At 46.2% G+C, this 246,006-nt stretch overlaps 3 protein-coding genes across 6 annotated transcripts; 2 read left to right on the top strand and 1 right to left on the bottom strand.

Moving 5' to 3' along the window:
• The first annotated feature begins 1,775 nt into the window (after positions 1-1,775).
• LOC129331274 (uncharacterized) lies at positions 1,776-25,364 on the top strand. The gene is made up of 6 exons (XM_054981726.1): positions 1,776-1,887; positions 15,823-15,967; positions 18,914-18,965; positions 20,611-20,689; positions 22,081-22,490; positions 24,950-25,364. Exons 2-6 carry the CDS (start codon positions 15,861-15,863, stop codon positions 25,352-25,354), a joined length of 1,053 nt encoding a protein of 350 aa, XP_054837701.1. The 5' UTR covers positions 1,776-1,887; positions 15,823-15,860; the 3' UTR covers positions 25,355-25,364.
• Positions 25,365-66,107: 40,743 nt separating this feature from the next.
• SLC2A4RG (SLC2A4 regulator) lies at positions 66,108-98,271 on the top strand. Of its 4 annotated transcripts, none has more exons than XM_054979496.1 (9): positions 66,108-66,517; positions 72,512-72,690; positions 84,704-84,813; positions 86,808-87,046; positions 89,645-89,745; positions 90,641-90,932; positions 91,121-91,249; positions 91,904-92,028; positions 92,438-98,271. In XM_054979496.1, exons 1-9 carry the CDS (start codon positions 66,212-66,214, stop codon positions 92,547-92,549), a joined length of 1,593 nt encoding a protein of 530 aa, XP_054835471.1. In that variant the 5' UTR covers positions 66,108-66,211; the 3' UTR covers positions 92,550-98,271. The 4 variants fall into 4 exon arrangements, with proteins under 4 accessions (XP_054835471.1, XP_054835472.1, XP_054835474.1 ...); XM_054979499.1 differs by lacking the exon at positions 66,108-66,517 and adding an exon at positions 67,517-67,534; XM_054979498.1 differs by lacking the exon at positions 66,108-66,517 and adding an exon at positions 68,084-68,161.
• A 9,933-nt stretch (positions 98,272-108,204) lies between these two features.
• On the bottom strand, positions 108,205-204,994 carry ZBTB46 (zinc finger and BTB domain containing 46). The gene is made up of 5 exons (XM_054981718.1): positions 204,848-204,994; positions 184,376-185,336; positions 144,359-144,643; positions 115,203-115,378; positions 108,205-110,750 (listed from the first exon to the last, which is right to left on the bottom strand). Exons 2-5 carry the CDS (start codon positions 185,301-185,303, stop codon positions 110,358-110,360), a joined length of 1,782 nt encoding a protein of 593 aa, XP_054837693.1. The 5' UTR covers positions 185,304-185,336; positions 204,848-204,994; the 3' UTR covers positions 108,205-110,357.
• Positions 204,995-246,006: the final 41,012 nt, after the last annotated feature.

Genomic DNA, 246,006 nt, shown 5'->3' with positions numbered 1-246,006 from the left:
GTAGGAAGTTCTTCCTAATGTTTGGCCAAAAAATCTTTTGATTTAATTTCAACCCGCTTTACTTGTTAAATGTGCCGCTTGCTGAATTCCATGCTTCTGCCAAGGATTAGAATACACCCTTCCCGCTATGTCCTATTGTTCTACATCTAACACAAACAAAACCTCTTAGCGGTTCTCCTGTCTTGGGAGGGGGGAGAGAAGCTAGAGGTTGTCCTAACTATTTCATCACAGTCTGTAGAAGTTTTTGGTTTCTGGTCCAGAGATCAGCATGTGTGCCCTCAGACCTTTGAGCAGGGTGCCTTTCCTGTTTCAAAGCTACCATCTTAGGAACATTTTCTTACGAGCCAGTGCCGTAGTTAGAGTGTTGGATCTGGGAGACTCGGGTTCGAATCCCTGCTCTGCCAGGGAAGATCGCTGGGTGCCCTTAGGCCTCTCCTACCTCACAGAGTTGCTATAAGGATAAAATTGAGGATACAAGAACAATGCAAGCCACTTAGGGGAGAAAGGATATAAATGAAGTAAATAGGAGTAAACTACGAGTGATTCCGCACACGTTGGATAATGCACTTCCAATCCTTTTTATAGATCCTTTGGAACGGATTTTTTCATGTGTGGAACAAATAATCCACCTCAAACGATTGATAAAGTGCATCGAAAGTGCATTATCCAACGTGTGCGGAATCAGCCTACACTGGGTTTAGTGAGACGTAATTTCCAAGTAAACTCGGGCTGTTCAAATATGATGGAGGCAGCGGGTCCCTTTTTGGGCACAAGGGCGAACACTGTACAGTCTGCATTGCCTCTGAAATTTTGGGTGTGGGTTTGAAGGACTTGATAGCATACCGAAGGCAATACTTTTCTCCCACCCCCCACCCCCCAATTTTAAGAAAGTTGCTAGTTCTCATTGCGCACACCCCAAGACAAACAGAAGGCAAGAGAAGGATGGTTGGGTGACGTTGCCGGTAATCAGTCACCATAACCCCCACCCCTGTCCTACGGGTGCTTTTCTGATCACCCATTTCTCCGAAACAGAAAGAAAAGGCACGTTCTGGACCTCCCATTTTGTACCCAAGCAGGTGCATTCTAAGTTCTGCTCTGAGGCGGCACCTAGTAGAAATGTGGTGGTGCTTTGGGACCAAAAGATTTCAAAGCAGAGATTTGCCTTTCTCATCCATTGATTGTGTGGAATGAGTGTCCTAGGCTTAGACGTGCCGGATCTGTTTCCTGTATTTCAGCCGTAAATAAGCAATAGACACGGCTCTGCTTAATTCCAGACCAAAGATCTGCCGAGACCAGCATCTTGTTTCCAACCACAGCTGGCCAGATGCTGGCCCGGAAGCAGGGCATGAAGGCTGGTTGGATGAAGATGCCAGTAGCCAGGTACCATATCCTCCACCCCTGACCTATGGTGATTTTCTCATCATCCCAGGTGTTTGTCCCCAGCAGATTCAAAGGTACACTGCTGCTGTATTAGGAGGTTCCATCAATCAATCCTGACTTGATACGCCTGCTCTCCACCAGGTACTGGTAATGCAGGACAATGAAGTCCTCCTCCAAAGTTCCACCCTTTTTTGCCCATCTATCTGCCAGGCCCTCTTGCTTTTCAGCTTTTGGTTTGCAAAGCAACGTGCAGTTGGGAGATGTGGGCAGGAAATGGGTTGTGTGTCACTGTACTGCACGCTGCCTCAGCAGATCCCCTCCCTGCTTAAGAAAAGCAGCTGAACAAAAGAGCCAAAGGTACCTGGAAGCTCCAAAGAGGCAGACGAGGCTTGCCCTTTTCCTCTGAAGACAAGAGAAATGCCAAGCCGAATGACCAATGGAGTCTGTCCAGTAAGAGATCACACAGATGTAATTCTCTCCAGTTTTCCCAGCTGCTGAAACACTGAAGTAAGTGCTGTAGGTTTACTTACGAAGTCTGCTTTAATCTTCCCAAGTGACCCAAACTAAGAGTGTCGCCTTGTTTTGAAAATCTGGCTGCGGCAATCTGCAATCCAGCGTGTGCTCGGCAGTAAATCCTATCGAGTTGGGTGGATTAATTTCGAAGTAAATCTGCACAGGGCTTTTACCTACTGTATTTGCAAAAGGGTGAACGGCCACTCTATTACTTGAGGGATAAATTGATGGGTTGAGGGGTGGGCTTTTATTAATGACAGCTTGCTTGGGGCAGAGGAAAGGGGAGCAGAGAACTGAGGCACCTGAATTTGTGGGCGAATGGAAGGCAGACCAAGCTACCAATGAGAGAACTTAGGATAGTGGATTCCAGAATTTTTTTTTGCAAACTTAGCATGAACTAGCATGCTGCTCAAATAATGAACTAAAACTAAGTCTCTTCCTTTTACAGTAAAAATAATATGCAATGAAACACAACCTTTGTGGACCAAATTGCCCCTTGGGGCTTGGGCTTGACGTGCCATTCCGGGGGGGGGGGGGTGTCCCGCCTTTCTCTTAAGCCATTTTTCTGTGCAGAAACTGCATTGGGGGGGGGATTATTTTTCCATTTTTGCTGCTTTGTGTGGAGTACTTTGTGCATGTGGAGCAGCAAAAATGGCAAAAATCACTTCCCTCCCTCCTCCAGAGCTGTTTCGGCATGGGAAAGGGGCTTTGGAAGGGGACAGGAGCCCTTCCTGCCCCCTACAGTGGCGTTCCAATCCCGTTTATCCAGAGGAGTTAGCCGTGTTAGTCTGTAGTAGCAAAACAGAGCCCAGTAGCACCTTTAAGACTAACCAACTTTATTGAAGCATAAGCTTTTGAGAGCCACAGCTGGTTAGTCTTAAAGGTGCAGCTGAATCCCATTTATGTTCTCTCTTATTTTGTAAAAACCATTCCCAGCAGCTGCTATGGGCTGCGGGGAACCTGAGTTGGCTCAGGGAAACCTGACCCAGTGCTTTTAAAAAATGTACCTATAGTTTGGCCCTATGAGTTGCCTGTAATTGGGTCTATTTTTCTGTGTCTAACCAGCCGGTACCTGCAGCCCAAATGTGCGTGTTTATTTAGCAGGAAGTCTGGGCTGTTTCAAGGTCTGATGCCAAGCAAACACGTATAGGATTGTGATTAAGATCTTCAGAGTTTGGAGAGCAGCGAGAAGATGCCTTTGGCTCTTTTTCATCTCTTGGTTAAGTGAAGGTCCCACTTCCTCTTTAGCAAGCTTAAACCCGTCTTGTTTGGCAGCTGCTTGTAAGACTTGCAAATGCCATCGCCTTTATAGGGGGTGTGTGTCTGGTATCTGGATCTACCATTAAGGAGTTAATTAACCAGTTGCAGTCATAAGCGGGCAACCCACAATTGGCACTTAACTATCCTGTATTTTTTCTCTAGCATTGTTGTAGCTATATTAAGCAATGCAGCACCATTGCCCTTCATTACAAGGTTTGGGTACATCCTTCCTTCTTAGAGATAGATCAAGAGATAGCGATAAAGATAGATCAAGATGGTGTTAGTCTGTCTGTAGCAGCGGAAAAGAGCAAGAGTCCAGCAGCACCTACAAGACCGACAAAATTAGTGGTAGGGGATGAGTTTTTGTGAGTCACGGCTCACTTCTTCAGATCTTCGGATCTGAAGAAGTGAGCTGTGGCTCACAAAAGCTCATACCCTACCAAAAATTGTGTTAGTCTTATAGGTGCTACTGGAGCCTTTCTCTTTTCACTTCTTCCTTAGATCACCACTTTGTCCCCTTTTGACGTGGTCACCCACTGGGTTGGGGGTCGGTCCCCCTTTGGACAGGGCCCTGTTTTCATCTGCAGTGAAATGTAATGCACCCTCGTTTTGGATGCCTAGAAGCTCAGATACTGCAGGTTAGGAAAGGTACCATCAAATCTAAAAGGAGACCAGCAAGTCAAGATGGCTTCATTTAAGAAGCGGAAGTCTCTTCCAGGCGAGGTAATGGAGAAGGAACTCAGGATCTGGAAGAAACAAAAACAAGACAGATTAAAAGAGAATTTGAAGAGCACGTTGCTAGAAAAAAACATTAAAGCGATTAAGGATGTATTTAAATATGCCCAAAGCAGAAAAATAAAAAGGGAGACAGTAGGATGCCAAAGGGGTGAGTGAAAAGACTGATAAAAGAAGATAGGAAGATTGCAGAGGAACTAAATGGATTGGTTTTCGTTACAGAAGGTGTGGGGCAGTTATCTATGCTGGCGCTGCTGTTCTCAGGCAGGGTGTCGGAAGAACTGAGTCAAACAGAGATGACAAGAGATGACGTTCTAGGCTTAGAGCTAATAAACAACTTGAACACCAATCACTAACTTCAAATGGCACGTTTCTTAAGAAATTCACACGTGAAATTCTTGGTCCTTGAACAACAAAAATCTACAGCTTGTTGCTAAAATCAGCTTCCCTTCCAGAAGACTGGAGGGTAGCAAGTAAAATGCCAATTTAAAAAAAAAAGATCCAGAAATTACAGTATATTTTAACCCTGCCATTCTTCCGAGGAGCCCAGGACAGCCTTAGGGGTGTGCACCGAGAGCAAATTTGGTATAATTTCAGATCTGGGATTCAGGGAGAGGGATTTTTTAAAATAAACAGATAAATAAAACATGGGTCTCCCAAACCTTAGGCCAACATTCGAATGACTCCACCACATAGGCCGGCTGTCCAATGTTTGATTTAAATGTCGAAAGCTGCACTTGTCCGCAGGCTTTCTTGGATCATAGATCCAGAGGACTAGCCATGTTAGTCTGTAGCAGCAAAATCGAAAAGAGTCCAGTAGCACCTTTAAGACTAACCAACTTTACTGTAGCATAAGCTTTCGAGAATCACAGTTCTCTTCATCAGATGCATGAAGAGATGCATCTGACGAAAAGATGCCTCTGACGAAGAGAGCTGTGGTTCTCGAAAGCTTATGCTACAGTAAAGTTGGTTAGTCTTAAAGGTGCTACTGGAGGCTTTCTTGGATGTACGTTCTATTAAACTCAATGAGCCATCTAAGCAAATGTGGAGAGAGGCTTCAAAGCGCAAACTCTTTTAAATCTATTGCACAACTTAAGTTCTTACTTGGAAACTGTCTTTTGTCATTTAAATGCGATTCTCCCGGAGGCTGAATACTGGTGGTTCCTCAGCAACCAGCAGGGGCTTGGCTCCTGCGGTAGCAGCAGCAGTTCATTTGTTGACTGGTCCCTCGCGCTTCCAAAGCTTAGCACGTAAATCTTTTTGCTGCTCGGTGTTTGCAAAGGCTGCTAAGGCATGTTAAATTGCAGGTAGGAATGCAGAGTCTTCTAACTGCCCAAGGGTGAATCTGCCTTTTGTTTCTGATTCGCAAAAAAAAAAAAAAAAGGGAGGGGGGTTCAGGGAGAAAGCAGTTGCTTTGCATGCAAGAAGTCCCAGGTTCAATCCCCAACATGGTCACCTAAAAGGAATTGGGGGCCTGGAAAGCCCTACCTCTGCCCGAGCCCCCTAATGAGTTGCTTTCCAATCAGAATGGGCAGCACTGGGTCAGATAGACAAATGAGCATGCTCAATATAAGGCAGCTTCTTCTGCAGGTGCCACCCTGCACATGGGCGAAATCAACAACAGCCCATACACAGGCTTTCTCTGTGGTGGCCTCAACTTTATGGAATGGCCTACCTGAGGGCGAAAGGGCCCTTTAAACTTAACCCGCACTTCGGATTTCAGGTTTTCCCAAAGCTTTTCCCCCGGGTGCCCGAAGCTTCTCGAAGCATTATGAATGCTTTGGGAAGCTTTGATTCGGTATTTCCGAATCGGGGCTAGTATGCTGGCCCTGATTCAGAAATACCAAAGCTTTCTGAACCGTCCCAATTCGGGTATTTTACCCAAATTGGATACCCGAAGCACACACCCCTACTTACGTAAAATCTGTCATTTTAAATAGGTGCTCCTATGAGCTGCCTGTGCTTCATATGGTATAATGTCAGTACTAAAACTGATTATGTTCTGTTTCAGCATTTCTCCAACTCTGTTTTGGATTTTTGCTCATGCTCTGTCTTTGTAAACTTGTGTTTATTTACCCTACGGCATTGTTTATGGAAATGTCCTTAATACCGACTGTACTAATCTCACACTGTGTAATCTGCCTTGAGTCTCAGTGAGAAAGGTGGACTATAAATGACAAATAAATAAATAAAACTTTCTCATATCATATTAAAGTTGCTAACTTCCAGTTGGGGCCTGGAGATCTCCAGGAATTACCACTGCTCTCCAGACCACAGAGAACAGTTCTCCGGGAGGAGCTGGTATCTTCGGAAAGTGGACTCTACAACATTGTACCACACCAAGGCCCCCTCCGCTCTCCAAACCCTGCCCTCCCTAGGTTCCACCCCCAAATCTCCAGGAATTTCCAAACCTGAAACTGGCAACCCTACCCGGTATCAACTGTTGTATGTTTCTACATGCTAGTGCTTCTCTGTCACATGGACATTAGGGGGCTAAGGCTTGGTTAGGGGTTGCCGACTCCAGGTTGGGAATTTCCTGAAGATCTGGGAGTGAGGTTTGGAGAGAAGCCCAGAAAGAGGATTGGAAGAGCTTATTACATCGTGACTTTCTTGTTAGTGGATGTCCTGCTATCTGCAGGCTGGCCAGATCTGGGCTCCTCTGGAATAGGGCGTCTGGCTGGGCTGGCTAGTGCAGACTGGACTGTGGAGCTGCTGGCAGGGAGCTTGCAACTGAAGCACGGAGCTTACGCCTAGTGGCCCAGTTAATCCAGCAAGGAAGCCCTCTCTAGCCTCAGCCTAAATGAGCTGGCTGTGGTTCAGGCTCAGCTGCACTTGTTGGCAAGTGTGGAAGCTCTTGGGGCTGCGCCGTGCTTGGCCAGGATCCTGGATGAAGTGCCGCTTCCAGCACTCTGCTCCAGATCTACAGGGAGGCTGTGCACAGCCGATCTTGCACTTCGCCTCCTTTGGGCCACCTCAGCTTAGGTCTCCCTCCACGGCTGTCCCTGCAGAGTGGGAGAGAGTTCTGGTGAGCAACGGGCCTGGATTTGCATTCCACCTGGCAGAGTCTTAATAATGGCTGTCTCCGAGGCTGGTGGCATGGTATCTCTTGCAGGCCCTGGCGGGGTGGCCTCTGGCGTTGCTGGAGTATGGTCTGCAGGTGATGCTGCCAGTCCCTCGCTGGTAACCCCACCCACTCCCACCCCCCGCCCCCACTTACCTGGCCAGCAGAGGGGAAAGGCAGTGGAACGCGCCTCCTGGGGTGCGCTCCTGGGCCGTGCGGTGTGATCCCGCGTGCCACAGTGGCCCAATTTGAATTTGGGGGGCTTCTAAGGCCTGGTTTCCTCATGCTGTTGCAACAACAAAATAAATCTTGTAATCTGTATTTTGCAAGGTCAACCACTCCATCAATATCTTACAAAGTTTTAATCTTTTAATAATGGCAGTATGAAGGGAAAGCATTATTTGTAGTGTAGTGTTGTTATATGTTGCTGTTTTTTTTCTTTCCTTCCCCTGCCCCCCTTCTTTCCCTCTGTATTGTTAGTTAATGTAGGTAATAAAAAATAAAAAATTAAAAAAAAACAAAAACAAAATAAATCTAACCCTCTCCTTACTCCTGGCCTCCAGTGTCTTATTGGGTGGGGCACTAGAGGAGATAGCCTTTTGCAGGCATAACAAAGACTAAGACAATTTTCCAGGGTATAAGCTTTTGTGAGTCAAACCCCAGGAAACTGTGTTGGTCTTTAAGGTGCCCCTGGACTCGAATTTTATTCTACTGCTACAGACTAACACTGCGATCCACTTAAAATGACCTTTGAAAAGGGGATTGCTCTCCAAGCTGTTCTCTGGAGTTCACAATAAACCTCCCTGGTTTGCAAAAGGGAAGGCTGCCTCCTGTGACAGGGACTTATCATTCATCTGCATTCATGCGTGTGCTTTGCAGATACGATGCACCCAGTCAGAGATTTAACTTGTAAAGACTCTGGAAATGGACTCTGGAGAATGGTGACTCTAGCACTTTACACTCACAGTGTTTCAACTGCATTCAGGGCTGTTTAAATTTGGAATTGCGCAGTGATGTGTGGTTGTAACGCATGCGTGTAGTGTGCACCATTACCTGTGGAGCCTGCAGGAAGTGTCTTTGGCAAGGGGAGAAGAACGGAGTATGCTTGTTTAGAGTCTTGGGTTTTAGAGGAGACTGCATGACTCAGTTGTCACATGGCAGTCACACAATGTGTGGTTTCGAAAGAACATTTGTGCAGTTCAAAAATTAAAGACATGTCCAAGTTGTATCATCCTACAACTTGGACATGTCTTTAATTTTTGAACTGCACATATGTTCTTTCGAAACCACACATTGTGTGCCTGATCGCAGATTGAAAAGGGGGGGGGGATCCTGACTGTATCCTCAAAAGGCAACTGCAGGGACTGTGATTTATTACAACAGCTGCCAGAAAACAATGCTCTTTTGATTGGTACAGAGGCATTCTTGACAAAGCAGGGGAACAGAATAGAGGGGTCAGGTAACAACCTAAAAATATATATTAGAAAGTATTTATTATAGATATGCACAAGTATAGATTAAAAACCAGTTTAAAATATAAGGGGCAAATCCACACGCCCTTGGCGCATCCTGGCATTGCGCTAAATGTTCACTAAACACCTGGAAGAATAGCATCTTTCTAGTGCAATTTCAGAAAACGCGCTAGAAAGACGCTATACTTCCGAGTGTTTAACAAACATTTAGCACAACGCTGGGACTCTCCAAGGGCGTGTGGATTTGCGCAAGGCCTGAATGGCAGGCTACATGTATATGCTAAAACTTGCTAAAGCATCTGGCTGATTCCGCCCTCGTTGGATAGTGCACTTTCAAAGCACTTTATCAATCGTTTGAGGTGGGTTTTTTGTTCCGCACACAAAAAAAGTCCGTTCCAAATGATCTATAAAGAGGATTGGAAGTGCATTATCCAACGTGTGCGGAATCACTCATCTCAAGGTACAGTGCCTTTCTATCTTTACTGCAGATTGATGTAACACACCCTTATACATTGGAAACCAAGCCTCAGGTCGGCTTGCGATTGTGTTTTGAGAATCTGGAGGGGATAATTAAGAGTTTGTTATGGAATAATGATCAAATTTGGTACATTTTTTCTATAGAGTACAACAATAAATGAAGAGCATTGTGTGAATGCAGTCCTGGGTCTACTGCAATATTTGTATCTTATCACACAATACTAGAAGTAAATTTGATTTCGTATTTTACCTAAAATAATTCTAGTCCTATAACATAATTCAGAAAGTGTGTTTCCGACGACTCACTGGCGCAGGCGCAGTCAGGGTGAACCTCTGCAGCCTCAGAAGGGCCCACAGGTCGGCTCCACCCTCGCCAGCCCCAATTGGGCCTGGGCCAGCAAGAGGCATGCCCGGCTGGCCTGAGCTCTGTCTCCCAAGCCTTGCCAAAGCCTCCATATGGCACGGAGGGGGGAGACACGGCTGGCCTGTGATCCCCCTCCAAGCCTTGCCCTGAAACTTCAGTTTGCTGCATGGGGAGGAGGGGTACGGGTGTAGGCCAGGTCTACCATCCATAATGTCCCATGGCAGGTAGACCTGGCCTCTGGAGTGCAGTGGCTGTCTATTCACCATCTTTAAAAGGCAAGTAGACCTTGCTTCCAGAATCAGAGAGGCCAGGTCTACTAGTGTCTTTGCAAGGTAAGTAGACCTGGCCTCCTAACTCATGGAAGCCAGGTCTATCCTACTATATAATTGAGTAAATGTATATCAGACAACTCACTTTATACCCTGAAGCACTACCAGAGGGTGCTGCCATGGAGGGAAGCCTAGGCAAGGCACCCTGTCCCTCCAGAAAATATGGCATGGTGGGAAGCCCAGTCCAGGAGCAGGATGGAAGCAGGTGGCAATGCCCGCTCCCGCCTTCACCCAGCTGCTATTAGGAGTGGAGCAGGTGGCAATGCCCACCTTTGTCTTCACCCAGCTGGTGTTAAGAGCAGGACAGGTGGCAATGCCCATGTCCACCCTAACAAAGCTGGTACTAGGAGCAGAGCAAGTGGCAATGCCCACCCCCCATCTTAACCCAGTTGGTACTAGGAGTGGAGCAAGTGGCAACGCCCACCCCCACTTTAACCCAGCTGGTATCAGCAGCGGAGCAGATGGCAATGCCTGCCCCCCTTTGAACCAGTTGGGATCAGGAACAGAGCAGTTGGCAATGCCCGCCCCCGGCCTTAACACAGCTGGTATTAGGAGCTATTTAAAAGTTGGCAAATTATGAATGAACTCCTTAATTGTGTAAATGCGTATTGAATGTTTGTGATCGATACATTTATTTTGTATAGTCTCTTTGGATATTTTGTCCCGTATCTTGATTTGATTAGGGCGAACCAAAATAACCCCAGACAGTGTGTGAAAGCGTTCCAGTTCTCCAGAAATCTTCATCAGGTGGAATGTGTGTGTGTGAAGGGGAGAGATGTTGCAAGGCATAAGACTTCTTTTTGCATCTGGTGTATAGAAGGCCAAGCAGATTTGAGCGGATAAAATGGGGCTGGGCAGAGCTGGTTTCAGGTTGCTCATTTGGCCTTCTATGCCCACCTCCCTGTGAGTGAGAATTTTCATTTAGTCCTGGTTAGCTGAATAAAATGTGGGACAAATAAGATGAAATCAGGTAGGATCTTCACCTAGCGTCCCTCTCTGCAAACTATGTAGATGTCTTCCTATAACTTTATATTTATATGAGCTATGAGAGCAGAATGGATCTTCTATGTTCAAAGGCAGTCTATCCCTGAATATCAGATGTTAAAAGTAGGGGAAGGCGGTGGCCCTCTCGCTTGGGTTCTGAGCTTCCCAGGGGCATCTGGCTGCCCACTGTTGAGGACAGCATGCTGGGTCAATGGACCTTTGGCCCGACCCAGCAGGGTTGTTGTGGGTTTTCCGGGCTGTATAGCCGTGGTCTTGGCATTGTAGTTCCTGACGTTTCGCCAGCATCTGTGGCTGGCATCTTCAGAGGTGTAGCACCAAAAGACAGAGATCTCTCAGTGTCACAGTGTGGAAAAGATGTTGGCGGGTCATTTATATCTACTCAGGAGGGGTGGGGTTGAGCTGAGCCATCCTGTAAGAGTTTCCCAGGGTGTGGAATGCTAATGGAGGGAGGCTTCACTGTATCCTGAGGAGGTTTTTTGGTGTCCTGGAATAAGATACTGTGCCCTGTTTGAGTTAGGCTATGTTCAGCCACTGCTTATTTTTCGGGTTGTCCAAGTCTGCAGTGTCTTTCATGTTCTTTTATTCTTGTCTGGATGCTATGCTTTGTGGTCCCGATGTAAACTTTTCCACAGCTGCAGGGTATACGGTATACTCCTGCAGAGGTGAGGGGGTCTCTACTGTCTTTTGCTGATCGTAGCATCTGTTGTATTTTTCGGGTGGGTCTGAATACTGCTTGAAGGTTATGCTTTTTCATAAGCTTTCCCATCTGATCAGTAATTCCTTTGATATATGGCAAAAACACTTTTCCTGTAGGAGACTGTTTTTCCTTGGTTGTATCCCTGTTTACCAAGGTTCCAGTAAAAGACACTATTGCACTTATTAATCAGATTTTCCCAGAGGATGTAACAGCCTTATTCCATCATTGTCTGACAACCAGTTACTTCCAATGGGATAACAAATTCTATGAACAGATGGATGGGGTGGCCATGGGAAGCCCTCTCAGCCCAGTTATAGCAAACTTCTACATGGAACATTTTGAAAAAACAGCTCTAGAATCAGCACCCCACAAACCTAGTGTATGGTTCCGGTTTGTGGATGATACATTTATCATTTGGAGCCATGGGGAGGAAGAATTGATGGGGTTTTTGAATCATCACAACAACATCCACCTGAACATACAATTCACAATGGAGAAAGAAATCGAGGGAAAACTCCCATTTCTGGATACCTTGGTCATCCGCAAAGCAAACTTTCAGTTAGGTCACAAGGTCTACAGGAAACCAACTCACACTGATCGGTACTTACACAAAAGCTCCAATCACCACCCCCGACAGAAAAGAGGCATCATGAAAACATTAGTGGATCGTGCAAGACGGATATGTGAGCCGCACTTTCTCAATGAGGAAATTAATCATCTAAACCACGCACTTCAGGCAAATGGCTACTCCAGAAATGAAATCCGAAGAGCAATCAAACCCAGGATGAATCAAACAACCAAGGAAAAATAGGCTCCTACAGGAAAAGTGTTTTTGCCATATATCAAAGGAATTACTGATCAGATGGGAAAGCTTATGAAAAAGCATAACCTTCAAGCAGTATTCAGACCCACCCGAAAAATACAACAGATGCTACGATCAGCAAAAGACAGTAGAGACCCCCTCACCTCTGCAGGAGTATACCGTATACCCTGCAGCTGTGGACAAGTTTACATCGGGACCACAAAGCGTAGCATCCAGACAAGAATAAAAGAACATGAAAGACACTGCAGACTTGGACAACCCGAAAAATAAGCAGTGGCTGAACATAGCCTAACTCAAACAGGGCACAGTATCTTATTCCAGGACACCAAAATACTGGACAACACTTCTAACTACTTTGTCAGACTGCACAGGGAAGCCATTGAAATTCACAAGCATAAGCAAAACTTCAACAGGAAAGAAGAAACCTTAAGAATGAACAGAGCATGGTTCCCAGTTCTGAAAAACACCAGGCTAACAAAACACTCTATTCCCGACAATAGCCCTGCAGAGAAGATTAGCACATCAAGCACCAATCCATATGCAAAAGAACCTCCTCAGGATACAGTGAAGCCTCCCGCCATTAGCATTCCACACCCTGGGAAACTCTTACAGGATGACTCAGCTCAACCCCACCCCACCTGAGTAGATATAAATGACCCGCCAACATCTTTTCCACACTGTGACACTGAGAGATCTCTGTCTTTTGATGCTACACCTCTGAAGATGCCAGCCACAGCTGCTGGCGAAACGTCAGGAACTACAATGCCAAGACCACGGCAATACAACCCGAAAAACCCACAACAACCATCGTTCTCCGGCCGTGAAAGCCTTCGACAATATATCCAGCAGGGTTTCTTTGTATGTTCAACTTTCCCAATAGCTGTTGCTAGCAATCGACAGCATTGTGGTGGTGATAGATGCTGGCAAGAACACAACAGCAACCGAATGCTGTGTGGCTTCTCCTTTCAGCAATCTCACGGCTCGGAGCAGTTCACTCTAGCTTGCATCAATTTGTGAGCAATCACACAGACCACAGCAAGATGGTGGTTGGCAGCCCGAGGAGGGGGGAGCGAGAGCTTGCTCGGTTTAGCAGCCCCTGCAGCACAGGAAGCGCCTCACACCAGCACAGGTCCCTGCAGCTGGTGACATTTTCTTCATTCGTCAGTATGTGAAAAAGCAGTATGCAGCCTCTGAGGTGGGAGTGGTGCTGATCCACCAGCGCTAGAATGAAAGTTGAAAACAGGGATTTTGAAATTATCTCGTTTTGAGGGCTACTTTTGGAAGGGGGAAGCCGTCGCTGTTGTTCCATCATGTTGATTTGCTAGTCCATTATTATGACGGTGGAGGGGATTTTTATTAATACAACCTCATGTGGCTATAATGTTCTACAGAATTCAAGAGGTCCCTGCCTAGGGGACCAGTAGAAGCACTTTTAGTATCTGCAACCAAAATGCAAGATGGAAAACCACATCTAAGGGACTCTATAGAGACATAATGACAATAGTAATTTGAAAATATAAATATACTATATTTTTATATTATTTTCTGTGATTTAAAGTGACTAAGTGCTTATAATAACAACAAATACAATAATGTACAATGCACAGAAATTACAGTACACAATCTTATAACAATGCAAATGTGAGGATATACTTTCTTCTGAGAAAGTTCTTTTATTAGTAGCCTGCCCCGGCATCTTCGCGCCTGCTAATAAAAGAACTTTCTCAGAAGACGGGATATTGACAGGGATTTTGGCCGGTTGCCTTTTAAATGTTACAGTATGTCCTCGCATTTGCTAGTGAATATTGTTATAAGGTAGTGTACTGTACTTTCTATGCATTGTAAATTATTGTATTTATTGTTATTATAAGCATAGTATAAAAATATAGTATATTGATATTTTCAAATTCCTATTGTTATGATGTTTCTATAGAGTCCCTTAGATGTGGTTTTCCATCTTGCATTTTGGTAGCCTCCAGGTGGTGGCTGGAGATCTTCCAGAACTGATCTCCAAGAGATCAATTCACCTGGAGAAAATGGCTGCTCTGGAAGGTGAACTCTATGGAATTATACAAAGTCCCTCCCTTAACCAAACCACACCCTCCCCAGGCTCCACCCTGCCAAATCTCCAGGAATTTCCCAAACGAGAGCTACCAACCCTAGTTACCAACCTCCAGGTGTGGCCTGGAGGTCTCCTGGAATTTCAACGGCTCTCCAGATGACTGTGGTCAATTCCCCTGGAGAAAATGGCTGCTTTGAGGGCATTATACTCACAATATGTACAATATTTTTATTTCTTTGCTCAAAATGCTGCTTGATCTAAGGTGAACTCACTCAAGAACTAAATTCTTCTGTAGAAGACTTGCTTTGGGTACCCCCATCTTCAGAGATGAGAGGGGTCTGTGGTAGCTACCCAAGGCAGGGCCTTTTTGGTCATGGCACCTGGACTACGGAGCTCCCTGCTCTCAACTGCTAGCCTGGCACCTGACATTTTAAACTTTTGGTACCAGCCTAACGTTGATTGTTCACCCAGCTTCTTGGTCAAGTTTGTGGTTTTCTTTGTTTGCAGGTTTTATTGACTATTGTGTGATGTTATATTTTCCTCTTGTTATGTTTTCTTGGAATTGTTGCTCTCTAGATCACATGTGGAATTTGTTGAGAAGTTATGATGGGAGCTTTTTATCTAAAGGGCAGGTTAGACATACTATTTTAAACAAATAAAGTCAAATAAATAATAAAATCTGGAAAGCGCTCTTCTTGATGAACTGCAAGGTAGAAAAGTAAGTTAGTATAAGTTTCCCAGTCCAATGCCTCGCTGTAGCCCTGTTTAGAGATGGGCACGAACCAGAAAAAAACCAAACCATGCGGTTCATGGTTCGTCACATTTCACGAACCACAAACTTTCAAAAACCTGCCCCGGTTCACAAACTGGTTCATTTTGGTTTGTGAAAACGTCACTTCTGGGCCAGCAAATCACCACTTCTAGGTCAGCAGAAGGTCTGCAGAAAGCCCAACCCCCATTGCCTAAGAAAATGATTGATTGGCACCAGGCTGCCTGCAGTGACAAACCGAAAACTGGACCAAATGAACTGCCCTAAAGTTCATGGCGGTTCGTCAGAAATGGGCTCTGATGAACCACTGGTTTGCGAACTACGTGCCAGCCTGGTTCGTGACAAACTTTGGTTCATATTTTGGTTCATGCCCATCTCTTGCCCCGTTCACATTTCAGTGAATGTATGTACATCCTGCATGTATGTGTACATCTGTTTGTACGAAAGAGCCAACGAATGTTCACTTTGGCAGTCACAGAATCTTAAGACGAAGGTGCTGAGAGAGATCTTTTGTGCCTAAGCCTTTGAAGAGCCACTGCTAGTGAGGTGGACCCAGAAGAAGACAGCCCTACAGACCAACAAGTTTTTCAGGGTATGAGCTTTCGAGAGTCAGAGCTCCCTTCTTCAGAAAATCTTGTTAGTCTCTAAAGTGCCACTGGACTCAAATCATGCATGGCCGTTTTTACACTGCTTACCGATCGTGCGAAACTCCCAGAACGACACAACTTCCTGGCGCAATTTCCCACAGTAACTGGAGTTATTGCAGGAAATTGTGCCAGGAAGGCGTGTCGTTCCAGGAGTTTTGCACGAGTTTTGCCCCTAAAACCAGAAGAAAGCAGTTTCAGATGTTCAAACATTGTTCTTTCCTTCCACAGCATCCAATGCAAAGCATATTTGCTGGAAAGACTCTTTTATGAACGCTAAGGTGGAGATGGAGGATCTCGTGTTCTTTTCTTTTGTTGCTGTGTCCATGCTTGGCATTTTGGCTTTTCTCTTGGTCCTCTGTACCCTCTGTAGAAGGTAAGTGCCACAGGCTCAGCCCCTCCCCTTAAGCTCTAGCCCAGATTCAAGTCTCCTGAGGGAGGGTGCAGTGCAACAGTCCAGAGCATATTCAGACAAGCAGTTCAATAGACCCTAAATGATCCCTGTTAATCAGGGACAGCCCTGTTTTCTCTCCTTGGGGAATCACAGTTCAATTTCGGTGCCATCCTTCGAAGAATGCCTTGTTAAAATGATCAGAGATTGCCAGAGGCCATGTTGGTCCCAAGCAAAATCCAAAAATGAAAGCCATGTTATTACGACAATGTCCACCCCACCCATCAGAGTGTGATCTTTTTGGTCCTCAAGAACTCTTTATCAGGCTGGATGTTAAAGGGTGGTGGTGGTATTTGAAGCACTGATTATAATAATGATGATAATATAATAACATTTGATTTATATACCCCCCTTCAGGACAACTTAACACCCACTCAGAGTGGTTTACAAAGTATGTTATTATTATCCCCACAACAATCACCCTGTGAGGTGGGTGGGGCTGAGAGAGCTCTGAGAGAGCTGTGACTGACTCAAGGTCACCCAGCTGGCTTCAAGCGGAGGAGAGGGGAATCCAACCTGGCTCTCCAGATTAGAGTCCTGCCGCTCTTAACCACTACACCAAAATGACTCTCATAAGACCTCATATCTGCATCCTGTGTAGAATATTGGGTATGTTTGAACAGAGAGCTGGTGAAAATGAGCCAGCCAAGCGCATCCTTATTTACTGAATCTGAAGAAGTGTATCCTGCCTTTCTTCAATAACTACAATTCAGTTAACAAGTAGGAAAGCCCAATACAATCAAAACGATCAACACAAGGGGAAAAAAGTGAAAGATCCAGATCGTGGATTTAAGCAAGCAAAGAGTTGCCCCATCTGAAAAGCTATTTTCCAAAAAGATGAAACATTGCCCAACTGTTGAAGGATCTTCCAGGGGTGTTAGAATCTGGTCTGGTGGACTCCCTCCCTACCCCCTTTTAACTCTGAGAGTGGAAATACACATTATGAAGTACCTGGGGATGCTCAAGTGCAAGATTAGTCCTCAGTTCACATGCAGGTTGCCTTTTGCTCGGCACACATGCATGCTGCTTTTACGGGAGCTCCCTTTGTGTGATTGCATCTGCAAGTGAGTACGAACACCACCATCAAGTCAGCAGGGCACAGCTGAGAGTGAGAACTCTCAGGGATGGACTCTGTAGAGCAAGTACTGTAGGCTCCTCTGATTTTCCAATTTGCATTTATTTAAGGTGTGAGAAAATGTCAAGATCTGCATTTCAATGAATGAATGTGGAAGGTGGGGGAAACTGGGAATCTGGCAGTTGTAAACAGAGACTTTCCTTGTCAAAGATTAACTCCAGGGGTAGCAAAGAAAGGCATAGGCGGAGCTATTCCTTTATAGAAATGTAATGCAATAGTTTGCATCAATTTCAAACCAGGTTGTTATCAGAAGGGAAAAATGGAAAACGCTGGCACCTCACAATAAATTTTTTAAAAACAGCCAGGGCGTTTGGGATACTTTTAGCAGTTGAGGGGGAACTGATATTGAACGCATGAATGTACTCACACGGAGCAAATGGAAGTGTGACTGTGTGAGCGAGTACAAGGGAAGTTGGAGGGGGGAACGTGTGAAATGGGGTGCACTTGAGCGTCCCTTGGTAATTCATAATGCGTATTTCCACCCCGAATATTTAGCTGCAAAGGAAGTTGAAATTCCTGTACTTTTCATACTTGTACAGAAGGAGGATTGTGGTTATCTTCACAACTGGTGACACTTGAGGTTTTCATACTCATATCAGTGTGCGAGTTCCTTTCAGATGGGAAAAAGTCAAGTATCCACATGGGCGGCTAACCCATACTTCTTATCCTCCAACCTCCGTGTTTTGTTCTTCCAGAAAAGGTCCAAATCCTGCCTCATGCTTTCCTTGTACCTGGCCCCTCCGTGCCTAGTCCGTTTCCTTAGCCCAGCCTAGACTTTCCTCCCAGACCCTGGAGAACTACACCGCTTATGTCCCAGTACCCAAGATTCATAAATATGGCAGTAGACCTTGGATTTAATTCTGGTTGTGTGCTTGTCAGGAACAAGAGATATCCTCCAAGTCCTCTAGCAAGCTCCAAAAACTCCGAAAAGCATCAAGAGCTTTTCTTTCACTTGGCACTGGAGAAGATCGGAGGCAGAGAGCTTTCCGCCAAAGCTTGATACAAAATGAGAGATGACCCTTTGGCAGCAGGCTTTGAGGGCTGGTCAGGAGCAGAGAGACCCTGGCTGCCTATGGCAGTCAAGCCCCTCAAACTTCTCCTGAATAATTTGCATGTGCAAGAAGGCTCCGGAGAGCGGTGAATAGACCAGGGGTGGCCAAACTTGCTTAATGTAAGAGCCACATAAAATAAACATCAGATGTTTGAGAGCCGCAAGACATGATGCACTGAAGTGACTTCAGATGAAGAGGCGGGTTTGGGGGAGTGTCCTGAATGTGACATCACAAGAAGGGGTGGGGTTTTGCTGCAGTATGCTGGAAGTGACATCATTGGAAGGGGTGGAGCTTGGGAAGAGCCATCACCCGACCTTTGACTTGGAAGTAACAACACAAAAGTGATGTCACATCCTTGCTAGGCTTCATCCCCAAAATCTCCAGGTATTTTCTGAATCAGACCTAGCAACCCCAACATTTTTTTGAAAATATGAAAGACGTGGCAAGAAAGAAGGAAAGGGAGGGAAATAAACTAGACTAAAATAAACTGTATGGCCATGGCGATACTCAGAGACCTCAGGGAGCTGCACGGTATGTCTAGAAGAGCCACATGTGGCTCCTGAGCTGCAGTTTGGCCACCCCTGTGATAGACACTGCTGGTTATTAAGTCCGGCAAAAAATTGCAGACTCCTCCCCAGGGAGCCACTGATCCTCTTGAACTGTCTTGCAATTTGTTCTTTTTAGGAAAAGCAGCAAGCGGTCCCTTCCACAAGACAACGGGAGGCTGGTCGATGCAGTAAGTGGGTCTTTCGCTTTTAACAACATTTTTCCTGACAGTAAGGGAAGAGGCCAGAGCTCTATCAAGTCCCCTGCAACACTAGGAAGGGGTTTTAGGAAGCTGGGCTGGGTAAGTGTCCGCCAGAGATCAGGCTAGGCAGTCCAGGGCTAGTTGGACCAATGGCATCACTCGGGATAAGGCAGCTTCACATGTCCAACTCTCATGATGTGGCGAAGAAGCCGTGATAACTGGGGCTTGCCAGCCAAGACTGTGGGATGGGAAGTCATTGAGTTTATTTCTAGGTGCTACTATGTACTGTTGCTTTAAGTACGGTCCTGCTGAGTAGTTCTGTGTTGTTTAATATGTCAGTCTTAGAATGGCTGATGCGCCGTTTCAGCATTGCTTCAATTCTGTGTATTGGATTTCTGACGGGTTTTAAATCTTTACAAATGTGCATTTATAGACCCTATGGCATCGTTTATTGAAATGTCCTTGAGACTGACTCAGCAAAGAGTCTCTCTACATGAGACGCCTTAGCGCATGTTTGTCAAGGGTAGGTAGAGGCAATTTTAGCCAGGAAGTGTAGTTTAAACAACAGAGCTGGCAGAGATCGCTTCTCAGAGGGTTTGTTAATTTCATCTTCACCTCCCTGAGGGCTGTCAATTTCACCTCTTCAGTCTAAAACTGTGTGGGATCACAACCAGAGGGCAATGAGGAATAGAAATGGGCTGGAGCTGCCTTCTAGAGCCAGTTTTGGATCTGTAGAGGTTAGAATGGGCTGAAATTTCCCTTCTGGCATTTCACGGCCCCTTCACACAGCTCCATTGAATAGCAAAGCCTTTGCCCTGCCACTGGCTCTGTCTTCTTAAACCACCCTTCCCGGCTACCACTGCATCTCCACACACGTGTTCTTCACGTGTCACATGTCTTGTGTAGAGGGACTCTAACTCACTCTGTGTAATCCATCCACCTTGAGTCTCAGTGAGAAAGGCAGACTAGAAATGACATAAATAAAATAAAAAAATAAGGCCAAGAATACTTCAGTAGTATGGATTGAAGGAGAGACAAAAAGTCAGCCTGTCGCCTTTGTTGAAAGGGCTACTCTGCCTTAAAATGCTAACATATGAGTACCAGCTTTTTATCAGCCAGACTCCAGTGTGGGAAATCCTTAGGGACTGGGGGTGGGTGGGGTGGAACTTGCAGAGGGTAGAGTTTGGGGAGGGGAAGGAGTCAGTAAGGATTTGATTTCATAGATTCCACCCTCCGAAGCTGCCATTTCTTCCAGGGGAACAGAAGTCTGGAGTCTGCAAAGGAGTTTGTTCCAGAGTTAACCAAGTTAGTCTGTTGCTGCAAAATTGAGTCCAGTAGCACCTTTAAGACTAACCAACTTTATTGTAGCATAAATTATTTTATTTATAAATGTATTATGCTACAATAAAGTTGGTTAGTATTAAAGGTGCTACTGGACTTTTTACTATTTTGCAAAGGAGTTGTAATTCCAAGAGGACTCCAGGCACCACTTGGAGATTGGTGAGCCTAGCTCCTTCCCTCTCCCTGCTAGGGGTTAGATTGGAGGTTCCTATTTAGCCTGTGGTGGGTTGTGTTTCCTCCTGGGCTGGTGACATGGAGAATTTTGCAATTCTTCCTTTTTTTTATTTTACAGCTTACTGTAAGACAGACAGAGCTCAGTGAATCAGCCACCAAATCACAGAAACTGAACCGGTCCAACTCTCGGGGTAAAAGTAAGTGGATATAAAATTGCCAAAGGTGCTGGGATTCCAGGTCTATTTGTTTTGTTCAGGGTTCTGGGTAAAGGGAGGATTTGTGGCACACAGGTCTGTTGTGTATCTGTTGGGGGAAAACCACAAGCTTCCCTCCTCTTCAGTTTTGGGACAAAAAGAAGGGGGAATTGGCAAAGTCCTTGTCAAGAATCTTTATTGTTGCCCAGAAATGTGAGAGTTTCAGCCCCAGAAGCTCCATATAAAGTAGAGTGATGCCATTTCAGTACCCAGAGTTTTGGTGGGGCAGGCAGGGAATGGATAGAGGCAGGGCCAAGCCAGATGTGCAGATTTTTAAAGAGTTGGGTTGGGAAACTCAGGTTTTCGCAACCATACAACAGTTTAAAAGTCAATGGCTGTTAAAAAATAAAAGAGAGCACAAATGGCCTCAGAATGCCTCCATGGGAGAAGAAGGGGCCCCTCCTTGCTCCCTCAAGCCATTTCCCCGTGTCACAATCCCACGGAAGGAGTCCCTCTATTTCTTACTGACCTGGACAGCCCCAGAGAGCCTGATCTCAGAAGCTAAGCAGGGTCGGCCCTGGTTATTAATTGGATGGGAGACCTCCAACAAAGACCAAGGCCGGCAATGGCAAACCACCTCTATTAGCCTCTTGCCATGAAAACCCCACCAGGGGTCGCCATAAGTCAGCTATGACTTGAGGGCACTCCCCCGACATGTTACCTTTATAAAGGGGGGGGGAACCCTTCCCTGCTGCTTGTCTGCATGTTACACCAATGACAATTTCAATCAGCAGCATGTGACTGTGGCCAAGAGGGCGGTTCATTAACGTACAGATGTCCTCCAGCTGAGCCACAATCAGATCAGGTGATCTGGCCCAGCCAATGTGACTCCTGGATACAGGAACGACGGGAGTCAGGCGGGAAGAAGTCACGGGGAAGTGGCTCCCACCTTTATGTGCCAAACATCCATTCCTTCATTTGCAAAATTTATAACCTGCCTTTCTGCCCAAACAGGGCCACCAAGCCAGCTAGTCATTAAAACCATTTTTTTAAAATAAAAAAACCTGTATTTAAAAAACAAACAAACCAGCAGTTAAAACATGGCAGGAAAGAGTGGTCCTTAAGAGAATGCCAAGCAAAAGAAAAAATGGAAGGGGTCAAACAAATATCCCTAGGGACGGAGTTTCACAGTTCTGGTGCCACAACCGGGAAGGCCATCTCTCGGGTTACCACTTGCCTAAATATATGACTCATTCCCAAGTGTTGATTAGATAATCAAGGCAGCCTTTTCAAGGGCATTATCTCGGGCTAGCACAGATGTAAGTCCCGCCAACAAGCCACTTGGGACTTCAGAGAAAAGATGCAGCCTTGCCTCTTGCTCTCCCTCCCTCCAGATCAAAGATCCGCCACGGTTAATCTCCCGTTTCCACTGAGAGAAGAAGACGGAACCGCATCTGTCTCCAGTTTCACCATCCTTACTCAAAGACAGCTGCCCCGGATTCCTGCGGATCTTCCAGACGCAGAGGAGACTTACTCCAACCTGACCTTCCCCAACCCAACCAAGGAGATGCTGTATGAATCGGTGACTGTGAAGGGTGGCGAAAGGGATCGATCCGACCTTATTGAAGTGGAGGAGGGTCTCCCTCAGGGCCAACAGGTCCAGGCAAGTGGGGCTGAGTATGCCTCTGTGCTGAAAGTGAAGAAAAAGGAGGAGCCACCCGAGATGGAGGTTGGGGACTCTCAAGTGATGGCCGTGCAACAACCATGCCCTGCAAAGACAACTTTGAATCCTCACACAGTAAAGGTACGAGACTATCTGTTTCTCTGCAACTGCAACATTTTTAAAAATTATTTCATTAATTTTCCAAAAAACCCTCCCCCCACCAAACAGAAAGGAATACAACCACCGACTAAATTATAAACATGGAGAAAAAGATTATTAAAAAGCGCATAACAAAACCAAAGATAGACAATACTGAATCAGATTATTGACAGAGAGCTTAATAATCAACACGTTTTCCAGATTATTTTACAAGATATAATGAAGAGAGAAATTCATTGATGGTACAGGAGATTTTTTGGAGAGTATTTATTTGTATACTTTATACCTAATTCCTTTGCCATAATTTGAGGACGGACTTAGATAGATGTTGATGTTGAATACCTTTCCAGTTTGTATATGAAATAAAATCGTGCCATGTTTCATAGAAATCTGACATTTTAGTTGATACGTCAGTTTTTCTGCCATAGCTATTTGCCATAGCTCAGAATACTTGGCATGCGGAAGGTCTCAGGTTCGATCCCCAGCATTTCCAGTTAAAAGGATCAGAGTAGGTGATGTGGAAGACCTCCACCTGAGACTTTAGAGAGCCACTGCCAGTTTTGACAATAATGATCTCGATGTACCAAGGGTCTAATCCTTAAACATAAAAGGTGAGCCGTATTCCTGACAAGTCACCTTTTATGTGGTGCAGGCGCAGTCTCTGCACCTGCCGGAAGTACAGCCCACCTCCCAGCCCTCCGCAGCCGAGATTGGCCGGTGGAGGGAAGGGCCCGCCCACCTGCCAAGCCTCCAGCCCCAGATCAAGGCAGGCAGTTGGCAGGATGGGCAGGCATGCCTCCCAGTTCTTCTCCGCCACAACTGGCCAGCTCTAAGGATGGAAATATGAACAAAATGCTGTGAAAAACTAACTAAACCACAAAAATGAAGTAAAGAGATAAAATTGAATAGAATTAAATTTAAAGGGATAGTAACAATCTCAACAATACATAATTCACTCCTACAATATAGCCATAAACATATAGACTGCCAAAACAAACTCAGAGGCTATAAAATGAGTCACCTATACAACAATAATGTCACATGGTTGTTGTGGGTTTTCCGGGCTGTATTGCCGTGGTCTTGGCATTGTAGTTCCTGACATTTCGCCAAGACCACGGCAAGACCACGGCAATACAGCCCGGAAAACCCACAACAACCATCGTTCTCCGGCCGTGAAAGCCTTCGACAATACAATAATGTCACATATTAGTATCGGAGTAAAGTGCAAAATGCTAACATACCATAAATAGTACAAAGGTGACCAATGCAATATAAAGTGGCTGTGTCTCGAGTTACAAGAAATTCTCAAAACATTTTTAAAGTGCAATAAAGCTATCAATACAAAATTTATAGGGAAATGTCTATCAAATCCAGCAGAAATATAAATCGAAGAATAAATGCAGCGGGGGTACTAGTATTTCCATCCTGTTTCTGTGATTCTTCTTCTGGGCAGTTACTACAAGCAGAAATCACAATTCAAAAGTACAAAACATTCCCGATCCATATGAAGCAAACGTCTTGGCAGCTATGCAGTATAACTCAAGCAATCAAATTATGAGAAAAAACAAGGAATGCCCAGTGAGATTTGCTCACTGGGGATTCCCTGTGAGCAAATCCACAAAAAGGCCAAGAGCTTTGTTGCTAGGATGTTTGTAGGTAAAGCAAATTGGAAGGGACCCAAAAGCTTTATTGGTGCTACTGATCCTTCCATGGAGAAGGTCCATGGCTCAGAGTGAAAATACATCTTGCAAATTTCCTGGGGATGCTCAAGTGCAGGATTTTATGTGCGGTTTTCAATTCATGTGCAGGCTGTTCTTGCTCGGTGCACATGCATGCTGCTTTCATGGGAGCTCCCTATGTGTGATTGCATCTGCAAGCGAGTCCAGAGAGCAGAGCGCCAATTCAGCTCTCTTTTTGCTGTGAGGACAAGTACTGTAGGCTCCTCTGACTTGCCGATTTGCATTTCTTTAAGGTGCGAGGAAGTGTCAAGATCTGCATTTCAATGAATGGAGGTGGGGGAAACTGGGATACTTTTAGCAGTTGAGAAGGAACTGACATCGAACGTGTGAATGTACTCGCACAGAGCAAACTGAAGTGTGGCTGTGCAAGCAAGTGCATGGGAAGTTGGAGGGGGCACGTGAAATGAGGTTCATTTGAGCATCCATGATTACTTTGTAACGTGTATTTCCACCCTCTGTGGCTTGCAGAAGATCTCAGATTCAGTCCTCAGCATCTTCAGTTAAAAGGTTTGAGTAGGAGGTGATGTGAAAGACCTCAGACTAAGAACCTGGGGTGCTGCTGCCAGTCCGAGCAGGCAATACTGACTTTGATGGACCAAGGGTCTGATTCTGTATAAGGCAGGTTCTTTGGCAGCAGTGGTGAAGAAAACCAGAAAGGCAGGTTCATGTGTTCAAGATTTCCACTGCCTGATTCTCTTATAGGTGGAAGAAATGTACTCAGTTTTATGCAAGACCCGGAAGAAGAAGAAGACAAACTCTGAAGGGGATGGGGAAGAGAGTCCGCACCACACCGTGATGAGCCACCAAGATGGCCAGTTGACAGCTGCCCATCAGGAACCAAGCTGCAAGGCGAGGCCGCCGTCGTCCTCCCCCCGCTCTCTCATTACTGAGCCCTGCTATGATACAGTCAGCTGTGAGTCCCAGGCACTCCCTAATGGAAGGGAAGTGGCAGAACCAGCGTATGAGACTGTCGATGCTCACTGGAAACCGTCAAAGAGGAAAGGAAAGGCGAAACCAAACAGGCAGGCGGAGAATCTGTATGAAAGCATTGAAAATTTGACACTTGAGCTTCGGAATCCAAATTTGTCCTCCAGGTCTGAAACATGACTCTTGATGGGGGGGGTATTAGCTGATTTGATAAGATAAATGAAGGATTGGCATTGATTGACCGGGGGGGGGGCGGTATTGTCTGCCAGAAACTGCCAACCACTGCATGTTGACTATCAGTTGCTGGAATGAAGCAACCGCTACGCACTAGATATTAGCTACGACTGGGAATTCCTCCAATTGATGTCGAGAATGGACTACTTGCTCAAAATTTGCGGAGAATAATAATAACAGCAACAACGTTCTATTTATATACCGCCCTTCAGGACAACTTAACGCCCCTTAGAGCTGTTTACAAAGTGTGTTGTTATTATCCTCTGAATGTGAAGTGGAGCAAATTCATTTTCTGTGGTAGCCCGAACCACGCTTTATCCTTAGCACCCTGCTCCCGCTAATCCTGTTCCAGTGCTAAAAATGCAGTACCCTACCCCATCAAAAAAAAGAGTAGAAGCTGTGCAAATCTGCCTCTCACCGCCCTACAGCTGCCATCGCTTCAGCCCATTTTGTAGAACTGCAAAGTAGCGGCAACTTCTCTGCACGGAATCACGTTTCTTTTGGCAACAAACATTAACCTGCCGATTGGTGCAGTGTTTGGGTTACGAAGAAACAGTGAAATGGAGACCAGAAATGTCGAAGTGGGAGAGGGAAGAGGCTGTTAGCCTTAGGAGCCGCCAGAGCAAAGCAAAAGGCAAGCCATGGGTGATGTTGTGAACATGATGTTTTGGAAGGATGGGGCCTTAAGAGACAGAGAAATCTCCTTCACTTCTCATCTTTTGCAGGGATGAAAAATGCACTTGTGTGGCCACAGATTAGGTTTGTTATGTATAGTCCTGGTCATCTTGGAAAGGGTGTCATCAGCCCTGGCGCTAGGGTTTCTGGCGCCTGCGGCTACCCTTGCACACGCGCAGTGCACGCGCGCCCCGGACTGCATGATGACATCATCACATGATGACGTCATCACACAGTAACGCCAGGGCCATTGGCCGGCGGGTGGCTGGGGCGGCGCAAGGAGGCCGGCTGCGCTCCGCACGAAGCCCCAGCCGCCTGCCATCCCTGGCCCGCGGCTGCTGTACCCGCCCAGGGGCGTGTGGCGGTGGCGGCACGGGGCAGGCACGCCAGCTCCGTGGCGCGTGCCTCCACCCCCGGCAGCCCCTCCGGCGCCCCCTCCAGCCCCACGGCGCCCGCAGCCCCTGCCTCACCGCCTCAGTGGTGGCGCTGGCCCTGGGTGTCACGGCCAGGGCTTTTTTCTGGGAAAAGAGGTGGTGGAACTCAGTGGTGGAACTCAGGACCGCACAATGACGTCACTTTGGGTCAGCTCAGCTGGAACAAGGGCGGAGTTTTTTAAAGTTTAAATCACCCTTGGAGAAAATGGTCACATGGCTGGTGGCCCCGCCCCCTGATCTCCAGACAGAGGGGAGTTTAGATTGTCCTCTGCACTAGTGGCTAGTGGTGCGGAGGGCAATCTAAACTCCCCTCTGTCTGGAGATCAGGAGGCGGGGTCACTGGCCATGTGACCATTTTCAAGAGGTGCTGGAACTCCGTTCCACCACGTTCCAGCTGAAAAAAAGCCCTGGTCATGGCACTGGGAAAAATGCAGAATAGGGAAAGCAAAATCATCAAGTCTGGTGGTGTATTTATTGTATACCGTACAGTGGAACAGTCTGTCCCCTCATTATGTGTTTGTAATTCAATCTCAGCAGGTGGAGTCTCTGCTTAGTTAGATATTCCAGTAGCACCTTAAAGACATCAGCTTTTGAGAGTCAACTTCCCTTTGTCAGATGACTCTGGAAAGCGTATATCCTGGAGGTCTCGTTGGTCTTTCAGGTGCCGCAGGACTTGCTGCTGTTCTACTGCAGATCAACGTGGCTACCCACCTGAAACCTGCTTAGTTAGTTCTGTTTGTTAGTTAGAATTGCAGATTACATGAGCAACCTTGTCCTGAAACCAGCTGCTCCTGTCCCTGGCGAATAAACGGATGTTGTTTTAAACAAACCTGCTTGTGCCTTGTCAACCTACAAGCAGGAACCGGAGTGAATACTCTGTTCTGATTGGGAGGCAAAAGGGAACATCGCAAAGGGGTTGGAACATCTTTCCCGCAAGGGAAGTTTTCTGTTTTCTCTGGCCATTGAGTCCAGCTCCCCCCATCTCACTGTCGCCAACTTTCCTCTGCTCGCTGCAGTTGCAACATGCCTCCCCAACCAATCACTGGTTACTAGCGTTACCAACCTCCAGGTGAGGCCTGGAGATTATAATGGACATTATTAAAATTATGATTATTAATTGTAATTAATTTTGCCATCTTCTGGGCATGGTGCAAACGTCACTGGGTGTGTGCGGGGGGGGGAGGTAGTTGTGAATTTCCTGCATTGTTCAGGGGGTTGGACTAGATGACCCTGGCAGTCCTTTCCAACCCTACGATTCTATGATTCTTGTTACAATTAATCTCCAGACAACAGAGATCAGTTCCCCTGGAGGAAATGGCTGCTTTGGAGGGTGGACTCTATGTCATTAGACCCTCTCCACTCCCCCAGACTTCACCCTGCAAACCTCCAGGTTTTTCCTAACACATTGGCAACATTTCTAGTTCCAGTGGGACTCCCTCTGGGCAGCGTCAGTAGCTGTACCCTGTTTGAGTGTGCTGTGTGTGTGTGAAGTGCCATCAAGGTGCAGCCAACTTTCAGTGGCCCTGTAGGTTTTCAAGGCAAGAGAAATTCAGAGGTGGTTTACTACTGCCTGTCTCTGCATAGCAACCTGGCTCCTCCTTGGTAGTCCTCACTGAAGTATTAAACCAGGCGGGCCCTGCTTAGCTTCCAAGATCTGGGCCATCCAGGTCAGGGCTGAGCCTGCTGCGGCAAACCCAAAATGCTGCCTGAACCTTGGTGCTTGTTCCCCCACCCCCAACAAGTGTGTTTTCAGGTCCAAATGTAGCAACTTGCCTTTTTAAAATCTCATGTTCGTTTTTTGAAAATAAAATAAGATTTTTGTTGGAATCTGTGCAAGTGTCCTACGCTCAGTCATGAAAGAGTTAAATTGTTGTTCTGTTTGTTTAGTCAGATAGCTAGTTAGCGTAGGACCACTTAGGCTTCAGAGAAGTTCCTGCCAGAGAAAGTCTTTAGTCTTTATGAGGGAATCCAGGAATATCTATTGGATGAGCGAGTTTATTGGGGGCAATTCGCTAGCAACATAGACTAAGGTTTCATTGCTCTTTGTTGAGTAGTCAGCAGTCTGAGTCTACTACTTCACTAGACCATGCAGTCTAAGCTTCTCTCTCTCTAGTACCTAGCTGAGACTATCAAGACGTAGTCAGAAACTGTTGTTTTTCCTACCAAATGTACCCTTTTTACCCTATTATGTCGTAAAGTATTTTTATAGAGCTAGAATCACAGAAGTCTGTCTACCTATTTCCACTGCGCTATTACCAAACTCTGCAATCGGATTGCCAGCCTCCAGGTAGTGGCTGGAGATCTCCCGGAATTACAACTGGTCTCCAGGCCACAGAGATCAGTTCACCTGGAGAAAATGGCTACTTCAGGGGTTGGACTCTATGGAATTATTCCATGCCAAGGTCCTTTCCCTCCCCAAACCCCACTCTCTCCAGGTTTCTCCAGGTTTCACCCCCCAGAGCTCCAGGAATTTCCCCGCTTGGAGTGACAACCCTATTCGGCTGCTCTGCAAATTTATTATTATTATTATATCCAGGGCTTTTTTTCTGGGAAAAGAGGTGGGGGAACTCAGTGGGTTGCCCTCGGAGAAAATGGTCACATGGCTGGTGGCCCCGCCCCCTGATCTCCAGGCAGAGGGGAGTTTAGATTGCCCTCCGTGCCGGAGGGCAATCTCAACTCCCCTCTGTCTGGAGATCAGGGGGCGGGGCCACCAGCCATGTGACCATTTTCAAGAGGTTCTGGAACTCCGTTCCCCCGCGTTCCCCCTGAAAAAAAGGCCTGATTATATCTAATTGCTGTGCAACTGCCAACGATTTTTCTACAAATCTGGGGGTCTCCCAAGTCTCTAAAAGGTATCTGTGCTTGTAGCATAAATTTGGCTCTGCACAAAAATTATTGATTATTCATTGCATTTTGATCACGGCCTTCCTCCCAAGGAACCCGAGGTGGGGTTATGATTTTCCCTTCCCCGTTTTCTTGTCAAACTCTACATTGTCAGTACGGTCGCTGGCTACCAGTTGGGAATTCCAGGAGATCTGGGGGGAACGGAGTATGGGGAGAATGAGGTTTGGGGAAGGGAGAGACCTCAATGGGGTATAATGCCATAGAGTCCCCCTTTCAAAGCAGCCATTTTCTCCAGAGGTGAGAAGAACCGTGTGAGCAGTACCAATATGCTGTATAATACAAGTGTTTGTAAAAGTTTTTTTCAACACCATATACACATTTATTTACTACAAAAGGTGCATGTAAGTTCATAACCACTGCCATAAACCATAACTAACTGCTACATACAGAATTCATATCAACAGCAGGGTAAACCTTGACTGATAAGCGTGCGTGTCCTCAAGCAAAAAACCAGTCCTGCAATTGTTCTTTGTAAGTGTATTCCAAATCTCAATGCTGAGAACACCCGCTGATGTTGTGCAGTCCGATGCAAAATCCCTCGGGGGAGGAATGGAAAGGAGATGTCGGTGGTGAGAAAAGATATTATCCTCAGGTGGGTGTGTGATACACTGCTTGGAGACCCCCAAAGGGGGCTCCTGCACCCAACAAGCTCCTGGATGTCTTAGGCTTGTTTCATGTACATTTCTTCATGGGGCGATATGTGTCCCACCTCAAAACGATCTCTCTAAAATGTAAAACACTCAAATCAATATCTATTCCCTCCTTCCACACTGCCTCTGACCCTCGACTTCCCATGCACTTACCCAACTCCCCTCCACAGAAAATGAGCTCTCACGTGCTGATTCTCAACGCACCTTCAGGGATCAGTTTGCAAATGTAACGCCCGCCCCCTATATGTATCTTCAAACGACTGGTTGCCAATTAAAGCGGTATCCACCCTGTAAGAGAGAGACCGTGCATGATCTTGAATCAACCTAAATAACAACTCAAGTTCCAATCTGAATTGAGGCCCTTGGGCTGTAAGGTTTGAAGACGAAAGATCCATTCCGCTTCTCTTCTAAGGAGATCCCGTTGAAAGTTCCAATGTTCTTCATTCCGTGCTACATATAAGATCGTATAAGTTAAAGAGGTAGAACCGCTATGCTGGGTTGAGTAATGTTCAACTAGTGGTGCCTCCTGGACCTTGTTGCGTATTCCAGAAATATGTTCACTGATCCGAACGTGTGCCGGGCGGATAGTACTACCCACATACAATTTGTTGCATGGGCATCTGATGACATACACCACCTTGGCTGTCTGACATGTGGAGAAGTGGTTGATTCCATGATTCAAAAACCTCCCATCATTCTGAATCTCATGCTGTGGCCAGACCAGTGGGCACACTTTGCAGTGACCACATGCAAAGTGCCCCCGTGGAAGGTTGGTGCTATGTGCTCTTGATCCAAATCTAGTGTGTACCAGACGGTCTCCGATGCTTTTTGTCTTCTTAAATCCGATGACAGGGGGTTGTTGACACCCAGGTATGTCCGATATTATATGCCAGTGCTGCAAGATGATCTTCTTGATTTCTATGGCTAAAGGAGTATATTCTAGAGAGCATGTGATGGCAGTTGACGTTGTCTTTACTTTGGGTTCCAACAACTTCTTCCTGACGACCAGATCTGCCCTCCTCTTGGCCTGTTGCACAATCTTAAAGGGATAGCCCCTCTCCCGAAAGGCTTGACACATCTCTCTACTCTCCACTTGATAGTCACTGGCTCGGGTTGAGTTTCTCTTCAAACACAATAATTGCCCGTAGGGGATGTTTCTAACCAAGTGTCTAGGATGGTAGGATGTGTAACTCAGATATGAGTTTCTATCCGTGTGTTTCTTGTACGGTCTGACTCCAATCCTATTGGACTGATCCCGAAAAGTCACAACATCTAGAAAACTAATGCAGGATGCGTTAGTCACCGCAGTGAACGAAATGTTAGGATCAAGTTGATTCATCCATACTCCAAATGCTGCTGCTTCTTCCCTTTCCCTATACAAAATGTAAACATCATCAATGAATCTGAAGTATTTAATTATTTTGTCGAAGAAAGGATTCTGGTCAGGGGCCAAGATATATTCAGATTCCAACTGTCCCATATACAGATTGGCAATGCTGGGGGCGGCCGCACATCCCATGGCCACCCCCTTAATCTGGAAATAATACTGATCCTTGAACTGAAAATAATTCTTTTCCAGGACAAGGTCAGCCAGTTGCAACAGAAATTCAGTGCTGGGTATGCACGATTGCCTCCTATGTAAATTTCTTTCTATCACTCCTCTCGCACCCTCATGGGGGATGGATGTATATAGGGATGTCACATCCATAGTGATAAATATCCAGTCCTTCCCCATCTCGATTCCTTCAATTTCATTAATGAACATGCATGTATCCTTTAAATAAGCGGGAAGTCCCAATACAAATGGTTGTAAATAGAAGTCTAGGAATTGGGCTAATGGATCCAGAACCGAATCACATCCTGAGACGATCGGCCGTCCTGGGGGGGGGAGCTCCGGAGGAGTTGATCTCTGTCACCTGGAGATCAGCTGTAATTCCAGGAGATCTCCAACCACCACCTGGAGGTTGGCAATACCAGTTGGTGAGGCTGAGAGAAAGGGACTGCCTCCAGGTCACCACACAAAATTTTTGATAGCAGAGCTGGAATTCGAATACAGGTCTCCAAACTCTAGTTTGAAAAGTTTATCACTATTCTACAATGAAAGGATTTCCTCATTCCCTGAGGCCTCTCTGAAAAAGCCACATCCCATTCCTCAGCCCCAACTAACTGGATAAAAGGGAGGGCTGATTGAGCGGCCATCATAAGTGGGCTATCAAGCAGCAGTGGGGCATAATGGTTAGACCTACAGGATTTGAGATGCCCAGGTTCAAATCTCCACTCTGCCACGGAAGCTCATGTGTGGCCTTGAGCCAGTCACGCTCTCTCACCCTAACCTACCTCAAAGGGTTGTTGTGAGGATAAAATGGGGCAGCGGAGTCCTATAAATCACTTTGAGCTCTGTGGAGGAAGGGTGGGATAAAAATATATATTAAATAGAAGGGATGCCTGGCCCCTCTCCCGGGAGCTGCTTTTTTTGAGGGTGAGGGTGACACGTGCTTCCATTTTTAGTCCCGGAGGAGAAAAATGCTGCCCTGAGTATTTAAAGCCAATTCTGAGTCCCAGGCAGGCACATTTGGTCGCACTTCAGGCTGGCGGCCACCAGAGGGGGCTGAAAGGCCTGGAAGCAGTCTCAGTACATTACCTTGGCCTAGTTGTTGTAAGAGAATTTGTAACTTAGCATTTATGCCACCCTGTTGTAGTTTGCACAACATGTTATTTTGTTGCAGGCCTCGGGTCAATATCACAGTGCCCGTCTTGCAGAAGGTGAGAAACAGTGCTTTGCGAAGGTCACCCAGTGAGTCCATGTGAGGCCAGTTCCTTATTCTGCTCCGTCTCTCTCCTCTGGCAGCCAGATTTCCTTCAGGGCTATGTCTGGGGGGATTCTCTTGCATCTTTATTTATCTCTCTCCTTTTAGTCCCTCATCTAATTTAGCTCGAAGTCGGTTGGAACATTTGCTGAAACTGTTCTTTCGGCAGAACCGATTCTCTTTCGTGGCTGCAAAAAGGAATGATCCAGGACGAGAGAATAAACACATCTTGCCATTGCCATCTTGCAGGCGGGGCCTAGAGATCTCCCAGAAGTATAGCTGATCTCCAGACTATAGAGATTATTGCTCTGGAGAAAATAGCTGCTTTGGAAGGTGGGCTCTGTGGCATTTAGGGACACACGAACTCAAGATTGGGAAATTCCTGAAGATTTGGGGGTGGAGTCTGGAGAGGGTGGGTTTGAGGAGGGGACAGAGCACAGATAGGTATAATGCCATAGAGCCTATTATATATTGTGATTAACAGCCCTTTATTATGATAAACATCTTTATTGAAAACTGGAAGCAGACAGACAGAAGACAGGCTCAACGGTAACTACTTTATACTTACAGAAACCACACCCACTTTTAACAACAACCAGTAAAGGTAAGCAGCTAGAATCCTTCATTTGAATGAACTATATACAAAGTAACTATTTGCAGCACTGTGACTGGCCTATAAGGCAACAGTTATGATTGGCTGTTACCAGCACAAAAGACCAATAGTCATATAGGCCTCAGGAGCCTTTGCTCCTACTCAAGCAATACATAACAGAGTCCACCCTCCAAAGCAGCCATTTTCTCCAGGGGAACTGATCTCTGTTGGCTGGAGATCAGTTGTAGTTCAGGGAGATCTCCAGCCACCACCAGGAGATTGGCAACCTTAGCACTGGGGTCCCTCCCCAGACGCCACTCTCAAACCTCTAAGAATTTCCCATCCTAGAGCTGGCAACCCGAGGCTTATTATTCCCCTTGGTGGGTGACCAGATGTTAAGGAGACAGAGCTCTCGTATCACTAGAAAAGGGAATTTTCAGAAGTATGGCTGTGGTAACATAGTGGTTAAGTGGTCAAACTGTGAATCAGCACTCTATTGGTTTGAATCCCACTACTGCCACAAACCTTGAGTAAGCCGCTCCTCTCAGCCCCAGCTCCCCAGCTGTATTGTGGGGATAATAACAACACTAACTTGTTCACTGCTCTGGGTGAGGCACTAATCTGTCCAGAAGAGTGGCATATAAATACAGTTATTGTTGTTGTTGTTGTTGTTATCATTATTACTGCCATGAGTTCAGCAGGTGGCCTTGGGTAAGCCACTCCTCTCAGCCCCAGCTCCCCAGCTGTATTGCGGGGATAATAATTACACTAACTTGTTCACCGCTCTGGGTGAGGCACTAATTTGTCTAAAAGAGTGGTAGCCAGTTTGGTGTAGTGGTTAAGAGCGTGGGAATCTTGCTGTGATTCTGCAGGGCTTCTCTTCCATTCTCATGTATTGCGCACACCGCAAATGGCAAAGCAGAACCAAGAAGCTTCGTTGCTGGTGCCGATGCAAAAAACTAAAAAATACCGGTTTTTATATCTCGTGATACTGAACTTGGTGGAAGTCTGAGTTAATTAATCGCCCAATGCTTGATTGAATCTAAGATGTTGATCCCAAATTCCTTCCATCCTTATTCCAAACAGTCTTTTGTGTTTGGAAATACCTTTTTTTTGCAAAAATCCCTTTTCTATTTTAATCCATCTTTGTTTTATCTAGTATATTTAAATTCCTCCTTTCCTCTACAAAAGTCAGCGTAGTATTAATCTCTTTCTCCATTTTATCCTCACAACAACCTTGAGAAGTAGGTTAGGCAGAAAGAGAGTGAATGGCCCAAGGTCACCCGGCCAGCTTCATGGCAGAGTTTGCCTTTGAATTTAGATCTCTCAGATTATTCTAATCATTATACCACACCGGCTCTGTGTCCAAAACACTGGGTCGTCGGGCGTCTTGCATTAACAAGGTTATTGTTAGTCTAGAAATGTAATAAATAAATAAATAAAGAACCTGCATTCCCCTAAAGATACTCCGTATAAGAATATCAGAGGTATCGTTTATGTAATCTCTGAGTCTTTGATTAGAATAGCCCTTCTCAGGGCTTTTTTTCTGGGAAAAGAGGTGGTGGAACTCAGTGGTGGAACTCAGGACCGCACAATGACGTCACTTTGGGTCAGCTGGAACAAGGCGGGAGTTTTTTAAAGTTTAAATGGCCCTCGGTGAAAATGGTCACATGGCCGATGGCCCCGCCCCCTGATCTCCAGACAGAGGGGAGTTTAGATTGCCCTCTGCGCCGAGTGGCGCGGAGGGCAATCTAAACTCCCCTCTGTCTGGAGATCAGGGGGCGGGGCCATCGGCCATGTGACCATTTTCAAGAGGTGCCGGAACTCCGTTCCACCACGTTCCTGCTGAAAAAAAGCCCTGGCCCTTCTATAAAACTGAAAATGAAAAATACAGCAACCTGACTCCTCTCTGTCTCCAGTCACTCAACTCAAAAGGGAACTAAGAATTTCATTCCCTTGGTTGCCAACTTTTTTTGTCCGGAAGGGCTCCTTTGCATTTAGCAACAGCACAACAGACTGGAGTGTGTTGGGTGAACTTTTTCACATTGTAAGCCAGAGAAGAGAAAGAGATGACAACTTCTTTGCAATTCTGATCTCATGAACACTTATCCTGAATGAAAAGAACTGAATGCATTAAAGTGAATGCAAGTTTTACCTTTTTAAAGTAAGGGAATGTATGAAACCATTTTGCAGAAATAGAATCGTTGCTGTTACATTGTTGAAGACTTTCACGGCCGGAGAACGATGGTTGTTGTGGATTTTCCGGGCTGTATACCCATGGTCTTGGACCACAGCTATACAGCCCGGAAAATCCACAACAACCAGCATTACTGTTACAGTTGCCACCAATTGATTAGCCTTATACCAGGTTGTTGAGGCAGACGCCTTTCTTTTATTTAAAGTTACAGGGTAGCTGCCCCCGTAAGGTTGCCAACCTCCAGGTGGCTTCTGGAGAGCATCTTATGGAATTATAACTCATCTCCAGGTGACAGAGATCTGTTCCCCTGGAGAAAATGGCAGCTTTGGAGGGTGGACTCTATGGTATTATACCATTCTGAGGCCCCTCCTCTCCCCAAACCCCACCCTCTTCAAGCTCCACCCCCAAAATCTCCAGGAATTTCCCAACCCAGACCCGGCAACCTGACGCCAGACCTTGCTGCAAAGACAAGTGGTAGTAGATGTGAGTCCTCTTTCCTGTCTTGGCCACCAGAAGTTCTGGTGATCCATAAGGGACCGGGGTTTAGAAAGTGAAACCCATGATAGCAACAGTCTGGAAAGATGCAAAAAAAACTCCTATTACCATGTGGCATAGAAAAATATGGGACCACTATTTCATGGAAAAGGTTAGCAACTATATAACCCATGAAGTCAGATAGTCAGTATTTGAGCTTTGTAGAAACGTGGTACCCAGTCTTGGACTACATGGCGGCCCATTAAATTATACCCATTAGACCCCCTTTATATTATGACTGTTATTCAATTGTACAGAAGTTTAGAGCTATCATGTTCCTTAGTTTGTTAAAATTCACTTTGCACTTACTGTCTTTGTATATAGTTATTAATAGATGTTCTATTGTTTTTATTGCTTGTTTTTTCTTTTAATTTTTTTAAAAAACTAAATAAACAGTTTTTAAAACTATGAAGATGGGTCTGCCACTCTTGAGAAAAAAAGAGAAAGTGAGAGATAGAGAGCAGGAGGCTATGCCGAGGGAGTGTCACGGCAGGAGGAAGAGGCCCTGAGGAAGGAGAAGGCAATAAATACAGCCGCTTGTGGCATAGTAACAGTGAGGTATAGTAGTCAGAGCATTAGGCTAAGAGCAAGTTCACCAAAGTCTTTCTCAGCCTGGTAGCTTGTAGGGTTGTAATAGGAGGCAAGAGACCGAAAATGATGGCCGAAAAGAGACTAGAAAATGTTGTAAAGAAAAATCTTCGCATTAAGAGTAATTCAGAAGTGGATTCGGCTGCCTAGGGATATGGTGGGTTCCAGTCATTGGCAGTCTTCAAGGAGTGGCTGCACAAATCCTTGTCGGGGATGCTTTAGGCTGTTCCTGTATTGGGTAGGGAGTTGGACTAGATGGTCTGTAAGGCCCCTTTCAGCTCTGTGATTTTACGATTCCTTGTGTCAATGCATGCAGAGAATTTACTAAGGCGATCGCTACTAGCCGGGTAATCGGAACAAATTGGTGTTGTTCTGAGATACAACAACTGTGTCTCTGTGTGTGTGGGAGGTCTGCTGGGATGGAGCTGGAGTCTTGTGACTCTGTGAATAACATGTTCCAGCATCATCATGTGCAGAGGAAGGTTAGCACAGTGGCCTCCAGTCTGTTGCTGGAGCCAGAACATGGGGAAGAATCCAGCTATAGGTTGGCGGACCTTGTATATGGTGACCACTGGGGGGATCCTCCTGGACAGGGGGTTGCGCCACCAATCAGTATCTGACAGACATGGAAATGCAGGTTTGCACACACAATTCTGCCTTTGATTGAGTCAGATCTTTTGTCTCTGGCACCTGCCATTGTCAGTGCGAGAAGCAGGTCTCCAGCTAGACATGTGCAGGGAATGAGAGTCAGCGTGGTACATTGGCAGGAGTCAGAATCTCTCTACACAAGACGGCACTGTGCGTGTTCCTCAAGGGTAAGGAGATGCAATGTTAGCCGGGAAGCATAGTTTAACAAGACAGAGCCAGCATAGATTGCTCCTGAGAGGGTTTGTTAATTTCATCTTCACCTCCCAGAAGGCTCTGTCAGTTTCACCTCTCCAGTCTAAAACTGTGTGGGATGGCAACCAGAGGGCAGCGAGGAATGGAATGGGGCTGGAGCTGACTTCTTGATCCAGGCTTGGACCTGGAGAAGATATAATGGGCTGAAGTTTCCCTTCTGGCATTTCACAGCCCCTTCACACAGCTCCAGTGTATAGCAAAGCCTTTGCCCTGCTGCCAACTCTGTCTTTTTAAACTACCCTTCCCAGCTAAAGTTGCATCTCCCGACACGTGTTCCTCACATGTCAGATGTCTTGTGTAGAGAGACTCTCAGACTGACAATAGCCACGGTTCAAATCCCCATTCGACCACAAAATTCACTGGGTGACCTTGGGCCAATTACTGGCTTTTATGCTGACCTACCTCACAAGGTGGTTGTTTGGGGGAAACAACGAAGGAGAAGGATGCATGCCTTGGATTCAAAGAAAAATAAGAATGTAAAAAGGGTTTTCTTCACCACTGCTGCCAAAGAACCAGTACGTGCTGCAGTATAAATGGAATCTGGCGTTTCTGCAAAAACACAGAACTCTCTGGATACCGCTTCTCTATTCTTCCATGCAAAAATACATCCCTTCCCTTGAGAATACACAGTCATCATACAAACAGTGTAGCTGAGATGGTTGTTGGGGGTTTTCCGGGCTGTATTGCCGTGGTCTTGGCATTGTAGTTCCTGACGTTTCGCCAGCAGCTGAGAGATCTCTGTCTTTTGGTGCTACACCTCTGAAGATGCCAGCCACAGCTGCTGGCGAAACGTCAGGAACTACAATGCCAAGACCACGGCAATACAGCCCGGAAAACCCCCAACAACCATCGTTCTCCGGCCGTGAAAGCCTTCGACAATACATCAGTGTAGCTGAGGCTTCCCAAAAATAAGTTTAAAAAAATAATAATAAGATTACCCGTTACTGTTACTGCCCCTATTCCCGTCACTTTAACAGCAGCCCCAATATAAAAAAAATAGCAACAAAGCCCATTGTGGAAAAAATACAATGGGCTGTAGAAAGGGGAGAGCAGGCAGATAGGCATTCCCTTCTCCTCTGTCACTGATCCTGCCAGATGAAGGCTGGGTGAAGGTGGTGGGCGGGCATTGCTGCATGCTCCGCGCTTGATCCCGGCCTGAGCTTCCCACCGTGGCCCACTCTCTGGAGGTCTGGCTGCCGCATCTGGGCTTCCCTCCACAGCAGCGCCCTCTGGTGGCGCACCAGGGTAGGAAGTGAGTTGTCTCGAATACGCTTAGCTTTTTATATAGTAGGATAAATAAAATGGGTTACCCACAGTTATTTGCCCCTGTTTGGATTCTACTAGAAGGTAGTTTTTCTTCACCCACACAGCACTGTGGTGTTTCTGTGCACTTCCAGCACCCTCCCCTGCAGCTTTTCAATTTTGTTATGATGTGATGCAAAGGCTGGGTCGGGGGGGGGGGGGGTCAGCCATGTGGACAGGAAAGTCCAGATTCATATCCAGTTACCAACCTCCAAGTGGGTCCTGGAAGTCTCCCAGAATTAAAACTGATCTCCAGACTTCATAGATGATTTCTCCTGGAGGAAACGGCTGCTTTGGAGGATGAACTATAGCATTATACTCTGCGGATTTGATTGGTAGGTTGGTTAGGCTTCTATCCCGCCCTCCCTGCAAGTGGGCTCAGGGTGGGTTACAGCAATAAAAACATATAATTTACAGTAAAATCACAGCATTTCCCATAAAAACCACCCCCAGACAATGACCCTACAACCCTCCGCTGCCATTAATAGACAGGGGATGGGGTGAAGGAGGGGAGAACGGGCCATTCAGTTTGTATTGCACCTCACCCAGGGGGCCAGATGATGCCCTCCACACAAGAGGCCCCCACCTTCCCCAGGCTTTATCTCCCAAATCTCCACGAGTTTCCCAACCTGTAGTTGGCAACCCTTGATTGGTACCATTTCCCATGCCCTAGGACCTAACCCCTACTTTGCCACGATGGGGGTTCCTTGTGGCAAAATGGGTAATATATCAATATAGGGTTATGTTGATATTATTGATTTAATTCCTTTTATTTGAACCCTCCAGTAGCAGGGGCCTGAAGCCTGGAAAATTCTAACCATCTTTATTGTAGCATAAGCTTTTGAGAGCCACAGCTCTCTTCGTCAGATACATCTGACGAAGAGAGCTATGGCTCTCGAAAGCTGCTACAATAAAGTTGGTTAGTCTTAAAGGTGCTACTGGACTCTTTACTATTTTGCTACTTCAGACTAACACGGCTAACTCGTCTGGAAGTAATAATGTGTTTCTTGGGAGATGCCCCCTCTTTTCCTTCCATGTCTTCAGGTTGGATCCGGCACAGAGATTGGTGCAAACTCCCAGGCCGTGAGGGGGTGGGGAATCTAAAGCCTGTCTGCTTGGCTCTCTGTCGTTTTTGCTTGACACTCTTGCGAAATGCCAGATATCTGCTACAGTTGCATAATATTTAAATTGATTTTAAAAAGCCAGGTCAGCATTTTGTGTTAAAGATTAAACAAGATTTGAAACAAAGAGGAAGGTGGGGGGGTGATGGGGGAGAAAGCAACCTGGAAGTTGACACCCTGGGGCTGGCTGAAGAACAGCCCGGACTTGTTAGCTTGACAATAGTTTAAGGGAAAGAGGAAGAGCAAGAATTGGAAGAATGAAAGAAAAGAAGCCTTGCTTTTTCAGTCTCGAATGCATTATGGCTTTGTTAACTGTTTGCATGGCAGATCCGCTGTGTCTGTGTGTTTGTGTAGAGAGGAGGGCCTTTGCGACTCCTTGTCCTGCTCATCCTCCCTTTAAGGTGTCACTGTATTTTGTTTGTTTTGGCACAACAGGAATCAGCCTCCTGCAGCTAGGGTGGCCAGCTGGGGTTGCCAACTCCGGCCTGGGAAATTACTGGGGATTTGGAGGTGGAGCCTAGGAAGGGTAGAGTTTAGGGACGGGAGGGACCACAGCATGATATAATGCATAGAGTCCACCCTCCAAAGCAGCCTTCTCTCCAGAGGAACTGATCTCTATAGTCTGGACATCAGGTATAATCCTGGGAGAGCGCCATGTCCCACTTGGAGGTTGGCAACCATGAAATTCCTGGAGAGGTATGGCTAGGGTTGCCAGCCTCCAGGTAGTCACAACACAAACAGAGGTGTCCCTACGGGATCTAAACAATAATGTGAACTGTATACAGTCCCAGGAACAAGGCCAATTAATTACCCAATGTAACTTATCTTAAAATTATTCACTAAGCTGGATTCCAATACTTAAAAAAATTCAAGCCTCCAGGTAGTGGCTGGAGATCTCCCGAAATTACAACTGGTCTCCAGGCTGCAGAGATCAGTTCACCTGGAGAAAATGGCTCCTTTGGGGGGGGGTGGACTCTATGGAATTATGCCATGCCAAGGTCCTTTCCCTCCCCAAACCCCACTTTCTCCAGGTTTCACCCCCCAGATCTCCAGGAATTTCCCGACTTGGAGCTGGCAACCCTAGGTATGGCGCCTGAGGACGGACCTTAGCAAGTTTAATTCCATAAAGTCTACCCTCCAAAGCTGCTATTTTGTTCCAGAGACTATTTCTAATTCCAGGAGATATGAAGGCCCCTGCAATTAAAGGACTGTAGGAAAACCATACATAAAACATATACATAAAAACTCTAAAAGTGATGTAAAATACCTTAAATTCTATTCCTGAACGAATAGAATTTTCTTCCGCAAAAGACTTATATTCATTTCAAAAACAGGAAAATTAGAAATGATATACATCTCCAGATAGAGACATGATGCCTCTTTATTTATAAAACATAGAAAAAAGACCAGACGCGTTTTGAGAATTGTCTTCTTCAGTGGTCACGGGTTACATGACAATATACAAAGATAAAGTATCACAAAAAACACAAAGAATGCATAATAAAAAAAAGGACTATGGCTGGTCTGCATTAAGGATTAAAAATTCTTTCTGGAAGCTATATGTTCTAAAATAAATTGCCTCAACAACAGCAAAACAACAGCAAAACTTCTGTATACGCTATCCAGTTGGGACATGGAAAGAAATACAGTTGCATGGTTTTGGAGCCAGGACTGGATATACCGTTACGATTCTATAAAGATATTGTTTCCCTGCAATTCTTTATTTTTGGGTTTTGATTGTTGTTGTTGTTGTTGTTGTTGTATCTCTTATTTGCTTGATCTATGTCAGGGCCCCATCTGGAGGTTGGCAACCATTCCTGCAGCCTTCGCCCCATTACTATAAAGCTGACAGAAGAACAACTTCATAAATACCTTAAGCTCTATGGAAAGGAGGTGAGGTTGCACAGTGTGTGTGTGTATGTGTGAGAGAAAGAATTTTGTACAATTGTTAGACTGAAAGACACCTTGCAAAGACAGACTGGGAGAGCCCCGGCTTTGCTTCTTGGCCTTCCTGACCCCGTAGTTAGGTTGTCAAGTGGAGGCGGGGTGCGGGGAATGTCCTGTCCCTTTAAGAGAAGTTTAATGCTTTGAAGCTTTACATGGCTTAGAGGTAAATAGCATCACCTGGTAATTGCTGCGGATCAAACCTCTATTAAACAGACAGCTAGAAGGACCAGTTTAAAAAGAGTTTGGAGAGAAATGAATGGGGAACGCTTCACTTGCGACCTTTCCGCATGTCAGGCTGCTTTTAACAGTGCAAGGACTTGGCCAAGGGGGGTAAGGGTCTTAACCCTGATAACTGTAAGGAGTTGCCAGCTTTTCAGCTCGTCCCTCTAGCAGTCCCTTTAATATTAGATCTATAAGCAATTATCAGGTGAAAGTTATTTACCTCCCAGCCGTGGAAAGCTTCAACTGCCCATTTCCACGCATTAAGCCTCTATTAAAGGGGCAGGACCGTTTTCTCCCAGCCTATTGGCAACCCTAACCACTACACCATACTGCATGCCAAGCTGATAGAGGCATTTAAATAAATGGCTAAAATAAAACTTGCAAAAAACAGAACAGTGCACAGCAACTAAATTCGGCACTCTATGCTGCTAAGGCAGATGGTGAGCCAGTGAAGCTGTTCATATTTGTGTGTGTACTGGAAACTGCTGCATATTTAAAAGACCCCAGTGCCCGGCTGGAAAAATAAAATAAAACTATCATTCCAGATCAACGTCTTTCCATATTTCCATCTCTGACATTTTCTGCTGTCTAAAACACATGTAGCACCCCTCCCTCATCTTTCCTGACTTTCACACCGAGACAGTCTAAAATGGGTATATTTATTTGCTATTTTTAGGATATGTGCATGCCATGTCTTCAGAGTCATGCTTGAGGCAGCATACAGTCAAAATAACGTAACAATATCCAGGGCTTTTTTTCTGGGAAAAGAGGGGGTGGAACTCAGTGGTGGAAGACCGCACAATGACGTCACTTTGGGTCAGCTGGAGCAAGGGGGGAGTTTTTTAAAGTTTAAATGGCCCTCGGCGAAAATGGTCACATGGCCGGTGGCACTGACCCCTGATCTCCAGACAGAGGGGAGTTTAGATTGCCCTCTGCGCCGGGCAGCAGCGTGGAGGGCAATCTAAACTCCCCTCTGTCTGGAGATCAGGGGGCGGGGCCACCAGCCAGGTGACCATTTTTAAGAGGTGCTGGAACTCTGTTCCCCTGCATTCCCGCTGAAAAAAAGCCCTGACAATATCGAACCATCATCCTCATCATAAACAAACCAGTGTACTTATTGGCTGCCCTTCTGGACAGATTAGTGCCCCGCTCAGAATGGTGAATAAAGTCAGTGTTATTATTATCCCCACAAGACAGCTGGGGAGTTGAGGCTGAGAGGAGTGGCTTGCCCAAGGCCACCTACTGAACTCATGGTAGGAGTGGAATTCGAACCAGTAGAGTGCTGATTTATAGCCGAACATCATAACCACTGTGCTACAGCAGCTCTCCATCAGACAAGCCATCGGACATGAAGACAGCATTAAGCACAATCTATAGAAGGGAAACAGACTATTACAAAGTTGGTAAGATAAACCCCGTAAATAAAAGTCTAGGTAAAATGATGTATTCTGGACTGGCACCTAAAATATAGTAAAGTAGGCACCAGGCAAGCCTCAAAGGGGAGGGCATTCCAATGGCAAGGTGCCACCACAGAAAATGCCCTTTCTCTACTTGCCACCTGCCTCACCTCTGAAGGTACAGAGAACACAGGGCTCATTTCGAGGGGGAACACACAGGAACACAGTTCCGGCAGTTCCCCAAAGAGGTCACATGTCAGGTGGCCCCGTCCACCTGACTCTCAGCCATTTTGGGCCCGTTTCGTCCTGGATTTGGGCCAAAACGACCCATATCGGGCCTCTGATGGGTGGTGGATCATGCTCCTGTTCAGCAGCGGCCCAATCCCGACCATTTTGGGCCCCTTTTCGGCCATTTTCAGCCCCCCTTTTCCATTTTGGGCCCAATTTCAGCCCTGAACGGCCAGGATTGGGTCCAAAGCAGCCAGGATAGGTGATGTCAGGGGGTGTGGCATATGCAAATCGGTTATGCTAATGACACGTTTCTGATGATGGCAAGGGGTGTGGCATATGCTAATGAGTTATGCTAATGAGTTCCTCTTGCGCTTTTTCTATGAAATGACCCCTGAGAGAACAGGGCTTGAGAGGCAGATATTCACTGGCTGGCTGGATAGCATGGGAGGAGATGGTCTTTGGGTACCCTGGCCGCAAGCCATTAAGGGTCTTAAAGGTAGAAATCGGCACTTTAAATAGTGCCTGGAAATAGATGGGGAACCAGTGTAGATTTTTCAGCACAGGGACTAGGCCTCAGAAATGGCATTTAACCCCAGAATCAGGTTTTCCTGGCCTTTCCCTTGTGTATGACACTAGAAATTTAGTAGGTGAGACTTAATTCCAGGAAGAAAGAAATTGCCAAATTAATTACATTGGCTCGGTCCAGACAGATTGCGAAATCATAGTTTATTTTATCTATCGTCTGTGAAATCAGGACTCCTCTCACAGACCATCCATCATTCAAGCCCTGTTTTGTCTGAACAAATACCAGCGGCATTTCCTTTCCTCCGTAGCCTGGGAGGGTGTTGCCAGAGAAGAATTCAGGATATCTGCATTCAGACATCATAAAACCATAGTTACAACTAACTCTGGTTCACAAGTAAACTTCAGATCATGGCCTGCTGCTCCGCCGGGAACCTTCATTAGTGGAGTGGAGTACATTCAAACAATCATTCTAAGCAGGGGTCATTTCGTAGAAAAAGAGCTGGAGGAACTCATTAGCATAACTCATTAGCATATGCCATGCCTCTTGCCATCACCGGAAGTGTGTCATTGGCATAACTGATTTGCATATGCCACACCCCCTGACATCACCTATCTTGGCTGTTTTGGACCCAATCCTGGCCATTCCGGGCTGAAATTGGGCCCCAAATGGCAAAAAGGGGCTGAAAATGGCTGAAAAGGGGCCCAAAATGGTCAGGATTGGGCCGCTGCTGAGCGGGAGAGCGATCCCCCACTCATCAGAGGCCCGATCTGGGCCGTTTTGTTCCCAATCCAGGGTGAAATGGGCCCAAAATGTCTGAGAATCAGGTGGGCGGGGCCACCTGTCATGTGACCTCTTAGGGGAACTGCCCGAACTGCGTTCCCGTACGTTCCCCCTCAAAATGAGCCCTGATACTAAGTATGGCTTTGTGTAATGTCTGAATGGAGCCCTGGTATCTCTCTGATGTTAAAGGCACGGAAGCAGCACCAGGAAGCCAAATACGCAGCCCTAGCTCTGGAGTACTGGAAATTAAATAATAAAATAATAATGAAACAAAGTTGGGAAATTCTGGGTTGAGAATTTCTTGGAAATTTGGGGGTGATGCCTGGAGTGGATGGGCTTTGGGAAGGGGAGAGAGTTCAGCGGGGAATAATCCCATATGGGCCACCCTCCAAAGCAGCTGTTTTCTAGCTATTCTCTGTAGTCTGGAAAGGATGTACTGTAATTCTGAGAGATCTCTAGGCACTACCTGGAGGTCGGCAACCCTAGCAAGTGCTCTCACAAAGAAGATTTGCTGCCCTTGTCTTAGATGGCTGCAAAAGGGGCATTATACATGTTCATGATGACGGAGAGACCCGTCAATAGCTAAGCAGAAGTGCTAGATGACATATGGACCTTAATCTGGGCCAATTCCAGATGGCCCTCTGCAATCCAAAACGTTGCGCGTTGTCGCGCGGAAAATGCGAAATATCGCGTTTTCTCACGCGAGTTTTGCGTGTCCTCGTGCAAAACTTGCGCGAGAAAACGCGATATTTCGCGTTTTCCACGTGATGACGCGCGACAACGCGCAACGTTTTGGATTGCAGAGGGCCGTCTGGAATCGGCCCTGGTTCGCCAGGGCTGGTTTTCTGGGATCAGAAGGCAAAGTTGTGGGTCTGAAAGTATCTGAAAAAAGACCTACAATAAGATTTTAAAATAAATAAATAAAAACCACTGGAAGGAACCAACAATTAATTTCATCATACAAATTCTTTTTTTTTTAATGTAGGCTTTTGATTTCACTAGAAGCAAATCATATCATCGCAGGTAGTTTGTGTTATCCAAAAATGTATAATCATCATGGGCTTTCTAGTTCCAGTAGAACTGGAATTATAGGCAGTGTGGGAAGTTAGCAAGATGAAAAAAAAGCTGCATATTTACACAAGGGGAGGGATTTGGGGCCCTTTTAGGGATCTTGATCAGTAGAAACAAAGAACGGGCACTATTTTTTTTTAAAGCTGATTCAAATCTTTCTACTATCATTTTGCATTCTTTACTCTATGCCCCGGTTGTCACTGAGCTGATAAAAGTTGTGGCTGGACTGTACCAACTTAGACTGCTGGTCGACATCATGTGAGCTCTGCATTGCTCCCCCGTTCCCTGATCTGTATAATATCTAGGGTTGCCAGCCTCCAGGTAGTGACTGGAGATCTCCCAGAATTGCAACTGGTCTCCAGGCCACAGAGATCAATTCACCTGGAGAAAATGGCTACTTTGGGGGGTGGACTCTTATGGAATTGTGCCATGCTGAGGTCCTTTCCCTCCCAAACCCCCACTTTTTCCAGGTTTCAGCCCCCAGATCTCCAGGAATTTCCCAACTTGGAGCTGTCAACCCTAATAATATCTAATAGCTCGCCACTCACCCCGTAGGTTTTGATTGTTGAGGGGCTGTGCAATATGAATGTTGCGAGTTTTATAAGATGCAAATGTTTTATCTATTTTGCTACCTTGTTTTTATATTCTGATGTGATCCGCTTTGAGCCTGCTTGCAGGGGGAGCGGAATATAATTAAATTAAAATATAGACCACACACCTGTAAGGAAGAAGTCTACGCTGGAAACCTTCTCCCTGAAATCCTAGTTTTTGGTGTGTATGGAGAAACGGTTAATCGCATCAGCTTCCACCTGCAGCGTAAATGATGACGGCTTGACCACAACACTGTGAAAGAATCCACTAGATTTGCCTGCTAGATCAGGCTGAGGGTCCATCCATCTGGTATCTTCATTCCCACCGCTACCAGAGAAATGCTTCCAGGAAGGTAATCAGCAGGGCACAGAGGCCAGCTCCAGTTCTCCCCACCGCCCCACCCCGCAACTGTTTTTCTGTAACAATTTTTGAATCTGGACGTTCCAATGAGTGTTCATGGCTAAGAACCCTGGATAGACCTTCCACGAATGCCTTTAATCCACCTTCAAAGCCTCTTAAGATGTACGAACACAACCAAAGCCCAGATACAAAGCAGCTCAAGATAATTTTTTATTTACAGTGTTTAGCACCAGTTTGGTTCTATAGGAGCAGGCAGGAATTTTGATTGGGTCCTTATATCAAAATATCGGAAGCCAATTAACAGCTCAATACAACTACACTTTGTTCTGGTAGGATAGGTCAATGAGAGATGGTATCTCTTGGGAAATTTTACCCAGTGGGTAACCCCAGGCAATCTTTTGAATAAATGCCTGTTTTCACTGTTTCAGAGTTTATCAATGCAATGGTCTGTTAGTAGAGTTTGTTCATCTTTTGCATAAATATGCAAATTGCTTGAAATCAAAAGTGGGATAATGATTGATGTTTTCTGTTTTTTAGCTTATATCTTTATGTGAATCTTTATGATGTTCTGGGATTGCATGTAACGATGGATCTGTGTTGGTTCTCAAAAGATGTGGGAACCGTACCAGTTATGAGATGTGTTATGATCCCATCTCGAAGATATGTTATATATGGGTTAGAGTGGAAGGATATGCTCTGTATTCTCTTAATTTAACTTTTTAGATGCCATTTTTCCAGATGAAGACACCAAATTTTGCAGTAAACAGAGGTGTGCTCAGAATAATTTGATTATGGAAAAGTAGAAGGCAGTAGGAAAAGAGGAAGACCTAAAATGAGAAGGCTTGACTCAATAAAAGAAGCCACATCCTCCAGTTTGCAGGATCCGAGCAAGTCTGTTAATGATAGGATGTTTTGGAGGTCTTTCATTTATAACATCTTCAGAGGTTGGAGGCGACTTGGTGGTTTCTTGTAAGAGAACTTTCGAAACATCTTGAGAAATTTGGCAACCAGCCTGTTAATAAATGTTTTGCAAAATCTGCTTTGTTGTCATTCTGCTGTGTGGAGGACCTTCTTTAATGCACTTCTGCACTGTGGAATAGAGACAGCTTAATCAACAGTTATGGTTGCCAGGTCCACGTTGGGAAATCCCTGGAGATTTTGGGGGTGGAGCCTAAAGAAGGTGGGGTATAATTCCATAGAGTTCACCCTTCAAAGCAGCCATTTTCTCCAGGGGGACTGATCTCTGTTGCCTGGAGATCAGTTGTAATTCCGGGAGATCTCCAGCTGTCACCTGGAGGCTGGCAAGCCTATCAACAGTAGCCCCACACAGAGTGCATTACATTAATCAAGCTGGACAAATTAAGACAGCATGGATGAGAGGGGCTACGTCCCTCCCCAACCAGAAAAGGCGGCAGCTGGAACACCAACTGAAATGGCTGCAAAGTACCTCCAAACACAACTGGGCCGAATCCACACTCACCTATTTTCCATTTTTTTAACGGAAAAAATCCGTGTGTTTCCAACCCGCAAATTTCACCTGTCTGTTCACATTCATGCTGAAACTGCGTATTCCTTGCGCAGTCTACTGTTCACATATCCATTGGCAAAGCCGTCTTAGTGGGCGGGGATCAATCTTCCCGCCCAATTTTTTCAAAATTTTTTTAAACAGATTTCCGTTATTTCAAAATCACCATATACTGAAACATCAGCAAAGTGATATATCACGTGCCACTTTTCATAGCAATTGGTTCACATTTCTGGCGAGGTACTTAAAAATCCTATAAAAAGGATTTTTTATAGGCGCAGCGGCTCCTCAATGCATCTATCTAACTTTCAAGATTGTGTCCGAAAACCAAATTGGGATCTATGCAAAAAGATATCCCATTTAAAATTTCAGTAATTATGAAAATATTTAGGAAGTGGCAGTGGCCGCGGAAAAAAGGGAATCTTTAGTGCCTATGTGTTCCGTTATATTCTGAATTGCGCAAGAATATTTAGCGGAATTTCGATATTACATTAATCAGATTTTTTAAAAAAAGGAAAAAAAGGTGCGGCAGTCCGCATCGCGCCACTGAGGATTGAATTCTCCAGACCGCTTTCCCCAGCAACGAGATTTTATTCCGGCAACATCAAAATAATGTTTTCAATAGAACAAAGTAAGCTATGAAAGCCCAGCGTTCATGGAGTACGGAGCATTTGCGGGGACAATAAGCCAATCGATGCGTTAGGAACGGGTTTCCTATTCAGGGCAGAGAAACGGAAGTGAGGGTGGTTTCAAGAAAAGGCGCTTGAAAACCGCTTCTAGGGATTCACGTCCACCGTGCAACTCCTGCAAGAGACCAGTAACTGGCGATGAAAACCAAACCGAAAGAGAAGAGAGAGACCTGTGGAATGGGAAACAGGTAGTGTGAACAGCACTGAGATTTGCGCAAAAAAAGTTGTAAAACTGCGGGAAAATTTATGTAGTGTGGATTCGGCCCTGTAGTCTGTCAATCAAGGAGCACCCTCACCCACCCCTTAAGGGATCTTTCCAGAGCCCGTAATTTTCAACTTGTGGATCCAAGCTTCTGCCATCACAGTTTTAGTTGGATTGAACCTGAGGTTGGCTCTTCCTCAACTAGACCATAACTGCTGCAGACGTTGGGTTTAAGGGATCCATAGCGGCACCAGTGCCGTATTGTGAAATAGAAGAAACTCAGCATTTTGGGAAATGTATGGATGGCTTCAGAAGTGGGCAAAGAGAGTAAAAGCCAGGCTCTGGGAAGTGGAAGAGGAGGAGAGACATGGGTCAGATGGAAGGAGAAGAAAGATGATGGCCAGAGGATCATCGGAGAGGGTTAATCACATCTGAGGTTTATGTATCCCTCAAAGGTCAATGGATCACTTTGGCTCAGGTCTTCTCTAGTTCTGCACTTGGGCTTGTAGCTCTCTGCCCCACAGACAAACTGCTTCATTTCCTTTATCTGGAAATTAGACTGTAAATTGAGTCTGGCTCCTGACTAAGTCTCTGCATGGGCTGTTCAGAATTGCTCAAACAAGAAAAGCCGTCCGCTTTGGTCTCGGCTAAGGAACTGGCCTACAATACTTAGATAAAAATTATTAATTATTAACCCACTTGTTCATGAAGGAGCTGCCACGGCCCAGTCTTGCTTCAACGTGCAGGTTTTAAAACTCACAACGTGTCTTATGAACTTCCATCACAATTGTTCTCTGATGCAAGTCAGAATTAGGCCCCGCAAAAGGTGTGCATGCTGATGGACCTCCCGCATTATTAGGCTTGCCCCCTGGAGAAAAAAAGTCTTCGCTCTTTCACAGAAGGCTTCAAAGTGTGAAAACGGGCAGTTGAATCTTTTCGTGGCATGGAGATAAATAACATCAGCTGGGAAAGAACATCCCCTTAAGCCCTCTGTTAAAAGGAGAAGGTCTTTTTCCTCCAGATTGTTTATTTATTTATTTTATTTATTATTACATTTCTAGACTGCCCTCCCTGTTGGACGGGCTCAGGGTGGTGTAACAACATACAATTTATAACATACAGTTTAAAACAATAAAAACATTATAAACAAACATTTAAAACATTATTCCATGTGCAATAAAATTTCTCAAATGGCGGGTATAAATCTTAAAATTCTGCATTTTAGGCACAGGGCTTGGCTCTGTTGACAACCTTACCTGAGAGCCAGTTTGGTGTAGTGGTTAAGAGCGTGGGGCTCTAATCTGCAGGGTATGATTCCCCTTTCCTCCACTTGAAGCCAGCTGGGTGACCTTGGGCTAGACACAGCTCTCTGGAGCTCTCTCAGTCCCACGCACCTCGTAGGGTGTTTTGTTGTGGGGATAATAATAGCATACTTTGTAAACTGCTCTGAGTGGGCATTAAGTTGTCCTTTTTTTTTTATAAGAATTTTTATTGGATGGGTCATTATATCAATTCACACATACAACACATTATTTTATCTCCCCCATATAGTAATATCCCCCCTTTCCCCCCCTTTTCCATTGACTTCCGACAGTTTTCCATTCCCTTCATCTAATTAACTTTACAGTGGGCATTAAGTTGTCCTGAAGGGCGGTATATAAATCGAATGTTGTTGTGATGATGATGATGATGATGATGATGATGATGGTGATGATGATGATGGTGATGATGATGGGGGGGGCAGCCATTCCAGATTCAAAAGCCTCACATTTTCTGCTTTCCCAATAACTTTTGGCAACTCTGTTTGCGCAAGTTCAAATATGTCTCCTGCGGGCTAGAAACACGTTTTTTAATTTCTCTTGGTAGGACTGTGTGTGTTATGTGCTGTAAAGTCACCTCCAACCTATGGCGACCCTATGAATGAAAGACCTCCAATCATTAACAGACTTACCCAGATCCTGCAAACTGGAGGACGTGGCTTTTTTATTGAGTGAAGCCATCTCGTTTTAGGTCTTCCTCTTTTCCTACTGCCTTCTGCTTTTCCTAGCATTATTCACTTTTCCAGAGAATCTTGTCTTCTCGTGATGTGACCAAAGTACGATAGCCTTAGTCTTGTCATTTTAGCCTCTAGGGAGAATTCAGGCTTGGTTTGATCTAGTATCCATTTATTTGTCTTTTTGGCTGTCCATGGTATTCGCAAAACTCTCCCCCAGCACCACATTTCAAATGAATCAATTTTCTGTCAATGGCCAAAGTTGTTAACTTTTCATGAATCAATGGAATGGCTTGAAAAGTAAGAAGAATTCACTTTGTGGTGTAAAACACAGCTTCTTGCGAATATTAGTTTCCATTTCCATTTCCATGTTGCACCGGAAATGATGTCATTTTCCAATGATGCAAAAGAGTGCGCACCCATTTTGGCCAGGTGCCTCCTGAGACCCAGTTTGGTGTAGTGGTTAAGAGTGCGGGACTCTAATCTGGAGAGCCGGGTTTGATTCCCCACTCCTCCGATTGAAGCCAGCTGGGTGACTTTGGGTCAGTCACAGCTCTCTCAGAGCTCTCTCAGCCCCACCCACCTTGCAGGGTGATTGTCATGAGAATAACAGCAACACGTTTGGTAAACCACTCTGAGTGGGCATTAAGTTGTCCTAGAGGGCGGTATATAAATTGAATGTTATTATTATTCAAATGTTATTATGAGTGGAGTGCACATAGGGCTTTTTTTCAGCCGGAACACGGTGGAACGGAGTCCCAGCACCTCTTGCCCCGGACTAAAAATTCTGAGGGGCTATTTGGTGCTATGCAGAGATCCGGCGTGAGTGCCTGCTTGGGGTGGGGAGTCTGGATCATTGTGAGGAATAGACCTCCCCAATAGATACGAGGGACTCGCCTCAGCTGCCCTGGGGAGGATATAGAGGCGGGGCTGGAGAAATTTTGCACCACTCAGAATTTTGCACCCGGGGCAAGAGTTCATGACTATTGTGGTAAGTGTGAGCCTACTGGGTAGTTCCTATGTCATTTAATACCACCCCCACTACCCCGACAAGGTAGGGGGTTCTCTCTCACAGTTGATGTAAGTCCATATGACTCCTCACTCTTGGTCGCTTGGATTTACAATCGTGCTTTGATTCCTGGAAATTCTGATGCTTTGTTAAACTGACAATTCGATCCTGGCATTTACATTCAGATTTCAGGGGAATAAGTCTTTGTTATTGTACATATCATTTTACGCACACTTTCTAGAGTTAATATTTTGCTCACTTTATGATAAACAAATGGCATTTTTACATCTCTGTGGTTTTTCATGGGCTTGTGGCTTCGATCTGAGCTAGTGCCTTGGCTTAACTTTGGCCAAATGCAACTTTTGAAACTTTGGGGTTGGGGTTCAGCCCAGCTGATTTCCCAGGTATAGACTGGTAACACCTGAATCTTTGGTTCCTGGCCCCAGCTCTTGGACTTAGCAGTCACCTGGCAGCAGCCTACTGACTTGGGGGCAGGTTGGCCCTGGCAGGCTTCCCTTGAACCTCTGCGTTCTCCAGTTTCCTTGACAGTAACATTACAACAGGCAGGCACAAAATGCAGTGCTTATTAGCACCTTGGGAGCATTTAAGCTGTAGTGCTCTGTCAAAGAATTCCAGCAATACCCTGAGGTACATCATAAAATCCATGGCTGACATCTGTGCATTTAATTGAGACAGGTGTTAGGACATATATAAAACACTAGCTTGATACCCATGCTTTGCTACAGTATTTAACTACTTTAAATCCAGTTATAATACTTATGGGTATGTAACATTGTTTGTTTGTGTTGGGGTTTTTTTAACCATCTTTCTTCAACTGACTGCAGTTTCCTTAACCTGATTTTTACCTCAGAACACAGAGTTCTACAGTTGACCAATCAGGGAAAGAGGGTGCAAGCAAGCAGGAGCCTGCCAGCCACACAAGAAAGCCATACCCCACAGGGAGATTGGCAACCCTAGTGAACTTTGAGGAGAAGACTGGGAGGTGCATCAGGACACATTCAATGACTCCCAATAGCAACTGCATGCTGTTTAGACAGTGGGGGGTGAGGACCAATCAGGCCACATATGCAAATGACTTCTGTGTTCCAACTGTCTGGGGGGGGTGAGGTGTGGAATGTTGTGAGCCCCAATCAGCCTGCATATGCAAATGACCTTGAAAGGCTGGCCCAATCAGGGAAGACCGGCTGAGCTGGCAGTAGGTGGGAGCGCAAGCAGGCAGCAGCCTGCCAGCCACACAGGGAAGCTGTATCCCTTTGGGAAAACACAGTTGACCCCTTTTTACCCCCTTATGGAGTGAATTTCTCAAAATCCCTTCTTAGTGGGTGTTTACATCATGAAAGGAATGTTCTCCCCAAATTTCATGTTTCTAGGTCCAGGGGTTTGGGCTGGGCGTTGATGAGTCAGTCAGGACACTTTTCTTTATAGAGAGAGATAAAGAGGAAACAGCTTTCATGGCACTCGCCTAAATAAAGTTCCCTCTAAGGGTCCCAAAACGCCTTCTGTGTCACAGGGCACACAGCTGAAACGAACACTAAAAGTGAAATCCTAAGCAAAGTTACTCCAGTTTCAGCCCACTGACTTCAATGCGCTTAAGTTGGAGTAACTCTGGGCCGAATCCACACTACCATCGTTCTCGCGGCAGTTTTTCACTTCCGCAGCGCCATTCCTTCATCTGTTCACATGCATCGTCTCCGAAGCCGTCATTAATTCGGCATGGCGTCGCCACAGCCCATTGCACTTTCGCTGCAGGTTATCTTTTGATGAATAACTGCCCTCTGTTGAATTCTGAGCCTCTCTTGACCTGCCTCCCAATTAAGGAGTAATTCTCCGCCTTTGTCCCCACCCCTTTTTTTAAAAAATAAAAGAGTACTGTGGCTGTTGTGGGTTTTCCAGGCTGTATTGCCGTGGTCTCGCCAAGACCACGGCAATACAGCCCGGAAAACCCACAACAGCCATCGTTCTCCGGCCGTGAAAGCCTTCGACAATACAAAAGAGTACTGTGTCGATATGGTGACATCTCATCATATTAATCTCATTTTAAAAAAGCGGGCAGACCTCAAATATCAGAGGAACAATTTCATATGTTAATTCAATTTATATTTTTTGGGGGGGGCATCCACATGATACTGAAATCATGGCTCATGTTACGCCCGACACGGACTGTGCCGAAGAGTTAGGCACAGATGTCAATTTTCCAAAGACAAAATGAAGCTCTGCTGTGGGATGCTGCTGTAGGTGATCGTGACCGCTCACCCATTCCCGGATGATTTCAACCAGCATGCAGGCTGTGATGTTCCAAGCACTCATCGTAAGTGTCTCGGGTGATTTTTTAATATATATTATATTAATGGTGTCGTTGTACCACTGAACCAGGATGCTTACTCGTCGATATAGCGTCGATTTGTCCTTTTTTAAAAAAAAAAACCTGCGGGGCCGTTCGGGTTTTTCCCGCCCCTTTACCCGTCTTTTTGAAAGGGGATGTGATCAACGGATTGCGCAGGAGAAGCGCTGTTCAAAGGGTGATGTGGACAAACAAGCGAAGAACGCGCAATAACAGATGGAGCAATCATTGCACGAGAAAAGCAGGAGCTAAGGTAGTGTGGAATCGGCCCTGCTTAGGATTTCACTGCTAAAGCTTGATTAAATGGTTACATTTTACTAAGTGTACATATCATGAATCCTGCATTATAGGTACCCTTTTTAACCACAAAGAAAACGTTTAAGCCAGTGTGGTGACCTTGATTTCAATGGGCTTAGACAGGAGTAACTCTGCTTAGGATTTCACTGTAAGTTTCTTTATTAATTAAATTTTTATACCACTACTATTCAGTCCAGATCTCGAAGTTGTGTGGAAAGGTGCCCCACTCTGTCAAAGAAATGGCGTGACATAAGATGGACGCTTAGGACAGTTTGCTGAATTTCATAGATGGGATCTGCCTTTGCTTCAAAGGCAAACAAATTCTTTGAACAGAGCTAGAGAAGTAGTGGGGCGAATCCGATACACTGCACGTGAGAGAAATGTGGCCTTGGTGGTAGAGAGTGCCCTCAAGTCGTAGCTGACTTAGGGGGACCCCTGGTGAGGTTTTCAAGGCAAGAGACTAACGGAGGTGGTTTGCCATTGCCTGCCTCTGCAACCCTGGTCTTCTTCGGTGTTCTCCCATCCAATTGCTAACCAAGGCCAACCCTGCTTAGCTTCCAAGATCTGACGAGATCAGGCTCCCCTGGGCTATCCAGGTCAGGGCGTGTAAGGTCCATAATCCAAATCACTCCCTCACCACTTGCTTTGTATTGTATCTGGTGTAGTGGTTAGTGTGAGATTAGGATCTCAGAGACTAGGTTCAAGGCCCATTCTGCCATGAAATCTCGCTGGGTGATTTTGGACCAGTCATTTCCCGTCACACTAGCCTACCCCAAAGGGTTATTGTGAGGATAAAATGGGGACGGAAGAGCCATGTATACCACCTTTTGCTCCTTGGCAAAAAGGCAAGATTAATATATACTAGGCAGACCTGATGAGCCACCAATCAGTGTGGTGTGACTGCAAATGGAATGTTCCTTCCATCTCCTGGGAGAACTGCCAATCGTGTTTGGCTCACTCCCTCTTTTTCTCTCTCCCTCTCTTTTGCCCAGGCCTCGTCCCTTGCCAGCTAAACAAACTGACATTGCATTTGACACAACTCTTTCACCATCTCTTATCGAAGATCTAGAGCAAGGGAAAAGAGGCGACATTTATTTATTTCAAACATTTATTCCCTGCCTTATTTTTTTAGACTCAAGAAGACATCTAACCGTGCAACCGGTAGGTTGCACGGATACAAACCGGTAAGGGTGTATCAAGAACGAGGTACAGATTTTAAACATCCAGCCAAAGCTGGATGTTTTGTTTACCCTCCCCCAAATGACTTGTGAAACAGAACTGTCCCACGTGCCTTCCCGACTGTAGCCAATGAAGGCGAAAGTAAAGGATTTGGGTTCATGATTTCTGGTACAGCTCCACATTGATCAGGTGACTTTCTGGAAGCCCCCAAGCGGGACAAATATGGGTTTCATACTGACAGCTAGCAGGATGACAGCATTTCCACCATTCCTGGCACCAAGGTGGTTTACACATTAGATAAATATCAGGAAGGAAAAAGGAAAGTTAGTCTATGGGAAGCAGAGTTATGTGAGAGCAGCCACAAAGAGACAGATTCGTGCACGGTTCACTCATTGGACCGGATCTGTCCTCCAAAGAATGTTGGACTTGCACAAGCAGGCACAATTTAATTTAATCTAATTTAATTTAATTTAATTTATTAGATTTATATTCTGCCCTCTCTACATCAGCAGGCTCAGGGCGGATCACAATTTACATACAAATTTAAAATTACATCATATAATTCATAGTTTAAAACTACAAATTATAAAACATCCAAAGGTTAAAATACACACACATATATATGTATACACATATACACAGTGGCACGATAAATAACTATATATATACATACCTTTTAGTCAGCACCAGAGCATTAGGGAATATTCAACAGATAGAGGATGTTACCAGTGGGGAGGGCCCAACCCGTACTTAACAAGACGGGGGGAGCTCTGCCTAGCATCAGCCATAGGCCTGGCGGAACAGCTCTGTCTTACAGGCCCGGTGGAAAGATGATAAGTCCTGCAGGGCCCTGGTCTCATTGGCAGAGCGTTCCACCAGGCTGGGGCCAGGACTGAAAAGGCCCTGGCCCTGGTCGATGCCAGGCGGGCCTCCCTGGGGCCAGGGACCTTCAACAGATGTTTACCGTTAGAGCGAAGAGTCCTCCGGGGTTCATATGGGGAGAGGCGGTCCCGCAGATACGCTGGTCCCAGTCTGCAAAGGTGGTGGCTATCACTTTTGGAAACTGGGAGACCCACGGAGGCACAAATCCGGGGCAAGATGTAGGGCTGTCATCTTGCTTCGCCACGATGTTGAGTTTGTCCCAGTACAACATTGGTTCTTCTTTCCATGTGTTCCAAGTTGTTTGTCCTTGTTTTCAAGATGCTTCAAAGGGAGCAGAAGGCCCACAAAGCCTTCTCCTCAATGAGTACAATGGAAGAGGAGGCATGTCAGGAAATTCGGACTTGTATATCTGCGCTACTGTATGAGAGCTGAACGAATTCAGACTTGAGAAACAAGTTAATTCATCTGCAAGAACACTTCCTTCTAACTCTGCCTAGCCCAGAAGAGAGCCTCCTACCTTGATAGGGCTGATCTTGCCAACTGGATCCATGCTAGGGATCCCAGTCCCCGGTGGGGGCGGGGGATCCCCCGCTCCCGCTCCCCACACCCCGCCCCCAATTACCTGAGCAGCGGGGCGGGGGAGTCACCTTCCTTGCGCGCTCCCCCATGGCACGCTGTGCTCCTGTGCTCCGCAGCACCCAAAACGGGCCTGCTCTGCAGTGGATTGGGCCTGTTTTTGAGGCCTAGCCTCAAAAACAGGCCCGATCCGTGGTAGAACGGCCCATTTCCAGTGCTGTGGAGCGCAGGAGTGCTCCGCAGCGCCCAAAAACGGCCTGCCCAGGGGCCGCTTGATGATGTCACTCCTGAAGTGATGTCATCGCACCTGTGGGGGCGCTTGCATGTGCTCTGTGCATGCGCACCCCCTCTACCCAAAGGTAAGTGCCAGGCCCCTGTCCGTCCGTCCCCCCGGGAGGTTGAGGGGGCCTGGCAACCCTAATCCATGCTATGGTAACTTCAAGACTAGACTACTGTAATGTGCTCTACATGGGTCTCCCCTAGAAGTTAACTTGGAGATTCCAGTCTGTGCCAAACACTGCAGCTTGGTTATTATCAGGAGCTAGGTGAAGCATGCATCTTAATCCCATTCTGCAGTCACTCCCTTGGCTACCATCAGTTACTGGCCTACAGGGTGCCTCAGATTTCTGTCTTCTCCCCCATGCTTTTCAACATCTATGTAAAGCCACTGGAAGAGGTCATCTAGAGATTTAGGCTGAGCTGCCACCAATATGCAGATGACATTCAGCTCTACCACTACCAGTAGTTCCCAGGGAGGCTGTAGAAACTAAACAGGTGCCTGGAGGCAGTTTAGGGATAGACGAGGGATAACAAGCTGAAACAATCTGGACAAGACAGGGACGCTACTGGTGCTAGTGGGAGGTCTGACCCAGGAAATGGATTATCTCCTGTCCTAGATGGGGTCGTACTCATCCTAAAGGAGCAGGTTTGTAGCTTGGAGGTGCTCTGCTGTACCCAGGCCTCTTGTTGGATAAACACACTAGCTTCAATTGGTAAGTCATATGCGGCCCCTCCTGGGTAGGAAAGACCTTGCCACTGTAGTACATGCCTGAGTAACATCTAGATTAGACTACTTCAATGCGCTGTATGTGGGCCTGCCCTTGAACACTGTCCAGATTGATTGATTGGACTTATAATCTGCTCTACCCGTGAACAGGCTTTGATTGGTACAGAAGGCTGCAGGTAGAATTCTGACTGGAGTGGGTTATAGAGACCATATCACTCCCATCTTGTACCGTCTACATAGGCTCCCAATTTGCTTCTGGGCCCAAGATGCTGGTGCTGATCTTTAAAATCCTATATGGCTTGGGACCAGCATACCTTAAGGACCACATTCTCCCATATGACCCATTCATTCTGGTCATTTTCAGAGGCCGTGCATACAGACACTGGTAAGAGCCAGTTTGGTGTAGTGGTTAAGAGCGGCAGGACTCTAATCCGGAGAGCCAGGTTTGATTCCCCACTTCTCCGCTTGGAGACAGCTGAGTGACCTTGGGTCAGTCACAGCTCTCTCAGAGCTCTCTCAACCCCAACCACCTCACAGGGTGATTGCCGTGAGGATAATAACAACACGCTTTGTAAACAGCTCTGAGTGGGCATTAAGTTGTCCCGAAAGGCGCATATAAATCAAACGTTAATGTGTTTTCCTCTGCTGTCTCAGTCCCTTTGTCTTTGCATGGCCTTCCTTTGCCATCCTACGTTCATTCCCAAGTCTTATTGTGCTCTTAGCAATATTACCCTGAGTATTTACTCTATGTTCCCTTTGGACCGATTTGTCCCACACTGGAGGTTCTGCTGTCGGCTTTCAACCTGAGATCGGTTAAAAAGCTGCTCTGCCATCTTTTTGATATTAAGTGCCAGCAGCGTGATTCACTTTTAGTTCAAGTGAAGCCCGTCTCTTTTGTACAGCTTTGGCATGTCGCAATAAATTCCCTATTGCCTAAGAAGTGAAAACCCTTCCTCCTAGCACCATTTCCTGGCACAGGTTCAATCCTCAGGAACTTATTTTATTTACTTCAGACTTTTATTCCACCCTCCCCGCATGCGGGCTTAGGGCGGATCACAACAATTCCAGTTAAAAGGATCAGAGAGCAGGTGATAGGAAATGCGATGGGAAAGACTTCCACGTGAGACCCCTGGAGTTCCACTGCCAGCCAGAACAGGTTATACTGACCTTGAAGGACTGATAGTCTAACTTCATATTTTATTTATTTATTTACGACATTTATATTGTCTGTTGTGTGTGTCTCTTTAAAATATTTTAAGTTGTTTTATCGGTTTTAAAGGTATTGTATTTTATATTATTGTATTAATTGGAATCTGCCCAGAGCCTGCTGATGCGGGGAGGGTGGAATACAAATCGAATAAAATAAATAAATAAATATAGTCTGTCTTTCTCATTGAGACTCAAGGTGGATTACACGGTGTGAGATTAGTACAGTCAGTATCAAGGACAATTTCATAAACAATGCCATAGGGTAAATAAACACAAGTTTACAAAGACAGAACATTAGCAAAAATCCAATATAGAGTTAAAGAAATGCTGAAACAAAACGTAAGCAATTCTAGGGCTGACATACGAGCACATATTTAAAGCAACAGATAGTACGTAAGGAAAGATAGTGGCATAGTCAATGGGTGAAGTCTACGGTCCCTAACTCATTAGTGGAGCATCTGAGCCCTCCTCCGTACAATACAAAAGCCTTTTGAATAATTCGGTTTTGCATCGTTTGCGGAAAGCCAGAGAGTGGGGGCTCTCCTGACCTCCTCAGGCAGGCTGTTCCACAGGGTAGGGGCCACCACAGAGAAAGCCAGTGTACGGGCTGCTGTTGATTTTGCCCAGGGGCAGGGTGGCACCTGTAGGAGACCCTCTTCCGATGAGCGAAGCTGCCATGGAGGAAACGTTGAAGCAGCTAAGTATGTTTTGACTGGAGAGGAGACAACTAAGAGGTGATATGATAGCTATCTTTGAGTGTTTGAAGGGCTGACACATAGAGGATGGAGCAGAGTTATTTTCTGTTGCCCCAGAGGGTTGGACCAGTACCAACGGGTTAAAATTAAGACAAGAGTTTTCAGCTAAACATTAGCAAGAATTTCTGGATTGTTAGGGTTGCATCTGACGAAGAGAGCTGTGTGGTTCTCGAAAGCTTATGCTACAAATAAGTTGGTTAGGTGCTACTGGACTCTTTGCTATTTTGCAACTACAGACTAACAGGGCTAACTCCTCTGGATCTATGGACTGTTGGGGTGAAGTGGAACAGGCTTCCTCAGGAAGAGGTGGGCTCACCTTCTCTGCCGGTTTCTAAGAAGAAGCTAGATGGACATTATCAGCAATGCTGAGTCTATGAGCCAAGCTACAAGTGACGCCTTACACAGGTTGGACACTTGTCAGCTTCCCTCAAGTTTTGATGGGAAATGTAGGCGTCCTGGTTTTACAGCTTGGATCTCCATTACAGCTGCAAGACCAGGATGCCTACATTTCCCATCACAACTTGAGGGAAGCTGACAAGTGTCCAACCTGTGTCAGGCGTCACTTGTAGCTTGGCTCTCTGACTCAATATCAATTTAGGCAGATTGGGCGAGGGAGGGCAGGAAGGGATGAGCCGGTGCTAAGCTCTCGTAGCCCTTTCTATCTTTCCTGCAGATTGATGTAACACCCTTACACATTGAAAACCAAGCCTCAGAGTACAACGATAAATGAAGAGCTTTGTGTGAATGCAGTCCTGGGTCTACTGCAATAATTGTATTTTATCACACAATACTAGAGCTCTAGATAAAACACCGGGAGCATTTCATGTTTGGTTTCTATATGTGTGGGTGTGATTGATTATAAATTGTTTACAATTGACCACTGAGGAAGGCCTTAGGGCCGAAACGCATCTGTTTTTTTTTTTTTTACTGTACCTTGGTCTATTTGTGTTGGTCATTGCTCTGTACCATCATCTGTACCTGGAGATGTTTTAGCGAGTTTTAGCATATACATATAGCCTGCCATTCAGGCCTTATGTTTTAAATTTTACATCTACATTTGTGCACATTTATAATAAATATTTTCTAATATATTTTTAGGTTGTTACTTTACTCCTCTATTTTGTTCCCTTTCTTATATGCCCAGGTAATAATCCTGATGACCCGCTTTGAGGTCAAGAAGGAATTTTCCTCCAGACCAGATTGGATCCTGGAGGGTTTTTGTCTTCCTCTGGGCTTAGAGCAGCAGTCACTGGGAAAGTGGGGGGAGGGGAGGTAGCTGTGAATTTCCTACATTGTGCAGAGGGTGGACTACATGACCCTTGTGGGTCCCTTCCAGGCCTATGTTTCTAAGACTGCCTTATACGTCACAGCTTGTCTTTGCGTAGGTGTTGGGGTTTAAAAAAGAATCAGCTGGAGACTGCCCAAAACGCAAAGATGTAACATCGAAACAATACAAAACGTCCCATTTCCAAGAGGACAATGAATAAATTAACCGCATTGTTGGGGCAGCCACAATGGGTCTGTCTATTGAAGCCCTTAAATGCCAAACAAGGCCTGATGTTTGGATCCAATCTGGTGTTGAAGCCCAGAGTTAGCACCAACCACAATAAACGAATCCTGTCCTTCCTTTGCGGCGGTGCCAGTCCATGCCCTGCGGTTATGCTTTCTCCCCCTTGAATTCCAGTGGAACCAAACTCAACTCAGCACAAATTTGCAGAATTTGGGTTGCCATGACATCGAGATCTGCTCTGATTTTACGCACACAGCCCTGAATGGCATACTGGCAGCTTCTGAATATTTGAAATGAAGGGCAGCCTCTTCACAGGACCCTAAGGAGAACCTATCAAGAAGCAATACTTCCCGTGTTGGGACACTAGAGACCTTTATTATTAAACAAATGTTTGTAGAGATCCACCAGCTCCTTCTCAGAGACTTTGCAACGCATGAGAGATGAATCAGAAAATACTGGAAAGGTTTCTCTCCTAACCAAGCAGCGAAACGTTTTTGAGACGTGCCCTTCCGCAGAAAAAACTGCACCACCACCTGTCAAAAACGGTGTAGGTCATTCACTGGCAACCTTTTCTTCACAAGCATGCCATGCAGAAAATCGAATGCATGGGGCTCTCATGTCACACCACAGAATACAGCAATACGCTGCAACCCACCCACCCACCCCCCGCCGCCAGCAATGGGACTCTGCCAGCTTTTGATTCAACACAGGAGAATAAATCCCCGCTGAGATCAGAGGGATTTATTCCAGGTTTGGGTTAAAATTGCAGTGGTTGGAAACGGGGTTAACCAGTAAGGTCACACCCAAAGAGCAAGCAGAATTCTGAGGCAGTCAAACCTACAAGGCCTTCTCCTTCTGTCCAGAAGAGAGGGGCAGGGGCACAACGACATGCCCCGGGACCCAGCCCTGGCATTGGCTGGTGGCCGGAAAGATCCCTTCCTGCAACCCTGGAAGCTGCTATCAGTCAGAGCAGGACATTCAGCCCAGATGTCCCAGGGATGTTAGTAAAAAGCAGCTTAGTCGTGTCAGAGGGGTGACACGCCCCCAAACTTGGGCCATAAGCAGGGCTTTTTTTCAGGGGGAACGAGGTGGAACAGAGTTCCGGAACCTCTTGAAAATGGTCACATGGCCGGTGGCCCCGCCCCCTGATCTCCAGACAGAGGGGAGTTGAGATTGCCCTCCGCGCCGAGGGCAATCTAAACTCCCCTCTGTCTGGAGATCAGGGGGCGGGGCCACTGGCCATGTGACCATTTTCTCCAAGGGCAACCCACTGAGTTCCACCACCTCTTTTCCCAGAAAAAAAGCCCTGGCCATAAGATAGCCTTGTCTTTGGGCCAGACAGGAACAGGTAATTTGGGAGGCAACTTTCCCTTTAACTGTTAGCACAGCTCAGAGGTTTACTTTAGTAAAAGCACCAGTACTGCTTTACTGGATATTGGAGGTCTTGCTTGGAGAACTTCAAGTTTACCCGCTGCGGTATTTCTTCAAATGCAAGACTGGGCTTTTCCTAGATATGCCATTAAGGAAAAAAGGAAGGAAGGAAAAGATGTTTATGTTTAACATAGAATAAGTGAGACTTTGAAAATGATGTATATTTCTTGTGGAGAACATTGGAACTCTATTTGTAGTTTAGTTTTAGGGTTTTTTTCTTATGTATTGTGTTTTTTTAGAATGTTGTGTTATCTTTTATGTTTATTGTTTATAGATTTTATGTTACTGTTTATAACTTAAATAAAGAAAAATTCTTCTCCCCCCAAAAAGATGTTTTACATTTGCATACAAGTTACAGTTATGTCCAATAAATGTGTTTTTTTGAGTGTATAATTTTTCAAGGGAATTGTGAGACTATGCTACTTCGGAATTGGAAGTATTCGGAATTGGAACTGGAAGACAGGAATTGTAGGAAAAGCTGAAGGGTGGTATTAGCATACCCTGTAGAGGGAGGCCTAAGTAGTGGGGGGGGGGGGACTAGTCGTGGTGCACTTTATGCCCAGCAACCAGCCCTGGCAGTATGAAGAAAGGAAAACCCCAAATGAGATGGCTTGTCTCAATAAAGGAAGCCAGAGTCTTCAGTCTACAAGACCTGAGAAAAGCTGTTAATGACAGAACGTTGTGGAGGTCTTTAACCCATAGAGCTACCATAAGGAAGTGGTCTTAGAGGGATGTATCAGTACAGGAATAGAGACGACAGACTTTACAACGATGTGCTATTGCGTGCTACTGTTGCTTTGGGTATGATCTTATCAGGTAGTTTCATGTCGTTTAATGCATCAGTCTTACAACTGCTTATGCTCTAGAAAAGAGCAAAGGTCCAGGAGAACCTATAAGACTAACAAAATTTATGGTAGGGTATGCTTATTTTTGTTAGTAATTGTGTCAGTCTTCTAGGTGCTACTGGACTCTTGCTCTTTTCTACTGCTACAGACGAACATGGCTACTCAGCTTGCTTATGCTCTGTTCAGCATTTTTTCAACTGCGTATTAGATTCCAGCTAGTTTTAAATCTTTGCAAATTTGCATTCATTGACCCTATTACATTGTTTACGAACGTGGACTTGAAATTGACTGTACAAACTCAGGGTGTAATCTGCTTTGAGTCTCAGTGAGAAAGGCGGACTATAAATAACGTAAATAAGCTGGAAGTGTCTTTATAGCACATTTCATACACATTCAGGGTCATCTTCCTTTTCAGTAAATAGGGTATTTTTCACTGACGGGGGCAATTCTAGTTGGAGCTGCATCAGTTCAGGGGGGAACTCACCGTGAATCAATGCTCCACCCGGCAAAAACATACCCTGTACTTAGAAAAGCAGCATGTCAGGGTCATGCATAATTTTTTTACGCCAAAGGAGCATTCTTTCCCCTAAGCCCCGACCCAGCAATGGTCCAGTTCAGACGCAAGATAACCCCCTTGGGCTTAGGGTTGCCAACCTCCAGGTAAGGCCTGGAGATCTCTCGGAATCCCAACTGATGAAAGGGATCCGTTCCTCTGGAGAAATGTGGCTGCTTTGGTGGGGGGGGGGGAACTCCCTGACATTATACCCCGTTGAGCTCCCTGAGTCGGGCTACAGGCGAGTCAGCGCTTGCTACATCGACAACACGGCTTCTAAAAAGCCATTCTGGACGCCAAGGGCGGCGCTGAAGTCTCTCTTGCCGTTTAAGCGCTCCCTTTGCCTCGCCTCCCTGGGCCCTTCGGGGTAGGAAAGAAGCAGCAGCCTGTCGCCCGTTCCTCCTCCGAGCTCCGCTTGGCCGCCCAAGCGGGGCTCGCTCCGCACCGAAGATGGCCGCTGCGAGCGAGCGGCAGAAGGCCGGCTCCCCCCTCCCCGAGGCCAGCCTCCCTCCTGGCTCCGGCGCGACTTTAAAAAAACCAGCCCAGCCCAGCCCAGCCCGCTCGCTGGCAGGAGGAGGCGTGGCGGGCTTCGAACGCCGCCGACTTTTTTCTTGTTACAGGCGAGGCCGGCGGGCCAATCAGCGCGCGAGCCGGCTCCGGGCAGCGTTCCATTTCGGAATGTTGATACAGTGCGCCGGCCAATGGCGAGGGACAAGAGGGGCGTGGCCGAGGCGTGTGTCTCCCCCCACCCCGCCGGCTCCTCCTCCCAGCCCGGCTCTCCTGCACGAGCCCCGGGAGGGGGCGGAGGAGCCAGCGCGGGCAGGCGGCGGGGCAGGGGGGCGTGGCCGGGGCGCCGCTGGCTGGAGGGAAAGGCTCGCAGGCAGCGCGGGGGCTCCGCCGGCCCGCTCTCTGCCCCCCCGCCCGTCCGGGGAAGGGTCCCCACCGGCCCCGATGGAGCCCAAGCCGCGGCTCTTCAAGCGCGCCGCCTCCCCGGCCGGCCGGATCTGCTCCCCGCCGCCCGGCTTGACGTCAGCGGGCCCCTGCTGCTGCCCGGACGGCAGCCCCCCGGCCGCCGGCTTGCACTGCGGGCTCATCGCCCCCTACAAGCCGCCGCCGCCCGCCGCCGGCAACGCCGTCTACACCGTGCTGGTGGGGGACGCCTCGCTCCGGAGGAGAGGCAGGCGCCGCAGCTGCGAGGACGGCAGCGGCGGCGGGAAGAGCCCCCCCGGCAAAGGCCGGCTGCAGGTTTTGCAGAAGGTAGAGAGTCCCGGCGGCGGGGCGGGGCGGGGGAGAAGGCCGGCGGCTCGCTCGCTCGGGGCGCCCCCGCGAGTGCCGCTGTCCGCGCGGGAGAGCGGCCGGCCGGGTGGGTGTGTCCCTCCCCGGCCTACTTGGCGGCGAAGAGCTGCAGCGAGTCTCCCGTTTCGGGGCGGGGGGAGGAGCGTCAGGAAGAGACCGGGGGGCCCTCTGGACTTTGCCCGGGGGGTGGGGGGAGTGGCGGCTGAGCCGCGGGGTCTCGGGGGCCGGAGAACTTTTTGCAGCGCTCAGCAACAGCGGGCGGGCTGCTGTCGGGGGGTGGGGTGGGGGGCTCCTCGATGCGGCCCCGACATTTGGGGCTGCCCCTTGGGGGGGCGCGTCGAGCGTGCCCCGAGGGCCGCCTGCGGGAGCGCTTCTGCCCCGAGGGAGCGGCAGTCGCGCTTCCTTCGGCGCCGCTTGCCCGGGAACTGTGGCAGCGCGGGCCGGCCCTGGGGAGGCTTTACTCCAGAGGAAGCCGGCGCGGGAGGCGCGGTTGCCGCCTGCCGGTCTCTGCCCCAGGGCGATCGCGGAGGCCTCGCCGGCGCCGCCCGGCGTCGGGGCTCCGCGGCCGGGGGCTTCTCCTTCCCCCCCTTGGAAAAGATGGCGCCGCTCGGCGCCTGCCTTCGCTGCGCTGAAAGTTTTGCTCGAGGGGTGGGAATGGAGCGGGCCGGGGCTGGGCGCCGCCGCCTCTTGCCCGAGCCCGTCCCCGCCCCGTCCGCTCTCCGCCCCTGCCTGCTGCCAGCGACGCGCCATCAATCACTCCCCGGCGCAGCGCGGGAGAGGAGGCGGGCGGGCGGGGTGGGGCGGGCGGGGAGCCCCGAGGGGATCGCCCGGGGAGCCCACGTGCTCCGGGCGGGGAAGGGGAGGAGGCGCGGGGCGGGGCGCGCAGGCTGCAAGCAGAAGCAGAAGGCGGCTCCTCGCTTCTCAGCGGCGAAGCCTGGTTGCGGCTGGCCGTCGGGGGGCGCAGGATCGGGGCCAGCGGTAGGGCAACACCGTTTCTTGCGGAGGATCGTGGCCAGCGGTAGGGCAACAGTGTTTCTTGCGGAGGATCGGGGCCAGCGGTAGGGCAACAGTGTTTCTTGCGGAGGATCGGGGCCAGCGGTAGGGCAACAGCGTTTCTTGCGGAGGATCGGGGCCAGCGGTAGGGCAACAGCGTTTCTTGCGGAGGATCGGGGCCAGCGGTAGGGCAACAGCGTTTCTTGCGGAGGATCGTGGCCAGCGGTAGGGCAACAGTGTTTCTTGCAGCGTTTCCGAGCCGGGCAGAAGTCACTTTTCGAGGGCAAAGCCCGAGGAAAGGCGCTTCCTTGCTTCCCCCGATGTCCGAGTTGGGCTTCTGCTTTCTGGGCTTTGCCCGGACCCCTCACCGGTATTGCATCTTGCGCAGGAGGATCTGGATTGACTCTGGTCTTGCTTGTGTGTTGGAGGAGGGAGCAGCCGGAATTGAATCCTGGGACACCTTAGAGAGCACCAAGATTTTCCAGGGTTTTGAGAGTCTAGGCTCTCTTACCTGGAGGAAAGAGGCCGTTGGAGCCAGGTGGGCTCTCCCTGCTTCCAGCAGGCGGAAAGTGGTGAATGCGGCCCCCAAGTATTGACAGCTCTTCCCTCAAGGTACATTGCAGGCTGCTTTGTGGCATCCTCAGCTGCTGGCTACAGCTTAGCGCCATCCTTAAAGGAGAAGCTTGGCAGGACGTTCCACAGCTATGCTGGTTGGGGATCTTTATCATTTAAATAACTGGCTGGTGTCCGTTCCTTCCCTGGGCGCTTGAGAAGTTTGCTGCAGTTTTATTTCCAGAATTTTTGTGTGGTTCAGGATGACTCTCCTAAGTAGCTGTCAAGGGTATCCTTTGCCTGGGGGTGGGGGGCAGTGGACAAGGCCCTGGAATCGGGCCTGAAATTTTGCAATAAAGGAACCCAGTTACTTGTTCACAAAATCCCAAGATGACAGTACCAGATGCTTCTATTCACAACATTTTAGTACCTGGATGGAAACAGATTTCAGTAGTATGACATTCTGTCTTGAGGAGGCGGGTAACTTTTGTGCTGTAATGGGCACTTTATTTTTTAAGAGGCTAACCCACCCAGGAGCCCTTGAATTTTAAGGGTTCAGAACATCTCACAGTCTTGCATCAACATCAGAAGGTGAAAGGACAGAAATTGAGTGTTTTGCAGTGACAGAGACTTTTCTGTGGGGAATAGGTCCAGAGGAGTTAGCTGTGTTAGTCTGTAGTTGCAAATTAGAGAGTCCAGTAACACCTTTAAGACTAACCAGCTTTATTGTAGCATAAGCTTTCGAGAACCACAGCTCTCTTTGTCAGATGCAAATACATGTGATGAAGAGAGCTGTGGTTCTCGAAAGCTTATGCTACAATAAAGTTGCATCTGACAAAGAGAGCTGTGGTTCTCGAAAGCTTATGCTACAATAAAGTTGCATCTGACAAAGAGAGCTGTGGTTCTCGAAAGCTTATGCTACAATAAAGTTGCGTCTGACAAAGAGAGCTGTGGTTCTTGAAAGCTTATGCTACAATAAAGTTGCATCTGACAAAGAGAGCTGTGGTTCTTGAAAGCTTATGCCACAATAAAGTTGGTTAGTCTTAAGGGTGCTACTGAACTCTTTACTATCTGGAATAGGGGTTTTGTCGGGTGGGGAGAGAACTGCAAGTGTGGGATCTGGCAAAACGCTTGCGTTCAGGTCAAAACTGTTGTGGGATACAAGCGGGATAAAGGTAATCTCTTAAAGTAATCTCTATTTGTGTGTCTTGTTGGGAAATGGTATAAAAGAGTATATCCGGAGGTGGATGTCCCCATAAAGGCAAACTTTGTGTCTCGAGACCCAGACAGCCATTGAATGTGTGTGTTGTTTTCCCTAGATTTGGACCTCACGTGCAGGAGAATGAGGTGGTAGAATTGTAGGTGGTGAATCCTTTTCTTAAAAATATCCATGCAGCTAGAAAGGTAGCAGAGCAGGGAGGAAGGCCCTGTCCCCTCTCTTGCCTTGCTGTGCTGGTTTTCTATTAGCAGGGTGGTTGTTTTTAAACAGTAGGGGGAAATTCCAAAATGTTGTCCTCCACCTGAAGACCATTAAACAGGCCTAGCTAAATGACTGGTTCAGTTCTTCCGGGAAAGCTGTCTCCACTCCGCCAGCAGCAGTGAATTCCTGCCTACGTGTGCCCACTTAACAGGCAGGGAGTGCTGAGGCCGGCAGTGGAGTTTGTGCTGGGGTTGTTTGCAAGAAATCTGTATAGTAAGAGTGAAGTAACAGGCCAGGAATGGGAAAGGTGTCAGGACTGGGGGCCGAGAGGAGAGGCAGCCAGCCTGTGGGAGTCCATTAAGCCTAAAATATAGACAAGATATGGAGATCTTCCCGGTTTCCTGGGAGAGGGAAGCTACTGTCCTTCTAAACACCCTGTGAGAAGTAGGCATTCAACAGGTGAAGCTTCCCCATCACTGCTTTTCAGTTATTTACGGGATTGCCTGCTCTGGAGAGGTTTTTCTGGGGGGTGGGGGATGTTTTTAAAGAAGAGATTTTTGCCATTATTAGAAGGAAAAGCCTCACTTACTGGGTTTCTGCTCTAGGCAGCTGTTCATTATAGAAGCCGTCAAGAGCCAGTTTGGTGTAGTGGTTAAGAGCGGCAGGACTCTAATCTGGAGAGCCAGGTTTGATTCCCCACTCCTCCGCTTGAAGCCAGCTGGGTGACCTTGGGTCAGTCAAAGCTCTTCCAGAGCGCTCTCAGCACCACCCACCTCACAGGGTGATTGTTGTTGTGGGGATAATAATGACATACTTCGTAAACCGCTCTGAGTGGGTGTTAAGTCATCCTGAAGGGCGGTATATACATGGGTTATTGTTGTTGTTGTTGTTATTCAGAGGAGTTAGCTGTGTTAGTCTGTAGTAGCAAAAATAGGAAAGAGTCCAGTAGCACCTTTAAGACTAACCGACTTTACTGTAGCATAAGCTTCCGAGAACCACAGCTCTCTTCGTCAGATGCATCTGACGAAGAGAACTGTGATTCTCGAAAGCTTATGCTACAGTAAAGTTGGTTAGACTTAAAGGTGCTACTGGACTCTTTGATATTTTAATTTTATTATTATTAAGAGGATGTAGATCAAGATGGGTAGCGGTTAGTTGTTGTGGGTTTTCCGGGCTGTATTGCCGTGGTCTTGGCATTGTAGTTCCTGACGTTTCGCCAGCAGCTGTGGCTGGCACCTTCAGAGGTGTAGCACCAAAAGACAGAGATCTCTCAGTGTCACATATGCAAAAGGACCTCCTCAGGATACAGTGAAGCCTCCCTCCATTAGCATTCCACACCCTGGGAAACTCTTACAGGATGGCTCAGCTCAACCCCACCCCTCCTGAGTAGATATAATGACCTGCCAACATCTTTTCCACACTGTGACACTGAGAGATCTCTGTCTTTTGGTGCTACACCTCTGAAGATGCCAGCCACAGCTGCTGGCGAAACGTCAGGAACTACAATGCCAAGACCACGGCAATACAGCCCGGAAAACCCACAACAACCATCGTTCTCCGGCCGTGAAAGCCTTCGACAATACATGGGTAGCTGTGTTTGTCTGTAGCAGTGGAAAAGAACAAGAGTCCAGTAGCACCTGTAAGACTAACAAAATTAGTGGTCGGGGATGAGCTTTTGTGAGCCACAGCTCACTTCTTCAGATACGGTGTCTGACAAAGTGAGCTGTGGCTCATGAAAGCTCACACCCTATCAGAAGGATGTGGCAACCTGACTCCCAAGACCGGTAGCAAGGCAGGGAGGCAGATGCTTTCGTGCTGGGAACCGAAGGCCCCAACTTTGCCTCCCCGGGGGCCAAAGCAGTGCGTGCCTTTTTGCGGATTCTCTTGTGTGACGTGGCTGATGCGTTTGAACCCGGGCTCCTTCTCCACCTCTCTCCATTCTGAGTCTGTTCCTATCTCACTCAGTCACATACTGTTCGCTTGAGTAAACGGGGCAGGCCGTTTTGAGCCAAGAGGAAAGCAGGCCGCCCAGATTGTGTCCGGCTTTGCCTCAGATCAGCTGTTTCCCCTTCTTTTCCCTCTGTGTGTATCTTTGTGATTTTAATAGAACTGTGGTCTGGAAGTTTTAAAAAAAAGAACGGCCAAGGGAAGTGTGATGCTGTGCTCAGCTGCCTCTGGTCTCTTTCCTCCTTCCCCCTCTCTCCAGGGCTTGCAAGGGATCTTAGTTTTGACATCTCCAGGAGATGGCAGTGCAGCCAGAGCAAATCCAGTGACGCGAGTCCTGGGCTAGTACACAAGTAGAGGCCCCAGGTTTTGTAGATTGTTGTGCAGCAGAACTGGGGGCTGGAAGTTTGTGGAATTCCGAAGTTGTCTCCGGTTGTGTTTTCTGAAGTTGCTAGCTTCAGTGCCCCCCCCCGCCCGTTCTTCCTGGTGTGAGCGTTGGAAAATCGGCCTCCGTGTCAGCACACGCTTATCGGCTCGGAGAGGGTTTTCCTGGCTGGGGTGACCGGCAGCTTCAATTGAAATAAGAGCCAGCTTGCGAGTTGCTTTTGTCTGCACCTGCTCTGTTTATCTAAGTTACAGCCAAGGGCTCTGTAGTTCGGTGAGCAGAGCCAAAACGGGTCCCACCTATTTTTGTGCACGGCGAAAGTCTTAATATCAGCTTGGCTGCAACACCGTGTGGGTATCCGGAGCGAGGCTGCCCTTTGTTCAGTGCTGGATGCGAAGGGCGAACGTCTTGTTGTGCAAGTGGGTTGTTTTGGAGCATAGAACCCAGAAGACTGCACGCTGATTCGAGCAGCGGGTGGGTTTTGGATTAAAAATATATTGAAGCAACCCTCCCCCCTATCCTGTGACACTGACCTGCGGAACTGACTGCCGCAGGAGATGTAGCAGACATTGGGCTTAAAAGAAAGCGATGGCACTCTAAAAGACAACCCTTAGAGTTACTGCTGATTTTTCTGTCATCAGGCTCTTCTGCTTTATTCCAGAGCCCCACTCACTGCAATGGAAGAGTGCTTTCGGGAGAAGCAGAACCAGGGAACGGCCGACCCCGGCACCTTTCTGAGCCCTTGGTGCTGAAGCAGCCGGAGGAAGAGACGTCAGCACTGCAACTCCTGGACCAGACACCTCTGCGCCATTCACCCTACATCCCGGTGCCGAGACAAAGGTATTGGTCATGTTGCAGGTTTGGCGGGGGGCGGGGGGGCTGACAATGGTATGCCGAGTCTCATAATTAGCACTGCAAAAAAAAAAGCTTTCGTGGGAAACATTTGGACTCTGTCTTGAATGCAAGATTTCCCCCCAAACTAGTCGGACGGTTGCTGTGGGCAAATAAGAGGTTGCTTGCCAGAGGCATTCCCTCCTTCTCCTACACCATGCATACACCAGCACCTATTTTCCAGAATGCGTGAAGGTTGCTTGATAAGCAGAGTATTTGTGTACAAAGGTCTGTCTTCCGATCTTCGAGTCTGAAGAGCGTGAGCCTCGGGTACTGCTTCCGCCACGTAACAGTCGGCCGCCTGTTTAGCACCGGCTGTGTGCAAGGGGCCGCACAGAGTGCACCACAGCCCCATCTGGGGGTCAGACCCCAGAATCTCCATCCAGATGTTCTCCCGTCGTCAACAACGGAAGTAGATGGACGGTTAGGCTGATACATCTTGTCTGGGGTCAGGTGGGCTGCGTGGCCGAGCTTCTGTCTTCGCTGTTGCCAAGGCCCTCCTCTTGATTCTCAGAGCTCTGTCCCATCCGCTTTGGAATTTGCTCTTTTCTTGATATCTCCCCAAATGCTGTCGACGTGCCAACTGGCTTTTGGCCAGAACTGATATATCCTTCTTTCCCTCCCGTCCTGTTGTAACGATGGATGTTGCCGTCTTAAAATGATAACGATACTTTGCGTGTTAATTACTGCTTTTAGACTGTTCAGACCAGGGCACACTCTTAATAGTGGGAGGGGGGAACCAGCTGTTTACCTAACTGGGAAGGTTCCTGGTGAGCTCCTACCCTGGAGGGCTGTCGGTGGGCAGGAGCAAGTGGATTCGGTGCCCAGGGCTCTGCCACTGTTACGGGCACTGCTTGGCTCAGACCCTTTGGCAATGATAATGATAGGTGTCGGCTTGTCAGTTGGCTCCTCCCTCACCACCACTGGTTGGCAGCAGTGGGCGAACCAATACCCGTCACTGGCGGGCTCTACAGTGCTGTGGGGGCTGCTCAGCTTGGCTGGCTCCTGAGCTATTTTACCCCCCCCCCCACTTCTCCAACAACCCTGTAAGGTAGGTCAATGGTGGTATCTCCGCATTGCTGCTGGAGGGAAGACGAAGCCCCCTAAAGCAGGGACTTTGCTTAAGGCCTGCTTAGTGAATTCATAGCTATGGGGAGATTGGACCTGGGGGCTCCCTGTTCACCTTCTGTGCTTTGCTACACCTGCTTTCCGTGCAGCAAAGGAACACATCCTGCTTTGGACGTTGTGAAAAGCTGCTTTGAAAGCTTGTAGGCCCTGTGAGAATCCGTGGTGAGGAGAGGCTGTGCAGGATTTTTGATGGTTAGCTTCTGTGCTGGTCCTCCCCCACCTTGTAGCGGAACTGGGGTAATATATGCAGAATGAGAGGTCTTACAGAGGGACTCAGTTTGTGTGATTAAAAACCCTCGTTTCAGATTCTCGAGGTTCCAAGGCATGCCTTTTTTAGGCATATGGTGTGCCAGCCTCCGTGGGTCTGCATGGCATTGCTCCTGCCGGATCGTTTCACGGCAAGGGGAGCCGTGGGCTCTGCAACAGGCGCATGCTGGCTGTGTGCAGCGGGTGCTTCTCATGAGCTGAGGAATGTGGCATGCTAGCAGGCCACGTCATTCTCTGGCAGGGAAGCTCCAGGGCTAAAAATAAGCCTTAAATCGGGACACAATTATGTGCATTTAATCTTCTTAGATTACAGCGTGGAGGCGCTTGGGTTGCCTTTGCCTTGCTGTTTGCCTGAGCCGAAAGCAACAGGAAGTGACTTCCTCTGCCCCAGGGAAACGGGGCTGCCGGTGGACGAGGCCGGTAGCGGGCAGAGCGCCATCTGGTGGAAAAGCGACCCCAATCAACCCTTTAGGGGCCAGAAGGACTTAGACTCCCAAACACGGCAGGAATTTGAGTTGTTGAATGTTGGGCATGACTCTGTGTGGGCATAAGATGACTTTGCACGACGCCGGGGCATCTGGATGGCGAAGGTGCAGTGTGCTTTGCATTGGAAAATGTAATAACAACAACAACAACATTCGATTTATATACCGCCCTTCAGGACAACTTAATGCCCACTCAGAGCGGTTTACAAAATATGTTACTGTTATCCCCGCAACAAAACACCCTGTGAGGTGGGTGGGGCTGATAGAGCTCCAGAGAGCCCCGACTAGCCCAAGGCCACCCAGCTGGCTTCAAGCGGAGGAGGGGGGAATCAAACCCGGTTCTCCAGATTAGAGTCCCGCGCTCTTAACTGCTACACCCAACTGGCTCTCCAGTTTGGTTTTAGACTGGAAGTGCTGGAAGGATTGCATTGAGAGCAGGGCCAGGTTTGCAGAGAAAATTCCTGAACGGCTCGTTGTCCCATTAGTGGCCTGTAAAAAAAATGAGCTATATAGATGTCAGCACCTGTTTGTTATTGGAGCATACAACTCCCTCCAAAACATGGCCCCGGCAGCAAACCAGGCATTCTGGTGCTCTTGGTTTGGACCCGGCTAGGAACAATGCCAGGAGGTGTAGGTGTGCCTATTGCTGCTTCTCATGCCATGGGGAAGCTAACAGCGGAAGAGCTGCGACACCCCTGGGCATTGTCGCTAGAGGGATCCAAGCTGATGGGATGGTGGCAGACACTCGGTTGGCTCCTGGGGCCACGTTAACGGTCCAGTTTTCCTGAATGTGCCCCCCCCCCCTTTTCTGGCATGCTTGCCCCTCATGTTCCCTTGGCAGAGCAAAAGGGACTTTGACGTTGCTGGCGAGTTCAGACTATGGATGGTGGGCAGAGGTTTTGGAGGAATTCGTATGCTCCAATAACAAGTGGGTGCCAACTCAGGTGCTTCAACCTGAGTTGTGCGTGGCTGCATTCTACCCAGTCACGCACTGGAATCGCCCTTTGAAACATTAACAGAAAATTATCCTCTTACTAATATTAGAGATGGTCCTTTAGAGAGAGGATAAATCTTCCATATTTTCTATCCATGCCTTGAAAAATGGAGATGAGATAAACGCCTTCTGGCGTCTACACTGTGTAGTGCATTAATGCATCCTTTCTCACTTGCTTGGAGTGGGATCGCTACCAGTTGTTCTGGCAATAATACCAGTCTAAAAGTGCCTTACGGTTCTTAAAATGCCGTGAAATAAAGTTGGCGATTTTGCCAAGGCTGCTTTGTGAGCTCGGTGGCCACATCTTACCATAGCCTAACCCTGTTCTCAGTGCAAGCTAGTCTGACAGGTCGTCCCCAGACATCAGATTACTTTAGCACGCTTTTGTTAGCCGCTTGTACCCAGTGACGTGGGGGCGAATTACCTTTCATAAAGCTTCCCTGCCTGGTTGCTTGGAAACCATTCTTAATTCATCTCAAGCGATTGTACTGCGTGGCTGTTTCCAAGTTCGCTACACCACACAGTTTCCTGTGTTAACGTTCAAGCAGAGATGCTTGTAGGAAAAGCAAGTCTGTTGTAATGTTCTATAAGTAACCGAATCCCAGAATCAGACGTACAAAGCTTGGAGAAATGGTTGGCATAGCCGGAGTGGGGTCTGTTCCGTTATTGCCTGGTGCAAGCTCAGCGTTGAAGGCTGGCTGCAGAACTTGGCATGCCGAGAAGTTATGTACTCAAAACGAAATGAAAAAGCAAGCCGCTCTCCCTCAGGGCTGCAAAGGCAGGCTTGAGAGAGTGAGCAAAATTCAGGAAGGGCTGTGCAGGCTTTTCCAGAAACAGGAAGTCGGGGCTTTTGGGATTCGCGCTTTGCCGCCTCCTCCCGAACGGGATATGCCAAGTTCTGTGATTTCAGATTTCAGAGTTTTCTTGGTTCCGGTCCTTTGTTTACTCGAGTCCCGCTCTTGATGTAAGAAGGCTGTGTGGAATGGCGGAGGCAGTGTAGTTGATTGAACTTTTGGCCCTCCGCAGGCCATAGGTCTTGTTGCAAACTGGCTTCTATTTTTGCCACCCCCTCCCCCAAATTTGGATGAAAAGTGCATTTTATTCAGGGGTGTGTGCCGGTGTGGGGCGGAGGGCTGTTCCATCCTCGCGGGCACCGGATACTTTGAAACCCAATCATCGGCGAGTGTTGCCCCCGCAGTGCGGCGTAGTCTGGCGAGACCTGTTAAGGCATCGCTCTTGTAGTAAACAGCCTGGCTTGGCTGGGTGCCTGTGTGGGTTGGCTTCTGCTGTTCGCATGCCCCGCCCCGAGACCTGTCTCTTTCCAGATCTGGACAGCTGTTTTGCTTTGGAGAGAGCGGGTGCTCTGGGGGTGTGAACGCATGTGTGTGCTTGACTCTTTTTGTGCGCAGAATTGCACTTCCAGAGTGGTGAGGGACAGAACCCACCCCTTTAGATTCTTCCTGAAACCCTACCTTTTCCATGAAGGTTTTTAGCACAACCCCCTTAGACTTCAGCTTTTACTGGGACTTAAGTATGTAGAGCCGAGTTAGTTATCTTCCCCTTCCCTCTCTTATCTGGGGCTGAATTTTGAGATGGCATGCTCCTTGGGTAAGGGAGCTGTCTAGTGCTAAGCTTTCACTACGGTGTAAAAGGGAGTTCTCCCAGGCCTACCCTCCTGAACTCCTTGGAGGAAATATGGTGCAGGGGCTGAACTTTTGTGGCTTCTTTGGAGCTGAGGGGTGGGTTGTGCCCTCTTTCCTGGCTGGTGGTGGGGATGACCCGGCCTACGATTTCCCTCCACCCTTTCCTTTCTGGGGACTTTGGCACCAGGTTCTGTTTTGGAAGGCCTGCTACAGTCAGGGCAGCTCTTCCTAAGCTGGGCTGTGTTTCTGAAGTGCAAACAAGTGCTATATTGGGGCTTCTGTGGGTCGGGCTTTCGCTTCTCCCTGTTGGGGAAACGTAGCACCCTCTCAGTCGTATGTTTGCAAACGGGTCCTACTTTTCATGGACTTGCTCTTTTCCTGTTCTTCAGGCCAGTTCCTTTCCCTGTATTGCAGTGTTAAGATGCTGGCCAGATGCTGCGGGGTGGGGGGCTAACTTGAGATGAGATTGCTGGACCCGGCTGCAATGTCACCCCCCCCCCCCCAGTGTTGGCAGATCTCACAGTGTCTGCTCCTTGTATGCACACACTTCGCTCTCTTGAGTTGGCAGCTTGTACTCTTGGCAGGGCTGGATCTGGCCTTCAGGCTTTTAGCTCCTTATCCCAACTCCCTGCTGGGGGGAAAGCCATGTGTGGGGGGTACTTTGATGCTCACCTTTAGCTCTCAAGGGCTGTCAAGCTGAAGCATGCATTGTGCGTTCTTGCCTCCCTGTGGTACATTACCCTCAACCTGGATGAAATGTGCAAGTGCTTATTGTGTGGGTCAAGACTGTGTGGTCTGTTGTGGCTCTGCCTGTATTCGCAGCGCTTGAAGGAGCGCAGAGAGAGATGTAGGATTTTGCTTGATGTTATTTTTTTAAAAAACATTGCAAATCCCGCTATTTCCACGCTCCCCATCTCAGTTTTAGGTGGTTCTTGTCTGTCAAGACCAACATCATTTAGTTTGACTTTATTTCAATATTTAAAGAGCTTTGTGTAGATCAAAGCGGAGGGGAACCTAGATCCTTGGCTAGTACAGGCAACACGTGCTGTGCCTTTAAATAGCATTCTGTGCTCTTGTGCATGCTTGCTGAGTAAATAGGCACAGGACTGAACTGCTCAAGGCCAGACAGGTTTGGACTGAGATGTAGCCTCTGGGGGGCTGGTTCTTGCAGACCTTCAGAATGGTGCTGTTGCAAGAAAGGGTGGCAAATGGGCCCGTTGGGTTTCTGCCCCTCTGGCCTCTTTAGGGGCTGCTGCAGGTTGCTCTAAAAAGGAACCGGGGGAAACTCCAGCCTTTGAAATTCAGCACATTTTCTCACGGTGGCCACGACTCTGCAAGTTGCAAAAGGGTGTTCTACCGCAGGCGCTTGCAAAGCCAAAGGCCTCTGGGGGTTGGTTGCTACTTAAGAGGAAGTCCCCCCCCTTCCAGCCTCTTCCTCCCCCTCCCCACCCGGCCTGGATCTTTGGCAGCTGTCCTCAGGGCTGGGAGGGGAAAGCGGCAAAGTGTTTGTTTGTCCTGTTTGGGATCGTGAGCCACCACGGGAAGCTGGGTGGGTAGGGTGTCATGCCAGCTTTTTGTGCAAGGCCGTGGGTGCCACTGGCAACTGCGCACCATTGGCTGTCTGGTTGCTCGGCGGAGAAAGCGATAGGCTGGGGGTTTGGGAGGGGGAGGCGCCTTAGTGAGACTGTTTGCAGGCTGGTAGCCTACAGTCAGCCGTGGGGAGGGACCTCCTGATCTCCTCAGTAACTCTTGCTTGGACTGAAAGCTCAGAGCCTGTGCAACTTGTGGTTTAGAATGCTTGATCAGGCACACGTTTTTTGCTTAAAGTTTTCTGCACCAGATCAATCGTGTATCGTGCACTCGGCGAAGCTGGATTCTGCACCTGGTAGCAGCATAATCGCTCTTTGCACACTTGATTCTGTTTTTCATATTCACAAGAACATAGTTGAGGGCAGTGCAGGGAGCTGTACGGGATGTACATTTCCAAGCACAGCCATTGAGGACTAGAAACTTGTTGCCTTTAAAAAAAATGAAAACCACCCGTGTTTCACTTAACCTTTTTTCCTGCCCTCCAGCAGAATAGTGGCTAATTCACAGCCCTGTGTCTGACTTGGTTTCATTCTCCCCCTTCCTGGAACATAATAAAAATTTGGTGGAGAAGTCCATGGTCATGCTTTAGCGTAGCAGAGACACCCAGTGCCTCAGTGTGTAACAGGGATGTTGCTCTCACAAAGTGTGCAGTAAGCAGAACAAGGGTGGCCGAACATTTCAGCCAGAGGGTCGTATCCGGGTCTGTGTTTGCTTTGGAGGACTGACTCTGGCAGTGGGAAGCTGGGAAAGCCAGCATCCAGCTTGAGCCCCTCAGAAGCCAGTGGGGACCCAATAGTAATAATTTCGATTTATATACTGCCCCTCAGGACAACTTAACGCCCACTCAAGAGTGGTTTACAAAGTGTGTTATTATTATCCCCAAGATAATCACCCTGTGAGGTGGGTGGGGCTGAGAGAGCCCTGAAAGAGCTGTGATTGATCCAAGGTCACCCAGCCGGCTTCAAGCAGAGGAATGGGGAATCAAACCCGGCTCTCCTGATTAGAGTCCTACCACTCTTAAACCACTATACCAAACTGGCTCCCAGATGTGTGCTCTTTCCCTTAATGGCCCTAACAGTTTTTGGGGAGCATTGGCCTGTTAACAGATGCTGCACATTAATGAGTTGATAGCCTAACAGATAATTAAGCAGTTTGATGGCCGGATAAAAAAATCTGTGAGCTGGATGCAGCCCCTCCCCTGTGATTTGCCTACTTCTGAAATGAGGGTCCGCTCTGCCTGGCTAACTTGCCAGGGGGGCATTCTTTAAGGGGCCCTACTGATATTACCAAGAAATCTTAGTGTTTCCTGGTTTTAGGATCTTGGCTGGAAAAACTTGAGAGCCTGTTTTTCCGTGCCGAGTTTGCGCAACTGGCGGTTAACAGGTCTTTTGGGATTGTGGTGCTTCATGCAGTGGGTCTGGGGGGAAGGGGTTGAGGCGATAGGATGCAAGCTTGCATGTCCTCCCCCAATCCTTTTAGTAGGTAAATAAACAGTTAGTTTGGGGAAGAGTTTACGCTGAACTGCAACAAGAGTGTGCAAGCGAGAACGGATAGACGCATGCTGGTGAACATATCGTGGCCTCTCTTGTCTTGTAAAAATCCTGGGAATTGAGGTTGTGAGAGGGTGCTTGACATTTTCTTTAAAAGAGATTCTTGGTGGTCTCAGGTCCCTTCACAGAATAACACTTCCTGGGCTTCTGGGGAAGGGGGTGACATTATAAATGCACCCAGGCTCACCTCTTGGAGTGTGAGTTGTGATTCTGCGAGGATGTCAGTGATCTGTAAAGAGGGCTCACGGAGGAAATGCTTCCCAATTTTGCTTGTTTCCTAGCAGTTTGCCCCCATGTGGACCAGGAAATTAAGAAGGTGATTTTGCTCAGGATGTCAGAGACTGCGTTATGTGCTAGTGATCTGGGAACACAGCAAGTAGGCAGACCCGTGAGTGGACAATGCATTCTGCCTTTGGTGGCTCAGAGCAGAACCACAAGTGACAAAAGGCACAGATTGGACACTTGTCAGCTCCCCTCAAGTTTTGATGGGAAATGTAGGTGTCCTGGTCTCGCAGCTTGGCTCTCCGACTGCTGTCCAATGGACTTTTCAACTGTCACTTGTCCATCATTCCGCCAAGCTGCCTACATTTCCCATCAAAACTTGAGGGAAGCTGACAAGTGTCCAACCTGTGCCTTTTGTCACTTGTGGTTCTGCTCTCAGATTCACCAAGAACACCTCGAATTCTGTTCTCTCCCCCCAACCCTGCACAGCCACACAGCCGCTTTCCTAGTGTCCTGGACAAGCCCTGGCCTGTGTCTACGAGATGACATTTGTATGTGTATATAAGCTTGTCCAAGCAGACATCGGCTCACCAGCCCTGGCTTTGCAGATTGCACAACACTGTGATCAGTGCGCTAATGTTCCAGGTGAGACTAAGTCCCGGTGGGAGTAGTGCCCTTTTCCTGCAGGCAGCAGTTGATGGAGCTGCTCCCGTTCTGTGGGAATGGCTGAAAGGGGAGCAGCACATTTCCGTACAGATAAGTGTATTGCATCTTCTTGGAGGATCCTGGCCGGCAGAGGCCCAGCCACTCAAGACTGGGAATACAGAAAGTGAAGGGGTCTATTTCTTACTCACCCAGGGTAATGCTGATTGCCACGTCGGGGTCAGGTAGCAGTTCATCTAGGGATCCTGATGGTGTTTTGCCATCTTTTGGGTGTGGGGCAGGGGGGTCACTGGGGGTGTGGGGGGAAAGGTATTTGTGAATTTCCCGCATTGTGCAGGGGGTTGGACTAGATGATCCTAGAGGTCCCTTCCAACTCTCTAATTCTATGATCCTCTTCAGGGATGTCTTTTGGCTGAGCTAAACTTGATGATTTCCTCCCACACCCCGGTCTGCTCATCTCTGCAGAGCCCCATTCTTCCCTCCGTTATTTGTTTGTTCAGAGGATAACAACATTGAATTACTGTGACTGGTGATAACATTTATAGTTTTAAGTGCTGTAAAGCCTGTATTTATTGATGTTTTGTTGATGTTAGCCCCCTGAGCCTGTTTGCGGGGAGGACAGGATATAAATCTAATAAAATAAATAAATAGATAACATGGTGAACTGGCTGTATATATCGATAAAGGCCCCAGAGAACTGCGTGTATTTCTTTCCGTTTTATTCTGTTGGAGCCGTGGCTCAGTGGGGGTGCCTCTCCGTTGTGTGTGGAACGTCGTGGGTTCAGTGGCTGATATCTCCTGTCGAAACAATCGGATACTCTGGCACGCAAAAGACCTTGACCAGAGACCGTGGTCAGCTGCCACTAGTTCACGCTTCTAACAGCACAGCCGTTATAACCGTTACAGCCAAATGGCATGGACTTTCTGAAGAAAGGAGTTGTGACTCTCGAAAGCTTACACCCTGAAAATCTCGGTCTTGAAGGTGCCACTGGACTCAAATCCTGCTGTTCTACTGCAGACCAACACAGCTACTCACCTAAAACTGACTTTATTCCAGAACTTTCATCTCCTACACAGGGCAGGGTGAGGCTGTGTCACACAGTCATGTCCAGTGAAGAATATTCTTCTCCCTAGCTGTGCCCTGGGTAAATTTTTACAGGTCTTGGGAATTCAGGCTGTCTGTCAACTCGGCTGCCTGTTTGAAGGTGGATCAAGATGGGTAGCCATGTTAGCCTTCTGTAGCCGTAGAAAAGCGCGAGTCCTGTAGCACCTATAAGACTAACAAAATCTAATGGAAACTGCAGAAATGGACAAATTAACTTCATTAATGAAAGGACAAATGGAAGAAGGCTTTTCTGTTTCCTGAAACCCCTTTTACAAGTGGATAAAGAACAAATATAGAGACTAAAATGCAATAATAAGGCAACACTGTAAGAAACATTAGAATTCACAGTCAAAGTTGTGTTAGGATAAAGACTTGGAGAACTAGAATGTGGATATAAGCAAGCCTAATGAAAGTTTGTATAATTTTCTCGTTTCCCTTTCTACTCTTTTATCTACTTCTTCATCCCTTCCTACTTTCTATCTTTGTAGAAAAAACATCATATAAAAAGACTAACAAAATCTGTGGTAGTGACTAACAAAAGTTGTTAGTCACTACCACAGATTTTGTTAGTCTTTTTATAGGTGCTACCGGACTCTTTCTCTTTTCTACTGTTTGAAGGTGGGCTGTGTAGGAACAGAGTTATCTGGAGCTGGTGGCAGTTCTCGGGCCCGGGGCTTTGCTTCCCGGAAGTCAAGGACAGCGAGGTGGTGGTTGGTGAAATACAAAAGTTTCATCTGGTTTTCCAGCCCAGTTTGGTTTCTGTGAAATTGGGGGCCTGGCAGAAAGTGGACTGAATGTTACCTCCACCCACTTCAAACAAGAATAGAATTAGAGCTTTTTCAAAGCTTCAAGGTTTAGCTGCTGAACTGGTTCCTTCTTCAACCTGGGCCTTGTCTGTACTTGGAGGGCACTGTTCTTTGAAGCAAGTTGCTCGGCGTGTCCGGACATGTTGAGTGAGTTTGCTCTCAGCCCTCCAGGGATGCCACGACACGGCCTGGCATCCTCGCTGTACGAAGTAGGCCAGATGGGCACACCTGTGTGCATTCTTGGTGGCAAGTCTCCCACTGTGAACTAGGGAGGGGAGGTGAAAACACTTCACTGTGTGCAGCCCTTCGGTCTGAGTGCATGTGCTGGTTCTGCTGAATTTCTTCAACTCAAGAGATGCTTTTTTTTCTGCGTTGCTTTTATCTCTTCCAACTTGCTGATTCCTTCCTGTCTTTCTCAAAGTTACTTATTTAGTGGCGTTTGGGGAAGAGTGCCTGGCTTCGGTTGGCTGCGTGGGCACCGTGCCAGCCAGTCGGCCTTTGGTTAAACCAGTGCATTAGCAGCGAGAAGGGCTGATCTGTTTGTGGCTGTTCCAAGCTGTCTGTACCACGTGCCAAGGAAGTCCCGGAAGAGAACACAGATATCTTGTATTCTCTGAACTTTTTTTGTGTGTGCATCGGTCCTGTTTATGCATAGGTGCCTCCTCGGGATAATATACACACATTTGCATGTTCTGTTTTAAGTTCAGTATGGGGCTCTTGCGTTGATTTTCGGGGATGAAACAGCTGGTTTAAAGGAGGCCAATGGAATTAAGAAGGAGCCCTGTGGCGCAGAGTGGTGAGCTGCAGTACTGCAGCCCAAGCTCTGCTCATGACTTGGAGTTTGATCCTGGCGGAAGCCGGGTTCAAATAGCCGGCTGAAGGTTGACTCAGCCTTCCATCCTTCCGAGGGCGGTAAAATGAGTACCCAGTTTCCTGGGGGTAAAGTGTAGATGACTGGGGAAGGCAGTGGCAAACCACCCCGTAACAAAAAGTCTGCCAAGAAAACGTCCTTATGTGATGTCCCTCCATGGGTCAGCAATGACTTGGTGCTTGCACAGGGGACTACCTTTATCTTTAGTGGAATTAAGAGGGCCCATGAGGAGGGGTGGAAGTGATGGGCCTGCGGAAAGTCTTATCTTCTCGGTCCTTTTGCCTGCACGTTTTCCAGTGAATCTCAATAACCTTGAGGACTAGAAACATTTTTAAAAATGCAATTAAATGTGGGAACAGTCTCTGCCAATGCTACCAATCTGACAACCGTCTGTTGGGTCCATACACCTTCTGCTTCATAATTTTGGACCCTTGGCAGGGAGGGATTACATCATGATTTCTTTGGCTGAGGATTTTGGGGATGGATCTTGAGGTTTTTGCAGACTTCAGCACCATTCTTGGTGGCGACTGTTCTGCTGGAGGCTTCTGCGGTGAACTCTTCTTGGGCAACCAAGGTGGGCTGTGGGTGCGAATTTAATTAAGACAGTGCTCTTCACGCAAGTTCTCTCCGCCCCTCAGGAAGCTCCCAGAGAAGGCAGGAATTGACGAGGTGATGGCGGCTGCGGTCCTCACCAGTTTGTCCACCAGCCCTGTTGTGCTGAACAACCCACCTAGCGGCTTCGGTGCAGGTAAGGGCCTGAGGCAAGGAGGCCGCTCTGAGGCAGGGGCAGGAGAGGCCTGAGGCTGGGGGAGGCCACTCTGCGGCAGGGAGGCTGTTCTGAGATGGGGGTGGGAGAGACCTGAGGTGGGGAGGCTATTGTGAGGTAGGGGTGGGAGAGGCCAGAGGAAGGAGAGGCCTGAGGCTGGGGGAAGGCCGCTCTGAGGCAGGAGAGGCCTGAGGGTGGGAGGCCATTCTGAGGTGGAGGTAGGAGAGGCCTGAGCCTGGGGGAGGCCGCTCTGAGGCAGGAGAGGCCTGAGGGTGGGAGGCCATTCTGAGGTAGGGGTGGGAGAGGCCAGAGGAAAGAGAGGCTTGAGGCTGGGGGAAGGCCGCTCTGAGGCAGGAGAGGCCTGAGGGTGGGAGGCCATTCTGAGGTGGGGGAGGCCGCTCTGAGGCAGGAGAGGCCTGAGGGTGGGAGGCCATTCTGAGGTGGGGGTAGGAGATGCCTGAGGCTGGGGGAGGCTGCTCTGAGGCAGGAGAGGCCTGAGGGTGGGAGGCCATTCTGAGGTGGGGGTAGGAGAGGCCAGAGGGTGGGGGAGGCCGCTCTGAGGCAGGAGAGGCCTGAGGGTGGGAGGCCATTTTGAGGTGGGGGTAGGAGATGCCTGAGGCTGGGGGAGGCCGCTCTGAGGCAGGAGAGGCCTGAGTTGAGGAGGCTGCTCTGAGGCAGAATGGGCCTGAGGCGGCGAGGCTGCTCTGAGGTGGGAGAGGTCTGTTGCCTAATCCAGAAGCTCTCGTTCGCAGATGGCTTAGCAGGTGTCCCCTGGGATGGTCTCTTGCCAGTACAGCATTTTGGTTTTCACAGACTGGCTGGACCTTTCTTGATTCCACCAAATAATCTTGCAATTTTTAAAAAAGAAATAACGGGCTGGTCACTCGAGCTTCTCCCATCCTTCCCTCCCCAGCTTCTTATCCTTGAATGTGGGGCAGGCAGGCAGCTGCCATTATTACTAAACCTCTGGACTCAGAGAAGGCCTCAGACTCTGTGAGGCTAATCCTCCGGGGCAATTGGGTGGCTGCCGTCTGAAAGAGGATGCTGAACTAGATGTGGCCCTGGTCCAATCCGACAGGGTGGTAGTTATGTTCTTATTAGTGCTGTTAAGGCACTTGACGGCCCTCAGATCTCCCAGTGTCTTGTGTGAACGTGGAAGGCTGGGCCACTTGGTTGCGGCCAGTTACTGGAGCAGAGCAATGGCTGCAGCTATAGAGACAGAGCTGCCTTAACAGACTGAGCTCACAGCCGTCCAGAATCCTAAACCCTAAAAGCAGAGCAGTATTGGCGACAACCTACCTCTTATCCTGGCGTAGGTGCACTGCGGGTGCTCCTGAGCCAGGATAAAAGGTCAGTTGTCCGCGCAGCATGGCTCTGAGGGGCCGCGGAGCCAGCTGGGAGTCGCAGCGCGAGGGAGCCCTGGCCTTCCTGCTGCCTCTGCAGCCGTTGGAGGCCCGTGCCACTGGCAGCAAACCTCTTAGGCTAGAATCAGGGGGAGAGGGAGGCGGCCATGCTCGGCCTGTCCACCCATCCTCCCCGGCTGGGATCGGGGCGTGGGGGAGGGGTCAATGCCCGGCCCGGCCTGCTGGCCCTTTCTAGAGCCCGTTGTCTTCCCCCCCCCCCCCCACAATGTGCTTTGTTGCTAGTGCCTTTCTATTTTGCAAGACCTTTTAAGTCTCAGAGCCAAGCATGAATCCTGATAGGGCAGCATTTGGCCTTCTACATGCACAGCCTGGGTAGGTTTCCCGTTGGTGGCTGTTTCTTCAGTGGGAGCCATTGAGCGCTCTCAGCCATTAAAGTTTCAGGGCTGTTCTCAGCCACAAAAATTCCAGACAACAACGACAACCCAGGTAGCCCCTGGGGAGCTGAGGGATGACCAATCTGCCTGTTTGGTTGCTGGTCTTTGGCACAAGTTGCTTCGGTTGGGTGCGTTTCCATCGTATTGAGCGGGTTTGTGTGGCTTTCTGTATGGGCAGAAACGAGCTGTGACACATGGAAGGAAGCTCCTGCCATGTCTTCGAGTTGTAGCAGCAGCAGCAACAACAGTGGGGACTGGAGCTGGGACCCCCCGAGCGACCTCTCCACCCCCTCAACGCCGTCACCGCCGTTGTCCACCGACATCGCCACCGGTTTCCTTTCATCTCTGCAGTCAGACATCGAGGAGACCGAAGCGACTCACTTCCTGTTTGGGGACCCCATCCCTCGGAAGAGAAAGGTGAGGCGGCTGGGTGACGGTTCAGCTCTCTGTGGGGCATCTGCATTGTGGCACATCGTACAGCTGCATGTTGGTGTCTGGAACGGGAACTCGGATGTAGTCAAACTGGCTTAGTTCTCACTGAGGTAGTTAACCGGTGTTTGGACTGGACCGCTGCAGACTGCTGGCAGGAGCTCAGGAGTGCTGTTTGTATGAGGACATCTTCTGCACACAGGAAAAACTAGCATGCCAGGGTGGGAAATCTAGGCTGACGCCCTTCTCCCAGAATTCTTGTTCTCTGTATGAGTTTCCTCCTGCAGCCCCACCACGAGTTAACTGCTTCAGGGAGCACTAGGCATAAATCAGGAACTCCGCAACAACAACAAAAATGAGTTTATTGGGGCAGTGAACAACATTTTAAAAGTGACAAAACCGTAGTTTAAAATATCAAATTCCTAAAAGCATTAAAAATTCAGGAGGTCAAAACCACAGCGGGGGGAGCATAAAACCAAAAATTCAGTGACATCCTTTAAAAGAAGATATTTTTAGGTGGGTAGCTGTGTTAGTCTGCAGTTGAAGAGCAAGATTTAGGTCCAATAGCACCTTAAAAACCATTTCCAAGGTATGAGTTTTGAAATCATCGAGTTGGAAGATCTCTGGTGAGAGCTCACCAACCTTTTCCTCCCCACGAACTGGTTCTACTGGGAGCATCTCCTAATGTTTGACTGACATCTTCCCTTCTATACCTTAAGCTTGTTCTTAGATCTGGGCTTGCAACATCTGTGCCTTTCTGGTATATATGGGACTGCTCTTCCTTCATGGCTACTTGACAGAGTTGACACAGGAAATTATCCTTCCCGTGGGGAAAGTTTTCCTTTTAAAACAAAATAGTTCTCAGACGAAGAGAGCTGTGGTTCTCGAAAGCTGACGATGCATCTGATGAAGAGAGCTGTGGCTCTCGAAAGCTTATGCTACAATAAAAGTTGGTTAGTCTTAAAGGTGCTACTGGAGTCTTTACTATTTTAAAACAAACACGTAGAAACTAGATGCAGAGGAGTTAGCCGTGTTAGTCTGTGGTAGCAAAATCAAAAAGAGTCCAGTAGCACCTTTAAGACTAACCAATTTTATTGTAGCATAAGCTTTCGAGAATCAAGTTCTCTTCGTCAGATGCATGGTACAGAAACTGGTCAAATATAGAAGAGGAGGGAGGAGGGGGGGAGGAGAGAGAAGAGGCAATTAGGGGGGGAGGGTGCAACCAAAACATTCCTTTGCTAGTATATGTAAACATCTCCTTTTGGTGTGTGGATCAGTTGGCTTCAAAGGAGTTTGCCCTGTTAGTTTGTAGCAGCCAAACAGCTAGACCATCCAATTCCAATGCAGTATGAGCCTTCGATAACCACAGCTCTCCCTGCCAGATGCATCTGACAAAGAGATCTGTGGTCCCCGAAAGCCCACGCCATAAGATTTTCAAGAAAGCGCTTTCAGAAAGATAGTCTCACACAACCAAAATCTGAGAGATTCAGGGTTTTTTAGGGTGTGGCTACCTTGTATATGTCCAGTTATGTGAACCTCGCATAACCGTATTAAAACCATCTAATTTGTCTCAACACGATGTGATAAAGACACCTCTGTACATTGATGGCAATTTTCCCATGAATAATTGTTTCAAAATGGTGTTCTGTTTGTTCCACTCTTTCTGAGATTTAGTCTGGGCGTGAAGCTTATCAACGGTCTTTCTCAAGGATGGAACAGGGGGCCACGCTGACACCGCAATAAACAAATATATGTTTGCTGAAATTCTCAGGCCTGCTATTCTGCATTGTATACCATTAACAGAGTCTGTGACAGAGCGTCATAAAGTGACTGGTTCTGGGATTTTTGTTAAGGGGTTTCTGCCACATTTCTTGGTTGAGCACCAAACTCCAAATTGTCTCACAACCAAAACACACGAGAAGAAATACCCCGGTTCAGCACGTGTTCTCTTACCTCAAGGTTTGCCGGGATCTGTAGGCGTCCTGGAAGCTTAAAGTTTAGCATTTACAGAGCAGCAGGGAGGGAAATACAGGTGCCTGTATTTCCCTTCCCCTTCCTGCTGCTCTGTAAATGCTAAACTTGTTCTCTTACCTCAAGGTTTGTTGGGAAGTGTAGGTGTCCTGGAAGCTTAAAGTTTAGCATTTACAGAGCAGCAGGAAGGGAAATACAGGCGCCTGTATTTCCCTTCCCCTTCCTGCTGCTCTGTAAATGCTAAACTTGTTCTCTTACCTCAAGGTTTGTTGGGAAGTGTAGGTGTCTTGGCAGCTTAAAGTTTAGCATTTACAGAGCAGCAGGAAGGGGAAGGGAAATACAGGCGCCTGTATTTCCCTTCCTGCTGCTCTGTAAATGCTAAACTTTAAGCTTCCAGGACGCCTACAGATCCCGGCAAACCTTGAGGTAAGAGAACACGTGCTGAACCTGGGTATTTCTTCTCGTGTGTTTTGGCTCTCAGTCAACCCGCTATACCTAAGAAACAGTTGTGTGAATTCATCTGGGTCTTTAAGAGCCTTGGTTTGCGGCTGCTCCTGGCCCCGGGTCCCCATGGCAGGGTCAATAAGGTCTGGGCTGTCTGCTCTTCTCTTGCAGAACTCCACCAAGGTGATGTTCAAGTGCCTATGGAAGAACTGTGGGAAGGTGCTGAGCAGTTCCTCTGGCATGCAGAAACATATCAGGACCACCCACCTGGGGTAAGGGCGGCCAGGATGTCTCCAGGCAGGCAGCAGTGGGTCGGGCTGGGCCAGATGAAGAGGAAAGGAGATGGCGCTCTGAGGCTGCTGTATTTTGTATTTGGAAACGGGTGAGACGTGGGGTGGGAGAGAGTAGTGGTGGTGGGATGGCAGAGAAGCCGCTAAAGCCAGGAACAAGGAAGGTAATCTGGGTCCGAGGGGAAGAGCAAAGGTTGATGCCTGGAGAAAGGGGTTGTGCTGTCTTGGGCTGTCCTCAACAAAGGAGCAGCCAGAGCTCAGTGGCAGAGCTGGCAGTTCGATTCCCAGTATCTCCATTCGACAGATCACATGAACGCATGGTGCTGCCCCTACTGAATTTGACCTGTTGATCCATCAAAATGGACCTTTGATCTGTCAAAGTCAGTCTCGTCTGTGGAGTGGTGGGGGCGTTCCAGGCATTGGGCAGTGGCCTTGCACATCCACCCGCTACCCGTTCCTTTCTAACTGGAGATGGTGGGGATTGAAGCGAGGGCCTTCTGCATGCCAAGCAGATGCTCTGCCAGTGAGCCGAGGCCTCTGCCCATATCGGAAGAAGCCCAGCCAGGAAAGACTCTGGGGTGATGCCCGTCGGAGGAGCCTGTGCAGGACGGTCTGACTGAATAAGGGAGAAACTGATGAGCATCTTAGTTTTTAAATCTTTGCAAACTTGCATCGATATTACATGTTTATTGAAATGTCTGTGGAATTGACTGTGCCGACGCACGCTGTGTAATCTGCCTTGAGTCTTAGTGAGAAAAGCAGACTTTAAATCATGTAAATAAATAAAATAAATTATATCAACTCCCACCCCCCTTCTGCTGGCTGATGTAAAATATTTAACCCTAACCCTCCCTGACACCTTTTCTGCTCTTTCCAGACGGAAGGCAGACCTGGACCAGAGCGACGGGGAGGAAGATTTCTACTACACCGAGCTGGACATCAACGTGGACTCCCTCACGGACGGCCTGTCCAGCCTGACTCCCGTCTCTCCCACCTCCTCAGTGCCTCCAGCCTTCCCCATCCTCGAGGAGGCACAGGCGGTCCCGCCAGTTCCAGTGAAGCCGGAGGCTCCCATGGTGTCTCCCCTGAACCTGTCGGCAGCTACGACTATCCTGAGCCAATCAGCACCCACCAGCTTGTGCCATATCCAAACTGACCATGCCTATCAGGTGAGTTCCCTCTCAGCGCTGCAATGCAGCTGGTGGGTTAGTGGGTGAGGGAATAGATAGCTGAGTTATGGTCATTCCAGGCTCATCGTGCAGATCCAGGCCAAAAATCTCTGGGTCTAACCCCCCCCTCCCCCTGTTGCCTTCCATTGCTTTGAGCTAAAAAATGGTCTCCTTCTTTGCAACTTCAGGCTATGGGTCCTTCCGGCCTCCAGGCCGACCTGAAATCTCCACCCCCGGGAATGGAAATCAGCATAGCCTGGCAGCAGCCCTCCCTTTTTCCACCTCCATTGCCCCCGGTTCTTTTTAAAAGCCCCTCAGTAAGTATCTGCTGCCCCCTCCCCCCAGTTATCATTCGGCATGAGGCAGCTGACTTTAAAAGTGCATTTAGCATGTTTTGGGTCTTTTCATTTTAAAATTATACCTTGGAATTGGTTCAGATTGGTGTTAGCAGATGATTCCAGAGTGGCCTGTGCCGCTGCTGCCAGATTGCCAGCCAGGCAGCCTCGGCACATGTTGGTCAAGTGTCAGGAGACACAATGTTAGCTGGGAAGCATAGTTTAAAAAGACAGAACTGCCAGAGATTGCTCCTCATTGGGTTTGTCAATTTCATCTTTGCCTCTTAGAAGGCTCTATCAATTTCACCTCTCCAGTCTAAAACTGTATGGGATGGTAACCAGAGGGCAGCAAGGAATGGAAATGGGCTGTAGCTGCCTTCTAGAGCCGGTTTTGGATCTGTAGAGGTTAGAATGGGCTGAAATTTCCCTTCTGGCATTTCACAGCCCCTTCACACAGCTCCAGTGTATAGCAAAGCCTTTGCCCTGCTGCCAGCTGTCTTTTCAAACTACCCTTCCTGACTAAATTGCATCTCCCAATATGTATTCTTCATGTGTCAGATGCCTCGTGTAGAGAGACTCTTAGGCAGTGCAATGGAAACTGTTTTCATGAATGGTTGTTTTCCCTTCTTCCGCCAGGGCTGCTTAACTCCCATCCGGCCAGCTGATGTAGGAGAGAGGCGCCCACAGGTGTCTCCCATGCCAATTGCCAAAGGACATCCCTTAGTGCCCCCTTCCATGCCAAAGCCTACAACTGGCACTAGGTGAGTTGTCTCTGTGTTTATTACCCCCACCCCCACCCCTGCAGTCCCACAACCTGACTTCACCAAGTTTGCAGATAGAAAAAAAAGGGCACATTTTCATAAATCTAATGCGCCTTCTATGAGCAAAAATTGCCCGTTGGTTGGTAGAAGTTCAGCCTCTCTCTTCAACGGTGTGGTGTAGTGGTTAGAGGGTTATAGTAGAATCTGTGTTTAGATCTGCAACTCTGCTGGTAAACTCTTGGGATGAGTTTGGGTCTCTCTCTTTCAGCCTCGCCTACTTCACAGGGTGGTTGTGAGGCTAATGGAGCTACTGGTGTGGTGCAGGGTGGGATAAAAGATGGGAAAGAGCGATGGCAAAGCCACTGCTCTCCGGTCCGCCTGAGCGGCTTCTTCTTCCTCCCTTCCGTAGGAAGCCACGCGGTGAGGCCAAGAAGTGCCGCAAGGTGTACGGGATGGAGAACCGCAGCATGTGGTGCACTGCCTGCCGCTGGAAGAAGGCTTGCCAGCGCTTCGTCGACTGAGTGGCCCCTTCCACGGGACGCTGGCTGCCACGCTTGGTCCCGGTGGAGTGTTTTGCACTTGGTGCCTTCGAGCCTGACCTCCCTGTCCGTCCACTCACCCGCCTCCCTGGCAACGCCCCCACCCGATGTGGGGGCTCGCGTCTGTGCCTTGGCTCAGGAAAAAAAGAGCATCTGATATGGACTGGACTGTGGTGATGCAGCTGTTCGGATGCGCGGAAGGAGGACGAGAGCACCGCTGGCCCTCCCCTATCCCTGCGGCCTATTTAGAGAGCCGCTCGGGGTTTCCGAAGCCCAAAATTGGAAGCTTCTAAGCTTGTGTTTTTTTTTTGTTTTTGTTTTGAATTGCCTGCCTCCCCCACCCCTCCCGGCTTTCCTCGGGTTTCCGGCATCTTAGTCCGCCTGCACATGTGAATATGGAGTTTCCCTTTGGAATAAGCTATTTCTGTGCTGTTCTCCCCCTCTCCCCTTTACCTCTGCTCCTCTTCGGTGCCTCTCAGCCTTCCCTTAGACCGGGGAGGTCCGGCGATGCCCTCGTGTTGGGAAGTTCCCACATGAAGGATGATCCAAAGAGCCGAGAGAAGCCGAGCAAGCAGCTGCTTGTTGGGCCTTGGGAGGAGAGGAAAGCAGACGGTTCCGCAACGGGGAGCATGAAATCTCCCTCTCTTGTTTTCTTGGGCGTTTCTTTTTGCTTTGGCAAACAATGACTGACGAAGCTGGTGTTCGAAGGAAAAGAAACGCTCTCTCCCTCCGTCGCCTCCTTCCCTAAAACCTCTTCAGGTATTCGCAGCAGTAAGAGTTTCGTGAACAGAAAGATCTTTCTTTTAAAGGTGCCACATTTGATCCGAGACACGTGGTGGGGAGAAGCTATCCTGTGCTCCTGGAATCCCGGCTTTCTGTCTCTCGTCATTTGTACACACACTCCCCCGGCTTCTTCCCTGTGGGGCCTGCCGAAGATGGCCCTGCTATAGGAAACGTTGAGACTTTTGCCTTTGGATAAAAGTGGCTCCATCTGGTATGATGGGATTCTCTCGGTCTGTTGCAAGGAATAAGCTATGCATGGGAAAGAACGGGGTCCTTTCCCTAGCGATCCGGAGTGGATTTGCTTTCCAAATTCCCCCGACTACACAAAGGGGCGCTTTCCCCTTCCAGCGGTGACTTCCACATTCTCTTAAGTTTAACGCCGGTAGGAAAACAAGACGAGCACCAGATCTGTCTTGGGACTGCTTCAGGATGGCAAAGTCGGACATTTTCGGTGGCAAAACTCAACTTTTTGCCATTTCGTGACAAATTTGAATTTCAAAATCAGGATTCTTTTTTTTTTTAAAGTCTGACTTTCATATTTGGGAAGCTTGCCAAATGCTGAACGTGAATGCTGTCCTTTAACTTGCTCTTGCTCTTATGTCTGAAAATGCTGAGTCTCCTCTTTCATTGCTTTTTGGGGTGGGGATTGAAGGTTCATGGTGGAGAGTTTGGTATCCAGCAGTGTTGACCTGTTGTGCACTTAAACTGTACCGTGTGCATGTGGGGGAGGGGCAGGATCTCCAGTACCCGCAATGTGTCCAAAAGGTGCTGTGGCTTTAAATGGAGTCTATCCAGTATCATTCTTGGATATGGGGCTGGAGGGAGCACAAGCCTGTGGGGGAAGCACTTCTGCATCGAGACCCTTGCAAGAAATGGGAAATACGTGGGAGGCATCCCAGGAGACACTTTCTTGTGCCCTAAACATTTTAATTGGGGGAAAGGACCCCTCTAGGATTCCTCCCCCCGCCCCCAATATGTTAAAAACCTGTTGATGTTCTTCAGACATTGTCCTATTCCATCACTAGGCAGGCTGTTTTGAAATTATTTCGGTAACAAGCCAAAACTCAGCTGGTCTCTGTAAACAAATCCCCCTAAGGTTTTAATTGTAAAGTTTGCCTCGACCTTTCACATGTCTAAAACTCAGCCAGCTGAAGAACGGGAAGCTAATAATGGCAATCTTAAGATACGGCCGTCAGTGGGGGGAAAACGGCTGGTTTTTTTGCACAATCCACCAGGAGCAAAAGCTTCCCTGAATGAATGGAAGGTGCGCAGGAGCTCATGCGTGGCTGGTCAGCGCTTCCTGGGGGAAATTTTCCCATGGGATGTTGTGGGCGGGCTGTGCCCGTTGGCCTTATTCTTTTAAAAAAAGGAGGCTGATCAGTTTCGGGAGCACGTGCCAGAAAGTGCCTGATTGGATCTCTGCTCTTTGCACTACGACCGGCCGGGAGGAGGACCAATTTTGGGTCCTTCAGAGAAATGGAACCGAAGCAAAGTTGGTGTTTTTAGTTGGGGCTTCCTAAGTGTCCCCCTCTCCCATTTTTTTGTTTTGCTCCCAGTAAGTAGGTTGGTTCATACAGAGAGCTACATTTCCCACAATGCGTGACATTTCCCCCTCTGTTATCTCTCTCTCTCCCTGTAAGCAAACTTGCACTGGCTGTGGAGAGAGGCAGTATCTACCCCCACTCCCCCAGTTCAAACTTTTGGCCACAGCAAGAGCTGGACAAAGTCCTCGCGAGCATTCATGTTGGAAGATAATCAGCCCTTCCCTACTCAGCACCCCCCTCCCTGTTCAGAGTAGCCTTTTGGAGGCTAAAGTTGCAATCCTATGTACACATTTGCTTAAGAGTAAGTCCCATTGAACTGGGGGGCTTAATTCTGAGTAAATATTGGGATCATCCTACATAGCAAACAACGTGTGTGTGTTTTTTGGGAAGATTGATTTGTTTAAAAAAAACTTGGAATTTGGCACAAAAGCACGGGTGGGCGGGTTTATATTAAAAGTTTTTTAAAACAAGCAGGCCTAATGATGGGAGAGGAAGGCTGTGATCCCATTGGAAATGGGCTGAGTGGGCTGAAACACATGCTCGTAAGAGTCAGGTGGTTCAGCTGAGCGATACCACGTGAAGCTCTTCGTTGTGGGGTGAGCGGGATTTATCTTCCACGCTGCCCAAAGCACGGCAGGGAAAGGCTAGCATAGAACGCGCCCATTTTCTGAAGTAGGGAAACATTTAAGAATGACCCCCCCCCCCCATACGCACACTTCAATGTGAACTGGTACAGTCCAGCAGTACATTTTTATGTGAGACTGCTGACCATGCGTGGCAGGGCTATCCCATTTTAATGGACTGCCACCTTGTGGCTGGAGGTAGAACAGCAAAGGGAGTGCAGGGCACTCCCCCCTCCTCTCAGCTCAGCCCGGTTGTAGCCTTGGAGTGTGTGAATGGAAAAAAGTCTGAAATGAAGAATTGGAACAATGGCTTCTACAGTAAAATAGCAGGGTCCGAGTCTAGTGGCAACTCAGAGAACAACAAGATTTTCAAGAGTGTAAGCTTTTGAGAGTCAGAGGTCCCTTCTTCAGTGGGAGCTCTTGACTCTCAAAAGCTTAGACTCTGAAAATCTTGTCGGTCTCTTGAGTTGCCGTTAGACTCAGACCCTGCTGTTCTTCTGCAGCCCGACACAGCTATCCCTCTAAGCCACCTTCTACAGTGAACAGCTTTAAAGGATGGGCATCATACTGACTTTTGGCCTTTCTCGAACTCTGGTCTTCCCCCATACTTGAGGTTGGGACAGATGATTAAGGGTGACTGAAATGCCTATGGTGAGAAATGGAATTAAAGCCAAAACCCCTTCTTGGGTTGTCAGCTGACCAAGATAAATCCTTGGACCTGCTCCTGTGCCTGGAAAATCAGCTCGCTCGGCAGCAGGTGAAGCTTTTCCTGCATTGTGGGGAGAAGCTTCGGTTCTTGCCGTTGGCTCTGCAGACTCCAGAGTATGTGGCTGTTAAAAGTGCTGGAGCAGGTACTGGCTAAAAAGTTGGCAATCCTGTGTTTCCCCCCCACAGAATAAAAAGTATATTTAAGTTGGGTACTTAAAGGGTGTACGTTTACTTTTTTAAAAAAATAGAAGTGCAGCCAAAAAGAGAGCGAGAAAATCCTCTGGAGAAATCGGGGAGTGTCCGTTAATCTGCAGAGCCAAATTTTACCATCTGATAAAAAGCAGATCTAATTCATGGTATTTTGTTGCCCTGAGCAAGGGGGGGTGTGCCGATCCCTTTCTGGGCCCTCCTCTGCTGGCAGCAGTACAGGCCTTGGAAGGGATGCCGTTCCCTTTCCGCTAATGGTGGGGAGCAAGCCGCCCCGCCCCAAAAAGTGAATCGGTGCTTACGAGCTGGGCTGCTCCAGCAGTTACTTGTTGAGTAGGTGTGTCCCTTTGAGGAGACTTAGTTCCCTCTTGGGGGCAGGAGGCTCAATAAGCGACTTTCCTTCCAGATTTCGGCAGTGCCACAAGAAAGCTGTTAAATATTGAGAGATCCAAAAGATTTTCGTTGGAAAAGACGGATGCGCACAGGACGATATCTCAGACTTTGGGAACCCGGCTTGGGTCGACTAAAATGCTTGCCGTTTGATTTCATGGCAAGTCTGAGATGTTTACTGACTGGTATTTTTGTCCCGCAACAAATGTCACGAGCTCAGTTTAAAAAAAACAAACCCAAAGCGACAGTTTCCGAGTTTAGGTGAGCGGGCGTGTCCCTCTCTGGGTCAGCTTTTTAATTCGTGTTCCAGTTGGCATGCACAAAAGGATCGGCAAGCTGGTCATGGAAGCCTAGCGAGGGCCCACCTGTTAGGGGTGAGAGAGTCTTAGCTGGCTTGTTGTCGAGTCAACCTGGGTGATGAGTATTAATTCACTTTACGTGGATCCTTGGTGGTCCATTGTAATAAATGCGCTTTATTTCAGCAGGAATGTCTGATAGTTGGAGAACATTGACATTCACAGACCTCGCGCTGAGCATCCTGCTAAATTTTTGGAAGGCTTGACAACGCTTTTTGTCCCTTCGGTGTTGAACTCTGAGAACTGCATTTTGGTGCTGATCAATACTGAGTTTTAAGGCACTAACGTCATTCGACAGGGAACTGTTGCGATTCACCAAACTTCAGACATTCCACTGGGAGGCTGAATTTACTCGTGGGGCAGAGTTCAATAGTAGAGTGAGATGGTATATGGGATGGCAGGTGGAGTCCATCTTTAAGAATGCTCCCTTGCTTGTAAAAAAAAAGAGACTCTCCCTGCATGTAGAAAAGGAGCTCTGCTAAATCTGTTTTTCCTTATGACCTAGACTTTATGTGCAGGGAGTCTTCACATACGCTTGCAGGGGAAAAAAGTATCTCCTGCAGTCCCTCTGCTGTTCTGGGGTTGCCCACTCATTCTGCAGCTTGTGTGGATCAGCTTGTAAAAGATCTGTCGAGGGATCAGTCGGGGCTTGGCAAAGTTCAGAGTCTGACTGTCGACTTAGTCTGCTGAGAAGGGATTGCGGCTAGAAGCAGACCCTTACTCTTGCTGACCAACCATCCTTTTGTCTAGAAGGTGCAGGGGTCAGGAGAAGGCCTTTCCCAAGGAACCGGCACTGAAAGTTCCCTCTCTGCCTGGTGCAGCTGCTGCCATTCAGCTGGGTGAGGCTTAAACGAGGGAAGGTCTCACCACTTCTTTCCCATACGGCTTCCTCTGCAGTCAAGAGCTGTGGGCAAATCAGAAAAAGGACGCTTCCTAGCATGGAAGCTTTCTTCCAAAGAGGCCTTTGCAGGGCCGGGCCTCCAAGTGTGCCTTCTGTGCCCCTGTGCTTTTAATTACAAGTTTGTTTTTTGTGCATTGCCACGGGTATCAATCGGGTGATTTAGGATCACTTGGAAGAAATAGCACATCTCCCTCATTCGGCTGCCTCTTGACCAGCTTTTTAGTGGTGCAAGAGCCGGTTGGCTGCTGTGTCACAGGAAGATCAAGCCATGCCCATTCCATGCTGTGAATCAGGCTGGGTGGAAACAGAGTTTCCACCTGCCGTCCGCATGGTGCACATAATTTAGAGCAGAAATGGCTGCCTTCTGAGGTTTTGAAGTGAGGAAGTTCAATCTGTTTCCCGGACGGTGGGAAGCTGGAATCTATTTACTGCACAAATTCTGATTCTCTGCTCCCTTAGGATAAGCCTCCAGATTGAAGCCAGTGCCCCTTTTTATGCCAGTGGGCAGTGCAAATTATTGAGTGTCTGCATTTAGGGTTTGAATTGCAGCGTGGAATGTATTTCTCCCCTGCAGCTTAATAACACAAATAATCAGTTTTCCCTGGTGTGGAAAACCATGGGCAAAATGTTTACCCTCCTCGACTACAATTCTGTAGGTGTGCCAAAGTCTAGATTTGGGTCTGGGGAACTTGAGCAGGCCGCACCTGTTCCGTATGAGAATGTCCCCCTGTAATGATTTTAGTGGGAAATTCTGCAAGATCCTTTAAAAACATTTTGTAAAAATGGCAACCGAAAGCATTCCTAAGCACTGCCACGGGGGTGGGGGGTGGGGGTATTTTTTCCCCATGAATTAACGTAAGGGGAAGCGACCAGACTAGAACTGGGGCGGGTGATAGGTGATAGGAAGCGAGAATACCGAATCGGTATGTCATGGCCCAGGCTCTTCTAAGCACTTGATAGCCCCTTTAAGGAAAAACTTTTCTTCTGTGATGTTACAACTTTGGGGGGTGATGCTTCCTGTACTGGCTGTGTGCTTGCCCATGGGGAGGGGGGGCGCGTGTGCTGTGCTCAGGTGTCCTTTTGTATCAGAGTAAGTGTGCCAATCAAATTGAGAGGCTTTATCATATATTCAGAAAAAAAAAATTTTTTCCAAGAAAACCTTGTCTCTTTGTCTTTGTGGGTTCAGCGGCTTCAGTTGGTTTTTTCTTACGGTGTGGAAGTGGTTATCTGATACAAGGTATCTCCTCCAACTTGGTTTCAAACACACTTCCATTGCCAAGGATTTGCTTTGATTCAATAGGTTTTATTTTAAGGGGCAAGGATAGTGTTTAGGATGCCTCAGATCATGGTTGGAGAAGACACCTTGTTTTAGAACTGATACAGACCCAGCCCTTATCCTGTTCAGGGTTGTTGAAAGGTCGTCTTTACTGTTTCTATAACAGGGTACAATTAAAAAACCCTCTAAAGCAGGGGTGGCCAAACTTGCTTAATGTAAGAGCCACATAGAATAAATGTCAGATGTTTGAGAGTCGACGATGCATTGAAGTGACTTCAGATGAAAAGGTGGGTTTGGGGGAGTGTCTTGAAAGTGACATCACAGAAGGGTGGGGTTTTGGTGCAGTATGCTGGAAGTGACATCATTGGAAGGGGTGGAGCTTAGGGAGAGCCGTCACCTGACCTTTGACTTTGAAGTGACATCACAAAAGTGACGTCACATCTTTGCTCGGCTTCACCCCCAAAGTCCCCAGATATTTTTCTGAGTCAGACCTGGCAACCCCAACATTTTTATTGAAAATATGAAAGTCATGGAAAGAAGGAAGGAAAAGGGAGGAAAGACATGGAAAGAAAGGAGGGAAGGGAAGGAAATAGACTAAAATAAAATGTATGGCCATGGCGATACTCGGGAGACCTCCGGGAGCCACACAATATGTCTAGAAGAGCCACATTTGGCTCCTGAGCCGGAGTTTGGCCACCCCTGCTCTAAAGTGTCAAGGTCTTAAAGCTGGAAAAAATGGGCCAGCGCCTTATCTTAAATGTGCAGGCAGGGAGGACAGGAGCGAGGACAGGGTATGTGTTTGCTGGCCTTGCATGGGCCGGGCCTCCAATGTCCTGTGCCTCCTTCCTATGCCTGAGAGAAGCACAGCCAGCAATGTGAAAATCTGCCTACTTGGCATGATTTGTGTACAGAAGCGTGGGCTCCCCCTGCTGCCCAGAGGTTAGATTCGCAACTGGAAGCGGAAAGCCTGTCTTTGGCTAGCCAGCCAAAAGAAACCCACAGGCAGGGGCCCAGAGCTATCAGCCCTCTTCCTTCTTCGCCCCCCGCAACTCCCAATTGGCGCCATTCCGTTCCTGAATGCAGAAGTCCCACTCAGCTACAGTAGGCGGCAAGAGCCCTTTCTATAAAGTTGTCCGTCCCTCCCCCCCCCCTGCCGTTTTAAACCTCTCTGAGCCAGTGACTGTCCTCAAATCCTATAGCAGTGAGCCCTATAAACCAGTAACCCGCTGTGGAAAGTAGTATACGCTTGTCTGTTTCGAAGCTACGGCTACTCTTTTATTGGACTAGATGGCAGGATTCGCAAGAGCTTCGGGTAAGTGGCTCAAGTGCAAAGAGCGTTCTCTGCCTCTTCACTACCTTCTGGCTCTTAAGATACTGGGTTTCTGTACTGGATTGCTGGGCCATAATGCAGGAAGGCAAGAATTTTAATTCAGAGGCCTTGGTGATATTTCCTTGTGGTGGGTTATAGAAAGACGGGTGCCTGTGAGGGCTATTATGGTATCAGGTGAGCAGAAAAAGCATACGGCTGAATAAATAACTTGGGGACAGTCCAGGTATTCAGCATATCTATCTTTAAAAAATAACATAATTGTACTTAAAAAGTAATAATGGTACTTGGCAGTGCTGTTCCAGCAGGAAAACCCATAAAGCACCCTCTGCGACTTTGAACTGGTTACTGTTTGCTCTCTCTCACACCCGCCAAGTCTCCAGGTTAGAAGATAAGAGTTAACTTGTTGTCGGATCCCAGAAGCTAAGCAGGGTCGGCCTTGGTTAGTAATTGGATTGGAGACCTCCAACGAAGACCGGGGTTGCAGAGGCAGGCAATGGCAAACCACCTCTGTTAGTCTCTTGCCATGAAAACCCCTCCAGGGGTCGCTGTAAGTCAGCTATGACTTGATGGCACTTGCCACCATCACTGTTTTGTATACCAGTAGGGAACGGTGTGTGTGTGTGTGAGACCCTCCTTTATGCCCCTCTGATTCCTGCCCAGCCATATGCAATCCATGAAAATTTAGGGATCAAAACCAGTGCTGACAGAGAAAAGAAAGATGATTATAGCAGCAATAACCCCATTTATTGAAACAGACTGGGTTCTCTCTTTTTTTTTTTGCTAGACTCATGACAAAGGAAAATATAACCAAATAGGCAAGACCTCCGCCATGCCCAGACAGAGAAGAGATTGTGACAGAGCATCGAGAAAAAGTTATCGTTACCAGAACCACAATGACAGAAAAAAAATCAGTACAACCTACAACTTTCCCGACTGACTTCTGTGTAATAAAATCCCCTTGCAGCCCACCCACGCCCCAAATATTAAACATCGTCAATACAAACACAGGTTTATAATAATATATATAAAGTCAGTATAAGATAGAATATTCCCAGCAAATTTTTTTAACAATGTTGAAACATAGTCCTTTTTGTCTGCCTTAAGTTTCTTTAATAGACAGGTTTAAAAGCATGTTGAAAAATAAATATATATATATATATATTTGTGAAAGCACATACTCGCACATGCACGCACACACACACAGAGCACCCTTACTATGAAGGAATCCTAAAAAAGGCAGAAATCCAAAAACCACACACGAGAGAATCTAAAAAATTAAAAAATCCATTAAATATGGCTTCAAAGTTGCACATGTCACAGAATGAGCCTAAAATAAGATTATCTTTAATCATATTGCAAAAAGTTATTCCAGTTTTTTTGTTTTTTTTCCTTGATTTTTTTTTTAATAAAGAGGGAAGTTGTGCAACGGTGGAAGCATGAAAACGGTGGTTAGCTGCAGTTTGCCTGAGTTACAAATCCAAATGGAGCACATAGTCCTACAATCCAGTGCAAAGCTCCTCTGCACGTGCCGTGTTAAAATGGGAGTTGTGCGGCACTCTCACTTTATTAGCACTTGTGCTACAGCCTCGTGTAGAAGTCCACCGAAGTGAGTGACCTGCCTGGGCGTGGCCTCCCAATATGTCACAGGAACACGTTAGTGACCCAAAAGATGGGGAACTGAGAGAGGGGGAGAGAGCATCAGCTTCTAAATGATAAAGTCTCACCCATCTGGATGCATGGAAGTCATACTGGCCGAAGTGTTGGGGGAGGGGGGCAGTTGCAGGCCAACGGAAGGGTGGAGACTCTGGTTGAGGGGCAGAGCATGCGCTTGGCTTACACAAGGTCCCGGGTTCAGTCCCCAGCACTGCCCCAGAAAGTCGCTCTTGGGAGCAAGTGCTGGAAAAAGACCTTTTCTCTGCCCAGGGTCCTGGAGAGCTGCTGCCAGACAAAGAGGTCATCGTTGAGCTAGGCGGACTCTCCAGGATCTGACAATGCTGGGCTTCAGCCAACTGTGGGTTGTTGTTGTTGTTTTTTGTCCTGGAAAAGGAGTGCCGAGACAAGCCCATCCAGCCAGATGCAGGGTGGCAGGGGCGCAGCTACAACCACCACTACATACTCCGTGCAAGCCAACTGCAAGCGAATGGCACTCGAGGGGATCATCTCCTGCTCTGTGCACTGAGGAAGTCACTATATTTTATCCCACTTTTTCTGCAAGGAGCTTGAGGAAGCTTACATGGTCACCCCCCCCCCCGTTTATTCACAACAATCCTGTGAGGTAGGTTCAGCCGGCCTAAGATCATGCAGGTGAGCTTTGTGTCACAGTGGAAATTTAAGCCCAGATCTTCTCCTTCTTAAGTCCATCATTCTAACCATTACACCACTCTTGTCTCTCAAAGGGCATTCTGACAGATCATAGGATTATAGGGTTTGTAAGGGATCTCCAGGGTCATCTAGTCCAACCCCTTGCACACTGCAGGACATTCACAACTACCCCCCCCACACACCCAGTGACCCCTGCTCCATGCCCAGAAGATAGAAAAAAAACTCAGGATCCCTAGCAAAATTGGCCTGGGGAAAATTGCTTCTTGATCCCAGAGTGGCGATCGGCATTACCCTGGGTGTGTAAGAAGGGGCCATGAGAACTAAGCCCTGATGAGACCCTTCCTGCCCTCCCTCTCATGATCTGCCTAGACAACAAACACATTAAAGCAGATTCTTTTTTGTCACAGACTTTTAAAAAAATCAGTGCTCAAATGGAAGAATGTTAAAAGTAAACTATAGTGACGATAAATCCCTGATTTTTTTAAAAAAATTAAAACCATCTAGCTGTTCCTTCTTGGCAACACTAAACACAAGCCTTCAAAGCCGGAAGATAATGCAGTTCTGCAGTAAAGCATGGGTTTTTGTGAAGACCACCCCCCAGTTCAGTTCCTGGAACCTCCACCCAAGAGTTTGGGTCTCCCTGGAAAGTTCCCAGCCAGAATAGACAGCACTGGGCTTAATGGATTCAGTATAAGGCAGCAATTGCAAAACAAAAAAAAAACTGACAGCAAGATGAAATAAGCACCTTCCGCCACCCCAACACAAGTTGCCAAGCATGGTTAAAAATGAAGATTTTTTTTTTTTTAAGTTCAGGTTGTAAATTGCCCCCGATTCTAGCTTCCTACCTAGACAATGCTTAAAAACGACACCAGCTTAGAATGAATAGTCATTTGAAAGATGACATTAAAGAAGCACCAGCCTGCAAAAGAACCCTGCAGAGCTTTGGTGGGAAAGTGCAACAGGGATACTCATCACACCTTTCTTAGAGCTAAACTACACGAGGATGTAATGCTGGCCATGAAGCGCAGTTTGAATTTCACTCCTTAGAGGGGTTGCTAATAATTGACAGAGTCTTCTGGGAGGCAAAGATGAAATTAACAAACCTTCTGAAGAGAGATCTAGCTGGCTCTGTAGAGAGAGGTGAAATTAACAAACCCTCTGAGGAGTAGAGAGAGGTGAAATTAACAAACCCTCTGAGGAGTAGAGAGAGGTGAAATTAACAAACCCTCTGAAGAGCAATCTTTGTTGGCTCTGTAGAGAGAGGTGAAATTCAAATTATGCTTCCTGGTTAACATTGCCTCTCCCTTCACTTGAGCGTCCTCGTGTAACTCGTCTCGTGTAGTTTAGCTCTCAAACAACCAGGCACCCAAGTAAAAAAAAACCTGTCCAAAGCAGGGAGGAAAGCAGAGGAAGAATCGGTGTGTAGACTCCTTACTCACTCAACAGGCAGCTTGTGAGTTACATCTGACCACTAAGCTAACATTCCCCTCCCCCTCAATCTTTCGCTGTGGCTGACGATACAGTGCCTATTTGAGAAGGGAGCCGTGGCTTGGTGGTAGAGCATCTGCTTGGCACGCGGAAGGTCCCAGGTTCGATCCCTGGCATATCCAGTTAAAAGGACTGGGCAGCAGGTGATAGTGAAAGACATCTGCCCGAGACCCTGGAGAACTGCTGCCTGTCAACGGAGACAAGGCTGACCTTGATAGGCCAAGGCTCTGGCTTGGTAGAAGGCAGTGCCTTCTGGTTCCTTTGTGGAACAAATTACTCTTCTATTTCAGCTTGTACCTACTGAGCTGAGCATAGCCCAGCAGTTCTTCAGTGCAGCCTGCCAAGAACGCCTGTCTGGCAAAAACCAGAGGAAGGAGAGGTAAACCAAATAAGCAGGCAGGGTGTTGTATACGGCCAGAAGAAACACAAGTAGCACCGGTCTGCTCTAGGGCGGGATCCATTTTGGTAGAGCAAGGAACCTTTGCCCTAATCAAAAGGAGGTTCTTGCATTAAGGGAGAGTTTTAGCAGAATGAACCTGCAGCATTCAACACCAAAGCACAACAGCTGCGTATGTCAATTTTCGGCCTGCTTCCTGAGTTGGTAAAGGGTTAGGTTAAGGGCCTAACTGTAGGCTTGAATGCGAGACAAAACTCTTTTGAGTAAAGCCGCTGAAAGCCTGAAAGGGAACAACCCACCAAGAACTGCTCCAGTGCGAGGCTGAGAGCCAAGCTACACGTGAGGAATTACACTTGCCAGGGAAGTGCACAGACTCACGTGTATTCCTCCCTGTTCACTTGCCATTCACTTGGTCTTGGAGTGCAAGTGAATGGCAAGCGAACAGGGAGGAATACACGTGAGTCTGTGCACTTGCCAGGCAAGTGTCATTCCTCACGTGTAGCTTGGCTCTCAGTGAACGGAACAAGACTCCTGTGGCAATAGAGCTCGTCATTTCAATAGCTATTCTCTGGATGACTTCTTGCATAAGGAAAGTTCTCTGCAGTGCTACCAAGAGAGCTGCCTCTTTGCAATTTTCTGAAAACTTCTACGATTATAGGATGCAAAACTTGACACAGCAACTCGCTTAATCAGCACACCTCCAAGCATTTGAAAAACACATTATGTGTTTGATAGATATTCACTTAATGTAGCCAAGTGTGATGCCTTGCTGCAATTTTTTTTTTTTTAATGCAACGTTAGCTTTTCAGGGTTTCATTTGGGTTGCTTCCCTCACTATCTTAAGCAGGAAGAGCAGAGAAATGGCACTAGAAAAACATGCTTCCGGACCAGCTGGCTTCTTGTCCGTATTTTTTTAAAAAAAGTATTTTCAAAACAAAGCTAAGCACCTAGAAAAAATGGTCATACAAAGTCGTGTTTACCAAGAAGATTAATCAGGAAGGAAGGGGGGTGGATGCCTCAGTAAAATCAGCACATTGCCATTTATGTTGCTGAGATACAAGAGGCTTCGCATTCTGCTGGGGGGGCGGGGGCAGAATTGCTCCTGTGCTAACGTCCAATTTTACAACTCGGTCTTCCAATTCAAGCGCAACAAGGCTTGGCGACAAGTTAAAAAATCCAAGCGGAGCTTTCTGCAGATTTGCAAAAATGATCCTCTTCCTCCGTCCCTGGCCGGCCCTCAGTTCTCCTTTGAGGCTACTGAAAGATTTGATAGGCCATGGACTTTTAAATGCGTTCTTTATCCTGTTCTAGCGGCAGACTGCAACATCACATTGGAATCAAACCTCTTTTGCAGTTAGCTAAGCACTAAAAAAAAAGGGGGGGGGGAGTATGGAGTGACTTCCGAAAAACAGCACGAGTCCAGATCAACTGACGCTGCTGGAAGTGAGCTCCGAGTGCCAGGAAATGCAAGACACCACGGGATGCAGACAGTTGACCAGAGGTGGGGGTGGAAGAAGGCATGTTAGCAATAGCTGGCTGCCACCCCTAAGGGTCCTCAGTAGCTAGCACCTTCCTTGGAGTTAGAAAAGTTCTTTTAGGAGAGAAGGATGCTGGCCCCTTCTATACATTAAAACGCACCTCCTTTGAGAATTCTGTCTTCCTCAGGCTGTGTCCAGATGACGGCTTTTCAGAGAATCCAAAGCAGTATTGTACGGCCATCAGAGGTCACAATACAGGTTCGTATTTCTCTCTCCCCCTCACCTCACCCAGCCTATTTTTTTTGTTAACATATTCATTCCAGAAGCCACGTTTCTCTAATGCTTCAAGGACCAAACTAGCACCAAGTACTGTGAACAATAAAGCCACAAATAAGACATGGGTATATTTTGGTGCAGCTGTTGCAGGCGCCTATTGGACAGTGACCGTGACAAGCACCACTCCTCTCCCCATATCCCTGGAGCAGTGAAGCCAATTAAAATGTTTTTGGCATGTTAAATGAGTGCTTATTCCTGCAGCTGCACATGCCACCCACTAAATATTTTTTAAAAGACAGTGCAAGGTTGCGTGGCAGCATTGCCGCGTTTCAGTATTTCTTTTTAAGAATAAATTGACTGGGACAGAAGTTTTTTCCTAGTTAAATCCCTCCATTGCCTTTTACCGAGTAAGTCTCTGTAATCACAAATTAGGATAGAATTTAATACACTTTCTCTCCCTTCCCAATGATGCTTATGCCTTTCATGTTAGTATTGTTACCGAGGCATCAAAACTGGATTGAGGCAAGGGCCATGGCAGGGTTTAGCAGGAAGACACTGCAGAAAAGGATAATCTGTACACAACTTTGGAGATGTTGCTTTAAAAAAAGAAGAAGAAGAAGCACCTTTCAATATGTGTATAAAAACCTGTTCTATAGCAAAGAACACTGAGGTTTCGGATTTTTCTTCCTATAGGAATGAGAAGCAGAGAGAAAACATACAGGCTAGTGGACCGTTCTAAGATTGCTATAGAAAAAGCAACAGTAACCGGCTGTAAGCCAACTGTTCCTATAATCATGATCTCAAACACTTCTCAGTAGATGCTGCAAGACACAAAGGGTCTGCAGCTGGATTTGGTAGCCACCCTGCGGGAGAGGCGGGCAGTAGCTTCTCTTTATGGGCGTTGCCAAACCACGTGGGAATATCTGTGGCAGCCAGCATGGCACAAAGCCCAGAAGCAGCAAGCAAAGGAGATGGTATTAAAGTTGGTGGGGTTTTTGCAACATTCTCCCATAGGGTTGAGCCGAGACGTCTGAGTGCCTGAGGAGGACGAAGCCTGCACCGTACTAACCGTTATGTATGAATGTTACGGCTTTTGCACACTTGAGCACAAAAGAGGCTTTCACATGATAATGGCACAGTGCATTATGCCTGAAGGGGCAGGTATGTCACCCAAGATCTGCCATCCAGGGCAGCCACTTCGTGCCACGGCCACCTCTGATTCTTCTCAAGGACTGTGTCATGGGCAATTCCCCCCACCATTCTCCTGGTCTGCTGGACTAACGGAGACCAGCGTAATTGCTATTGAGGGATTTGGCTATGTCAAATTATTACCTCCCTGCATATATCATAGTTTCTCACAACACCAGGAGGCCTGATTCGACAATTGCATATATCCCTGAACAAGAGAAAAAAGATCAAGAGGTTAGCCGTGTTGGTCTGTAGTTGCAAAATAGTAAAGAGTCCAGTAGCACCTTTAAGACTAACCAACTGTATTGAAGCATAAGCTTTCAAGAACCACAGCTCTTTTTCTTAGATGCATGACGAAGAGAGTTGTGGTTCTCGAAAGCTTATGCTACAATAAAGTCGGTTAGTCTTAAAGGTGCTACTGAACTTTTTACTAAGAGAAAAAGGAGGATAGGCAAGCAGGGAGAGAGGTCAGTGCATTGCATGATTTCGCCACAAGGGGGCACTTTTGCACTTAGCTATGTTTGCATCTTTAACCAGCAAAAAAGAAGCTGAGAATATATGGTCACCGAGCCCCCCCGCCCCTCCTTTGATCAATGAACTTCTGGGCAGAGAAATTCCTTGTTCTTCTGGAGGCTGCAGCCCTGATAAAGCCATTTGATTTAAACTGCCTTGCTGAAAAAGTTGCATTACAAAAGGGAAGTTCTCAAACACCCCCACAGCTTTATTTACTATCCTTACCAAGGTCCTTGCAACTGAGAGTCAAATGAAAGCATTTTAATAAGGGGAAGGGGGGGGGGACTGGCCCTTGAACTGACCGAAAAAGTTCCCAGCAAGCCGTTGATTTGCAGGGCCCCGGGCAGCCGGCCGAATCGAATGACTCCTGGGTTGCTGGCAGCCCTGCAGGGGTTGGTTTCTTGGCTCACTTGGGTCCCAACAACTACAAGATACGCCCGACCACTGTTTGTTCATGGGTGCACGACTGGATTCACAGTCAGACACATACTGGGCAAGCTCAGCTTAACAAAGTGCTCGTTCATGCAGCCCTACGAAGGACGCGTGGATCCAGAGGAAAAGGGCAAAGGACCCACCACCGCCGCCCTTTTCATCGGCAAAAGTGAGGTGGGAAGAAAAACTGGAAGCTCCTTGTTCCCCCATCACAGTGCTTCCTCTCAGCATTTTTTGAGGCAACTGTCCCCCAATATACGTCTGTCTGTGAGTCTGGCTGAGCACCCGTGACCCAGCATGAATTGGGCATGTTGTGTAGTTACGTCCTATAGCAAAAAAGGAGAGTCACGGTAAAGAGGAAACCCACCCCAACCTACTAATTAGTCACAAAATCACATCATAATCACTCCTGTTTGTATCGTTTCAACCAATATTCAAGATATTCAGTTTAAATAAACTCTTCACATATACATCATATAGAGAGGGCCAGTTTGGTGCAGTGGTTAAGAGTGCAGGACTCTAATCTGGAGAGCCGGGTTTTATTCCCCACTCCTCCGCTTGAAGCCAGCTGGGTGACCTGGGGTCAGTCACAGCTCTCTCAGAGCTCTCTCAGCCCCACCCACCTCACAGGGTGTTTTGTTGTGGGGATAATAATAACATACTTTGTAAACCGCTCTGAGTAGACATTAAGTTGTCCTGAAGGGTGGTACATAAATCGAATGTTGTTGTTGTTGTTATTATTATTATTATATGGTTCATAATCAACGGGTGCAAACCTCACAATGGTAAACAATCAAAGGGTGCAAACCTCATTCATTAGATTATATGAATGTTATTTATTCTAAGGCATATTTTGTATGGATTGTAATTAATACCTGGGTATTTTGTATGTGGATTTGACCTTGGTTTATATATTCATTGACACTCTGCACTTTACACTGAGACACTTTATTGCATTATATGGAGGTTTGCACCTGTTGATTGTTCACCATTGTGTTTGTTTAAACTGAGTATCTTGCACCTTGGCTGAAACAATACAAACGGGAATGATTACGAACGATACGATTTTGTGACTAATTCGTAGGTTGTGGTGGGCTTCCTCTTTTGTTGTATGTCCTATGACAACAGGGGTCACTGGGGAGCTTCTGCCACTCACCACTAGTCACTGCAGCCCTGTCTGAGCAGCAGGGCTGCTTTAGTGTCCCGATCTGCTCCCGCGATTCATCATTCTTTGAGAAGCAAGAGGTCCCAGCTTTTCAAGCCGAGAAACGTTTGAGGGAGGAAGCTCTGTGCTGTCTATCTGCAATCTGGCTCCCGTAGAAAAACAAAGGCAAATTTTTTTCAGGACCACAGGAAGGGCAAAGGGCAGGGAAAAGTGGTACCAATGGGGGAAATGTTTACCGTCACAGTTGCTGGCTGGAAGAGATAAAGAATTTGTTTGCTTTAAAAAAAAAAAAAAAACCTCCACGCACAAGACATTTTTGCTCCCTGGGACCAGCAGCCAGGTGGCTTGAGATCTTCCAACAGAACCTTCTTGGCCCTGCCCCATCCAAAATGAGCAAAGAGAAACAAATATCCCTAAGAAATCCAAGTGAAATCCTTGTCATTCCCCCCCGAGTTCTCGTGTTCCGGCGGGGAGTCAACGATGCCGTCTTTATCATCATCCAAGATCAAGTCATCTTGAGATATTTCAATATCGTCTTTCCACTTGAGGTCGTCATCGTCCCCCATATCTTCCTCTCCTTCTCCCTTGAGCCCATCGGGGTCTTCCATGTATGGGCCTTCCGTGCCGTACAACTCGTCCGGCGAGCCGTCTCCTCCATTCGTATCCAGGTGGCAAGCCATGGCTTGGCCGGAACAATCTGTGCAGATGCCGTGGCGGCGGGAGCCGTGCTTAATCCCCACGCTGGCCGCGGACATGAACACGCGGTTGCACACTTTACACACGTATTTTTTGTCTTTGCTGTGAACCTTGGGAAGGGGGGCAGGGAAGAAAGAAGGCACAGTTAATGCAAGTGGAGGCAGAGCAGAGGTTTCATGGCACTGAAGCGGCAGCTGGACAGTTTTCAGCCGTGCCCATTCTGCTCACACGGACTTTCTTCGGCCAGGAATGAAGGCATAAAACTCTTTCCCTTCGCAAGAAGGGGATGACTTTCACCACCTGCGTTTTTCTCTTATCCTCGTGGGGACCACGCTAACTAGTCCTTATCTGGTGCATTTTTAACCCACTTTTCCTACCGGAACTCAAGGGGGTGTACCCGGTAATCCTTCTGCCATTTGATCCTCTGTAGTAGGTTAGGCCAAGTGTGGGTAATTGGTCCAAGGTCACTCCGTGCGCTTCTTGGCAATATGGGGGGGACTGTGCCTGGGTGTCCCAGATCCTACTCGTATCATGAAACCGTTCTGGCTTCTCTCTTGGCTTCACAAGCCTTACAGAATCAAAGCTTGACAGCCCCCATTTTGGTCCAGCAATTTTTTCCTTAAAAAGGAGGCGCCAGTACTTGTGGTGCCCCCTGCCTTGGGGGCCCAAACCTGCCAGCTTAAAGGGATACCAGCACTGCAGAAAGAGGTGACTGTACTGCATACAGCACGTGATTCCAGAAAAAGCCCTGAGGTTGCCAAACTACAGGAGGGCCTTCTGGAATTAGAACTGGTCACCAGGCTACTGAAATCAGTTCCCCTGGAGAAAATGGCTGCTTTGGAGGGTGGAGACTATGGCACTACCGCCTACTGGGGTCCCTCTCCTCCCCAAACCGTGCTAGCCCCAGGATCCACCCCCAAATCTCCAAGATTTCCCAAACCAGAGTTGGCAACCCTGGCTTTTGGACCTTTATTTAATGTATTTATTAATTTATTTATAGTCTGTCTCACTGAGACTCAAAGCAGATTACACAGCGCAAGTCAATACAACCAACACATTTTGATGAAGTGAGCCTTGTTATGACACGCACACTGCTCTATCCGCAGACCCACCATAGCAACAGAATTTACTGCCAAGAGTAAATGAGATCCTGACGGCTGGTTTTACCTTCCTGCTAAGGATTTTCTCTGTCTGGAGTAGGCATTTGGAATGAGATTCACTTCTATTTAATCATACGTCTATTTTTCTTTCCCAAGGGAATGGTATTGCCTTCCCTGGGTCGCAAAGGCTACGTGGTACACATACTGAATCCACTCGTTTTGTTTTTTGAAAAGGCACAAACATACCTTAGTGTTGCAACCACATCTTCATACTGTGCCTCGTGCTTGATCTTTAAGGTTTTTTAAAGCATCAAGTAAACAATTAAGTATCAGCTGATCTTCCACGTGATTTGGGAGAGAGAAAAAGGAGAACGGACACTAATGCACGCATGTGTGTGGGAGAGTGGAGCTGGATTGAGCAATGGATCTACTGCCTGGCATGAGATTAGCCCATGCCAAAGGAGGCAGATCAAGGGACATCTCTGGGAACAGCTAGTCCCATGACCAGATGGCTGGCCACTCATCTGAACGGCCAAGCATTCACGGAAGGAAGGAAAAGGCAGTGGAGCTCTGGATACTATGGCAACAGATCACAGAAGCCCCCTTCAACATCTCGGTTTAAGCATTACGGGCCCGCTGCCCATCTCATCTAGGAATGCCGCCATTTGGCAAACTGAGGTGCAGTGCTCACACCTGCCATAGGCAGACGGTGGCTGAACGTGTAACAAACTCCCCCCCCCCCCCAACCAAAGGGAAGAGAGCCGTTTCAGGAGACCAGTGGGAGGTGGGGCAGAGCAGGAAGACAGGGCCTTTCGGCAAAACGCGCTCCTTAGTGCATGTGTCTCAGACTCTGGCTATGCCAGAAAAAGAGGAAGTAGTGGGGGGAACAAATACTTTTACAACAGAAACCAGTTACCTAAGAATATCCTTCTACTGAGATGTCGAAAATGTTGCACTGGCATTGCTTTAAAAACGTATTTTGGGATCCCAAGCAAGGTTCACCCCTAATCTCTCGGGTCTATGCCGCTGCCACATGGGTTTAAACCAAACCTCTGCGGCAGGTTGAGGCCAGGACTGGAAATGCCCTGGCCCTGGCCGAGGCCAGCCAGGCCTCCCTGGGACTACCGGTAGGGACTACCAGTAGGTTCTTATTTGTCCATCTTAACGCTCTGCAGGAATTTCTGAAGCGGGAAAACCGAATCTTTCTGTCCCTGCCCACCTCTAGTCAGTAAGCCTCTGAAATCCAGCGCCAGGAGACAACATCAGGAGAAGGGCTCGGCCTTGATGCCCTGGAAATGGACCCTCCAGGACAACCGCATGGCCGTTGTGTGGAACAGGTCACGGGACTAGATGGACCGCTGGTCTGACTCTTCAGTTCAATGTGGGCAAAATGTCTTGTCGCTCTGCATTGAGCGGCTGCATGCAAAACATCTGAGCAGAACACTCAGAACAGAACTAATTTTGAAAGGGCTCAGGCAGAATGGCAGGATTATCTTTCCGTGTTTACATTGGGGAAACATGGATGCTCTCACTGGAATGATGCAGCAGGCAGATTCATAATTTGAGAAGGCAGAAAATAAATATTTGTGCTTTGGCTTAAAAAAAAAAAGCCCTGGCTTTCCAAACCAGCATATATTTTGTAAGTTTTGGAAGTGTGTTTTAAAATATTGGGAGACGGGGGTTATTTCGTAGAAAAAGAGCTGGAGGAACTCATTAGCATAACTCATTAGCATATGCCACACCTCTTGACATCATCAGAAGTGTGTCATTAGCATAACTGATTCACATATACCACACCCCCTGACATCACCTATCCTGGCTGTTTTGGACCCAATCCTGGCCATTCAGGGCCAAATTTGGGCCCAAAATGGCAAAAAGGGGCTGAAAATGGCCGAAAAGGGGCCCAATTTTAATGGTTTTTTAAACGATGTTTTAATGTTTTTATAATGTTTTTACTGTTTTTAATTTGTTGTCAAACCGCCCTGAGCCCGTCTGACGGGGAGGGCGGTCTAAAAATGTAATTAAATAAATAAATTAAATAAATAAGGATTGGGCCGCTGCTGAGCGGGACAGTGATTCACTACCCGTCAGAGGCCCAATTCGGGACGTTTCAGCCCCAATCCAGGCTGAAACGGGCCCAAAATGGCCGAGAGTCAGGTGGGTGGGGCCACCTGACATGTGACCTCTTTGGGGAACTGCCGGAACTGCGTTTCTGCACGTTCCCCCTCGAAATGAGCCCTGATTGGGAGCAACGTATCTTCACCCTGCCCCTCACCATCTGAAGCAGTCCCATTCAGGACAGATTGCAGCACTTGCTGCTGTTGCTGTACGGCTTATCTTTCCCAGCACAGCGGAGCTTCCTTATATAGTTACGGATGTTTCTTGTCAGAGCGGCATCTCATATGCCCGATCCTCTCCAGGATACGGATTTCAAATATTCGATTCTTTTGAAGTCACCTGGCAGTGCAACTTCTTCATGAGAAATTCCAAATGCCCTGCAGTTAACACGTGCACAGCAGTAATTTTAAAAAGTTTGGACACAGGCTGGTCTAGATGATCTTCCTCGTGCACAGTGTTGCTGCCCAAATGCAATTCACAGAATTCTGGAGCTGGAAAAAAACCCAGTGAATCTTCCCAACCTGTTGCTACTGAAGAATCACTTCTGATTTTTTAAAAAAACCCAAAGCTTTCTTCCAAGAATGAAGATTCTACACTCTCTGTAAACAGCTTTATTCAAATACTGAATTGTTCTTAGGGATGTCTTCTTTTTTAAAAAAAAGCTTTAATCATCCCTCCTTAATTTAAATTGATGATCTCTCATAAAACTAGATGACAGAATGGGAGTGCTCTGATCAGATTTCCCCATGGTTGTTGTACTGCAGTTGTGATATGGTTTAGGTCCCCATGTGGAATTAAGGAGGAGTTTAATCGTCCTAATCCTGTATGGTTTTATATACTGAAATCACCTCACCCCATGCTGCTGTTGGTTCTGAAAGGGGGGTATGGACACGCACTCACCTTTTGCAATTTGGCTTTATCACATATTGGGATGATCTGGCTATGGAGCTCCCATAGTTTTGTCTTGTTTAACCCGTAGAGTTCCCCTCTGCCCCCAAACCCTTTGAAGCATCTAAAGACTCTCACTATATTTCGGTCTCAAAATGTTATTTTGCCCAGGCTAGACAGACCTAGATCCTTTCAACCCCTCATTGTTATTTTTTGCTTTCCAGAAACTTGGATACCTTTGCAGCAGCTGATAAAGTGCTAGCCCATAAAAGCTTACATGTTGATCAAGCTATCAGTCTGTTGTTGTAGCTCTTCTTTGCCTGTTACACGCCCATCTTATAGCGGCCACTTATCTCTATACAACAACTGCAAAAGTCACTACACCACGGGAGAAAAGCTGTCCGATAAATTCACCCAACCGATGGAATAACCCCTCCAGAAGTAGTTCCGACTTACCAAAGTGTGCCGTTTCATGTGCTCTCGCCGGGTGAACTTCTTTCCACAAATTTCACAAGGGTAAGGCCTTTCTCCAGTGTGGGACCGCATGTGCCTCTTCAGAATGCACTGGTGCATGGCGGAGAAACTGCAGTAGGGGCACTTGAACTTCTTTCTGATCACCGTGAATTCGTTCACTGGAAGGGAAGCACAAGACAGCCCAGGTTACAATGAAGGCCTTCTCTTGTTCTTAAGACAAAGATGGCTTAGCTAAGTGGTCACCACCCAAAAGGAGTTTTCCCATTAAGGGGAAGTTTCCATGGCAGTGAGGATTTGAATCCGGCTCTCCAAGATCCTAGTCTGACACACTAGCCACTAGGCCACCCTGGCTCTCTCATAAGCATCTCTAGATGAAGTTTAAAAACCATTTTAGGCCAAATGATCCCCCCCCCATTTCATGACCGAGTCATTCTTATTTATCTGTATTATGAGCCGGCAAAATTTTGTTGACTAGTGGCTAGTCTCGCTTCTTTCTCTACTTCTCTAGTACACAAATGTTATTACTAGTAAGGCTGTAACGCATGCTCTGGGGGAGCTAATGCAGAGTTGGGTGGGGGGGATTCAAGTTGAGCAATCCGTCCTGGGAGCAACTTATTGACAAGCAAGGACCATGAGACATTTAATGCCTTTAAATAAAAATCCAAAGAAGGTTATCTGCCGCACAAGAACCTTTGTGGGCAACTGCTGACCTGAAACAAGTCAGCCATCCCCCCCTCAGCATGCCCAACAGGGTCTACCTTCTCGGGATTATAAAATGTCCCATCTCAGGAACCTGAGAGAAATGGGGTCACTTGAGACAATCATTACTTGGTATTGCTGAAGTGTTTATATTTACTTTATGGTCTCCTATTAATGGAAGAATCATATGAGAAAAAGTCTTAATTTCTCTGAATTTGCTAGTAAGTAACATTTCTTCGTTGTGCAAAAAGTCCCTCAAGATCTCAGTGTATTTTTTAACACAACCTTGACAGTATTGTATGTGCTGATGGGGCACACCGAGGACCTCAGAGTTGCAACTCAGTAGAGTCTCTGACCGTATGGACATCATTAACTGAAACCTTACAGGACCAGAGCTACAAACATGAATGTGCTTTATTGGTGCGCTGCAGCAGTTTTTAAGCTGTGTCCAAGACAATCTAGGGACTCTTTGAAAATGTATCAGGGCTTCCCCAATGAGACCACAATCTTGCACACTGTTTCACATCTACATAAAGGTAGCTTGTGGGCATTTTTCAATGTAAGAAATTGCAGACAAGCTCCCATGCAGAAGGCAGCCTTTCCTTCATGACCAATCTTCCTCTGCAAAGTTCACATCCAGGGGAGTGTTGGGTATGCTCTGGGTTGCATTCTGCCTTTATTTGGAGCACAAGAGAGAGCTAACTGATAGGGTTTCCAAGTTTATATACCCTCCTGGTGGGAGGGATGTGCTCCCGGAAAAGTGTGATGTCACTTCCAAGAAATGACATCATCATGCTGACTGTGGGCATGCTCCCAAACTTTGCACAGGTCTGATTGAGTCAAAATTGGCCCCAGCAGAGTGCGGGAGCATGCCTGCGCGATGATGTCACTTCAGGGAGAGACACTGTTGTGCCCTGCCAGGAGAGAGCCCAACGCATACTTTCCTAGGTTGCCTGCAGGTGGCGGGTGATCACCGGGGGATTTGTCGCTTCCTTGGCGGGCAACGGTGCAAACCTCCAGGAGATTGCCCACCACTGGTCAGCAACTGGTAAACCTACTAACTGATCAGGCCATAATCTCACCTGAACTGACTGTATGCTCTAGAATGTAAATGGGTCAGCATGGAACTGTGTAAAGTGTGAAAGCCGCTGAACTACCTAGAGTTCTTTAACACTGCCAGCCTTCACATGGGGTCTGGAGATCTCCTAGAATTACAACTGATCTCCAGACTATAGAGACCCGTTTTCCCTGGAGGAAATGGTTGCTTTGAAAGACAGACTCTGGCATTATACCCTGCTGAGGTCCCTCCCCTTCCCAAACCCCAGGCTCCACCCCCAAATCTCCAGGAATTTCCAAAGCCAGGGTTGGCAAGCCTAGTTCTGACGAAACATCACTATTCCAATTTTGCTTCACTGAGGGGTCAAATTAGCTGATTTCAGGCAGGAACAGGCAGAGAAGTGATCTCTTACTCAGCTCCTTAGCCACGCACTAACTTTGGTTAGTGAGAACAAGTAACTTTCTTGAAGGCAAAGGTTCCGACGGGGGTCGGACTAGAAACTACGCGTCCTGGCTTTGAAACCCTGCTCTGCTATGGAAGCTCGTTGGGTGACCATGGGCCAGTCTCATCCTCACAACATCCTTGTGAGGTAGGCTAGACAGACCGTGTAATATGGAGAAGGGGGGGAACGTCAAAAGCTACTTTGAGTCCACATTGGGGATAAAAGTGTAGTATAATTGAAATATAACGGAACAGTTCCAAGGTTTGAAAAAAAACCCAAGCAGGTTCAAGCTTCTTAACGCCCACCCCCCTCTCATGTCAGCGCAGACAGAAATAGCAAGCGGTTTCATTAGAAAAGGAATCCCTGTTGTTAAAGCTGTCAAATATCTTGGCACAGCCAAAGAATAAAATCAATATTTCCATGGTCTTCTGAGGCACCAATAAAAAGAAGTAATAATCAGCTCAAGTATGTCCGATTACTTGTCCTCCGTTCAGGTGCCTGACGATCAGGGATGGCTTGCCTTTGCGACGATGCCCCAATATACGGAAATGGGCCGGCACCAGAACCCTCTCTCTGCGAGCTGGGGAACTGCAAATGCGACTGGGTGCCAGACTTCATTTTACGACCCTGAACCAACCCGAGAGCAAATGGATGCCTGCATTAGCCATTAGCCACTGCCAAACAGATGAGGAGGAGTCAGGCAGTCATTTAAAAGCAGCCATCCCGAAATTACTCTCGGTGCTTCAAGGAGGGAGAGCAGAGACCACTGATTAGAGTTTGGAATTCAGTTACTCTTCACCTACTCATGCCCGTGTAACTCACATTTTATTTGTGACTTATTTAGTACTTTGGATGGAATCATTTCCCCCCCCAGAAGTGCTTCTCCCTCCTGCTTTTAGAGCTGAAGAGCACTCGGATGGACTCCAGGGAAACGTGAAGTAAGGAAACCCCTGGGGTCTAATATACCAACAGGATGCACAGAGCAGCTGAATAAATGGCTTGTTCCCTGAAACAAGACTGGAAGGGGAATACGCAAAGCAGTTGAAACCACCAGATTCACTCTTCCTTGCTGAAAGTCGACTCCCTATCTGAATTAGTGGCTTCGTTTTATTCTTTGACATTATTCCGTTAAAACATTGCCGGTTTAACCATTATGTTTGCCATAAACTATTTTGCAAATGCAAAGGTTTGGGTCCCTATGTCCAAGGATAATGAATGCAAGGAGAGGGGAGAAGAACGAGAAGAGCTTGAATCTTTAGAATGCATGTGCTGGTGTTGCGGCCGGGGGAACATACGCATTCAGGGTTGAGTCCTGTGATCAATATCCTTCCGCCAACAGGTGGAGACTTTTTTTTGTTTCATACAGCATTACTTCAGTTTTGCCTTACGATTTTTTTGCCTGATTCCTCAGTTTTGCCTTATGTTTTAATTGTCGTCTTTGGGTTTTCTATAAGTATTTCAGTTTTGGTTTTCATGATACACTTTTGTAATGTTTTGAGTCTAGCGGCACCTTAGAAACCAGCAAGATTTTCAGGATGGAAGCTTTCGAGAACTGAAGTGCCGCTGGACTCTTAAGGTGCCACTGGACTCAAATCCTGCTGTTCTACTACAGACCAACAGGGCTATCCACTTAAACCATTGTAATGTTTTGTTTTGTTCGTAATTTTGGTGGCTCCAGTTGGGCAGAGAGTCAGGATATAGTTTTTTAAAATGAATTAAAATAAATACAAGTGGGAGACCTGCAAGGACTTGCAGAGGGCATCTCACGTTCCCTTCCCGCACCATGTCCTCTTTCCTTTCCCTGCCCTCCATAGCCTCTCCCCCCCTTTCCTGCTCCCTTTCCTCCTTCCCACCTACCTTTGAGGGTCCCCATTTTCACCTTTCCCCCTTCCACCATAGGCAGCCTCTCCCCTATGCCCCAGTTGCACGTTGCTGCCCAAGCCAGGTCCCGTTACATGGTGAGGAACCTGCAAGAACTTGTGCGGGGTACGCCACTTTTCCCTGACTGCATTGGCATGGGGAGCAATCACATCACCCACCCTTCCACGTGGCCTCCCTGCTTAAAAAGCAAGGAGATCTTAATATGTAAGAGCGGCAATCATACATTGCTTTGATAATACAAAGAAGCCTTGACTTTTTAATGTAATGGTCCTCACCAAGCACAAAGCAAGGTGGCACGATACCACATGTTTTGTAGCCCCGCACCCCACTAATCTTATCCTCAGCTGCCGTAGCTACCCAGAAGCAGATGGGTATGACTCTTGGCAATGCCGCAGCGTTGGCTTATGGAGCCATTATCCAGTGTACTCCTTGTTGCCAATATCAACACACAGGCAACTTGAGGGGCTTGAGTCTCTTCCTTCCATTTAATCAGGCTCTCGGACAACTCAGGCCCTACTTTCCCAATAGCGGAATCAAAGAACTTTTATCTGGGCGACGTGATACAAATGTTTGGAGAAGATGAGGGGAGGGGGCCTGACTGTCCCTGGAGTTCTCAGCACAATTCAGCTAGGAATCAAGGAATTCCACTTCTTCGAAAAGCCTAGACTCTTCCAAGCTGAAACGCAGCAGGATCAGTCCCGTTTGTGCTTAAACCCCCAAGGAAGACAGGTTGCTATGCAGAGAAAGACAAAGGTAAAACCAGCTCCGCTCATCTCTTGCCTTGAAAACCCAATGAGGGCTCACCATAAGTCAGTTGCAACTTGATGGCGCTGTTGTTGTTGTTGTTGTTATATACAGAACCTGCAAAGCTTCCCAACAATAAGCCCATCACACACAAATGGAAAGTCTTGGCAGTTTACTGATCACAGGGAGCTGCTTACTCGTACGGTACTGCAATTCATTAAAGGGTCAAATACAAGCCCGGAATAACAACAACAACAACAACAACATTGGATTTATATACCGCCCTCCAGGATGACTTAACACCCACTCAGAGCGGTTTACAAAGTATGCCATTATTATCCCCACAACAAAACACCCTGTGAGGTGGGTGGGGCTGAGAGAGCTCCAGAGAGCCATAACTAGCCCAAAGTCACCCAGCTGGCTTCAAGCAGAGGAGTGGGGAATCAAACCCGGCTCTCCAGATTAGAGTCCCGCACTCTTAACCACTACACCAAACTGGCACCAAACTGGATCTGGGTTATAGTTACTATTCAAGGAATTCCATGCATCATTTCTTGGAATACATCCATAGAGCCATTTAGCCGTTTTTTCACCAGCTTCAGTTGGGAATAATGTCCTACCTTGCATAGTTGTGGGGACAACCAACCATAAATGATTACTACTGAGCAAAACTGTTAAAACACATGCTGGTTGGAAAACCCAGCTCTGTGGTTAAAGCCCCTCGCAAACAAAGATTTCGAATAAGAAGACCTCTTCCTACCTGAAGTGGTTGATTTTTTTAAACCAACACCCATTATATTGCAGCCCACAGTTGTTTAAAGTTGCTTTTAGAACCATCACACTTGGCCCATGCCCTCACCTAGATAGCCCAGGCAAGCCTGATCTTGTCTGAACTCAGAAGCTAAGCAAGGATGTCCTTGGTAGTAATTGGATGGGAGACTCCTAAGGAAGACGAGGCAGGCAATAGCAAACCACCTTTGTTATTCTCCTGCCTTGAAAACCTCACCAGGGGTCACCATAAGTCAGCTATGACTTGAAGGCAATCTCCACCACTACCACTTGACCCACACATGGTATTTTCATCCACTGGCAATACAATAAAGGATAATGTGGAAAACGAAATCAAAGCTACTGTATTTTCCCAAGCAGAACTGCAAGGATGGTTACCATTTAACAGTACAGTATGCCCCCACCCATACTCATTGCTTCAAAGCCTAAAAGATTGTAAATATCCACCTGTGTGAATAAAGATAAGCACTTAGCAAATTCCTGCAATCTAATATTTAACATGCTTTTCTTGTCTGTTTAAGAGATCTCACCAATGTTTTGTCACTGAATCAGGGAGAACTTAAAAATATATGAAAAATGTTTGGACTGCGGCCCCTGTTAGGGATACAATCTCTCTTCTGAGAAAGCAAACAAGCAGCCATCAGAAGTTACAGCAGTTCCGTCTCTAGCTGCACAGGGGCAGAAAAAAGATCTTCCACCTATCTGATTGCTAGCATAAAGTTATACAAACAAAATGGTGTGTACGCCAAAGGATCACCAACTATCACAACGTCTAGACAAGGTAAGCAAAACATAAGCTGCTTAAACAAGCTCAGCAAGGGTCATCCTTAAACTCCACAATCCAGCTCGAAGCTATTTTCAATACTATTCAACACAAACAGCACAAACCACTTCATAAAAAGAGAATAATCGTCTCATTTCACTGAGCTTCGGTATGCAAACAGAGAGCTGAAGGTAGAGGGATTATAATAGAGGAGCTCTTCCCACAGTCCTTGCCGTTGATAGGTTTTTCAGATTTCTGTAGGGCTTCAAAAGTCTGCTCAATCTATTTGTCCAGATCTGGCAGCAGGACAAAATGAACAGGAATGGAGGTTCTAAGCGTGCCAACTTCATTGCTGATCTCTAGTTCAAGGTCTGGGGCTGCTGAAGCCATTTTTAAGTTAGGCCACAAGACTTCTGAGATGGAAATTCCCATTACCTTCCTAGCTCTGCGCGTAGAGACCGTGCCTGCCTTTGCTGCACCTGATGGACTTCATGGGCAAGAGGAGAGACTGCTCAGATAAACAGGTTCCTCCATAGCTTATTAAATGCCCCAAGTAGGGCTGGCAGGCCTCCCGCTATGGTGGAAAGCCTCCCACTGGCAGCCTCATTTGCCCACTACCCTTCCAAGAGGCGGTGGGAGGAAAGAAACCCAGTGAAGTCCGCTACACTGTGGCATCACTTCCATGGAAAACCTGGGCGTGACATAGGGTAGCTCTAGGAATCTATGATTCTGCCATCGACTTTCTCAGGATTCCTACAGGAACCCTATGCCACTTTTGGGTTTTCCTCAAAAGGGATTTCACAACAGAGCCACACGAGCCTCCCCCCCCCCATTTCCTCACCCCCAACCCTCCTGCCAGCTGCTAGGTTTGGCCTGGTTGCTCCACAACGAAGAGGCACATCACAAACAGGGACTGTGCAACAAGGTACATTTGTTTGTGAAAGTATGACTGGATCTTAAGGAGCATTATGAAAAACTGCTTCTTCAAGGCTGCACATGCTACAGCTTTGGGCTCCAGAAAAAAACCCTGAAAATAAAGGATTAATGAATGTTTTACTGGTTTTGGCATTTAATTGATTTGGATTTTTAAAGATTTGCTTCCAGAAAACCTTTTCCTTGGTTAAGGAAAATGGTAACAACTGACTGTGACGAAGAAGAGACAAAAGTCAACCACTTTTGTGGTTAAAATTTTATTTAAAAAAAACTTTTTTTCCAAAATATACATACATTCTGAGCTCCGTAAGATAGAGCACTACTACAAATTATATTCCACAGCTTTCTTCTGAGCTTCACAGTAAACATATGCACGATTTTTATCATATGATTTTTTGTCTAAAAGACACAACCACACTGTACATAGTGTTTGAGTTAAATAAAAAGGCTGACATTAATACACATGAAGAAAGCAAAACACAGCAGCATTATCCTACCAATGATCCCTAATGGCACAGGGATTGAAGACAGACGTAACATTTTTGAGCTGTGGCCGGGCTTGGAAGTACCATCCCCATATTCAACCCAAGCGTATCTTTTCCTCTGCAGGGTCGGTCTGAAATTTTGCTGCAGAAGCCAATGGCAGGGTGAGGACAATACCGATTGGCTAATGTCCTATGATGTCACCAAATACCCTTCCAATCCTAGCAGCAGGGATGCATTTTAAAAAAAGTGTAGGTTGACAAACGACTGTAATGGACACATGACTTTTATAAAATAAAAATTGGGAAGTTTGCTTGTAGATACACGAACACACATGAAGATGCTGCCTTATACTGAACCATAGCCTTGGTCCATCAAGGTCAGTATTGTCTGCTCAGACTGGCAGCAGCTCTCCAGGGTCTCAGGCAGAGGTCTTTCACATCACCTGCCACCTGATCCTTTTAGCTGGAGATGCTGGAGATTAAAGCAGATTCTCTACCAACTGAGCCACTGCCCGTCCCTGGAATAGCATGTACCATCCAGATTGCCAACAGGGGAGTGCTGTTTTTAATATTACGTCTGTCTTTACACAAGGTCACCCCACCCACCCCCCAAACTCTGAATGGGAAGCTGTGAAAGAGAAGAATATGGCTGTTTTCACACTGCTTACCGGCCACGGAACATCGCGCCGAGCTCCCGGAATGACAGCATCTTCCTGGCGCAATTTTGCGTGAGAACGGCATGCGAAATTGCGCCAGGAAGACACTGTCGTTTTGGAAGCTCAGCACGATGTTCCATGGCCGGTAAGCAGCGTGAAAACGGCCTATGTTTCAAGCGGTGTTGCGCAAGAGGAGGAGGTGTTGTTACACTGCATTCCAGTTAGATTACAAGAATCATTACTATGACACCAAAGTAAAAAAAATGACATAAACGAGACTTTACAAAGATTAGCACCAAGTAAATGATCTGTTTGCCAGTCATGCTGAACTTTTAAAAGTTTCACAAACCATATATTCTGCAGATACATTCAAACTGAATGCTTCTTTTCATATTTAAGTGTTCTAGTTACCGAAAGAAAAGTGTTGCTACCTGATCAGGTAATGTTTTTGAGGTACTGTTTATGGCTTTAAGCTTTCCCTCCCCCTTTTAAAAAAAATCGTGTCTTTGGCAGAAACTTTTTAGAATACTTACCACATTCCTATTCTGTTTAGAGCTTTATCGTCATTTTTTTTAAAGAAGCATTTTGTTGTCATCTCTATTACACAAGTTCTAGCCCAACCCCAAATGAAGCTCCCTTGCAGAGGGGCAAAACAGCCTTCTTTACCCTAAGCACAGAAGCTCTTTGATTGCTGGTCGTGGGGTGGGAAATTCCTGAAAATTGGGGGTGGGGGGGAGGCGCTTGGGACGGAAGGCTCAGCAGGCATATGATGCCATAGAGTCCACCCTCCAAAGCTGGTGTTTTCTCCAGGGAACTTGGACAGATGATGTAATTCCAGGAGATCGCCAGGCCCCACCTGGAAGTCGGCAACTGTATATACTACAGAGTAGGCACAGCTGATACACCTTTCTAATAATGCATACTGGATACTGTTGCTAGAGGAATGCAAGCGAAGACTCCAGCAGGACACATCGAAAGCCTGGCTCTGGAGCCACAATGCTGTCGTCCGCAATGCGCACCTGCTTAATTGACGGGGGAAAGTGAGCCTGAAAACCCATTGGATTTGCTACTGTGAAATAAGCTCCCAGTCTTTGCTCTAACCTCAGTCACACGAAGGACACCCAAGAACAGTTACTGAGAGCCAAGCTACAAGTGACGCCTGACACAGGTTGGACACTTGTCAGCTTCCCTCAATTTTTGATGGGAAATGTAGGCGTCCTGGTCTTGCAGCTGTAATGGAGAGCCAGGCTGTAAAACCAGGATGCCTACATTTCGCATCAAAACTTGCGGGAAGCCGACAAGTGTCCAACCTGTGTCAGGCGTCACTTGTAACTTGGCTCTGAGCTTGTCAGCATCACTGCCCCCCCCCCCCCTGCCCCATTGCACTGGTCCCAACAAATCCTTTCCAACGAAAGGACTCCAGCAGCCACATAATTAAGCACAGAAAATTCACTCCATGTACAATGTTACAATGAACAAACCTGGCATCAAGCACTCATCAGTGAATGTATTTTATTAGTTATTTGCCACACAAGAATTATCGCTGCAAGTATTTTAAAAAACTGGGCATATTTATTAAAAAGGAAATTTCCAGTGTCTTCAACAACTAATTAACTTTCACTACAGACCCTGAACATCCAGTTCTATAAAGATGTTTCACCACGTTGCCTGGAAAGCATTATTTCACATGATGAATACAATATTGCCCTCTCCCACGGGATTTTGGATGCTGGCATATTAAATTCTGACACAGGAGAAAGAGGATCTAGTTGGAAGAGAATTACTCAGATATTTCCCTCAGAGAGAAAGAAAAGCCTCTCTTAAAAAGCAGCTGATGAAATACTAACAAAAGAGAGAGGAAAATCAAAATAAAGAACCGCTGACACAGATTGCCTGCCACACACATCCCTGTGATGGCAGTTTTCAGTAGGACCTAAGAGCATAAGGACAGATTGCTGCATCCGATGAGTGGCCCATCTAGGGTTGCCAGTCCCCTGCTCCCACCCACCCCGCTTACCTGGCTGGTGGGGGGAAAGTCAGGGGAACACACCTCTTAGGGCGTCTGAATCAGGCCCGATTCAGCCCGAGATGGGGCTTGAGCACTCCAGGGCTCGGCAGTGCTCTGCAGACGAGCCCAATTCAGCCCAAAACAGGCCTAAATTGGCCCGTTGCAGAGTGCAGGAGCACTCCCAGGGGCAGCACATGGCCTGCATGACTTCCCGGAAGTGATGTCATCACGTAGTCTCAAGTGTGTGCACACAAAAATTGCCAGGTCTCCCACCTCCCACTCGGAGGGTAAGGGGACCTGGCAACCCTAGGTCCATCTAGTCCAACTTCCTGTTTCATACAGCGGCCAACCAGTTGTTCTGGAAAACCAAACGAACAGACACCATGGCTGATAGCCACAGGATACAGAGACGGAGGGACAAAATTCACTAGGAACCTCTTATACAAGTCTACAATTTGCTGAATTTCCTTCAGGTCTTCTCACGGACTTCCATCACCTTTTGCATCCAATCGCAGACCTATTACCTCCACAGCTGGTACTGTAAGTTAGAATATTGGGCTTCGAGTACAGAAAGTGGGGTTCAGTACTCACTCAGCCATAAAGCTCACTGGATGACTGTGGAGCACTGTCAGTTTAACCTACCTCACAGGCTTGTTGTGAATGTAACACAAACATGGAAGGGACCCCATGCATACTGAATTCCTTGGTGGAAAAATGAGAAATGTTGCAGAGAGTTAAAAGTAAAATGCAGGAGGCAAAGAGTTCTCTCTAATTTCTCATTTGCTGATCCTAAACCTTCTAACTGTGCTTTCTTCTTCCCTCACCTACTGTTCGTCAAAGAGCAATGTAAATTATTTAGCACTTGGCAGACTGTAAAATGGCAGGCGGGCTGTGCTAATTAGTGGAAGTGAAATATTTGCCTGCATGCTCACGTATCTCCAAACACAAAATTCTGCTAGTCAACAAAGAGAGAGCAACATTGTGGAAGGGGGGGTTTCAAAAGGCGAAGTTACAAAAGGCAGGCTATTTTCAACTGCCTGTGGATCTTGTCTACACACAGCAAGAGATCACAAGGTTTGGAGGCCAGCACCAACTCTGGACTGTACTTCCAAAGGAAGCTTTATGGACTATTATGAAGCAGCAGGGGAAACAGAATTCTGCCTTACTCATCTTCTACCCCCCATAAACATCTGAAGCCATAGCATAAATGAGTGAAATATCTGGAAGTCATTTCTATGAAATACTGTTTAAGTGAGTATGTCTATATGGATGGATTTTCTCCACTGACATTTCTGGATGCTTTAACATTCAACAATGAAACATTTTTTGCATAGGGCTTTACAGATGGTATATACACAGCAGGGTTTACATGACAAACAGACTTTATTTTTACTTAATTGTAACTTTCCATTCTTCTTGAGAAGGACATCTATGAGTCTCTATATACGAGACATCTTACATGAGGATGCTCAAGTGTAGGGAGACGTAATGTTAGCTGGAAAGTGTAGTTTAAAGCATAGTTTAACTTCATCTTTATCTCCCCAAAGGCTCTGTCAATTTCACCTCTCCTTCCTGGAGGCAAAGATGAAATTAACAAACACTCTAAAAAGCACTCTCTGCAGGCTCTGCCTTGAGTGGTGAAATTGACAGTGTTTCGCTCTGTCTTTTCAAACTACACTTCTGGGCTAACATTGCGTCTCCCTACACTTGAGTGTCCTCATTTAAGATGTCTCGTATAGAGAGACTCGATGACAATCTGGACATGTGGGAAGACCCTCCCCCTCTGGGATGACATGAGGCATGATCAAAGTTAATGACCATCTCCACAGGGAAGAACTTCTTCACATGGCCAGGGTATGAAAAGTCCTTCTCAAGAAGGAAAACCGAACACCCAAAATATTTTTTGAAAGAGCTTCAGGAAACCTTTAATACAAGACAGCATGCAAGAATGATGACGGAAGCTGATACCTGCTCTAAGAGTTTACCTCTCAGATGAAGTGATAATAAATAATCTGACCTGGAGGCACAAAGGCCCCCAAATGACACCACTGGGAGGTCAGTCCCCTGCCAATGCCACTGCCGATTTCCTCTGAGCAAGGCAACTATGGCCTCCTGGGCTAGTGAATAGCTGCCATGATAACTTCTGCCCTTTCTTGACGTTCTGCCAATTCCCAGACTCCTGTGAAATGCACGTAACACTTTTCTTGGCCTTGGTGCGATGAGTGCATTCACACCAGTGCACTGAGATGAAAGAGACTGGGGTTCAGTCACTCTCTCCACCTAATCTACCTCATAAGACTGTTGGGAGGGAAAAAATTGCATACCAAGGAAACTGGAAGAAAGGGAGATAAAGAACATAAGAACAGCCCTGCTGGATATGAGCAGTGGCCCATCTGCTCTAGCATCTTGTCTCACACAGTGATGAACAACAGGGCACAGAGGCTGAGGCCTTCCCCTGAAGTTGTCTCCTGGCACTGGTAGTCAGACGTTCACTGCCTCTGAATGTGGAGGTTCCCTTTAGTCATCATGGCTAGTAGCCAGCCACTGTCAGACCTAAAGATGTAATAAATAAATTTCTTCTGCACCTGAGAGGAAAATGACACATGGAGATCAGCATGCTGACTTGTGCCATCCCAGACTTCTGAGGTCATCACCACCTGAAATACTAGAGGCAGAAGAGCTCACTTCCTCATCTCTAACTGGGTTTTGCTTAGCCAGTCAATGGTAGCGTTGAACTACGGCTGACTGAAGGTGAGCCTCCATACAGTCTAGCGGCCATACAATCTCCTTGTACAGAGATGAGGGTGTTTTCTTTCTTCCTGCTGATGTACACCATGGGTTCCCAATCCCTTGCAGCCTGCAGGCACCTTTGGAATTCTGACACAAGGTGTGGGTGCAACCACAAAATGGCTGCCACAGGAGGTGGAGCCAGCCTCAAATATCAGAGGGTGAGGTTACACGTAACTCAAGATACGGTAGCTCTTAAACCGAGCTTCTGCCTGAAACGTTAAATGAGATGCCTTTTAAAATTTAAAGTGTTTAAAATACTTCCTTGCATACACACAAAAGAAATATACACAGCTCATAAACCCTTATCTGGCAGTATCTGTCTTCACTGTGCACGTATCTAATCTAACTCAGTTACGCAAAAGGAAAAAGAAAAAATGCTTCTTCTCCCGGCTATCATTTACAGGAGCCCTTTTGTCGTCATGAGCTGGGCCGTTTTTAACCTGCACTAATACTTGTAACAGTGACAGGTGGTGCTGAAGGGTCCGCGAGAGCTCCTTGCATGCGCGTACAGTAAGAGAGAGGTTCTGGCCAGATTCTGACAGGAACATAAACAAGTCAGTCTCAAGCCCAATTTGTTTTTAGGATATCACTCCGCTATTTGCACAGGTAAAGTACTTTACACAAAGCCACTTTCTGCATTACATTGTAAACATAAAAAAAACTTGAAAAGCTCTGCTTGGCTTCACCCACTTTCCAAAAACGCGTGGAGTGCACTAAGAAACCACGCTGGGGAGGCCTGATGCATGCTTTTGTAGTAGTGTTGTCCTTGCCACTTAGGACGCGTTATTTGCTTTTTAATTGCTAGGAAGCTGAGCTGTACAACCTGTAGGCTCAAGCTTACTGATACTCCTCTCCGAATTAGTTACATTCTTCCCCTGGGGGATGAGCACATCGCAAATAACTCTCCATCCTGGAGACTCATATGGAGATATTTGTGTTTTTAGTTCTACCAGAGATACTCCCTGTGGGACACAGCCACCAGTCTATATACACATTTTGAGAGGCAGCAGAGCAAAGTTCAATGGCGGGAACGCTGTAGGTGAATTTCTATTACCACCATCTCATCTCAACAGCACCGAACCTATGTGCGCTGGAGTCATAGTCAGGGATTCTTCATCTTTTCCTGTGCTTTGATCCTCAGAACTGCCACTGTCAGATGCTTTCCCCATGTCTATCCCACCTAATTACACTGGGGCAAGGAGGAAGAGGGGGAAAGGATGTATCGGTAACTTTGGAATGCTGGTTTTCATCTACAAAACTTGCCTTTTTTCAAACACCCGGGGCTCAAATGAAATCACTGCTGTATTCTCAAAGGCAGGAAACAGTCTGGCCTTGTGAGGAAGTCCCTGTTTTGGGAGGAAGCTGTCAACTCTGATCCCATCTTCCGTCATCCCAGAGCAAGGGACTTCCCACGAGTCCAAGCGGGTGTTCTGCTCTGAGGGAGAATGAACTTTTTCCTAAATGGTTGCCAATGCAAAAAAAGAAAGAAAAAAAAAGAAAAAGAAAAAAGAACAAAAAGAGAGAAATCAGTTACCTGAAGACTGCTACTTAAAAATAAAATATTTTACTAAGGTTTTCTTAGCTCCGCTACAAGGAAGATTGGCTTCTGCACACCACAAAACATTTAAACTTTATCTTAATTTAACGACAATTTTTAATTTAAATACTAAACCTGGAGAGTTTAACATGTTTCTCATGGTTTACACTGTAGCTATCTTTGGGATATTTATAGCCTCCACAATCCCATGCTCCAGATGCCATCCACCCCTCAAAATAAATCACACACAATCTCTCTGCTGTCTTTGTTTCACCCTTTGTCAGCTTTGGATTCCACACCTTCCTTATAGAGATTCCAGACTCCTTTACCTAGCAGCTACTTAGCACACACCAATAGCTGGTCTCATCTTTTAAATAACGGGAAATCAGCCGCTTTACCGTTTTTATTACCTAATGGGGCAAGCCTACACTAACCTTTCAAGAAGGAAAACAAAAATAGTTCAATATAACACTGGTTTGCCTGGCTAGATTATAAAGGACCAAGGAAACAAGTTTATTTTTTTTTTAAAGCTAGAAGGCCCTCCCATTCTTGCTACAAGACGAATGGATCCAATCCAGAGTACCACTTTATGGAGTTCTAAACACACTGTAGAGTTGGTTGCTGAACTGCTGCCTCCCCACAACATGCGGACAAAGTTTCACGCTCAACAGGAATGATAAACCTTGTCATTCTGCACCCTTCTAAGCCCACGGACCTCAACAGACTTAGAAGGGTGTAACTCTGTTTAGGGTATTACTAGAAATCTGTGGGGTGATGTGCTGTGACAGTAACAAGTTAATCTGCGTGTGTAAATCTCTCTGCATCCCCTGGAATTCTCTGGTTCAGAAAATAACTTCATTGTGCGGTAGGCAGCAAATAATTGCCCTTACCAGGTCTTACTAGAAGCGTATGCAACACACACTGAAGAAAATCTAATAAATACGCATGCGTTCATTGCTGAAATCATGTAGATGGCCTGCCACCTTTAGGAAAGGCTTTGCAGCAAAGGGGTTTGTTAAGTAGCTCTTCTGACCAAGGGGACGAGTAAGCCACTCACTCTATCCTTCTAGTACTTGAATGACTTCTACTAGCTTTTCCCATCAACGCAGCCAAACATCCCAAAACTGATAATCAAATCACTTTAAGAAAGAGGTGGTGCTAGGTGTACAGAGACTGGCACGAACAGCAATACGAACAAAATAAAGCCACGAACAGCCCAATATGCTGTTTGTGAACAAGCTGTTCGTGAGACCCCATTCTAAACGAACAGGTGGTCGTTGCAAGCCTCATTCGTTGCTGTTCGTCAAGCCAGACAGTCTGGCACCTGCAATCAATTCCCTTAGCAACTCAGGCAGGGATTGTCTGAACTCTGCCTGAACTCCTGCTGTTGCCCTGGAAACCCCAATCTAAGCCCAATTTAGTTTGATAAGCAGGTCTTCCTTTCAAGTGTGGAGCTCCAAATTTGTTACAAGGGAGCAAAGACTGGGGGAGAGGGGGGCTCCCAGCTCTGGCTTTGGAGAGGGAGAGACAGCTGCTGTTGGCATTTTGATAGAGAGATTGCATCGGAGCTTGAATTTTCCTTGTGTGTGGTAGGATAGGGATCTACCTCTTCAAGTTCCAGGGCTGCTGCCAGACTCTGGGCCAAGTTATTACTTATTACTGGTACTTTCCCTGGTGCCTGCTCAGATCATGTTTCTGGGAGTGATGCAGCAGGGATCTTGACTTGGATGATGGCTGGAGGAGAGCCTGCTGGCCTCCACGAACAGCCAACCACAAACATGTTCGTGAACACAGCCATGTTCGTGGTTGTTCGTGAGTCCCTGTTTGTGGATGGCAACAAACAACGAACATTATGTTCTTTTTTTTTCTGTTTGTGCCCATCTCTAGTAGCCACTAGGAAGTACAGCGTATTTATAATCCTTAACAAGCACAAATCTAACTGCACTGAATTCTTAGGTCTTTCTCAAACATGCTTTGGTCCAAAGACTGCAGTAAAGCTTGGATGGCTGTTGCATAGGTGTGTATATTTGGTACTTCTGGCCCCCATGGCAGCCATTTCCTTCTCCTGGGGGGATTTTTTTTAAAATCAGTACTAGAATATCATTCAATATGCAGTTGTACTGAGAGCAGTAGCAGGTTCTCTGAATTCTCAGCTTTCATTTTAAAAATGGTAAGTCTCCATTCCCTTCCCTTGCAAAGATATGCCTTATTCCTTGTAGGGAAGGGGCTAGAGACTCTACCCCCTTCTAAGGTTGCTGCTACTGGCAGTCAGAACAGTCAGAACAGACAACACAGAGCTAGATGGACCAATGCTGTGACAATTTAAAAACTCAAGCTATGCGGGAAGTAATCTCAGTGCGACATTGCACTGGACTCTAAAAGCATGACTGGAGTTCTCTTCCATCTAGCTTGCTCTCAAAGAGCAGCCATACACTCAACTACCCAAACACTGCATTAATGCAATGTAGTGCAATACAACTCACACTTGTAGTTCTCCAGAGGGAAAACAAGAACAGGCACAGGGATGCTCCTCACAGGCAGGTGCATTTTGCAATTTGGGTGCTCGCAAGCCTGATTTCACCACATCTCGGAAGCTAAGCAGGGTTGGCCTTGGTTAGTAACTGGATGGGAGACCTCCAAGGAAGACCAGGGTTGCAGAGGCAGGCAATAGCAAACCACCTCTGTTAGTCTCTTGCCATGAAAACCCCTCCAGGGGTCGCGGTAAGTCAGCTATGACTTGAGGGCACTCTCCACCACCACCAAATACTACCTATGCCAGATCACCAAAACATAAGTTTGCTTCACAATAAATGCAACTAAACATTATCTCTATGTGCAGATAAACTGCATGGTGAATTTTTAGATCCTCTCAAGCCACTATTAAAATCCACACGCTTATATCTTGACAGCAGACACCATTGCTCAGGTTGAGCTATAGTAAGATGCAGGAATACCTACAATACACAGCTGTAAAGTTCTGTGTTAGCTATCTTTAAAAACAGACTACAAAAATATATTAAGATGCTTTGCCTTAAGACCACTATCCCTGAGTAATAAAGTTCTACCTGTTCCTGAGGCTTGTATTTGTATAGCTTTAAAAACATACATGCGCGCACAATGAAACAGTAGAATATCACAGCATAGTATTAATACTTTAGCAATAGTAATAAAATGGTGTAACAAAATACCCGTGACTACATACAATTATGCTTAAATAGCAGGTACTTGAGTTATATAGTCTTGGATCCACATAATTGCTTTAACTCACCCCACGGGCTTGCACTAGCCCAGTGGAATTCTTAGCATTTTAAAAATGTGAGTAAGTGACATCCATGCCATCCTTTCTTTTTTTTTTATTAAATCCCATTTCTTAAACTTCTAATTGTTTAAAAACTGGCTTACCATGCATGGGAGCAATGCTGTTCAACAAAGTCTGAAGTCCCTTTCATTTCACATTTCTTTGGATACTGGCCAGAGACACAGAGAACAATGCCTTGGGTTGTGTGGAGTGCATGCATAAGGGCACGCGCGGACATGGCTCTTTCGCACCTCCAAGACCTCCGAACTGTTGCTGGAGTTTGTGGGACTGCATGAACAAAATCTGTGCAGCCCAGGGGAGCTAAACTAAGGAGAGGGAACCAGCCAATACTGTGTTGCTTCTGCCCCAACGGACTTTATGCTGATGGAAAGGAAGGGCCATTTGGCCTGGTTTCATCTCCTCGTTACGGACCCCTGTGCTGCATTTTTGTCTCTCAAGTCCCCAAACCTCCAGCATCAGTGTTTGGGAGGACGCAAGGGACTGTCAGATGCAAGGCAGGAAAGAAACACATCCTCATGTGCAGACTCCATGGGACACAAACCTATGGCTCTTTTTCACCACCTGGCAATTGATTCACACTGTCCCGAGCACCAAGATCACCATCAAAGCCGTGGGTGCTGAGAAACAAATGCTTCTGAATCTGATCCCGCTATCAAAGAGGTTACCGATTTTCCTACTCCTCATCAGATTCCTGATTTTGATCAAGATTATTCAGGAGCTCTTCAGCTATTGGCTGTGCTGAACCAAGGTAGCAAACTTTCATATGAGTGGTGAGATTTTTCTGAGTGCCAAAGCCCTTCCCACAAAAGAGACACGCGAACGAGCGTTCTCTGGAGTGCACAGACGTGAGATGCCGGTTTAGGTCAGTCTTGTCTCGGAACAGTTTGAGGCAGTGAAGACACTGCATTTTCTTCCGGTTGAAGTGGATTGTTTTTTCATGCCGATCCATGTTCGATTTGAGTGTGAAGCTCGCCGGACACTTTGGACACTGGAAACGGGGAAACTGACCAGGAGCTATCTGCTCAGCAAGGCCAGCCAGAACAGGCCTGGAATAGTCAATTACATCAAAAGGGACAATCATGGGAAAGGTATGCTCATGAATGTGTTCCTTTAACTTTTCCACACATTCAAATATTTTCAGGCAGACAGCACAAGTCAGCCTTCTGGGGACAGGAGAATCGAAGAGAAAACCCTCGTGGCCTAAGTCCGTGTCTTCAGAATGCGAAGTGTTCATATCTAAAACAGGAATGTACATAAATTAATGATTGATAGTTTTTAAAAAGTCAGACTGATGCTCAGGCTTAGGGTTCTCCCCCCGCCCCATTTACCTGTGTCAAATTGCCACAATGCTAAAAATCCATCACACGTGACCTGCAAAGAGAAAGTGCAATTAACTCAAATACTCAGAGATTAGTTCTATATTCTAGACTAGGCTCTCTCTCACATCTTACCATCAAAATCTCTGCTTTAATAATAATACCACACTGAATCTCATTATAACAGGTTTTTTCTTCTGTTAATTTCTATTACACTATGGAAAAGCATGGAACCAGCATCAATCACATGTGATGACTGCTTACCAGGAGTTCTTATAACAGCACAATAAGTGAAGCAGTCCTGAAATCTCATTTTTTCCACAAGCCAGACTGACATAAAAAGTCTCCAGTGATTATTGCTCTCTAGGGGAAACAGCTACCAATTTTTGTTCCCCATAAGCAACTGTTCAGATCAAACTCATCTTGTATGAACAGAAAGTAAAGGAAGCCTTACACTTTGGGTTTAGGCAGCCAAATTTTAAGATGATACCCCTAGCCTTCAATTTGGAACTTGCAAAAATAGGCATGCAAAACCTCAGGTACTACATACTCAAAGTTATTTTAAAAAACGGTTTACTATCTTTTCTGGGTAAGTTGCATGGCAGACGGCTGTTCTTTAGGGGTGGAATGGGAAGGTAAAGTGGTCCAGGAGCAAGCCAAGCTAAGTGAACCATAGTGCTGCAAGCAAGCACTGCAAAGGCCCCTCTGTTCAGATCAGGCTGCAACAATGGCATCAACAGGCAGTGGGTGAGCTGGCCCCAATCACCCTGGCTGCTTAACAATCTGACCCCTGCAGAAGGGCTGGCGTCTGCTTGCCCCAGTTTCCAGGACAGGAGTCCTCCAAGGCAGTGAGTAGCCCAACTGGGGAACCTTAAGGAGAAGTATTTATCACTGAAAGCTTTCACCAAAACGACTGCAAAGAAATGGCTGTTTTCTCCTTAAGCCTTTTAAAGGAAATAAGTTTTTTTACTTTTTAAAAATCTGGAACGTTTTAAGCCACATTCTACAGTGTCAGAAACATTTATATTACGGAAAGCCTTTCCTACAGTCTCTCCCGATATTTAGCATAACAATAAAATCTGGACAGAAGAAATTCTCAAATATTGTATATTGATGTTCAAGAATCTCTGCTTTCGGCATAGGCATGGGTCTGGATCCTAAAAGAGACTGAAATCTTCTTCTAGCCCTAAACAGGAAGTGCTTTTATGTCCAGCCCCATTAAAATACTTTATGAAAGTAGTCACTGTGTAACAGGGCTGGAGGTGGCCTGAAGATCATCTAATCCACTAACTGAATTACAGCAAGACTCACACAATTCATTTACAGAAACATGCTCCTGTTTGGGAAGGCAGGCACAAACTGTCATGTGTCATTTATGTAGCATGGCAATTCCACAGAAAAGGATAAGCCAAATGGGGCTACAGTCTTGTGAAAGACACAAACAAATTATTGTGAATTCTCATATGTGCTAGGCATATACCAGTTGAGTGAGCAGCAGGATATAGACTTAGGTTTGTTTCATAAACAGCTCCTGATAATAACTAGCATTTTTAAGGTATTCCATCTACTGTGCACTACGGTCTTACCTGAGTTGAAGACATTCTTTGTACGGTTTCTGGCGACGCACTGCCAGAAGAGGTGATGAGGGCATGGGGGATCTGAGTGGCAAGGTGTGATGAAGGCAGCAGGGGAGGGGGGGCTTCCACTTTGCCATCACATTCGCCCCCTGGTCGACTCAAGCTGGTGCCAGGCCCTGAGGAACACAGGAAACGAGTCTCACCCACGTGAACTAGCCGCTGGCTTTACAAAAGGCCCTGCAAAAGGCAGGGAAGGGACAGTTGCAGCTTAATCTTCAGTCAGTGAGAGGGGATGCAGCAGTGCAGGAATTCCAGTCCCTTTCTTTGTTTTAAACAGCCTCCCCACCCAAAAGTGTGGCAGCAAAATGGTCACTAAAGGAAGTCAAAAAGAAAAAACACAAGGCAGCACAAAAAAAGCTAGAGCAAAATTTCAGAAGTACAATGCTTTGACAAACGGAATTTGATCAGTCCATAGCCACTTCTTCCCGAGAGCATTTGGGAACATATCAAGAAGTTTGCAGCTACAGCCGTTTTCCAGAAGTTGCGAAAGCTTAAAAAAATTAAAAATCACAGCAATGTCAACTTTCAAGTATCGCACAGTCACATACTGCCCTTCAGACAAAAAGCATGAATGAATCTTGGCTCCACTAAAGTGTACCCATTAATAAAAAATAGTTGCATCTAAAATTTTACAGTCATTTAATTGACCAGTGACTTAAAAACCAAACGGAATGTACGACAGGCCATTCATCCCTTCATTCTCATTATAACAACTGTCTCATCTGCAGCGACATAAACACCAAAGTCTTCCATGCACTTGTGGAGCTCTGCCACAGCCTGCGACGGGATTGTGCAGCACACATGGGATTCTTTTCATAGCGTGAATGAAGAGGATTGAAATGCAAGGAGTATCAGTGCAACTGGGGGACGCAGTAGAAGCATAATATATGGCAAGCTTAAATTGAATATATACCAAACCGAAATATAAATGTGAAATACTGTTTATGACATACATAAATTGATTACAATCCATAACCACTCAGGCTGTATCTTCTACTGGCAAGCAACAGTTTAAACTTCGGCAAAAGACTTATGTAGTTAACAAAAAAGAGTTCAAAGGGCAACATCTAGCAAAGATGTTTGTGTAGAACCCACTACTGCTCTAGATTAATGAAGACTACTGTCATTGCGCAAAACACCACAGGCGAATTCACTAGGATCAAACCCTGTTGCGCAGTGAAGCACAGACCCAGGTATCAAAAACAAAACAAAGCACAGCCACTCAAGGAATTGCACAGCAACTTATTTTCAAAAATTTGCAAAACTTACATTATTTGTGAACAGTTTCAGAGTCAGATGTGCTTGATAGAATACAGACTGTTATGAGATTTGACTGAAATGTTTTTAGAGCTTCGTATGGCTTGTTACCAAGATTCGCAATGTAGGTAAGACGAGACATACCAAATACTCTGGGGCACAATTTCCAGTGTCTGAGGAGTGGGGCAGATTCAGTGAAGCCCATAGGCCTGCTCTTTGATACACTAAAAGCAAAAATGTGAAAAGGAGCAAGGAAGATCTGGCCTTTGGGTCTCCCCACCGTGCAAACAGACCCATTTAATTGCTTAGTTGCTCAATATATAAAATAAGTAACTGGCCAGCCAAGACAGATGCCCCACAGAAATAATCACATACCGGCTGAAACTAACTACCCCCTTTCTTCCCAATGGGGTGCTTCTGAAGGCTGTTTCTGCAAAACTTCATAAAACACTAAAATATGCTGTCATCAGGCACAGACAGACAGCTGTGCCAATGTAAATATTTAGAGATGTCAGTTTTTCTCAAAAGTTAGCACTACTGGATTTGGGTGGTTACATGAAGGTGTGTTAAGAGCACTAACTGCAGTGTCTCCAGCCACAAAGAGAGAAGGCAGAAACAGAGCAAGATTTCCCTTTCAGTATCCTGTTGTACAAAAGCTTGCACAACTTTAACAAGCTATAATTATTTAACACAAAGCACACCAACATCTGGGGAAGATGTACACGCGGCAAATTGGTTTATTACAGATAAGTGGTTAGCTCCAACTGCAGGTAACATCCAATTCAACTTAATTCTGGTAATGGTTAGGCAGGTGTATACATGTGTGTAGGAACTGTACACCAGAAAGCATGAACCAGCACACAGCTGCACAGTTTTATTTCAATTGCTTAACTATGGTGAGCAAATTACAGTGTTGAGTGCTCTATCACACAATAGCAAAATATGGGAATGAACTGTGTCCGTTTCCTGTACTGTTTTTTTGCACCAGGTAATACAAAATGGGTACCGTACTGACTGAGTATCAATTTAAGAGTTCAGAAAAACAGGCACTGGTTGAAATTTTTCATCTTTTACAGTTTTGGAACGACTAACTGGCCACAAGGACTTCACTTTATGAAAGAAAAGTTTCCTCTGGTGAGGTTTTGTTTTAAATTTAATCAGGAAAACAGAAGAAACCAGATTTTAAAATTAAAGCTCTTGTTATGAGTTAGCATGTTTATTAGTGGGTGGTTTTCTGACCTAATATTAGAATGAAATGAAATTTTCTTTGACTGCATAGCACCATGTCATCTAAGTAGCAGCACCCTACTACAGAATGAGAATTAAAAGAGTCAACGTTTGACTCATGGGGAAAAGAGTAAGATGGGGAGATGTGGATGCCAGCAAATGCTAAATAGCAGAAGTACTCAAGATGTCATTTTTAGTACAAAGCTTTTGAAATTGTGAGCTGGTAAAACAGAATTCCAGGAAACCCTGGATAATTAGGGGCTCCTCAATGAGAACGAAAAATAAAGATAAAAGGCTGAGAACATACACACACGGACAAGAGGGCAGCCCTAAACAAAATTATACTTCAATGGCCTTAGAAGTGTGTAGCTGTACTTGGGATTGCACTGTCTAACAAAGATTCTTAAAGTACCGGTACTCTTCCTAGGCAAGAAAAGAACTGGAGGAGGACACCATCTACACTGGTCGGGACAGGGAGTTGAAATGCAGCCTGCTTTCTGCCCAGATGGGTACGAAGCTTGGAAAACACTGCACTATAGCACAGGAAGACACCATGTTACAGTAGCTTATCTACACAAAGGGGGAGGCAAAACAGGTTTTTAAAATCTGTTAGCAATTTGCTTCTCCCTCAGGTATAGTAGCAGTCCCCCATCCCTAAGCAAAGAGGGTCAGACCACGATCATGTGCAGCTTTGCCTCCTTTATGCCTTAAAGGCTACCTGGTTATTTTAGAAAATGCACAGGTTGACATGGTAGCATCCTTCCACAATTCCTCTGTGCATCCCTCTCTCATGCCCCAGACATAATTTGCTAGGCTCTCATATCTTAAAGCAGAGTGGACATTAAAAATCAAGGCAATTGAAATAAAAAATGTTCATTATTTAGATGCTTCCTAAATAAAAAATGTTGCTATAATCATAAAAACACTGATTTAAAACTAAATCAGATTCCTCAGGGTATACAATAAGTTTCTTAAATATTTAACTTAATATTTTACTGTTTTGTAAATATGACATGCGATACAATACTACTTATTCTTAAAGCTCAAGACGTCTAATAGGGCCTCATTTACAGCCGACAGTGATGGGAAGTTTCTGTAGACAGTGATAGTTGGAAGCAACCCCTACAAGGTGGCGCTTCTTTCCAGTGTTCTTTTGTTCTTTTACTCTGCCTGTTCTTCTCCATCATGTATTCTACCTCATCTTTGTCCTACAACAGTAAATAATCTGGTAGTGGTTACTAGGCAGATCAGTGTTCTTTATGAACTGGGAGGTGTGTATCCATGTTATTTTACTGATACTTATAGAGTACCAAGTCAATTGCCCTGACCTCAATAGCCCAGGCAAGCCCGATCTCATCAGATCTCAGAAGCTAAGCAGGGTTGGCTTGGTTACTAATTGGATGGGAGACCTCCAACAAAGACCAGGGTTGCAGAGCCAGGCAATGGCAAACCACCTCAGTTAGTTTCTTCCATGAAAACCCCACCAGGGGTCACCATAAGTCAGCTATGACTTGACAGTACTCTCTACCACCACCACCAGGTCAGTTGCGGAGATCAGGGTGCTATTAGGCATAAGAGAGGAGTTAATGGTCATCCAGATGGATTAGTGGACGATACCTACGGTGACTCACCAGTCCCTCTTCTGTAGTATAAAGCCATAATATAAATATATGAACCACTGCACTGCATAATGACTTTGCCCCACTGTGTTTTTCTTTCCAAAGAAAGGCAGTTTTTTTTCTAAATGCATATGTAGGACATATTTCCATAAAGTTCACATTTCATTTTAAACCAGGTTATTTTTAAAACTGAAACTGATTACAAATGAAACAAAAAATGTAAATCTATTTTTAATTTTAAACTTGGGGGAAAAAAATCACTGATTGACCCTACCATTTAAACGGCAGCAGCAAAAAGGCCTGTCCCTGACCTCAGCTCAAGAATCTAAGAACATCAGAAGAACTCCGCTGGATCAGCCCGTTGGTCCATCAAGCCAAGCATCCTGTCTCACACAGCAGCCAACCAGTTTCTCTGGGGGGCCTGCAACTAGTTTCCCTAAGGAGAGCAAGATCACAATGGCGGATATCCCCACTGGGACCCTCCTGGCTCTAATGGAAGCAGTAAGCATGGCAGCTAGTGTTGCCAACCTCCAGGCGAGGTCTGGAGTTCTCCCAGAATTACAACCAATCTCCAGATTACAAACCAAGTTTTCTCCTTTGGCAAAAATGGCAGTTTTGGAGGGTGGACTGTATAATATCACATCCCCGCTCTGCTTCCTCCTCAAACTCTGCCTCCCCAGGCTCCAACCTCCAAATCTCCAAGAATCTCAGAGTTGGCAACTCTAATAGGCAGCTGCTTCTTTCAGCCTTCTGATTTTAAGGTGGGGAAGGATCCATAAGAACAGCTGCATTAGCACAGCACAATGAAAGCGACCACATGCTTGTTATTTATGTTTTTTATTTCAGCACAAATTGAAATCTGGTGAACATGGGTTGATTTTACTTCGAGCTTGGATTACTTAGTTCACCAGCGTTAAGCGTAACTGAATGTATTTCTTCTTACTTAGAATGTATTTTGAAACCTGTATAAGTATCCAAATGAACCACTGCTCACTTATTAAGATACCGGGCGATTTTGGAGGGGGAAACCCAGGCATGCTATGTAAATCTAGATTATAAATGAGAGTTAGACAGAACTCATATCCTGAATTTCAGAATCAAGAAAGGAGCTATTATTATAAGACAGACTGAAATATTAGTCTCATAGCCGTAAAATAGAAACTCCTCTTAAAGTTGGTCTAGAGGGCACGAGCCATTCACAACTGGAAGCCTCTTAAGGATTAAGATTACACCTGTGAAAAATGACTGCACCAAAGATATTCTTTAAGCATTTGAAGGTACGAGTTACGGAGCATTGTTGGATTTTAAAACCCAAGTAAGTGACCGTCACTTGATCCACAACTTTTTGAACGTGATGCTGCAACAAAAAGTTTGAGATATACAGGTCAAGTAAAGACAGAAAGGCAACAGGAATAGTTAAGCTTATCAAATATATATTCTGAATCATGGAGAAACGGTATAAGCACTCAGTCAAGTATGGGATTCCCATTCATTCTCACACTCACTGTACAAATCGGATTGTTGATTCAGTTTTACTGATGTGGATAGCCTACCTGAGACCAATCAGCAAGGTATATGCAGGTCTTAATTTATAGAACTAGGTTCATAATGGGATTGTTACATTTAATTCCAATCAGTTTCCAAACATATGCAGTTTCACTTGCTTGAATCTTATACAGTCTTACAAGTACAAGTTTTAAAAACATCCAATGTATCACTTTCAGATTAGTAAATAGCTACATCCTTTGAGTGTTCTACAATTTTAAACAGTTCTTTTCATGACATCCTATAAGCTATCATGGCCTGTCAATCTGGAGAGAAAACAAAAAGGAACACCCTTAAGGAATGCAAAAACAAAGTACACTAGGACAAGAAGGTTTATTTTAAAAACAGGAGTGGTACTATGCACTGAAAACGCCACCTGAACCCCACAATATGAACAAATGTGACAAGAAGCATACAATTGTAAACTATGGTTACTGTACCAATAACGTGTGAAAATATACAGAAAAACAAACAGTATAAATATATAACGCACCAAAAAGGCGTTAACACACTTGACCAGCCACAGATTGTCAGACAAGTTCCCTTTGCAACAGATCTTTTTTGGCTCCTTGCTTTGAATTGGTGACTGCTTTAAAACTGAATAAACAGGATAACACAGAAACGGTCTGATGAAGGTCTACTCAAAACAAAGTAGCTGGTAAGTGGATGGCAACCCATAGTCTGGCATGTGTGTTAACTCCTTTTTGATGTATTATATATTTACACAGAATATTATTATTCTATTACAGTAAATACACAGAAATACTTTTTGGATTTCTGTGTATATTCGCATGCTGAATATTGTTTACAATTTTATGCTTATCACATTTGTTCATATTGTGGTTTCAGGTGGTGTTTTCAGTTTGCCATTTCCAATCCATCTCTATTTTTTACATATTTTTACATACCTACAGTCAACTTCCCCATACAGTCACAATGAATGCTTAATACTTTTTTTCTTGTAGTCTGTTGCAAGTTTCCTTAAGATATCCACAATGAAAACAACAATAATATGAAATGAGACAACCATGCAACCAAATGTTTGAGTTGATTATAGTATAAGCATAAAATCCATTTTGATCATTTTGTGAACAAAAATAACAACCAAAAAATCTTGAGAGACTGCTCATCTCCAAAGACCACAAACCAAGAAACTTGACCTTCTCCCCTTAAGGGTTGCTACTTCAAAGAAGAAAGGAGAGTAGGTTAGCTGAGGCCCTAACTCACAACAAGAATGAGCCAGCTTCTTCACCGCTTCTAGACAATGCAGAGATGAGTAATTCAGGAAACAAACAATCTTCTTCATCTCTATTGTGGCTTAATTAATTCCCTTCTTTTAGCTTATGATGCCAAGTTCAAGACAGAGTATTGATTAAAGATACAAGCCCGTAATATGGAACGCTATTTAAAAATTTCCTCGCATTCAGAAAATGCATCCATTTCATTGGCTAACAAATAGGTAGCTGTATGTCCAGGGCATCCCGACCTCAATGGCCCAGGCTATACTGATCTTATCAACTCTCAGAAACTAAGTGGGATTAGACCTAGTTAGTACTTGGACGGGATACCACCATGAAAGTCCAGGGTCACTATGCAGAGGCAGGCACTAGGAAACCACTTCTCTTGCATTGCAAATCCTATGTGGTTGCCCTAAGTTGGCTGCAACTTGATGGCAGTTTACACACACAGCAATGGCCATCATATTATTATCACACATATTCTAGATTACTGGATCTAGATTAAAACTCACAGATATAAGATATTTTAGCTTTAAGAGAGAGATAGTCAAATAATTATTTGCTGTATCATAAATTTTTTGTAGTATGTCAAATTAGGTACCTAGAGAGCCCAGCTAAAAGCACAAAATACAAGCTGTTAACATGAACACTTTTAAAGGTCAGTGGGCCTTATTCTGAAGTCGCTTGAAAAAAAATAGTGCACATGTAAATGTTCTCCATAGCCTGTTTAAAATGTACATCACAATCAGAACCTTTTGCCATCTTAGTGTCCAAAAGATAAAGATGGCAGGAGTATACAGTGAATCAGTTCCCATTAGTGTCTGATTGGGAGCGTCACTCTCAGCCACCACCAACAAACTAATTTTCACAAAACAGCAGACAATGAAGTCCTGCATGTGGACTTCAGGCTGTTAATAAGCTCCTTATACATAAAATTGGATGTGCTGGGAGACTGGTAAGCTCCTCAACATCTGGTTTTCTTTGTCCACAGGCTTTTCTTTTGGTATGGAACAAGGCTGGGCATTCCAGCCAAATAAACCCTTGCTAAAGAACGAGGGTACATCCACTCTGGGATGCACTATACACAAACACAATGATACAGTGATAAATCTAGAGTGACCTGAACGGCACTGCTTGGTAACTCCTTTATGAATGCCATTAACCTTTCAGCAATGTACATAGAAAAAGCAACTTACAAGATAATGAATGAGTGCCTTTGGGTAAGTATTCAAAGAGCAGAGAGCTCTCCTCTCCCAGCATGTCAGCTTTCAGGGACAACAAGCTGTTCTTGCTCATCAGAGCTGCCCGCAAGTTAGCAACCGCCACGGCCTGAAGTGCATCCTCTTTCTCTGGGGTAAGGGGCTGAGAGAGAGAGAGCGCTTCCCCTCCTAGGAGTGCTGCTTCATCGACATTAGCATAAAGGTCCACTCTCTCTATTCTGCCGTCAGAACTGCTGGGCTCTGTCACCATCAGATCCACACCTAAATAAAGACAACAACATTAGCTAGCACACCAGTACAAAGATCTATCAGCCACATGCACATTTGAGTTTCCCCTCCCGAACCCCTTCCATCTCTTAGCAAATTAACATCAGCATTAGAACTACTTAAGATGATTTGCCTTTGGTGTGTTAATTCCATGGTCCATTTTATGGGGACTTCTACCAACGCTGAATCCATGCAGAGCAGCCTTTTGTGAACTTGTACAGTAATGGATTGAATGCATTATTGTGGCCACAGCAGCAGGACAGACGTCCTCTTCTAATGTGGCCACTAATCTCCCTGGCACACACTACTCTGTAAAACTGTCATGTACATAAACAGCCAAAGTGTGTTGCTCCTTTAACATTACTTGCATTTTAGTCAAAGAACAAACCTCTGCTTTGCAAGATTCTGTTCTGTCACCTTCAAACCATTACACACACACACAAGCACACACACACAATGCATAGTTATAGCAGAAGTACTCTAATACATATAGAAGGTGGCTCTCTAGCACATACTTGTCATTCTTCTCAATAAATCCAAAGTACAATAGAATAGAATAGAAACAAGTTCCAAACTTCCAAACATGAAATGGCAAACTTCCATTTGGCACTCATAGTGAAATACGCAGAACAGATCTGTATACCACTACAGCAAAAGTTACATCTGGCTTGCTCCTCTCCTAATTTATCTGATTACATACACCATCTATTTCTATCAAGTACTGCTCAATAATACACCTTATATCAGGGAGAGAGAGAGATGGGTGTTTTCCTTAGACACAGAAAGTCTGTGAGTTTTCTACAGCACCAATGGAAAAATGATAGAATCAGGCTCTTTAGAGAGAATTACAGTCTTTGAAAATTTGGGAAGCAAGGGGTTAACAATTCTTTTCTCTCATGCTTTCCCCCAATTTAAATCACCTCCCACTCCCCAAGCTGTAGTTAGCTCTGCAGAAGGGAAAAAAGACACAGCATTATACCTGTCTTTTTTCTTTCATGCAGCTGTGTGTGTGTGTGTGTGGGGGGGGTTGATTTAAATTAGGAAAAAGGCACAAGAGCAGCGGTTCCCAACCTTGTTCATGCCGTGGGCACTTAAGGAATTTTGAAAACGGTCCTGTGTGCAACAATAAAATGGCTGTCATAGAGCTGAGTCCAATCACAAAAACGTTGGGAGATTCCACAATACATTAGGATGCTTTCAGGCCAAGTTCGATAAAGGCAGCCTCTCTGCAAACACAGAAGTGATACTGCGTGGGCTTGTCTGAAGCACCTCCTACTCCGTTGAGATGAAAAAACCCACGGCTGGCCTTCTGCTTTGCAAAAGAAGATGCTTTGGGGAAGAGGGAAGTGGGCACCAGGAAACAGATAGGCGGGCAACAAGGTGTACATCAGCACGATGCTGTGGATGCTGCATAAGAGAAAAGGGTTAAAAACACGCCCCCCCCAGCAATACTTCCTCAATCTTTAAAGCAGGTGTGTGGGTCTGCTAATTGGTTTTAGAAACAACCAATGTGCACTTTGACCCTCAGGAAAACATGCCAACAATATCACTGCTGGGATCCATTTCAAAAGTAAAGGAATTCTAGCTCTCCAACAGTATGGCTGAGTTATTTGGAACCAGGGCCCAGGCATCAATGTTTGGGCCACTACAAACCTGTGAAATGGGCCCCTGCACATATTTGATTCCTTATGTTATAAAATGATTTTGAAAGGAGGGAAAGATGTTTTATTTCTAAAATTATATAAAATAGATTCCATTATAATCAAAGTTTCAGGTAGGTAGCAGTGTTGGTCTGCAATAAAACAGCAGGATTTGAGTCAAGTGGCATCTTAGAGACCAACCAGATTTTCAAGATGTAAGCTTTCGAAAATTAAAGCTCTCTGAAGACAGGAACTTTGACTCTTGAAAGCATATACCCTGAAAATCTGGTTGGTCTCCCAGGTGCCACTGGACTCAAATCCTGCTATCATCATCAAAGCTTGCGCTCTGGGCCAGGACCTCTTGGACATCACTAAAGGCACTAATTTCTCCCCCGCCCCTTAGTAGAAGGGAAGAGGGAAAAGGTGGATTTGTAAGGTAGCAGAATTCAATGCATTACACAATGTTTGTGTTTGGTGACTCGGCAACACTCAACAGTATGCATCCCCTATAACAGACAAGCTGTCTCTGCTAGGCTAGCTTTTTGAGCGGATTCCCAGGTGAAATTCTACCATCAGTAGTCTCCGAACTGTTAAGATGTGTGCATTGTGCTTCCACACACAGCCTTTGTCATCCTTCCCTGTAACAGGCTCACGGTGACCACTCGAGGGCCACAAAAAAGGGGGATTAATTAATGGCTTCTATCAAACTGCAACATCTTCTGTATGCTGAGCATGCCTAAGATAAACGTAAGATTGTGAAATGGTGCAGGCGCAAATGTTGTATGCTTTCACAGTCATGAGGAAATACACATTCTCTCCAGCACTTTAACGCTAGTGGCCTGTTAATAATTCCATGTGCCAGGTAAGCACAACTGGAGCATGGAGGGGCGTTCGAAAGCTTGTATCAAATGCAAATTGCATTCACACTCTTGGCTCAGAACAGATTCTAAATTTCTTCTGTAACCAATGCAAGACTTCATTTACATTGTTATTTGGCATACAGTGTTAAATAAAAGAGTGGCAAACTTTTTACATGTATATTTTTAAAATTCTGCACAGCATTTTTTATATTTTCATACATCTGTTGTCCATACAATGTAAACAATGGTTGGTAGGGATCCCAGGCCACCACTCACCAGGCCAGTGGGGGAGAAAAGTGGGGGAACAGGCCTCCCAGGCACGCTCCCAGGGTGGCGTGATGACATCACTCCTGGGAGTGATGTCCTGTCGTCACACCACCCCAGGAGCACCCCAGCTGGCCACTGCGAAGTGAGAGTGCTCCTGGGCCCAGTGCGATGATGTCACTTCCTGGAAGTAACGTCATGATGCCACCTCAGGAGTGTGCTTTGTGCACACATAAAGACAAACAATAAGGTGAGTGCTAGGGTGCCCCCCCACACACACACCAGGAGGGTAAGGGGACCAGGCAACCCTAATGGTTGGCAAACATATTTAGATGCTGATGCTTTTCTTTATTCAGTTTCTGAAATGAAGTTAATAGAGAGCCATGATGATAAAGTTATACATTTCTGTAGGCTGTAACAGATACCTCCCTCTATTCTCATAAATGGCTGATGTTTGGGGACTTAATGAAAAAGAATGGAACAGACGCAATGATGCAGTGCACATTGATTCGGAAGCAGCTTTTTCTCTGGCAACTTTGTTCATGAACAGTCCTACTGCTGTTCTCTCATCCTTAGCGGGTGACAGAACAGCAGCATTAGGGTGAAAGCAAACACTTCCCCGATACTGGTTCAGTAGCTGGATCAGACACATGGTTCCCACCCACCCACAGTGGCCAGGCCAGGAAGGTCCCAAGCCTCCCCCTTGTTCCCTGCCATTCAGAGGCACACTGCTTCTGAACGTGGAAGCTGCATTCTGTCGTCGTGGCTGCAGAAGGATCTCTTCTGCAAGAATCTAATTTCCACACCAAAAGTGTATCTGAAGTGCTGAGGAACGTTTATTACTATTTATTTAAAACATTTAAAACATTAAAATAACATTTAAAATGAATATATAAATACAATTAAAACATTATAAACAAACACACACAAGCAGGGGGGAGGCCAATATGAGTTTGCTGGGTGTATGCCAAATGAAACAAAAAGGTCTTCACATGCTGGTGGAAGACAGCAACAGAGGGAGACGAACTTTCCTAGGAAGGTAGTTCCAAAGTTTCAGTGCCGTGACCAAGAAGGACTTTTCTCTGGTTGCTAACTATCCAGCCTCAGATGGTGAGGGCATGCAAAGCAAGGCCTCCAAATATGACCACAGTGGTTATATTTAAGGAGGTCCTTGCTTGTCTCAAACTGTATACAGTTTTAAAAGTCAATAACAGCACCTTGAATTGGGCCTGGAAGCAAATTGGGGGCCACTGTAGATGGAGCAAGACTAGAGTGATATACTTCCTACGACCCACTCCAGTCAACACTCTGGCCACATCATTCTGCAGCTTCTAGACAGTCTTCAAGGGCAGCCCCATATTACAGTAATCTAATCTAGATATTATTCCACATGAGGCCATCATCACATCAGAGGGCTATATGAGTTTCACTACTTAACTATATGTTGTATGAAGAAGTATTTTCTTTTGTCTGTCCCCACTTGACTGCTCTTCAGTTTCAATGGGTACCCCAGAGTTCTAGCACTATGGGAGATGGAAAGTAAATTCTCTATTTACTTTTCTCACACGATGTATAATTTTACAATCCTCTATATTTCCTCAAAACTGAAAATCCCCATAGGGAAGGTGTTCCATCCCCTTGATCACTTTGGTTTCCCTTTTCTGTCCTATATCTTTATAATATTCTTTTTGAGATGGAACAACCAGAAGTGTTCCAAATATGGGTACATCATAAATCAATAAAAGGAGGACATTTTGATACTAACCATTTTTAGTCCTTTCCTTATAATCTGTAGCATAGAACTTAACTGCTACACACGTTTTTCAGGGCTGTTCTTACCTCCCAGTCCACCCCTGCATTCAGTAGATATTTTCAGTAAACTATCCAGTATGGCCCATGATCTCTTTCCTGTCAGTCACTGACAGTTCAAACTCCAATAGTGTCATGTTAGAATGTTTTGCCCCAGGGCTTTCTCGCATACTCTACTTATTCCTGATTTTCTTGGCAGTCTATCCGCAAACATTGGAATTGGTTTGGGCACAGTTCTTATGCACGTCTGCCCTCCCTCTGCATTTTTACAGTTGTGGAATCTGTTTATTTTATTCTGCATGTGCCTAATTAAGGGAGGGAGCTCTTATCATCAGTGATGTCACATGCTTTAATTTTTAGTGCATGCGTATATCAATATATTGACATGACTGAATTTTTAAAACAATTGCAAATGAACACATGCTCACATATAAAGGAAAGGGGGGGGGCTCCATTGACACACAAGGCTGCCAGGGTTGGTAAGTAGAAGGATAGTCTTCCTGGGCAGAGGAGCTGCAGCTGGCTATTGGGGAGGGTTCACGCGAGCCTCCCCATCCTCACCTTTTTTTACACAGGGAAGCGTTAATGGGGACCAGCTCCCCCATGCATCTGCTTATGAATCAGACGTGAAGTGCAATTTCCCTTCAAACTGTGCTGCTTTTTTCTGGTACTAGAAGTGACTCCCCCTCCCCACACATACACACTCCCTGGGTCACAAGGGCTTCTGCAGTTTTGTTGAAAATCAGTGCTTTAATATCATTATATCACGTGCTATTGTAATGATAGGTTTAACAGGTTCTCTAAACTCTCAGCTTTCATTAAAAAAATAAGTCTCTAGCCCCTTTCCTTGCTGAGATATAAGGGGAAAGTGCATCTTCATAAGGGAAGGGGCTAGAAACTTACTTTAAAAAATGTAAACAGGGAATTCAGAAAATCTGTTACATCTATTGTAACAATGGTTATGTTAATATAGCGATAAAAGCATTGAATTTTAAAAAATCATAGAAAACAAAACCAGGAGAGGCGGGAAGAAAGACAGAGGGAGGAGGAGTTGTTCAACAATTGTAAACATCGAATTATCAAAAAGTGGGTTGAAGGTGGAGGTGTGGGATAGGACAAAGAAAAACTATGCATGAGAAAAAACAATGACTCAAAGCTAGCTTCCTGGAAAAGATCAGGGCAATCAAAAGGACGAGGAAAAAAAAACAGCAACAGGAAAACTCCCCCCAAAACAAAGCAAAAACTAAAGGCCCAAAAATGCATGTGGAAATCAAGGGGAAAACCAAAGCAGTATGGAGCCAGAGTCAAAGAAAAAAACCCACGTGGAAAAGCCCTCAATGTGCATAAATTTACACTAGCCTACAAGGAAATTGGTTTGCCACATTAATGCCTACTCACCCTATATGGAGTGACTATCTTGGAGCTCTTCCTACATACTTTCGTCTATTGTAAGAACTATATTGTCGAAGGCTTTCACGGCCGGAGAACGGCCCCTTGGATACTCACCGTGAAGGGTCCTTCTCCTCTGAGGTAAGGAGGACATCCTGGGTGTTTCCCACCGTCCAATCGGGGAGGCAGGAAAGTTGATCTTTCTTCCTCTTCCTGTGGATGTATGTGGGAACACCCCCTTAGCTCTCAGTTCCGGAGGTCTCCCCACAGCAGTCCATACAGCAAATAACTCTACTAACTTTGACACTGAAACGATAGGAACTTGTAAGTAAAGAACAGCGTCAGCTGTTACTAACTATGAACCCTGTCATAACTTTAAACTACTAGACAAGGTAAAGAAAACAGACAAACTGTAGCCGTTAATTAATTAGTTCAGAGGTAGAAGAGAATGAATAGGATCATGTTAGTAAACACTCAGACAGAGGACGAAGAGCTCGGGAGGGCAGGATGTCCTCCTTACCTCAGAGGAGAAGGACCCTTCACGGTGAGTATCCAAGGGGCCGTTCTCCCTCTGAGTCGGAGGACATCCTGGGTGCTCCCAAAGCAGTCCCTTCAAGATTCGGGTGGGAGATGATCTTCGTCCTCTACGATGTGTTGCAGGACTCTTCTACCAAATGCTGCGTCCGCCGACGAGTACGTATGTAATCGGTAATGTTTGACGAACGTTGACACTGAGGACCACGTAGCCGCTTTGCAGACCTCTTCTACGGAAGCATTCCTCCTGAAGGCCGCGTTCGTAGCTGCGCTCCTAGTGGAATGTGCCGTGATGCCGGCTGGAACTTCCAACCCGAGTGTCTTGTACGCCTCGCTAATGCAGGTCTTGATACTATAGGCAATAGAAGAAGAAGACATCCTTTGTCCTAACTTAGGAGTGGAAATGTTGACGAATAGTGACTGTGTTTGGCGGAATACTTCTGTCCTGATAATATATGCCTTGAGCGCCCTGCGCACATCAAGGGTGTGCCAGTCTCGTTCCCTAGGATGCTTAGGGTCCGGACAGAACGATGGAAGGACGATCTCCTGTGCTCGATGAAAGGTCGAATAGGCTTTGGGGAGGAAGGAAGGATCCATCCGGAGAACCACCTTCTCTTTGTGGAAAATGCATAGATCTGACCTGATGGACAGCGCACTCAGCTCAGAGATCCGACGTGCTGATGTAATTGCAACTAAGAATATTGTCTTTAATTTTAGCCATCTGAGAGAAATGTCACGCAAGGGCTCAAAAGGAGGTTTAGTGAGAGCCTTGAGCACAACATGTAGCCTCCAGGTCGGGAAGCGATGTACTACAGAGGGATGCAGTAGAGCAGCTCCCCGAAGAAACCTTTTAATATGAGGATGCGTAGACAATGAAGACGTTCCTATTTTAGGGATTATTGAGCTGATAGCCGCTATTTGCTTCTTCAAGGTGGGAGGTTTTAGGCCTCTGTCCAACCCCTCTTGTAGGAAACCCAGGATGTCTCCAATCATTGGGGACAGTGGGTCAATTTTCTTACGTTTGCTCCAGCGAACAAAAGCTTTCCACGTTGAATTGTAGATCCTATTCGTGGATCTTTTCCTGGAAGCTAGCATGGTGTCCACGATCTCTATCGGATAACCTACTTGGAGTAGCGATCTCCGCTCAATCTCCAGCCGGTCAAAGACCACCACTCCGGGTGAGGATGCCAGATCGGTCCCTGAAGCAGTAGATCCGGGTGTAATGGCAGGCGGAATGGAGGATGGGTCGACAGCGATAGCAGAGTCGAAAACCAAGGTCTCCTGGGCCAGTATGGAGCTACGAGGATCAGCGTTGCTGCCTGGTCCTGGATTCGTCTCAGTAGTCTGGGCAGCACTGGAAGTGGAGGGAAGGCATATAGGAGGCCTCTGGGCCACAGCGATGTCATGGCGTCTGTGCCCTCTGCCGCTGGGTGGAAGTATCTGGTGAAGAACCTCTGTACTTGGTGATTCCGTGGAGAGGCGAACAGATCCACCATTGGAGTTCCGAAGTGTTCTGCGAGGAGGTTGAAGGTCTCCCTGTTGAGAGACCATTCCCCTGGGTGAAGAGACTCCCGGCTCAGCCAGTCTGCTTCCACATTGAGTATTCCCTTGATGTGTTCTGCTTGTAGCGAGAGAAGGTTGTCCTCCGCCCAGCCGATGATCTTGTGTGCCTCCTTCTGAAGACGTGATGACCTGGACCCTCCTTGCCTGTTGATATAGGCTTTCGCCGCTACGTTGTCCGTGCGGATGAGAACGTGTTGTGAGGCTAGTTGATCCTGGAACTGAATGAGGGCTAGGTAGATTGCTCTCAATTCCAGCACATTGATCGGTAACTTTTGTTCGGTCGCAGACCATCGACCCTGTCCGAGTCGCCCGTCCATCGATGCTCCCCAGCCCGATAGGCTCGCATCCGTGAACACCTGGAGGGGCTGTGGTGTAAGGAAGCCCTTGCCTTGACGGAGGTTGGAGTCGATGGTCCACCAACGAAGGCTGTTCTTGACTGATGGAGGAACTTGTATTCTGATTGATCTCTTTTGAGCAATGTGGTTTTGATAAGGTCGTAGAAGAGCTTGGAGAGAACGAGTGTGAAAACGTCCCCAGAAAATAGCTTCTGAATTGGCTACGAGGAGACCCAGCAATTTTGTCAGTTCCATGATGCAGGACACGCGTTGTTTGATGATGATGGCTGTCCTCTGTTTGGTTTTCTTGATCTTTTCCTCTGGAAGGAAGAAGGAACATACTCGCGTGTTGACCAACAGACCCAGGTGTTCCAGGATTTGCGATGGATGTAATGAGCATTTGGTTCTGTTGATTAGGAAGCCATGCTGCTCCAGCACCCGTATTACTAGGTCTGTGTCCTTGATCGACGCCTCCCGAGAACTCGATCGTATCAAAATGTCGTCGAGGTATGGGTGCAGGTGTAGACCCATCTCCCGCAGTTTGACAACCGGGACGACCAGCAGCTTCGTGAATACCCTTGGTGCAGTAGCAAGGCCGAAAGGCATCGCGCGAAACTGAAAGTGCTTGCCGTTGACACAGAATCGTAGAAAACGTCGATGAGGAGGGGCCACTGGCACATGGAGATAGGCTTCTGTCAGGTCCACTGATGTCAGGTATTCTCCCTGGCACAGCGCCTCCGCGATGGATCGTAGAGTCTCCATCCTGAAGTGTCTCAGTTTTATGAAGCGGTTGACAAACTTCAGATCCAGGATGGATCTCCAGTCCCCGTTCCTTTTGGGCACTGTGAAGAAGATGGAGTACACTCCTGTGCCCCACTCGTGCTGAGGAACCGGTTCCACGGCTCTGATGTCCAACAGATGACGCACGGCGTTGATTGTAATCGCACTTCTGGTTGGGTCTTTCTTGAGTGGAGATATTAGGAAACGCTCCGGTGGAAGAGAGGAGAATTCTATTAAGTAGCCAAACGATACTACTTCCATGGCCCAGGCGTCCGCCTGGGAATCCGCCCAATTCTGACGAAACAAAAGTAGTCTCCCTCCTACCGGGGCTTCCTTCGAGTCAGGGCTTCTGACCCTTGTCCTCCGTGTCAGGCCTGAAGCCACGGGCTCCCATGGACTTGTGAGGTCTGGACGAGAAGTTACCTCTCCGTGACTGTGATCTTGAGAAAGACCAATTTCTCTTGTTCTCGTGTCGCTGTCTGGGTAAGGTGTGGTGTGTCCTGAATGGCTGGAAGCGAAATGTGCGTCTTTCGTTCCCTTTAAGCGATCGAGGTAGCGCCTTCTTTTTGTCCTTCGTCTCCACTAGTATCTTGTCTAGTTGTTCACCAAACAGCTTCTTTCCTTGGAAGGGATAAGATGACAGTATGACTTTAGATTGAATGTCTGCTTGCCAGGCTCTAAGCCACAACATACGTCTGGTGACCGTGGTAGACGACATGGCCCTGGCACAGAAGGACATCGCGTCTAGTGTGGCGTCGGCCGTGAAGGTACTTGCTTTCAGCATCCTATTTGCCCCTTCCAAGAGACGTTTGTTGTTGTCGGGCAATAACTCTATAAGACGTCTGGCCCAGACCACCGAGGCACGGGAGACTGTCGATGCAATGGCTGAAGCTTTAATTGCCATAGCGAGGGCTTCATGTGTTCTCTTCAGAGCTATGTCTCCCTTTTTATCCAGGCTATCCTTAATAGCCCCTTGGCTGTCCTCAGACAGGAGCCCATGGGATTGCAGGGCTATCACTGGCGCGTCCACGGCAGGAACCTGCAAGAGCTCAGTGGCAAATTTGGGAAGAGAATACAACTTTTTAACATTATTAGAGAAATGCTTGCAAGAGGCTGGAGTGGCCCACTCAGCCATCAATTGTTTTTCGTAGTATTCAGGAAAGGGAAAAACCTTAGATTTCTCTTCTGATCTAGGGAAAAACTCCTTTGTCCCCTTAGGTCTGGACTTAGGGTCCCCAGGGGGTGACTCTTCCTCCCCCCTTGATGTTTCCTGAAGCTCAAGCGCGGAAAGGGTTTTAGCCAAAAGATATTGATAATCGTCAGCCTGGAACAGTCTGTTAGAATGTTCATGGCTAGAGGAGTCTTCCTCCTGATCTTCCTCAGAAAGGAAGTCCCCACCATCTGAGTCGTCACTGGGGGAGGGAGCCTCTGCATACCAGTCCTTGCCAACCCCCCTGGGATTAACATTGGATTTTCTTGCTGCCTTGGTAGGCCAAGGCGTGGCAGAACTCTCTTGGGCTTCCCGATGTCCCTTGGAGCAGGAAGGTTGAGAGGGTTGAGGTTGCTCAGACTTACGAAAGGCCAGGATCTCCTCTCTCATGGTCTGACGAAGAAAACCCATCACTTCGGGGGGCATAGTAAGGGAAGCGGCACTTACTTGGCTCTCCTGCGGATTCAATTCACGATTTAGGCCCATTTCTCCCGCCGGGAGGTTGGGAAGCGCGTCATTCGGCTTTGGCGGGAAAACGCTAGCCGCGCAGTTGTTTGCCGCCAAAATGCAGCCTCCTCCGTTGCTGCTGTCGAAGGCCTCTCTGTTTCGGTCTCTAGAGCTCCGAGGCTCCCTCTGCTGGAGACGGGGCCGTTTCTGAGAGGGCTGATCGTCTTCTGCAGGAGTCTTCTCGCCGGGGAGCCGCTCTACCTCGCAAGGTGAGCCGGCGCCGGCTGAGCATACCCCCGCCATCGGTAAGACAGCTCCTGGGGGGTAGCTCGCCCTCTCTAGGAAGCTCTCTTCTGAATCCGATGAGGCCATCTCGGATTTCAGACTTCCCTCTTCTCCTTGTCGATTCAGATGAGGAGGTACAGGAGAAGAGAGAAATGGGAAAAGAAACTTGAGGTAAAAGAGAGAGAAAGAAGAGGAAGAAATAGAGAGGGATAATAAGAGTAGGTAGGAAAAACCAGAAAGGCAGTGAAGAGCTAGCCTAAGGCGAACTGCTCTCCCCTGAGGCAGGAAAGGAACTGAGAGCTAAGGGGGTGTTCCCACATACATCCACAGGAAGAGGAAGAAAGATCAACTTTCCTGCCTCCCCGATTGGACGGTGGGAAACACCCAGGATGTCCTCCGACTCAGAGGGAGAACAATGGTTGTTGTGGATTTTTCGGGCTGTAATGCCAAGACCACGGATATACAGCCCGGAAAATCCACAACAACCATTGTAAGAACTGTCCATGTATAACCACCCTCTGCTTTCTGTTTAACCAGTTACTACCCATGAGAGGACAGACTTCTTATTCCATGACTATGAAGTTTACTCAAAACCTTTGGTGAAAGCCTTTGTGTAAAAATATTTTTTAGAAAGTCCAAGTATGTGATGTCTGTCAAATCACCCCAACCCACATGCCTGCTAACCTTCTTGAAGAAATCCCAAAGTGTGATAAGCTGGGTAGGACTGCCCAACAGCTAAATTGTCTTCAGGTTTTTGTTATCCTATCTCAACATTCTTCTTCCACACCCACATCATGGGGCTGATGAACCGAGACCTGTGCTGTCCAAGATTAAATTGAACACTGCAATAGGAGGAAGGGCAAGCCCGTGAACTATGATACAATGCTGACAGAAGTTGACACAGATAAATGAAAAAAACTTAATTAAATTGTGTGGGCTGTATCAAAGACACTGCAGGAATATGAATTGAAAGCCCTCCTCCATGTGCTACAATGAGGATTTCTAGGCAGTTAATAACCAGAACCTCAGATTTAATAGTCTTAAAATAACGTTCCGTTTTTAAAATGGGCCTCTTAGAAAATTGTGTATTTCTGCTTACTATCAAAGTTTTTAAAATTATAATGACAATAAAGAAAGAATATACTTATTTACAGGAGGGTTTTCTCTGGCACTCAAAGTCCAGTACGACTCTTAGTACCACTGTGGTTTGTGTGCTCCGCTCCACAACAGAGTTATTAGTGAAAACCGCTGCTAGCCAGGCCTTTCATCAGCCATGTTCTTGTTAGGTTCTCTTTACGTTGCTGGCTGGTGCTGAACATTTTAACCACTGCTTACTGCTTTTATTGTTCCATCCGCACAACCACCATTGACATTTTCTCTGTTTTTTTTAAAGAAAATACACTACTTCAGGTATCTTGATATAGAAAAACGGTTTAAAATGTTTCTAAACACACTTCGAAACAAATACGTTACATGCTAACACAGTTGTTGTGAGGTTAAAACGGAGAAGAGGAGACAACTTTGGATCCTCACTAGCGAGAAAGGTGGGTTATGAGTAAATAAGAGGCAGCCAGAAACACAGAATAAACTTTACAGTAGTAAGGAAGGCTGTTCCATACAAGGTAATAGCTCAAGGCATGGACACGGATAACAGATGATCAAGCTTACTCTAATAACTTTGATTCTCAGCTTTGAGACAGCAAACATTTGTCTATTAAAGAAATGTACATGCCTTTTGGAGTACAAAAGTGCCCCTAATTAACCAATAATTTCCAGCTAAATGCAAATCCAAATGACTGCAATTCACAAGGTGTATGTCAACTTTTCATTCTGGACTCTCCAAGGCCAGTTTGGAGTTCAAAGAAGGTTGCACTCAATTCATGTAGCACAGATAATAGTTACAAAAATATCTTAACGTTTGAAGGCTGAAAGAACTGAATGGAATGAAATCAAAGCATATTTCCAAGAGACAAAGTAGATAAAGATCTTACTATTCTGGGGTTGTTTAATGAAATATGTCACTCTAAAGTAAGTAATAACATATAACTATGGTTGTCAAAGGAAGGCTCCTTTATGCTAGCCCAATCATGAAATAAGGGTGCCCAGGTGAAAAACCCTAGCAGTGAAACAAAGTGCAGCACATTAAGATGAGCAAAGGTATTCACAGAGTCATAGGGTTGGAAGGGACCTTAACGGTCATCTAGTCCAACCCCCTCCACAATGCAGGAAATTCACAGCTACCTCCCCCACAACACACACACTCCCAGGGACCTCTGCTCCATGCCCAGAAAATTGCATGAACATTTGTGAGCCAGTCACTTCATCAGATGAATGAAGGAAGAGTAGCAGTAGCAAATTATATTACATATTTTAGTGGTATGTATTGTGAGACCCCCCCCCCCCATGGACTGGATTCAATTTTGGTGGCCAGAGTCTAAGCCATTTTACTTATGCAGGAACAATGAGGTATCAGTCCTCTAAGATGAGCATGGGTCTGAAGGCAGTTGATGAGGCAGAACAAAAAACAAAAGTCCATTAGCACCTTAAACACGAACAACATTTGTTTCAATATGAGCTTTTGTGCGATACCACTTCTGCAGATATATGAAGAGAAAATCATACTAGGAATTCTTATGGGGAAGATTATGTCTAGGAGGAGCTGAAGCAGAGAGGAATGGTGTGGATTCTGTCATGCATTTATAAAGTATAACTTCCCAATGTGAGGCACAGCAGCAGGGAGAGAATAGGAGGGCTGTCTCTAAGGAACTGGAATTATTTAAACCAATTAAATAATTAAATAAAATGTATGAACACAAACATATAGGCACACAAACAGGGAAGAGGACTAATAAAACTTAGTGAGGGAACACCCAACCAAAGAAAAAAGTCTTCATTTGCTGGTGAAAGAATGATAGAGATGGAATCTCCCCAGGGACGGAGTTTCAAAGTTTTGGCCCCATGACCGAGAAGGCCACTCATCTAGTCACAGATGGTTGGGCCTCTGAAGCAGGGCCTCTGAAGATGACTGGAGTGGGAGGGTACGTTCAAATGCCAGTAGGCAGTCCTTGAAATATGCTGGCCCCAAGCTGCATAGGGTTTTAGAGGTCAATACCAGCACCTTGAATTGGTCCTGGAAGCAAATTGGAAACCAGTGTATGTAAGTCAAAACTGGAATGATACAGTCACTACAATTCACTCCCACTACTGGCGGCAGCATTCTGTACCAGTTTGGTGTAGTGGTTAAGAAGAGTGGCAGGACTCTAATCTGGAGAACCTGATTTGATTCCCCCACCCCTCCACCTGAAGCAAGCTGGGTGACCTTGGGTCAGTTACAACTCTCCCAGAGCTCTCTCAGCCCCACCCAACTCACAACGTGATTGTTGGGGGGAATAACAACATTGTAAATTGCTCTGAGTGGGCATTAAGTTGTCCTGAAGGGCGGTATATAAATTGAATGTTGTTGTTGTTATCAGTTGTAACTTCTAGACAGCTTCCAAGGACAGCCCTATGGACAGTGCACCGTAGTAGTCTAATCAAGAAGTTAAAAGGGCATAGATATTTTTTGCCCCATTCCCACTTGTTTATCCAAATGGTTTATCAAATAGTTTTTTGGTGCAAATTTGGTGAATTCGGCAGGTATTGTATGACAAATGACTGAAAGCTAAAAGATGAGAGCGCATGAAATAAATCTTTAATTTGCCTAAATAATGCTAAACAGAGCATTCACAATGTTCAAATGACAAGTTTTGTCTATTATTAACTTGCAGGGATTATGACAATTAAACATGTGTATGAAGAATTAATTGACTAACTACAAGCCAAATTTATAGATGACCATGGGGAGGGTGTATAAAAGTTTAAAAAGTTGACATTAATATTGGTTAAAAATTTAGTAACCATGAGAGGTTACAATTAAGAGGAATAGTACCTATTCTAATCTTTAGAAACCAACTAACAGTTTGTTTAAAAGGGAACATAACAGAATAGTATAATCTCCAACTCCAGCAAATAATTAAAGCCAGGGGGATAGAGACCAAAATGCAGAGGGGAAGTGAGCTCTAATATATAGAGTTAAGTAGATTACAGCAGGAAAAGCTGTTTCTATGGAGAGGAGATAGCACAGGAGCCTGGGGAAAATGGAATGCAGGGTGGGGAAGGAAAGCAGACACGAAGTTATAAACTGGGTTAGGGTGGAGCCATTTTAAAACTAGGGTATAGCCAGGGAGAAGTCTGAGTTTCAAGCAATCAATTCAACTTCTTAGGACTTTTTAAAAATAACTTGACCTAACCCTTTAATAAAGGAACCTCAAAAACACCATGATTCCCATAATTTCACTGCTTTAGCTAACCTGCAATTGTTTCACAGAACCTGAATATATCCTAGCCTACCAATTTTTCTGTATAATTCCTCAGGTCAGCTCAATTTGTTTTATTAGACCTAGAAGCTGCTTAACGTATGTGTTCTTTCTATATTCTATGTCTAAATACTGCATACGTGGAACTTAAATTTAAAAAAAAAACATAAAATGTATCCTATAATACATATTCCACTTTACTTTCTCATGGAGACCCAAAGCAGCTTATCACATTGATCTCTTCTCCTCCAATCTATCTTCACAACAGCCACCTTGTGAGGTAGGCTAGACTGAGAGGTTGTGATGCGCCCAAGGTCACCTAGCAAGTTTTCATGGCAGAGTGGGGTTTCAAGCCCAACTGCCCCAGTCCGAATCAAACACTAACTACTACTACACCATGCCAATAGAGTGGAATGTGATTCTGATCAAATATTGAGCAGAGAATCACTTTAGAATGCCATTCGACAGTTCTGGGAGTTGTAGTAGAGAAACTATGTGTAAAAATGGTTATTGTGGGTTTTCCGGGCTGTATTGCCGTGGTCTTGGCATTGTAGTTCCTGACGTTCCTGACGTTGCCAAGACCACGGCAATACAGCCCGGAAAACCCACAACAACCATCGTTCTCCGGCCGTGAAAGCCTTCGACAATACATATGTGTAAAAAGTTAAGCTATTGCACAAGGTGATTACAAGTATTATTAACGATATTTTACAAAATCTGAAATTGATAATAGGAAGATTAATTTAACTGAGCCAATCTCCTGCAGTTCCATAATAACAACAGACCAATGGAAAGAAATCTGGTCTTCAAAATTACTCAACTCTCAAGAAACTAATACTAAACTCCAAACATACAAAATCATAACAAGGTGGTACATGCTCCCCCCGCAAATTAGCTGCTACCTCCCCATCATATGCTCCCCTCTGTTGGAAGAAATGTGGAGAAACAGAACATATGCCCACTGTTGGTGGCAATGTGCAAATATAAACAACTACTGGAAAGAAGTGGTAAAACACATATACCTCATGACAGGCTATAATATCCCTACCACAAATAATTGTTTTAGATCAATGGCAAAACTTTAGCCTACCTATGATCAGATGTGAACTTGTATCTCGTTTATTAGTAGCTGCAAAAACAACAATCGCTCTACAATGAAACAGACACCTTCCACAATTGACCACAGGTATACCAAAGCATGGGACTGCTTCATTGAATTTATCTTTGAATTTATCACCAAAAACAAAGTACAAACTCCAAACCAGTTATATCAATTTATCCTTAACTCATAAAATCAGTTAAATTTGTAAATAACACAATGCCAAAATCAATAAAACTAAAAAGATTAATGTAAGTAATTTACAATGTATGTTACCTTCCAATGTGTATCATTGTATTTGTAAAATTCACTTAATAAAAATGGAAAACTTGGGAAAAAAAACTAAGTTAATCTCTGTCCCATAAGCGAATGCAAGGTTTTTGGCTATAGAGTTTGGCTGAAAGTTTACATATGATACCGAGAGAGCCAGTATGATATAATGCTTAGAGTGTCAGACTAGGACGTTGGAGACCCAGGTTTGAACCCCCCACTTGATGATGGAGGCTCGCTGAGGGACCTTGGGCCAGTCACTCTCCCTCAGCATAAATTACTTCACAGGGTTGTTCTGAGGATAAAATGGAGAACAAGAGGGCAATGGAAGCTGTTTTGGAACCCCAAAAGCGGGTATAAATGAAGTAAATAAATACTATACATAAATCCTAACTATACCAATTTTGCATTTCTGATTTTATAGGAACAACATGACAGATGAAACGCCACCTAATTTTGCTCTACACTACATATACCAAGAAAGTTTCTTTGCTCTTTGCAAGTAAAGTATGTTTTCTGACAGATGCAGCAGCAACCTTTAAAATTCAGAGGGTACACCTCAAAGTCAGACTAAAACAGTATGGCCAGAGAAATGAAATGACAACCAAGGCTGAATTCAAATATCACAAGTAAAGTGCTTCTCAGCCTTCTCTTTAAGCTAATGTGCGTTAGCCAATGTGGTATAGTGGTTAGAGAGTGAAAATGGCTAAAAACGGAATAGCAGTCCTAAATGCACTTGTTTCCAAAACAGTTTGATGATAATGCAAGAGAATGGGGTCTGCAACTGTATCCTTAACCTTTGTGAGATTTATAAAGTATGAGTGATTTGCTAGGGAAGTAGGTCTCCTGCAATAGCAGTAGACCTCCCCAAAATTTTCTTTAATTGGAGGAGGGAGGAAATTGGAAGGAAAAAAACTACTTCCAGTTCAAATCAAAAGTAACAAGGGACAGTCTGGCATTCTGCAAAGACTCTATGGTAAAACATTTTTGCAAACAGCCGGTGTGTCCCTGCTGACAAAACTTCTGGGCACACGGGGAATAACATCAGGCCAGTGACATCACGATGTAAATGGTGAGGGACTACTTACAAGAACATAGGTGTCCCGGTGGTTGCCAGGGGGGGTGATCTACTAGTTCTCAGCTTTCATTCTTTTTTTTTTATAAAGTATCTAGTTATTTTCATTGTGGAGTTATAAAGAGAAAGGCTTCATGGGGATGGTTGTTGGGGGTTTTCCGGGCTGTATTGCCGTGGTCTTGGCATTGTAGTTCCTGACGTTTCGCCAGCAGCTGTGGCTGGCATCTTCAGAGGTGTAGCACCAAAAGACAGAGATCTCTCAGTGTCACAGTGTGGAAAAGATGTAGGTCATTTGTATCTACTCAGGAGGGGTGGGGTTGAGCTGAGTCATTCTGTAAGAGTTTCCCAGGGTGTGGAATGCTAATGGCGGGAGGCTTCACTGTATCCTGAGGAGGTTCTTTTGCATATGGATTGGTGCTTGATGTGCTAATCTTCTCTGCAGGGCTATTGTCGGGTGTGGAGTGTTTTGTTGGCCTGGTGTTTTTCAGAACTGGAGCCCATGCTCTGTTCATTCTTAAGGTTTCTTCTTTCCTGTTGAAGTTTTGCTTATGCTTGTGAATTTCAATGGCTTCCCTGTGCAGTCTGACATAGTTGGAAGTGTTGTCCAGTATTTTGGTGTCCTGGAATAAGATACTGTGCCCTGTTTGAGTTAGGCTATGTTCAGCCACTGCTGATTTTTCAGGCTGTCCAAGTCTGCAGTGTCTTTCATGTTCTTTTATTCTTGTCTGGATGCTACGCTTTGTGGTCCCGATGTAAACTTGTCCACAGCTGCAGGGTATACGGTATACTCCTGCAGAGGTGAGGGGGTCTCTGCTGTCTTTTGCTGATCGTAGCATCTGTTGTATTTTTCGGGTGGGTCTGAATGGGGAGATGAAAGCCATCTAGAAAACTTCCATTGTAGTTTCAGATCCGGGGTTGTTGAGTGAAATGTTTAATGTGATTGGTTAGTTTTCCAGCAGGGTGTTTCCAAGTCAGGATCAAAATTTGTTAATATTTTCTATTCACATGATTTTTGTGGCCATTCTTTTCAAAGGGGAAGGTGGGGAACCAATTGGAGGCTCTGGGGAAGCTATTTTTGCACTTAATAGTACTAAAATTTCACAGAAACCAGTCCTTTCTTTAATCTAAAGAACCTCTAAATTTCAAGCAGACCAAACAAAGGGGAGGTTTACACACCGCCAAAGTAGGTCCCTCTCTGTGCAGTTGCTACGTTCTTTCTACTAATTCCTAAAACGGCCTTCAAACATCAGCCAGCAAAAGAGCTCCAGCCAGCTACCAGCATTTTTTAAAAAACAAAGCCCTGTGCACATTCAATCCATTTCCCTACTGTTACAGTAACTAACTTTTTTACCTTTCTACTGAAAACTTTGCATTTCCCTTCCTTCCTTGTTGTGTTTTTTTGTTTTCTTTCAGAAACACTCCTCTCTCCAAGCCATCCTTGCACTTTCATTATTCCTCCTTATGGGGGACTTTCGGGGGTAGGTGGGGTGGAATTTTTGTTTTCAACCAAATGGCACCAAAATTGCAGCAGAGTGTCTTCTGCCTGTCCTTCCAAGAACCCCAAGTTTCAAGCAAATTGGGCAAAAGAATTCTACGGGTCTCTGAACAAACCAAGGATATTCTACTTTCACAAGAGAAAAAAGTCTCAAGCGTGAAGGGGGGAGGGGGGGAACGACAGCTCTCTGCAACTTGAGATTGGCTGGGTGTGCTCTTTGCCCCTCCCATGCAACAATCTGATTGGAAGCGAGAAATTCCCCAGGAAACCAGTACAGATTCAAAGTGAAATGTGAGTTCATGCTGCATTGCTGGTAAATGCCAGAACTCTAAAAAAAACCAGAAAAATTTTTCAGGGAGGGGTTTCATGACAACCAAGCAGCGAGGACTAGTATTTCTCTTCCGGAGAGTCACAAGTAAACCCAGAAACAATAATTTTTGTGATTTTTACAGCTCGCGATTTTCATTATGCATACCTATAGTAGCCACAGGGAATAAGGCAAGGAGAGCATGAAGAAAACTGCTATCTGGATGTTCTGAGAGTTACAAAAAGCACCATATGCAGAACTGACTCCATCAGGAAGCAACCTCAAATATAACTAACATATGTCAAATACTCTATGCTTTTGGGTCTCCTAGCACCCAACTAGACCAACTAGATTTACTGGACCCAAATCTTGCTCTTCTACTACAGAACAACATGGCTACCCGCTTGAAACTCTTTGCTTTGCTTCAGTTTGCTGTATTCCTAGTCCTTGTATGTATGAATGCATGTATGTATGTATGTAGCCTACTGCAGATAGGAGAGCTGTAAGATAAGGAAGCAGTCTCAAAGAGTTACCTCAAAAAAGGGATAACAAGTGATTACAGCCTTTATTTCTACTGTTGGAATTATGACAGACTATAGACTTTTTACTACTATTGCTGTAAGTATGATCCTACTGGGTATTTCCTACGTTATTTAATATGTCAGTTTTAGAATGGGCCTTTGGACACTTACCGTGAAGGGTCCTTCTCCTCTGAGGACAGGAGGACATCTGTGGGTGTTTCCCACCGTCCTATCAGGGAGGCAGGAAGTTGAAACTTCTTCCTCTTGTAGGTGGGACCACCCCCTGGTCTTCAGTTCGGGTGACTCCCCTCAGCAGTGTTGACTCCTTCATATAAACTGTAATCTATAACTATATCAACTTGTTAATAACTGAAAACAGAGAAGATAAAACACAACGTGCCAAAGAGTGGCAACTAGGAACAGATGAAAAAGCACACATACAGAGAATCACAGTGGAATCAGAAAATACTGGTATGAGGTCGGTGGTCTTGATAGTAGACGAAGATCCTGGGAGGGCCAGATGTCCTCCTGTCCTCAGAGGAGAAGGACCCTTCACGGTAAGTGTCCAAAGGCCCATTCTCCCTCTGAGGCAGGAGGACATCTGTGGGTGCTCCCAAAGCAGTCCTTCATCGACCGGGCGGGATCGTATCTTCGTCTTCGACCACATGTTGTAGAACTCTCCGACCGAAGGCCGCGTCTGCCGACGCGTACGTGTGCAGTTGATAGTGTTTAATGAACGTGGATATAGTTGTCCAGGTGGCAGCTTTGCAGATGTCGTCAATCGATGCGTTACGTCTGAGCGCTGCGTTGGTGGCTGCACTCCTCGCTGAATGTGCTGTAATTCCCGGAGGGATGTCCAGCTTGAGGGCTTTGTAGGCTTCCCGAATGCACAACTTGATGTTATAGGCGATGGCCGAGGACGACATGCGCTGACCTAGTTTTGGCGGTGACACATTTATGAACAAGGAATCCGTCTGGCGAATCTTTTCAGTCTGTATTATGTAAGACTTAATGGCCCGACGGACATCCAAATTGTGCCACTCTCTTTCCCTGGGATGACTAGGGTTGGGGCAAAAGGACGGCAGGTTGATCTCCTGTGCCCGATGGAAGGTGGAGTAAGCCTTTGGTAAGAAGGACGGATCAGTCCGTAACACCACCTTCTCCTTGTGGAAGATGCACAGATCTGGCCTAATAGACAGAGCGCCAAGCTCCGATATCCTGCGCGCCGAAGTTATTGCCACCAGGAAAATGGTTTTAAGTCTCAGCCATTTCAGAGCAATGTCCTTGATAGGCTCAAATGGCGGCTTGGTGAGTGCTGATAACACGACGTTCAGACGCCAGGTCGGGAAACGATGCACCACTGGAGGGTTGAGCAGGGTGGCCCCTCTGAGAAATCTCTTGATGTGTTGATGAGACGCGAGGGGAATGCCGTCAATCTCCTGAACGACAGTACCAATTGCCGCTATTTGTTTTCTCAGTGTCGCTGGTCGTAGTCCCCTGTCTAGCCCCTCCTGCAGAAAACCCAGGACGGAATTTAGAGAGGGACCTAGGGAATCCACCCCCTTACGTCGGCACCATCTGTGGAAAGCTTTCCATGCACAATTGTAGACCCTGATTGTGGAGCCTTTTCTGGAAGCCAGGATGGTATCTATGATCTTTGGCGCGTAGCCCTGTCGCTGGAGACGTCGCCTCTCAATTTCCACCCTGTCAGTGACCACCATTCTGGGTGGGGATGACAGATAGGGCCCTGGTGCAACAGATCCGCGGATATTGGCAGACGTACCGGGGATGCCACTGACATCAATCGTAGATCGGAAAACCAGGGACGCCTGGGCCACCACGGTGCCACTAGAATCACAGTTGCCCCTTGCTCCCGGATCCGTTGAAGTAGCTTGGGTATCGTCGGTAACGGCGGGAAGGCGTATAGAAGGGTCCTTGGCCATGGGCATGTGAGAGCGTCTACTCCCTCTGCTCTGGGATGGAAGAACCTTGAGTAAAATCTCGGTAACTGAGCGTTCTGATGAGAGGCGAACAAGTCTACCTTCGGAGTTCCGAAGTAGTCCGTCAGTAGGAGAAAGACGTCCCTCTTGAGGGTCCACTCTCCCGGGTGCAGGGTCTCCCTGCTCAGCCAGTCTGCCCGGGTGTTGAGAGTTCCCCGGATGTGCTCTGCTCGAATGGAAGAGAGGTTTCTCTCCGCCCATATCAGGATCTGGTTGGCTTCTCTTTGGAGACCTGATGACCTGGTCCCTCCCTGTTTGTTGATGTATGCTTTGGTAGCTATATTGTCCGTGCGGATCAAGACGTGGCAGCGAAAGATCCGTCCGCCGAAGTGATGCAATGCCCTCAGGACAGCCTTCATCTCTAGGACATTTATAGGGAGTTTCCTCTCCTTCTCTGACCAGCGTCCTTGGACTGGGATCCCGTCTAGGATCGCGCCCCATCCCAACAGGCTGGCGTCCGTGAAAATCTGCGTCGGATGATGCAATAGAAAACTCTTGCCCTGGCCGAGGTTTGAGTCCTTGGTCCACCAGAGAAGACTTTCTTTTACCGTCCGTGGAACCTGGAGTTTGGTATTTGCTTTCTGTGCAATGTGGAATTGAAACGGTCGTAGCAGGGATTGCAGAGGTCTGGTGTGGAACCATCCCCAGTACATAGCCTCCGAGTTTGCCACTAGGAGACCCAGCAGTTTGGACAATTCCATTATCGGGGAAGAAGGAGATTTGACTACATCCATTACTAGTGCCTTGGTCTTGGTTCTCTTTTTCTCTGGAAGAAAGAGACAGCCCTTCCTCGTGTCTATCGTCAGACCTAAGTGTTCTAGCCGTTGCGAGGGCGTCAGAGAGCATTTTGCCCGGTTGACAAGGAACCCGTGCCTTTCCAGGAACTGGATGGTGAATGCTGTCTCTTCCCGCGAGGCTTCTGCCGAAGTCGATCTCAGGAGAATGTCGTCCAGATACGGGTGTACATGGATGCCCCTCTCTCTGAGCTTCATTACCGGAACAACTAGCAGCTTGGTAAAGACTCTCGGAGCTGTCGCGAGGCCAAAGGGCATTGCCCTGAACTGCAGGTGAGTGTCCCCCACGCAGAATCTGAGGAACCTGCGATGGGTGGGAGCAATGGGTACATGCAAATAGGCTTCTGTTAAGTCTATTGAAGTCAAGAACTCTCCCTGCTGTAGGGCTTCCGCGATGGACCGGAGAGTTTCCATCCTGAAGTGTCTCAACTTGATGAACCCGTTTACATACTTCAGGTCCAGGATGGAGCGCCAATCCCCATTCTTCTTGGGAACAGTAAAGAAGATCGAGTAGACGCCCCGCCCCTTCTCGTCTGAGGGAACCGGCTCGACGGCTCTTATGTCTATCAGGTGTTGTATAGCCTGGGAAGTTATAGCGCGCCTGAGAGGGTCTTTCTTGAGAGGTGAGCGGAGGAACCGTTCCGGTGGGAGGGAGAAGAACTCTATTAAGTAACCGCTTGAGACAATTTCTGAAACCCAGGCGTCCGCCTTGGAGTCCATCCACGCCTGCTGGAATAGAAGCAGACGTCCCCCCACCGGAACGTTCAAGGAGTCAGGGCCGGGGTCCCTTGTCATCAGCATCCTGTCTGTTGCCGCGAAGACCCTGAGATTTCCCAAATTTTGCGTGGAAGTTTCCTCGTCTCGGTTGTCCTCTGGATGAGCCCCAACCGCGCTTGTGTTCTTGTCTGTTCCTAGGTAAAGTGTGTTGGGTTCTGAATGGCTGGTAAGAATACGAACGTCTCGGAGTGTATTTCAGTGAACGTGGGAGGGACTTCTTCTTGTCCTTGGTCTCCACCAGGACCTTCTCGAGGGGCTCCCCAAAGAGTTTTCCCCCTTGAAATGGGTAGGCTAAGAGAATCAACTTTGCTTGTAGATCTGCAGGCCAGGTTCTAATCCAGAGGAGACGTCTGACTGCGGTGGTAGAGGCCATGGCCCTGGAGGTAAGGGACAGAGAGTCCAGAGTGGCGTCCGCCGTGAAGGTACAGGCCTTGAGAATCCTGTTGGCACCCTCCAGCAGTCGTCTATTGTTGTTGGGGAGCAATTGGATGAGTCTCCTTGTCCATACCACTGCAGCCCGTGACACCATGGAGGCGATGGCTGACGCTTTGATGGAGGTGGCTAAGGCCTCGTGAGCTCTCTTGAGTATGGCTTCACCTTTCTTGTCCAGTCCATCCTTAATGTTGCCATGTCCATCTTCGGAAAGCAGACCTTGAGACTGCAACGCTGCCACTGGGGCGTCTACGATGGGTACCTGTAACAGCTCATCAGCAAAGTTAGAAACCACGTAGATCTTTTTTAAGGCATGCGGGACCTGCTTACATGCTGCCGGCATGGACCATTCAGCCTTTAGCTGACGTTCAAAAAATTCAGGGAATGGGAACACTCTAGCTTTGCTTTCTGACCTGGGGAAGAATTCCCTGTTCCCTTTGGGTCTAGCCTTGTGTCCTTTAGCCTTTGCCTCCTCCTCCTCCTCCCCCTTCTCGGCTTCATTTAAGTCCAGAGCTGAGAGGGTTTTTGATAGCAGATATTGGAAATCTTCCATCTGAAAAAGTCTATTGGGCTGGTCAGGAATATCACTATCAGCCTCCTGATCATCTTCTGATAAAAATTCCCCACCCTCAGATTCCTCACTGAGGGACTGCTCTTCCTCCCTCCACCTGGGGGATGGGTCTGGCACTTTACTCTGGGGCTGTTTTCTGGCCGCCTTGGTGGGCCACGAGCCCCCCTGGGGAGTTCTACTAGGAGCCTGGGGCACCACAGTGGCTCTGGAGGAGGATGGGCCAGGCTGGTCTGAATTGCAGAGGTCCAATATTGCAGCTCTGACGGAGTCCCTAATAGCCACCAGCATCTCTGGGGATAAGGGAGAGGAAGAGGCAGCAGCACTTACTTGGTCTTCAGGAGTGTCAGCGCTGAGACTCTGTGCAGGAGTTGCTGTTCCGTGTTGCCTATCTCCCGCCGGGAGGTTGGCAAGCACGTCTTTGCGTTTTGGCGGGAAAGCACTGTCTGCGGCTTTTCCCGCCGATTCTGAGTCCTGCGCCGCCGCGCCGCTGTCCTCTCTCTTCCTCCTGCGTCTCGCGGCTTTCTCCGGCTCCCGGTCAGTTGTTCGGGGCCGTTTTCTGGCGGGCTGATCTGTAGGTGACACTCCTCCACCGGGGGTCCGATCATGCCTGCGCGGCAAGTCGGAGCCGGTCGGGTCTGCTCCCGCCGCCGGCAGGACAGCTCCAGGGAGGCAGCCCTCAGCCCTCTCCATGAAGGAATCTTCGGAGTCCGATGACTCCCTTGTCTCCATAGAAGCTTTCTCTCTCCAAGATATGGACAGAAGTAAGGTAAAGGATAGAAAAAGAAAGTGAAAGTATAGGTAGCAGAGCTAACCTAAACTAGAACTGCTCTCCCCTGAGGCAGGAAAAGAACTGAAGACCAGGGGGTGGTCCCACCTACAAGAGGAAGAAGTTTCAACTTCCTGCCTCCCTGATAGGACGGTGGGAAACACCCACAGATGTCCTCCTGCCTCAGAGGGAGAATTGCTTATGCTCTGTTTTAACATTTCTTGAACTCTGTATTAGATTTCTGCTGGTTTAAATCTTTGCACATTTGCATGTATATACCCTGTTACCTGTTTATTGAATTGTATTTGGAACTGAGTGTACTGACTCACTCTGTGTAATCTGCCTTCAGTCTCAAGTGAGAAAGACGGACTATAAATAACGTAAATAAACAGTTTATTCAAGATGATGCAGAACTATGCTGCCTGGGTAGTTTGTTATAACAATATTTTCCACCGATATTCCATTTTGGATTATTGTCACAGTGTGCCTGTGACAATCATAACTGGGCATTCAAGCATGATGCCACTTCAGACAGATCCAGAGGAGTTAGCCGTGTTAGTCTGTAGTAGTAAAATCAAAAAGAGTCCAGTAGCACCTTTAAGACTAACCAATTTTATTGTAGCATAAGCTTTCGAGAATCAAGTTCTCTTCGTCAGATGCCTGATGGTCTCTTTTTGATTTTACTTCAGACAGACAATCTCCAGCTCTAAATCTTCATATCCTCTGAACTGCTTTTGCATCTGTTCAGTTTTAGACCATGGCAACAGCTTTGCTCGATGGTAGCTGCTTCTTCCCAAAGCCATTTGTGTTGTGCTTGTGTACATGAGCTACTCCTGTTCCAGGGGAGTTACCCCATTGCATTCTGTTCTGCCCACTCAGAGCCTAGAACCAAATATCTTGCAGCACTTTCAAAGGACTTTAATTCTTCCTTTATAGTGGAGAGGCTGATAGTCCAGGAGAGCCTGATCTTGTCAGATTTCAGAAGCTAAGCAGAGTTGGCCTTGGTTAGTAATTGGATGGGAGACCTTCAATGATGACCAAGGTTGCCGAAGCGGGCAATGGCAAACCACCTCTGTTAGTCTCTTGCCATGAAAACCATGCCTGGGGGGTTGCCATAAGTCTGCTGTGACTTGAGGGCACTCTCCACCACTGCCACCAACAGTGAAGAGGCTGATTTTCCTTCTTTCGGATGCTGACCTGTTCATATCATAACCTCTGAAACAACTTAACAAAAGAAGCAAAACTGTCCAAAAATGTAATGGGATGTGTGTGTTTTCTAGATAAAGTTATTTGACAGGCTATTCAAATCTTAGAATGCAAGTTAACACTTTTCTTTTTCTTTATAATGTTGTCTGCCCTTGGAGAGAGGCCACTCCTATCCTAGTGCTTCCATTATGTAGGGACAGGGTATCACTCTACTGTTGTGAGAGCAGCACTAGTGTGCATATAATGGCAAGACAGACATTTTTTATTATTAGCTGGAGATGCCCTTGGCCAGAACAGTGTAGAATTATTGGAAAAGTAATCAGTATGCAGAACAACCCTGCCCCAAATCAACAGACCCTGTGGATGAGTTCACTAATAAGACAAGGAAGAATTTATTTTGCAGCAACCATGAAAGGTAAATCAAAGGGTAAACAAAACAGATATTTGCTTCCACTGAAGCACAACTGGGATTAATATTAGGCTGCACAATAAACTTGTTTTGCTAGTCCATCAGACATAAGAAAAGATCTTAAGTTTGTGCATAAACACTGGTTCGTCTGCTTCCTGCCTTCTCTGCATTCCCCACCACGGGGAACAGGTTCCCTATATATGCAGACTGCAACTGTGAAACGTTATTTATAAGTCTACCTTTGTCACTGAGACTTAAGGCAGTTTATACAGTGTAATTCAAGTACAATCAACAGCTGGGCAGGCTGTTCCATAAGGTGGGGGCCACTCCTGAGAATGTGCATGTACAGTTTAGGTGGGTAGCCGCATTGGTCTGCAGTAGAACAGCAGGATTTCACTCCAATGGCACCTTAGAGATCAACATGATTGTCAGGGTATGAGCTTTCAAGAGTTAGAGCTCCCTTCTACAGACACATGTACAGGCAGCTGTTGATTTTGCCCATTTGCAAGGTGGCATCTACATACATACCTTGGTATGCATTTTAGCTTTGATTTTAATTCTTCTCATATTACTGTTTTTGGTTGGTTTTAATGGTTTTAAAAATTTTATTATTCATGGTTTTAATCTGTTAGCTGCTTTGGTGGCCCTTATGAGGGCAGAAAGGGAAAATAGAAATAAAAATAAATATATCACAAAAGCCAATAGACATCAGTTACTTTGTACAAACCTAATTCATATCTGTGTTACTTTAAAGCAAGCATAACTGTGTTACTTTAAATCTAGCTACTCAATTAAAATTACATTTATGTTCACCCCACATGGCTTGTCCTGAACAAACCAACCCAAGGGAAGGAGATAGGCTGTGACAGGGGCTGCCCAAATTAGGAACAAAAGGTACAGTGGGATAAATAGAAACAGAACCTAGGGCTGAAGAGAGGGAATCCCAAACCAGGATGCAATAGGGAAGTGCTGCAAGGCTGTTAAGGCAAGTGGTCCTGAAAATGGAATGATGGAGCCAAGGGAAGGAAAATGGGTAATCAGGATGGACTAATATCAGGAAAGAACACAAAACAGGAGAGAAGTAGTCATACTCTGCCTGTCGTGAAAAGGAAGGACTCAGTTATTTCATTCTCATGGTCATGGGAGATGGCTCTGGACAGGAGCCAACTACAAAGACTGAGGGTTTGAGAGGCCCTCCTTATGCACCTGGATTTACCTGGATGCTGACAGCGAGGGTCTGCTATTGGCCTAGTTTGTGGCTAGAAAAATGTGCTGAACTTCAAAGGAGCCTTGATTAATGTGTAATTGGTGTATCCAGGAAGTTATAACAACAACAACCGATTTATATACCACCCTTCAGGATGACTTAACACACACTCAGAGCGGTTTACAAAGTATGTCATTATTATCCCCACCACAACAATCACCCTGTGATAGGGTTTCCAGGTCCCTCAAGTCTCCCAGCAGGAGACTGGGACACTAGTTCTTTCCCTGTCCCTGCTCTTGATGTTTTGACCGCGACCGCGCGCTCCTGGTGTGTGTGATGACATCACTTCCGGGGGTGCCATCATCACACAGGGTCAAAGGGCACCCTGCGTGACAACATCACACACACACAGGGAATGGGCAGAGAGAGCGGGCAGCTCTCTCTCACTGCTGGCGTGGGCTGCACAGGGGCAACGGCGGCTGTGGCGAGAGAGTGGGCCATGGCCACCGCATCTCGCTCTCTCGCCGCCGCACCCCTTGTCCCTGCTGCCGTGGGCTGCACAGGGGCAGTGTCGGCGAGAGAGAGGGCCACAGTGGCCGCAGCGGCATTGGTGAGAGCAGCCTGCTCTTGCCACTGCTGCCGCCTGCTGTCGGGATGCAGGAGTGCGCCCTGCACCCAGAGGCGCGCCACCCCACCTGGGGAGGGGGCGCCCCAGGCAGCGTGCCCCCCTGCTGGCCGAATCGGTGTGTGGGGAAAGGGTGGGATTGGGGGATCCCCCGCACCGGGTGGGGGGATGGCAACCCTATCCTGTGAGGTGGGTGGGGCTGAGAGAGCTCCTAGAAGCTGTGACTGACCCAAGGTCATTCAGCGGCTTCAAGTGGAGGAATGGGGAATCAAACCCGGTTCTCCAGATTAGAGTCCTGCGCTCTTAACCACTACACCAAACTGGTTAAGCTGCTTCTTGCTCAAAATGCTTCTTGTCAATTCTGTCTCTGTTGAAGAAGCCTTTTTCGATGTGCAAATAAATGCATTTCATCTCACTCATGACATTTTAAGGCTAATAGTTCTTGGGGTATATTTCTTGCACTCACAGCATCTAAGGCCATGAGATTTGGGGGAACGCCTTCCTGCATCTAGGTTCTTAGTGTAGCCAAAAAACTGTTAGGGGTGCACACTTTACTGGTCTCAGTGGCATCCAACAGCCTATGCAACAGACCCATTTCAAGCTCTAGACTGCAAAAAAGGTGCAAGTGGCAATGTTTACAGCATATCTACAGCATTTATATCAAACACTGGAAAATAATTAAGCATTCACAGAAACAGAGAAGGATCATGTTCAAAAGGTAAGCGGAACTTTTTAACACATAGTGCATCTGTTTTTGTAACTGTTCCAATTCTTCCAGTGAAGGTAATTGACCTCTACAAGGCCAAACTTTAATACCGCCAAATCCTACAGCACAGAGATCCAGTCTTTACTTAATCCTATAAAACGATATTCCTAACAAAACTGAATGACCAGAGGAGAAAAATACACTAATAAATGCCCTTATTTCAGCAATCTCAAATCCTTACTTTCATACAAGCCAATCATGCAAAAAGGAAGTTTTACATCTTCGTTAAAGCTAAAAGACAGACTAAACAAGTGTAACAAGCAAGGTAAATCTTTGATTTCATTCTGACCACTCTTCGTGGAAACTTTTACGCCATTACTACTGTATGGGCCTACATACTTTCTTAAAGAGACAATTTTTTAAAACCCTCTTTTGCAGGACTGTTTGCATCCTGATTCATACATTAAAAATTTAATCTTAAGTTTTGCTGTTGCTAACACCAAAAGGATACTGGAACAGTAAACTGTCTGCAGGGCTACCGCATTAACCAGTGTCCAAAGACAATGAACAACTACAGTATCTAACAACTGTTTTTCTAAATTTCATTTATTCAAAGTGAAACTTTGCAGCTGTATCGTAGTGCCTGGCTTAATTGCAGAGTATGTTTTGAATTCAAGCAACATTCACATGTTCTCTCTGATCTAATTGCAGGAAGTCCACAAATTTAGGCTTGGCCCAGTAGGTAAACTTTTCTTTCTGGATGCCTTCAACCAGGGCTTTTTTTCAACGGGAACGTGGTGGAACGGAGTTCCGGCACCGCTTGAAAATGGTCACATGGCCGGTGGCCCCACCCCCTCATCTCCAGAGGGGAGTTTAGATTGCCCTCCACCTGACGCGGAGGGCAATCTAAACTCCCCTCTGTCTGGAGATCAGGGGGCAGGGCTGCCGGCCATGTGACTATTTTCGCCGAGGCCGATTTAAACTTTAAAAAACTTCCCCCTTGTTCCAGCTAACCGAAAGTGACATCATTGTGCGGTCCTGAGTTTCACCACCTCTGCCTTCAACCTTCCCTCCTCCTCACCCAACTGAGGCACATACAGAGGAATGGTGGAGGGATTCCTTCAATCCTGCTGGACTTCAGAGCAGCACAAGTGACTCACACTTCTGCCTGTTCTAAAACCTACGAGGGACATAAGCTAACTTCCTCCCCACCAGCCCTTTATATGTGCCAAACAGAGAAGGGGGTAGATGGTATAGAGCTTTGTAACAACAAAGATTTTGCCAGCTTCAACACTCAGCATCAGTCACGGAGTTCTCTGCAATTTCCATTTATAGGAAATGATCACAAGAGTGATAATACTACCTTCACAACTCCTGGAAAAAGCCCAAGTGGGAGCTAGCATATGGCTAGCAGTCTTAACCTAGAAGTTCCTTGTTCAAATCATATCAAGTAGCCTGGAGGCCAAAACAGACATGTTGTGGAGGTTCTGTGATCAGATCTCCGAGTCCTGACATTTTTAACTTACTTTCCAGCAGTCAAACTGGGGATTCCAGTTTTTATTGGTACAGCAATGCTGGGGAGGGGGCGGGATTGCTGCCCTATTAAATCCTTCGGAGGGGGGGAGAGTTACTCATCCTCCCTAATACCACTACCCAAGTACTTTTAAAAATTATGCCTGGAGAGACAAAACACAGATCTTCCATATGAAGCCTGTTAAGGCCTTTAGGTCACCAACAATCTGTGCAAAATCAGATCTGTAAAAATAGGGTAAATATACACTTTACCCTAGGACAGTTGTAAGAACTGTGGCGATACTGAAAAATACTTTGGATGCTCAAAGAGCACTACAGAGATGCTAAGAAATAATATGACTGAGCTCATGCTTCTGTGTAACATATGAAACAGTGGCGGTAGCTCACACATCAACACCACAGGGAGAGGAACGAGACCAAGAAGAGGCAGGGACTGCATGAATTAGATAGTCATCACTGGATTCATGTCAGAATTCCACTGAAAACTCAAGTCCCAAACTATCTAAGCAGATTCAGTACTGTGTAAAGTAGTCGAACCATTCTTTAAAATTACCAAGATTAAAAATGAAATCCAAACTGGAACCAATCCTGAAAAAAATACTAGGCGTTCCGTTCACTGATAGACCACTGTGGGGATGCAGCCCTTTTACTGCGTGCAGTGTTTCAGATCTTTTGGCACAGACCAGCCCCTCTGTGTAGGATGTGCACCAGCTTATCACAATTTTTGCTTTCCATGAAGAGTAGGGATCCCAGGTGCCCATCAGCATACCTGCTTGCCTGCTGGTCGCAGGCACCCCGGGAACATGTGCAACTTGTGTAACCCTGGGGTGGGAGTGCAATGTCTCTTCCTGAAGTGATGTTTCACACTGGCCACAGGCATGCTCCCATGCTTCGTTGGGGCCAATTTTGACCCAAAATGGGCCAGAATTAGCCCCACACAAAGTGCAGGCCGGTATGGTGATATTACGACTCTCATTCAATGCCTCGGAAGATAAGTCCTGGGTCCCCCATCTCCCACCAGGAGAGGATAGAGACCTGGGAACCCTAATGAAGGGGCCTGAATGTGCCAGCCCATTGCAGGGCCTTTCTACTGACTCCCCCAATGCACTGGAACAACCTGCCAGTGAAGCAATAACGTCCTCTCCACTGGTTTTAGGAAAGCTGACAAGGCTATTTTATCTCCAGCAATTAAGGTTGCCAGCTGCCACCAGCCACTGGTCCCCACCACCACTCACTGGGCTAGCAACGGGAAAAGGTGTGTGGGACTGGTCTGATTGCATGCACTCCACTCGGGAAGCACATGGCCAAAATGCACCCATGAACTCCCACAATCTGAAGCAGGTTAGATAGAGTGGAACCACAGTTCCCTCTAACTGAATGGAGTTTTGTGGAGAAGCAATCGCACAAAATCACTTCACAGCAACAGTAGCAACAGTAGCAAAGAATAACCACCTTCAAATTGATGCTGTTGAAATAACCCTTGCAGGATTCTTCCCCTGATAAGAATGGAAAATTTAAAAACCCTCCCCTGATAATATTTGTAAACCGACTTGGAGCAATGTCTAGGATATTTTCTGTAATGGGATGAAGGAGCTTTTTAAAAAAAAGCTTCCATTGTAATTAAAGTAATAAATTCAGAGCAAGAGCATCTGAAATGTTATTATAATGGAATTATACACATAACAGCTATTAGCAGAGGGCACGGTGTGTTCAGGGAAAAAACCTGCATGTGCTTTCAAAATTACATCTTCTAGCCTGGGTCCTGTTTTCATTATGTGACTGAACGGCCTAGCTATTCATCATTTAAAAAAAACAACAGTTGTCCAACACTGAGAACAGTTGTCCCACAATCCGCTACAAAAGGGTTCAGACTGAGAGGAAACATTCCTGTAAGTGATCTCCGATGCTAAGAAGTATTTAATAGAGCCAGTCTATTAGATCTTTCATTATCTTGTGGAAAGTATGATAGACATTAAAGGGCAAAGCTGAAACTATGAAAAAAATAAAGTGTGCACACGCCGAAACATAATCATATACATTAAATGGTTATTCTTCGTGCTGTTCATGATTGCCACACGTTTTAACCAGTGAATTACGCAAACACAACGAAGTTGAAGAAATACAGACACAAGTACATTACGCAGACTTCAATAAACTGAGATGCTGGCTATTACACAGGTGGAAAAGGGAACTTAAAGGTCCCTGGCCCCCAGGGAGGCCCGTCTGGCATCGACCAGGGCCAGGGCTTTCTCGGTCCTGGCCCCAGCCTGGTGGAACACTCTGTCTAATGAGACCAGGGCCCGGCAAGACTTGTTACCTTTCCGCTGGGCCTGTAAGACGGAGCTGTTCCACCAGGCGTATGGTTGGTGTTAGGCGGAGCCCCCCTGTCCGGTCGAGCATGAGTTGTGCCCTCCCCACTAGCAACATCCTCCATCTGTTGAATATTCCCTGTTAATGCTCTGGTGATGGCTAAAGGGTGGTGCCGCTGTGTGTGTGTATAGTGTATTTTCTTGTGCCGCTGTGTATATACATATGCATTTTCAATCTTTGAAAGCTTAGATGTTTTATAATTTATAATTTTAAATTGTATGAATGGTCAAATGTGTTTTAAATTGTGAGCAAATTGTAATCCGCCCTGAGCCTGCTGGTGTGGGGAGGGCGGAATATAAATCTAATAAATTAAATTAAATTAACGGATATTCATATTCAAAAAATCTTATTACTACCACCACTTCTAAGGCTATGGAATAAAGCTTTTCCCCCTTGGTACTTCAGAATTGAATTGTGTGAGTTAATCGATAATTTGTTTGAGCCTAACTGGCAGCTATTTTTAAAAACTAAAAAAAAGCCACAGGCCCAGTGCATTGGTTCATTGTAAGTTAAACTTTGCTACTACACCAACGAGCCTGAAAGAAACTTAAGCCTCAGAGCCAAACTACACCGTAAGTTTTAACAAGTCAGGTCTGGGAAGGCAAGAATTCCTCTTCCTATGCCACAATCTTGAGCTGAATAGAACCTTGTAGACTTTTAAAACAATGTTCCTGCAGCTGCTATATAATACGGAAAAAACAAGTTGGATCCTGGGAACCCAGACACAAATCATTTAAAAAGTAGCATGTGATTTCACCCTCACATGATTCCTTCTTCCTCCTCCCCTTATGTACAAGCAGATAATTAAAACAGTTATCTTTATTTGCACTTTCCTACTTCATCAGGATTCCAAACATCAAACTATTGAAATCCTAGCTCACAGGACAAACACCAGCGACAATTTACCAATTTGGAAGCAGGTAACTCTCTCATCATACGCAAGGGGAAGGAGCAAAATAGAATTGCTTGAGCAAGGCCTAGGCAACTTCTAGGCATGTAGCAACAATACACAATGATTTCCTGCCGTATGACCCAAGAGAAAACCACAGGATTTGCATGTATGATGACCCAAAGTGTTTATCAGATTTTAATCCTGCCTATACTGCACGGCTGTGATTTACAGTCTATGTTATAGTGTCAACGTGACTGCCCATGGTAATGTAAACTCATTAAATTAGCTGTTCTCTTTGGCAAGGAGACTAGTTTGCTGCTGTTCACCACACTTCTTCCATGTTCCTCTTTAGATTTACAAGATGTGCATTCCATCCCATGAGTTCATACGTACAAACGCCCAACACTTTTGATTACTGAAGGGGCAGCCTGTATTGTTAACTATGTTCTGTGCTAATTTGTAATTTAACAGAAAGCTTTAACTGTTAGTTAAAAACCAACAGAAGTTATTTCCCGAAGCTACGCTGCGTAACTTTCTGGAGCTTGTTCTCTAAGTAGATATACTTAGCAAGCACCAAGAACTATACATAGGCAGAAGACCATTAGGCATTAAGAAACATCTGTATATACCCAGGCAAGAAAAAATAGGGAGCTATCAAACAATGCTAAGGTTTTTAAATCAATTGTCTCAATACACAAGTATTAAAATGGAGAATACATCAGTCACCATGTGGCAAACCAAGCTCTTTCAATTTGAAAATTCTATTCATTCTCACATGAGAGGAATAAATAAAGTCACTCATGATTTACTAATGCCTGTCACAACCTTCTTTCATGATTTTGTGAAAGAGTTCCACAAGTCTTCGTTGCCACTATATTTGGGAGCCAGGGTGGTGTAGTGGACTAGCATTCTGGGAGACCAAATCCCCATTTTGCCATGGATGCTCACTGAGAGCCAAGCTACAAGTGACGCCTTACACAGGTTGGACACTTGTCAGCTTCCCTCAAGTTTTGATAGGAAATGTAGGCATCCTGGTTTTACAGCTTGGCTCTCCATTACAGCTGCAAGACCAGGATGCCTACATTTCCCATCAAAACTTGAGGGAAGCTGACAAGTGTCCAACCTGTGTAAGGTGTCACTTGTAGCTTGGCTCTCAGTGACCTTGGGCCAGTCATGCACACTCTCCCTAAACCACCTCACAGCACTGTTATTAAGATTAAATGCAGGAGAAGGGGAGAAAAGCAGGGTATAAATGAAGAAAATAGATAATTTTTATTTATGTAACTAGAGTAAGCAACACAAACAGTTGAACACAGAGCTATTGTGCAAGGACTCTTATATCATAGCCATAAAAATATATTTTTTCATTTAAACTTTATTCAACAATATCCAAAAACTATTTCAATTATATCCAAAGCCTAGTAGTTTTGATTTTGTGTTTTCTTAGAAGTTCATACGTATCTTTAACACAAAAGCAGACAGTAAACTCAAGGATATATGGAAAAGTTTCCCCATGGCAGCTAGCTCCTCCAAAACCATGAAAATTGTACAATGTTTTAGATATAACCTATTTGCATGTATTGCCAACCTCCAAGTGGGGCCTGGAGGTCTCCCAGAATTACAAGTGATCTCCGGTAGAAATGGGCACGAACCAAAACATGAACCAAAATTCATGACGAACCAGGTGGGTTCCTGGTTTGCAAACCAGCAGTTTGTCAGATCCCATTTCTGACGAACCATCACGAACTTTAGGCTGGTTCATTTGGTTCGTTTTTTGGTTCGTCACTGCCGACAGCCTGGTGCCGATCAATCAGTTTCCTAGGCAACAGGGGCTGGACTTCCTGAAGACCTTCTGCTGACCTGAAGTGACCTTCTGCTGGCCCGGAAGTGACAATTTTCTGACCACGATGTGACGTTTTCTTGAACCAAACGAAATAGTTCGCGAACCAGGGGGGGCAGGTTCGTGAAAGTTCATGGTTCATGAAATTTCAGTTTGTGCCCATCTCTAATCTCCAAACATCAGGGATTAGTTCCCTAAAAATGACTGGTTTGGAACTCTATAGTATTATGCCCCACTAACTCCCTCCCCTCCTCAAACCCCACCTTCCCCAGGCTTCATCCCCCAAATCTCCAGGAATTCCCCAACCTGGAGCTGGCAACTCTATTTGTGTGCACCCATAGTGGGGCAGCCATTAGTAATTATATGCAAACTAAGCAACCATGAAGATGGGGGCAAATCATGTGAGACATACAAACTTGAGAAGAACCTGCAGGATCAGACCAGTGGTCCATCTAGTTCAGCAAGCGGTTTCACTTAGTGGCCAATCAGTTGCCCTGGAGGGCCAAACAAATAAGGACACAGAAGCCATCCTTCCTCTTATGTTGCACCCTCGCAATGGCATTCAGAGGTTTGCTACCTCTGTATATGGAGGCTTCCTTCAGTCACTATAGCTAGTAGCCACTGATGGACCTCTCCCCCATAAAACCTCCTTTTAAAGCCATCTGTGCTTGTGGTCATTGCTACCTCCACTAGCAGTGAATACCACAGTTTATTTGCTCATTGAGCAAAAGAGGTTTTTTTTTTTTGTCGGTCCTGCATCTGTCCCAACGACATCATTGGGTGCCCCTGAGTTTTAGTAGTTTGGGACAGGGAGAAAAATCATTCTCTATTCACTTTTTTCATCCTATGCATAACATTATAAATATCTCTTGTCACCCCTTAGCTGCCTTTTTTCTAGACTGAAAGGGCCCAGGCTTGCTAGCTTTTCCTCATAGGAAGTGTGCTCCAACCTCCTCCTCATCTTGGTTACCTTCCTTTGTATTTTTTGCAGCTCTGAAATATCCTTTTTGAGATACAATGACCAGAACTGCACATTTTTGGGTTTCACTTGGGAGGGTGATGATTGAGCAGGAAGAGACCCAAGCAATATATGAAAGCCAGTGTGGTGCAGTACTAAAGAGTATAGGCCTAGGACCTGGAAGACCAGGTTCAAATGCCTGGAACTCCGCCACGGAAGCTCACTGGCTGGTCTTGGGCCAGTCAAATCTCTCAGCCTAAGAGGCTTCACAGGAAGGGTTGCGATATCCAGTTTTCCCCCGGACAGTTCAGTTTTTTGCTAGACTGTCTCAGGGAAACAAAACTGGAATACTGGATACCTACGCATGCATCCATGGTGCACCTGGGCAGGTGAGCAGGCTGGCCTGCAGCATGCCCAGGGAGTGGACAGCTCACTTACCTGCCCAGCCTGCTGCACAGCATGCACCCCTGCTCGCCCAGCCTGCTGTGTGCCTGGCCTCTTGCACTACAGCAACGACACCACAGAAGCAATGTCATCATGCTGGGGTAGAGAGCGAGCATGTGAAGGAAAGAGAGAAGGGTAAGTATCAGGGCCCCCATCCAGTTAGGGGCGAAGCCATCTGGCGGCCCTACTCACAGGGTTGTTGTTGTAGGAATAAAATGGAGAACGGACCATTGGATACTGACCGTGAAGGGTCCTTCTCCTCTGAGGAAAGGAGGACATCTTGATGGGTGATTCCCACCCTCTAGTCAGGGAGGCAGGAACAAGTTTTCTACTTCTTGTCTTCCTAGTGGGAGTCACCCTTTCTTTCAGTTTCATTCCTGCCTCAACAGGGAGAGCAGCTTCATCCGTGCGCTGCCTTGCCTTTCTACTGTTTTTCTTCCTTTCCTTCGCTTCTGCTTTTCAGAACCTGATTCTTGCCTTGTTTACTCCTTTCTACTCTACCTCCTTGCTATTCTCTTTGTCCCTGCGTGCCTGGTAGAAGGCTTACAGGGGAAGCTTTCTCCTTCCTTCCTTTGGCTGTGGCAGCCATTTCATGGCAAGACAGAATCAGAAGCCCCCCTCCTGGCAACAACCTCAGAGACAGTGGGGCAAACCGCGAGGAAGCTGCAGCTGCGGCCACTCATATCGCGAAGAGACCAGAAGCGCAAAAGGCGCTATTCCTCCCTGGGCAAAGGAAACACGGCAGCCATTTCTGGCCTTGCAAATGAGAGCAACATTGCCCACCAACTGGGAGGCGGCTATGGAGTGGATTTCTCCACATCCCTAAGCCAGTCTAATGGCGTAAGACCCAGTGCGGGGCAGCCAAGCCGGTCTGAGATTCAACAATCATTCGTGCCTTCAGAGCCCATGGCGAACGAAGGAGGGCTACTCATGAGTAATGCGATGGGATCGGGCCTTGTGGTAGTACCTCAGGAATGCCTAAATGTCATTAGACAGATTATTCAAAAAAAGGGGGGGGGGGACAACTGTATGTTGTAAGCCCTTTTGGGTTCGTATTTTTGAGAAGAAAAGGGATATAAACAGACATATATACCATGCTGAAGTACTGGCTTCATTAGTGTGTCCCCCAGCAATAGCGTACCAGGCAAAGGCAGCTGCCATGCTGCTGCTGAAGCATGTGAATGGAAACACAGATAGCTACAGCCAAACATTAATTTTAAAGTCATATATTTTGTATTGACAAATACAAGATTACACAAGTATCACCAGATAACTGTTGGCCCTTATTCCATGCAGTAATCTGAATAAGATGCAAATAGGTGTTTAAATTTCTCCTAAAATTACAAATAGTTCCATGAACTTTTTAAAGAGTAATAAACAATAAATAGCCTGTACATCAGTAATGCATCTGGGATGAGTAAAAATTCTTTCTAGGTCAGCAGTATTTCAGACACTTCAAGTTATTTTGTGACACACAGGCATACATGAGCAGAGAGGCAGGGAAAGGCTCTTATAGTTTTCTGAATGACAATTATTAAAAAGCACCATTTAGAAATATATGCCATTCTATGCAAAGTGTCTCTCTGCATGCCACATTTCATGAATATCTGTCTCCTTCCCTTGTTGACCAGGGTACACTGAAGATCTATTGACAGTGCTCTAGTCAAGGCAAGATGTGTTGCTTAGAGTTCATAAGGAAGGCTTTAAGAGAATGTGTCTCTTTCTTAACTTTCCAGTCATTTTCAGGCAATGCAAAATCTTGGCTACATGAAAGGCAGAGGGTGGTTGAGAAAGAATTGGAATGAGCAAAGTTGAAGGATGGTTCTAACTCTTCTGCTTCCCTACTATACACATGCCCAAACCAAACTGATCAGCTTTTACTTAGGGTACACCAGCACAGAGAATTCTATATTCACATTGTAAAAAAATACAGAGACATTAAAAAATAAAATTCTTACTTGCTTCTCGACTACTGAATGGCCAGCCTGAGGCAGAAAGGAAAGATGGCACTGGAGAGCTTGTCCTGTCATCAGTTCCCAGTTGCGGTGTAATATGCCGCACAGTATCCTTATTTTTCCTGTTCTTTCTGCGCCCTGTAGGCTGCCATCCATCTGCTGCACCTTGTTCCGAGAACGAATTCTGTATCGCGTCTTTAGCAGGCTCATTCCCTCCATAATGAGATGGAGAGATCTGTTCTTCCTTGATACGCAAGGAGCTGTAGCTCATATCACTGGGCCAAAGGGAGTGGGATGAAATGTCATCATGATTATCTGTTTTTGGTTCTTGATCCTCTTTCCCATACGCACTTCCTCCTTCATGGCAGCTAGCAATGGCTGAATCACCAGAGGAGTTGGCCGGACTTGTCCGCCGAGCTAGCCAGGGAGATATGCTCCTGCCAGCTACCACTGCCGAAATCAAAGCGTCAGTGCTACTACCGGAAGCAGCCCCAAGTTCATAGTCTATAAGATCATCCGACGCATCAGACTTGATGCTAATATCGAGAGCAGCCTTTATGAAGTTGTGACAAGCTTGAACAATATCAGTCATCTGGAGATAGCTAGCAGCTGACATCACCTCAATTACATTCCTGCTAGTCAATGCAAGGTGTGCCGAGTACATAAAGTCAATGATTGCTTTAAAACCCTGCGCTGTCACGATATCTAAATGAGTGACTGTGGCTTGGTCAGAAGTCTTCTGTACCTGGCAGTACAGGGTCTTGAAGTAGCGGCTGCTCCCGAGGAGGATGTTTTTATGAGCCTTGAAAATCTTTCCCTCCACTATAATGCAAACATCACAGAGGATGCCGTGCTGCCTCTGCTCATTGAGCTCTTGAAGAAGATGACGGTAGTGGGAGGCAATCTCCATGTCTTCTTTTCTATTATTCATTTATGACAATTGGTGCTACCACTTCCACACGCTCTGAGGAGGAAACAGAGACGTTACCATATTATGTGGAATACTAACAGGCCAATGTACAGATGTAAGCCATAAAACATTCTAAAAAGGCATTTAATTGTCTTTCCCAAAGTTGGAGTTTCTCCAAAGACAATGCATATGTATAGTTATTTTATTGTGCCGCTGTGCATATGTGTGTTTATATATGTATTTTAATTTTTGGACATTTTATAATTTATAGTTTTAAACTGTATGAATTATTTGCTGTAATTTTAAATTTGTGTGCAAATTGTAATCTGCCCTGAGCCTGCTGGCGTGGGGAGGGCGGAATATAAATCTAATAAATTAAATTAATATTGTCAGGACAGTGTGTTCATTCCTTATGTCATATACCCCTCACTGATAACTGAGAGGACAATCCACATGGAATATTGAATTTGGCTCATGAGTATGCAATAGTTTGTCAAAAAAGCAAATACTGCAGTGCTCATTAATAGATCATTACTTCTGAATCTTTCTCCTAGATGTACTTGGAATATATATCATACATAGAAATTATTATTAAAACTGAATTTACTAGTAATTAACTCAGATCTGCACATTTAAAGTTTTTTTCTTGATAAAATCTAGAATATTAGTTTTGGATATTACCAAAAAAATTCTGAAAAGAAGCTGGAAATTTATAATCAAAGAGAGCTTAACGTCAAATCCAGATAGCACTTAAATTACATTTGTAGATGCAACACACTACAAAATATTCTATAGTAACAGTTTCCCAGGAAAGAAATGATCCCCAGATTGCATGGAAGAAGTCTATGTCCTAAGAGACCAACCCTGAATTCACTTCGACCTCAATTAGTGAACACACTGAACATGTGATTTAAGAGGTGAGTTGGGAGTTCATAGAGAGTTAAGAGTTAGCAACTCTGAAAACAATTGCCTATTTCCCAACAACTGCAGGGCTACTGTTCACTGTATTTAACAAAAGGGACGCCACTAAAAGCAATTATACACATTATCAAATGCAACATATGCAAGGGGAAAGCTGCCCAGGTGGTCTAACACAGTCACAATTGAGAGGATTAGTTAAAGAGTCAAATATCCCCAGAATGCTGGGAATAGTGAGTGGGAACTAATTCAGGACCATGACAAATAGAAGCTCAGCCAGAACAACAGTTCATGAAGATGCCGAAAGAGGTCTGTATGCAACCATGTGTACACAAAAGTGTACACAACTCCAGTGGCAGGCTGTCCATTAATGCCATAGAGGTAAGTCTAGGGTTGCCAGCCTCCAGGTAGTGGCTGGAGATCTCCCGGAATTACCACTGGTCTCCAGGCCACAGAGATCAGTTCACCTGGGCCGAATCCACACGTCTCAAGTTTGCCGCTTTCTCACCGCCGTTTATGCGCTTCTCAGAGGGCTGTTCACATACTCTTACCTCAATCCCGCCATTCTTTCGCATCTGTTGTGTTGTGCCTCAGATGAGTTTGGCGCACTTTCTAACACTTCTCTTGTGCAGTTCTCACAATGGATGTGAACAAATAGAAGTGGTTCACAAAGAGACCGCCCCCTTTTAACCACCCCCACTTCCTTGTTTATAGCTTTTTCCGGAATACCATCCCTCTTTGCTGTGCAATTATTATGGTTTCTAACTCTGTCCGCGGCATGCCTGGCCCCCCGTTCCTTTAAAAAAAATAAATAAAAGTGGGCATTCCTAGCGCAATTGCGCAATCCCGTCCATCAATATCACCCTGAAGAGGGGCACTCAAAAATGCCCAGGGAGACATTGGGGGGGGGGTGTCATTTTCATTTGTGTCATTTTTTACTGCCAGAGGACTGCTTAGGTAATATCCCTGGCTGCCAAAGTTGACTCTTTTTTTAAAAAAAGAAATGTTGAAATTACCATTATAGCGATAATCCACTATTCTACATTAACATTTTAGCGTTAAATAAGTAGTCTGTGCTAAGTGGCCAGCACCAACCTCCCGCAATCTTTCCCAGTGACCCATTGTTCTCTCCTGGGGCTCTATGACTATCAGAAAACACTGCTTCTCTTGGCCTGAGTGTGTGATGCTTCGTTGTGTGGTTTATCACTGAAAGGGGTATGTGGCTTCACCATAGCAATTTAGTCAAAAATCGCTATAGCAGAAATCTAGTATAAAATAAACCTGTCCCCTAATGCACGATTCTCCAAGGGTTGTGGACAACGTAGAGCGCAATGCTGCTGCAGTAAGAGAGGGGATATGAACACAGACTGGGACAGTGCGGGATAGAATCCAGCGCGATTATTGCGTATGAAAAGTGGGAGGTAGGGAAGTGTGGATTCGGCCCTGGAGAAAATGGCTACTGTGGGAGGTGGACTCTATGGAATTATGCCATGCCAAGGTCTTTTCCCTCCCCAAACCCCACTTTCTCCAGGTTTATCAAGGTTTCACCCCCCAGATCTTCAGGAATTTCCCAATTTGCAACTGGCAACCCTAGGTAAGTCCCATTGAGCCTGGGGGCTGCCCGCTACACAGGAGCTGCACTGCCTAGGCCAGCCCCTCAGCAGTCCTTGCCACCATCCAGCATGGCACTTTTCCTGTACTATTTTGCCTTTCCAGTCCACCCTTTGTCTTTTTACACGCCTCTCCATTCTGGCAGTCCCTTCCAAACAACAGAAAGATTTATCTACCTACCAGTGGACCTTTCTTACCAGCACTAAAGGCAGATCACAACATTTAAAAAAACAGTATCAGACAGCACGGACATCCCATAAACACTGCAACAGTAACAGGAGTAACGAGTTGAACAAAAACTGTTTAAGGCAAGACACACCATAATACAGAAAATGGATTACAAAGGTAGAAGACAACACAGTAAATGCAAGGTGATGCATACAATAAACACTCCAATAGTCGACGCCCTTAGAAAAGCATCCTCCTGAGCTGTTCCAGTATCCAGTTCTAATCTCAGATGAGTGAAGCTCATGTGGCGGAGCATAGTAGAAGAGGTAGTCCTGCAGGCCTGTGGGTCCAAGGCCATGAAGGGCTTTGTAGATGATGCCCAGTACTTTGAACTGAACCCAGTACCTAATGGGTAACCAACGAAGTGACTGCAGAATTGTTGTGATATGCATGATCCATCTAGCTCCGAAAAGCAATAGTTCTTGAGGTCACAGGACCACATGAAGAAATAACTGCATGTATCAGAGCGCTTCAAGGAGATGAAAGAGACTGAAATTGCCCCCTCCTGTCTCTTTTGTCAATGGCACTTGAGGAAGATACAGAAGGAGCGATTTCATTCCCTTCCCAATTCTTCTTCACGGCTATCACAATTCCTGGAATTCTCTCTCTGAGACAGAAAGGGACTGCAGGAACAAAGAAGAATGTGGGAAAATCAGTATCCTATGCATGTAGTATTGAATACTGGCTACAGCAAAATGAAACAAGGATATTTTTTAAAGTAAGGATGCAGATCTTGCTCGAACATGCCCAAAAAGAAGCACAAACTCTGGCAAAATAAATATAAACTGACAATAAAGCTGGTGAGGAAACGACGTGAGAAAAATCTTTAAACCCATGAAAAGCAGGGTGATCAGCTATGGAGATGACAAAGGCATGAATGGATTGCTCAAAGAGTACAGGGAAATTGCAGAAATACTGTGGTGTTTGTCTTCACCACAGAAGATACTGGTTCTCCAGATGCCCTTCCTCCTAAAAGCTGTCCATGTCCAACACAGATGACCAAATATGCTGCAACTTATTCCTGAAATCAGCCTTCTTATCAGAATGTTATAAAGTAGCCAATTCCTTAAAACAAAAAGGAGGAGGGGAGGGGCAAAGACATTACAAGTCAGTTAGCCTAATGTCTATTCAAGGAAAATTGGCAGAAAGCAGTACTGAAAACAGAATGGTTGCTTATAAAAGAACAAGCCTTACTGAAGAAGAGCCAGCATGGCTTTTGCAGAAAAGAAACCCCCGTCTTGCCAATCTTCTTCATACAATAAACAATTAATTTACGAATTCATTTCCGCAAAGGTGTGGTGATGGTCAATAGCTGTATAACTTGTAAAAAGGCAATTTACCAATTCATGGAGGATAGGCCTATCAACAACTATTAGCCATGACGGCTAAATAGAACTGCTATCTTTAAAGGCAGAGGCCACTGACTACCAAGTGCTGGAAGAGAACAAGGAGTGAAGGGGTTATTGCCTTCATGCCCTGCCTGGAGCTTTATAGAAGCATCTGGTTGGCCACTGTGGGACCAGATAGAACCTTGGTCTGCCCCTGCAGGATTCTTATATTGTTAAATTCTCTGGATAGCCACGATCAGCTTCAATGGGCAGCCTTTCTAGCACAGCTTTACTGTTGAACTCAAGAATGAGCTACTGAGCTTTCCTGCACCACCCTTCAGTATGATCCCACTGATGGGCCAGCATCAAAAGCACAGCAATCACTCGTCCTCTATCTCCTGCCTTTTAGACTGCCAGCAGGTGGGGGTAGGGGCCTCTGTATTTTTCAAGTTGTGAAATACCTGGCTGCAGATACCACCACCCAACAGTGTACAAAAACGTATTGCTAAAAGCCTCCTCCACAGTTAAGCTAATTTCCGTGCAAGGAAATCATTAACACACACTACTAACAGCTCTTTTGCATAGGTGTATACTGTACCTGTTCATAATAATAGTAAACATACAAACCAGCATATTATTGGCAAGTTTCTCATACTTTATCACAGATGTGAATGTAGTTTAGTAGCCTCCACAAATAACAGCTTTATGATCTAATTTATTTTTCTATTACACCGCCATGAGTTACGCTTGCTATTAATTCAGCTTCCATCAGGAGTGCAGTGTCCTTCCAATGTCTTCCGATAATTCTTTGTTGACATTAGGCTCATTATCTCAGCTTCTCTCTCCTCCCCTTTTCCTGGATATTGTTACTTAGAAACTCAAAGTCAGCTAATCACACAATGCAATCATTTCCCTTCCCTCCATGTTCACCTGTCTTGGAATCACATCAGGCCCATATCTGGCAGGCATAAGAAAATATCTCTTAGCTGAGCTAAAACATTGAGAGGAAGCTCCATCTCATGGCATTCACATGGTTGCTTCTTCAGATGTCTAATCCATGTTTAGATTTACTTAAACCCTTTGTAATCACAAAGATCTGTTAAAGCTTTGATGTTTAGTCAACCCACAACAACAAAACAGACAGAGTAGTTGTGATTGTGAATCTTTTTCGTCTTTCACCAGCAGCTTCTTCAGTCTTCCAAGAACCTGCTGTTCAGTCACAACAGCCGAACGGACAAAATGCCACGGGTCCCAAGGGCAGGTGGTGGTGGTCTGTATAAAGGAAAAATCGGATGACGTCTCCCCTGCTTCTGTCACATACTTCTGGAACCTTTTGGTTACAGTGGACCATGTTTTCTTATTGAGATGCCTGGAGACAGAAGTAGGTACCAGATGATGTGCTCTGGATTGGTTTAAATCATTCTGTACAGTTGGAGAACAGCTGGGATTTGCCCTATGAGGTTCCACTGGGTGCAATCTTATCCCCCATGCTATTCAATCTCAATGTAACGTTCTTAGGAAAAATCATTCTTAGTTTTAGAACTGGATGTCATCCATATGTTGATAACATCCAGCTCTATCCAAATCTTGTGCTAATACAGTAGAAGTTTTGAGCCACTGCTGACTGTGGTGGTTAAATGGCTAACAGTGAACAAATTGCAACTGAATCTCGACAAGATGAAGGTAATACTGGTTGGAAAGCCTGAAGTCTTGAAGGGCATTGTGCTTCCCAACTTTGACAGAGTTCAGCTGACCCTTGTTGATTCAGTTGAGAGTCTAGGGGTTACACTGGACCCAGCGTTTCTCCTAAAAAGCAAGTTAATACAGCTGCAAAAATGCTTTCCAACTCTGTGTAGCCTGGAAGATGGTCCTCTAACCAGGCTTAGCCAATGTGGCCACCAGGATCCACGCTATAGTAACATCAAGACTAGACTATGGTAATGCAGTCTACAAAGGTCTGCCCTTGAAGTCAACTCGGAGACTACAGTTGGTACAAAATGCTGCAGTTAGCTACTACCAGAAGCTAGGTGGTGCGTATATATTACACCCACTTGACAGTCCTTCCACTGTCCCCACCAGTTACCGTGCTCAGTTCCTGGCCTTGGACCTTCATATCTGCAGGACCTCCTATTCCCCCATTCCTCACCATGACAGCTTCGGTCATCTGAACAGGGTCTTCTACAGTTACCACCCTGCAAATGGCTGAGAATAACAACTGCCCATAAACATGCATTCTCTTCGAGGCCCCCATCTTATGGAATGGCCTGCCTGAGAAGTTCAGGAAGCCCTCTGCACTTCTGGCATTTTGCAAACTACATAAAACAGAATTATAAAGGGAACATGACTATACTATGACACAATGGTTCAAGAAGATGATTTAATAAAGGAAACAGGACTGTGAGCTACATTACTATGTATAGTATATAACTATTTGCCATATGTATTATCATGCTCTCACAACACTTACTACTTACATAATTCCATCTTTTGGCATTGTTAATGTATCCCATCTAATACTTACGCTTTGTTTTCAGATTTCTGTAATCCTAGTCTTATTACGTAGCTCATCAGATGTCCTTTTCTACTGACTGCACTGACTTACATTGTGTAATCTGCCTTCTGTCTCAATGAGAAGGCAGATGATAAATACCATAAAAATAAATAAAATGAATCAGAGTATGTTTTTTTGCGCTAAAAACCAAAACACTGCAAGCAAGTAGCTCAGAAATACTTTACCTAATCGATAATTTACATTATACGTTTATGAGATTATGTATCTCCAGAACGTCCCAACTATAAAGCTCCACTCATCTGAGAAAAGCCTTCTGAAGGTTCCTCCCTGAAAATGGGTTAGATCAGTAACTACCTCTTCATGCACAATCCCTGTAGTGGCTCCTACCTTTTTGGACCGTCTGCCTGAGGAAGGGAGGAAAGACCCCGTGCTTCCATCATTCTGCAAAATGGGCAATACAGAGATGTTCATGAAAGCATTCTTATGATGAAATCAGAACTGTATTAAGATGGAACAGCCCAGAAAAACACCTTCAAATCGGAATGGGTCTGTAGCCATTGCAATGATTGCTGTAGGCAGGGCTCAAGAGGGAAGGCACAGGAACGCAGTTCCGGCAGTTCCCCAAAGAGGTCACATGGCAGGTGGCCCCACCCACCTGACTCTCAGCCATTTTGGGCCCCTTTCGGCCTGGATTGGGGCCAAAACAGCCTGGATCGGGCCTCTGACGAGTGGTGGATCACTCTCCTGCTCATCAGTGGCCTGATCCTGACCATTTTGGGCCCCTTTCAGCCATTTTCTGCCCCCTTTTGCCATTTTGGGCCCAATTTTGGCCCTGAATGGCCAGGATTGGGTCCAAAACAGCCAGAATAGGTGACGTCAGGGGGCGTGCCATATGCAAATCAGTTATACTAATGACACACTTCCAGGGATGGCAAGAGGTGTGAGTTCCTCCAGCTCTTTTTCTACAAAATGACCCCTGGCTGTAGGTATCTTCTATTATCGTAAGTACTATCTGGTTTTTATTGCATTGTATTATACCTTGTAATTTAACATTTTGCATTGTTCACACATTATGTTTGCCTTAGGCCATTTCCTGTTCTCATTGTCATTCACTTTGTCTTTGAATTGTTGTATTCGTAATCCTAATGCATTGTTCACTGGACGTTGTATGCTACATGGTTACATTTTGTTTTGCCTTTTATTACTCTGTAATCTGCCTTCAGTCTCAGTGAGAAAGGCGGCTGTAAATAAACTAAATAAATAAATATGTCTTGCTACTTTTGTACTATGTATGCCTATGTTGGCTAAAACAGGTTCATGGAGTAAAAATTGCAAATGAGCTGCCTACCAAAGTTGTATGTATATTAACTCTGAACTTTTAAAATATACTTTATCTATGGTTGCCAGCTCTAAACTGGGAAATTCCTGGAGATTTAGGGGTGCAGCCTGCAGAGGGTGGTGTTTGAGTAAGAAAGGGAACTCAACAGCCTATAATGCCATAGAGAGCACCCTCCACAGCAGCCATTTTCTCCAGGGGAAATCAGTAGTAATCCTGGGAGATCTCCAGGCTCCACATGGAGGTTGGTAACTCCAACTTTATCATGTGACAATGCAAAAATTATTATTACTGATCATGGGATTATTGAAATGCAAGTGTTGATTTAAAAATGCAAGTCCTCTTTCTTCCCTCTGAGCTTTCCTTAATATTGGTAAACAGCTGTGACTCTGCCTCAGAGTAACTTGAGGAATCATCCCATGGGTATTCACCAAATGGACTATGGGAGATATATTTTAAAATCTGTTTTTTAAAAAAAGTATTAACAAAAACTGCAAATGGCAGGCACCACTTTAAAGGAGATATTTCTCCTTTTCTCTGAAAGTTTGAGGACCTTGAAGATGTACTTGCATCATTTTTATTTATTTTACTTCCTTTATACTCTGCCTTTGTCCACAGTGGAGACCCAAAGCAGCTTGCATCATTCTCCTCTCCTTGATTTTTCCCTCACAACCACCTTATGAAGTCGGTTAGGCTGAGAGTGTGTGACTCTCAGCAAGCTTCCATGGGGATCCTAACCCGTCACTCTAGCCACTACATCACACTGGCTCTCTTGCCAAGTGCTTGGCTCTTAGCTCTCTAGCCCTGGGGTCTACCATCATGAATCCACTTCAGGCAGAGCCATACTGGAGTCCTCCCCCTCCCACACACACATTCTGACACTAACCACTATACTGCTTGAAGCGCTGGAATTCTTTCCACTTTGATTTTCAATCCAAAGGTATTTTAAAAATGCATTTTATCTATCTTACAGTGAAAAGGGAACGGTAGTTCAAAGGAAGTAAACCACCCCTCTTTTGCACAGCAACTAGAGAAAGACCACTGATTGTCACACAAAGCAGAACCTGTCATATTCTGCTAAACTGTTTTTAAGGATGTCTACATAAGAACACTAAATAAAAGGCGAAAGTGCTTTTAGCAGAAGTCCCTAAAGTCCAGTAAAACAGTAGAGAGGTCGAAGAAGAATGCTCGAACAGGAGTTCTGTGTTCCATGAGGCAGTATTACTGATTTTTGTTGGCTGAACATTCATCAATGGAGTCTCTTTTTTTGTGAAACTGGAAGTAGGGCTACGCCTACCATCATTTGACTTCTGAATGAGGACGACACATAGCAAGGCAGCTAAGGTTGCCAACTCAAACGTGAGAAATTCCTGGAGTTTTGGGGGTGTTGACTGTGGAGGAGGGAATTTGGGAAGGGATCTCACCCCCAAACCTATGGCATACCATAGCATTTGCATTCTAAAGCTGTCACTTTCTCCAGGGGAACTGATCTCTGTAGTTTGGAGATCAGTTGTAATTCTGGGAGAACTCCAGTCCCCGCCTGGAGGTGAGCCATCCTAAATGTATCACTTCCCTGACATTCTCTCAATACTTCCCTTTGCTTATTTTCAGATGAGCTGTCTAACTCTCCTTCAACCTATGCCAAAACACACTGATCTCTCCATACTTCCCGAACTGAGTCATACTGGTTTGTACAAAAGAACAACCTTAACGACACCCACAGCGCAGGTTAAAGTCAAGGACAAAAGAGTCAGTCAAATATGTTATGAGCACCAGTGCCTTACACAGAACTGAAAAGATGCAGTAACAGAGATCTGCAGTTATACCTGCATGGAGTAATATCAGGACTTGAAAAACCAATTGCCGATGGCAGTACGCCTTCCCAAGCAAGCACTATCAGCTTCTACAAGATAAATTTATGTTCTAGTTCTTACCATTTTCCCAGTTCTAACTCTTAAGTGCAAAGAAAACTAAGGATTTCTCAGACACCTAGGTCAACAGAGCATCAGCCTAAAAAAACACAAGCTTTTGACAACAAGCCGCTTGGTGTTATTCACATGGACAAAGAGAGGGGGGAACTTCTGTGACCCTACAGCAATGCTTTATTCCATGGCTAATTTTTGACAGTATATCAACTGCATCGGTGAATGAAGCCTTTGAAAATATGTGTGTGAGTGTGCCATAAAAAGGTAGTATTTTAAATGGAAAACATTACAATGGTACAACTCAGATGTCCGAAAATGGTTCATGCTGATTTCTTATACAGTGGAGAGAAAGGGGGCAATTTAAAGCACAGCATGGGTAGACATGGAACGGGATACTGAACCTTCCCCTACCGACTTCCATCTGAAACAGCTCCTCTCTAGTCATCTCATCTCTCTCCGCTTAGAGTTACTTCTTATGTTAAAGCCATTCTGTGAGCAAAATGGCTAGGGAGAAGCTGTGCGGGCGTGGGGGGAGCACAGGCAGGGAAGCATTTAGCATTCATTCCTAGGATTGAGTATCCAACTGGTCAGAGGGGATTTGCTCAACTGACAAGGCGAATATTTTTAAACCTTTACTAGAACTGGAAAAGGGGATAATGATCAACACATTTCACACTTAAGTTAACTATAAAACTAAATTAAGTGTCAGGTATTGTGGAACAATTAAATTTACTCTAAAAATGTAAATAGGTTATAAACATTAGGACAGCAGGATTTGAGTCCAGTGGCATGTTAGAGACCAACAACTTTTTCAAGGTAGCAGCTTTCAAGAGTCAAAGCTCCCTTCTTCTGATACCAAGGGAGCCTTGATGCTTGAAAGCTTATACCCGGAAAATCTTATTGGTCTCTAAGGTACTACTAGACTCATATCCCGCTGTTCTACTGCAGACCAATATGGTTACCATTATTGTTTTATTGTTTTTTTCCCTAGAGCACCTGGGCCAGCCTAGAATTACTTTAAAAACAGTAACACAGAAATAAAATAAAGTAATAGCAATGACTGACCTAGGTAGCCCAAGAGAGCCTGATCTCATCAGATCTTAGAAGCTAAGCAGGGTCAGCCTTGGTTAGGAATTGGCTGGGAGACCTCCAACAAAGACCAGGGTTTCAGAACTAGGCAATGGCAGGCCACCTCTGTTAGTCTCTTGCCATGAAAACCCCACTAGGGGTCGCCATAAGTCAGCTATGACTTGAGGGCAGGATTTCATTTCACCAGCAATGACAAAAACCGGACAGGTTTATCTGAAGGTACCTGCAGTTGTTGCAGTGTCCAGCGGGAGAAGCCTTGCTATGCTGCTAGGCTACTACAGGGCTATGACGACAAGCACAATGAAATAAAAATAAGATACTATCTACGTAGTGGCATTTGCAGCTTCATGAAATATGTATTAATATCCCACTGTGGTTAAATAGGTGTTTAAATGACAATATCTGACCAGTTTGACTAGCATTATGACTTTGTTAGCAACTTTCTGTGCACAAATCATGCCATAATAACCTCTTCCAGATAGATAGCTGTATCTGCCAAATGACGCACAAGAGGCCCAGGTGGGAATACAACCCCCATCCTGCAATTCCCATTGGACAGAGCAACAGAGTGACAAAATAACTGACGACTGGAGTTACACACATCCCCCAGATATCAATTTAAAGAATTTCAATCAAGATGACCTAGGCTTACTAAACCTTTACTGCAAATTGCAATTAAATTTAATCAAGGATGCTAGACTACTTATTTTAGTGGTATATACACCACTAAAGAACCACTTTAAGAACACAATTACAGTCAGAGCCAACCTTCTCCCCAACTAAGCAAAGTATACAGTCTGCTTTTAGCCTGAAGACCATTTTATGAGAATTTCCCCCCCAAATAAGCGAAGTATACAGTCTGCTTTTAGCCTGAAGACCATTTTATGAGAATCATTTTGAGTTGCTAGATGGTTTATGTTGATTTGAACACCATTATGTTTTTAATAGTTTTTTCATTTTAAAGATTTTCACGGTTTATATTTTTATCATGCTTTACTTTGTAAGCAAGTCTCTAGAGGGGTGGTGTATACATTTTCTAAAAGGATAAAAATAAATAAATGAAAGACTTCTTCCTTTTGCCTGCCCTGAACGTCTTGCTAATCGATGTACTGAATGACTACAAGATTGACAGTAACAATAAGAAAAATTCTCCCTAGCCATTCTCTCTACACCATTTATAAAATTAAATAAGGTTTCAGCATATTGCCTTTTAGCTGCCTTTTTAAAATAAAAGATTAAAAGGCCCAAACACATTAGCCTTTCCTCATATTTTATGTGTTTTTATTTTATATTATTTATAGTCTGCCTTTCTCACTGAGGCTCAAGGCCAATTACATAGTGCATGGATGAGACATCCAACGAGCAATGTAATAAGATTAGGGCTATGGAAATTAAAACCAAGTAAAACTTAAAACAAAATGAAACAAAGCATAAGTTTTAACATGGCAGATTAAACAATATAACAATTCTCTGACCTCTTCTAATCATTTTGATTATTCTTTTCTATGTCATTCCCACTGCCATACTATTTGTTTTGAGATGGGAATGAACAGAACAGTACTCTAAATGAAGCCATGCCAAAGATTTATACAAAGGCATTATGATACGGGCCATAAATTCCTTTCCCAATAACCACCGGCATAGAATCTATCTTGTTCAGTGCCACTGGACACAAAGTTGAAGTTTTCATTGCTTCTACCAAAACCCCCAACATCTCTTCCCAGAAGACATATTGTCAGTCACCCTCCCTTAAAAAAAAATCTGAAGAAATTTTGCCCCCTTATGCACCATTTTACATTTTCCTTAGCTGAATCTCATTTTCTGTTTGATTGCCCAATCACCCAATTTGGAGAGTGATTTTGGAGCGCTGGGGTATGCTGAGGGTCTCAGCAACCTAAATAATGTGATGTATTCGGGAAACTTGGCTACCTCACTGGACTGTACTCTAAATCATCTAATTATCCCCTTTCTTTCTGCACACCATAATGTTCTCTACACAGAGAGTCTCTCAACAATCCCCTCTCATCAGTTACCCAGTGTAGATTTTCTTTTACTACCACATAGATTTCCACACTCCTAGCTCTAACATCCCTGGAGATTTGAAGGCCAGGCAAAATACCCAGAAATAATGGGGGGAAGTTTTTTTAAAAGTTTTTTTTTTAAAAAAATCAGAACCATTACAATTTGAAAGGGGATATTTAACCACTTTCCTCTGTCATTTTCCCTATCTAGATTACTCCCCCTTGCCCCCAGGTGCTGTTGTGGGGAGGAGAACTGAGGAGTTTACCTAAGACCTTGTAAATAGGCAAGCCTTCAGCTGCTGTTATTTTAAAGATACTACACCTTTCAATCAAATGATCTTGAAGGTAGCTTCTAAGAGATTACAGAAATAATGCTACAGAATCAAAATATCCAAAATTAGCAGAAAAACAGACTTTACATAGTAACAGTCTGTATTCCACCCAATATTTAAGAAAACAAAACACTGTTTACCTGTTCCCCAGGTTTCTGTGCTGTTCCCAGGCCATTTAAAGCCTGAGAGTCACAGCAGTGCTGTGGTCAGAATGCTGAACTTAGACCAAGACCACCCAAGTTTCAATCCCCTCTTAGGCCATGAAGCTCACTGGTTGACCATAGGGCAGTCATTTCCTTTCCGCCTTACTTAACTCACAGGAAAAACTAAGATCACCCCATCTATTTATTCCACTCTGAGCTATTTTCAGTAATGCTGGGGCATAAATGTGAAGAATAAGGTTTCAGTGATCGAAACTCATGATCTCTGTCGTGGGAGCGTGATGGAGAGAAAATGGAGAGAGCAAAAAAGGCACAGAAGCCAACCCCACCAAGGCGGCCAGTCTTCACATTCTGCAACAGCTAAATATGTGTCCCCAAAATATTTCCATTACAGATCATGCTACTGTAGTAACCGAACTTTGAAGGCTGTTTTTCTTCTGAAAGGCAACTCCACCTAGAGAAGGGGAGGGGGTGATTTTGGCACTTTCCACTTCATCACACCATCCTATTTTTGGGGGGGGGAGGGTCCATTCCCTTCTGGGAGCATAAGGGAGAGCATGGCAAACTGCAGTGAGAGGAAGGAGGTCACAAAGTTCCCTTCTGTGAGTGCTCCTGCTCTTATACAATTTAAGATCTAAATCAGCATTATGCATGAATGACCATTGCTATTTCCCAAACTGAAAGATGGATTATAGACATTTATTACTTATAAGAATTCTGGCAACACTCTAGGTTAGTACAGGAACATGACTAACAAGTTTGCTACCTGTGTTTGGACTCAAAACGTAAACTTTCAGAGAAGAATTCCTCCTACCATCACAACCTGAATTTTCAAATGCCGAGAGAAATCCAGGCATGCCCAAGGTTACAAGATGAATGACAACAGGAGACCAAACATATTCAGTAACTGAAGCCAGAAGAACTGCCGCCCATCCTTGTCCTTCTCTACATTGAATTTCAGTTGACTTCAGCAATTCCAGGCCACAGCCAACCACTTCATATAAACGACTGCTACTGGACCAGGATCAGAAGGAAATGATGTACTAGAGAATTACCAGGGCACAGGTGTTGCCTCACTCTGTATCAATATATCCCACCCACTACACTCCCAAGGGGTCTCATATGCCTGCTGATGTAAGACAGAGGCAGCAGTAAGATGGAAAAGACTTCTTCTAAGGAACATTTCAAGAATATAGTCCTCAGGAAACACACACACACACTGATACATCAAAATTTATCAGTACTATAATATGCAACCAGTATTTTCATTGTAGACAACTTGGAACAAAAATTTTATAAAGCAAAACTTTCTTTTCAAAGCCCAATGGAAAAAAATCTACCAGGACCAACAGGAAACAATTTTCCCCTTTGGCTACTAGGCATACACTGTCAACCAGGGCTTTTTTTCAGCTGGAACACAGTGGAACGGAGTTCTGGAACCTCTTGAAAATAGTCACATGGCTGGTGGCCCCGCCCCCTGATCTCCAGACAGAGGGGAGTTTAGATTGTGCGGAGGGCAATTTGAATTCGCCTCTGTCTGGAGATCAGGGGCGGGGCCACCAGCCATGTGACCATTTTCTCTGAGGGCAACCCACTGAGTTCTACCACCTCTTTTCCCAGAAAAAAAGCCCTGCTGTCAACCACCATTACATCGAGCAACACTGTCATACCAAACCCAGAAATCTTTTTAAAAATTGCATTCCTAAGCCACCTAAAGGTTCACAACATAGAATCATAGAGTTGGAAGGATCCTTACAGGCCATTTAGTCCAATGCCCTGCCCAATGCAGGATCAGCCTAAAGCATCTCCAACAAGTATTCGTCCAGCCGCTCCTTGAAGCCTGCCAATGAAGGGGAACCCACCACATCCCTAGGCAGTCAATGTACAATAATAATAATATTAGAAGAGAGAGAAATATTTCACTAAATTGATTTTAAAAATTAGATAATAAAATCCATGAAACCTAGCCACTAAAAGGCAACCAAAAAAGCCTCGCAATGGTATCCTCAAAAGGAGCAGAGTCAATAGTCATGACCAGGATTTTGCTAGGGGTGATCCTATGTGGTGCTGATCCAATGCATTTTACCCACGCACCTTTCTGCAGCTGTATGCAATATATGAATGGAAAACAAGAAATAAGATACAGCTAAACCTCCCTTTCCCCAAGTTCATCCTCTAACATACAGTTACTAAGTACATAAGATGACAGCTGCTGGATCAGACCAGTCATCCATCCTATCTCACCCAGTGGCCAACCAGTTTCTCTGGAGGGGCAGCAACAGGGCACAAAGACTGAGGCCTTCCACTGAAGTTCCCTTCTGGCATTGGTATTCCGAGGTTTACTGCCTCTGAATGTGGAGGTTCCCTTTAATCACCATGGCTAGTAGCCACTGACAGACCTATCTTCCATGGGTCTGTCTAATCCCCTCTTAAATCCAATTTATGCCTGAGGCCATCACTATGTTCACTAGCAGAAAAGTGCACATTTTAATCACTTGAGGAGTAAAGAACTATTGCCTTTTATGTTTATGAATTTACTGCTTATCAACTTCATTGGGTGCCCAAGTTCTAGTATTTTGGGAGAGGAAGAAAAATCTGTCTACTCTCTTTGTGCCTACTTTTATAAACTTTGTGCCAAGTTCCAATGATTCTGCCTATGAAGTAAATAGCAAGTTCATTGCAGATGAAAAAAAATGTAGTACCTTGTGGAAGTAGCCCATATTTATCAGGCTGTTCACCAGGCAAATCCTTTTTGCTGGACAGTTCTTTCCAAACAGTAGATGTGCATAGAAGACAAAGTATACTAATTTACTATTAAATACATGCATATCCATATCTTGATGTTGGAATCTCACATTTCATAAGTAATGTAGGCATCATTAAGCATTAACAAAACCTTAGTTTTTATTATATTTCAAGAAAGTACTCCAAGGGTACCCCAGCAGTTAATTTCTAGCATCATGAGGCACATGTAGGCTATTCACATCTAGTATTTTAACAAAATTTGCACACGGAACATATGAGTTCTCAAACTCAAAGACATGCCTCTTTATGGAAGTCCTGCCTACCTCTAGAGGAAGATGGGACCCTTCTCAAGACCTGTATGCCAGCAGTACCTCAACACAAATATTATCCTCTCTTATGAAGGAAGGCTCACGAAGTGCGGGCCAGCTGAATTTCACTTTGTTTTACTTTTAAAAAGGCATATAAGCTATGTACCTGGTTCTTTCACTTTGCTGATAAAAGAAAGATGTAGAATAAAGGCAGGAAATATTACTTGTCATTTTAACAATTTATTTACTTTTACAAAGTATATCGAACTGTGGATATAGCTACAATACCGTGCATACTTGCATGCAATTAAGCTGAAATTCACTTTAAAGTTTTCATTGCTTATTATTCACATTTGAGAAGGTTTAAGTTTAATTCAACTAACTGACAAACTTGTTGTGTTGCCTTGCCTTAAACTGCCTGACTTAAAGTAAGATACCAGCCACTTGAACGTATAACACCTATTGCCCTAGTTCTATTGTGCAAAGTGTTGAAATTTTCTGGCATAGTTTTCAGAGTAACAGAGTTCAAGAAATTATTAGTGTGAAAGGATAAGCCATCAGAATTTCAGGGAGCCTCTCAAAGATTTAAACTAAGCTCTCTTTATCCTTTTATTTACCAATTAAATTAAAAATATAGCAACAAGGATTATTAGTTCACACTGCAAATGATGAAACTGATGTTATGTCTAGGAGGCAGTTGCTGAAAGGCAAGAAGAACACAGCTGAAAAAGATCCAGAGGAGTTAGCCGTGTTAGTCTGTAGTAGCAAAATCAAAAAGAGTCCAGTAGCCCTCTTCTGTATCTGCCCAGTTTTGATCAGGCATCTGATGAAGAGAACTTGATTCTCGAAAGCTTATGCTACAATAAAATTGGTTAGTCTTAAAGGTGCTACTGGACTCTTTTTGATTTTACAGCTGAAAAAGGAAACCTTGCTTGGGAAACGCAGGCTGCTCCTCAAAATGACTTTGATGCAGGAAGCTAGCAGGGCCCACAAAACAACACAATTTTGTATCAGTCTAAAGATTGGTTACAACAAGTGAAATATTGCCCTGGAAGGCTTTCACAAGGAACTATGAGGCATTTCTTCTCGTCTTCTGAGGATGTCTCCCCCCCACTCCAATATCATGATGGAACCAAAGGGAAAAGAAATCTACAATTAGTAATTCACTCATCTTAATCTCTTATTCCCAGTAAAAAGTATGCCAAGGTTGTTCTAGTAAAGAACTCCAAGGGCTTTTCCCTCTTAATATACCAACTGTGGAAGAATGTAGCCAAATTGTATGGATGCCCTAGAAAATATAAGCCACAGGGGAAATATGGCCCATTTCCTCTCTACTATGAAACACAATCTAAAGGTTAGCTCTTTCAAAGATTGTATTAAAGTTATTGTTTTCTCATTAGACATACATAAATACCGTCCCTTTAAAGGGAACAAACAAAAGTAATTTCACATTGCAAATTGATTGGATCAGTCTCTCAGTTTTACACATGGTTATGCGGAGAAAATAAGATACCACAGCATGAGATGAAGCCATCCTATCACAACGGCAAAGTTAAAATCGCTGTTCTGCCCCCAGGCCCCCCCCCCGCCCAATTACCCATCTTCTGTTTAAGTGGAAACCAACACTATGGTATCAGATTCTTCGTTATTTTCAGGAACTAGCAACACAAGTTCCAGTAAATCAAAACCTGCATATTGTTTTGTACAATGTCTGCCCCAAGAGACATCTCCTTTGTTAACTCCTGGTACACATGACTGATAATTTTCACTACATGTGGAAGTTCTGTGGTTAGCAACAAGCTCTAGCTGAGAACTTGACAAACGCATAAGTGTATTCAACTGCTATTAATTCTGTTCCGTATAGCTGATCAATAAGAGGAAATTGGCTGTCAAATATTAAAGAGTTTCCCTTGATTCTTGCAATTCTACAGCATTTAAAATGAAAGTATTAACAAACAAACAGTAGTTCATAAGCAGTCAAAATGCACTACATCCTATTCTGAGCTTTTGAAAGTTTCTTGCATAAAACTGCAGTTTTGTCTTCTGCGTGCAAGAAAACAGTGCCTCTCTTTCCATTCTTCATGTTCTAGGAGAAATTCTCTTCATACAGAAGTATGGAAACAGCAGGGAACCAGGTGACAAGTTATGAACTTAAATGTTACCAAATACAGTCTGTTTAAAAGCAGCAACTAAACATTTGAACTATTGCAAGTATTATTGCAATTAAAATGCATACAAGAACTTCAGTACAGGTGCCTGCAAGAACGCTGCTAGCAAAATACAGTACCTTATTAGCATATCTTTAAACAATGCTAATAATAATCTTATCTCTGTAATCCACGTCAAATAAATCCCTTGGATTGTGGAACCGGACACACAGAGGAAACTAATTTTGAAGTCTCCTATTAATGCTGCCCTTTGCTTATTACATATTTAAAAGATGTGGGGATTATACAAAAATTTTCAATTGCATTTTTCATTTGTGATTATTTAGCAGAACAGTAAAGAACTATCTTTAAAATGAAGCTTCTACTGGTACAGTCCTGGAAATTTGCTTCATTCCTTATTTGTCAACTGGAATTGAATTATCAGAGTTACTGGCGTTACTTTTGTAAAGCTGACATATCCATTTGCAGACCAAACAAAAAAAAAGGGCAACCTACAATTTACAAACCTCTCCACGCTTTGTTTTAATTTATTTTAAGGAACACCTTTTAAGGCATTACAGCTCTTCCAATAAATTATTCTTGGGCAGAAGCTCAGCTTACCCACTCATTAATCTTCCCTACCTGCAAACAATATTTTCACATCAACTCTTTGACTTGTATCACCATCACCCAGTTTTAGTGGGGAAAAGCACAATTTAGAAGGCTGGGGTTTTTTAAGGGATCTCTGCCCATATTTCAGCCTGTGATTAAAATGGAGGAAAGGCCAAGCGATCTGAGCCTGGCTTTAGGGGGAGACAATAACCCAAAACAGGCCTGGCTTTAAAGAGGCAGAAAGAGAAAACAAGAAGAAGAAACAGACAACATGTTTCCCCAACATTATTACCTCATCCCTTTCTTCCAAGCAGTTTTGAGCCACTCTCTCTTGACAAACTCCTGGTCCAACTTTGTTACAGATGCTTATTTTTAAAAGGCTTTCCCCCTCAAAAAAGTTCTCAAAACGGAATAGAAGGGCTTGTTATTTTGCGAAGTGGAGCTGCTGTTCAAATGCCCCCTTGTCTCCTCTCCACTCCCTTGAGCTGGGTGTTGACGCAGCAGAAATTACCAGCTGGAAAATTCCCCTTTTGGAGGTTAGAGGGAGGGGTAGGGGGGGAAGAGGGAGGAGGAGATAGGGGAGGGGGTGGGAGGGGAGGCAGGGGGGTTAAACCCTGCCAGTCACCGAGCTGTCCCCATCTATCCACCCACCCAGTCCCAAATAAGGCATCATGTCCTGGGGTGAAAGGAGATCAGAGAAGCTCCATGCCCCCAGGACAGAAGGGGGGGGGGTAATCTCACCCCCACCAGCCAATGCCCAGCTGCCCTCAAGTGTCTCCAGGAACAAGACACTGCGTGTCGCTGAGCAAGTGGTACTCATGCACACTAACATTTCATTGGGCATATAAAGGAGCTGAGCAGGAAAAAAATCCCAAATCTATTAGCTGCGCGAGGTGTGTGTGTGCAAGAATTATCCATTACCTTTAAATGGGGGGGGGGGTGCAGGGGGAGAATAAAAAGCACATTGCTTCTTAACCTGAGAGTGCAAAAGTGATCAATTCTTACCTTCAACTTACTGAACTGGGGGGGGGGGGAACCCTTCCTTCTGTTCCCCCAATTTTGGGGGGGACATCTGGAGGGAAACATTTTTGGGGGAGGGAGTGGGGCACACTCCCACCTCCCCCCAATTTTGGGGGGAAGCATCTGGGGAACCATGAGGGGGGGGTGGACAAGCTTTCAGTCCATCCTACCTTAAAATAAGTTAGATCCTTCTTTACACAAGGGAAAGAGAGAAGACACTAAGAGCACCAATAATTTTGGGGGGGGGGTGAATAGGGAATCTTGGGAGGGGATGAATGGGGTCACCCCACTGCCCTCTTTCTCCAGATACCCCCAGCCCTTTCCTGTCTCGGTGTATTCCCTGTTTTGGGGTGGAAATGAAAAGCGCCCCCCATAATTGCATGTATATATTGTGGGGTGTGTGGATATAACACCCCGCACAATATAATAAAATATAATATATATGACAGTTATGCAATAATAAACATAAATTAAATAAAAATATTGCAATAAAATAATAATAAAATGAAACAATAAAATAATAATGATAAAATTAAATAAAGACTGTAATATTCAATTAAATTCCTCCCCTTCCCTTTGGGGGGGGGCTTTTAAAGTCATTCATATATGACTTTTAAAGCCTCCCCCCAACAGGGAACGCAACTGAATAGGACCGAGGAAGCGACCCAAGATTGTGAGGGGGGGGGGGGAAGGCAAATGAAGTTGGGGGGAGTGGGACGAAAGTGCCCCCCAGGACCTTAAAGTGGGGGGGGGGGTGGGAGGGAAGAATGCCTGCCTGCCTTACCTGCGCTTCATGAGGGGCTGGGAGCGGCCGGAGCGCTGGCTCCACTCGGTCCCTCTGCCTGGCTCTTCAGGGGTTGAGAGGACCGGGGGGGGGGGGAGAAAGGAAAAAAGGGGGCAAGTGGGGGAGGGGGAGGGGCGCGCTCCCGCCTCCCCTCCCTCAGGAAGAGGGGCGCGCGCGCGCGCGCCGCTTCCCCGGCTCAACTTGGCCCGAAGGGGGGCGGGGGGAGGAAGCACGCGCGGGCACCAACCGGCAAAACAAGGGGAGGGGGGAGAGGGGGAGTGGGCGTGGTTAAGGGAGCGGGTGGGGGGAGCGCGTCTTCGCGTCCCATTGGGCGCGGCGGCGCACAGGCCTCCCTAAGACACGCCCTCTGGCCGGTTGGGAGGGCTCCGCCTCCTTTACCTCAGGGGAAGAGGCGCTGTCAAGCTGGCTGGACACAAGGACGGGGTGGGGGGGGGGGGGAAGAGAGGAGAGGGCGCGGAGCATCACGGGAGAAAACAACCCTGACAAGACCGTTGCCAAGGGCAAGCTGGGGCGCCTGTCGCCTTGGCAACGGTCAGGGCCTTTCTCCTGCCCTCCTTTCGCTGCCGTGAGGGGACAGCGCATATTTTACACACGAGTTCTCCCCTCTTCTTCTTCAGTATTAAACACACACACACCCCTCAGGGTACTTAAACACAGGAGTTGTGTCATCCCCTGGCAATGGTCAGCAGAACTGCCACAGGAATCCAACACGAGAGCAAAAAGAGGAGCTCTGGAAGCAGCTGCTGGCTGTGATCAATAAAATAAATGTTCGAGCCAATTTCTGGGCTGCACAGAGCTCTTCTGTCACCAGTAGCAAAGGGAAATGGTTGCAAATTCCAGAGGGGTAACTCTGCCGGACCACAGCACAGGGGTCCAGTGGAACCTTAAATGTACCTTCAATAATTACTAATAATAATAATAACTGTGATTACATACTACTCTTCTAGACGGATTAGTGCCCCACTCAGAGCGGCAAACAAACTCCATGTTAGTAGGAAAGAGCAAGAGTCCAGTAGCACCTGTAAGACTAACAAAAATTGTGGTACCAAATTATAGTCTTATAGGTGCTACTGGACTCTTGCTCTTTCCTACTGCCACAAACTCGATGTTGTTATTATTATACCTTAATATGCCAAAATACCTTACGCTCTTTACAGATGTTAATTGGTTCAGCTAAATCTCCACGGGCTCTCTGCTTTTCTAATTGGATCTGCTTATCGTGTCCTGCCCTAGACTTTCCTAGATTAGATCGGATGGTAATCCCCCTTTGCCTATCTACTGACAGTTGGGAGTGGGGCTGCTGGCTGCCAGGAGAAAAGAAAATGCCCTGACCCTTGAACAGCAGCTTAATTGGATGTTTTTCATCAGGGGATGTTATTCATCCCCTGCAACAAAAAACTTCTATTTCCACACATCGTGCTCCTGTTAAAGAGCGGATATTTTTCTCCAGGCTGGTTGGCAACCCAAAGTATGAGACTCCAAGAATACATTATAACCCATTGGATACCACTGACTTGAACAGTGATCAATGGCAGCCTAGGGGCCCAATTCAGGCCACTGGAATCATAAAACTCATATGGTGTGATCCTACCATATCTGAATGAATCTTACTGGAGTGCCCACATCTTCTTAGGTTAAGCGAAGAGGTTGTGTGGCTGAAAGCCTCCTCTAAGATCCATCCAAGAGGTATAGAGAGACAAAATGTAGAATTATCTGACTATATATTCTGGAATTTACTGTACAGTGAGATCCTGCCTGACAAAAGGGAGTTCTGACCTTTGAAAGCTCTTATCTTGGAAATCGAGTTGGTCTATTGGACTCAGATCTAACTCCAGTGCAGACCATTAGCAATCCACACAACAATAACAATATTGCCCTTCAGGACAACTTAACACCCATTCAGAGCAGTTTACAAAGTATGTTATTATTATCCCCACAATTACCCTGTGGGGTGGGTGAGGCTGAGAGAGCTCTGGAAGAGCTGTGACTGACCTAAAGTCGCCCAGCTGGCCTCAAGTGGAGGAGTGGGGAACTAAACCTAGTTCTCCACATTAAAGTTCCGCACTCTTAACCACTACACCAAACTGGCTCTCATGATGTGGAGCTCACATGCATTCTTATTTTCTCCTGTTACAGAAGTTTTGAGATGTTTTATGGATATTATGCACATCATTTTACATCTATAGTTGTAAAGCTCTGCAAGTTCCTTTGAGCATTTTAATATAATAACCTATAAAATAAATATATATTTATTTATATGCCTATCGCTGGACTTGGAAAGCTGCTGGGAAAAGTGATCCCAGGGCTGTAACTTTAGGCGAGCATGTGGTTGGATCATATCAGCCCAAGAGTAAGGAGACACTCTTTCACAGAAGTAATAGCTTGACGGCTTGAGTTAACTTTGTCAACTGTTCTTTAACTGTTTTGTCAACTGTTCCAAGTCATTATAAAAAAGGATCTTTTGGTCATCAGGTAGCCCAGTCAAACAGATTTCAGTTTTTCCACTGCATGTACTAAAACAAATAAGCTCATCCAGTATAGCTTCTTCCACTCGGAACGTCTTTATTTTAGGAAAAGAAGATCAATACAAATTGATTAATGCAACCAAGCTCTTTCTTCCAAGGCTAACACTGTTGTTCTCTGCTGCCTTCTCTGTCGTGTTGCTGAAGGCAACATTTGCTAGAAAGTGTTCTGTTGCCATTCGGATAAATAATAGCTTGCAATAGTCGTGCTAATCTAAAAGCAGCAATCTCGGATAAGAAAAAAGCCACTTCATCACTTTACGGCATCTTGGCTGGCAGCTCTCTGAAGTTCCTCACAATCTGGAGCTTTGATGTGCTTTGTATTACCTGTTTGTTTTATTACAGACCTCTCCCTAGGACATGTTGTATGGCCAGGCCATCAATATATAGAATAAATGCCTCAGGAGACAGGGCCAGGTATTGTCAGATCCGTTCCCCAAATGTGCAAAGCTACAAGTCCCGATGTATTGTCGAAGGCTTTCACGGCCGGAGACGATGGTTGTTGTGGGTTTTCCGAGCTGTATTGCCGTGGTCTTGGCATTGTAGTTCCTGACATTTCGCCAGCAGCTGTGGCTGGCATCTTCAGAGGTGTAGCACCAAAAGACAGAGATCTCTCAGTGTCACAGTGTGGAAAAGATGTTAGCAGGTCATTTATATCTACTCAGGAGGGGTGGGGTTGAGCTGAGTCATCCTGTAAGAGTTTCCCAGGGTGTGGAATGCTAATGGCGGGAGGCTTCACTGTATCCTGAGGAGGTTCTTTTGCATATGGATTGGGGCTTGATGTGCTAATCTTCTCTGCAGGGCTATTGTCGGGTATAGAGTGTTTTCTTAGCCTGATGTTTTTCAGAACTGGAAACCATGCTCTGTTCATTCTTAAGGTTTCTTCTTTCCTGTTGAAGTTTTGCTTATGCTTGTGAATTTCAATGGCTTCCCTGTGCAGTCTGACAAAGTAGTTGGAAGTGTTGTCCAGTATTTTGGTGTCCTGGAATAAGATACTGTGCCCTGTTTGAGTTAGGCTATGTTCAGCCCCTGCTGATTTTTCAGGTTGTCCAAGTCTGCAGTGTCTTTCATGTTCTTTTATTCTTGTCTGGATGCTACGCTTTGTGGTCCCGATGTAAACTTGTCCACAGCTGCAGGGTATACGGTATACTCCTGCAGAGGTGAGGGGGTCTCTACTGTCTTTTGCTGATCGTAGCATCTGTTGTATTTTTCGGGTGGGTCTGAATACTGCTTGAAGGTTATGCTTTTTCATAAGCTTTCCCATCTGATCAGTAATTCCTTTGATATATGGCAAAACACTTTTCCTGTAGGAGGCTGTTTTTCCTTGGTTGTTTGATTCATCCTGGGTTTGATTGCTCTTCGGATTTCATTTCTGGAGTAGCCATTTGCCTGAAGTGTGTGGTTTAGATGATTAATTTCCTCATTGAGAAAGTGCGGCTCACATATCCATCTTGCACGATCCACTAATGTTTTCATTATGCCTCTTTTCTGTCGGGGGTGGTGATTGGAGTTTTTGTGTAAGTACCGATCAGTGTGAGTTGGTTTCCTGTAGACCTTGTGACCTAACTGAAAGTTTGCTTTGCGGGTGACCAAGGTATCCAGAAATGGGAGTTTTCCCTCGATTTCTTTCTCCATTGTGAATTGTATGTTCAGGTGGATGTTGTTGAGATGATTCAAAAACCCCATCAATTCTTCCTCCCCATGGCTCCAAATGATAAATGTATCATCCACAAACCGGAACCATACACTAGGTTTGTGGGGTGCTGATTCTAGAGCTGTTTTTTCAAAATGTTCCATGTAGAAGTTTGCTGTAACTGGGCTGAGTGGGCTCCCCATGGCCACCCCATCCATCTGTTCATAGAATTCGTTATCCCATTGGAAGTAACTGGTAACAGCACCCCACAAACCTAGTGTATGGTTCCGGTTTGTGGATGATACATTTATCATCCAACGGATGGGAGATCTGATTTCTCTTTCAGCATGTCGATGAATCCCACGTCAATGAAAGTAACAAAGGTCTGTTTGAATGGCTTGTATTTATACTAGACATGGGCACAAACCGCATTACGAACCAAAAAAACGCACGAACCACCTGATTGTCTGTTCGTGAACCGGCGGTTCGTGAGGGTCCATGGCCAATGAACCAGCATTTGTTGGAAGCCCGGTTCATTGTGTTCACCGGCAGTTCGTGAAGCCAGACAGTCAGGCACCATCAATCAATTACCTTGGAAATGGAGCTGAGGGAATGTCTGAACTCTGTCTGCAGTCCTTCTGTCGCCCTGGAAACCTACATCGAAGCCCAGCTTACCTTGATCAGCAGGTCTTCCTTCCAACCATGGAGCTGCAAATTGGTTACAATTGGTTACATGGGAGAAGACACCCGGGGGAGAGAGGGGGAAGGGGGGGTGTTCTGTAGCCATGGGCACTCCAATCTCATCCCTGTAAATCCTGACAGGCAGTTCTGATGGCCAACCCCTTGTACACTGGGCCAACGTCAACTGGTGGCTCTAATTGTATCAAATGGGAGTTTCTTGGGGGCCTCAGATTGGAAAGGGTATAACTCCAAGATCCCTATTGCAATCTTGACCAAACTTGGGTGCTGGCTGGAGGAGAGCCTGCTAAACACTCCCTGGGAATATGGGCTCTCTAAGTCTAACGGGGGCCGTTCTGATGCCCACAAACCACGGACCTTGAACCAGTTCGTCAGTGGGAAATCTTCGTTGCGGTTCACTGGTTCGGGTTCGGCAGTGGCACTGAACCACGAACTGCTGGTTCGTTAAATTTTTTTGGTTCGTGCCCATGTCTAATTTATACAGCACAAGATTGGGGATTAGAGAGACTCCCCGCAAAATATCCATGACTAGATCCTGTGAATTTATTCAACGAATAATAGCATCTTTCTATAGTGCAAGGTGGCTTCCCTTGATGGAAGATGGTCTTCTAGAGGAACAGCCTCTTATGTCAGGGGAAGGCATCTTGTGCCAGAAGAAAATGCTATTGTTACCAGAAAATATCTATAGGATCCAGCCCATAACCTTTCCCACCAAAATATATATGGCTGGATCTCGTGAATTTGTTCTCAAATAGTAGCACCTTTCTATAGTACAAGGTGCTTTCCCCTGACTGAATAGGGTCATCTACTAGCGGGACAGTTTCTTACGTCAGGGGAAGGCATCTTGCACCAGAAGAAGATGCTACTGTTACCCAAAAATATCTGTAAGGATCCAGCCCATACCCTTTCCCTTATGAAGATCAAATCTTCATTTTGTACTTCTCCTGCTCTCTCATTTTCGACCCTCACTGTTGTTTTCTTACGTGCATGTTAGGTATCCCTAAATGTTGTTTCTAAAACAATTAGTTAAAATTAAAATGAGGGTTTTTTTTTTTTAAAGAAACGTTTCATAGAGGCATTTGGTAGGCACTGGGGGAACAAAATAGAAAATGACAGTCTGAGTACAGAGGAAAGAGGTGATTCTCCAAACAACACACTCAATTGCCACTTCTTTGTTTCTACAATTGCTGCTGCAACATCCATTCCACAGAGAGCAAAGCAGAGGTTCATTCGAGGTTGCAAGGCAGTTGTGGGGGGGTCTAAGCCCCACAGAACAAATAGCACTCCTTTGACCAAACATCAGTGTACTTTATTATTTATTTTTAATACATTTTAATAGCTGATTTCCTCCAAGGAGCTTAGGGCAGGGTACATCGTTCCATGTTTTTCTTTTTTATCTACCCAACAGCGCTGTGAGGCTCTAGGGTTGTCAAAAGGCCTAGAGAAAAATGCCCCTGTTTCTTTAATAGATGCTTAATGTCTGGAAATGGGCAGTTGAAGCTTTTTTATGACGTGGAGGTAAATTACATCCCATGAAACCTCTATTAAAGGGGGAGAATTTTTCATCTTGGATGCTGGTAACTTGACTGTGAGATAGGTTAGGTTGAGAGAAAGTGACTGGTCCAAAGCTACCCAGCCCTCAGCGTGACAAGAGTGGGGATTTGAACCTGTCTCCCCCAGATTCTTGTCCTACACTCTAACTACTTCAGCATACTGGCTCTCCCCACACATTTGCTACAATGCCATGGTACACCCTGCTCTGAGTTATTACTTTCTCCAATCCAATATTTAGGACAGACGAGTTTGTCTACATGAGTCACCTAGGCACATCTTTGTTAAGTGCCAGGAGACGCAATGACAGCCAGGAAGTGTAGTTTTAAAAGACAGAGCTGGCAGAGATCACTCCGGAGGGGATGGATTCTCTCATAGCCCTCTGCTGCCTCGGGCGTGCCAGACAGTCTCCCCTTCTGGAGCCTTTGCCCTGTCACCCTCGCTGCTTAAAACTTTGAGTTAACCGAGCCTCGCCAGGGCAAAGGCTCTGGAAGAGGAGACAGTCTGGCATACCAGAGGTGCGGAGGTCTTTGAGAGAATCCGTCTCCTCCAAAGTGATCTCCGCCAGCTCTGTCATTTAAAATTATGCTTCCCAGCTAACATTGCATCTCCCAACATCTGAAGAAGTCTTGTGTAGAGAGACTCAGATTCAGGTAGACTCACAAAGCAAAGTTGCCAACAACACTCCTTTGCACAGCATACAGCTGACTCACACTTTCACAAGGTGTAGTCATGGCTCCGAGTTCAGATAGTTTTTATAAAGACATTCATGGAAGACGATTGGTCTGTTTCTCTATGATTAACTAGGCTGCATCCACACAGGCATTCTGTAGTCATTGGTTTTGCACATGCATTCGTAGTGGCAACAAGGTGCCCACATAGGGTTGCCAGCCTCCAGGTAGTGTCTGGAGATCTCCTGGAATTACAACTGGTCTCCAGGCCACAGAGATCACCTGGAGAAAATAGCTACTTTGGGGGGTGAACTCTATGGAATTACGCCATGCCAAGGTACTTTCCCTCCCCAAACCCCACTTTCTCCAGGTTTCACCTCCCAAATCTCCAGGAATTTCCCAACTCGGAGCTGGCAATCCTATGCCCACACAGGACTATTCTCTGTACTTTTCTTGAGCATTGCTGTAGCACAATGGTTAAGAGGCTGGGCCACAACCCAGCATTCTTCTCATTTGACTCCCACTCCTGCCATAAACTCTGCAGGCAGCCTTGGGTCAGCCACTCCTCTCAGTCCCAGCTCCCCAGCTGTATTGTGGGGATAATAATAATAATAATATTGACTTAGTTCACTGCTCTGGGTGTGGCACTGATCTGTGAAGAAGGGCAGTATATAAGCACCTTGTTGTTGTTGTTGCACCCACTATTCCCCTCCCCACACACCTTTTTGGCCAGCCTTTTGCAAATCATGGGTAGTTGTCATTTAGCTACTGATCTTCTAAAATCCAGTCAAAAGCTCTTCAGTGGTACGGGATAGGGGTAGGAATGGGGGTGACGATGACAGCAGTAAAATGGCACCATGTGGTTTGCCATCAGGCCCAGAAAAATGTTATCTGTTCCTTTTTATAGAGGCTTAATGGGTGGAAATGGGCAGCTGACGTTTTTCATGCATGGAGGAAAATTGCATTATCTGGTAAAGAACACCCATGAAGACTTTTTAAAAGGGACCTGGCTTTTTTCCCCCCTCCAGGTAGCTGGCTACTCTAACACTGTCTCATCCAGATGGTATGCTAACCCATTCTTACTGTGGTATTTCAGGATCGATCTTGGCAGAAGCCGGGTTCAGGTAGCTGGCTCAAGGCTGACTCAGCCTTCCATCCTTCCAAGGCCGGTAAAGCGAGTGCCCAGTTTCCTGTGGGTAAAGCGTAGATGACTGGGGAAGGCAATGGCAAACCACCCCGTAAAAAGTCTGCCAAGAAAACATCGTGATGCGACGTCCCCCTATGGATCAGTAATGACTCGGTGCTTGCCTAGGGGATTTACCTTTACCTTTTATTTCAGGAGAGATCAGAGAGAAACATGGTAAAACCCAGATGATTGGAAGATGCCACTGTGTGGTTTTTCTCAAAAGCACTGTTCTGCTTTGGAAGCCAGGGTGGAGCAAAATACCCATGTAGATCCAGCCATAAATGAAACTTCCATGTGCAGTGAGGGTGGATACCAAATGCCAGGGACAGGGGATACCAAATGCCGGGGATGGGGGAAGTTTGTCTGCTTTGTGCCTTGTTCATGAGCTTCCAATGGCTGCTGGCTAGCCACTATTAAAAGAAGCAGTAAATGAGTTTTTGATCCTACAGGATGTTTTTATTAGGGACACAGTGTGGCGAAGTTGTTAAAGAGCTGGAGTAGAATCTGGGAGGTCTGGGTTCAAATATACACCTTGCTGTGAACGTCGATGGAAGACGTTGGGCCAGTCCTCTTTTTTCCTGTCTGACTATAGAGCCAAGCTACAAGTGATGCCTGACACAGGTTGGACACTTGTCAGCTTCCCTCAAGTTTTGATGGGAAATGTAGGCATCCTGGTCTTACAGCTTGGCTCTCCATTACAGCTGCAAGTCCAGGATGCCTACATTTCCCATCAAAACTTGAGGGAAGCTGACAAGTGTCCAACCTGTGTCAGGCGTCACTTGTAGTTTAGGGTTGTTACAAGGACAAAATGGAGAAGGGAAGATCACTGACACTGCCCCAATCTCCTTGGAAGAGGGGCAGGATAAAGCCATCCTAGACAGGTAAATGCAACAAGCCAAACCAAATTACTGTTCTTCTGCCCAACAATTGAAAATGTCTTCTCTGTCTTAATGGTTCATTATCTTCCCAATGCCCCCCCTTCAAATTACCCCCATTTCCCACCTAGACCCCCTCTTCAAGTAATTGTCATTTTAATTAATTCCCCCCCCAATATTCGATTCCCTGTTAGATCTACCCCCCCAATGTTCCATTTGTCCGGGGTCTGAGCCCCAGCCCCCAGACTTGACAAGAGGGAACAGCAGGGGACAAAAGGGTGGCAGCAACCCCACCCCCCAAGCCGGCAACCAGGGCCAGAACCTACCTACTCCAGGGGGAAGGGGTAAAAGGCCAGAACCTCAGAGGGGTGGAGGGGGCAAGGAGAGACCAGCCAGTCCCACCTTCCAGGGGGAAGAAAGGGGGCTAAGCAGGCCAGAGGGAAAGGGCCACAGCAGGGGGAATGTGGGACCAGCAGCAGCAGCAGCAGCAGCAGCAACCCAAGCAGAGCCCTTACCTGGCAGGGAGAGGAAGCAGCCTCTACAGCCCAGAGCCACACCATGGCTAGAAGACAGCAGCCTGGCTCAGGAGTTGCTAGAAGCCAAGCCTCTCCAGGGGGGGCTGCCACAGGCATTCTGGGGGAGGAGATGGGTAGCCCCGCCCAGCATTGCTGAGCTGGCAGCGCAGAAGCTGGCTAAGGCAGCACCTCATGAGCAAGGCCAGGCAAGCCCAATAGCACGGAGGCTGGCTGGGGCAGCTCCTCGTGAGCAAGGCCAGGCAAGCTCAATAGCACAGAGGCTGGCTGGGGCAGCTCCTCGTGAGCAAGGCCAAGGAGCCCTCAGCTGGGGATGGCTTGCACTCAACCCCACCCTACCAGCAAAGCAAAGGAGCCCAGGAGGGATTAGTGGTTGGAGGGAAACACCTGGAGGGACGCACAGCTGGGCCCGGTCAGGAGAAGGAACAAGCCTAGAAGGAGGGCGGGGCAGAGAGAGGAAACCCTATAAAGGGTGGCTGGGAAGAGCTCTGGGGTGGTGGGTGTGAGTGACGAGTGATGATGTGGAGTGAGAGCAGTAGAATGCAAGGGTGGAGGCTTGGAGGAGAGTTCTGGAAGGAGGAGATGAAGGAGGACGCAGAGGGTAAGCAGGCCAGGTTGAGCAGGCCGGCGAGTGGACTGAGAGGGAGTCTGGGTGAGGTGTACCGCCCCTCCTTCCACAGAGCAGGGTCCTGCAGAGTCCCTGGCCCCCCTGTGACGTCAGGAGCAGACCGCCCAGTGCCACGCCCAGCGGCAGCCGCGGCAAGCCCTGACAAGTTGGTGGCCCGTACGGGGAAAGTCGTTCTGACGCAGGCGCCAGTCGAAGGGATGTATCCCGACGCCGCAGCCCCAGCAGACCTCAGACTGTGGCTGGAGGAACGCTTGGACAGGATACGGGGGAAGCTGGAGGCGGCCTTCCAAACAGCTCAGGCAGAGCTAATACAAGCCGTAGAGCAGCGGATGCAAGCCTGCGCCCCCACAGCCTCCTCACCCGTGGTATGTGCGTTGGCTTGGGAAATTAACCCGCCAGCTGGCAAGAGGGTACAGAGTCTGTGCGCCACCGTGAGGATAGGCCGGCAGAGCCTGCAGGCCCTGTTGGACTCAGGGAGTGAAGTCTCGGCGATCCACACCCAACTCGTCCCAGCTGCCACCCCAGTGCACCGCTGGATCCCGGTGACGGATGTGATGGGCCGCACCCTGCCGTATCCTGCGGTCTGGGTGATGGTGGAATACCTGGGGGCGATCCGTCGCATAGAGGTCGTCAAGGTAGCCCACTTACCCCACCCAATGCTGCTGGGAAGAGATGCCCCGGAGTTCTACAGGCTGCTCAGAGAGGCAGCAGGGGGGTTGGCAGGCCCACGAGTCGCCCCAGTTCTGCAAGTGGAGGAGGCCGCCGACCCAGACGAGGGTCCCTCTGTCAGACCAGGGGCAGAACCACGGGCTGAAGACCCAGCTGGACCCCCGGCAGACCGCCCATTCCGCGATGCCCAAGGGGCAGATGAGTCCTTGCAGCACTTACGAGAGAGAGCAGCTCGGGAGGAGGAGCAGGTGCGGGATGAGCGGAGGGCCCAACGGCTCCCTCGCATCGAGAAGCAAGGAGGGGTTTGGGTTCGCATAGCTCGCACCCCAAATGGCCAGGGGGAGGTCCGCCAGCTATTGGTGCCAGCAGCCTACCGGGCCGAAGTCCTCCGCATGGCCCATGAGCATGCATGGGCCGGGCATCTGGGGCACCACAAGACCCTGAGGAAGATCCTCGAGCGTTTCTTCTGGCCCTCAGTGAACGCAGACGTGAAGGCACACTGCCGCTCCTGCCCCACCTGCCAGAGGGTGGCAGCGAGACGCCCGCCAAAGGCCCCTCTTTCCCCGCTGCCAGTGATGGGGGTGCCCTTCCAGCGGATAGCGATGGACTTCATCGGCCCACTGCCGCGCACACCCCGGGGATACCGTTTTGCCCTGGTGATCGTGGACTATGCCACACGTTTCCCAGAGGTCATTCGTTTAAAAACTATGCAGACCCCGGGGGTGGTCCGGGCGCTGTCCAAGCTGTTCGCGATGGTGGGGCTGCCCAGCGAAATTTTGACGGACCGGGGAGGGCCCTTCCGAGCAAAGGCCATGCGTCAGCTCTGTCAGAACTTGGGGATCCGGCAGGTGTTCACCTCTGCCTACCACCCCCAAACAGATGGATTGGCAGAGCGCCTGAATCAGACGGTTAAGGAGGCCCTGAAAAAGATGACGCATGACAAACCTCACCAGTGGGACCTGTATATCGATCCCCTGATGTTTGCCCTCCGAGAGACCCCCCAGGCCTCCACTGGCTTTAGCCCATTTGAACTGCTGTACGGGCGGAAGCCACGGGGAATGCTCTCCCGCCTGGTGGAGCAATGGGGTCCCCAAGCCAGCCCCCCAGCTCCCCCAGTCCAGGAGTATGTGAGCCAACTCCGCGAGCGGGTGCAGCAGTTTCAAGCGGAAGCAGGCCGACAGCTGGCCCACGCCCAGACACAACAGAAGGCTGCGTACGACCGGGGTACGCGACAGAGAACCTTCCAGCTGGGGGAGAAGGTCCTCGTCCACCGCACAGTTTTCCCCAGGGAGGAGGGGGACCCCTGGCGAGGCCCCTATGTGGTGACAAAAGTATTAGGGCCCACAACCTATGAGGTCCAGTGTGGGCCTCGTCGACGTCAGAGGAAGACGCTCCACGTGAACCTGCTGAAGAGGTGGAATGAGCGGGACAGCCAGGAGTGCCGGCTGGCTGAGGACCCCCTGGAGCTTCCTGACAGTGAGCTGCCATGGACTGCCGAGGCCCCAGAGTTCGAGGAACCACAGGTGGACCCTCAGCTCGACCCTGCCCAAAAGGCCCAGCTGCAGGACCTGTGGAAGCGAGTGCCTGGGGTCTTTTCAAGACGCCCCGGGGTTACAAAATTAGTGCACCATGCCATCCCAACCCAGCCGGGGCAGTCTGCCCGGTCGACCTGGCGCCCCATTCCCCGGAAGCAGTGGGAGGCAGTGAACCAGGAGACGGAGGAGATGCTGCGCATGGGGGTCATTGAACCCTCCCAGAGTGAGTGGCGCAGCCCTATAGTGTTGGTGCCGAAGCCGGATGGGACGACCCGCTTCTGCATCGACTACCGGGAACTGAACAAAGTGGCCAAGTTCGATGCCTACCCCATGCCCAGGGCGGACGTCCTGGTCGGGCAGCTGGGGCCAGCCCGGTACCTGTCGGCCCTCGACCTGACGAAGGGGTATTGGCAGGTACCAGTGCGCCCTGAGGATAGGGAGAAAACCGCCTTTGCCACCCCCCGGGGCCTCTTCCAGTTCCGCCGCATGCCCTTCGGCCTCCACGGGGCGGCAGCTACCTTCCAGCGGTTGGTGGACCAAGTCCTGGGGGACTGTCGGGACTTCGCGATGGCCTATATCGATGACATCGTCATCTTCAGCCCTGACTGGCCCACCCACCTACGGCACCTGGAAAGGGTCCTCAAGGCACTACAGAAAGCGGGTCTGAAGGCCAATCCCAAGAAAAGCCACTTGGGGTTCCAGGAACTCAGGTACCTGGGCTTTGTGATAGGGGGAGGGCAGGTCCGGCCACCACCTGAAAAGGTGGCCTCCATTGCAGACGTGCCGCAACCACAAACCAAGCGGCAGCTCAGGCGGTTTCTGGGGCTCATGGGGTATTATGGGCGCTTCATCCCACATTTTGCGGCCCGCTCAGCCCCCCTGACTGACTGTCTGAAGAAGGGCAGCCCCAATCGTCTCAGCTGGACCCCGGAACAGGTGGCTGCCTTCACTGACCTGCGCACCGCCCTGTCCGACACAACAAAGCTGTGGAACCCGGACTTTGAGCGGCCTTTCATATTGGCAACCGATGCGTCGGCCTCAGGCCTTGGGGCAGTCCTAATGCAGGAGCAAGAAGGAATAAAGGTACCCATCCTGTTCATAAGCCGCAAGCTCCAGCCCGCGGAGCAGAAGTATGCCACCGTAGAACGGGAAGCCCTCGCCATCAAATGGGCCATAGGAGCACTACGGTATTACCTAGCCAACAACCCGTTCACGCTAATGACGGATCACGCGCCACTCCAGTGGATGCACAGGATGAAGGAGCACAACCCCCGCATCCTGCGGTGGTACCTTTCCCTTCTGCCATTCCAATTCTCCGTAGTGTACCGCCGGGGGGCCAACCACCTGGATGCGGATTTCATGTCCCGCCTCTTCGAGCCGGGCCCCTCCGAGCCAACGTCCAGGCTAAGAGGGGGTGTGTGTCCGGGGTCTGAGCCCCAGCCCCCAGACTTGACAAGAGGGAACAGCAGGGGACAAAAGGGTGGCAGCAACCCCACCCCCCAAGCCGGCAACCAGGGCCAGAACCTACCTACTCCAGGGGGAAGGGGTAAAAGGCCAGAACCTCAGAGGGGTGGAGGGGGCAAGGAGAGACCAGCCAGTCCCACCTTCCAGGGGGAAGAAAGGGGGCTAAGCAGGCCAGAGGGAAAGGGCCACAGCAGGGGGAATGTGGGACCAGCAGCAGCAGCAGCAGCAGCAACCCAAGCAGAGCCCTTACCTGGCAGGGAGAGGAAGCAGCCTCTACAGCCCAGAGCCACACCATGGCTAGAAGACAGCAGCCTGGCTCAGGAGTTGCTAGAAGCCAAGCCTCTCCAGGGGGGGCTGCCACAGGCATTCTGGGGGAGGAGATGGGTAGCCCCGCCCAGCATTGCTGAGCTGGCAGCGCAGAAGCTGGCTAAGGCAGCACCTCATGAGCAAGGCCAGGCAAGCCCAATAGCACGGAGGCTGGCTGGGGCAGCTCCTCGTGAGCAAGGCCAGGCAAGCTCAATAGCACAGAGGCTGGCTGGGGCAGCTCCTCGTGAGCAAGGCCAAGGAGCCCTCAGCTGGGGATGGCTTGCACTCAACCCCACCCTACCAGCAAAGCAAAGGAGCCCAGGAGGGATTAGTGGTTGGAGGGAAACACCTGGAGGGACGCACAGCTGGGCCCGGTCAGGAGAAGGAACAAGCCTAGAAGGAGGGCGGGGCAGAGAGAGGAAACCCTATAAAGGGTGGCTGGGAAGAGCTCTGGGGTGGTGGGTGTGAGTGACGAGTGATGATGTGGAGTGAGAGCAGTAGAATGCAAGGGTGGAGGCTTGGAGGAGAGTTCTGGAAGGAGGAGATGAAGGAGGACGCAGAGGGTAAGCAGGCCAGGTTGAGCAGGCCGGCGAGTGGACTGAGAGGGAGTCTGGGTGAGGTATACCGCTCCTCCTTCCACAGAGCAGGGTCCTGCAGAGTCCCTGGCCCCCCTGTGACGTCAGGAGCAGACCGCCCAGTGCCACGCCCAGCGGCAGCCGCGGCAAGCCCTGACACCATTTTGATTCATTTTCTCCTAAACACTCGTTTTCCCCTTGCCCCACCCAAACACAAATCACCCCTACTCTCTTCACCTCTCTCAAACAATACAAGATCAGTTGTAATTATAGAACTCCAGACCCCATCTGGAGGTTGGTAACCCTACTGTCAAGCCCCAGACCACCCCCTCCCCCAGGTGCTGAATAAGGCACCACTCCTTTGCCAAAAATACCCGACCTCTCTATCAAAGCAGGGAGACTCGCTGGTTTATTGTGGAGGCGGGGAAGCTCCTGAGGATATTGGGTATTCATAGATGGTGCTTCCCAAGAAAATTCCAAAGGGGTCGCCACTTGCCATGTCAGTCTATTGTAGTAAAATAGAACAGAGGTCTGATAGCACCACCACAAAGACTAGCAACATTTATTCCGGCATGAACATTCATGAGTCAGGATGCTCACTTCTTCAGTTGCCAGGAAAAGTATTCTAGAAGACCAGCGGGTTCTCCAGAAGTCCAAGAGAAAGAGAGCAATGCCAGGAAGGAGTACGCATCGAATAAGTTGGGAAGGAGGCTCCTCCCATCTTTTCCTTACCGTTTCCTTTTCTTTTGATCCTGCTTGGCACCCCCCAACTTTTCCCTGCCCCAATACACTTGTGTCAATGTATTGTCGAAGGCTTTCACGGCCGGAGAACGATGGTTGTTGTGGGTTTTCCGGGCTGTATTGCCGTGGTCTTGGCATTGTAGTTCCTGACGTTTCGCCAGCAGCTGTGGCTGGCATCTTCAGAGGTGTGTGACACTGAGAGATCTCTGTCTTTTGGTGCTACACCTCTGAAGATGCCAGCCACAGCTGCTGGCGAAACATCAGGAACTACAATGCCAAGACCACAGCAATACAGCCCGGAAAACCCACAACAACCAACACTTGTGTCAACTTACATTTCTATCCCCAGCTGCTTCCTCCTGCTAAAAAGGTTAGTGGTTGTTGTTAATCACAAGCACACACCCACCTCTCTTTGTTCCACATTTTTCTTTCTGTACCCATCAACATGAATGGGTTTTACCCACAGCTATGACTTATGCAGGTCTTTTATTAGTATCCAAAGTAGCCTATGTATAATGGCGCCGCAGTATTTTAACGATGACGTGAGCTGCCCATTTGTGGGGAGGGTGGGATATAATGAATGAATGAATGAATGAATGAATGAATGAATGAATGAATAAGAAAAGCCCTGCTGGGTCAAATCGGTGGTCCATATAGTCCAGCATTCTGTCTCATAGAGTGACCAACCACTCTGATGGGCCAATAAAGAGGACTTAGAGCCAAAACACACGAGAAGAGATACCCCGGTTCAGCACGTGTTCTCTTACCTCAAGGTTTGCCGGGATCTGTAGGCGTCCTGGAAGCTTAAAGTAGGCGTCCTGGAAGCTTAAAGATCTGTAGGGGTCCTGGAAGCTTAAAGTCCTGGAAGCTTAAAGGATCTGCAAGCGTCCTGGAAGCTTAAAGGCGTCCTGGAAGCTTAAAGCTTAAAATACAGGCGCCTGTATTTCCCTTCCCCTTCCTGCTGCTCTGTAAATGCTAAACTTGTTCTCTTACCTCAAGGTTTGTTGGGAAGTGTAGGTGTCTTGTCAGCTTAAAGTTTAGCATTTACAGAGCAGCAGGAAGGGGAAGGGAAATACAGGCGTCTGTATTTCCCTTCCTGCTGCTCTGTAAATGCTAAACTTTAAGCTTCCAGGACGCCTACAGATCCCGGCAAACCTTGAGGTAAGAGAACACGTGCTGAACCTGGGTATTTCTTCTCGTGTGTTTTGGCTCTTAGAGGCGGAGGCCTCCCCTCATGTTGCCTCCTGGCAATGCTAGAGGTGGACTGCCTCTGAACATGGAGGTTCCCTTTAGGTTCCCTTTTGACCGTATCAAGATTTTATACCAAAGATATTTTATTGTTTTGGTGGTATGGAGAATAGTTAATATACATGTGTGTAAATTGTTTCAGGTGTCTTCATGTAGGAGAAAAAGTTTATTTCACATATCAGGAGGGAATTACTTGACAATTGCAAGTAATTGTCAAGATAGACAATTACAAGCAATTGTCAAGATAGACAATTTTCCTATCTGAAGAAGATATTTGAAAATGTGATTTTGTTAGCAGCTGTAATGTTTGGCTTGTGACTGTTTTTCTGTGATGTTTCCCAGGTCTCATATCGCTCCTCATATGCCTTGTAATGTAGAATGCTCTTTATGAAGCTCACCAGGTTACATGTATTTTTGCCAATCCCATATATAATCATGATTCAGTTATATTTTGATGTGTATCTTCTGCATACATTGTATGTTAACTACAAATAGATTTTTCATTCATTTTTCATTGTTTGTGGGGGTAGTTTTTGGTTTCCCTTCGTGTGGTTACACACTCTTTCATAGGTCCTTGAACAGATACCTTGTTTTACTCCAGTTCTTTTTAGTCATCATAGCTAGTATGAATCTGTCTAATCTCTTTTAAAAGTTATCTATGGCCTCACTACACCCTCTGGCACGGTCTTCCACATCTTGATGAATTCCGGATCAGGTTCAAGGTTCTGGTCTTAACCTTCACAGCCCTTAGTGGACTGGGACCAGCATATCTGCAGCACCACCTCTCACTTATTTTCCCCAGAGGATGCACCATTCAGCAGAAAAACATCTTTTGGCGGTCCCCAGCCCCAAAGAGGTTCGCATTGCCTCAACCAGGATCAGGGCCTTTTTGGTCCTGGCCCCCATCTGGTGGAACTCTCCATCTATGGAGACCCGGGCCCAGCGGGAACTATTATCTTTAGGGTTGCCAGATCCCTCTATCCACTTTCTGGGAGGTTTGGGACCTGGTACTTACCTTCTCCCAGGCCGTTTCAAACCCTCTCTCACATGTGCTCCAGGGGTGACGTGATGACGTCACTTCCGTAAGTGATGTTGTTGCGTTGGCTGCACAAGCACTTCCGCACTTTGCACAGAGCCGATTCTGCTGGTTTGGGGCCCAAATTGGCCCCCAAAGGAAGCACGGAAACGCTTCTGCAGGCAGTGTGATAACATCACTTATGGAATGCTCCTGAGGTGCCTGCTGGTGACGAACAAGCTCCGGGAGTTTGTCCCTCCTGCCGATAGCCCAACAATTGGTGGACAAGGGAGAAAATCCTCGAGGGGGGGGTTGCCCACCACTGGCGGGCACCTGGGAACCGTAGTTATCTTTCTTCTGGGTCTCTAAGACAGAGATGTTCCACCAGGTGGATGACGTGGGCGGACCATGGATCCGACTTCCTGCCATGGCGGGGTTTACCCCCACTGTTCTGTTAACATCTACTAGTTGGCCACCTGGCCCCACGAGTTGCTGTTATTGTTGGGTCATGCAATATATGTGCTGCTACCTTTTAGAAATTGTATTGCTGTGTCTATTGATGTTTTTATCTGTTTTTTAAGCTAATATGTTTGTTATATTATATATGTTGTATTCTGTTCTGAGCCCGTTCTCAGGGAGAGCGGATTAGAAATATTATTATTATTATTATTATTATTATTATTATTATTAGTAGTAGTAGTAGTAGTAGTAGTAGTAGTAGTAATCACTTCTTGTGTTAAGAAGTATTTCCTTTTGTCTGTGCTGAATATATATTCCTCATTAGCGTTTTTTTGATGTGTACCCATGTACTGTGATTCAGACCCATGAAAACCTTTGCGGCACTGTATTTGTTGATCATTAAGGTGCCATACGACTCGTCTGTTAATGTTTCTTACAGATTTTACCGTGCCATCCTAACCAGGGGTGCTTAAGATAGTACTGTAACCCAAATACCTTCTGAAATTTGCTCCCCCTTGTATTCTTTTGCTTTATTTGTATACGCACTCATTTTTTTAAAAAAAATATATTAAAATTGTGATGAATAGTGCAATTTTTACAGACTCCAGCATAGCTGTTTACAAGAGAGCAGGTTATGGATTGCAGTTTTCAGGTCGTCTCATTCCAACTGCTTATGACCCTGTATATTCTCTGTAGACTCCTCCACTCCTGGGAATGAATTCCTCTGTCGCCCTAGCATGTCTTTGATTTCAGGCATGCATGCCCTAGTTCCCACTCTGCAGCCCCCAGAATGTCTTCCTCCTCTCTGTGCTGGAAGAAGGTATTTATTTATTTAGCTGTGTGTCAAGCTAGTCTTGCTCCCTTGTGAATGGGATGAGATGCGCCCTCCCTGCCTTCTGCTTAGGGGAATGGAGAGAGAAGATACAGGCAGAATCTTCTGGAGAAAGCTGGGAGGGTCAAACTGCCTGTTTGGCAGCACAGAATTGTATACGAGTCCATCACTTTATTTCCATTGGGGCACTTTTTAAACTTCTCTCTTGCTGACTTTAGACTGATTGCTTTGCATACAATGGAGGAAGGAGACTCGCTTATGACATGCTCTATATTTGGCCTTTTCTGATATGACAATTTAGATTGCCCTCCACACCGTGGAGGGCAATCTAAACTCCCCTCTGTCTGGAGGTCAGGGGGCGGGGCCACCGGCCACGTGACCATTTTCAAGAGGTGCCGGAACTCCAATCCACCACGTTCCGATTGAAAAAAAGCCCTGGATATGACACTTGGCACTCTCTGGATCATAATGACGAATGATAAATAATAGTTCTATTGGGACTCATAAGAATTTACAGACTCATGAACATATGAAACCTGAATGAGACAGTTTTTATTTATTTGTGTTATTTATGGCGTGATAGCATTATTCATAATGTGCCCTTCTCCCTGAGACTCAAGGCAGATTACACAGTGTAATTTAATGCAATCAATAAGATGAGACATCTAATAAGCACTGTAAAAGGACTGAGATTGCAGAAACCCGAAACAAAGCATACTTTTTAACATGACATGTTAAACAACCCAGAAAATGGTATTATATAAGTAGAAAATACTGTGAAAGTAAGATAATGCATATAGGAAACAGACAATGGCTACTGTACACAGTAATATAATAATAATAAAAACAACAACAACATTCAATTAATATACTGCCCTTCAGGACAACTTAATGCCCACTCAGAGTGGTTTACAAAGTATGTTACTTTTATCCCCACAACAAAACACCCTGTGAGGTTGGTGAGGCTGAGAGAGCTCCAGAGAACTGTGACTAGCCCAAGGTCACCCAGCTGGCTTCAAGCGGAGGAGTGGGGAATCAAACCCAGCTCTCCAGATTAGAGTCCCGCGCTCTTAACCACTACACCAAACTGGCTCTAATATATTTCATAGTCCCATTCCTTTTTTATACAAGCACCTTCCTGGCTGGCCGCCCCCTGTCCTGCAGGGAGGCGAATGGCGAGCGCGGCTTCCCAGCCCCGCATGCTGCCTCCACTGGTGCACCACATGGGCGGCACGCTCCGCCCTGCGTGATGACATCACAGAAGTGACGTCATCACACAGTGCTGGGAGTGCATGTACACTGTGCGCGCGCGCAATGGGCCAGACTAGGGTTGCCCTGGGCGCCAGCAACCCTAGATCCTGCCCTGCTCCTGGGTCATGGAGATCTACTGGTTGTTGTGGGTTTTCCGGGCTGTATTGCCGTGGTCTTGGCATTGTAGTTCCTGACGTTTCGCCAGCAGCTGTGGCTGGCATCTTCAGAGGTGTAGCACCAAAAGACAGAGATCTCTCAGTGTTACAGTGTGGAAAAGATGTAGGTCATTTGTATCTACTCAGGAGGGGTGGGGTTGAGCTGAGTCATCCTGTAAGAGTTTCCCAGGGTGTGGAATGCTAATGGTGGGAGGCTTCACTGTATCACTGTATCCTGCAAAAGAACCTCCTCAGGATACAGTGAAGCCTCCCGCCATTAGCATTCCACACCCTGGGAAACTCTTACAGGATGACTCAGCTCAACCCCACCCCTCCTGAGTAGATACAAATGACCTACATCTTTTCCACACTGTGACACTGAGAGATCTCTGTCTTTTGGTGCTACACCTCTGACGATGCCAGCCACAGCTGCTGGCGAAACGTCAGGAACTACAATGCCAAGACCACGGCAATACAGCCCGGAAAACCCACAACAACCATCGTTCTCCGGCCGTGAAAGCCTTCGACAAGAGATCTACTGGAATTACAACTGGTGTCCAACCTACATGAGAGAGGACTCTATTTCTTTACATACCTGCTGAGCTACTTCCTCTCTCCAAATTCCACCCTCCCTAGGCTCCAACCCCAAATCTCCAGGAATTTCCCAAGCTGGAGTTGACAGCCCTAACACACACACACACATGCGCACGCATACGCATGTGTGCACACACTCCTTTTCCTGTTAAACACAATGTTATGCTACATGCTTTGTATGTCACGTGGCATACCATTTTACTAATACAGGCTATAAATGCTGATTAAATCACTTGAGATGTTGAACAAAGAGTTTTTAAAAAGGCAGTTTATCAGTTACAATCCAAAAGAGTGTAAGTAAAAAAGAAAGAAAGAAAGAAATGGAGAGGTGGTATGGTGTAGTGGCTAGAGCAGTACCCACCAACAAAACACCTGTGGCCACCATAGTATCCACTGATACCTTTCCAACTTGAGAAACTCCTAGAGATTTAGATGTGGAGCTTGGGGAGGGCAGAGTCTGGGGAAAGGAGAGACCTCAGGAGGGATGTGATGCTATAGAGCCCACCCTCCAAAGCAGCCATCTTCTCCAGGGGAACTGATCTCTGTCGACTGGAGATCGGTGGCAGTCCTAGAGAACTCCAGGTTCCACCTGGAGGTTGGTAACTTTAGTTCATCTGTGAAAAGTAATGATTCCTGCCACCAGGAGACATTCTTGGGCAGAATCGGAAGGAAATCTGAAATCCAGATTGCGAGAACAATCCCAGTTCTACTTCTCATTTAATTTTGCTATTTCTAATTTAATTTTGACACATACGTGAGCTCACTTTGCTTTGGATATCGCCATTCCCCATCAACCCAGTTTGCAGAAGTGAGAAATGACAGGGAGGGGGGAAATGCATCTTCTCACCCATAGTAACACCCATAGTGCTCTGTTCATGAACTTCACAAAGCACCTGACTGTGATCATGGGTTGGTGAACAGAATGCTGCTATGGGGACATTTTGGTCTGATCCAGTTGAGAGGTTTTTATGGGGACCTAGGGCTCCCTAAAGGCACGGATGGAGCTCCCATCTGTTGGCAGGAAGCATCCATGTGCATAGTCAACAAGGAAGGGCATCAACAACAGCTAGGAGATAGTTTCAGATGGAGACCTGTGTTGGTCTTCAGAAGATGGGCAAGATTCAAGTCCAATAGCACCTTAAAAGGTGCTCAAGTCCAATAGCACCTTAAAAGGAGGCTCCAATTGTTGCAAAATGCTGCGGCTCAACTATTATCAGGAGCGAGCAGGAGCTTGAACATCACTGCCATCACTCCATGGGCTACCTATCAGTTACCGTGCTCAGTTCAAGGTTATTGGTTATTATATACAAAGCCCTTCATAGCCTTGGTCCAGCATACCTACAGAATTACCTCTCTCCCTATGTCCCTCCACGGCATTTTTGCTTATCTGAACAGGGTCTCTTGCAGGTGCCGGCCTGCACATGGGCGAAATCAACAGCAGCCTGTACACGGGCTTTATCCGTGGTGTCCCCTACCCTGTGGAATGACCTGCCTGAGGAGGTCAGGAGAGCCCCTCCCTCCTGGCTTTCCACAAACAATGCAAAACTGAATTATTCAAAAAGGCCTTTTTTCTCTGCTAAGAGGGTGGTATTGTAGGAAAGGGATCCCAGATGTTTCGCTAATGACTTAGAAACCATTATGTTGCCTTACATATTATCTGTTGCTTTAAATATGTACTCCTATGCTTTATGTTGTTCAACGTAAGTCCTAGAATTGATTGCGTTCTGTTTCACCAATTCCTCAACCCCATATTGGATCCTTGCTAATGCTGCATCTTTGTAAACTTGTATTCCTTTACCCTATGACATTGTTTATGGAAATGTCCTGGACACTGTATGGAAATGCCTGCCCTTGTCCTTGCCACTAATTGTACTAATCTCACACTATGTAATCCGCCTTGAGTCTCAGCGGGAAAGTCGGAATATAATAAAAACAAAAACCAACAGAGCTTCCAGGGTATAAGCTTTCAAGAGTTAAGCTTCCTTCGTTAGATACAAGTAGAAATGGAGAGCAGAGTCTTTATATCCCAGTCAGAAGGTAGAAGGAGAGTTGCAAAGAAGTAAGATAGGATGTGGAGGTTCAACTGAAATGTAATTAGCTTGATTGGAACAGGGAGGATGCAGAAAATTAGCATCTGTAGTGAGAGAACAGGAATCCACAGTCACTCACTTTAAACCTTTGCTTGACTTGAAATTGTGTGAACAATAACCCACAACAGAAGGGTCTACGGACCAGCAATTTACAATTAATTAATTATACAGTATCGCTGTTATAGCATAAAAGTGCCAAGCGCTTTTATATTTTGCAGTTCACATGCAACAAAAATGCACAAACCAAATAGCATGAACTCCCCCAAAGTTTGCAATCCCAAGACAGTCTCTTAATTGGAGGAACTGAATTTTCTTCTCTTCTCTGCAGTGATCCCTGATGAACAGCGTTCCGGTGACCAACTTCCGACCGGGAGAATCCGCAGTAGGGACGCAGAGCTTGCAGGGAGAAAAGCAGCCACCACGCGCTCAACAGGGCGCAAGCTGAACTCCTGTTTCGTAGTTTCTTTTTCAAGAGCACAGGAAGTCGGTGGTTGTGCAGTTCCGAAGTTTTACACTCTCTCCTCTATCTCCTAATGGAAGCCAGATACCGGGGAGGAGTACTTTGGGGGAGTTCATGCTATTTGGTTCGTGCGTTTTTGTTGCATGTGAACTGCAAAATATAAAAGCACTTGGCACTTTTGTGCTATAAGAGCGATACTGTATACTTAATTAATTGTAAATTGCCGGTCCGTAGACCCTTCTGTTGTGGGTTATGGTTCACATATTCTATTTACCACACAGTGTTGCCCTTTTGTATTCAGCTGACTTGAAATTGTAGCAAGTGCTCCCCAGTTGCAAGAGATAAGTGAAAACTAAAAAAATCAACTCATGTCAGAAGAATGGACCTCTGACTCTTGAAAGCTTACACTCTGAAAATCTTGTTGGTCTCTCAAATCCTGCTAAAAAAATCAAGTGGCTCTAGATTCCTAGAGAGGCCATTCCTCATTCTATTCCTTAAAGGTTGATGTGTGTCTTTAATGTTTCCTAATATATGCAAGAGAGCCCTGGAGAGGAAATCTTGGGGGTCTTCTCTGCAGCCCTTGGCAAGGTTCTTTCTTCTTCAGTTTCTTTTCACAGCAACCCTGTCAAGTAGACTAGGTTGGAAGAGATTAGCCTGAAGTATCCCAGGGAGCTTTACAACTGAGTCTCTCTACACGAGACATCTTATACAGGGACGCTCAAGTATAGGGAGTTGCAACTTTAGCCCGGAAGCGTAGTTTGAAAAGACAGAGCCGGCGGAGATCGCTCCTCAGAGGGTTTGTTAATTTCATCTTTGCCTCCTGGAAGGGGAGGTGAAATTGACAGAGTCTTTGTGGAGGCGAAGATGAAATTAACAAACCCTCTGAGCAACCTCTGCAGGCGCTGTCTTTAAATAACTCTCCTGTAGAGAGATGAAATTGACAGAGCCTTTGGCTCTGTCTTTTCAAACTGCGCTTCCTGGCTAACATCTGACAAAGAGAGTTGTGGCTCTCGAAAGCTTATGCTACAATAAAGTTGGTTAGTCTTAAAGGTGCTACTGGATTTTTTACTATTTTGCTACTACAGACTAACATGGCTAACTTTTCTGGATCTATGGCTAACATTGTGTCTCCCTGCACTTGTCCCTGTGTAAGATGTCTTATGTAGAAAGACTCGGATATGAACCCAGGTCTCTAGCGCTAAAGCATTCCAACCACTATGCACACTGTCTGTCTTGGGTTATACAGCAGTATGACATTTCAGTACCATCCCAGGGAAGCAACTGAAGTCAACAGTGAGTTAAAAAACCTGCATGCCACATTCCTAATCCGTGTTCCTCTGAACCATAGGTCAAGTAAAGTCTTTATTAGGAGGCCTTGGAGTTAAAGAGGGGGTGGGTGGGTCTCAGGGGACCACTAACCCAAGTCATAGGAGAAGCAAAAACATGGTATTGTTAAAAAAAAAAATCCTTCTTGTATCTGCTTCCCTATCACAGAAACACTCCCAGCCAGCAGTGGGTGAATTAGAATACTTTCAAAGGTGGGAGTTGACAAGTTGATTGTAATTTTTTCCATGATGTGAAACAAGACATTTGCTAGTTTCGTGGGAGGAACCACTGGGGGGGGGGAATTCTCTCTGCATGAGCAACGACAAGTCAAAAGGCACGGTTGGGCTTTGGGAGGAACAAAGAGATATCTCCCAGAGAAGAAAATAAATTGCTTCCTGATCCTTGCACAGAGATTGCTTTTATTAAACTGATCCTAGCTACGTTTGCTTGGAAGTAAGCGCTGCTATGTCCAGTGAGTCTTCTGTCCTGCTTAAATACACTTAGGATCACAGCCATGGTCAGCCCCGCCCCCCTCCACGACATTGTCATTTTTCATTGAATTAATCCCAACACTTTTGTTTCACTTCTCTCGGGGGCAGAATTTTTTCCACACCCCAAATCACATCACGGCACCACCTTCTTGACTAGAATAAAAACAACAAAACGACATTTGTAATATTTTTAACTGCAAGGGGTGACAGGAAAACTCTCCGGTTGGTAAAGGCCAAGAGAGGTGGATGACAGACCAAGCCATTTATAATATTGTTTCACTTCTCAAGTGGGAAGTTCTAGGCAGGGCAGATTGACAAGATTCATTTCCTTGAGAAGAAGGCTGGCCGGGGGAAGGGGGAATCCTGGAGACATGTCAGGGGCCTTATTGAGACACTACGATATTCTTAACTGTCCCCGCAGTTCACCTTACAAGGACAACATGCTTTGCATTATACTCTAAAACAATCAAGCCCCAAACCAGTGTGCACAAGCAATGGGCCTGGAGAGCATGGGCAGATATTAGGAAGGCTGATATTGCTTCGTAAAGCCAAGCTTCAAGTGACGCCTAACACAGGTTGGACCCTTGTCAGCTTCCCTCAAATTTTGATGGGAAATGTAGGTGTCCTGGTTTTACAGCTTGGCTCTCCATTACAGCTGCAAGACCAGGATGCCTACATTTCCCATCAAAACTTGAGGGAAGCCGACCAGTGTCCAACCTGTGTCAGGCGTCACTTGAAGCTTGGCTCTACGAAGCAATATCAGCCTTCCTAATATCTGCCCATGAACTATCAGCTCTTCCTCTCCCCGGTTCCCCACGCTAGGAACAAGCTTCTGTATTCCTCTCTCCGTTGAGATTGCAAGTTCCTTTCCCCCAGTGATCCCAGATGGCTCTGTCTTTGAAAACTTTCTTCCAAAACCTCTTCCCCTCCCCTGCCTCCCCGCACTAGGGACATAATGCTGTTTTCAACTACAGTTCCTAGGTAAAATTGCGTCCCCAACACATTAAAAAATACGTGTCTGGTGTCACTTGTGGTTTAGCCCTAGGTTGCTTGACTGCACACTTTCAGGGAAAGGATTTTGTATCAGGTTAGCAAAGAAAGCCTATTCTAGCCAGGAAAGAGAAAGGAGTTCCAAGCTTTGAGTCTTTCTACACCAGATGCCTCGGCATGTATATGTCAAGTATAGGGAGAAGTGAAGTTAGCCGGAAGCATAGTTTTAAAAGACAGAGCCAGCGGAGATCGCTCCTCAGAGCATTTGTTAATTTCATCTTCACCTCCCCAAAGGCTCTGTCAATTTCACCTCTCCAGTCTAAAACAGTGTTGGGATGGCAACCAGAGGGCAGCAGGGAATGGAAATGGGCTGGAGCTGCCTTCCAGAGCCGGACTTGGACTTGGAGAGGTTAGAATGGGCTGAAGTTTCCGTTCTGGCATTTCACAGCCCCTTCACACAGCTCCAGTGTATAGCTAAACCTTTGCCCTGCCAGCAGCTCTGCCTTTTTAAACTACCCTTCCCAGCTAACATTGCATCTCCCAACACATGTTCTTCATGTGTCAGATGTCTCGTGTAGAGAGACTGTTTGAGGCACTTCTTCCTCATGCCTTATGCTTCTATTTCAGGGCATCTGGATGGTCCTTAGCACCAACAAGCTCAAGATGGCATACAGGGCTCCACATTTTATCCGTACAAAGATAGGAAAAGAACAGCTGGGCCAAGGTTGTCCAGTGAATTATATGGCTGAGTTGGGATTTGAACCCAGTCTGAAGCTGTACCCACCATCTCTCGGTGACCGTGTATTGATCATTCTCTTCCCTATCCATACCTTTACCAGCAACAACCTCGTTGCAGTCCCTGTGTTGAACTGCAGATTGTAACCTCTTCGGAAGTTACACCTTCTCATGCAACATGAACCTTCAAGGCACTATCTGAATAAATTGCTTTTAGGATGTGTCCCATTCACACCATTAGAAAAACCTTAGGATAAATCAGAGCAGCTTTTGCTGTGTCACGCCTAATAAAAAGGTTGATCTTTGTCATGTAAAATCTAAAAATGAGAGACAATTAAAAGGTAGATCTCAGAAGAGGAAGAACCCTTGCCCCAAAAAGTATGTGGGAAGGGAAGAGGACACTGGACATGTGAGGTTGCTGTTGGCATAGTCAGACAGCTGACCTCAGCACCCTTTCCTCTGACTAGCAGGCAGGGCCTTTCCCCAGTCATTCCGCCTAAGATCCATTGCGGGGGGGGGGGGGGGCGGATTCAGCAAGTGTTTCCATCATGAAAGAGTTAAACTATGGTTGTTGTGGGTTTTCCGGGCTGTATTGCCATGGTCTTGGCATTGTAGTTCCTGACGTTTCGCCAGCAGCTGTGGCTGGCATCATCAGAGGTGTAGCACCAAAAGACAGAGATCTCTCAGTGTCACAGTGTGGAAAAGTTGTTGGCAGGTCATTTATAGCTACTCAGGAAGGTGGGTTTGGGCTGAGTCATCCTGTAAGAGTTTCCCAGGGTGTGGAATTCTAATGGAGGGAGGCTTCACTGTATCCTTCACAGTGACCTGCCAACATCTTTTCCACACTGTGACACTGAGAGACCTCTGTCTTTTGGTGCTACACCTCTGAAGATGCCAGCCACAGCTGCTGGCGAAACGTCAGGAACTACAATGCCAAGACCATGGCAATACAGCCCGGAAAACCCACAACAACCATTGTTCTCCGGCCGTGAAAGCCTTCGACAATACAAAGAGTTAAACTGTTTGTGTTACTTAGTAAACTTATTTGCATGTAACCACTTAGGCCTCAAATAAGCATTCCCATCATAGAAAGGGGAGTCTCTAAGCATAATGTAGTAGAATTAGGATTTTCTATTGGGCAACCTATTTATTGGGGGGAGGCAATTAAGTGATGCTATATACTTATTTATTTATTTATTCAATTTATATACCGCCCATCCCCAGGGGCTCTGAAGTTTTGATTATTATTTATTATATTTATATCCCACCCTCCCCGCAAGCGGGCTCAGGGCGGGTTACAACAGAAGATAAAATATGCAAGATAAAATCACAGTCAATTAACACAGCTTTCTAATAAAACATCTGCTCACCGTATAAAATCATATAACATTTGACGGAGGTGGAGGTGCAGCTTAACCATGCGTGGTCGCTCATATATGGGGGGTAGATGGTCAATACCCCCAACAGGCATAGAGGAGACTGGGAGAAAGGCTCATTTGGTGGAAACCCTGATGGCCTCAACCATATGCCTGGCGGAACATCTCCATCTTACAGGCCCGCCTGAAGGAGACAAGATCTTGGCGGGCCTGGGTGTCCTCAGACAGAGAATTCCACCAGGTTGGGGCCAGAACCGAAAAGGCCCTGGCCCTGGTTGAGGCCAGTCGAGCCTCCCTGGGGCCAGGGACCACCAGTAGGTGCTTACCAGCTGATCTCAGCACCCTCCAGGGAGTATATGGGAAGAGACGGTCCCTTAGGTACGCTGGTCCAGTCCGTTTAGGGCTTTATAGGTTAATACCAATTTGCTCTTTGTCTAAGAATTACTTGGTTACTCTCAGTCTCTCAGTCTAGCAAGATGTAGTCAGTCTAGCAATTTATTATTTTCATCCAATGTAACCCTATTTTTATCCTTTATGTAGTAAAGTATTCTTACAGAGCTATACTGGAGTGTGTGTCTGTTCTCATACATTCCAAAGCACAACCTCTGCCTTAAATTCTGCTAATTAAGTATCAATTTCCAACATTTTCCACTGGAAAGATGGGCATGTGAAGCTGGGACTGGACCCGCCACATACCAAGCTTGTCTGCTCTTGTTGACCCTGATATGAAGGGCAAGGAAAGGGTGAGAGTGTGGAAACATCTCCACCCAGAGTCTCTCTGCATGAGACATCTGATACATGAAGACCACGTGTTGGGAGATGCAATGTTAGCCAGGAAGGGTAGTTTAAAAAGACAGAGCCGGTGGCAGGGCAAAGGCTTTGCTATACACTGGAGCTGTGTGAAGGGGTTGTGAAGTGCCAGAAGGGAACCTTCCTCCCATTATAACCTCTCTAGGTCCAGGCTCGGCTGTGGAAGGCAGTTCCACCCCATTTCCATTCCTCACTGCCCTCTGGTTGTGATCCCACGCAGTTTTAGACTGAAGAGGTGAAATTGACAGAGCCCTCAGGGAGGTGAAGATGAAATTAACAAACCCTCTGAGGAGCAATCTCCGCCGGCTCTGTCTTTTAAAACTATGCTTCCTGGCTAACATTGCAACTCTCTATACTTGGTGAACACACACCGAGGTATTTCGTGTAGGGAGACTCTCAGCCCTGAAGCTTTCTGGGTGACCTTGTACCTTTCTCTTTCGAGCCTACCTCTTGAGTTTGATGTGAAAAGTAGATCAGAGAATCTTCTTTGCTGTCCAGAGCTCTTCTTATATAAAAATATAAGAGAAACAGAAATCACAATACAGAAGTAGGGTCATAATGCAGTAGGTTTTCCCTCTGTATTTTCCCGTAATACATTTTTGTGCGTTTACAAGTAAAATTTGGAACATGGTTTCTCTTTGACCAGATATCAAATAGGAACAGCGTTACCGTGTCTCCGTGGAGTGAGTTTGTGAGCAAACTTGTCCCTGCTAATCAGACTTTTTCCTCCCAGAGGTTTTTATTTCATGTGCATTCAGAGTACACTGGCCAGAGCAAAAGATTTGGGTATTTTCCTCCTCTAAGCCTTACAGGGAAGGTGCAGTGAAAGACAAACAGAACTCTTGCAGCTGTGCCTGGCTTGGCCTTTAGACCAGAGTATTTATTTGCAAACTCGGCACAGGCCACACCAATTTGTGTGCTGCTAGAAATAAAGGAAAGATCTTCCCACTATGAGGCTAGAGGGCCATCTGACAGCAGTGCTGATTCTGTGAACCTGGGCAGATCATGAGAGGGTGGGCAGGAAGGGTTGCATCAGGGCTTACTTCTCGTGGCCCCTTCTTACATGCTCAGGGTAATTCCAGTCGCCACTTTGGGGTCAGGAAGCAATTTTCTCTAGGCCAGTTTGGCTAGGGATCCTGGCGGTGTTTTGCCATCTTCTGGGCATGGAGCAGGGGTCACTAGGGGGTTTGGGGAGGGGAGGCAGTTGTTAAATTGGACTAGGTGACCCTCTAGGTCCCTTCCAACCTTATGAAAGTTCCCCAGCACATCTCTGCATGATGTTGTGCTCCAGCTTTGCCTCCTTTCATTCTACCTCCTTGGAGGAACGCTGGGTTCTTCTACAAAATAAATGGCTTCCAGCAGCATCAATAGTCAAGGCTTTAAACCTACTGCAGCACTGCAAGGGGGGAATTCCATGATCGGGAATCCCCCCCCCCAAATCCTACACTCAAAGAACTAAAATTCTGGTATTTCAGAGGGAAGCCTAGAGCCAAACTACAAGTGACGAATTACACTTGCCTGGCAAGTGAACAGACTCACGTGTATTCCTCCCTGTTTGCTTGCCATTCACTTGCGCTCCACTTGATCACCATGTGAGTCTGTTCACTTGCCGTTCAAGTGTAATTCCTCACTTGTAGCTTGGCTCCTAGACTAGAACCCGTCTTCTTGATATGTTAATTTTCTGTAGGCTGTAAAGTTTTTCCCCCTTCAGAAAGGGACTTGATCACATGCATCTCAAACTGCAATCTAAGGTTTTATTTTTATTTTATTTATTTTTGACTTTTATTCCACCCTCCCCACATTTCCAGCAGGGTCAGGGCGGATTACAAATACAGAAAAGTTAAAATATATAAAACAGTTATTGTAAATTAACAATATGAAAACATCCAGATTTACACAGTTAAAATACAAGTAAAAAATATAAACATCAAAATAGCAGCACAAAATTCCACTGATCAGATTTCAATCAACTTCAGAGCATCTTCGCAGTAAAAGAGTTTTTAAAACGGGGGTATTGGTGGTGGGGAGGGCCAAATCCATCATCAACTGGCCAGGGGGGCTCCGCCTAGCACCGCCCATATGCCTGGCGGAACAGCTCCGTCTTGCAGGCCCGACGAAAAGACAACAAATCTTCAGACAGAGCGTTCCACCAGGCTGGGGCCAGGACCGAAAAGGCCCTGGCCCTGGTTGACACCAGGCGAGCCTCCCTGGGGCCAGGGACCTTTAACAGATGTTTCTCACTAGACAGGAGGGTCCTCTGGGATTCATATAGGGAGAGGTGGTCCCGCAGATACGCCGGTCCCAGTCCGGTCGCTTCCGCATTGGCTGTTTCCCTGTGGTGGTCTTATTGCCGCTGTGAATGCAAAGGCATTTGAAAAAGCAAAAGAAGTTCCACGTAGAGGGAGTCTCTGTGGTATCTGTTAGTGGCAGCTCTTCTTTCTCTCTTGCAATCAGAGTGCTTTTGATTTTTAAAATCATAACCTGCAAAACAAAATCTGCTTTTCTCCTCTTTTTTATCTTTATTTTGTAACACCTGGCTGGTGAACTTGAAAACTTGCAGAGTGTTATGTATTGTGGGGTTGGTCCTAATAAAAGGTATTACATGGATAATTCAATGTTAATTCAAAGTTTTAAGCAGCACTCACAGGGCAAAGGCTCTGGAAAGAGAGGCAGTCCAGCACGCCAGAGGTGGCAGAGCGCTGTGAGAGAATCCGTCCCCTCCAGAGTGATCTCTGCCGGCTCTGTCTTTTAAAACTACACATCCTGGCTAGCTTTATGTCTCCCGACACACGAAGAACACACGTCAGAAGTCTTGTGTAGAGAGACTCTCAATGGTGTAGCCTTACATACACTGCTGTCGGTTTATCCCGGGACAAGGTGCTTGGCAGTGGCAGGCGTCAAACATCTCCTTCTTGTGCTGTCGTGAGCCAGATGTCCCAAGTTCCTGTGGGAAAGCAGGAAACCAGCCCTGACTTTTCTGAACCCTGAATCGGGGACAATAGGAGCTGACTGCGTGACACAAGCCTGCAAAGAACGTTGCACAAAATGAATACCTGGCAAGAGGTTGTAGGCGATGTGAAAGACCTCTGCCAGAGATAGAGTTGCCAGAGCAGAGTTGTGAAATTCCTGGAGATTTGGGGGGTGGATCCTGGAGAGGGTGGGGTTTGGGGAGAGGAAGGGCCTCAGTGGGTTATAATGCTGTAGAGTCCACCCTCCAACGCAGCTATTTCCTCCAAGGGAACTGATCTCTGTTGAATGGAGATCATTTGTAATTCTGGGAGATCTCCAGCCACCCGCTGGTGGCTGGCAACCCTAGGCAGAGAAAGCGGCTGCCAGTCTGAATAGACAACACTGACTTTCACGGACCGAGGGTCTGATTCAAACTAAGGCGTCTTCTTCATTGCTAGAAACAAAACGTTTGCCTTCTGTCAGAATCAAGACTTCACGCTGCTTTCATTTACTGATCTCATGCTGCAAACATGATCGTTGGGGGACACTCCTCAGCCAAGCACTTCCGGAGAGGAATCTCTCATCCTGGTCTTGGGTGACTGATTTTTCTTGGAGGGGGTGTGTGTTTGGGGTCTGCATCTGCAGAACCTGTCTTGCTATACCATTCAGCGGCCCTTTGGCCCGGACTGCACATGCAACAGATCTTCTTTGTCTGTAAAGCGTGTGTAGAAGGGAAAATTCTAGCCAGGGCAGTTTCTCCCACCTGCAAACTAATAACTAGTTCGCTATTTGTTAAGTGCCCGTGTGAGTGGCTAGGAGCTGCATGTTCGTTTTTTAAAAGACTTGCAAAAATGTAGAGTGCACTCAGTGCAGAAATAGGAGAGTCTCTTTAAGCAAGACATCTTACAAAGGGACGCTCAAGCGAAAGATCTTAGACACACATGCACTGCTAAGGAGACAGAGTACACTTGAATATAATACCACTCAGAAAGTAAATCACTTGAGCGTCGCTGTCTTGTGTAGAGAGACTCTAAGAATAATTTTTAAATGCATTGCAAAGTCTTGAATATAAATGTATAATGAAGTAGATGTGGAGTGGAAGCATCCTTTACTTTTTAAACCATAAGATATATAACAGGTTTTTCTTTTGCACTTTGATATATTACCTATTGGAGGAGCCCCGTGGCACAGAGTGGTAAGCTGCAGTACCCAAGCTCTGCTCACGACCTGAGTTCGATCCCGGCGGAAGCTGGGTGCAGGTAGCCGGCTCAAGGTTGACTCAGCCTTCCATCTTTCCGTGGTCAGTAAAATGAGTACTCAGTTTCCTGGGGGTAAAGTGTAGATGACTGGCGAAGGCAATGGCAAACCACCCCGTAAAAAGTCTGCCAAGAAAACCTCGTGATGCAACGTACCCCCATGGGTCAGTAATGACTCGGTGCTTGCACAGGGGACTACCTTCACCTATATTACTTATCAGTTAAAAGTTATAGTGGGTATGTAGAAGTGGCAAAATATGTAATATTGAATATGTAGTAATGATGAAATTAATAATGTAGTTACAAAACAGATCAGTTACGAAATCTGAAACCTAAAATGCTGAACGTAAAGGTACCCCAATACAAGTAAGCAACATTGTACTTCATAGGCAGTGTCTTAAAAAGTACAATGAAGGCAATTTGAGGGAGACTTATTATTATATTTTTTTTGTTTTATATACTCCATTATATACAACTGTCCCTGATCTATATATTCATGTTATACAATCCCTTTTTTCCTTTCTGTATCCCCTTCATACTATTGTTTTATTTCTCAAATCAATCAATCAATCAATCAATCAATCAATCGATCAATCAAGAAAAAGAAAGAAAGAAAGAAAGAAAGAAAGAAAGAAAGAAAGAAAGAAAGAGAAAAAACAGAGCTGGGAGAGATGCATCTGACAAAGAGAACTGTGATTCTCGAAAGCTTATGCTACAGTAAAGTTGGTTAGTCTTTAAGGTGCTACTGGACTCTTTTTGATTTAAAAAATGAGGCAATCAAACATTCTCAACTCCTCAAAATTAAGACTATTACCAAGTAGCCTTTGTAAAAGCTGCATTGTAGATGTGGCAACCTTTTCTTTAACTGTTATTTTTAATTCTTAAACTTTGTCCGAGTGTATGGCCTATGGGCTGTTAAGCTGAATAAACTGAACCAAAGTGGGCGCTTTCCTGACCTCCCCAGGCAGGCCATTTGGGATCTGCCCAAACTTTCTCAACTCAACCGTGTGCTTGTGTGTGTGTGTGTAAGAGAGAGAGAGAGAGAGAGAGAAAGAGAGAGCATTCCTCCCACCAGCAGACCTCAGCTACAGCTCCATTCGAACCCAGCCCTGTATCTGACCTCCCCGTTGCCCCGCACAAGCTCGGTTCTCTTGGGGGACAATGAGACCTTTTGTACAGGAAATGCTGACTCCCAAATTGGCAACAGTGTGCAGGGGTGGGGTAGGGGAAAATAGGGGGAAGAGGAAGAAAACAGGGAGGTGTTTCAAGGGGGAGCTGTCAGCCGACGTCCGCAGGGAAACGGCAGGGCGGATGCAGGCCTGCGTTTGGGACCAGGCCTCTAGGTCAGCCATTTCCCTAGTGCTTGTCCAAAATGCAGGGCTGGATGTCGTCACAGGATCCGCGTGATGAAATTTCAGCCAGCCTCAGACAACACCTGAGCTGTTAGAACGGAGGACTCAGCCTGGGGCAGCGGGTTTGCCCTATAAAACATCCATCAAACAGGCAGCCGGAAAATCCCTGCCTGACCCCGTTATTCCTCTTAAAGACGCTCTTCCTCTCCCCCAGAAAAAGAAGCCCTGGCAGGTGTATTCGGGGATATGGCCTGATGTAAGAGACAACATGGACAGGAAAACGGAAGGGAGGACAGTCCTGGCAAGGGTCTAGGTGCCAGGAAGTTTGGGGTCTCTTGCTTCGCTGCCTGCTGGAACAAACCTCTTCAAGGACAGATTTTTGTTTGTGCCTCCAGCCAAATGGCATGCCCACTTTTTACTGAGAGGTGATGCACGGTCCAGTTATTCTGTCAGAAGTCTGCTTTACCTTCCTGCTAACAGAAACGGTGCTGAGGGAAATCCAGACTTTGTTTTCTCATTGACTCTTCATCGGGAATGGAGCTTCCATGTTTGAAGCAGCATACCTGAACCTTGGTGAAAGATGCACGAGCGTGTTTCCAGCAGACGGGCTTGCAGCATGAGGCTCGGGGCCATAAAGAAGCATGGAGAATATCAAAGGTCATGCAATTTATAAAATTTTACCCAAACACAGAATTTGGCACTGGGCTCAGAATTTAACATCCAGAGAATCTCAGCTTTTTAGAATTAAAAGGAAGTTTCTAGTCGTTAAGACTGTCCCTGTAACTGTCAATTTGTGGTATACTGCTGAGAAACACAGAGGATCCATTCTTGGCTAACAGTCAACATTTAGGATTATAAATCAGCTACAGTGGCATTTCTCAGAGAGCCATTCTGGCGTTAAACTGATCCAAAGGGTTGTTGAGATGGGCCCACTTCCAGGACCATCCCCGTGATCTTTAGAAAAATTCTGAGTTTCCTTTTTCAACTGGGTGTAAACCAAAGACATCATGTGATTTCCCTGGCTGGCCTTTAAGGAACCAAGAAGTCAAAGCAGGCACGCAGTTTCAGTGCAACCCTAAACAGACCGATGCCCTTCTAACCCCACTGAATGCCCCCTGATCAGATGAAGCTGAAGTTGGTTCCCAGTTCCCAGTTCCTTATTCGCAGATCCTAGTTCCTTATTTGCAAAGCCAAAGAAATATATTGTGGGGAAACTGAAAAGCTCTACACTCCAAAATGAAGTTTGCAGGGGCACATATTATACACCTCCATATTCAGAAGACTCAGCACTCTAAGTGGACCTATACTGGGTCATCCTACAAAACCCAGATCTTGAGTAAACAGCTTCAAAATAGGATGCCCCCAGAACATTTCAATAAGAAGAAAGGAGCGGCAGCTGCAGCAGAAAAATACTTTGGATCACCCCAAATCACACAGATCTGAACTCCAGAGACTGTCCCCTACAAGAGGACATGTGCTGGTGCTGATCCAGTCTCTGGTTCTGGACCTAAGCACTGCTATGTGGCCTCCCTCCAAGCACCCTGTATTAGACACGGCTTTGAATAAGGAAGTGGTGAAAATATAAGCCCTCTGAAACCCAAAACAATCTTTGGATCACCCCAAATCACACACCCCTGAACTCCAGAGACTGTCCCCTACAAGAGGACATGTGCTGGTGCTGATCCAGTCTCTGGTTCTGGACCTAAGGCCTCAAATGTGGCCTCTTTCCAAGCACCCTATATTAGACATGGCTTTGAATAAGCAAGTGGTGAAAATATAAGCACTCTGAAACCCAAAACGATCTTTGGATCACTCCAAATCACACACTCCCGAACTCCAGAGACTGTCCCCTACAAGAGGACATGTGCTGGTGCTGATCCAGTCTCTGGTTCTGGACCTAAGGCCTCAAATGTGGCCTCTTTCCAAGCACCCTATATTAGACATGGCTTTGAATAAGCAAGTGGTGAAAATATAAGCCCTCTGAAACCCAAAACAATCTTTGGATCACCCCAAATCACACACCCCTGAACTCCAGAGACTGTCCCCTACAAGAGGACATGTGCTGGTGATGATCCAGTCTCTGGTTCTGGACCTAAGGCCTCAAATGTGGCCTCTTTCCAAGCACCCTATATTAGACATGGCTTTGAATAAGCAAGTGGTGAAAATATAAGCACTCTGAAACCCAAAACGATCTTTGGATCACTCCAAATCACACACCCCTGAACTCCAGAGACTGTCCCCTACAAGAGGACATGTGCTGGTGCTGATCCAGTCTCTGGTTCTGGACCTAAGCCCTACTATGTGGCCTCCCTCCAAGCACCCTGTATTAGACATGGCTTTGAATAAGCAAGTGGTGAAAATATAAGCCCTCTGAAACCCAAAACAATCTTTGGATCACCCCAAATCACACACCCCTGAACTCCAGAGACTGTCCCCTACAAGAGGACATGTGCTGGTGCTGATCCAGTCTCTGGTTCTGGACCTAAGGCCTCAAATGTGGCCTCTTTCCAAGCACCCTATATTAGACATGGCTTTGAATAAGCAAGTGGTGAAAATATAAGCACTCTGAAACCCAAAACGATCTTTGGATCACTCCAAATCACACACCCCTGAACTCCAGAGACTGTCCCCTACAAGAGGACATGTGCTGGTGCTGATCCAGTCTCTGGTTCTGGACCTAAGTCCTCGAATGTGGCCCCCCTCCAAGCACCCTGTATTAGACGTGGCTTTGAATAAGGAAGTGGTGGTAATATAAGCTCTCTGAAATCCAAAAAAATCTTTGGATCACCCCAAATCACACACCCCTGAACTCCAGAGATTGTCCCCTACAAGAGGACATGTGCTGGTGCTGATCCAGTCTCTGGTTCTGGACCTAAGTCCTACTATGTGGCCTCCCTCGAAGCACCCTGTATTAGACATGGCTTTGAATAAGGAAGTGGTTAATAGTAATATATCATGGTTTATTTATTTTCAATTAAAGAATCTAGCCTCTTCTATAAACGTAAAGGAAATTATGAAACAACCAAAGACTGCATTTGAACAAATTATAGATAGGAAAGGCCTTTCAAATAAAGGAGTAATTTCCAAAATTTATAATATTTTGCTACAAAACCTTAAACTTGAAACCTTAACATATCAGTCAAAATGGCACCAAGACTGTGACAAAATATTATCAAAAGAACAATGGGAAATATTATGGTCCTCTAAAATATTTAATTCATCAACAATTAATATTAAACTACAGTCCTATAAGATATTAACAAGATGGTATCTTACACCCAAAAAATTAGCAGCTATTTACTCTCACAGGTCATCTTTATGTTGGAAGGGATGTGGGGATACAGGATCATATATACATTGCTGGTGGAAATGTCATTACACAGAAGAATTCTGGAATACAATCTTGCACCAAATCTTTTTGTTAACTGGCTACAAAATACCAAAGAAACCTGAGCTGATATTTCTGAATCAATGGGATGATATAGAGATCCCACCAATTCGACGAGACCTCATCAATGTCTTCTTAATGGCAGCAAAACATTTAATTGCTTTAAAATGGAAATCACATACTGTACCAACAATTACCAGTTGGTATTCTAAAATATGGGACCATTTTTTATTTGAAAAAATCAATGATGGAATCTATCAAGCTGAAAATTTCCCCCAAACAACAAATTTATGGAAAAATGGTTCCCTTTTTTTGAATACATTTCTAAAGAAAATCTATATCCTCCCAATAAAATATACCAAACAATCCTGAATCTATAATCCAAAATATATCAGATCATTCAACTTGAATTTGTCTTTCCATGTTTTACCCTTCTCTGTTATGTAGTTTTTAACAATTTACCCATGTTGTATTTCATATTGTAAACAGTTTTGTTAATAATTGAAATAAAAATATATATATTTAAAAAAAAAGAATAAGGAAGTGGTGAAAATATAAGCCCCCTGAAACCCCAAGTTGGCAACTAATGTAAGGAGGTGCTTCAGACACCCCGGTTGCCAATACCCAATACCACCATTGTCTCCAATTTAGGTAAAATAGGACATATGGAGTTCAGCTGAAATGGAAGGAGATCTCCAGGTATGGCAATCATAATATGGAGGGTCCTCAGTGGGGTATAATTCCACAGAAGCCACACTCCAAAGCCACCATTCTGTTTGAGATAATTTAAACTTGTCATTTGAAAGTCATTTGTAACTCTCAGAGTTCTCTAGGTTGGTTGACATCAATTGTCAGGTAGTACCTATGTGGGGTATAATTCCACATAGGCCAGCCTAAGAAGCCTCCATGTCTTGGAGAATGTTAAAATCTGTCATTTGGAGATCAGTTGTAATTTGTGGGGATCTCCAGGAGGGTTGGCAACCACAGTGTCATCAAGACAGGTGGCCTTAGCATGGACCTGCCTGCTGCCAGACCTGCCACTGTCTCCCAAAGAACCCCAGGAGCAGCGAAGGCTGAGGGTAAGGGCAGAGGCATGGACCAAGCACAGGAGCGCATGCCTGGCAGCCCACGGCCTTCCCCCTGCTGAGGAAATGTCAGGAGAGCCAGTACAGGATCTGATCTACTCCTCCTGAGTAGCAGAGATGAGCCAGCTTGGAGAAAGAAGCTTAATGAACCCAGCCTCACCTGTAGGAGAAACTCC

The sequence above is a fragment of the Eublepharis macularius genome, chromosome 5, assembly GCF_028583425.1.
Source record: "Eublepharis macularius isolate TG4126 chromosome 5, MPM_Emac_v1.0, whole genome shotgun sequence".
NCBI classification, from domain to species: domain Eukaryota; kingdom Metazoa; phylum Chordata; class Lepidosauria; order Squamata; family Eublepharidae; genus Eublepharis; species Eublepharis macularius.
This window is presented reverse-complemented; position numbering and strand designations above follow the sequence as displayed.

Excerpts from the sequence above, each read along its gene's own strand:
- LOC129331274 (XM_054981726.1), top strand. The coding sequence starts at position 15,861 with ATGAACGCTAAGGTGGAGATGGAGGATCTCGTGTTCTTTTCTTTTGTT. Across the intron at positions 15,968-18,913 it reads CTCTGTACCCTCTGTAGAAG|GAAAAGCAGCAAGCGGTCCC; the intron begins GTAAGTGCCACA and ends TGTTCTTTTTAG. Across the intron at positions 22,491-24,949 it reads TGAATCCTCACACAGTAAAG|GTGGAAGAAATGTACTCAGT; the intron begins GTACGAGACTAT and ends ATTCTCTTATAG.
- SLC2A4RG (XM_054979496.1), top strand. The coding sequence starts at position 66,212 with ATGGAGCCCAAGCCGCGGCTCTTCAAGCGCGCCGCCTCCCCGGCCGGC. Across the intron at positions 87,047-89,644 it reads CCATCCCTCGGAAGAGAAAG|AACTCCACCAAGGTGATGTT; the intron begins GTGAGGCGGCTG and ends CTTCTCTTGCAG. Across the intron at positions 92,029-92,437 it reads AAGCCTACAACTGGCACTAG|GAAGCCACGCGGTGAGGCCA; the intron begins GTGAGTTGTCTC and ends TCCCTTCCGTAG.
- ZBTB46 (XM_054981718.1), bottom strand. The coding sequence starts at position 185,303 with ATGAATAATAGAAAAGAAGACATGGAGATTGCCTCCCACTACCGTCAT. Across the intron at positions 115,379-144,358 it reads AGGCACTCATTCATTATCTT|TGAACGAATTCACGGTGATC; the intron begins GTAAGTTGCTTT and ends CTTCCCTTCCAG. Across the intron at positions 110,751-115,202 it reads ACATGAAACGGCACACTTTG|GTTCACAGCAAAGACAAAAA; the intron begins GTAAGTCGGAAC and ends CCCCTTCCCAAG.